The sequence below is a fragment of the Struthio camelus genome, chromosome 3 (assembly GCF_040807025.1).
Source record: "Struthio camelus isolate bStrCam1 chromosome 3, bStrCam1.hap1, whole genome shotgun sequence".
NCBI classification, from domain to species: domain Eukaryota; kingdom Metazoa; phylum Chordata; class Aves; order Struthioniformes; family Struthionidae; genus Struthio; species Struthio camelus.
In genome coordinates, this window is record NC_090944.1 from 76,771,207 (window position 1) to 77,049,172 (window position 277,966).

Consider the following 277,966-nt stretch of genomic DNA (forward strand, 5'->3'; position numbering starts at 1 on the left):
ATCCTCCTTCCCTCTCCCCCCGCTCTCCCTCCCTCCCTTTTTTTTTTTTTCCAACCCCTCCACCTCCTCTCCCTTGCCTGGTCAAGATCACGTTATCTGTCAGGAAGAACAAAATAATACCAGAGTTCCTGGTGCTGGCTGCATTTCTTGGGCTTTTGAACCTGTTTCCTTGCGGTTCCCACCCCCCAGCCAGGCACCGTGCCTAACGTGGCGTTTAAAGCCGGGCACGTCTTTGCCGCCGCAGAGGTAGGTGCGCGGGCGGCCGCCCGACCCTCACCGCTTCCTACACTGCCCTTTAAAAGGGACCGTGTCAACATCGCGCCCGGGGCGCTGCGCAGGAGGAGCGCCGCCGCCGCCGCCGGCCGCGCACTGGCAGGGCAGCCCTCAGCCTCGCCAGCTGCGCCCGGGCTCTCTGATTAAGGCACACGCGTTGATTTTAACAGCCTTTCGCCGACGAGCCAACCGCCAACGACGCCACGGCGAAGGGCTTTCCCTCAGACCCGCCCATACGACCGGAAGAAGGGACCGCCGGTCCCTCCGGCGGGCGGCGGCCCAGCGCCAGGACTCCCGCCGCCGACCCGACCCGCCCTGCCGCCCTCTCTCCCTCCCTCCCTCCTCGCTGGAGGCGGCCGCCGCCGCCGCCGGCTAACGGCCGCCCCGGGCGCGCGCCCCCTCCCGCCGCTCACGGGGCCGCCCGCAGCCAATGAGCGCCCGCAACGTCCCGCGGGGGCGGGGCGGGGCCCGGCCGGGGCTGCTCTCCCGCCGCGGCCGCCAGCCCGTCCCCGGGGCAGGGGAGCCGGGGGGAAATACCCTGGGGGCGGGACGGGACGGGACGGGACGGGACGGGACGGGACGGGGAGCGACTGGGTGACTTCACTTCATCGGAGCACCCCACCGCTGCTCGTACGGCCGCAAACACATCTCTGGCTTCCAGAACTAGTAACTAGCCAAAGAGCGCTAGCAGCGTCATCAAATCCTGCGGTTAAATAAGTCCTTACCTGTGTTGCTGATATCTTCGGTTGTTAATTAAACTAGAGGGAGAGTATTAGAAATAACATTTATTTCCTCCGTCTACGCACTAGATTTTTGCCATGGTTGCTCAGAGAATAAAATTAACCTGGCTAATTTTCTTGCCAGGCCTTTTGGCGTTTTCATGGTCCCACTGTATGGCTTTATCTGGTTTGGTTTTGCAACGCAGCTGAGGAGCTCTGGGTTTCTGAAAGCTGATCTTAATCAAATTTTCAAACCAAGCTCGTTCTCATCACGTTAGGCTTGGGGAAACCATTCAACTAAATTTCAAGGCTACTGTAAGTTGATTCTAAGTGATGCCAACTTGCAGTACTAGCCTTGTTTTTTCTCTCACATCTGAAGTCATGCTATCACCTGAGATTATTACCTTGATTCGCAACTGGAAAAAAAAGCTCAGCCTCAAGGTAGAAAAGAAAACAATGCAAGGATAAATCCTGAAACCTATGACTCTTACAGCAAATACCACTATAAATACACTACATTATTATTTTATAATTTAAATGGTTAACAATTTTAAATAACTCCTATAGCTTTGGGCGAATTCAATGTTTAGGATTGGCAGTCCTGGTACAGAATCTATTAATAAATATCATGTCAACCTAATGTGTGTGGTCCTTGATGCCTATTGACCTTGGTGGCCTTTCAATCAGATTCACACTGCTTCATCATGCCAAATTCAGTTGATGGAGGAGACTCTCAAGACTTCTTGGTCTCATCTCAAGTGATACTGGCATGACCATCTCATATGATCGTAATTTTACAATAATTAATGACTTCTATTACATAAAGGGATTGCTCCTACAAACATTTCTAATACTAAGAGGACTGAAACAAAGCTACCAAAGAATTGCCTGTTCCTTGTCTTGTCAAGTCTGTAAGCATGTCTTATTTTGTTTTCCTGGTTTTCAGTGCAACCGAAACTGTCATTCCTGTCACTGAGTATTGTTTGACTAGAATTATTCTGTCTGAGTAAATATATTGACCTTGGGCTTGTAGTCTTTATTTGGCGTAAAGTCAGATTAAGTCAATGAGAGATGGCAGTGCTTGGGATTTGTTTTAAACTGAGGTTTTCCCATCCTGCCCCTTTCCACAGCAACTCCATTTACCTCTGCCCCCAAATGACAGCTGCCAGTATCTTCCCATCTGGGAACTAGCACAGTCCTGACCAATGCATTTGACTTCTTGCACTAGGCCAAGCATTATTTGCTTCTCTTCTGCTACTCACAAGACTTTAGAAGTTCAATTTTCAGGAGTTGCTGCAACAACAGTCAATGTTCAAAATAATTCTAAAGAACAAGTTTATGAACGATTATTCTCAGACTAAAGTCTTTGCATACTGTTCCACATTCTCCTTCTCTGAGGATGCCTGGGTATTTTTCTTCAAAACTCTTGCCAGTAACCTCACACAGAGGCAGCAGACATAGCTGAATCACTTACTCTTGCCTAGATGTGACAACATAACTTAATAATGATATCCTTGCATCATCCTGTCCTATCACTTTCCTTTTTTTACGTTTACATTTAGCTTTTAACAAACCTATCATTCAAACGTAGCTGAAAAAAGAATTAAGGCAGTTTTAAGGTGTGGGATTTACAGATGTTATCTGAGTACAGATGTTTCAGATTCATCAGCGTAAGATGCTGCTTGGAAAGCGGCGTGGCCAACATAGCTGCTGCTAGTAGCAAATGCAGTAAAGAATGATAATGTTCAGCAATGATGATCACAGTTTATTAAACATTGTAAATTATTCTAAAAACTTAGTTTGATCGCAGAACAGACGATAAACATTCACCAGTTTTGTAAACCTTGCTGCTCCCAAAAATAGATAATAGGAAATGCTGTATAATTTTTTAGTGGTACAGTTGGGTTGAAATGTTAAATAACCATTCATAAAATAGCAACAATTTTAAAGCAATTCAACCTTTCTTTGAGAGAAATTGCATGGGCCCCTAAGCTCCTACCGACAAGGCCTTAACAGTTGCTTCATGAAGTTGTTACAAACACAGCCTTACCAAAAGAGATACTTCCTTTATATAAAGGGGTGGACCCTATTGGTCTGTATCTGTCTGACTAGTGTAAAGCAAAAGTGGAACCAAATGTATCCAAATGTATTTTCTGAAAGTCTCAGAGGGCAGAAGAGCAAATTAAAATTAGTGTTCGTGTAATCGTTATGCTTCCATTTTAGCATCCTCTTTCTTGAAGTCTGGTTAAATTAGAAAATCTATACTGACATGGGAAACTTTCTGTGAATGTCTTTCCTCATAAATAAACAAGTATTAATGGCTTTCTATCAATGTTGTTTAAAATGCATCATGCATTATTTGTGTTGGAACTTCCTTCCCTTTTCCCTCACTCCTTTTTTCGACTGATTGGATCGCAATGTCTCTTACTGTCCTTCCCCCTTCCCTCTACTGCCTTTTCTAATTCTCTAGTTGCGTTCAGTGCTCCTTAAGCTTATCAGTAAGACTGTAAGATACTTGGGGCTGGCTTCCCAATCTGAGAGGAGAGCTTACTCCCTCTTCTGTGAGAGAGGGCTGTAAGGAGAATCTGCTCTTGCTCTGCTCATGAGTAAGAGAAGGGCACTGAGCCACAAGCTGGGCGATGAGATCTGCAAGCAGCATATTGGCAGCGAGAGTGAGGCATCCTGCTACTGGGTCCTCCTCAAGGACACCCTGAGAGCAAGAGGGAGCCTCCATAGCAGCTCTGTGGCTTTGAAGGGAGGCAAGGAGGGAGACTACGCTGGATTAGAAGACTTCTTGACAGTCCTGAAAGGGCTGCATTTGTCTCCTGCTTTACTTTGGATGCCATATGCATCAAAAGATCAGCAATATCAACAATATTCATTCAGTTAGCTGCAGAGATTTTTCTTTTCAGAGATACTTACCATCTACTGAACCTCTCAAACTCTTCTCCTCAGAGATATCTAGCAGCTGTGAGTTTCACGTATCAGTCATACGGTATCATAAGACATATTTCCAGCCACAGGACTCCACTTTCCAATTTGTACATATTGCTTTCATTTTGCTTGAGTGCTGTCTTATCCTATGAGAAAAGAGAAAAACACGGTGCCAGCTCACCCTCCCAACACTTCTCCATATGTGTTACTTTATTCAGGGCTGCTGTATCTTGTTTGTCTACTCTCCTATGTAAACAAGAGTAATCTTTCCTCACAGGGGAGTGTGCCCACGACTCCTCCACAGAATACAAAGAGCTCACAGTGAAGTGCTTCTTTATCCGGGATAACTTCAAGCTCATACAGTATCAAATGGTGTGAAGGAGCACAAAGCTAACGCGGTTAGCATGAAAAAGTCAGTGTCAGTGTGTAAATAACTCTGGCAGAGGGCCAAAAGGAAGGGGAGTACTATTTGCCTGGTAATGAACAAATAGATCTATTTCCTGAAGGATAAATATTTTTCTGCTATATTGAGATTACCTCAAAAAATGTGATTTTCCCCACATAAAGTATCTTCAGAGGCAGAACTAACATGCTATGAATGTCAACAGCTTGATAATAACGTGTCATCACTTGACCTAGCAACTGAAGGGAAAAACAAAAATGAATTTTCTGAAATTACGCCTTTTCATGGGAAGACATTTTCTAAGGCCCATGAATCACAGAAAAAGATTTCTAAATAAAAGGTGATTTTTGCTCATTCTCATTTTTTTCACAGCTAATTAGCCAGCTGAATAGGAAAATACACAATGCTGACCACAAACACAGCCAAGACATTATGCGCACTTCTAATATAAGATAAATGAACCCAGTAAGTGTTACAGCCAGATTCCATTTGTTTTGTTTTGCTTTTTAACATCACAACCCAATTAAGTTTCAGAAAAATCCCTAGTTTTAGGCATTTGGAAAAAATGTTTGGCCTTATAACAAGCATGCCGTGCTAGCAGGTACAGGTTATTTCTCTTAAAGGAGAAATAATAGCTCCTATTTATTTTGTATACTGTGTTCTGTTCTTTTATCTTTCCCCAGTTTTCCTAAGAATACCTGAAGTAAGAGCCTGCCAAAGACACGGCATGATTTAACAACATTTGTGTTATATAACCTGAACAATTAAGTGACTTTATTTTCTAAAAGTCTACCTAGTTATATTCCTATTAGACCTGATAGCCTTTCATGTAGCGTTCTTCTCAAATAGGCAACTTTCAATTTTATATCATTTTCCAAGTCAAAGAAACCCCATCATACCACCTGCTTCATATATAGCGAATTTGATGTATGGACTGGGGAGAGACAGAAGGGCAGACCACTTTCAGCAGTGCATGGTGACAAGTGGAAGACAGGGAAAAGGAAGAATATCTCACTTTCTCAAAATGGCAGAAAGTGCTTTGGATAAGAAAAATGACATTAGCTAAATAGCAACTACCTAGCATTTGGCCATATTAGCCTATCTCCTGTACTCTTCCGGCGCATGTCATGGGAACCTTACCAGCCAGATGATTGGTTGGCCTCTTGGTTCTGCATCTTGGGAATCTTCCCACAGGCAGGTACGCTGAAGCATCCTGAGAACACCTTCCTTCACAACTGATTTAGAGAGAAGTGTGCCACCTACTGAAGGACCTAAGCCACTTTCCATAGGTCTAGCACTTTCTTACATTCTTTCCCACTCCTGAATTCTCCAGGCATTCACGTTACTGGTTTGGATTAGGAAGTTAGTCTTCAGTTTATAAAAGTTAGTAAACTCAACAATTGGAAAGGCATGAAGAAGGACACGAGCAAAGGTAATCTGGGCTGATTCTATCTAATGTATATGTTAGCAGGGTAACATGAGATAAAAGTAAATTCTCTGTCTGAAAGCCAGTACAAGCGTTGCCTCTGCATTGCCACTTGTGCCAAAAGTGGGCTACATACCAGGAATTAATTATATAATTGTAAGGAACACTCACATTTGGGGTTAATCTGTGTATGAAGCAGATGCGTTGGTGATACTGACGTATAAAATATTTGTTATTTAGGCATTATTTAGATTTCTAACAAATGAGTGAACTTCCTTTACTGTCAGATAATAGTTTGGACGGGCTTATACTGTCAGATAATAGTGCACTTTCTTCAATTAATCATTTGGGTGAACAGGCTCAAAAGAAACTTCCTACTGTTGTTGTCGTAACTTGCTTGACACACCTAGAGAGTGTCCTATCCTTGCCTGTGTCTCATGTTATGAAGTTATTCATGCATAACAATGTATGGCTTTAGAGTATAACTGAAAGGTCAAAAAAGTCGGAACATAAGTCAGTGTCCTGTCAACTACTTGTGCGTATGTAGCTTTTTGGCTGTCACGAATGTTTAGAAGAATTTTTAAGCCCATATTGGAATAGTAGATGCTAAATGAATAACATTAGACAAGACAAAATATGTGGTTGTAGACATTTCTTCACGACAATAACTTTTAGTAGAAGCTGAGGAACTGGGTAACTGAAATACTGGTTATGAGAACCTTTCGCTTCTGAGTGAGCCAATGATTTAAATTCTGTTCATATACATTGCAGTGGATCATCAATATGTAAATTCTGATTCACTGGAATTAACAGATAATATATGTCTTTGAAGCTGGGCACATTTCTGTATGGGAGTTATTTGTTCCTAAGAAATATTGTTCTAAAAAATGTTCATGAAAGAATTTCATTAAAACTTCAATTGGAAAGTAAAAGCAAAATAAAATATTTTAAAATAAACTTTTTAATGTATTTACATTTGAAAATATACATTCTAATAGTTTGAAGTGTTTCTACCAGTTTTGTTACAAACAGTTTTAACTGACCTATGATACGGTACATTAAAATCTCTATAACACCCGAAACTGTACCACTCATGTTTTCATAAACATAAGATATACAAGAAAAATGAATTTCAATGCCAGCAAGCACAAACCAGGGAGAAATCTAACTTTCAATATACACCATTACAGTCATGTCTTCTATACCAGGTATCACCAGTCAAAGCAAGGTCTAGAAGTCACCATGGACAGTTTTGTGAAAAGATCACCTCAGTGTTCAGGGGTGGCCAAAAAGGCAGATCACTTATGAGGAGTTATTCAGAAACAAAAGGGATAAAAAAGTTATACAGTTGAATAAATCCAGGGTGACACATACTGAATGCATTTCTGGTCATTTTCTACCGAAAGGGACTACAGCAGAGCAACAAGGACAACCTAGAGTGGCTTCCAAATAAGACTAAATAATCTAGACTACATAATCCTCAGACTGGAAATGGTATGACAGCTATAATACAACAGCTATGGCCAACCTTTAGCTTTTCAGCTTCATGCTCTCAGAGATAGAGCCTCTTGTGGGGGCTGTAGCAAGCTGTGCCCCCATTGAGACTGTTCCACTGGCTAAATTCCTAGCTACGATAGGGTGCAAGCCAGCAGTGGCTGCTAGTGACCCTTTGGGAGCTCATGTTTTTTCCTAGCTGTGAACCACTCCTCAGACTCCGTCATTCAACTCTCAAGGCATGCTGGACAGCCACGGTGGTTCCTAACATATGAAGGTTTTTGTGTGGATTATGAAGGCTGGCTAACCCTTTGACAGTATGTACTGAATTACTAATTGTGAGGAGAAGGTAAGCAGGAAATGAATATTTACTGCTGTTCTCAAAATCTAAAAACTAATAGCGTGCTCCCCCTCCAAGAGAGCTATCAGATAGTAGATTTAAAACAAGTAAAAAGAAGTACCTTTTCACAAAGCACATGGTTGAAGTGTAGAACTAGGGTGGAAGAACACTGTGAGATGCCAAAATGTCAACGTCTTCAGAAAGAGACTGGCCATATTAACAGTGAAATAGCCCATTACTGGCTCTTAGGGCAATGGTCGTATGTACATGGAGATGCTCAGGGGATTGGTCCCTAAACCACTGATTGGCAGAAGAGGATGTCTCATGGAAAAGATACAGGAGACAAGAAGAAATTCTTTCCCTGAGCATTGCAACTGGCCATCCTTTGAGATAGATAGGATAATAAATTACACAGGCTTTTCATCCGACTCACTACAGCTACTCTTATGTTCTTACCAATTTAAAGAACATTTTTTCAGTGACAAATAGCCTCCTTTTTCCTGAAAACTTGTGACTACTTTTTAGCTATTTCAAAATTTTTGGTTTCAATAATATTATGTAGAAGCAGTCAAAGAAAACTTCAGTCCATTCTAGAATTGTTTTTCTTTTCCTACATTATGAAAGAAAGATACTGCAAAGCATGTTTTGCCTTCAAAATAGAAATACTTTAAAGGATCCCCAATTGGATACCCATTTGTCAAGACTTAACCAATTCTAATAGTTATATGATCAATAGAAAATATATTTGCTGAATACCACAAGTTTATAAATGTGAAATACCAAGATAACAAACTTTTGTATTAACTGATTTTTCAAACTTCTAATATTTTTGAGACATTGTCAGTCCAATTCGAAGATCAGCATATGTTTTGCATTTTATAATCCATATACTATTCAGCTGTAATAAAGAGATACGAAAGGGATGTGAGTCATTAATCATATTCAGGAAACATGTTTCTGAAAAATTAATACATGACTAGTTGCCAGTAAGTGGCAATCTGCTACACACACAGATAAAGTATGTTATAAAGCTACATATTTTAATGATAGTCTTTAAATGTTAAAATTGTTGTAAACCTATAATGGAAACAACATTTCTCTAATGGAATATTTAATATCACTTAAGACCCACTAAAGGCTGCACAAAAATTCTTACATCAATGGGAGCTGGGTAAAATTGCACAGGGTCAGTATAGTACAGTAAAGTCTGAAGTCAAGCCGGTATGTAAAGTTATACTTAATGCTGTACTTAGTGCAGGAATAAACCTAGTGATTTCAGTGATGTTCTCCTGGGCTTTAAGTTAAACATATGTTTAAGTGTTTTCCTAGACCTTACAGTCCTGCGCTGTAGGACTCTTCCATCCTTTCCTGCAGATAATGACCCCTCTAGGCAGCTTTGAGAGAATAAGTAGGATATGGCCCAAATCAGTTCAGTAATAAAAACACAATTTCCCATCTCCAGTGACTGCTAATATGCATGTACATGGTTTTCTCACCTCTTGAGAATTATTGGATTTTTCACGTGGGTAAACACAACTAAATACACATAGGTTGCATTCATTGGATGTTGTTCAGTAACAATTTTAATTGCAATCTCAGTATAATTATGAACTATCACTGGAGTTGGGAAAAGAAAAAAAAAGTCATATTGTCCTTTTCGTCAATAAGGACATCGGTAGGCTGTTTAAAAAGCATTTTTACCCTGAAGCTAAAAAGTTTATCTGCCAGTGTAATGACAATATTTTGCTAAGGACCTAACAAGAGGCTTGTTCAGCTGAGGCAAGTCAGTTGGTGAATATCAAAATGTGTACAGAGAGATTCATTCCTGGGTCTACAGCATGACAACAACTGTCCCTGACTCAAGCTCTCTGGGCTGCACAGATTACTAGAAAAGCAAATTAAAAGTTCTGTGGCATCTCCACTTAAACTGAGTGTTTAAATTGAATAACACAATGGAAATGGATCCAAATAACATTCTGTGGAATTCTGTGTGCATCTCTCAAACACTAGAGCTAGTAACAGGAAGGAAATTGTATTTGATATTCCATCCTAATTACATATCTATTTCAACAATCCAGAAATTTTTGAAACTATAGAAAATTTAGTAGCAGCTAACCCTCTGTGCTGTGAGAAATGGGCATGGAGGCCTTACATTTATCCATATAATAGATTAAAGGTGATAATTTTGTTCTATGCTGTCTGTCCAAGACAGGTAAAGGGTCTCGGCTAAGAGACCCTTTAGGCTAAGTGTTTCTTCTTCAAAATATAAAAACTGCATCTTCAGTTCGAGAGCAAAAAACAAAATATGGATGAAGATCGTTCATGACAGTAGGCCACAGATATTCCTGAAATGTAAATTAACACAGATTTTGGTCAAAATAATCAAATGAAAAAAAAATTCTAGCGGCCAGATATAGCAAAAAGTGGGAGGCATTGAGTGAAAAAATTCACTGAACAGATCAGCTCAGAAAGACCTTCAGACAAATTAAAGGAAATATGAGTATAATAGTCTATCAGCAGATAATCACAGAATCACACAGAATCACAGAACAGTTGAGGTTGGAAGGGACCTCTGGAGATCATCTAGTCCAAACTCCCTGCTCATGCAGGGTCACGTAGAGCACATTGCCCAGGATTGCGTCCAGGCGGCTTTTGAGTATCTCAGGGAAGGAGACTCTACAACCTCTCGGGGCAACCTGTGCCAGTGCTCTGGCACCCTCACAGGAAAGAAGTTTTTCCTCATGTTCAGACAGAACTTCCTGTGTTTCAGTTTATGCCTGGTGCCTCTTGTCCTGTCACTGGGCACCACTGAGAAGAATCTGGCCCCGTCCTCTTGACACCCTCCCTTCAGGTATTTATACACATTGATCAGTCTTCTCTTCTCCAGGCTGAACAGGCCCAGCTCTCTCAGCCTTTCCTCATAGGAGAGATGCTCCAGTCCTTTCATCATCTTTGTAGCCCTTCACTGGACCCATGGCTCCAGTAGTGCCATGTCTCTCTTGTACTGGGGAGCCCACAACTGGACACGGGACTCCAGGTGTGGCCTCACCAGGGCTGAGGAGAGGGGCAGGATCGCCTCCCTCCACCTGCTGGCAACACTCTGCCTCATGCACCCCAGGAGACCACTGGCCTTCTTGGCCACAAGGGCACGTTGCTGGCTCGTGGTCAACTGGTCGTCCACCAGCACTCCCAGGTCCTTCTCTGCAGAGCTGCTTTCCAGCAGGTCAGCCCCCAGCCTGCCCTGGTGCATGGGGTTATTCCTCCCCAGGTGCACGACCCTGCCTTTGCCTTTGCTGAATTTTCCTCTCTGCCCATCTCTCCAGCCTGTCCAGGTGCCTCTGAAGGGCAGCACAGCCTTCTGGGGTATCAGCCACTCCCCCCAGTTTTGTATCATCAGCAAACTTGCTGAGGAGGCACTCTGCCCCTTCATTGATGACTAAGTTAGTTAAACAATAGTGGACCCAGTAGTGACCCCTGGGGGACACCACTAGCCACAGGCCTCCAACTAGACTCTGCGCTGCTGACCACAACCCTCTGAGCTCTGCCACTCAGCCAGTCCTCAATCCACCTCACCGTCTGCTCCTCCAGCCTGCACTTCCTGAGCTTGCCCATGAGGATGCTATGGGAGACAGTGTCCAAAGCCTTGCTGAAATCAGGGTAGACAACATCCACTGCTCTCCCCTCATCTACCCAGCCAGTCAGTCCATCAGAGAACGCTATCAGATTGGTCAAGCATGATTTCCCCCTGGTGAATCCATGCTGACTACTCCTGATCACCTTCTCGTCCTCCACATGCTCAGAGAGGACATCCAGGATGAGTTGTTCCATCACCTTTCCAGGGATGGAGGTGAGGCTGACTGGCCTGTAGTTTCCTGGCTCCTCCTTCTTGGCCTTTTTGAAGACTGGAAATGCACAGAGCAAAACAGGTGACTGTTAGGAAAGTACACCACCTGATGGATTTGCTGGTCTGCTTCTGTGCTAGTCCTCCAATCTCACCCCAACAGGACCTTAGAGACTGCATAGTTAGTTGAATATAACAAGTTATTATTGGGATAGTCTGTACCATTTAAGCTACCGCAACTGAAGAAAAACATTCATGGATGATACAGTAAACTTTTACATCCTCAGAAAAAAGTTAAGTTTCAAGTTTGGCTTCAGTGAAATGCTGTTAGTGTGTTAAGTGCTCTTAGTGCAATCAAGAGTAAAACTGTTTCCTGAATAACGAAATAGATTGTTCAACAAATCAGGTAGCTGATGACCTAAACTTGTCTACTTTTTGAGATCTCTTATTACACAGTCTCAGAATGACTCGCTCGCTTAGAGTACTTGCAAGGTTTTTATTTCCTTTATCTGCTTCTTCGAGGCCACAGGAGACAATGCAGCAATTAGAAATGGTGCAGAAATAGATGCTCCTTCCATATCATAAGTTCTGATGCCAGAACAGGCTGATATGAAAAAGTCTGAGTCCAAACTCATGTAAAGATATTTGTACTCTTTCACTTGGTTCTTACTACCTTTGGACCAAGCTAATATAACATGGAAGACAACAAGGCTGCAGCTATTCTAAAGAATTAAACAGGCCAGGGCCCGTTCTCTGGTCCCAAGGGCTTGCCTCCACAATAGCTTAACTCCCTCTTTCCCCAATATAGAGCAGCCTCATGCATACTACCTGGCAGGAACGGCCCCCAGCCCATGCTATACTGCAGGCTATGGTCCACTGTATACGCCAGACTGCTAGCTGGCAAAAGCCAAAACCATGGAAATGTGTTAATTACTGAACAGCATACCTCACCGCAAGCAGAATTTAACACTGTGCCCTGGCCTTAATTCTGTGGAAAAAGAAAGGCAAGGGATAGCTGGGAATATGCAAAGAGGAAATTAAAGCAGATATTAGCAGGGAGTGAAAAAATAAAATTACATTGGACAAGAAAAAATATTGAGAAGGGAATCATCTCAATTCAGGAAGCACTTAATAATGTGTTTTCAGTTAAAGCACATGCCTCAATATTTTCTTATTGATAGTCCATGTGCCTCAAGTTAGGCAGATACTCGAGTGGCTTGATGAGCTGGAGCCTTGCAGCAAAGTTTCACAAGCTGCTTAAAGTGATGTAAGTCCATGGTGTCACTGAGAGAGATCATCTTCCTCTTCCCAGTGTCCCCAGCCATGTCATTCCACCATCTCTCCTCTGCTGCCATTAGCGCTTGTGAACTGTCAGCGGGGCTCACTTGTGCAGCCAGCGCGCGCTAGCGCTGGCAATGGGAAGTGGAGCGTGGGAGCAGGAGGGAGAGAACAGGGCAAAACTGGCCTTTTCTGCAGAGGCAACAAAGTTGCAGATCAGCTTAAGCCAGCTGTGAAACTGCAGCCTGAGTGTCCTCATTTACTTTACTCCTTTTCTCTTTTAGCAAAGCTAAACAAAGATTTCAAGTTCATCTTGAATGGGGACAGCTAAATTCCGAGCCTTCACAGGCTACTGATGTAGTTAAATAAGCACCATAATGTACTGACATCTACATGCAGACACAGTCTAAGAAATAGATCCAATTACGTGACTGGAAATAAATAAAATATAATAATTTGCATTTTCAGAACAAACATTTCTGAAAACTGTTTTTTTCCCTGAAGAAGTGCATGACAGATGGTTTGCATGAGTAGTGTTGAAGCAGTCAAACAGTACCCACTTCCTAGTCTTCTGTCAGTTATTTCCATTCTCTGTTGCAGACATTAAATATTGAGGGCATTTTTTTTTTTCATAAACTTCAACTTGGACTTTGAACAAGCAAAGGAAAAAACTTCCAGATGTCCCATATTGATACTATGGTAATGATGGTAATGGTATTGCTTGAATTATTGGTCTCCATCATTCAGTGTACAGTGCACACATAGACACAGCTCATTATCCAAGGAGATACAAGAAAATGGCACTAACCATTTAAAACCTATTAATCTATTTAGCATAAGCAATACCTTATTATTACTAAATTACATCCATTATAAGTATCCCAAGCACCCAACCAAGTTAGTAATAGAACGACTAAAGCTGTCAACATGAATGACTGTACCGCTTGATGGAATACATATTATATTGGTATACATTAGTCTGACTTTGTGTGCTGTGCTGTTATTTATAACTCTGATAAATGGACTTTTATAACATGCAAAACAGCTAAACAATTTATGAAAGAATATTTAGGATGTTTTTAGAGGCACTGTGATGGACAATTTTTTCTTTTCTCTTTAGGTGCTACAAGTTTTTTTTAATATATTACAGTTCTATCATACAGGTGATCCTTGATCACTGTGAAACTTAGGTACATATTTTTGCCTTCAAATTTCACAAGACTTTGGTTAAGAAAATAGCAAATAAACATAAAATATTTGAAAAAAGTAGGTGATAGGATGCTAAAAGGATATTCCAGATTACAAGACTATCATGCTGTCATTGTTCCCACTGAATCAGAGCACTGCTAGAGTGACTGAACGTTCATGTGCTAGTCTGTTGGGACAGACTAAGACCCAAACTGCAACTCAAAAGAGACATCAGATTTTTAGATGGGACAGAACAAAGTCAGAGATTTATTAAGGAGAATTTCAAGGAAAAAGGTGGTTTTTATTACCTGTTTAACAGAAATGTGTATTTTTATCTTTCTAAAGACATGGACATGGGCATTGTATGTTAACTGACTTGACTATTTTAAAAGCCTCCTATGCCTTGGAAGTATATGCTGAGGAGCGTATATCTATATATGTAACGCATGCTAAAACGTAGGATTCAGCTAAAAGTCAACTCCAGGCTCCCCTGAAGATTTTGCCAGCAGAGGTTGTGTCTTTATTGTGACTACTGTTGCTGTAATGTGGAACTGCTTCTAAAACCATGAATTCTTTACTCTCCCAAGCCATCTGTAAAAGTAGGAAAAATAGGCCTTTTTTGGCAGATAAGAAATTGAAGCTAAAAGATCATGACTTCACTCTGTGCTGTCAGGCAAGAAAATTGGGAGAGGCAGACCTCCCTGCTTCTTTCTGTGATCTTCCTTATAGAGTAGCTAGAATTTCTTCCTTTTTGGTGCATTTCTACTACACATGTTTGAAGGGGGTCTGTATACAGAACAGTAAGGGGAATCGAGAACTTGACTCTATTTGTCAGAAGTCAGACGTCAAAAATAAGCAATCTGTCACTGTCAGCAATTACCTCCCATAAAAGGGTGAGATGCATAATTCTTTCCCAGTACAGCTAGGCTTTCACAGGAACAAAGGTGGGATATATTGCTTGATTCCCAGGGAGGGGAAATTTCTATCACTCCCCTGGACTTTCCTCATGTCATTGGGGAAGAATGTTATGGAGACAGCATCAAATTTGCCTGGTCCCCAGTCTCAGTCCAGTATCTCAATTCAGAGATTGGATTTACAGGCAAGGAACCAGAAAAGAGGCCCAAAGCCCCAGGACATCGGGGTCCACTAGGATAAATCAGGTAGCAGCACCGATAGGCTGGCATAGGAAGGAGGGAACTGCGCCGCTCTCATTTCCTGACTGCTCCCATTTTTCTGACATCAGCCCCATCTAGGTACCAAAGGTAGTTTTCTTCTTAAGGTTGTTGTGATTTTCCCCTGAATTAAGAGGATACACGACTAGATCCATTCTGATAAAATGACAGGGTAATAACTTATACACATGAATCAGATTAGTTGACAGTAAAGCTACATGGGATGTGTTGTATAAAGGGTATGAATAGCTGTTATTGTTCAGCCCAAAATAACTTTGCTTTCCTGAATGCAATGCAAAATCCTACCAAGAAAAAGAGACTATCAAAGCTGAATGTAGCCCAGAGTTATAAGGCTGACAATAAGATGTGCCTAGTACTTTAAGCTGGCCTCTTACTGCTTTTTCCAAGGTTCAGCCATAATAATCTTTCCTCTGAAAGTCAGATTGTTTTGTGCAATTTTCCTACATAGCATGACTCAGTTGCTTAAAAGTGTTTGAAATTCAAGAAAGAAAGACTCTAATGGAACCAGAGGCAAAATGTAGTAGATTTTAAATCTCAGGGCATCTCTCAGTCTCACTTCTTTTTCCTTACGCACGGGTAAAAATAAATATAATTTGAGGATAAGATATGTACCCTTCTCCCACAAAAGAATAGATTAAATAAAAGTCAATCCTTTTCTGGCAGTTATTTGAGAAAATGCTTTTTGTTGGTTAAACTGTATAGACTTATACCCTCACTCTTGCTGCTATGTTTTTACTACAGTCAGAATCAAACTTTTAAGACAATTTGTGCATATATAGAGACAGAGATTGTCCTACTTCATAAAATGTTTCACAGTTCAGTCCTCTTTTTAAGCCAAAAGACATTCATTTGATGGCATTTGTGCTACTTAAATATAACTTATGACATATAACAGGAAGGATAATTAGATTGCTCTGGGGTTCGGTGGAAACCCCGTGAACTGTAGCTCATGAAATTTTCATGCACTTCCTTCCACTGTGAGTGTGAGGAGAAAAAGGTAAAGGAACAGTGGGAGCACTGGTCTTTTTCCAGATTTTCCAGCTCCTTAACTGAAAGCAGAATCTCGACTCACATGACTTACTGCCAAGGTGTAATTCCAAGCCTGAACTATTAGGGAAGAGGAGCTGCTCCGCAGTGTGTTAGTGCCTGTGCCTGTGCCCTAGTAACAGAGCAGCCGTGGGATAAGCCTCAGCCACGGCATGCTCCCAGCCCCATCTGCTTCCTCACTGCATGACTACTTGGCAGGCAGCCTGCAGACGGATGGCCGAGGGCCTGCACAAGCCTCCTTGTCATACTCTGGCAGGCACAGCACCACGCATACTGAAGGCCAGCTCTGTTCGTGCTTGCAGCCATGCATCCAGAGCCACAACTGAAGAAGTAGAAGTCTGACCTGGGGCAAACCTAGCCATGGGGTTGGCCACCTGGTAGACCTGACCTGCTGGTGAGGAAATATGTCTTGGAGGAGAAAGTTGCTGAAACCTAGATGTAATTCACTCTCACTAGGAAGAAGACATTAGTTGAGATAATGATGGAGAAGAGACTTCCAGTTTATCTAAACAGGTAGACATTTTGGTCTTAGCACTGTGAACAGCACTAATCAGGTGTTTTCTTGCTAGACCAGTCTATATTTTCATGACGAGGGAAACTGCTTCTCTGGACAAGGAGGTTCGTGTTACTAATGGAAGAGAGAGTTTCATGTATCGGTTCCACAGGCCTTATCAGTGGACTCCTCTTAACCAAGGAAGAATATTATTATTAACGGGAAGCCAAATCTTTACTTATATGGCTTAATGCAAGAGACTAGTGTGACTAACATGGCCTGTCTTCAACCTAGGCAGTCTTTGTTTTGCATAAAAAATTAACAAAAAATGGGGGTAAATAAAAGACAAGTCTTTCTTGTGTCTCTACGACATTAGCAAGGTTTTTGATTTAATAATCAACTTTTGTTTACACCCTGCCTATTGAGCTTTAGCCATATACATTGGGATTTCTCTGTACTTGCTGGTGAATAATGTCCTTCTGGCAAGCAATGATTGTCTAATTTTCAGTAACAGTACTCATCCCAATAGCTGGCTTAGTTCCAGTGGTACCACTTTGAAATCTTCCTCATGAACTTCAGTTTTAATATCTAATATTTTCACATTAATAGTTCCGCATGATGCAAGCACTGGCAAGAAGATGGGAGAGCCAGTTTTCTGACTAGAAGACTTTCAAAAATAATTAATTTCCCATTATGTTTTAGAAAGACAAATGGACTTAGAAAGAATATGTAATTCTTCTTCCCGGAAAAATAACCCATAGCAGCAATTTTCCCTGCGAGGTGTCAAATCTGAAGAACTGTCACAGAGTAAGTGGAACTCAACGGATGTATCAAATTGGATCCCAACATTTCTGGTATACATTTACACTAACCTGACTGGTTCTAGTGCTTTGAAAATTGAATTCTAGCTTTAAGTGCTAGAGTCCTCCCGAAATCTCTGGTCATATTGCATTGTTCTTGGCTCTGGTATACTAAGACACAAAATGAGCTTTTGCTATGTTCTCTGTAGAGCTATTGTTTACAGATGTGCTCAGGAAAGCCACATGCACCCATCCAGGGGAAAAATCAGTTAGCTGTCTCTATGTAAAACTAAATAAGTGAAAAAGAAATAGCGAATTCAGGAAAATGTACTTTCAATTGTCTTGAAATTATTTGTAAATATTTATTGAAATATGTGAATGATTTTGACTGAAAGGTACTTTTGGGAAGGGGAGAGGACTATATTCATGGAAGTGCCACAGGAAGAATGTTCTTCCCTGCATCCTTCTTCCTCTCACTCTTTTTTTTTTAGTTAATAACTTAAAGGTTAAAATGCTTACCCGAGATATGAGTAACACAAGTTCAGTTCTCTGCCTGAGAGAGTAGCCTGACTACCAAGCTAAGAAGTCATTGGTATAGATGAATGAGCGAGAGGGTAGACTCAAACCAGCTCTCCCACTGTCCTTATGTGAAAGCTTCAATGGCTAGGGTACAGAATAGCAGAATTTTCTCTTGTTGACACTGTTCCTTTTGCATAAAACAAGTGATCATCAGTCAGAGCCACAAGCTCTGCTTCAGAGATGAAACACGGAGACTCTCATCTCCAAAACAGAGAATATTTTATTATTTATACAAAATACACAGTCAGCAAAATAATTAAAAGATCTCTTGCCCACCCATACATATCCTTTAGCCTGCTGAAGATAATAAGAAGTGGGAGCTACAGATTTCAGTCCCTTCTGCTAGTGGGAAGAACTGAAGCAAACTTTCTCAAATACCTTGTGATTGCTTTAACCATTGGATTATTCAGGAGAAAGTGTTCATCTTCCAGTTGCTTATGCCTATCCTTTCCTTAGCTCTTTTCCTTATTTTTTTTAGGATTTTTCACATTTCAGTTATTCACATATCCCCTTACAGACATACAGTTAAGGGTAAATAGCTTTCCAGTCATACCCACAGCCCTCTCACTTTGAACACTAGGAACTGAGGGAAATGCACAAAACAGGATAGCAGGACTTGAATACTGTCATCCCTATGAAAAGATGAAATGTGATGTGCTGTCAACAGTAAGAAGCAATTTAGGAACACCATCCAGTAAATATAAAAGCAGGATGTAAGGAACTAATATGTCATTTGTTAGACTACTAGAATCTAAAACAGAATAATTTTATTTCAATGAACTGTTTACAAGTATTTGTATCAAATCTATACATAAACATTGTTGAAGAGTCAACAAAAGCTTTGTTACAATCGCAAGCTTTCATCTACACGCAGGTGGTCATACATCTGCCATGCACGTTCCTTTCCTGACATATCACTGTGCCATACATAGCACTTTGTCATGAGTCAAAAACATCCAGTGCACACAGAATAACAACAATCACATTAGTCAACCACCATGCCATCGACAATGCTGAAACACACTGCTGTGTCACACAGAAAACTGTTGTTTGCAGCTGTAACATCCACTGTCCTTAGCCAGGCTAAAAACTGTATGTTCTTCATCCCCTGTCTGTTTCATGTCCTACTCTAAGCCTTCTACTTTCTTTTATTTTTTTTCTCTGGGGCACACTACTGCAGCATTTGCTGTTCGCTGATCCACCATATTTGCACTAGGTGTGTAAAAATACCACAGTTTTCCACGTTTTCCTGTTTTTCACTGAAAAGTGTGATAAAGGTGTGCAAATCACAGAATCACACAGAATCACAGAACAGTTGAGGTTGGAAGGGACCTCTGGAGATCATCTAGTCCAAAATCCCTGCTCATGCAGGGTCACGTAGAGCACATTGCCCAGGATTGCGTCCAGGCGGCTTTTGAGTATCTCAGGGAAGGAGACTCTACAACCTCTCGGGGCAACCTGTGCCAGTGCTCTGGCACCCTCACAGGAAAGAAGTTTTTCCTCATGTTCAGACAGAACTTCCTGTGTTTCAGTTTATGCCTGGTGCCTCTTGTCCTGTCACTGGGCACCACTGAGAAGAATCTGGCCCCGTCCTCTTGACACCCTCCCTTCAGGTATTTATACACATTGATCAGATCCCCCCTCAGTCTTCTCTTCTCCAGGCTGAACAGGCCCAGCTCTCTCAGCCTTTCCTCATAGGAGAGATGCTCCAGTCCCTTCATCATCTTTGTAGCCCTTCACTGGACCCATGGCTCCAGTAGTGCCATGTCTCTCTTGTACTGGGGAGCCCACAACTGGACACGGGACTCCAGGTGTGGCCTCACCAGGGCTGAGGAGAGGGGCAGGATCGCCTCCCTCCACCTGCTGGCAACACTCTGCCTCATGCACCCCAGGAGACCATTGGCCTTCTTGGCCACAAGGGCACGTTGCTGGCTCGTGGTCAACTGGTCGTCCACCAGCACTCCCAGGTCCTTCTCTGCAGAGCTGCTTTCCAGCAGGTCAGCCCCCAGCCTGCCCTGGTGCATGGGGTTATTCCTCCCCAGGTGCACGACCCTGCCTTTGCCTTTGCTGAATTTTCCTCTCTGCCCATCTCTCCAGCCTGTCCAGGTGCCTCTGAAGGGCAGCACAGCCCTCTGGGGTATCAGCCACTCCCCCCAGTTTTGTATCATCAGCAAACTTGCTGAGGAGGCACTCTGCCCCTTCATTGATGACTAAGTTAGTTAAACAATAGTGGACCCAGTAGTGACCCCTGGGGGACACCACTAGCCACAGGCCTCCAACTAGACTCTGCGCTGCTGACCACAACCCTCTGAGCTCTGCCACTCAGCCAGTCCTCAATCCACCTCACCGTCTGCTCCTCCAGCCTGCACTTCCTGAGCTTGCCCATGAGGATGCTATGGGAGACAGTGTCCAAAGCCTTGCTGAAATCAGGGTAGACAACATCCACTGCTCTCCCCTCATCTACCCAGCCAGTCAGTCCATCAGAGAACGCTATCAGATTGGTCAAGCATGATTTCCCCCTGGTGAATCCATGCTGACTACAATGATGCAGCACACGCTAGACCTTTTCTCGGTTAGCCTCAAATACTGCATAAGAGTATAAGAATGGCCCCCTGTGGTCAATGTAGCCCACCGTTCTGTCTCCAGCTGTGTCAGAAGAAGACCTAATTTTGGGAGAGGAAATGATGGATGGATGGATATGATCCATTCCCCTTGTACTACTCTGGCATCTACCGTCATTGCACTGAGGATAATAGAAAATGCATGTTCCCTTTTGTGTTTATTGCCCACTTGTCACTGAATTTGTCTAACCATTTATGAACCCATTGACATTGACTGCCTCCACAGCAGACACTGCCCATGGCAACAGATTTTCTGAAGTTCACCACCTGCTGTGTAAAGCAGTACTTTTAAAATACATACTAAAGTAATCTCCCACTAGTTTCATTGAGTGTCTCTTCGTTTTGGTATTGTGTTATTTGGTGGATAACAGCTCTAACTGCATTCAGCTTCTACATCATCTTCCATGATTTCAGCCCTATTCTAACTAAAAAGTCCCAGGTTTTTCAGTTTCTCTTCATGAGTCAGCTGCTCTTTCCCCTTAACCATTTTGGCTGCTTTCTCTGTATCTTTTCTGATTCCACTAAGTCTTTCTTGCGATGTGGTGACCACAGCTGCACAGTACCTAAGATGTGGGTGCACCAACATTGTATAAAATGACAATTTGCTTCCTGTCCTGTTCTCCATGCCGTTTCTGATGTCCAACATTTTACTGGATTTTTCGACTGCCACCTCACATTGAACTAATGACCTCAGGGAACTGACAATGATAACTCCAAGATCTCTTCTCCGAGTTAGGGCTGCCACTTCTCAGTTCACATTGTCTAGGCATGGGGTTTAGATTATTTTTCCACAGAGTCATTACCTTCCATTTACCTGTACTGAAGCTAATCTGGCACCTGTTTACCTGCTTGCCCAGCTTTGTAAGTTGTTTTTGGTCCTCCTGATTACTAGCATGGCATTTCATTACCCAGAAAGTAGACTTGGAGAATTCATTGCAAACTCCTACTCCATGCCACTGATGAAGATGCTGAATAAAACTGGTTAAATCACTGAACTCCACTGACTCCACCCAGAAAAAATGATGATCAAACTCTTCCATTTGCACAATTCTTTAACCAGCTTTCAGGGCATAAAAAAGTCCTTCCTCCAGCCCTATGGCAGCTTACTTTCTTTAATAATAATCAGTGCGGAACTTTGTCAAAGATCTTTTGAAAATCAGAAATATTATGTCCCCAGAACACCCTTTATCTATGTGCTTATTGACGTCCTCATAGAACTAGGTTATTGAGACAGCATTTCCTCTCACAGAAGCCCTGCTGATTCCTTCCCAATGCATCAAGTTTATCCATGTGATCTAGTATCTTACTCTGTGAGATGCAATTATCACGAATGGAAGTCAGACTCATTGGTCTGCAGTTCCCAAGGTCCCTTTGGAGCCCTTTTTGTAGAGAGAAGTTACAGTGGCAACCTGGCACATTGGCTGTTTCTATTGATTGGTGAGACACCTTAACCAGCAGTTCTGCAATTTCACATTTCAGTTACTTCAAAATCTTGGCTGGAATGCCATCCTGTCCTGGTGACTTACTAATATCTAACTTGTCTACTTGGTTTAATACCTGACTCAAATTTATCTGGCTCTTCTGATCCATTTCTTACTCCCCAAAGTCTCCAGCAGTAAAGACCCACGTAAGTAATTCACTGAGCTTCTCTGCTACGGCCTTATCAACCTTGAGTGTCCTTTTTACACCTTTGTTCATCAAGTGGTCCTACTGATTCCTTATCTAGCTTCCCGCTTTCATTGTATTTAAAGATCTTTTTACTATCATCTTAAGCATCCTTTCCAAGCCACTCCTAAAATTTTTTTTAATCCCCTTATTTTCTGTTTATATACAAAAGGAGCATTGCCATTTACTTCAGTATGCGTTTGATTAGTCTTGGAGAGACAGACCAAAGAGAGGCCTGCCACATATATTTCTGCTTTAAGGAGGCAATATGTCCCTGGTAACTTCTCCCTTTTTTCTCTACTTTTGCAGATATCTGCTGTAAAATGAAGAGTGGAAAGCCAATAACTTCACTTTGAATCTCTGTTCCTACACCTGAAGGTAATTGGAAGAGAAACTTTAAATAACTTTTGTTTGTCCCAGCCACTTGGCCAAAACAGTGGAAATGTCAAAATAGAAATCTGAGAAAAGAAATAAGTTCTACTGATTCTTTCTGGTTATCCACAAGTAATCTGTATTGTGCTAAAACTACAGGACAGAGTAGTGAAAGCAGTCATTAAGGCAGTAGTTGCACCTCTTGATTTGCACTTCTCTCTGTCATATCACAAAGATAAGCTTTATTTTCTGTCAGCCTGTTTATGAGTGATAAAAATGAGCTAAATTAAGAATGATTAGGGAACCCCATTCCCTGCTATTGAAGCATCACATAGTAAGTGCAAGAGACAGGTGGCATAAGTGCTAAAACAAGGATGGAGTATACGTGCTGCAAGGAATCAATCCACTGCATTAACGGCTAATGGCATACTCAGTATTTATCCATTATTTATCACATAAATGAGTATGTACTGTCTAGACTGCAGAGGTGCTTTCATAACAGAGTGGCACTGATTACTGAAAATTAAAAAATGAGAGCAGATCTTAATAAATTAGTTGAAAATTAGCAAATAGTAACAATCTCTACATGGTGTATCTGTTCAACCTAATAACACTGGGGAGGAGGCTGTTCTTTTTTAATGAAGATTAATTAATCCATTGCTATAATGTTAGAGAATAACGTAAAATCTGAAGGCAGAGGACTTAGAATGCAACCACTTTCTGCCCCTATCAAATACTTTCATTTGCATACACACTTTCATTTTGAGTTGCTTTTTGCTTTGCTTTGGTATTCTGTTCAATTAATTCTTTTTCCCTTTCAACTTATGGGCACATCAGTGAAAACGAAGAATATCTGCTCATGCTACTGAGAGAAGAATGATGTTACTCAAAATCTATCATGTACTGGTTGTAGCATAAAAACTACACTCTACTGCATTGTTTTAAATGTTTTAATGAAGGCAGAACCCTGGCCTTGAGTAAATAAGTTGCATGAGCTCAGGCTTGATCCTGTATCATTCTCATTGGAAGCTTTATCACTAAAATCAGAAGAAAAGGGGCCAAATATTAATTTCAGATCCACAGAAGATGTTAAAACGGGACACATATTTGCATGGTTAGTTGAACTGGGAAACTTCATAGATTAAATCTAATAAAAGTACGGAGTTTTTTAGGCATGCTAATTTATTCATGAGGGTAAAAGAACTATATCAAATAAGTGAAAAAAACATAGTACTTAAGCGCTCCCATTATCCTAAGTACCTTAAAAAGATTACTTTTACATTAAGATTATGCAGTTCACAGGGATTTAGGTAGTCATTTAAAATTTATACTAACACTGAATGTTAGTAGTTTGCAGTCACCTGTGGAACACCATGTCCCCATCACAGACTAGTAATTCCCAAGAGGAGACATATCATTACAGCACAATTAACAAAGTTTTAACTAGGCCTGTTGGCCCTGGAAGAAATAAGTTTGCACAGTTCTTCCATCTGAATCCATTATGCTACGTTCAGTTCTATCACAGGCAACAGGCTATTGTCCCACAGTGAATCATTTACTAGGATAACAGATACAATTGGAAATCTTTTCAGTGATAAAGTGAAGAATATGAAGTTTCCTCAGCTTCCACTGGAAACGTCTGAAATTAAAAAAAAACCTCTCTCAAAATTGTGTTGTAAACATTCAGAATATCATCTACTCTGATAAGAAGGACATCTCTTATGTTAGGAAGCCAGTAAGAAAAATAAAGCAAAAAACCTCACAAACCCCGGACTCCTGAGGTTTAGAAAACATAAAGGGAAAGGATAGCTTTGTGATTCACCTAAACCACCTGAAATTATATGGATTCTTCCAAGGGTTTAGACTGGGTTCTGAATCCCAGTGTGCCATCTGGGTTGCTCATAGATAATAATGCTGCTAGGTCAGAGGGTGCATAAGTGCATGCAACACTTGAAGATGCTTGAAAATGGGATGCATTTTTTGCAAAAGGTGCATAAACATAACTTCTTCCACTCCCATTCACATAACAATTTTGGCAAAAAATGAAGTCCTATGCATTTCAATTATCCCTAGCAACTGTCAAAAATTTTTTTAACTATGTAGTCTTATAATGAGAGTAACTAGTCAAATTTACCAGATAATATACTCCAAAAAGGGACCCTTAAGGCTTTCAAAGGTATCCTATTTATCATATTTGCAGCCTCTGAGATTACTTCCAACAAAGACAGCCTAATTCAGCCTCTTCTGGTTTATTCTGCTGTGCTTTACTCGCTAGTAATCATACTGCTAAGCCTTGTAATAATGCTGTTTCGCATCTACTTAGACTGCCTTCTCTTCATGATAAATCTGTGAGGTATATATATTTGTGTTCCTTCTATAAACAGGATAACAGTGGCAAAGTGATTTGCAGTTATTCCACTCACTTAGTGAATTTAAGATTTGGGGTCAGGAGCTGCGGCAGCCAAATATTTCCCAAGGATAGGAGGCACTAGCTTTTCTTTGCAAACACCCATTAGCATCTTTTATTCCAATGTGTGTCCTCTGCAGTGGTTTGTATGTATTGTGCAAGTGATGTCATTCAGGAAAGCAAGGATTATGATTATTTCATTCATTTGTACAGAAATTCCCATGATATATCTGTCTCAAAATATTTTGATTTTTATTTTTGCCAGCAAGTGGGTAGCAAGATCATAATACAGAAAAAGGCAGTTGCGAGAGTGTTCAAAGTAATTTCAGTGTGTTCATTTGCCCATACATGGGTTTGTGGCAGATGTATCTAAGAGCTCAGATGGCTTCTGTCTGAAGGCTGGTCTAGACTTTCTGCTTTTCCTTTACTCTTCTCCTTTAATGCATATTATCACTCTCTCCTCTGCAATTAATCTCAATTAAATGATCATCAGACTATACAAATAGGCAGAGGTGCACAAACAGTGGGGAAAGTTGTTCATGGACGTCTCCCTAAACCTAGTTTCCAATTCAGTATTTGTACTACATTGATATGTGTGTTTGTCTCCCTTTTCACTTAATATTTTTTTAGGGGCTTGTTGCGGTTACTGCTTTTTGCAAGCGTATTTAAAGAGAGGCTTTTGGAAATAGAGGCACATGGCAGATTGATAAGCGAGGAAATTACAGGAATACTGTTCTGTCTGCTACAGTCATAGTGACTCTTTGTGTCTAAGAACAATATTTGAAAAGAGGCTAGAAGAGTAAAAATGAGTGACTTAATCCATCAGCATAGCCACAGACTTAACTAAAAAAGAGAAGGCAAGAAAAAGGATACTCCAGAGATATGAAGAAATTTGACTCAAAGATTTTTTGTTCATGTTCTGCTTTTCCAGAACATGAATCAGATTTGACAAAACATTTACTATATGTGGAGGAACAAAAAAAGCATCAATATCCAGGAAAATCACTCTATGGAACCATCTACAGTGCAACAGCAGTAAAGTCTTCCTACCATTTTTAGTTTAGAGAAATGCGAAGCTTAAACAGCACATTGCATCAAAGGGAAAGATGTACTGAAAAAGGTACAGTTTCTACAAGCTGTATGAAAGACAGTTTGAGAGGAGTATTAGATTTAAAAAGTACATAGAATAGCAGCTTCCAGCTAGTGATGGAGAAAGCCTGGTTACTGCTGCACTGTCTGGCAGGTAGTCAAAAGCCATCAGTGTGGCTTTCTGCTAAGAGTCACTCCTATAAAGAGAGGAGGAGCTGGCATATGATAAGCACCTCCTGCAGGGATGCTAGCAGATGATGGTAGGTACCTCAGGGTTTGCTTGGAAGCCCAAAAACACTGCAGGTCTCCACAAAGTCAGCAAAGCCAACTGGTCAAATCTTTGAGACGGGTATTTGGTTACTATTGTTGGTACTAGCCAGCACTGTCTCTCTGCTACTGAATGAGATGCTCCTAGTATCCTGACTGTTGTATTAGATGCGTATTGCTGCTCTCTCTTGATCAGCTAAACCCTACTGCAGCCGGACCAGATAATTATTACCAGATTCACAATAGAACTTATCTCACATTTGATTTTACAGTGCTGCCCATTAAAGTTAGTTGTTGCAGAAGAGAATCTATAGTTGTTTTAAAAAACAGTATTTTTTTCCTCTTAGATTTCTGCAAAAGTCCCAGGTGTAACTGAGTGATGTATAATTACATATTTATAACTTTTAAATATATGAAGAAATAGGCTTTGTTGAGAAGAACTTTCAGCTTGCATATAAGACAGGATTATTGCTAGTCCAGTTTTATAGAGAATTTGAGGTAGAGATATGGCGCAGATAAATAATTTTCCAAGTTTTGATCAGTGATTTAGAGGAAGAGATTTGTTCCAACTCAGTTCATAGACTACACATATTAAATCTTCAGAACGAATTAACAATAACATAGCTTTTTTATGTTAGCAGTGTTACCGAATTGGTGTAGGGCATCTATGTTATTCCTATTCCATGTTTCTTATCCCACCTCTTGCCCCTATGCATAGGTGTTCAGGGGAGGTAGCATGGTGCTGCACTTAGGGGATGTAAGCCATTATAGAGCTGATTGTAACAAGATCATCTAGAAAGTTGAGGCAGGCCTGGGGAATTATGTGTTAGTTGCATACGTACCTCCATTTATATTAAAACGCTATCTGGTAACAATTCATCCGTCAGAACTATCTTCTGAAAAAAGGATCAAAGAAAAGACAGACACTTAGTATACAGTTATATACAGAATTAAATGTTCTGCCTTTATAATTACTCGTACAAATTTTGTTTGTCTTCTTTTGTGCATTTTTAACAAGAAGCTGACCTATATTTCTCCATGGCAAGCAGTTCTGCTTTTTATTGTTCATTGATACTCAAACCGTTCATTGGTACACCATACTGTGTACCCAGCCTTTTCAAGAATTTGCTGACAGGTATCTCAAAGTATGGTGGGTAACCTCTTAAAACAGGACTTCAGGTAATTTAAAACTAGTAGATTATGTGTTGTGAGCGCATAAACCATTTCCCAAAGGCTACATTCTTGGTAGACTGTATCCTGCAACGGATGAACATTTGCATTGGTTTACAGAGGGTAGTATTATCTATGGATGGATAGAACATTCCTGAGCAGAATTGCTCTTATGCACCTCATAGGCCCATTAACTTCCTTTCTTGCCCTAACATTGTCCTTAGTAATCATTAGAAAGCATATGAAATGAAGAAATAAAAACTTCTAAGGTCAATCAGCTTTGCTGCATACAATGTATCTGACCCAAACATGAAGAAAAGTTAAGCTGCTTACCCACTCTCCACTTCACTTACATATTCACGACTCCTGATTTGCACAATAAGACTTTTTCTTTATAAAAGTGACAGTGTTGGAAATTCTAAGTTAATGGGAAGGCTGAATGCAGCAAATCTTATCTGCACATTTCTCCATTACAGCAAGAAAGTACATAGTCTTTCTTTCAGGGCAATGTAAAGTTTAACTCTCAGAAAGGATGAATGGACAATATTTCCAAGTCACCTAAATTCTGTTCCACATATCTCCTTTAAATAGCAAGGGGTTGTCTCTGGCTCACCTCTATTCCCCAAATTGTTAAGTATGCAGATATATACCATAGAGTATAAGGTACAAAATAGGTTATATTCATTATTTCACTCTAAATCTTAAGCCTAAACTTAAAACTAAATTGGCAATAACATTATCAGTCATCTTATAAACATGCAGCTGCCAAAGTATGATTAAGCGCACTGTTCTTTAGGCCTGGCATAAAGACGGCCTTTTCACTTTTGTTCTCTTTTTTCTCCATCTTTCCATTTTTATCCTTTACATCTGTGCAGAGTAAATTTCCTTATTTTAACAACATATATAGAGAATAAATAAATAAAAACTTGCCTAAAGTTTAATATTACTATTAACAATGGGCCCAGTCACAGCAGATGAATGACTGCCTTAGCAAAGATTTTGTGTTGAATCCTCCTCTGGTATGTGTGGTTACCTACTACCTTCAGTGATAATTCACCTGACTGCAGAACTATATATATTGCATATATACATGCATATGTAAAAAATACACATTTAAGAACAGTTCTAAAAACTCTTCTTTCTTAGGCATGGGCAGGCTTTTCCTCAATACTTGCCTGTGCGGTTTTATTTTATAATGTTTCCAATAATTACACTTACAGCCATTGCAAGAAAAGCTTAATCTTTGCATATCTGCTTGGGTAGAATCAAAGGGAGTGACACTCCCAAACATTCAAGTACACTTATGTCGGCACAGTTTGTATACTCTACCTTAAATATTAGAAACTGCAGTATCAGGTGCATCATCATGAACACACTGTGATGAGGCAGTAATCACGAATTTCCTATGAGTTCAAGCATGCATTATTATGGATTATTCTTTGAAGGTAACTGCTTGTGGCATAATTCCTTGTAAACAACTCATTTCCATATAAACCACCTACTTAAGAAAAGGCACCTCCTTGCTCAGGTCTCAAAACACCTTTCAAAGACCATTCACGAAATTATTCTTTGATATTCACAAAACACAATGCTGTCCAGAAAATCAGTTGCAGTTCCTTTAGAAAAGAACAGCAAAACCCCTCTTAAGCATTCTCATCTGCTAGCCTGCATAGAAAAGATTAAAACTTGGACTCCCAAGATGTTACCTTATTCTGCCTAAGTGGCAAAACAGCAAAAACATCATGCTTCACTGATTTATAATAACAACTGGATGGGAAACCCACCTTTTCAGTCTTTTCCATTCAATCCTCTGACATATTTGCAGGCATCTTGCTTCCTCCTCCCTGTAGTAGATAGCATTGCTTAACCTCCCCCATCCCAGAAATACCAGTGCTTCTGACACGCTTTCCTGTCTAAAACACTTTTCCATCTCCACTCTGTGACTAGTATGACCTATGTCAAACTCTCACACTTTCCAATGAACTTATATCATGTGACTTATGAAAATTTAGTTGTGGTTATGCACAATTTACATATATGCAAATATTTAAACATCAGGACCTGAAAAATCAGGGAATAGCCTTGCATATCATCTATTAAATGCTTATAGTCTACCTTACTAAGATTTATGGATTTGATCAAAAGCCTGAAATGTAAACATTTTACAAAGTACTGAAAAGTTGCAATCATATACCAAGATAAAGAATAAATTATCAAAATTACACATTTTTACTTTGCTGAAAAAATGTAAGACAAAATCCTCCAAGGAAAGCAAATCCACTTCAAATGTATTTCAATCACAGTCACAAAAGACTATGCTGCTTGTTTCTCAATAGCTGGGGAGTATAAACTCCACTATGGCACATAAGAGGAAAACGGCAGCCTACAATCTAATTAGCCTTCATTATAATACTGTTCAGAGATTCAACAGATATGCCTTTTAAAAGGACACATGCACAAAGGACCCACCCACAAAGGAGTTAAGTTTCCTTTCAGAGGTCTAGAAATGCTAAACAAAGAAGAGCCTTTGCTAGGAAGAAGCTTGGCTGAGCCTGGAATGTTAGCTAACCTGTCTTGAAAGAAGAAAATGGGGAACAAAAGTGTTTACATATTCTGCTTCACTTAAAATTTCACCTTAGTTTACAAGGCTGGGTGAATGTTTTTCTTCATGCAAGGCTAGGATTTTCTGTGAGCTTTACTGACGTCTCTGTGGAAGAGCGGAGAGTAGAATTGAAGAAGCATTCAAAATAGGGCTCTCAAAATGGGTAGTTTTTCCCTTTTTAAAAAGTTTTAAGGATGCTGAAACTCTGCAAGATGTGTAACCACATGTGACTTGAAGGATAACTGGGAATGGCAATTAGTAAGTGATGTTCAGTGAGTACTGTTTGTGGTGACACGTTAGCAACGTTCAGGTGATCCAAGGAGTGAGTTCCCCTACACAGCAGCAGGAGGTTGCAGTTAGAACAGTAGAAGACATAAACTGTCTAAGAATTAGACAACCCAAAGAACTCCATGTCGGAGGCTGACTGCAAGATATGAGCATGTACATGCATATGTTTGTAATCAGTCATGCTGTAGTGGCCCACATGGAGCCTGTTTTTAAAAGCTTATAAAGCTCAAGTCCAGCGAGAACTGCGTACTAAGAGTGCCTCTACACTAGCATTATAGTTCAGATCAACAACGCACTTTAGAAGTAAATCTACTGATCATCTGCACTCATACTGTTCTGCTTTGGTTCATATCATGATATAGGCTTAGAATGCAAGCTGGATTCCATCTGGATAAAAACAAAAGCAGAAGATATACTCTAGGCGTTCACTTAACGCACTCCAGCCATTAATGAGCATTTAGTCCACAGGTCCAGGTAAGAACTAATCTGCAGTAAAGCCCCTTGCAATACACACAGCACAGACATCAGATTCCTAGCAGCAACTGGTGTACTCCATAGATCCATTTGTACTGGGGCACGCTATTAACCTTATTTGTCTGGTCTTCTATGTATTGTAGGCCACAACGTTTTATCCAGATACCTCTAATGCTGAACATTAAGTCTTCAATGAAACTGAACTCTTTTGATCTGTAAGACTAAAATACATACCACAGACAACAGAAAGGTCTGAATGCCTAATGTGCTTGCTGTGGCTGTAAACTGATAGGTAAGATAACCTAACGATCTAGCACGAAACTCATGCTCCACGCTCCTAGAGGATTCTTTGTGCGTGCCTGAAATACAATTCCTCCCCATAAGCAAATAACTTAAATTGTGCTAATTTCTTTTAGGATAGGTGCTGGCACGTGTTCCCCTAAACAATCCTTCATTTTTTCAGAACTTGAACACGGTAGATACCTGATTAAGAGGTCTTGTGTCTATGTGACGAATAAAAGTAGGGAACACATTGCAGAATCATTGATTCTTTTTGCCTTCCAGTATCATAATTATGATAAAGCCACTTCTTGTTCAAATATTTATTGCAAAGGACAGATGTATGGAGACGTTGTTTAGAAGTCATTTGTGTAATTCAAGCCCCAATATCACTGCTACTTAGTGTTTTTCCTTCTAAAATAACTTTTCCAGCTGGTGGAGCAATTAAACTAACTCTCAAGTCAAACACTTTAAGAACCTATCCTTTTTAGGGTGAAGAAGTCCAAGCACAAGACCTCCTTAACTGCAGCTGCTTATAACACCAACAATCCCTTCAGTGGTCAAACCTCTGCTGACGGAAGAAGCTCTCATTCATTGCCCTTAGACAAAGGCAGGTATCAATACTAAACCCTGAAATTACACCAGTGCTCACTTATCCAGGTATTGTCTTTCACTTGATTTCTCTTTCATGAGTTCTTTCAGTGTCCTTCTACTTATTTTATTTGCTCCTGGAATAATGAAACAGGAGGTGGTTGGTCTCAAGGCCCCCTCAGAACATGACTGGCACTGCAATTCAAGTCCTTCCTGTTCCAAGACTAGCTGTTTCTGCTGGTAAGTGCATTTTTGGCCTTCTCAGGGAGAAGGCAGCCATCACGAGTCAGAGCTGAGGGCATGAACCTTCCTAATGACCTCCTGGTCACTGGGAAATTATTACAAAGAGGTTAGTTACAACCAGTAACAGCACAGATATCGCACCCAACATTTTAATACTGGGATAATGAGGCCACAACTCCAGGTGTTTGCAAGTATTAGGAAGCACACCTCTAGCAATTGTTTGTGTGTACGTGTGTTGGATATAAGCAAAACAAGTGGGAGGCTTGCTGCTAAGAGACATGAAAGACTTGAGGGTTCCTCAAAAGTATACACAAAAGGATTGTGAACGGTTCTCAACACACAGCAGAGGTCATATGAACCAAGAGCATACCATAACTGTGGAGTTACAGCTCAACCGGTGTTTATCAGGTGGGCTCGCTTGTGCGTTTGCTCGGCCACAACTGTCTGCGCCTCCCCCCACACACCACCGCTGCCACTGCCGCCGCCTGCTCGCACCGAGGGCCGTTGGGGGTGACACCTGCTCTAACCGCCGCCGCGCGCTGCCACCCCGCAGCGGATTGGCTGAGGCGCGGTCAGCTGACCGCGCCAAAGACCCCGCCTGCCGCCGGCTTGCTGCAACGGCTGCTGGGCAACGGCCGCTGGGCCCTCTCCCCCCCCACGGGCGGGCAGGCAGCGGCGGGGGGGGGGGGTGCAGTCGCCCCAGGAGCGCGTATGCGAAACAGCAGTTCATTGCACAGTAATTACAAAACGTAATTGCAGGTGGGAAGGATAGCGCCTGAATTTTCCTTTTTTTTTTTTTTTTTTTGTTTCTAGTTGGGAAATGAACGCGGGCCGCCAAGCGCTGACAGGGGTTTCTTTTACCACGCGCAAGTTCGCAAATACGCGCATTCCTTCCCGGCTGGGCGAGCACGCCTGAGGGACGCGCGTCCCTGGCGGGAGGGCCGTGTCCCCCCCCGGCCGCCCCCGGACCCACCTGCCACCGCAGGCCCCGCGGGGCAGCGGCAGCGCAGGCGGGCGGGCCTGGCCCCGCGGCCCCTCGGCAAGCGCACGGCTCCGGCCCGGCGACGGAGCCGCGGCTCGGGAGCGCGCCGACACGAGCAATAGCGCCGGCTCCGCCGCTCGCCGCCGCCTGCACCGCTCCCCCCCGCCCCCGCTCCTCCCCGCCGCAGCCGCCGGCCGCCTCGGCCCCGGCAGGACACCCGCTGCCGCACAGCGCGGCCGCTCCGCTCCACCCCGGCCGGGGCGCGGGGGCACACACTCATAGACACACACGCACGGAAGCGCAGCCCGACCGCCGCCGCGGAGGCCGGCCCTGCAGACACACACACACACGGAAGCCGGCCCTGCGCAGCGTGCAACATGGCGCTGGTGCCCTGCCAGGTGCTGCGCGCCGCCATCCTCCTGTCCTATTGCTCCATCCTGTGCAATTTCAAGGCCATTGACATGCCCGCGCATCAGACCTATGGAGGCAGCTGGAAATTTCTGACCTTCATAGACCTGGTAAGTCGTTCCCCCCCTCACCCCGTCTCGCCCCGGCCCCCTGCCCCCTCCGCCAGGCCGCCCGCCCAACGGCCGCCGCCGTCGCCGCGCGCGTGGGCGGGCCCGGCCGCTCGCGGCCCCCCGGCGCGGCCGCCCCGCTCGACGGCAGCGCCATGAGGTGACCTGAAAGCGGGACGGCGACATGTTGTGACTCCCGGGCCGGCCGTTGAGAGGAGCCGGTCGGAGACGACGGCCGCGGAACCGGGTGGTTTGGAAGGAGAAAGACACGGACAAAGCCGAGGAGCTGTTGTGTGCAAGCGGGCCGCGGCGGCACGGAGCCCGGTGGGCAAAGTGCGCCCGCCGCCCGGTCACAGCAATACTTCTCCCGTGTTTCACCCTTTTTTTTAAGGGATGACAGCAAACACCAGAACCTGCTGGTCCCAGTATTTGGCTCCAGCCTCCTCAAGCGTGCTGTCAAAGTAGAAAACATGCCTTGTTCCCTTTGGCCCACCAGAGGAATCGTTGCCCAGCAGGTGCTAGTGCGAGAGCAACACAAAACCCATTAGGCGACTCAGCTTGCCTGATCCAGTTAGCTTTGGTTCCAAACTCATAAACCGATCTATTAAACCAAAGATGTTTCTTTTCACCTTTCTTCATAAGGATTCAGATCTTGAACTGTCATGTGTGTAAGTCCACTGGGAACCACCTAGTGCTGCAGCTGAACCTTGCTGGTCAAGGGCTATTCTTGCCCCCAGTTTCATAGCCTTACCGCTTCAGTAACAGTGTTGCTTCTAGCGTACTTGGGAGAGGGGGTGGGAGGAAAAGAGGAAATGGCAGGAGACAGCTGGTTCCCGATTCAGAAATAAAATAACAACTTTCACCTTGCACCTCGACCAAAGCACTTTTTTTTCTATGAATCCACAGTATAATTAAAAAATACATTTTGTAGTTCCCACTGAGTTACAGAAAGTCTGAAAAAGTCTCTGTTTCGGTGATCCCTGATGATAAAACGTTTCTCAGTATCCCATTCTTATTTCACAAATATTGCTGCATTAACTGCCTACACACTTAATACCCAGTTAGTAGGTCGAGTTTGTGAATTTGAGTAGGTCAGGGGTGCAAATTTCTATGTCAGAATTAAGATAAGGTTCATTGAGCTCCTTTTTTTTTTTTTAGAGAAAAGAAACAACAACCATATTTTTTATTTAACCAAGGCTAGTTTTTTTGTTGGGTGCAAAAAATTATCTGGACCTTTGAGGATCATAGCCATTAGTGGCGCTTTTACTGCCATTGTAAAAAGGTGTCTTAAGGCCTGGATTTTTTCTGGAATGCAAACTAATGCCTAAGTTTGGTTATTTTTCCTTCTGGGCTGCTGAACAGTACCATCAGTGATACTGATTGATAGAGGTTAGAGTCAAATCCCATTAAGTTAGGGCAGAACTGTTGACTTCAGCGACAGTTGAATTGGATGTGAACCAACTAAAGTTAAAGCCGATGACCTTGTACTTGAGTCTCTTTCACGTTTTTCTCTGTTTTATATAGTTCTGACAGTCCCTGGAGGATTAAGTGAACTAAGGCTGTTTGTCATGCATTGAAAGTAACATTTGACAGTGCATGATATTATTTCCCAAGAAATTACAATCTGCTGTCTATGACAAGTTCATGTGGACTTTCCCGCCAAAGCATACACATGGGTCAGACTACTTCTGACATGGCCCAGAAGGTCAAGTAAATATGTAATGCTTTCTAAAACAAGGACTGGAACAGTTATCAACTCTAATTAGTCACTTCTGTCCTTTAGGTCATAGATGTCATGTGTTACCCATAGTCAAGTCTGATAGTCGAGAAAAGGTTAATAGTTCCTAATAGTCTAGATTCCTTCTGAATAGTGGTCACAACTACTTGAATGCCTTTCTTGGTGCCTAGCCAGAAAATTGCACTCTCCACTTGTTAACAATATTTAATTGTGTCCAAATACCTCTGGTAGCATCTTACCTAAGCAGATCTGTCTTTATGTCCTCTGGGACAACTGGGAGACTTCGCGAAACAAAATCCTGTTAGATTCCTGAGGAGGATTCCAGGAGTGGTTGGAGGATGCTAGGCACGCTTCCAAAATACTCTGTTAGCTAAGTCTTAAAAAGCTCGTCCATAAGTTTCAATTTCCTCAACCATGTGTCGTGTTCCTGTGTCAGTCATATTCAAAGTCTGTCTAGACAAAATATCAGCAATGCCAGAGTCTTGTCAGACGTGTGTTCTTGCTGCAGATTGTACCTCCACAAGCAGAGATTTCATCTTTAACATCACAGAGGCACGTAGACGTTCTTTCAGTTTCCAAAAAATGCTACCAGTTTTTGTGAAAGTGAGTTTATTAATTGATTGTGAAAACTAATATGGAATTTTTTCCATGTATCCAGTTGTAATGGTACATTCCACTCTCAGCATCAATGAGTGCCTCAGAGATTTAGATAGCTGGCTTTGCACAGGTGCTGTTTAGTTATTTGTGTGTAACATAATTTTGAATCAAATTATGAAAAACTAATCTAAACTCATATGAAACTCTAAAAACTCTAAAACTCCTTTAAAGTAAAGCACAAGACATAGCAAAATGTTCTAGATCTACGCATTAGTATGAACACTAGATTTATAGTCCTTACACTGTTTATAGCATTAAGAGGAAATTAATGCCTAGCTAAAGACTGCAATATCCTGTGTAGTACAGTATAGCAATGCTGTATTGTTTGAAAAGATGTAAGTAGTTAGTTTTTATCTTTTAGAGAATGCAGTGGCTCACCAGTTCTCAGAGTTTGGATTTATCTGTTTTACCTGCCCATCCATGGTGTTTTGTATGTTCATACCTAAGTAATATTTACTTAGATGCCAATATTCATACTTAATGTCGCCTATCCTTGGATTAAAGGAGATAATAAGCATTATTGATGACTGTTAACTGCTGTTACATACTGACTCAGTTTCTTTGCAGTTGTGAATGTGGTGGCCACTCTCCCTAAAACATCTGCGTCAACGGAGATTTTTTATGGTTTATGAAGAGATGTTCTGAAATGAAGACTGTACTGGAAATACATTTTGTCAGTTCCTCACTGTTGCTGCTAATGATCATTGCTCCCCTTCAGACTTTCTCCCTGATATGTGGAGGTTGTAAATATTTATCCTGCCTATTCCAGAAGTGGTATTGATTTCCGCCTGGTATCTATGGATTCCAAAATCCTTTAGAAAACAGCAGTATCCTTGTCTTCATTTTATAGAGCAGGAAACTGAGGTACACACAGGTGACCAGGTGCTGCCAAGATCAGTCAGTGGGCCAGGCAGTTCGAGTGAATATTCAGGCTGCTTCATAGCTACAACATGATAGTTTTTTCACTCAACCTCGCAGCACAGTCTCAAAGTTAGTTCCTGTGAAAAAGGCAAAGAACCAGATTCAAGACATTTCAAGACAGCTGTCTCAAATCTCTTGTATAGCTGCCTTTGTTAGACTCAGATTCGCCCTTTACAGGTTTTGGTGCTTCAGTACTGGACTACTGCACTGGTCCCTGTACCACAACCTATGAATTTATTGCTGAGCCTTATAGGCAAAGTTAGGGTAGGGTGAAAACGATGCCAGTATGAAAGGATTGTATGCAACAGGTTTGTCAGTCACACAACTCTTTCAGGAATTTAGTACTTCCCCATTGTACTGCTGTTTGTTCAGTTCTGTGAGCACTTGAAGTAGCGAAATTAAAGATAACTGGGTCATCTGGCCTACATTGCAGTCACGCTCCTATCTTCATAAACATACATGCACATATTTGTTCAGGAATCCTTTGCACCAACTTGTCTAAAATGGCAGGATTCTTACTGTTGTAGGGATTAGGTTTTGTTCTTCGGTTCCTCTTGGTTCTCTTACTGTTGTGGAGAGAGGAGGCAAAAAAATAAACAGCGTTTGTATTCTGGAATGAAGTGGAGCCTGCGAGCGCCAAAAGAGGACCATATGTCTCATTAACAAAGGGTGCCCTGGTCTAAATAGCTTCTATTTTTCATTGTGCAATGTCTATGAAAACTTTATTCCTCAAATAAAGCTAGAATAAAACAAGATACTATTGGGTATGCATATGCATACAGTAATAAATTTTTTTTATTATTATTTTTATTTTTTAACCTTAAGGGCTTTCAAACAGACTGGACAGGGCACTTGCAGAGACAAAAACCAAGGCTAGAATTTTAGAAGGGGTATCAAGTGTCATGATTTGTTAACAATCCTATTTTGAATAACAGAACATTAACATGGATATTCATACCTCTTGATTAAGGGCAGCCAAAGCTAGGGAGGAATTAGTTTCACTTATATACAAACTTGTCCAGCCTTACACTTTTACTATTCCTTAAAAAGCAAAGTATCTGTTTGCCTGTATCTACTTTTATACATGGCCTAGCACACTGAGTTCTACAAAAAACAGGTATCAGTTCTGTTCTCAGGCACATTTTTGCTAGTACATGCAGAAAGTGCCGTTAAATTTAGTTTGATTAAATTTAAATAAGTTATCAGAACTGAGATTGTTTCTTCCCTTTGGAAAACTTTACTTAGAGAGGCATATCATCAAGAATAGGATGAGCAGCTAGAGTTTGTATGCCTGTCATTTAAGTTTAATTTATTTATTGTATTAGTTATATTAAATTACATGAGGTACGTTTGCTAGATAAGAAAAAAGCTAGCAGCTTAATAAAGCATGGGTAAAAATTATAGATGGGATGTGCCCAAGCTGGGTTTAGTCTTGCTGATAGGAAATAAGAGAACTAGAAAATGTCAGAGGCCAGAGATTCAGAAGTGAAGAATAAATTGGGGGTTTTCCTTAAGTAAAGGTCAAAAAACCAGCTTGATTGCAAACAGCCAATATAGTCATTACCTGCCATAAAATAAGGTAGCGTTCTTATTAGCAATACATTTGTTGTTTACCTTATAAAATCCCAATGCCTTAGTATTAATAATATTTTATTACATTAGACTGTCTTACCACTAATATTAATTCACTTTTAACAATAAAAGACAGAATTTGCTCCTTACCTCTTCAAGGTAAAGCTGAATTTTGAAAGTAACACTGATTTTCTTTGTCAATCGTTATCCAAATAATCAGATACTTCACGAATTTACTTCCACTGTCATATATAAATTCTTAACATCTAATATGTATGGTATTGTCCTTCCTTTATTCCTGTATCTACATTAAAGATTGTGAGATCGCATGAGGTTCTTGAACTCCTACAGTTCCTAGCTGGTGTCTGAAGATCGTTTATGTTCTTCCAAACTGTGCCACTGACTTGGCATCTGAAATTGAGCAAGTTCCATTGCTAACTGTACAGGTTAAACTTACCACAACACAGAGGACACACATGAAAATAGATTTCACAGTCTGTGGAATATAATTATACGACACTTTTCTCAGTTTTCCATTGCTGAAATTAATTTCACCTTCTCTTTTTCTCTTTCATCATCTGTAAAGTTACCCTGATATTCACCCCCCTTTGTCAAGTGTTATACTGCTTTTGTATGAAAAGATTACAGAAGTGTTAAATATTTCTATATATTACTCCCAGAGGTAATTCATCAACATGTCTAGATTTCTCAGTGTTCTCTGCTGTAACAGAGAATACAATCACCAGTGTTTATCAGTCGACAGAGAAAGAAACTAAAGGATTGCTCGTTGAAGAATCTTAAGAAGGTGAGGTTTCTTAATGGCACTTAATGCATTTGAGAGAAAAGGCAATGATATACGTAAGGGAGCCTTTTAATAGGTGTGTGTTTCAGAGTTTTCTTTTTCCTTCTCGGGCTGTAAATATGTCAGAGAAACAGTTACGTATCATGTCACCAACGCAATAATAAAAATGTAATAGTATCACCATTTCTTATTCATAGACCGTGTTTTGCGTTTGTTCTTTGTAGCGCTATTTCAGATTGAATGGGTTTTGAGCATTACATTGAAGAGTTCCATTTTCACATTCTATTAGCATGTTTTTATTTTACGATTGGACTTAAATGTATTGAACATTTAATTTGGGAATTCTTAGGAAAATTATGGCTATCGTGAAATGTTTGTGTTGGCAGCAGGTTTGGCAGGGGAAGGAAAGAGGGTAGAAGAGAAGACAAACTGAGATCACTTACTATGATTATAGATGTAACTAATGGCAGTAATATTATTTCATAACTTAGGTAATAGTGCTATATTGTGAAACAATGACAAATCTGCTGAGTTTTGCCAGAACAGTTTCAAATGATGACAACTTCGAGAAGTTGGTTTAGTGGATTTTCTGTTCCCCTTCGAAAAAAATCTTATAGGCACTGCATTACAGTTGGAGACATTTCTCTGTAATTTAATTTTAGTGGCAGGGATAATTAAGTTATTCTTATGTGCATCCATATGGCAAAGTTCATAACAACACTGTTGTATTTGAAACAGTTATTTAAGCAATGACAACACCTCTAGTGTACCTCAGAGAATTCCTGTGCTGAAACTGAAGTTGACGTTTGAGCTTCCCTCATTTGTTATGAATGTAAGTCCGTAGTAAAATATTTAGTTGATATATTTTTGACATTATAACTGTACTTATGTTATATTAATGAGGCCATATAAGGTTATACAAGAAATAAATTTTGGGAGATGGTCCTTCTTAAGTTCTACTAAAGATTTATATAGCCTATTAAATCCTTAACTAGGATAGAAAATTTCAAACTTAGTGTTTTAAATTAAAATTATTTTTAATAAAAATCAAATTTTGCTGGAATCGTTGCAGCTACAACAACCTGAGAATGTACAAAAAGTTGTAAGGTAGAAGTCCACATGGGTACATGTTTTGTCCTTAGCTGGAAAAAGTCGTTCAACTTGATCACTGTAGCTGAACATAGGGAACCGCTCAAATGATAAAAGCTAAAGTGTGGAATTTTAAAACTGTAGTAACCTCAGTCATCTTTTATTATAGGTTTGATGGAAATTCCAATATGCTAATATGCCAGATTATGACAAAATGACATAAAGGTGTTTAAAGGCCTAAATAGAAGAACTTTATGAAATTATATAACAAAACCCTGACATTCCACTGAAGTATGTATGCAGATTTGAACAAAGTAAAACCACAATGAAATTTAATCAAACAAAGTTGAAAAAAACAGGCAATTTTGCAATATATTAAATATAGTATAATGTGGATTTGTTGTACGAGATTATGCCAAGTGTGTATTTATCTAAACAAAGCAATGAAATTAAAATATCTCACATTCCTTCCATTGCATCCAGCCATTTCTGTGCTGCGACTTTCCTTGTTTAGTCACTGGAGTTGTCAGTGCCTGCGTATCTTAATGTGGTGTTTGGAAAGCATGTTTCTAATTGTGCTAGTTTAATTTAGACTCTAATGCTGGGAGGAGCTCAGCAAAGGTGGAGAATTCCTTGTTATTTGAAGTTTTAATTGCTAATGAAACTCCAGTGATTAAATGTTAAAAGACCACCACCAGTGGTCGGATTATATGTTTTTGGCAGAATTAAAGAGAGAAACAAATACTGTCATGTAATAAGTTCACACAATATTGGACGCATGTTCATGCTTGAAGCTAAAGTGATGCACACGTGTAAAACACGCATCAAATTCCTCTTATGTACATTTTTGTTCTTTTAAATAGCGGAATCTTGAGGCCTGCTCTTCTCACCTTGTATGTCGAGGTATATATATGGCATATAAGACAAAAAGAAAATTGGCATTGCCAAAGCTTGTTTTGAGAACCTAAGTGAAGCACAGACTTTTTATTGGCCCTGTGAATGGACTGAATATATTTTCTAATGAAAGCTTTTCCAAGTTTTGCCTTAATAACTGGCATTTTTTTAATAACTACATTTTTCCCCATGGGTATTTTCAAAAGCTCTGAAAGGATGTGCCTTACGTCCTTCGTTATATTATTCTTATTTACTGTGCAAGATTTTTTCAACTCAACATGGTAAATTTACTGCAACTGAAAAAAAGCGTAATTAACTTCAGTGGATGGAAAAGTTAAATTTGAAGAAAAAATATTATCTGAAAGCTGAAGTAAAACTTCCAGACTTTCTAGAGAGGAAGAACCTAAACTAAATTAAAATTTCCAAGCAAGCTTTTGTGTTACTTAGATGAAACCCTGAAGATCTGATGAGTCCTCCCCCCCCCCCCCATTCATGGGATTAGGTGTTCAAAGGATTTGCATCATCAATTTGCCAGTTACCTCAGGGTGTTTTACACTCTCTTCACAAATATTTGGCATTGGTGGTTGTTGTTGTTATTGGGTTTTTTTGCAACATACGGCAGTATTTAGAGATTCTATTGGCTAGAAACAGGTTAAGCTTATGTGAAGTGCTGAAGGGAAGTTAGAACCTATTTTTCATTTATTTGAAGGCTTCTGGCAACTTAGGTCAGTCCATGCAATTTGCCCTTTGGAGTTTGAAAGAAACGTTTGAATGGCTGATGCTGCGTTCCCTGAACATCTTGTCTTGCCACTGTCCTTGCAAGCATCCTGTTTACAGTAAGATTTTCCATGAAAACAGTTGCCAAAGGGTACAATTATATCATCATTTCCACTGAAATCTATGCAACTGACATAGTTCAGGTATTTTTGTCGATGTTTGTCGGGTTAGTTACAAGGTGCTTGAGGACAGTCTGCAGTATAACTTAAGGCAAAAGTAGTACTGCTGGATTTTTACCAGCTCAGTGTTAGGTGTCCTGGTAAAGATAAACTAGAGCAAAACATGCAGGAGAGCAGAAGGCCGAATCCCTTGCTGATTGCGTGCTAAGCTTTCTTATAAGGCAAGGTACAAGTAAACCATGTCTGAATGGAAAAAAAGGTGGTGGTTGGGGGGATAGTTGGCGTGAGTTTAAGTGAAACAACTTAATGAGCTGAAGCTTACCTGTAAACCACTAGGAATGCTACTAGACACTTTAGATTACTTGGGTTGGATGTATTAGGATTTAACAAGGAACTTTATTTTTACTCTTTTGCGAATCGATTGGCTCACACATGCCTTAGTAAAGTTCTGCCTGCGTTTGTTTGTTGCTAAAATCTCTGGTTTTAAACCTAGGGTTTTTTTGTACCTTTGGGTGAATTTACTGAGGTTTTACCTTTTTTGTGTGTGCTGGTTTGCATATACTTTATGCAAAGTATAAAATATATACTTGCATATACTTTATTAGGTGTCTTGAAGCCTTCTGGTCCTGGAACCACATAAGTAACAAATTGTTATTACAAATATTGCTATTATTACTAGAATCCGGTGGGAGTGGGAGTTCCACATGCAGAGCACAGGTGGCATACGCTCCTCAATGCACTTAATCAGATGCAAGAAGAAGAAAAAAGCCGGTGACTTTTAATGCTGTTACATAAATTGGTAAAATGTATGAATGCAGAAGGGATGTTTTCTCTGTGAGACACTTAAAGAGCTTGTGGCTGAAGTGGTGGAAGTGTTTCATACAGCTGATGTTCAAACTAGCGTCTCTGTGATCCTGAAACACTTCAGTAGGACACTTTGCCCTGGAGAAGATTGGTCTTTTTATGCCCACCTGCTTGTTCAGGCTCAGCTCTCTAAAGGATACAAGTAGAGAAAGTGGGAGAGCAACGGAAGAGTTGATAGGATGACAGCACTTTATACCGGGGGTGAGTAGGTGAGAGAGCCTGGTGTTGGGACAAGCTGTTATTTAGGTGTTTGGCTGGCAGCTGTGAGGATGATGCGAGGAAAAAGAAGATGTGGAGATACAAAGTAGCAGGTATTTCTTGGCAAAACCAGCACGTGTTAGCTCCCTCAGACTCCCCTCCCCTATTTCTTCCTCCACTCGCCCACAACCACACACATACCCCCCCCCCCCCCCGCCCACACAAATGACACAGTAGCACTTCCCTGCACACAGCTCGTTTAGCTTAGCGCCCTTTTGCACAGCGGAGGGTGCTTGCAGAACTTTGTCCTTAGTTGGAAGCCATATGCACTGACAGATGCAGAGGTCCCCATTTGCTGTTCACTTCAGCTTACAAACAAATTAAAACTCCATGCTGTGAAATTTCTTTCTTGACCTTAATTTACTTGTTATAGCTGTGTTCCAGGAACTGAAAATTTGCATGTGCATTAGACACAATTAGCCACATTCCCTTACGTTCCAGGAGTGACTGGAATGTGTGAATCATGAAGGGAACCTTTACCTTGTACAAGTGGTGCACAGCACTGTACTTTTAAAGTGGACGGTCAGGAGGCTGAAAGGGATTTGGGGTTTTTGGTAATGCGTATGCATCTTTGTGCAGGTTTGACATAATTGTTATTTACTCATGCTGCGCCTCATAGGAAAATACTAAACTGCGTTCATAAAATCTATTCTGTCATCTCTCCATACACTGTGCACATGTGTAGTAAACTGGCCTGTTACTACTGAAGTCAGTTTAGCTGACCAATTAATGAACCATAGATAGAAAGTTATAGTGATTTCAGGTACAAGACACTGTTAGGTTTTTGAATGTCAAAGAACTCTGACTAACAAGAGAGAGCAGACAGCTTTAAGGTCAGCTATCTCATGACCTCCCATGGCTAGAAAGGGATGGTCCTGTATTTAGTAAGAAGCTAATGATTGTTTCTTATTCTAACATATGATTATAGAACATTAGTATTGAAATCTCCTTGACTTCAGTGCCAACCTAATTTCAGAAGCTAAACACCTCTGAATTTCCAGGGATAATATTCTGTGTTATTACTCTTATGGCATTTCAGGCTAAGTTTTATTTTCTTTTTCTCATGCTCTGAGGTAGAAGCTACTAAAATGATACTGCCAAATGAATCAAAAGTTGTTTTGTTCCCCATTAATTATGAGGTCGAATTAAAGTCACAAGATTTATTTTTTGTAGAGTTGTTTTAGAAGAGGATGGGGGGACCTGACCTCTTGTTAGTTTTGGGATTTGAGCCAGTTGAACTGAACCGAACTGAACTTCTTGATTTGAAAATTCAACCTGCAGCTTATAAACAAAAATACAGATGTCTTTCAGGGTGTGCAGGAGCTGATTCTGTTTATCTACTACTAGCCATGTGAATGAAAATGTTCCTGCTTTGTCCTTTTCCACTCTTGCCCTTATCACTCAGTCAGGCTCCTCAGTTACAGACAGCTGCTAGGTGTCACTATATTTTCTGCCCTTTTTCACTTACAGAAGCTGGTGCAACATCCCCTTCCAATACCCCTATTCCTTCGAATCTCTTCTTACCCATCACCATCTCCTTGATCTTTCATCTGCGTATCCCAGATCCAGTTGCACAACCAATCTTCTTCCAAAAGCCTTTCTTTTCCTAACTAGTGTTTCTGGCTTTTATTCCCACAGTACTCCTTAGACTCTTTCCCCACTATGCATATATCCTGTCTTTTCTCACCGTTCATTCACTGTTTTTTTGTCTTCTTCATCCTTAACCTGTCTATACCAAATACCTGACCTATACAGTTTCATTGTCATGTCTTTTTAAAGCACTGTCTAGCCCAGTAGCAATGAAGTCATTTCTCTTCAGAAAAGTTTGATTTCAGTCTAGTGATAGCCTCAAAGAAACAGCTTTTGGAATCATGTTATTGCATACGAATCTTAGGTTAGCTTTCTAGTTTTGAGTGAATTTTTAACCATCTGGGTTACAGGAAAAAAAACCCATAAGTGTTAAGCATAATAGATCAAGATCACAATGTTTATTATGGTTTTAAAATCTTGTCACTTTTTTGTAGTTTGCCATGCAGTTTTTTTAATGATAACTTTTCCAACTCAGAAACAGATCCTTGACAGAAATTGATGTTTCAATTGAAAAACCTAAATAGCATAAAGTATGAGATAATCAGCAATCAGTGTTTATTCAAACATTTTCTGCCTTTTTTATTTATATATTTTTAGTGAGATGCTGAAATTATTTTAGTTTTTTTTATACTTTGTAATAAGTAAACTGATCTCATAATTGTCATTGGGAAGGTGGAAATTGGTTGCATTCAGTGAGGCAAACAAAAATATTTTGAAATATTGCTTAGCTTATTGATTATTATTGTTGTTAAGCTTTCTTTTTTTGTTGTAAAAGCTTTCTTTTTTCATGTGAACATATGTAAGTATTTAGTCCTTGCTTGTGTGAGTGGCTTGGGAGTGCGTGCAGACATACCTGTTATGATTTCAAGTATAGAAGTAGGGGAAGGGGGAATCTGCATTTTGTACTGGTAACTTGCTACTCAAACCTACACAGAAGCATTCGAGTTGCTGAATGTGGTAGCCTGACAGAGATGAACCTGCTTCAGCTGCGTGTCCCCTGGTCCAGCCAGTAGAGAGCTGGAGCACGTGCCCAGTAGATAAGCACACAAACACATGCATGCAACTCATATGTGTACATGACTGGCCATGAAGATTAACACAAACAGAAACACTCCGCACTCAGCATTCATGCAAACGCAGCCAGCACCAGTAGCCTTTGTCCTGTTCCCCGCTCTGGCTGATCAGGATGAAAATCCGTTAGTGGGAAATATAGACACAAATACAATGTGAATTCCTCCAGTAACTGTCCTGAGATGCTCTTTGGCGGTAGCACAGGTTTTGATCTGTGTGGCATGCCACTGAAACCAGTGCTCACAACTGCCTAGTGATAAAGTGTCTCATAAAATGCGTGGATCTTTGTAAGAGTCACGATCTACAGATGTATTTTGGCATTAAGTCTGGCAGCCAGAGGAGAAATATTCTTTCTCTGTTATCCTTACCCTTCTGCTTAATTTGCCCAGGAGTTGAGGTCAGACTTCCAGTTGTGTATGGTACCCAGCACCCACACCGTACTGCATGTGAGTTAGAAATAAGGGAGTTTTGAGCACTTTGTAGTATAAGACCCTAAATTAAGGATTTTTTAAATCTCTTCTGTGTGCAGGTAAATTCAGAAATTATGAATTTATTCAAAATTGGAAGAAAAAGTCAATCTCACAATTTCTAATGGAAAAAAAATTTAGAAAAATATTTCAAATTCGTGGTTTCAATGCAGTTAGACTGACCAAGTGGAAGCAAAACACTTAGTTGTTTTCATTAAAATATTTGCGCAAAATCTGCATTACAAAGGAAACAGCATTTGCAGTGGGAAATTGTTATTCAGAAATATTTTGCCAGCTGTATTCGTTGAAAACTTGTTTTATTTTCCTTTAGCAAGGGCAAGACCACTGTCATGGGAGCAACATAATCTTGAAAGCTGCAAATCATTCATAGTTATCCTTATTTCATGGGAATTATATCCGTAATGAGAGATAGTGAAAGCAAATGTGAATTTGAAATATAAAAGTGAAAGCAAGGAGAGGATTCAATAGCAAGTCACATCCACAAAACATAAACTGTTGAAACTTTTTTTTCATTAGCTGCATCCTGTCTACAGGGATCAGTAAGTATTTTGAAGAAGTAACCAAAGAATATTAATGTGCCATAAGTGAAGCCTACTTTGTCCAGTCTTCTCCTCTCAGACCTGACATTTTGCCTGTTTGGGATCTTGTTGTCAGTGGATATATGACTACATAGAGTTCCAGATATTATGCCACTCAAAGACGTGCACTGATGGAGGTAAAATAGTCATGATGCTTATTTGCATGGTTTGCCCGTATCTCGGTGGTATATATTCACAGGAGGTCTCCTTGGCTGGGTACTGCAGACACCAGTTAACAGTGCTTCTCTATCACATCTGTGTGTTCTTTATCTGCACCTTCTATGCAGCTTCAAGATGTTGGCCTTGAATGTTTTCTGCATGAGTCTTGTGTTAGAAAAAAACATATCCTTCATATTCAGAATTCCGTAGACAAAACTGACCTTTTTAAAGGATTCTTTAAAGCGAGGTAGATGAGGATTCAGTATTATGAATCAAACCTGGAACAGCCCCATCTTTTATTAATATAATGTCTCTTGATTTACTGCAGGAAACTGCTGAAATGATTAATTGTACAGTCTGCATAAAATGCCTGTGTAACTTCCAAAGCACTCCAAATATAAGAGAAAATTTTAAAACTTGAGCAATCAGGTTATAGTGATTAAGGACATATGTCAGTTTGTTGGAAATATTGTTAAAATAGGAAGACGGGTAGTGGCTGTATAGTGGCAAAAGGTCTAGGCTACATCTCTTCCCTAGCCCCTATAATCAGTGCTCTGGGCTGAAAATATGTTTCTACTAGGGTCTCCTTTGCAGTTTTCCTTCTTGGTGGTCTTCCTGAAAGCATGCATGCACAAATAGTGTAAATGGGTAGAAAGTGCCTATTCCAAATAGCCAACCTTGTCCGTTCATTCTATAGATACTTACTTTCATATCATCTTGTTAATTCTCCATCTTCCAAGAAAGAAGCAATGCACATGTACATGGAGAACTTCTGGTTTCTCTTTTGGACAAAATTAATGTATTCTGGTAGCAAGTGTCTTGCTAAGAGTATAATTGCTTTGTAGTGCTGTTGCACCTTTTACTATGAGATGTCAAAGCACTTACGAAATATTAGCTAACTAAGCTTCACAACATTTCTCTGCGGAGAGTCATAATCTAAACCAGCTGCAGGCCCAGTATGCAAGCCACTGAAATTTACTGGATATTTAGTCATTAAAACTCTTTCATAGAGTTAACTTTGTCACATAATCTATATTTTAAAACATCTCCCATCTCAGGCAGTCCAGGAGGTGATTTGTGAGCCAATTGCTGCTCATGGATTATGCCTGTTCAGCCTTTGGGTTTTTTGACAGAACGGGGTGGAGATGATAGAATTGAGCCTGACTATTCAAGCAGGACTATCCAGATAATCAGACATCACCTCCAGTCTACCCAGTCTGACACAGTGACTCACCTGCTGCCACTACTGCCCACAGAGGGATGGGAAGTGTGTGGATATTTGTATGGGGGAAAGTGACTGCCATTAGATGTGGATGGGGGAGTACGCTCTTCCTAGCGGCAGTTCCTACACCTTAGCGGAGCAGGAGCAACTTGACTCCACACTGACTCCCGTTCTGTCCCCACCTTCTTCTCCTCTCCAAGACAAGAACCATATCCCATCTAGGTCTCAGCCCTTCCCAGTCTTGCTGTGGACACTGTCCTCAACTCTGGGTGCCTCCTCAGCTGCTGCAGAGGAAGAGATGGGGAGAGATAGGGTGCTTGTTCACATGATGGATCTGGGAAGGCATATATTATTTTATAGGATGGATGAGCAGTGGAAAGGCTGCTGATGAAGAAGAAAGGAATAGAAGCAGCGGTTTAAATGGCAGAACGTGGGCTGCTACCATAGGTATAGAGAGTGGGTGGTTATTACTGCAGAGCATCAAGAGTGGTAGTGATGCTGGAAGGAAGACGATGATCCTGCAGCAGGGAGAGTCTGAGATCTGGTCCTTAGGTCTGCCAAATTTAGGGCATCCTCAAAGTCCACAGCAGCCATGGGGAGTATTGCCATATTTGTGGACAGAAGTAGGTGTACCTGCACTGTGTAGCACACGCAGCACAAATCAAGAATTTCTGGGAAATGTCGAACCTACTGGATATATACTGTGAAGTTAATCCCTATGTGAGCAGTGAATGTTTATCCAGAAAAAGCAGACATTCAGCAGCCTGGACAAGCACCACAAATCCTCACATTCTGCCTGGAGACAATTTCTAGCTGGAAAAAGAGGAAAAAAAAATGATATATGGTAGCTCTAGCTACATGGTCAACATGTAGGTTAACGTGGGGGCTTCCAGCCACATGGCCTGGTTGTGGAACACCGATGGCAGTTTCTTTTCTGAAATAAACAGCGTGATATCGTCCATGCATGTTTGAGTAGAACGTGTATTTCTTTTGGCTGGAAGAAAGGAAGGTACAGTTGTCAAGTCCAGATGGAGACTTTGAAATATGCATGATAGTGGCAGCTGTGTGTGGGAAGAATGACTTGAAGTGTGTTGAGGAGGAGGAGGCTTGTTTACTGTGCTACTGTCTTCATGTAGCTGCAAAGTTGAATGGAGAGAGAAATGAGGAATGTATTTTGTGTCCATGGATTATTGCTTCACTGCTGAACGATTTTTTCTTAAGTAGTTGTTATTCGTTATTTGTTTAAAAATGTGTAAAGCATCAGTGAGTTGAAGGAGAATGTGAAGGAGAGACAGTGAAGGAGATGATTGCAAAAAAAGTATTTCTTCAGTCTCCATTCCCTATTCATTTGGTCATTCTGTTGATGTCCGAGAAAGTTCCACCTAACACGGATTCAGGATTGTGGAAGCTCCCCTTTTAAACAAAAATCTGTATTTTCACTCTGTTTTTCTGAAACTGGGCCTTTATACATGACGGTTCCTTGTTGAAAAGTGGGTTGAGATTGTCATATGCATTCTTTAGAGAGGAAAATACTGTTCTGGTGATCTTTCCCATTTCTGAATTTCCTATCTGCCCGTATTTATTAGTGTATTTTGTAGTCTATGGCTACACTTAAGCCTATGTACAATTTGAATTTATGTGATGGGGCCCTATTTTGTTGTGGTTGTTGCTCATTAGCAGCGTTGTTCAACCAGTGGCTCACAAGCCAGGCTCAGCCCAAGGGACAGTTCCATGTGGCTCACTCTTTTTCTCAAGGTAGAGGAGGAGCAGTCATGGTGGCAGATGAGAGAGGCCGTAAAGCCTGCATGCGCTGCTACTTGTTTCCTTAGTGTCCACTTTCATGTGGGAGAATGGGATGGGACTGCATGCATTCTTCCTGTAAACTCAATCTCCTCATGCTGTATCAGTGCAGCCCATGAGGAATTCCAGAGACAGAAATCCAGCTTTCATAGCTGCTGAGAGGATCACCTTGCTTCAGGAAAAAGCAACACTGGCCCTAGGCCAAAGGTCTTGAGATTTAAAGAGGGAATATATACATTTTTTTGAGTATAAGAGAAAGGAAGGTATGGCGTACAATAAAAAGTACCGTGCTGGCATGTTGAAGTGGTACATGTGTCAAGTTAATTCACAAACTCTTTGGGGTTTTATGTTGTTTTAGATTTATCTTTATGTTTACAGTTTTCAGTCATCGCATTAATTAACACTTTTCTGTGGGGAGAGTAAAAGTTTATGATGTATTATTTTTCTTAAAAGAATGTTTTCCAAGGGTACTTTGTAATGAGTGCATTTTTCATATTCCCATCCCAGAGTATGAAATTCATCTTTTCTGAATAATTTCCTAGTATCCCTTTCAGCACTGTGGCCTAAAAAGATCTTTGACTCAATTAGAGAAAATTGGTCTAAAAAGAAAATCCGAAGATTCAAATTGTATACTAGAAGAAGAATATCAGAACGATGAAACTGAACTATATTAAAAGAAACCTTTAACATGATAGAGCAAGGTTTGGTGTCAGTTGTTTTACTGTGCACTAGTCCTTCCTGCACGGGAGCCCAGAATTGCAAGACTTTCATTACACTTTGGATTCAGATAAGGTTGTGCTTCTTTTGCAACAGGATCTCAGTTAAATATGGTGAATAGCTTCCAGATACACTTAATTTTGAGAATAGCTGCCTTTTTAATCTGTAATCACATGACAACAGCTTGCAAATTTTTATCATTTGAAAAATCTTAATCCTAAATAATTTATCTGACTTGAGCTTTAAGTTTACAGTAATCAGACTTACTCTAGTTATAAACATCCTTTCTTCCCTCATGTTTTTCTGGCAGATTTCTAGCTCTGTGGACAAACCATGCTTCAGACCTTTTCCATGCACCAAGTACTTCAAAATATTTTATAAAGAATCACAGCAACAAATGGAAGTAATACTGATATTTATGCTTAATCTGACTTTTTCACAGCATGTTTATCTTTATCTTAAAGAGCTAGAGTTAGTGATTATCAGACATTTCATATGACCGTTTCTCACTGTGCTTAAGACCAGGAAATTGAATAAATATCAAACAGCCAATTTTCCTGAAATCATAAGAGGAACCGAATTGATCAAAGTGTAGAACCATCAGAAGGGGAAATTAACAAGTGTTTGTTTCTGTTGGACAAACACAACATCTTTACAACACTTCAAACAGAAGATGTTGCTGCAAATGGAGTGTGAAAAAATTATCCGTTTAATTAGTAGTAAACAATCATGGCAGCTAAAGAATTTTAGGTGTTTATATTCTTCATTAATCATAGTTCAAATCTGCTTCTGAGAATTTTACTTTGAGAATTATGCTAGTTTTATAGCTGTTCTACTCTCTTCAAAATAGTTGCAGACTTAGCTTTGTTAGTGCTTGAAGTTCTGTGCATTCTTCCTCCAGTTTTAAGGCCTCTGGTTTGCTCCCTGTGTTGCCATTTACATCTTTGTAAAATGAATGCACATTATTATCCTTTGATTTTACTAGTATCTTATCCTCATTTTGTATGCAAATGTAGATGAAACTGAAGGTTCAAGGCAACAGAACTTTAGACCCATGATGGATGACTCTTTCTTCTGTAAAACTGATGTCAGTTAGAATAAAGGTTTAATCTGGTAAACGGACAAACTGAAGCACGGAGGGGACTTTCTTACGTTTATGTTGCAACATTTAGAATTTTTCCTAGGGTCCGTAACTATGTGCTCTTATGCTTTTTTCCCATGATAGACAATTGAAAGATTATCGTATGGGGATAGCTTTGTAGGCAAGAGCAAAAAGCAAGTGGTGTTTATTTAAGTGTGTATATCTATATTTAAGTATGACCTTTCAAAGATGCCGAAGGGAGGTAGGTATTCAAATCTTGAAGAATTTCTGCCAACTGTCTTCTATCAAGGCCAAAAGGATTATTCAGTGATTCTGGGTCAGTCAGGAGTTTTGTTCCAGACTCTCCTGTGCCTGAACATGTCATCTCAGGAAAATTAGTAAACGCCATGTGCTTCAGTTCATCTGTCTATAAAATGTAACAATAAAATTAACTATTATTGCTTCGTTGAGCAATGTTATAAGGTTTAACAAGATCCAGTTCTCCAGTGCTTTTGTACCTTGTGTTGTCGTGAATTTCAGTAGGTTTCAGACTCAATTTCTCTGGAAGTCCGGGGCATAATGTAAGCCTTAATGGTTAAAAGAATGTATACGTTTTGTCTAACACTTAAGAGCTGTAATTTTGCTTCACAGTTTCTTCACATGAGACAGTATTACAGTATTGTGTAACTGCACTAGAAACTATTTATCATCGTAATATGTAGAATATGGAGCTAGTGTCCACACATTTCATCAAATGTTCTGAACATCAAGGAAAAATTATTTTAAAAACCCAACAAACAAATTTCAGCTGATGCTGCATGTAAGACCTGGTGATGGACCTTCAGCGTGACTTATCTGGAAGCCTTTCATACTTGCATATTCATTGTATGCCACATATGTTTATAAAATGTGAGATTTTTCAAAAACTTTGTTGCAGTTAAAGTTAGGCATCCCCCAGCGTCATTAGAGTACGATGCTTACAGAACACAGAACACTGCATACTTGTGAAATCCTGCCCAGAATGTACTATGGACCCAAACAAAAGAGGAAAAATAACAGAGCATATACTGAGGATGTGGCTGAATCTTGTTTATGAAGTGGAATATATCTTGTTTATGAAGTGGAATATATGCAGGATATGTATGGCAGGATTTTGTGTAAGGAGGGAGGGAGCAAAACTATGTGATCAATCCCTTCTACCACAATCTCCATGCTCTTGTTTTCTCTTCTAGCAGAATATGTCTCTGCAGACCACAACAGATTTCATTCTGGTGCCATTAGAGGCATTAAGATTCAGGGTGTTCTCTCTATTCATTAGTTTTAAAGAGCAATGGTGAAGAATGGTAGATTCTTTTTGAGGCTAATCAATTTTTAAAGTTTATATCTCTTAGGTGTTACACTGGAGACTGTAATATCCCAAGACAAATTGAAGCTTTGATTTCAGCCTTTACCAGCAGCTCAAAAAATAGCTCCGTGATGGCATCCTGTTATGTGTATCCCTGTCTTGCCCCTTGAATTTTCATTGACAAATGACTCCAGAAGGTGAAAAAAAAAGCCCGTCCTAATTCATTAGTGTCGTCTACATTGTGCGTAGATACCAACGACAACCCAGGGTCCACAGCAATGGAAGATCAAGTCCTTAAAACTCAGAAATTGCCCAATTGGCAAACCCTTTAACCATATACCATTAGCTATTGGGAAAGCTAGCTGCAAGATGTTAATAAGCCTTTTCAAGAAAATGCTCAAATTGCACATGCCAATTGCTTTACAGATACTTAAGTGACAAATATTTAATCATGTAGTGCATCTTAGTAAAAACTAAATTGGTGTTAGTTTACTGCTGAGACGAGGACTTGGAAAGATCCAGGATCAAATATCATCATGAAGACCTCAACAGAGAATGCTTAAAAACAGAACTCTTTATATGGCTGGGAAACAGTGAACTGTAAAGTTACCTGGAAAAGACAAAGCTATTGATTTTGTGTCTTTTGGTTTTATGGAGATAGAAAGAGATTTTGGACAGTCACCAGGGAAGTGAGACCTCAACGTGTGGTTGCATTTGAAAAAATTAAACAGCAGCTTTAAAAAGCGGTGCTGGTATGTAAGTGTGTGAACTGTCAGAGAACACACTGACCTGTTAGTCAGACAGCAAACGGTAATGAAGTAACCCACCACGTGTTTTCACTCTTTCTGAGTGTCAGTAACAGATATCTATGTCCAAATGTGCAAAAATAGTTTGTTTTTATTCTTATGGATGAGATGAGCCTATCTGATCTTTGCTGTCATTGCAGTCACAAAATGATCTACAGTTTTAGACGGAAGAGACAGCTTGGATATATTTCTTTATTACTGTTCCTGAATGAACGTAGAAAATGGCAATCAGATATACTTAGTATATAGTGGTTAGTGATTATCTACGATACAAGTTTAAGCCCAAATCTCCAGATCATCTGAGTCCCCTACCTCCTTTACCCAGAAATTGGGTAACATGTTTAAAGCCTCACCAGCAGGGAGACACATCAGCAAGACAGTACTTTATTACTGCAGTGTCCATGCACCAGAATCCTTATGTGAAGTTTAAACCTGTAATGAGTGGAGGAAAAATCACTGAATTGTGAAAATACTTCAGAATTGCTTAAGATGCCATGACCAGATGGAGTTACTCTAGAGAGATCTGTGTTTTGCTAACGAGGAAGAGATTTCACAGGCCTTGAGAAGACTAAACACTCTCCCCTACATGAAAACCCAGACAGGAGTTAATCACAGGATCATTCAGGCTGAGGGGGGCCCCGGGGGACCCCCATCTAATCCCACCCCTTGCTCCAGTCAGGCTCAACACTGAACCAGGTTGCTTAGGACTTTGTCCAACTGAGTCTTGGAAACTTCCACTCTTCCATGTGTTAATAGTCTTTCCTAATACATTCATCTCTCTTCTTCTATTGTGGTTTTGAACTTCCTCATCACATTGTCTGTGACAGTCTCACTGTTGATAATCCTGTTTGCTGGATCTGAACTAACATAGCACACTTACTTATAACCCCTTGTGTATCCTGATATAGTATATTCTTGAATTCTCTTATCAACATGGACTACATATACAGGTTTTCCAGTATTTCTTCATGTTACATCTAGCCCGAAGTAGCTCTTCCAGGGCATTTTATGTTCGTGTGAGCAAATATGTAATACAGTTTTGAGTCTCAGCTTCCATAGCAAGCATGCTTATGCACCAGGATAGAAAGAAATAAGGAAATAAGAGATAGGGAGATCTCTAAAAAAAGTTTATCCTTGCCCATTCTTAGGAAATTGAAATCGTAGGGTACAATCTAGCAAGATTATCCTCAAGGTATTAATCCCATTGCCAGGATTTCTTCACCATCCCCAAACAGCTAGTTGTTTCTGTTCACAGGAGCAGCACCAAAACAAGTTGTGTTTTTATTTAACCTGCACTAAATTGTTTCGTTAGTGCAAATGGGACACGCCATATACTGCTGAGGGGCATCATGCGAGATCCCAAGGCTGCTTTCCACACTGCTTTGGTACTGTAATATTATATGCGACATAAACGTGATTAAATGTTAAAGTAGGTGTAGAGAGACTCCTAGAAATATAGACATGGTGTAACTAGCTTAATATTATCTCTTTTTTGATACTGGTATGAGGAGTGTGATCCTGGGGAGGGAGTAGGTCTGTAGCTGGTTTGTTTCCTTCAGCTGTGATTATGAAGTAGCCTTTTAGGAGCTAGCGCAAGTAGGCATTAGTTTGGAATAGCCCTTGGCTGCTCTGACTTATACTATATGGTTACCTGTTACTGCTACTCCTTTTTTCAAAGTGCTTTTGCTCACTATCTCTAAGTATGTTTTAGGGCACTCTTTATTTATAGGGCAAATTTTCTTCTCCTGTAGTTATAATTCCTTTAGTTTTTTTTCTCCCAGCTTTTCTCCATGTACCTTCACCTCATACTTTCTTTACAGAATTAAAAAATATGGTAGAAAAGTTGGGTAATGGGTTCCACAAACTTCATTAGAGTTTGTTTTGCCTTAAGCCTTTTTCAGCATCAGAGACTGCTTTGTTTTAGCTCTGAAAATATTTAAGCTTAGTGTGGCAGAGACATATCTTAATTTTATATTTGTTCCTGGTGTAGTAAGAGACCAAATATATTACTTGCAGGACTAACCAAAATAACAGTCAAAAGCCCCCTCTCAGCCCCTCCAGTGAGATGGCTTTTAATGACCATCTCTTAAGTGGTTTCACTTGCTAAGAATGCCACATATGTATTTTTAAAGTAAAACAAATACTGGTTTCTTAGAAATGCAGGAAAGATATTTTAAAAAATTATTTAGTTTGTTTACTGAATAAATAGTATAAAACTTGTACAGCTTTCAATAGGTGAAATATAAAAATACATATAACTTTACATGCAGCTGCAGTAGATTCTTTATGCTGTTTTGCTGTAGTATATTGAGCACCATATAGTACAGTATATGTGGTCTTTATATTTGGCTCCTAAACTGAGACTGTAAGTTGAGTCTCAGGCTTAACACTTAAAGGTATTTCAAGAGGGGAACTTGTTTAGAGCTTCTCAGCATTCAAATTCAGTGGGTTGCTAGTTGTTCCCCTTGTATAGCCATGTTTCACCTTTGCACATTGCTGGTCTTTGGCCTGTAGTGGTAGATTGTAACTGGTAAATTCAGTGATATGCTAGAACTGGATGCAAGCTAGTACATAAGCTCAGTCAGAGATGTTTTCTTTGCAGAGTACGTTTGTACCCTACCAGTCAAGATGACTAGCACACACAGTGGCATTGACTTACGAAGTGAATCCAGATTAATCTCGCAGGTAATTGTCCCCTTAGTTGCTGCTTGTGTACTGAAATCTTATCACTGTTGTCTGCCTGGGTAGTCCCGTGTACTGTGCATCTGCGTTCTGCTGGATAGAGGTACCCTTCACACAAGTGAACTTAAAATGCTTGTGCTTACAGTTAGCTATTTAATGATGATGTTGTGCTGTTAATGTTCAGAGGGATGGTACTGGTATAAAATGGATTATGCTGTTTCTCAGAGATACTGCTGGGGAGCTCTGTCTCTTTGAGGACTTCATCATATGGCATCTAAGGGTTCTGTCCCTACTTGCTCAGCAACTCACAAAACATCTAGAACTGACACTTTTTATAAAGTCTGTTTAGTAAATCAGATATTTATGTATGTATGATTTTATTGAATTTTTTTCTTTATAGCAGCCTTTCTTAAAGCCTAACTTACTTCAAGGTTTTAAAATGACTCAAGTGAAAATAATCATGTACAAAGAGTATGCGTTACTCAATTTTTTAAGAGAAGTCACACCACTGAGCTGCTAAAGGACAAGGTTAAGACCAGAGCTAGCATTTGCTTCAGTATTAATTGTTTTCTGACTACAGTAGTCTTCTGTGCAGATGGCAGAGAAAGTATTTCTTCCTGTTATTCAGTAATTTAGTTCAATAACTATTTTGTTCACACAGAATGAAGATAAATCAGTTCACTGAGAAACCAGCTAGGAGTTAAAAAGTAGAAAAGCTGGTTTTCCTCCTTCTCATTTGTGAATAACAATAAGGTGTGGGAGGATAATCTCTACTAGTTCTAAAATCTTATAGGATATGGTGAAAAAAACATTAAATCTGCTCTACTCACTACAGAAAACATTTCATTTCTTCTGTATGTCAGATTTAAATACATAATGTGTTATAAGCTTTTTTCTTTACATGTGCAACACATTTAAAGTAGGTTTATTTATTTAGTTAAAATAATTCAAAATTCTTCTTGGAGCAATTTTAGCTTATTCCAGTTTCCATTCATATTCAGCTTGTCACCAGTCATGATAATTAGCTAGTAGAAATAAAATAAAAGCACTATTTTATTCACCATTTTCTAGTGTAATAAAAAATAAGCAGTATGCTCAAAATAGACCCTTATCTGTTTCTTTAAGGGGAAGTGTTTGCCATTCTATTTCTTGGTTTTGGCCTTTGAAAGTCTGGTTGCATTCCCAAATACTAACGAGTCCTTTTTTCTATCTGTGGTTGACTATAAGGTTGCATTTAGCCTAGCCTTTTTGCAATGCTGACCTAGCAACAGTGTTTCATGCCTTATTCACTGCAGCTTTCTTTATTATGGGCTTCATCCAGAGACCAGAATACTGCAGAATGTAGAGGTCTGCTTGCTAAGTATATTCTGCCACAAAGAAATTACTCTTTGTTTTTGTTGTGTTGTCCAACTACAGTAGCTTTTTCTGGATATTTTTGGGATGATTTTAAAGTGCTTATTTTGACTTATAAAGCTGTAAACGGCTGTGGGTTTGCCTGCTTGGCTGATTATTGATCTTCCTGTGCTTTGGTGCGACCATTAAGTTAATAGATGCACCATTCTTGCCTTGATGTAAAATGGCCATCGATAGGAATATCTGAGTTTTGAAACTTACTCCTTTCTTTGAGCTGGGTAAATATGTTGCCCTATAAGGCACATCTCTTCTTTTAGAGCTTTAAGCAAGACAGCTAATAGGAAGAAATTTTGAGAAACACACGCTGTATTGTTTGGAGGCTGAGCCAGATTTTATTAAACATAGTCAACAGTCATTTGGTCTCTGCTTTATGATTTTCTGGTTTTTTGAGAGGTATCTAAAGGTTGATTTAAATTCTACAGAGTATAATCAGTTTGTACTGTCAAATACGTACAATGATACCATTAAATATGCTTGTGTATGACAGTTCCAGATAACACTGTGAACCCCCCCCCGCCTTGCAACTTTTAGAATCATATAAATAAGAGATGGAAGAGAAACAAGTAGATCATCTCTTTGATCTCTTCTCAGTTTCCAGTTTCTCTAAAAGATGAGGTGGAAGACATCTAGTATTACCAAAGAGAAAGTCCAATCTGAAGCTGGCTATCATTCCATCTAGAAGCAAAATAAATGAAAATTGTGTAGGTGCTTTAAAAGGAAGGCAGCCCTAGCATGAGGTATGGGAGATCCTTTCAGATTCCTGTTCTCATTTCTTGAGTAACTATTTAGGGAAAAATCCCTCTGGTGCTCTCTCCATCCTCAGTCTGAAAACTTGGGAAATATAAATTGCAAAAAAAAAAAAAAAGTGGGAAAATTGTCAGGAAATAGAAATTTATAGTGCTGTAGTAATATTTTGTTATATAGATTGTTTAATTTTTCTAAGCTGAAGATACTTACAATATGGAAATAATGGCATGATGATTTTTCTTTTAGCATACACACAATTGCTAAACATACCATTAAAATATGGGACCTTCATTTCAGCTGCTGATTTATTGCACTTATTTTCAAGTTAATGATCTACTGATGTGTTGACCTTACCTTTGCATGAAGATTACAAATGTTTTAACTATAGATACAAAGTTCCTGACGTTTATAATTTTATATCAGTGATAACTCTGCTGTATTATGATACTGCATCATATTTTGCTTTTAAAGGAAGTATATGTTTTGGTTTAATATTCAGCAACAACAGCTACATCCACAGTTGGATAAAAGCTGCCTCTCTCATGAAGAAAACTCTTCCTCGGAATAAAGGTACTTTCACTTTATTCAGTGCACCTGTGCATGGTGATGCTTGAATGTCAAGCATTTTATAGATCAAAGCGGTATTTAATTTATATTTTCCTCCAAAAGGTTAGCTCGTACAATTTCATACAGTGGTAAGCTGCGATATTTTACCTTGCAGCGAACATGTCTTTTCAGTGTTCTCATCTCAAAAGAGGGTGTTTTTCTACCTAAATCAGACTTACCACATTTGTTGCAGGTTTTATTACAGGTTTTTTATGGGTTTATTAACCAATATTAACCCACTTCAATACAATTAGTTTTCTAACTTAGATTCTTGGAAGCAGTTTTAAGTAATGCCTTCACGGAGCCAAGTAAAATTTCAGGGGCCTCATAAAAACAGTTACTGTGTTGTAAACTATTACTGCAGTAAATATTCAGTTCTTTGAAATGTAATGTTAATTTTGATCCCATTGTGGATATACCTGCACTCCCAATGTACATAAGGAAAACAATTTTCAAAGAATTGTTTCCAAAAGAGTAAGTAATCACCTTTACTTCTCTGAGCACACATCAGTATGGTACTTCTGGAGATCCCTGCTAAGTGGCATCTTCTTAAAATGAAGTCTGTCAATCAGCTACATCATTCAATGAAGCATGACTCTTCCTAACTTGGGATTAGATCTAGTAACTAAGCGCAGTTAACCAACAGAATGATTAACAAGTATACTTTGTGTCATCCATATAGTTGTTTCACCATTGTCTGTTATCGAAACATTTTTGAAGTAGATAGAAGAGTTTGCTTGAGCTACGATGGAATGGACCTTAGAAGTCAAAAGGCTAGGCATCCAGCCAGTTGGTAATTCAGTGAGACACAATACATTATCTATTTTGACAGTCTCTGCGGTTAAATAGTCTGGCTCTTGTAATACCTAACTGTTTATAAATAGAAACAAAGAAGTCAAAGGATCTGATCTGGAAAGCATAATAACACAGAGCTTTGGATATGGCTAGAACTCACACATACCTCTTTCCTTCAGTAAAATGAGAAGAAGAAGGTAAATAGATTGAGTCTAAGTGGAAATTGAAAACCACCTTTGGTATGTGTTTTGCTTGAGGTTTCACTAATGCCTTAAGAAGGGCATATATTGGAGCTCTACAGTGAGGCTTGTAAATGTATTGCTCTTCTGACCAAGAAGTTTGCCCTCAGGCAAAATGTAGTAAAATGGTAGAGTAGAGTAAAATGGTAGGCAGACTGCTCCTACAAAACTATAGTAGAAGCATGTCTCTGTCCAGTGTGCATGTTGTGTGGGACGTAACAAAGAAGTCCTGATTTCTGATTCCTGTTTCTTGCTCTGGATGAAATTAAAGTGTTTCAGCAGATAGATTTTCCATGTGAAATCTAGGAAAAGACCTAGAACCTCCACACAAGCCTTCAGACACATCTGTGTGTTCTCTTTACACTGGCACAACTCAACAGGAAGGATCCTGGCCTTTGGCATGGTCAGTAATATATCTCTTCCTGAAGGCAGGAACTCCTTTTGTGTTGAGATGGGTATGGAATAAGGGTCCCTGAGCAAGTACTCTATTCCCTGTGATATCGTTTATACCAATAATTCCCGTTTTCTGTCCTCTAAATGTTACAGTAAACAGTCCCCTTCACTCCTTTTTTAAATGTCTAACCCATTTTGGGGCTTGAAGCTGTAAATACAGTCTCACACAAGTAAGTGACTTAAGTTACTTTTGTTTTACATGTACACATCTTGCAGGAGAGAGATGGGATTCTGTGTGTATTTCTTTCCGTAGTGTTTTCAGTTATTTTTGCTTAGGTGTCTCCCCACTTTATGGTCTCTTTCTTGTAAATTGAGTTTTGTGTGCAGAACTCAAGCTTGTGAATTCCCCTTTGGGAGCTGGGTGTCTAAAAATCCTGTGCAGTGTCACACCTAACCTCCTCCTGTGGACATAGGCCTAATCCCTGCCAAGGTTTGCTGAATGCATGAGGAACAGCCCTATTTGGTGGTTCTCAGGCTGAACTGGTTTCAGGTCTGCATGGTGTACTTGGCCCAGCTCTTGTCCGCATGGTGTACTTGGCCCAGCTCTTGTGACAGGAGGGCTGAGGGGTTTGGGCCCCTGGTCAGATTGTGCTGTGTGAAATTTATAACTAGGCTATCTGCCAGAATTCCTGGTTCGTCAAAAGATGGAGGTTGAATGTGACCTAGTCACATCCAACCTTAGCAGTAACCTTGAGTCTTAGTGAAATCAGAGGATGGGTTATAGAAGGCCTTGGTTTTGCTGCAGGAGAGGAGAATTTGTAAGTAATCCTGGCTCGTTCCCATCAGAAATAGACATTTGGATATCCTTAGTGGAAAGCATTTATTTCTGAAATCTCTTGAAAAAAAACACGATTTGATGACTTTCCACATTCCGTGGTGGCTTCTCACGGTAGTGATGGGCTGCTTGCTTGGGATGTCTCTGAAATTGCAGCTGAGTACAGGATAGATAACAGCAACCTGCCGTGCATGTGGCACCAATTATCCTTCCTGCAAAGAACCACAAATATTATAAAAGAGCACGAGTTCGCTGTGCAGTGCATGGGCAACAGTTGTCAGTTAGGACTGAATGTGTCAGGACAGGAATCCCAAAAGGACGGGTCAGTAGATCTGAATTCAGGGACTCTCATGTGAAGTTTCATTTTGCATATTTATAGGTGGTCTGGACCTGGGAAGGCCTTATACTGCTCCAGCGCTGTTGATGGCTAGTGCTGTAATAGTTTACAGACAGATTATAAATAAATAGACAATGTTCATAAACCACCAACATTTATGGACATTATCTGCGTCACCAAAATTTTTGTGTTGTGGGGAGGGGGCCAGAATGTTGGAATGTACGTATTTGTTCATTTTTTGGAAAGAGTATGTATTCTGCAAGTCAGCGCTGTAGGTACTGTATATGAAATCTGGTAGTGGCGTCAGATACATATACTTAGATATACGGCCTTACTCTCTGGCACAATGTTTTGCATCTGAGTGCAGTTTCAGCATGGACAGCATACCCGGTGGTAAGCTCTCATTCTCGTAGAGACCATTCTGGCCCGTGTTAGATAAACACTGGTGCAAGTGTTAGTGGAAGAAACTGATTTATGTGGATCTTCTGCATGAGGGCAATCACTCAAACAGGGTGGTCAGTTGCCATCCGGGTGGTGACAGGAGTCTCCGTTGCAAGCATCCTTGTAACAGCATTTTCAGCTGGATCGGATCTGACTCCCTGGGCCGTTGCTTGGTGCAGTCTTATAACCCAGCTGGCTTGTAGTCCCATGTCACCAGTCCAGTGCGAGCATGATCAGTTTCCATTGACTAGTTAAAACAGTCTTAACTATGTACAAAAATTGTCTTATCTAATCATAAACGCATCTGAATAGACAAGCGGTCTGTCAGTCTGTCTGTCAGTTCAGCAATTGGTTCATATATGCAAAGCAGGAAGTGCCTGGGTTGTTCCTAGGACTGCCTGGAGTTCCCTACCTCTCCTGGTCCTGTCACGCAGTCGATTATCTTGTGAACGCAAAGCCGGGACTGCGTGGGGAGTTCTTCTGTTGATCACTCCCTTCCCTGGTGGAGCTGGGGCCGCCTGGGGCAGGCTTCTTTCACTATCAGTCAATTATCTCATCTGGACAGAAACTAGCTGGGGAGTTCCCGGGACTGCCCAGGGAGTTCCTAGTGATGACTCAGCATGCTGAGCGTGTTTATCGGCACAGCCTGTATACCCAGCTGCATTACAATTATAACTTCAGCATTAATTTATAGTGCACCACACCTCTCTGGTGCACGCAGTGATTATCAGTAGCCACTAAGAGGTTCAGCTGAGCATTGCTGATACCTGTCCATTTCCTGATGTGATCTGCTCCAGGACCGGTCGGCCATGTCTCTTGGTAGGAATGGATGCCTTTTTTCTGTGTTGTGCTGCCACATCTACATGCTGGTACTTTGTGCTTTTCCTGCTGTGGAGAACCCAAAACACCACACCTGCTGTCAGTAGCACTGGTCTCCTGAGCCACAGGTATCCAGCCTCCACAAAGATGAGTCTCTTCTCTGGGCTCATCTGCTACTTTCTTAAGTGTTTCAAGAGATGTTGTTTGAATCTCCTGTCTCTCAGGAGGAGATGGCTAATTGTCAGAATAGCGGCCTTTACTGACAAAGAAAAACCTATCTGCTGTTTGTCAGTAAGCCTGCAATGGCATGGTGGACAGCATTTAAATCTGTTGGGTTTGTAACTAGTGTGATGCTAGTTACTTGGCACAAAGCAGCTTTCCGTAATGGGTAGGGGGAACCTCCCTCCAGTTCTCTTTTCTTCGTTTTGAAAGTGTTCAATGAGAGGTAATGAACAACATAGAAAGAGAGTGAACAGCAATGTCTTTGAAAGATTATGTTGGATACTCAAGAAACAGTTGGTTAAATGTTAGAGTAAAAAAGAATGAGAGAGGTGTCCACCTTTGTGAACGTGTAAGGCACGATAGGACTCTATGCTATTCCTTTTCAGGGCCCTCTCTCTAAAGAGAGAGTCTCGAGATGGCAGATGGGGAGGTCATGCTTCCCCCATTCTGGGTCCTGCCCCGTAGGGATGCCAGAAGCAAAATGTGCAGCACACTGATCTTGCAGCTCCTCAAACTTACTCATACAGAGCAGGCTGCACTCCGGCCTGGAAAATGTTGCTTGTGCTCTCTTCTCTTCGGATCCAAAGTGGAGCTGGAAGAACTAAGAATCAAACTGAGTGTCATTCCTGTCACTGTTATGCTGAGAGAAAGACGTGTTAGTTCCCGTAAAAGCAGAAATGATGCTGAATATCATCATATTTCTGAGGCAGCTTGGGAGCTCTCCACCCCAGGATCTCTGCTGATGCACTTGCTGGGCTACCATGACTCCCTATAGCTCTCCCTGCCCTGATTCCCTGCTGTCTCCCCCCAGAGATACATTTTCTGTCTTTGCTTGCTCTCTAAGCATAAAGTCTGACACAAGTTATTTTAAATAACTGGGGGACTTTTGGTAGTCTGAAAAATAAAAATACTTACAAGTGAAGTAAAAATTTAAAAGATTTCCTCAGTGGTAGCGTTGCTCAAAATCAGTATTTGCTGCTATGAACTAAGGTTATGAGCAGTCAAGGTGGGAAGGATATAATGGACAAACTCTAAAAGCTGTAAAGCTTCAGAACTTGTTAATGCAAATTGGTTGGCACAGGCAGATGAACTAGTCAGAATTAAAGTATCTATCCCTTAGAAAACTTTGAAAAATACAGTAAGGCAAAAAAGGTCTGTGAAAGATAAAAACAATATGAGCTGCATAAGCGGTTTATATTTATACTAACAGTAGTGTGGCTGCATTTGGAGAGAAAGAAAGGGTCTGTGTTATTTGTCTAAGAAAGCTAGGGGTGTTTCCCTAGTATGCAGTTGAAATAGCTATCACTGTAAGAGCACATACGCATGGCAAACAGCATGATCTAATGACTAGAGAGCTACCTAGAGGTCAGAGCGCTGGAGTTCATTTCCTGGATCCCCTGCTGACTTACTGCAAGACGATGACCATCTCACTTCTCTGTGCTTCACTTTCACCAATGGAAAATAAGGAAACTAATCCTTCATTTCCTTTGAGACTTATTCATGAGAAAGGCAATGTAAGCAGGGAAGCATTATTACCTGGGATTGAAATGGCACACACCTAGTGAAATTTAAAGATTAACCGCTCCATATTATTTAATTAAAATAATTAGTTTATGTCGGTGGGGATGGGGGGGGTCTGTGTTTTTGTTTGACGTATAAGATAAGGAACACATTTTTTTCTTGAATTACCTACAACTCTTTATAACACAGTGGTTTGCTTGAAGTGTTTTGTAAAGAATAGTCTTGCTTTTGAGTACAGTACAAGTGTTATGTTGTGATAAATGCTATTTTTCACAGCATGGGTTTGAGACTGGCTTAACTTGTGTGCTCTTGGTAGGTTGGATGGATGAAGAGGTGGCATAAAGCTCTCAATGTTTCCTTCCTTTGCCTTCCCTGGGGAGAAGGACAATTGCCTGACTGAGACAATGTCATTAATAGCCTGCCTTGCTGAACTTGTATGAGGATTCATTCATTATTGTTTTTACAGTGCTTTGAAAACAAAGGAATTAAAATATTTTATTTCCTATAGACATGGCAGGGCAGCATTGAGGGTGATGTCTCAGAAGATTTTAATGCCTTTTTCATTTGCATTTCCAGGTCTGTCACCATATTGCTGAGATATATCAATCATTGCTATTTATAAATTCAAAAATTTAGAAGTCAACTGTTACCTTATTGGTTAAAAAAGGGAAGAAATAAAAAGCAAAAGCAATCACACTTAAAAACTTCTACGTATTTTGTTGTCAGATTCGATGTGTCAAAGTTACTTCCCCCTAGTGGTTTTCAAACAGTATTTTTAAACATTAAAAAAATTGGTGCCGTGCAGAAATTTCTAAAGTATTGAGAAAGACATTGCTTGGAGAAAGTTCCATTTTAATCAAATTTAATTTCTTTTGGGGGTAATGCACTTATAAAGTTCTAGGGACTTTCCAGACATCAGAAACCCTATCCTAAAGCTCAGTTTAGCACAGACAGCTGCAGAACAAGTCTTAGCTTCTTAGCTAGCTATCCCAAACATTGTCTAGAGAGCTGCCATTCCTGCCTGCCTTGTTGACCGCAGGGCCACTGCTGGGCTACTGCTGAAGAGACAGTACCAATCATGCTGAAATGTGTAAAATTAGCCTTTAAGCCAGAATAATGACATATCCTTCTGTGCAGTGTATAATCCTAATAAGATTAAGCTTTAGCAAAGAAAAACATAAAAGATATAACCTAATAAAGTCACAATCTATTCTGAATAAACTGTATTATACATGTTTGGTGAATGGATTATATAAGTTTAATGAAATTATACTGTCTTATAAGCAGGATACAACAAGTAGTAATGGCAACTTTTCTATATACAATATAAGAAAGTAAGGGAGAAAATGGGCATTATTGGAAAATGAGTTTAGTCAAAACAATTTAAAATCAAAAAGATAAAGATAAAAATAGAATAACTCATTAAATGTTGCAACAGTGAACTTAGTGCTTCTTTCAGTGTTTGAGGTAGGATTGAAATAAAAAATCCAGATATCTGTAATTCAGAAATATTCAGAAAGATGCATGTAGTTTTTAGAGGAAGAAGGAAGAATGGAGGGATGTGAGGTTAGAGAAGAATGATACGGCTGAAAATCTTAACATCTGAGGACATTTAATGTTCTCTCAGCATCTGGTCAAACTGTTATTTCTATTGCTGTAGTATATTCTGTGTTTCTCCATTCCAACTTTTCTTATGATATGTGGTAGTGGATTCCATGCTGTTCGCACTTTTAAGCCAGATGGCGTATCCTCTGTCATGCTGATACCATGCTGGAAATGTCATCTATGCAACATAGCAGAGATATAGTAGCACTCTAAAACGAGTTTCTCGGTTGTTGTCCACTACAACAATTTTTTGTTGTGGGTATTTTACCCCTGTAAAAAGCATACCTAAATATGCTTTTTTGCTATAAAAATTAAAGCATTTCCAAACATTTTTGATGGTTTAACAAATTTCAGCTTAGTCTATTGTAGTAGGGAATTGTACATATCTTTCTAAAAATACTAATATTAGGTACTGCTTTTAAAACTACGCTTAGCACAGCCCCATTACCTCTCCAAGAACTGTGCTGCATCTGTTTGAAAACAATTAACAGAGTCAAGAATCATGAGGTCAGAGCCTCAACGCCCCAGTAAATGTAACATAGTGAGTTTTTTTCATGGTTAAGGTGGAGGGAAGATGGAGAATGAATGGAAGAGGTGGCTGCCGTATAGTTATAGTACATATCAGGAATTTTTTTTATTTCACTTGCTGAAAATTGTCAAGCATAATACACTGAGAGGCAGTGTGATAAAAATTACATTTTAGGAGCCCACCTTTATTTTTCTTATTTAAGTTGCTTAGTTTACAAAAAAAAAAAAGAGTTGCTTTTCGGTCTGTCTAGATGACAACTCATCTTGTCCTCCAGCAGGTAGAATTTTAAAATGCATCTCTCCTCTTGGAAGTACAAGGTTGGATTAACATACATAGCTGTATCCTCTTTCCTTAGTTCATAGTACGTACTTACCTACTTGGGCTTAAATGATTTAATACCTGCAAAAGCTAGATCCAAGAGTCAAACAAGTTTCTTTTCCACGTGTAATAATTCCATAGTTGGATTTATTCTTTTTTGTATCTGTAAAATCTCATTGATTTAAAACCCTGTCCTTGGTTATGTTTGGACAATCCTGGTAGGCTTCAAAGAACAAGACTACAAGAGGTTAGGTAGAAAGTAGAGAACGATGTTTAAAGGAGTCCCTGGACTTATATCATATGGCAAGGAATTAGGCCTATTTTATAAGCTCTGATTCCTGTCATATGATTAGATCGTGAAAATAAAGTTAGGTCTCCTTACTAGTCCTCACAGGTGACACCCTGCTTATGGGAACCTTTCCTTCCTGTGCTGAAGGCTGTGAAGAGTGAGATGAGTCATTATATTGGATGAGGGCGATGCTAGGTATTTATAAGGCTGTCCATCACTGTGGAATCTATGAACTTACCAAATTTTGAACAGTTCTTGATTGAACAGTATTGATAGAAATAAGTGTAATGTTTTGCTAGTGGAATTTAAGTTTTAATTTTGCATGGGTGAAAGAGAAGGGAGAAATACCTATTTCAAGACTCCTAACCAGCAAACAATTCAAAGTCAAATGTGTTTAGTATTCCTTTGGCTCATTTTCTTTTTGTTCCCTTGTCCCTTACTTTCTACCTGTATGTTGTGTATTTGCTTTCTCAGACCACTGGCTTTTGATGTGCAGGGTCTGTGCGCTTCTCCTGTGCTTCAGGGGCCTTTCACATTGTTGAAAGCCTGCTTCAGCAAGCCAAGGGAGCTGAAATGGCCATGGAACTGCAGTCTGTGTGGAGGAAGATTGCTTCCAAACTGATACAAGTGCTGGCTTTGTGCCACAACTTAAGTCAACCAGTGAATCTCCTAGAGTGATGCTGCTCTTCCACCCTGTCCTTTAAAATACAAGTCTTCTTCCCCATTGCTTGCAAATAAGTAATGACTCTAAGTAATTCACAATATTTTTCTAGGTGTTTGCACTTCAACTTTAATTAATTGTTTATGTAGTAATTCGACATACTACACTTACCTGAATTTTAATACTTAAAACTTGCTTTTCTTTCTTTATATCTATTTTATTTGTCAATAAACGCAAAGATTTGTTTTTCCTTTTCTAAAGTCAATGTTGCTTCTGTGTTATGAAGATTTAGCGCTTGACTATGTATTTTTCAGCTTCTGCTTACTATTGAAACTAAAAAAAATATGGAGGGGGAGGAAAAGTGATGAGAATTAAAGTAACGTGTCTGTGGGTAATAAGAGAATGGCTGTGGACAAGAAGAATCAGTAGCTTCCTACAGTCAAAAGTCACATTTCTAGCCCTTGGCTTCACTCTGTAAACCCAGTGCATCTTCCGTAAAAAATTACTTTGTTACTCTTGACTTACCTGCACTTGTTCAGTGTATTTCAACTTCAGATAACTGGGCTGTTACAGCGTGCAAACTGTCCACAGGTGCCTATATACAGACGCAACAATCCAAAGCAAGCATGGTCCCAAAACACTGAGTTCAATCAGTTATGTCTACAGTGGGCAAACAGATAAAAATCTGGCCTAAATTGTTTCAGAGTTTCTTAAAACACAGTCACCCTGGTTGCTGAAGCATAATACATTTGTCCATCTGATAGATAATAATGCCTAGAGGCTGGTGAATTGAAAGGAAAAGTGACACAAGGTGACAAGGAGTGGTAACAGATACTCTGAGGTTATTAATCATATTCTTGTTGTTTCAAAGGAAAATCAGACCATGTTCTGTATATGGCAGATTGCACAATGTGAAGTATATGGTGATAGCCATACGCTATATATATATAAGTGATAGCTTTCAGCAGTATGATTTCACATACTGGTAGAGCTGAACTTGTGTTTTTTGTTGCCCCTGCCAATACCGACATCTTGCCCAGGGTGCTGTAGGCCCACCCCTAACAGTATAGCGGTTTGAAGTATGTATTAGTCTCCCTATAAAAGAGGTTATATCTGCAAACTCTTCAGACTTACTCGCCTGGGTAAAAGAGGTACAGGTACCTAATGCATACACATGCGTGTATTTTATCTGCAAACAAACATGGCCATTCTGGAGTATATTAAAATTCCTTCAATTTTCCATCCTGTTTTGCTATTTTTTATTGATTTCTTCACTGTTTCTAGTATGTTTTATTCTGGTAGTCCTCTCTATTTGCCAGCCTACTCAGATACCTTATTGCAGAAAGGGGTATATGATAATCTTTAAAATGATAAATTGAAGAACAGTGAATTCTCCATTATCAAAGCCAGATAGAGGAAAAAATACCCATGAATAACAGTAGTGCTTCCACAGCCTGTTCCAGTTCTTCTGCCCAGAGCTCTAAGGAATGCCTCTGATTACCCAAGTTAGCTTGAAAGAGTATCACACCACAGGCAATTAAATCCTCAATTCAATGAATTTAAAGGGAGTTTTCTACCTCGTTAAGAACAGTGATAGAATTTCCATTGACCGCAGCCATGCAGAGATTTTATCTGCACTGTGGAGCTCTACAAAACAGGAGAGAAAGGAGTCTCCATGGCTTGGAGAAAGGTTTACAAGGAAATATATTTTCTGTCATTCAACCAGAGAGGCTAAGACTCTAAGAAGTCAGGGTAGGGAGGGTGTAGGGAGGTCATTGGCTGCTATCTTTCAGTGAGCATCTTGTGACAAAATGGCCTTCCTGAAGCAAATCTTAGTTTTCCCATAGGAGACAGACATATACAATTAGTTTACTTGATTCTCATCATTCATAAGGAGCACTAAAAACTGTCTGTTCTGATATTTAATTTAAACAGATCTCATTGTTTGAAAAGGTTTCTTGGTTACCTGTTTTCATTCTTCAATTCATAAATGTTTTCTCTTGTACCACCTTAAAAAGTTATTTTTCTGCTAACAGTTTTGTACTACTGAAATACCCATAGATTGTCATTTCCATTCATTTTCGTTGCTTATTAAAGCCTTATGGGTGTTATAGTATCAACCACATTAACCTCTGCCCCTCTAGACTTCAGTGGAAGAAAAGGGGGTTGCAGTAGGCTAACATTTTATGCCTATTTTAATGACTTATTTTTGAGGACTCCACTTACACACTTCTGTCTCTTTTCTTGCTGTTACATGGTGTAAGGAAGGTGTGGCTGTTTTCTGTCAAATTTGTATTTGTCATTTTCTAAATCACTGTTTTCCTTCAAACCATGCTTAGAGGCAAAAATTGGAAAATATTTCCTCTGTAGTGCTGTTGCTGCTTGCGTTTCAGGAAAAAGATAAGTTAATTAATTGTTTAACATTTGGGGACTATTCCATGTATAGATTGACCACCTGCAGATTTTCAAAAGGAGGTCCTTGTTTTGAAAATGAGATCTCAAATCTGAGGTAACATCAGGGTATTTTGGAGAATGCTGGTTAGAGGAAGTTTTTACTCCCTTGCTGTGAACTTTTCACATCTATTCTGCAGAATTCACACTAAAGAGCATGGACTTTAAAACTTGTTTCAAACCATAAACCACCAATAGCCCTATGTTATGCTTTTCCTGTGCCAGACCCACAAAGGATGTAAATTGTTACTGACTCTGGCTGTTCAATTTATGCTGCTGAGACTCATGCAGTTCTGGAGGTCCTCAGTTAAATCCTAGATTTTGACAAGCGTCAGGAGAATATTCTTATACATTCTAGAAAGAAAAGAAAGTATTATAACAAAGGTACATAAGCTATTTGTGTGAATAAGCTAGAAATGTTTCTCCCTGAACACAATGCGATTTTTTCATTGGTCCTCAATGTTCAAAAATCCTCAGTAAATATGTAATTTTCTCTTTCTTGTACGGATTTGTTCTGGTACTATTTTGTTTCATTTGTTACTCTTTTCATGGAATACTCTTACTCATACATACCTCTAAAATCTTGAGTACTTTCTCTCCCTTTAGGAATTTTCAGTTATTCACTATGATATCATTACATTTTCCCCTGAAACGCTGTGTTCATAGCAGGATAATGGGGAGAGAAGTTGTTCAGTTTATGATTGACTAGTGGATGTACCATTTCAATTCCCTTGGAAAGTGGGTGTGAGACTGTTTGAGTCTATGTTACTTTGGACAGATATCATTTCAGGGAATCATAGTTAGAGCTGCAAACAGTCTATTAGTCACACGTCCAAGCCCTGCCAGTGTAATATTGTTCCCTGCAGTACATTATTGAATGTTTTGTCCAATATCAGTTTGAATGACTCAAGCAATGAGGCTTCCACCACTTCATCTGAGAAACTATTCCATGGTCTAGTAGAACTCGCTGTTAGGAAATATTTCCTGGTACTCAGCCTAAACTTTTTTACACCCAGATTGATCTCATTACTGTTCGATATACTTTTTTTCGATCCTGTCTTAAATCTTTTTCCTTCTTTGACGTTCACACTCTTGAGTGAATAGTAGACGGCTATCATATCACCTCTTAAGTAAAGCAAATACATAATTAGTTCTTCTATTCCTTCTCTCCAAGTAGGCCATCTGTTTGGTAGAAAAAAGGGCTGAGTATGTGGAGATTTTTTTCCTACTAAATGCTTGCTTCAAACACATTATATGAAAAAGTGCATTATGAGTTCATATGATTATGTGGCTCCAAGGAGTCCCAAATTTTCTTTAAAACATCTTTCAAGAGTTATGTAGAAGCTGATAACTTTATCAAGCAGTCGTTTGAAATAATACCTATTTCTAACTCAATGCACAGTTCTAAAACAAGTAGTCTGCTATGTTTCATGGCTTCAGGGAATGTTTTGTAATGTTGCTTCATCTATGTTCTGTGCTATTTATGAGGCAAAATATATGTATCTACATCACTGAGAGGGGAGAGCACTGGCAGCAAAAGTGCGAGCAGCAGATGACACAGGATATTCAGGGGTCTTTAGAAGGTCTGTCCTTCACAGCTTTACAGCCAGAATTTACAAGTGTTTCCTTTAGCATTCTGCATCATGGCCACATTGTTCAGGTTATATAAGGGTTGTTCCAAGGTAGAGAATGTACGTTATTGCATCCAACCATTACACTTTTCTGGATTTCTTTCTGGTAGTCAACATCTGTTTGGTATTGAAGTGTCTAGTATTATGTTATTCTAACTGTTTCTCACTTTTTCCCTCCCTCCTCCTCCTTCCCTACCATATTCCAAATTTGGGTCCGCTATCCTAAGGGTTTTTTTTAACGATACTTATCATAGTCTAAATTCTGCAAAAACATATGCATATAATAAGTTGCATTTTGTGAAATGTGGGCCTGTCCTATTCTTATTTTTTTTATTGAGGATCTGCTGCTTGATTTGAGAGTCCCAGTCAGAAGAATACTTCAATTTACAATTAGACTTTTAAGCTGGTACTCCATGCTTCTTTTGAAAAACATCCAGTATGTATTTTAGGCATATGTTTATGTTTTTTGATGTATCGCTGTACAATTTGGAACCATGTCAGTGTCTTGCTAATTCCTTACCTGAGGTTATCCGATGCGTATGGGTTTGTGAGCCAGGCTTCAATCTAAGTGAGTAAACAAGCTTGGAGCACTTTTTCTCAAATGTGTTAAAAATGATGAGCAAGTTAATATGCCCTCGGGCAAGAACATTCCTGAGCTACCTTATTACAATTTTGCTAAGCTAATTAGGGAAGAAAAATGCAGTGATCAAACTAAGACCAAGTAAAGTTTGAACCAAATCAGTGAGTTCAGTTTATTAAATTATCAATTTAATACAACAGATAATCTTGCGATATCACAAATAAATACATAAACACAAAAAAGATAATGACAAGTAAAAGACAGTTCTCCATCATGAAAAGCAAGTAGCTTGAATAACTCTTGCAACTTGCTCATTTTATTGCTGTTATCTGAAATGAGCTGATAGATTTGTCAAAGCCTTTAATGAGTGCTGTATTTCAATGAAAGTCTCAAACACCTTTTTCACTTCTGAGTGGACTGTCTGAGGCAGGGAGAGGCCTCAGACACTGCTCCTGACACAAGAGAAAGAGCCACTCTTCTTTTTTTTTTTGTCTGCTTTTATAGGGAGCATTTCTCACTTTTTCCACCTCAGAGACCAATGTTATGGCTTTAGGGCCTTGTTTTGTGAAGGTAAGCAAGCAGTAACCATTACAGTCCAATCCTCATTGCAGGCGTCTGAGGTGATGGTGGAAAGCTCCACCTTTGGAACAAGCCTTCCAAGTACATAGATTCCTCCAGAAACATGAAGAACAAGATCTGTGGGGGGCTTTGCCAGGATCTTCTGGCCGAGGTAATGGGCATCAAACCCATTGTCAACAAAATCAAGTTTTTAAAGCTTACTAATTACCTCATTAAGGTATTTTCTGTGCAGTGGCATCCTCCTCTGAGCATTTATTCTAGTGTTCTCAGAATGAATATTTGGGACAGAAAAATTAGAAAACTGATTGAAGTGAACATATTACTTACCCAGATAATTTTCAGTCTAAAAGAACAAGTGACTTTTATGTAAACAAATTCTACTCATATTTAAGCAACTGATATTTTCCCATTCCTCATCTCAAATCTGCACTGATATCCTCACATATCTCTGCACTTGTTCTCTACTGAATGTCTGGTATTTTCACTGTTCAAGAATTGTTTTTCTTTCTACACAGGTTATCCAGGCTGTCTTTTTTGGTATCTGTGTATTGACTGACCTTTCCAGTCTTCTGACCAAGGGAAATGACAGCCAGGAACAAGAAAGGCAGCTTAAAAAGCTCATTTCCCTCCGTGACTGGATGATGGCTGTTTTGGCTTTCCCCATTGGAGTGGTAAGTATGGTGTTAACCTGCTCATGTGTGTACTAAACTGGGAGAGCAGTTGCTATTTACTGATCGTTTTCTGGCTGCAAGGCTTTTACACTTCTTGGCAAAAGACTACGCAGAAAGAGAAAAATAGTAGAGATGGTTTCTGCTGCTCTGTATTTGTCCAGGGTATAAATGATTACTGATGTTAGTAAAATTCTTTTTGGTTCATTAAATAAAAAAATCTACCTTACAATAGGAACTTGATTGCACAAGTCATTTCAAATGTGAATTTTACCAATAGAATCTTAAGAGTCAACCTGCACTTTTTCAGTGTCTTGTTTCATCATCAGTAGTAATAAAAGTGCTGACTGAGATGTGTTTTCACACTGTAAAAGCCTGACTGAAACTCAGGAGGTAAGCCATTCTGTTATGGAAAAGAAAGAAACCAAAATCTAGATTGCCCCCCTGTTAATCCTACAGGGCATTCAGAGCTAGTAGAAGAAAACGGAGGAGGAAAAGAAAGGTTTTGTCAGTAGTGTACAAAAGCACACAGTCAGAATTGAATAGTGTTTTTTACAGATCTTTTTCAAAGTAAAACTGTTTTTTGGTTCAGATTCTCCTCTACTGGGAGATTGCAGTTTGCTTTCAATGGCAAAAAGTGCTCAGTGTCTTGAGGTGTCTCATACCAGACACTGAAAACAGTTTGAAACTCAGGATTTCACAGATTTTTACATGAAAGTGTGATCTGCTCAGATTAGTTCTAAACTTAGTATATTAAAAATATGTGAACCTTTCATTAAAATATTGTTTTATTGGAAATTGGGATCAAACTATTTCTAATTTTTAATTTCAGTGTACAGTTGTTCAAAATACAGTCTTTGGAATTAATATTATTTTTGTCGTGGGAGGACTACTAGAAAACCATATGAGGTCTCAGAACTCATACTGTTTCACAACAGCTGGACACCCATTGTCAATTAACAATTGACAACAATGTAAACCCGACATACTGATATGTCGTTTATAATTTTATATACTCAGAGATGTGTCATTAAAATATGATTTCACCACTTATGTGGGATTTCACAATATGTGAAGAAATACAGAATGCTTTGGCAAAGTTAGAGAATGCAAAACATATATAAAACACTGTTCAGGTGTTTCCTTTATAAAATATCCAGTTGGTAGCCTTCACTTACTCTACGGCTTACCTCTTCGGAGCTGCCGCAGTTCTCATTGGAGTAATGAGCTGCAGTTCTCCAGCCATAGTAGAAGGTACACCTATGTCAGTTAATACAATTCGTAAAAATCTGTGAATAAACAGGCTTGTAAATGTGAATGTTATGTGTGCAGAGATATATATGATAAATTTGTGCTTTAAGGGAGGTTGGGAATTAGGAAGTAGTTGTGATTCTGACTGGCAACAGATGCTTTTGGTACTGTATTGATACTAGAAATGAAAAAAGAGAACAACATCACGTTATTTATTTTTATTTAAAGCTTTTAAGTGCCTTTTTCAATCTGTAAGTGTAAGCCTTTACATGCATCAAAACACACGTTTTCCCAACCTTTTTGGCTCTCTCACTAGTCTTCTCATGCTTGCTATGCCGTTCAGGATTCAGGGATTCTCCCCTAGTTCTGTTTAAGCTCCATACTGATCTTTGTGTACTTCTCCATCCTTGCAGTTTTTCTGACCTTGAAACTTTTCAAGATCTTGGAGAATTTCATCTTCTCTTGTCTTGGCAATACCATGCGTTGGCAAAGCTGTGTGTTCTGAGCGTTTCTTTCATGCGTTGTTTCTTTTTCCGCCGATAAATGAGGAGTACCAGCTAGTCATTTCTGGCGCTGGAAGTACTGTTGCAACCTCTACAATTTTGCAGTTCCCAAGAAGACATTCTGCCTACCTGGAAGCTAGCTTACTTCTCAATGGTTTACATACACAAAACAACTTCCATTTTACTCACAAATTCCAGAAAATAGTAAGAACTGGCCATGCTCGTTGAATAGATACTCTTCATTTCTGAAGGTGACCTTCCCATGGTGAGAGGGAGCAATTGTTTACCACACATTTTTTCACTTTATTTTATATGAAAAAAAAAGCCTGAGAAGGATGTTTTTATTGTTGTTTCTTATCCTGGCTACTGGGAGATAAACAATAGAGCTTCAGATCATATCACTGGCCTCAGTAACCTGCCTGAGGCTTACATTTCTGAACATCTGGTCCCACGTGAATGCAGCTCCTTCCTGAAACTAGATCCTCTTTCACTGCACTCATCACATGACGGTTACTACTTGCTGAAACATTAGCCGGTACCACAGGGGGTGGCCGAAAGTGACACAAACTGACCCACTCACTGGGGGCTTTTCTGCGCTGTGATTGTGGGTAGGAAAAGTCCTAGGCCCCGAAGGGAGCAAATATTTAATGCTGGTTTTGTTCTCGAAAGAGCTATTTATGTGAAAGAAAGTATGCAGTCAAATCCTGATATGCTGGAGGTGCTTGTTAGGAGGAAGTTATTATACACCAGAGTGTCTGCAGAAAAAAAGCTAAAGTTCTCTCATTTCCTAGATTCTCTCACAGCTTCCTCCCTCAAAACCAAACCAAAACAACAAAAAACCAGCAAAGCAAAACAAAATAAGTTCAAATGTGTTGGGGTTTTTTGTCTTTTTTTTTTTTTTTTGAGAATCACCCACTTAGCTTTCTGTGTAAATTCTCAGTGGTTTCCAGTAGTGACATGGTGGAATCTTAAAACAGAAAGATTAAACAGATATGAATTAAATCCATATTGAGTTTCTAATGCAACAGCAGTGATCAAGCTTAAATACTTAACATTACCTTAACATCTAAATTATTTTTATTACTCGGTGTTCTATACAGGGCACGTTTAGGGAAAAATGCAAATACTAGGGGAACATTTTAAAGCCCACTAACTAGTTTTTTGAGAGCTAGTCAACACAATTTTTTATTGATTTCCTGCTTACTGAAGCCCTTGTGGTGGCTTATTCTGATCAATCAAACAATGATGTGTGAAAAAAAAAAAAACAAAATAAAGCTTTTCATTTTTAGGCCTTCCTAAAAATGTGTTACATGTAAGCCACCTGGGAAGTCTGACCCCCAACCTCCTTCCACCTTCGAAAGCAAAAGCAAAAAAAAAAAAACACAGCCCAAGGGCACACAGTCTCCTTGGGTGGCTTTGCAACAGATCAAATCTTGCAAAATCTTTGCAGCCAATCAAATCTCTCCAGTGTTGTGTAGTGCACTGTGTATCTCCAGGGCTCAGACAAAACTGTGAATTGCCCACCTACTATTAGTTTTAGGAGCGTCAGAAAATGAATATGGACTTCTTTGAAGGGCCTAGTGAATACTATTTATCCTTTATTGCTCTTTTTAATAAAGATCTTAAAAATGAAATCAGAAATGAACAGAATAATTTTCTATGCAGTAAAGCATTATTCCTTGAAATAAGTGTTGCCTCTTTGGGCAACTCTTTCTAGACCTTTTTTAGTTTTTTGTAAGCTTAGGGTATTAGTCAAATAACTAAAAGATCCAAAAATGTCCACTGGAAAAATGCTTGCATAGGCATTTTAAAAGTTTGTTACTATTTCTGATCTGTCCTGGGTGTAGTTACCACCCCTTTGTCAGTGTAAAGGAGCTTTTTATTGGGAATTATTTACACCGCTAGCATTGTATAAAATGGCCTTTATGGAGAGACGATGAGGTTAAAAATCAGAGCCTGTATCAGTGTTTTTAGACTATCCCTACTCTTTTCCATTTGTTCAGCATGGATCATGAAGTTGCCAAGTTTCCGTGGCTAATTAGTGTTTTGTGTAAACTGTATATAGTGTTATCAATATGTTTCTTGTAATTTGTACAAGAGGAGGAGGAGATAAAATGGGCATTTCTAGGTGTTTAAGCCTGTATTTAGTAGGAACAGGAAGAAGAAAGAAAATGGATATTGTTAAGTATTAAAAGAGAGGCTGCTATCTAGCAAATCACAAAGTGTGTAATTGATATTTTAGATTCTGTAGCTTTAATAGCTCAGTTTGGATCTGAGTCTAAACTGGTAAGAATGCTCTCATATTCTTTATATTTTATATTTATGTTTTAAAAAATCCGTATTACAAAACAGGCAAAACCAGACATACTTCCTTATCTGTTGTTTCTATGTGATATTTTAAGCAGGCACTGGTATAGTCAAAGGAAAAGCTGACTGCTCTTCTTCAGTTGAAAATAAGTAATGCTCATTAGGGATCTTATCCCAGGTATAGAGGTGTAGGCATTTACCTCAGTATCTCCTACTTATCTTATTATTTGACCAGCCTACAAAATAATTTTATTTCCTTAATTGACTGAACCATGCCAAAATTTTCCAAGTTTAGATTCTGCCCTCGTCTGGGCTGAAATAGCAACTTACAATGGAAACGTGAGCTAGCAGCGGTACAAGTAACTGCTGAACTCTCTTCTGCGAGAATAATCTTCCCTGATTTTCAGCTGCTGCTTCTTGTGACTTCCTCTACTGGCCCTTATCACATTCACTTGGTGAGATTTGGAGCTAGTGTTAGATCCCACCTACAGCCAGCATTGTGCCAGTTTGTACTTACTGGGGTCTGCCTTTAATAACACTTTACTTCTATGTGTAATACCATTAACCCTCAAAGATGCTCAGAGACAATATATTTATCCTCATGCTTAACCACCGCTGTCTTGGGAGACAGCCAGAAAGCTTACCTTTAACTGCAAAACAGTGTACTTAGAAGAAATGCTGGTCAAGGTCAAAGGGTTTTTTTCTTTGTCTTGAAACCGTCCAGGAACTGACTGAACTTCACTGTACAGCATAGTCAAAACCAAACATAAACAGTGCAGGAAAACAAAGTTCCACTGGGTTCATCGTTCGTTTGCGTAACATTTCTTGGTTGGGCTCATGTAAAACAGCAAATTATGCAATTCTTTTTGCTGGCTTTGCTGTGTTGGTTTTTCTTTGCTTCCATTTGTGGTATTTTGATAAAGCCACTTGTTTTTTCTTTTGAATCATCAACCATTTCCCAATTTGTCCTTTAAAATTTCTTCCCTGTTATTGCCACATGTTCTTCTCATGTCCTTCTCTGAAGCCTCAGATAGAGAGCAAAAACTGAAGGATTGTTTTTCCTTAAGTGGGAAAAGAGAGTGTTGTTTTCAGCCTTCTTTTTTTGCTGCTGTGTTAGCTAAATTAGCTAGTGATACTCTGTGACAGGTGACCTCTTCTGTATTCTCAGACAATTTTCAAGGCCTACTTGCAAAGTTGAGGTAGTCTTTGGTCTGCAATGTCCCTAGAATAGGATAAGGAGCAACAGAGGATCTCTTGTATTCTTTTATATATTGCTTAACCTTATACTGTTTAACCAGGAAGTAATTGCTGTCTTTGGAAAGTTAACAGTGTTAGGACACCCCTGTGCAAAGAGGCATAAAAGCAATCGCTGTTTTCTTCCTTGAATTCTTGGGTTTGTCTAAAGAGGAAGTGGAAGAGTGACGTTTGTGTCATTTTGCCTTGAGATGAAAGAAAAACATCGGGGTCCCTGAAAGACTCAGCGTATGCGTGCATTATGCATGCACATAAGCAGCCTGTTCAGCTCAGCATTGAAGAGTAGTACCATGAGTCTGTCCACAATAGTAATGAATTGTGCCACAAGGAAGATGCAATTATAAGCATTGGAGTTGCAATTCTGACTGGGCCTTACATAGACAATATAAAGAAGTAGCTCACTAAATCTTGGTGTTCTACTATATGACTGTACGTGATCTACCCAAAACCCAGCCTAAATAAAATTCTGCCATACCAAGCTATGAGAATAGTAAAGAGGTGATTTAAAAGCACCAGTCCCACAGTTGCTTATTAATCAAAGTAAAAATAGTTCAGGAACAGCCAAGGAAGCGAAGTAGCATATCCTCATTATGGTTCTTATTTTATCCAAATGAACTAATTGTAAAAATGTTAAAGTGAACTATTCAGGCATTGGATAGGATCTACCCCAGGACACTGTTAGTCACATGTCTGAATGTTCTCTATGATAGACTTCACTTTGTGTTTTGCGCACTTCCTTTACCTTATGTCTACCTTGTAATAGTGCTTTGCTAAGCAGCATTTGCCGTCTGTAACTCCAGATGGTTGCAACCGGCTAGGTTGATCTCATTCCATCCGTTGGCTGACGTTGGTTAAGGGACAGATGGCATATCCCCTCTTTTCTTACGTTTACCTTCTTGGCAAAGTCTATTGTTTTATTCTGCTCCTTACAAAAACCATAGGTCAAAACATGACAGCTTTGTTGTATTCGCTGAAATAAAGTTCAACCTAATCCCGTGTGATTTTCCTTTCTGTAAGACTTCCTTGGAAAAAAACATTATCAGTCTTGGTCTTCATGCACCTGGGAATCTGTTTTTATATCCCATTTGGTCTTAGCAGGTTCCCAGAGACCCACTGTAATAATACATGACTTCTAGGAAGCCGATAGAGAAGAGGATACTTTGCTTCCATTTTCCCTGCTGTTCAGCTATTCATACTTTGGCACTTATGTGTCAGCAGGTGTGTAAAAAGCTATGCTGTGCTAGTGCCAATACTGGCTCCGAAAAGAGACTTCTTGTGGAGTACTTTACACTTGCAGTATTTTTCGGACTGTCTGTCATAACCTTTTTTTTCCCCTGGCATCTCTGCACTAGTCAAAGGGTCCAAGCTTATTCTGAGCAGGCACCAATAGCCATCATAACAGATGGATAAGTGTGTTGGAAACCAAGAAACTATGTACTGTATGCACACTGAGGGAACAGTGTAGTTGTGCAGATCATTCACATAGCTGTCTGCCCTGAGTGTGCATGTCCGCGGTTAGAACAAGGTGCCATTGATAAACTGCAACCTCTATTTTAACTTTCCAAAGTCAGAGGCATGTGAAACAACTTATCCCTACACTATCACACATACTTGTGATTTGCTGACCTTGCTGTGCTCACTCTATATTTCTTGCACTTTGTCTTACCGTCCCCCCATATTAGCTCTGACACATCGGAGTAAGACAGTAGGCCTCATTAGTTCAGATGTAACTGAACACTTGCGTGCTGATTTCACTGAAAGCCATATCTGTTGTCTCTCAAACTTGGTCATGTCCCTGCTGTGCAGAGATCTCTTTATACCTCCTGAAAATTGTCATTGAAAAACTTCTGGCTCACCTGGTTTTACTGCTGTAATCAATAGGCCTTTTATTACCAGGAAGCTATTAGCTCAAATTCAAGGTAAAATAGCAGTGGTGTTTTGATTAGAGGTCTGCAGTCTGTCTTCTCTCCCTAGCTAAGGTAAGCTAAAACTAGTATTTCTGTAAATTTTTTTGTTTTAATATTGTCTCTGCTTCGAACGTTAGAGTACCTTTAAAGATTCCGTGCACTCTTTGGCAAAAGTTTAGGCTAGTGCACATTTTCTCTGAGCCATCTGTCCGGTGCTCAGCTTAGAGAGAATAGTGATCTTTCTCTGGACTTCTAGTAAAGTCTTTGACAAAAGCCAAGGTAAATTTGAAGTTGAAAACGAGCAGGAAATTAGAGCTCTTTTCTATGGATCCCAGTTCATGCATTGTGTGCAGAATGCTTCAAGGGTTAATTTTTTAAAAAATATCCCTATTTTGATGGCAGGCATGAAATAGTGCAAAGATTAGTCTATAGGCTTCTGTTGGGGTGAATGCCTCATATTTATATGTTCTATGAATTCTAAGTGAGATTTTACCTAATTTTCCATTTGTTCTCTCTCTTGTTAGTGGTGAAACATTATTTATGTGCCATATCTGCTACTAAAATACAGAACTCAATTAAAGTTTGGCCATAGGCATATAAGTCAAATAAAAGAGTTTTATTCCAAGCTGAATGTCAAAAAAGAGAAGAAAAATTGTAAGTGCTATTGATGCAAAGAATAATCCAGATCCACACTGTAGATTAAAGCAAGATTGAGTTGAAGACAAATCTGTCTGTTCATAGATCACTTGCTAAATGCCCAGTTTTGCTAACTAAAATGTGTAGCTAATTACTCAGAAATATTTATTGAAAAAATGTCTTTCTCTTTTTTTTCCTCCTTCTTAGTTTGTTGTGATGATGTTTTGGAGCATCTATATCTATGACAGGGAACTGGTTTACCCAAAGCTGCTTGATAATTTTATACCAGCATGGCTAAATCATGGAATGGTAAGTACAGTGATACAAACACTTTACAAACAAACAAAAGTTCTGAGTGATAGATTTGGCTCTGAAATGACAGAAAAATTTAAGTGAATGATTCTTTACAATTCTTTGTAAGTATAATTTGTGGTGAAAACTTATTTGTTAAAGATGCTAAATCTTGCAGTAAGCCTGTTCAAGAAATCTCAGTATGTTTTCTGGACCTGTTTGTAGAAAAAAATCAAAATAAGTACTGGTTACTCAAATGCACCAAGCTTATGTACCAGAACTTGTATCAGAGTGTTTTTTAAAATGTGGAATTGCATGCACCAACATGCAGATGTAGCAGTTTTAAAACTGCCGCATCTGCAATTATTAAAGTAGTTTCCAGCGAAAAAAACAGTGAAGACCTTCTCTTCACTCTCTAGCAAGTGGCAATGATATATCTGTCAAGTGGGCCAGTCTTCTTCTCAACTATGTATTTAAATGATAAGGGAAAGGTAAGACCAGACTTTGCCAACAGGTACTCACTACTGTTTATGCAGTACTTGGAGCTGAAAAGCTTCATGCTTGCTTCACACGTGCTTCTTGTCTATTGGGTCTGTGCAAGATGTTTTATTATTACTTTGTTATCTCTGTGGAGGCATGGCAAACCATTTGCTCTTGTTCATCTGTAGAAAACAACAGAGCTCATCCTTCAGGATGTGAGTACTGTATCACCACAGCAGGTCAAGATTCGTCCACTAACGTTGAGCTTGATAAATTGCCCTTTGTGAAGTGGAGCAGATAGCACTGCTACTTATTTATTCTTTAAATTGTGTGTTAAAGGAGCAGGATGAAAGTTATTACTAGAAAGAGGAGCATCAGCTTCGACTAGATACTGTACCTTTTACAGTGCTTTGAAAGGAATAGTATATTATGTGTTTGTGGAGCTGAGGAAAGATTCAGGTGACTCTTGCTGTGTTTGTTCAGACTGTCCTCCCTTGAGTTTTGAGGTCGCACACTTGCACACCATGATTTTTTTCTCACACTGCATCAGCGCCAACTCTGATGACATTTCTTCCAGGTGACATTCCACATACTGAAAGTGCCTAACCTATAACATTTTTCATGAATGCACATTGTGAAGCAGTTGACAACAAATGATCCTGTGTATTCAGGAAGTCTCCTCTGTGCCACAGCTAAACAGCAAATCAAGCTCGTGTTGTTCTGTAGAAATGTATGCTTGCTGAAATATCTGAAGGGGTCTTTTGCTTGAAATCTTTGGACATAGTAGAGTTTGCTGAAATGAATTGTGTGCAAGCATCTCAGACATTTTTATTTTCTACTTGGAATATTGTAGAAGGCATTTTTGAAAGTCTTTTATAAAGGAATTGTTTGCTGTGTCAGTCTCTATTTATCCAAGTGTTCCTTTCACTCGGTCACAGGGGAGGCTTATGGCTGTTGGGCTTTTCACCACCTTTCAGTCTGATTCTTTCTGATGTTTGAGCCATCATTTTATCTTCACCAGTTTTCATGCTAATTAATTCTGATGCATTGCCCATCATAATATGAAGTGGTTTGGGGGATGAGGGCTCAAGGTTTGAGGAGAAAGCTTTTCTTCTTAAAGTACCATAAGAACGCTAGCACTTCATTTATTTACAGAGTTACAATTTTAACTAAGAAATTTTGGAGAATGTGGTAGAGGTGCCCTTGGTGAAAGGATAGGACTTCTGGCAGTACAATTTTAGAAAAGTCAGAATCCATGGTTATTGTTTTTTACTGGAATAAGCATTCATTCTCCTCTTTTCTTGCACATTTTAACAGCAGTTGTGCAAATTCAGTGATAATTGTTCTGAACACAAGAATGGTTGTGCCAGAGCCTAACCTTGTCCAGGTTTTTTCACAGTACTTTCCCTAAATATGTTTTCGTTAGAAAACAAACCAAAACAAGTGAAAATTTTCAACCGAAACAAACAATTTCCACACAGAAAAGATTCCCTACTTTAGTTGAAAAATATTTTCAAAAGTTTCTAACAGAACTATTCTGACCAGCTGTAACAAGTTGCTCAGCTGTCACCATTACCCTGTAAAATCCGCAAGTAGAAAAGGAATGAGAAGCCATGAAATCTTTGTCTGTAATAACAGGAATCACATTTTCATTAGTAATATGGGCATTTATCAAAATACTCAAGAGCATCAGAACCATTTGTCTGGAAGCAATTGTCTTGAATACTCTATGAAAAAATTGTTTAAATGACTGGCCTTTGCCCAGGCAGAAGTGGTCTGTACAGCACTATGTGTTACTTTGTTAGGTTAGAGTAATTTACTCTCTTCCCTCTTTTTCTTTTCCCCCTTTCTTATCCCTTCACTGCAGGTGGAACATTGTCTATAATCATATAGAACTATTTTTTTGAATACACAGTAATATCTTGATAATACTCAAGAGATATGACTCTTTCGTAGCAACATTTTTTTCAAATCATTCCTGATTTTAAAAAGTTCTTCTCTAGAAATGGAAAACATAAGGGAAATGCTCTGATGATATTATAGTTTCCAGAAGACCAAGGGCCATGCAATCCCATTACCAATTCAATCCTAATATTATTTATAAAGTTTTACAGAAACACAGAAAGGTTCATCGTTGCACAGAAAGGTAAAAGTCAAAAACTGTTAACCAGACTATAAAACTGCTTATCCTGTCAAGAATTATATTCCTATTATATGTACCATAAAAGTTAACAATACATAATTCCTGTCTACAGAAAGATTTGTATGTGTTTAGTGGTACCTTGTGGTACCAGATGGTTCTTCATAAATACAGATTTGTGCACTTGTAAAAGTCATCACTGACAAAATTGTACAGTGCCATAAGCTGATACATTTCTTCATCTCAGTCAGATGATTCATTCATAACCAGTGCAGCCATTCTAATGTGATTTCAGTGGGCAACAATTTCAGTTCTTTCATGGTCTCACTACGACTTGAGAAGTCACTGGGGCAATCAGTGGCAGGGTTGCTGTTGATTTTCAGTAGGGCAAGGATTTCATCCCTGTTTATTATGTGAGGGCCTTATCTAAATAGCTCAGGTTAAGCTCCTATCACTAGAAATAACTACCTATCTAAAGAGAGTTATCAGACAATAGGGCTGTACCTCTGCCTAGGTCTGTTTCTAAAGGGTCGAGTTTACTTACTTCCTGTATTTATCAGACTGTATGCAGATGCATTCATCTTTGTTGGGTACAGTTTTAGTTGCCAAATTACTGAAATATTCCATCAAAGATGTTGTTCATGTTTTGAGAGCTGTCCTGCACTTTCGATCCGTGTCTACCCCTAATTCCACAGGCAAATATTCTTTCCCATTTTCTGATGGCTGTCCTCCGTATCTGATCTCTATCAATATTAGGTTTAAAGGATAACCTAACCTATTTTTATCGGCTCCGTTCATTTCCCTTCTCTGTGTTGAGATTAGGTATGATGTACAGATAGCATCTATTTCCAAAAGTTGTCCTCTCATCAATATTAGCACAGCCTATAAAACTAGAGGTTGCCCCTATTCTAGCTGATGCCCCATAAACAGATCTCCAACCCTAATTAATTTAAGCTTCAGCATTGCTGATTTTGAGACAGCTTATATGCCATGAGTGCATGCAGTATTTGTCCAGGTTAGCATTCCATTTCAGCAAGACTCCTTTGCTTTTCATAGACAGTGTCCCAAATTCTTTTTAAAAATGTGAATCACCTTTTATTTGTGGCAAGGAAAGTAAAATACAGGGATCGAATTTACTTACTGAAGACTTTATTGGCTTTGGAGGTCAGAAGTGAACAATTGTCTTCCTATGAAAACTCCAGAGGAGAGTTTAGGGAAGGGGAAAGGGGAATATGATCTGCCTCTGTGGAGCTGGAAAATTGATTATCATATGGATTACATGCCACCACAATGTATAGTAGCTGTTCCTGTTTTCTAGTATATTCTTTTTATGCTGCTTACTGGAAACAAAGCATTGCTAAAAAGGCAGGGGTTTCCTCTATCCTTGTATTCAAGAGCATGCATGAAAACTGGGACAAATAGTAGACATGTAGACAAGTTACTGAGATGCAGGAGCCTCTCCAAGTAATATATCTCTAGCTTCTTTCACAGGTTGGCACTCTATTCTCATTGCTGGCTGCTCACCTGAAAAGCTCAGGCCACTGGAGAGTGGTATAGATTTCCTCCTATCCTCTGTCTTACTGTTGTTCTTCCTGGCAGTCTTGTCTTAGATCCAGTGGGCTTGGCTTATTTATTCCAGTGTTTTTTTCTGGTTGAAAGCTTTTTCCCTGAATAATTTAGCCAGTATATAAACAGAAAAGCTATGCAAAGATGAAAAAAATCATTCTAACCTGGCATATACAGACTGAAGGTCCAAAACTGGTGAGTTTTTTTAACAAACCTGTCTCTCCATCATTAGTTGGGTCAGTTGCTACACGATGTTTGCTGTGATGTACAAGCAAAGAGATGTCCTTTCTTTCAGCAAATAGTGTCCATCTAGCATGCTGCCGTAAAATCCTATTCGTTTGAAAAAGTGCATTATAATGCTTGAGAATGCTTTCCTAATACAGCAACATCCCATTTAAGGACTATTTTAATACAATACACTGCGTCTTGGTAATGTCTCGTGATGATGTCTAGAAGATACTTAAACTTTTCCTGGATTTGTTTCTAAATCTACGTTAAGATTCTCGAGGATGTTCCAGCTTAAGTGCTCTTTTTAAATTATCTATAGTATTTTCATATGTGAGATGTGAAGGAGATCTTTAATGCTCCAGCAAGTAGTTCTCACCTGTGACATAAATTGCAAAGTTTTCTGATGAAAATCATAGGAAATATGTAATGTAACTGCAAACTTCATTTCTTGCAGAATACCCAGTACTAGGTGATTATTATCTAAGCATCTATCTGATGGAAAGACACTTGGGAACCCAAAATATTTAGCAAAAGCAGTGAAAATAGTGTTGCTGGATTTGTACAGTTCTTGCATGTTCATGCTGTAGTTATGCTGCTCTTTCTGGTATCTCTCCTCATTATCTGCCAGCTCCACAACTGGACCATGAATACAGTAGTATCAATTATCCGCATATTCTGGGGAGAAAAACAGCAACAGAATACAAGCCTTTTTTGATTTTCTGTTATTTATGTGAAGGGCTTGGAAACTGATTGTATGTCAGAGCTTGTGATAGCATAGTATCTGAAAATTGAGAAAGGCTTCTAGATAAAGACAACAGAATTACCTGAGTAACATCCTCTGACACTGTTAGGAAAACCCCTTTACCTAATACAGTAACAACACGGTGTTTTTCATGAAGTAGGAAGTCAGCCTTAACAACATTATGTATCTGCCACAGGCGATTCTACTGTACAGTAGGTCAAAGATAGCTTTCTACCTAAGCGCAGGTGTTGAATGCTTCTGATTATGTTATTTCCAGTAATTTAGAGAAAACAAACACACAGCCGCCTTCTTACACTTAAAAAAGAAAATAATACATGATATTGGGGGAGCTCTTTATAAAATATCTTTGAGTACCTAATAACAGCTGAACACTCCTGTATGTGAGCTTTACTCTAGAACTGAGCATTACAAATGAAAAGTCTGAAGGTAAACTCCACAGATCACATCTCTTTCTGAAATTTGCCTTCTGTTGTTGACAAGGTCACATAAGTCTTTCTGTTTGCACAGAGGGTGAAAGCATGTCATGTCAACCCCAAGTCAAGGAAGGTGATTGTCAAAGGAGGAGAGAAGTAGAGAGAGAGAGAGAAAAAAGAAAAGAAATCCGAAAAGATAGTTGGATGAGAGGAAAAGACAGGCAGGAGGAAAGAGACAAATCAAAAAGTGGGCTGACGCTTTTCCAGCTTGTACCTAAAAAAAAGGAAAAATAAAAGCAGATGAGAAAAAGGAGCCACAGAATAGTGCAGACAAGCTGGAAGAGACACAAAATGGGTCGGGGAAGGAGGAGGAAAGGAGAAGCAAAGAAACAGAGAAAAGTAAAAAGAAGGAAATGAAGAACATGTTTTCTTGCCATATCTTTCCATCACTTGCCCCAGGGAAACTTCCCTGAGCTCTATTAATTAGAGGAGTTGAGAGGAAGGGGATGGCTTAATGATGCTGCTAGTGAGATGGGTAGAAATGCTTTTGTTGCTGTTGGACATAGTAAATAGGTTTACAGGGTAGGCATAGTAGTATTTACATGGTGACATGCCAAGAGCTTCAAATCCTTAGTTTTAAAACTGCATGCAACCTATTGTTAGTGCGAGGCCTGTGTTCATATAAGTTGTATCTGTGTGACATCTGTAGACAGACATTGGTGTCTCTGTAGCCCTGTATTTTTATCTAGCAGTGTGGTGCATGATCTCAACTCTCTGTCTAACCCTCAAAGTTTTATGTCTACTTTTGAAAACAAGCCTACCTTATTTTTTCATATCAGCTGTGAACTGTGAGTTGCGTTGCATGTTAAAACAGTCGAATGCACTGTTTGCTGAGAGTTGTGGGTGTGCTGGAAGAGAATGTATTTGAAGCAACAGAGGTAAGGAAGTGTACTCTCTGTATCTCAGAGCTTCCTGCTTTAATAGACAAAGCTATGTGTTACTCTGAAATTGATAATAATGATAATAGTTATCATAATGATAATAAAAGCTCAAAGCGGGATTTTCGGATGAAGTCGTTCAGACAGATGTTTAGTAAAGCGGTTTTTCTGGGCGCAAAACAAATGACCACAGAAAAGCCCCAAAACAGCATACAGAGGGAGTCTTAGACTTTCTCTTTTCCCTGGGTGCGGAATACGTAGTGAGCACAGTTTTCCTAGAACGAGGGTTTGGCCCTGGAATGCTAGGTTGGTTTGTTAAATGAGCAGCAATATGGGACAGAAACACCATTTGTTTCATTGCCATAATTCTGACAATATTAGGAATGCCATTTTATTTTATTTTTAAGATTCACTTTCAGTGCAGCTTATATTGTTCACCTAATAACTGCTAGAGTCATGCGCAATTCTTTTGCAATGTTTAAGCTGGTACATTTTTGTGATGCTACTACACAATTTATCCGATTTGCAGGTTGTAAATGTAAAATAATGTTTAACCTTAAAATAAATGAAAAATGCTTTAAGAGCTGGTATGCATTTCTCAAAAGAATTTGTCTGCCCTTCCCACTTCCTCCTCAGTTAAAATCAGACACTTGCTCTATCTTTTGACATAATAGATATCCGGTTCTTTCTTGTATTTTTTTCCAGAGAACATAGGCAAATGATAGAATCAAACAGTAAGTGATAGTTTTATGATAAATAATAAATATATTCAGGTAGGGTCTTTTATCCAGAAAAGAGCACATTTCTCTGGAAAAAAAAATGAATGTAGTTTTAAAATATAGATTGATAATTTTTTAAAATATAGATTGATAATTTTTTGTAATATAGATTGCTTATTCTGAAGAAGATTTAGTATGTCTGCTGCCTGCTATAGGTTGTATACTCTAAAGCGCCCCATATGCAAGTCATCCTAGGTGTGATCAGTACAAAAAAGCTTTCTCTCTCTAGTAGGCCATACAAACCCAGGGAGACATACAAATATCTTTTTGAAGGTATATTGTTTAAAATGCGTTTGTTATCTACCTTTCTTTATTTAAGAGGACTGTACTTTGCTTTATGATTACTTTAGCACTCAGTAAAATGCAGTGTTATGTATCCTTGGACACACTGGTTACCATTCGTTAGCACTTACTCAGATAAGAATTAGTGTGTACATTCAATAAAAGTTGAATTGTACTATATTGTACCCCATTGTACTAAATTCTGCTGTTACTATTCACACATGTGGCAAATATGACTTAATCGGACCGCAAATATTTTGCAGCATTCCATGGTATCTCATTTATTTGTTTAATTTGCTGCTATAGCAACTGAATTCCATCCTTTTAGATTCCTTTTTTCACAGACCTATGATCTGCTTGGTTGAAGCTTGGCAGGCAGCGTTTCCTTCAATTGAAGACATATGCCCTAACTCAGTGACCAAATTTTTACCTATTTATCGTTGCTGGAAAGTGGGTTATTTCACATGCACACAATGCCAGAAGAATCAGCAGACCTGGTGAAAAGGACTCAGAGCCCAAAAGCTTATATGCTTTTTCCAGCTATTGAAGCTGATGAAATAGAAGATATTCCTTCTCCATGTATCCTGCGATCATTATAGCTACAGAAGCACTAATTTGAAGAGATATTTTGACATTGTTTTTGTAACAAATTATCATTCTTTAAAAGTATCTTTTTTCTTTGCTAACTGCTCTCTTTTTACATGCCTTTGTGTTTGGTAACAGGCAGCCTTTCCGCAGAAAACATTTCATATTCAATATTAATATGTTGAGGTAGTGCCACAGCAGTAATGGTTTATACATGCTGATCTGCAGAAATCAAGGATTTTGGGATGACCTTGGGAATTACTCTTGTTCGTGGTGGATCATAAGCATTGGACAGCACCTGATCTCTGCCCTGCTGTTCAGTTCAATGCCCTGTTTTTACTTTCCCACATCGATGCAAATAATGAGCAGTGAACATTTTCAGTACGTCCTCAGATAGAGGAGAGTCAGCACAAGGAAGGGGAGTATGCTCTTCTCCAGTCAAATTCAGCATCTAGCATGAGGAATATCTTTGACAGATATGTTGGCCATTTCCATTAGTCATGCAGGTCCAGAATTATCCCATCTACCTTTGGACATTTAACTCACTCACTGAAGTCCAAGCTTAGTTGCCCTATTCAGTGAAAAGAGTCACCTTTCTGAATTTTTTTTTTCCTAGAGAGACCATAAGGATGACTAAGGTGACTCCTCCTCCCTCTGATACTACAGGAAGGAAAAACTTCCAAAGCAGGAAAAACTGAGACCATAGAGAAATAGACTTGGCTGGGAAGATGTTTAAAAATGGCCAAAGGCAGACCAATGGCCAATATATCCTCTTTAATGTGCCTCCACGTCCTGTTTGTCCAATTCGAATGAAGAGGCCAATTGTGTTTTACAGACTGCTCTGAGGTTTACGGATGCAAATGCAATCACAGAGCTAGGTGGTATTGTTATCCATTCTATAGAACAGAATTGACCTGCACTTCAAAGAACAGTATTACCTATGGGTTACATGCTAAATTTAGTGCTACTGGTATGTCATGAAATGCTCACGGCTGGCAAGGTGCATGGTATAGAAAGTTCAAATATACTGAGAAAGGGAATTCTTCCTTATCAGAAATGGACCTAAAAGGCACATCACAACCTCAGGTTCTCTTCCTACAGAAAGAAATTTCATTTGCTTTGTGAGGCTTTTAGCTTTTTCTTCTGTTATTTTGTGCATTACCAGCTTTCTATAAACCCTATATGCAGAGTTCCATTCTGCTGAGTCACTGCCTTGCACATTTTTGTGGCTTCATTTGCAAATACAGTATGTAATGTAGAAAAATGTTATGAACTATTTATGGGAAAGATGAAATATGTTTGCTGGTCTATTAAACTTTGTATTTTAAGCCATTTTTTAAAATGAAGAACTGCGAAGTGAAACCATTTTCTATATAGGAAGCGTCCATTAAAAATCTCTTTTTATTAGTACACAGATTTACTGATAATCCCATTAACAAACAAATATGTGTTGGCTAAAAGTCATTTAAAAATGCATACAGCTGTAAATCATTTTAGAAGGTGCGTGTAGGCATGTGTGCATTCTTGAATTAGAGACAAAGGTGGATGACATTTTGGGCTTTGCTCCTGAACCAGAGGAACGAAAGATGAAAAATAAGAGGGAGTCAGATGGAGAAAAAGGTTTATGTATCAGAAGCTAAGAGAAAAAGTGATAGTCTTAGAGGTTGTTCATAGGAAAAGACAGAAAGCGAGCAAAGCAGAGGAAACCAAATATGAAATAAAGAGGTGATAATAGTAGTCAGCTGGAGAGAGCCATAGAACATGGAGGTGATAATTGTGTGTACTGTACCTCACTGAGACGAAGCTTGAAAGGGCTTGAAAGGGAAATGTTTAAAGTACACAGTGTATATTGAAAATTTGACCATTTATTCTAGACCAACATGCAGAAATTTGGCCTCATTTGGTTTCTTGGGACCACTATGCAGAATCCTGGGTTGCAGAGTGATTTTCTTTTTCCAACTTTGTCTATGCAAAAGTGAAAAGATTACCCAGCTTTCTACGCTTATTACCTCTGCTGTCCTCAGAGTTTGAGAGTCTTTAGATTAACCCTCTCACAGTTGTTTGCCCAAGCACTATCCTGCTGTGCCTTACAGTTTTATTCTTTGCGTCATCAATTTGATAGCATAGTAGGATATTAATGTAGTAGACTGGCTATTAATATAATAATAACAATAGTAGTACCTACTATAAAGAACATTACACACAATTCTCAGCTGAGCACTGCTGATACAAATAAAAAGTTCAAATTGTTTGCAGTCTGAATGAGCAAGACAGGTAAACGCTGGGAGAAAAGAACTGGTATTTTCCCCATATTACAGAGGAGAAAATCAAACACAGAGGTTGTGGTTTGCCTGAGGTTGCAGGAAGTTTGTGATTGAACAGCAAAGTGAATCTATATTTCCTTCTTAGCTAGTACTTTCATCAAGAAATCATCCTTTCTGTCCAAACCCCTTCAAGGAAGACAAATTCATGATGAAAGAAAGAACACTCACTTGAGTTTCAAGCTCATATTTTATTGGAAGGAAGAAGTAACTCGATTTTTGGATGGAGAAATGTTGCTCTAAGTCCTGTTTCACTTACTTAGTAACAATAGGCATTTCATTATTTTCAGTTTGTTATCATTACTGCAAGCATAGGTTCAGCTCATTAACTGCATTTGAGTTTATATGTTCTTTTAGTATAGTAACTGTTATCAGCTTGTTCCAGAGAATTTTATTTTGTGTGTACTTTTTTACCTGGAGAAAAATCCCTAGGTTTCCATTCCTTTTCTGATGATAACTGATTTAAGAAGAGAGACCCTGACATGTAAACAGAAGAAGGATTTAAGAAAGATAAGCTTGAAAATTCAAAAAATGTCAAAATGGAAAAGACTGGATTTCTCTGTTGTTGTCCTTGAATGCTGTTGGAGGCATCAAAGAGGGGGATGTTACCAGTAGTAAAAATCAAGGAGATACTAGCATCTGATTGCAATTTTTTAAAGATTCTTTAAAAGTCGTTTTTGTAGAGCCAAAGTTGTTTCCAAAGCCTGTATGGAATTGCAATTGCAGGTATATGGCAAGAGAGTCAGAAATAAAAATATCCTTAAGATAGAAAAGATAGCTTATGGAAAACTGTATCACTAACATTGAAGTGCAATTCGTGGTCAAGAAGAATTGTATTTTGATTATTCTGAAGAAGGGAATAAGGAGATATGTGTTTACTAGGCAAAAATTACACCAAAATCCACAGTAATATGATGTAGAGGCCTGCATCCACTTTGGGAAGTACCTTTCTTCAGGCAGGAATTCAGTGTTTACTAGCCCTGTCTCAAATCTGAACTCTACCGCTTAACTGGCAATAATACAAGTATTCACAGCTGTATAAAAAATGTTATTTGGTGCACAACAGTAGCCATGGTTACCTGCATACTTTCATTGCCTTATTCATGTGTAATTCTTTTTTTTTTCTGGAAATACCGTTACCATGTAACATAATACTGTACAGCCTCTTAGTAAGTTTTACAGTGCAGAGAAGAACATTTTGCAGTGAACCTGAAAGCAAATTGTATCAAATTGGCTTGTATATGGAACATCCCACCTATACATTGTTATACAGAGAAAAGTGAATCTGAGCGCTCAAAGGGCAATATGTCCGCAGTTTCAAAATATAAATAGGAATATGCAAAGTTCCTGGGCATTAAAAAGTCTCTTGACAATGTTTAACTAGAACTATGTCCTTGCTTAGTCCCCTCGCAGATGGGGACCAAGGCAGTTATTGTCGGTACAAGTTAGAATAGCAAATTGTTCTCGCTTGCTCTTGCAGGAAAAGTGGGCCCTAGCAACTTTACGGTGTCACAAGGGTGGAAAAGTGGTGTGACTTTACACCTCTCTCTCCTTCTTCCTTTTGTCTGTACCACTCAGTGTATTCAATGCAGATATGATGTACTTGAGAGTCTAGTATTTTCATTATATTTATGAAGACCAATCTCTTTAGTGGTACTGCAGCAGAATTTCCAACCATCTTCTAAACTTTGCTAACAAAAGTAAATAGTACTTAATCTTTCCAGGTATCTCAGATTACTTTGCAAATAAATGAATTAAACTTTACAAGAGCATTGAAGATGTTTTGACATAGACATATTTTTTCTTCCTTTTTTTTATTGAGAAGGCGTGACATTCATGCTGAAGGAATAAATTAAGTATATCAGTTTAAAATAACAACAGCGACAGAAGGAGTGAAGAATATCTGCTTCTTTGATCTGGCTAATTTATCTGGATTCTTTCAGTATAAGGTTCCTTAGTGCTGTTAATATTACTGTAGAGATAACTTACTGAGCTAGTTACATGAACTGTATTTTAAGGAGGTATTCCTGGCATTTTTATGTAAACAGTGAAATTTAGGTATTTTATAGGTTATTGCATAGAGATTGAACTGAAGAAAAAGTAATGTTTTCTAAAATGATCTGGAGAAATTACTGGTGTAACCTTATGAAACCTTGTTGAAAGCGTGATAGAGTTTTAATGTACTATCCAGACCTATTTTCAATGCATCTCTCAAGGCAAGAAGCAAGATGGCATTAAGATGAAAAGTTCTATAGCAAAGCCGGCTGCTACCACAGTCTGGCTTCTGTTACTGCTGTAGCGCTGCCAGGTTGGAGCTATTTATAGACATTAGCCCGTATCTATCCATGTACATAGATCAACTACTCTCTTCAGAAGTAGTCGTGTTTTTGAAGAAGTTAGTCTGAGGTTTCAGGCTTTTCTGCTCTTTTCAGAGGCCAGTTTCTCCAGCTGTCCTTATTACCAGTTAGTGGGAATTTGGCAGGCGGTTTTTCCCTGCCAGAAATCTTGCATCAGCTTTCTTGCACTGGCCTGCAGGTTGGAAGGTTCAGCTCTGACATTTTCAAAATCTTTGAAGACAGTTTCTTACACCACAGGACTTTCTCCATCATTTTATGATTTACACATCTTACCTTAGTAAGAATGGTATGCAGAACTCTCTGAAAATGATCTTCTCATCATCTCAAAGCTACAACTTGTCTCAGTTTAAAAAAAAAAATTACTTTATGAGAGATCACAGGAGGACTTTTGGTTTGCTGCAAAAAAGGGTTTTGGAGCTCTCTATGATTTATACTAGAAATAAAAGCTGTTCTTTTTCGTTTTGCTAAGTATCTGATGATGAATGTTGGTAGTAACCCCCTTCACAGAATGCAATGCTCACTTGGGGCGGGAGTGGTGTTTGCGTTTGCAAAGCTACAGCACAGCTGAAGCCTCGTGCATTCTGCAGCTTGCTATTAACAGTTAATACCTATACACACCCAGGCATAAATTAGAGGTAAGCTAGCCAGACTCAGCCTTTTTGTATCCTGCATTACACCGCCTTTATCCATGACATAAATCCCCAACTGAGATATACCCGCTGGCACAGTCTCAGTGCGAGCATGCTCCCCTGACATAATAGCAGCAGCAGCAGTAAGCCTCAGGCTGCAGGCCAAGGTGCGTTATGTCTTCTGCCACCTCGTGTAGCACAGGGATGTCCTAGTGTGGGCAGCAAACAGCTTTGACAGCTGGGCCTTCTGGTGCAGACATGGCCTGGAAGGTACAAAGTGTCTTCAAAATTCACATGGAAACTGGACCTTTAAGTAAAAAAAAGGATGACTGGGAATTTCACAGCACTGGGTTCAAAAACCAGCGTTAACTGAGAAAGTGAGATACGGGAGCAATTATTTAACTGATATAAACCATCATCTCTTTCATTCTCACATTTTCAGTTTTAAAGGTTATTCCTCCTCTGTCTGGTTTAGGCACGTTGGTGATCTCATGGGGGAGGGTTTTTCCTACTTGCATAGAGTGGAAAGCATTCTGCAATTCTTGAGTTGATTCTTTTCCCTGCTACTGGTGATTTTTTTAATAAGTATCTTTATTGTATCTTGGTTTCTGCAGTTGGCTGTGGTGGTTTACTTTTGCAGAGCATTTAACTTTCCCCTCCTGCTTTCATCTAAAAGTAGCTTGAATATTCAGCAAAGATATTTCTGCAGAAGTGTTTTTGCATCGAGTAAGTCCTGTGGTAAATTTATATCTGGCCTTCTCCTGGAAGAGTAGCAAATTTTACTGCCTAAGACTTGGGTAGTTCTTCCGTGTTAGCTGTTTAAAACCGTTTTCCCAAACTCCACTCTGTGTTCCCCTTAACCTTATTTATCTGATTTCCTTTTTCCTGTAATTGCAAAAAATATTTATATATATATGTATTTTTTTTCCTTCCTGGAATATTTCTTTTCTTGAAGATTTGAAGCACTGTGCTTAGTTTGTGCTAATATAATTCTCTCCATGGCAGAAAATCATGACTTTGCAAAAACAGAGGTTGCTGTTGGTATCCAAGGGGAAGTCACAGCCTCACAGAGTGAAGTTTGAGTTTTAGCTGGGACTTCCATTGCTTATATGTACTCCGGCTCTCCTAAACAGAAGATATGTCATGGTTAAATTATTTTCAGCTTTTGACTTTTTCAGTTCTGAACTTCCAACTACTAAAACATGAGTTTGCCTTATTATTTATTTCATAGGACAGGTCAAGGTGAAATGTCAGAGTGAAGAGGAAGGGAGAATAAGTCCCCAGTACAGCATCATTTTGGTACCCAGTGTCTCTTGTTACAAGGGTTTGCTGGAAGGTATTTACTGCTAAAATTCAGACCAAATGGGAAACAATTAACGGTCTCCAGATGTACAAAAAGAAAGGACTGTCAGCAGGATGGAAAAATTGTATTTGCTAATTAAGGAAGGCTACTAGAGCTGTGATTCATGAAAATGCAAAGAGAAGGTAGCTTCTCTGAGAGCGTCTGAGAGTTGAAAACCCTCTTCCTCTTGCTGTGTTTATAGCAGGGTGTGTACCAAAGCTGATATCCTACCAGACGTGTGGTGAAGGAGTTGGTGAGCTTATATCAGCTACCCCGGGAGAACTGAGCTGACCTGTCTAGCATGGATGTTGAGCCAGGGATTGTTGTTTACCAAAGCTAGTGCTTGGAGAAAGGCCATGGGGTGGCATTTACTGGAGGTCTGTGTTGAGTGAAGCTTCATGGCATTGAAGGAGACCCAGAAACTTCTTTTATTTGCAACACTATCCATAGTGAAGCCGTGGGTGGCATTTTGTATGCTGTCTCACTTTTCAGTTCTTCATCAAAATCTGGCTCCATAGAGACTGCATAAGGAAACTAGGTGCTGGGACAAGGAGTGGGCTGGAATCTTTCCACTGGCCCAATAACACTACAATTAAGTACATTTCTTTCATCATAATAACTTCAAACTTGCTGATTGAGAAATGGATAATGATGATACACAAATTCTTATACTTTCTGAATGTATTGACTAGTTTAGAGCATCACTGTGGCTGAAGGAGATGTCCAGCTTTTAAAAGGATGTTGTTTAGTTGAACTGGTCCCTACATAAGTTCAAGGCAATCAAATGGGCATTAAATTACGTCCACTGCCAAATAGCCTAAGGTGCCGTACAGAAAGTTGCACTTAGAATGTGTTATTATAGACATGTTGTCAGGGAGTATTCATGTTGCGTGATGTACTGAAAACATCTCTGTTTGCCTCAGGGGAATGCTCAGCTGCCCTTCTCATGATCCATGGAAAAAAAAAAAAAACAAAAAACTTGTGGTAAAGGCAAATGGAGAGTTTCCAACGTCTAATATCCATCCTGTTTTTGTCCCTAGCACAGCAACTGAAGTGATGTGTTCTTGGGAGTCATACTCATGCACAACAGAGATGGAAGAAGGAGAGTTTTCAACCTTTAAGGTCCTATGATTACAGTAAAACTCAACTTTTAGGGGGTTGTTATTGTCTTAAAGGTTTCAGTTTTGCAACTGATAAGCCCTTTTAAATTACCTCTGTGTTTTAGGCTTTATTGCAGTAGTTGTGTTTTAGGCTTTATTGCAGTAGTTGAAATATTGCTTAACTCCCGTTCCTTCCATCCCTCTTTCTAAATACTCTGCTTATTCAGCTGTATATTATTCTTTCAACCACAGAAACTAACTACACAGAACACTTTCAGGAGCTATCCTGTGGAATAAGTCATATATACTGGTACTGTTCAGACACCATTACTCCTCACTGAGTGTTTCTTTATGTAGTCTCGATGTGAAACCTGTGAATATACCCTGAGCATCCCTTGCTGATGCCGGTATTTTTGGGCTCTCTGCCAGTTGTCTGTCGTCCTGAAAGTAAGCCTGCAAGCATTAACATATGAGTGGTCAGGGTTAAAAAGAGCAGAGTCTCAAAAATATGTAAGTTCTGAAAATTTGTCTTGGTGCTTTAATCCTTAGGGTCCCTTTTATAAATTCTCCTTCACAGCATGAAGGATTAGAAATTTTTTTTTATTAAATGAAAGCTGATGTTATCAGCTAATCACTTTAATTGAGGATCTGACACCTTAAGAAAAGATGCCAAATGTCATGAAATACATGATAATACTGTGAACGTAGGATGTGTCACTTACTTCACTACCACTGTAAGAAAATCTTAACTTTTAGTAGCAAGTACTAAAATACTAGGAAATTTTTTCATGTTTCACATTTATTAAAGCTTCAGGACTTCTTACGGAGTTACAGCTACTGCAGATTGAATAGGCTTACTGCCTTATTTAGTCTTTGGGAGCGATGCATTATTTCTTTGAATCTAGAATCAAATGATTTTAAAATCAAATGATTTTAAATAATGGTCAGTCATTCCTGGAAGAAACAGTGCCTCACATTAAGTACAGCCTACTGCAGAGGAGTTTTCACTTTAAATATTTGCTTATATTTATTGTTTCTGCTTTTGTATTTCTTACTTTCATTGAGTTTTGTGCACAATCTAAATTTCTCTTCTGATGCTTCTTGCAAATCTTAAGATATTTTCAGAAGTGCTCTGCTGTATCCACTCTTCTGGAGAAGAGCTGATCCTTTCTTCAGATTAATTCCCTCTTGACACTTATTTTGGGCCAGATTGTCTCAAGTGGAATAAATGTCTCTCCTTTAGTTTGTAGTTTTATTTGCATACTTCTTCATATCATGAATTCAGACCTGTGGCATAAGCCCTTTTGGAAAATGCTCATCCCTCAGGACTGTACTCTACTTCTTTTACTCAAGTTGCGCCGTTCTAGTCAGTGCAGAATTCTCTGCTGAGAAACTGTGCTTACTCAAGTCTCAGTAAGGGTAAACCAGCTGGTGACAAAGATATTAGCATGCATGCACCTTATTTGCCTTTGCTCCAGGCTAGCTCAATGGGTGCCATTTCACAAAACTCTGTGCTGCATTCCAAGACATGGCATAGACATGCCTTTTGTCTCTTTATCTGTAAAAATACAGCAGAGTGGCTGGATTTCTGGGTATGGCTAGGTGTGTCTGTGTGGTATCTTGCAGACAGATGCAACTGTATTCCAGCCATCTTCTGAGTTGGCCGGACATCAGCCAGCTCCAAGCCAGAAGCAAGTTTATTAGGTTGTGCACCATGCTAACCACAGCTACACCGCTCCTAGTTCATTGTTGGCTTGGGTTCATCCAGACTCAGAAACAGAGTGAGTTCTCACCTACTGACAAAATACTATGCAGACATACCCAGACATTCATGGCATTTGAGGCCAGAAAGTATATTAGATCATTTTGTCTGACCTCCTGTTTAACACAGGCTGTAACATTTTGCTTGCACCTGTAGTGAGGCCAGTAATTTTTGTTTCGCTGAAGCTCATCTTCCAGAAAGGCATTTGGTCATGATCTGAAGAGATAAACAATCTTCTGTTTTCCTTAGCAGCTTGCTCCTGTCATTACTCATTGTCAACGCTAATTCTTTTGCAAATTTCTAACTTGTCTGACTTCAGCTTGTTATGCTTTCCACTGCTGCGTTAAAGAGCCCTTTATTCTTTGTTTTGTATCACAATTTTCTATGCAGGGACATTTCTTCTTTTGGATAAACTGATCAGGTTAAGACTGTTAAACGTCTCGCGGTAGATCTTCTGCAGTCACCCGATGACTTTAGTGGATCTTTTGCCCCTATTTCAATACCCTTTTTTAGCTGAGGGGCACCTCACTGTAAGCAAGTTGTTATCTACACAGAACCATGAGTCCAGTATCCCCTTGCAGTTACTTTCATTATCCCTAGCAGCTCAGCACACACAGCCTTATTCTTTCTCACAACAAAGTTCAACAGTCACCATCTAATTTTCATGAAGCACAGTGCTGCTTATTTTAGCAGGAACGCCTGACAGAGAAGAGGCATTGTATGCAATAAACAGTCTATACGCATGCTGGTTGACTAGGTATAACGCTTCAACCACTTGCAGTGCTACTAAAGACAGATGTAAACTCATCGCTTGTTTAACCTGCTCTGTTTCTCTGTTTGGTTCCCTGGACTTGGACACATTTTAAAGCCCGCTCAAGCCTTAATTCTTCTTGCATTTAAACAGACCATTTTCCCCACAAAGGGCAGCAAGCTCTGCAGGTTTGTGTACCTGGCCGGAAGTTTGCATATTATTCCTCTTTCTCCCCAGCCCCAAATGAGCCAGAACACACAACAGTCTCTGTTGCTCTCTTTTCCTACAAGCATGGGTAGAATGATAGAAGTCTAGCAAAGATATATTCTATATACTCCTAAGTACTGCACGGATAGAATCACAGAATCACAGAATGGTTTAGGTTGGAAGGGACCTCTGGAGATCATCTAGGCCAACCTCCCTGTTCAAGCAGGGTCACCTAGAGCATATTGCCCAGGATCACATCCAGACGGGTTTTGAATATCTCCAGGGAAGAAGACTCCACCACCTCTCTGGGCAACCTGTTCCAATGCTCTGTCACCCTCACAGTGAAGAAGTTGTTTCTCAGGTTCAGATGGAACTTCCTGTGGTTCAGTTTCTGCCCATTGCCTCTTGTCCTGTTGCTGGGCACCACGGAGAAGAGGCTGGCCTCATCCTCTTGACACTCCCCCTTCAGATACTTGTACACATTGATGAGATCCCCCCTCAGTCTTCTCTTCTCCAGGCTGAACAGGCCCAGCTCTCTCAGCCTTTCTTCATAGGAGAGGTGCTCCAGCCCTCTAATCATCTTGGTAGCCCTCCGCTGGACTCTCTCCAGGAGTGCCATGTCTCTCTTGTACTGGGGAGCCCAGAACTGGAGACAGGACTCCAGGTGAGGTCTCCCCAGGGCTGAATAGAGGGCAGGATCACCTCCCTCAGCCTGCTGGCAACACTCCTCCTAATGCACCCCAGGAGACCATTGGCCTTCTTGGCCACAAGGGCACACTGCTGGCTCATGTTTAACTTGTTGTCCACCAGCACTCCCAGGTCCTTCTCGGCAGAGCTACTTTCCAACAGGTCAGTCCCCAGCCTGTACTGGTGCATGGGATTATTCCTGCCTAGGTGCAGGACCTTGCACTTGCCTTTGTTGAACTTCATGAGGTTCCTCTCCGCCCACCTCTCCAGCCTGTCCAGGTCCCTCTGAATGGCAGCACAGTCTTCTGGTGTGTTAGCCTCTCCCCCCAGTTTAGTATCATCAGCAAACTTGCTGAGGGTGCACTCTGTCCCTTCCTCCAGGTCATTGATGAATACATTGAACAAGACTGGGCCCAGGACTGACCCCTGGGGGACACCACTAGCCACAGGCCTCCAACTTGACTCTGCGCCATTCACCACAACCCTCTGCGCTCGGCCATCCAGCCAGTTCTCAAGCCACCTCACCGTCCACTCATCTAGCCCACACTTCCTGAGCTTACCTAGGAGGATGTGGTGGGAGACAGTGTCCAAAGCCTTGCGGAAGTCCAGAAAGACAACATCCACTGCTCTGCCCTCATCTACCCAGCCAGTCATTCCGTCATAGAAGGCTATCAGATTGGTCAAGCATGATTTCCCTTTGGTGAATCCATGCTGACTACTCCTGATCACCTTCTTGTCCTCCAGATGCTTAGTGATGACCTTCAGGAGGAGCTGTTCCATCACCTTTCCAGGGATGGAGGTGAGGCTGACAGGCCTGTAGTTTCCTGGCTCCTCCTTCTTGCCCTTTTTGAAGACTGGCGTGACATTGGCTTTCCTCCAGTCCTCAGGCACCTCTCCTGATCTCCAGGACCTTTCAAAGATGATGGAGAGTGGCCTAGCGATAACATCTGCCAGCTCCCTCAGCACTCGTGGGTGCATCCCATCGGGGCCCATGGATTTATGGATGTCAAGTTTGGACAAAAGATCTCTAACCTGATCCTCCTCCACCAAGGGAGAGTCTTCCTTTCTCCAGCCTTCCTCTCTTGTCTCCAAGGTCTGGAATTCCTCAGGACTGGCCTTAGCAGTGAAGACTGCAGCAAAGGCAGCATTCAATAACTCTGCCTTCTCTGTATCCTTTGTCACCAGGGCACCTGCCCCATTCAGCAGCGGGCCCACGTTTTCCCTAGTCTTCCTTTTGCTATTGATGTATTGGAAGAAGCCCTTCTTGTTGTCCTTGACATCCCTTGCCAGATTTCATTCCAACTGGGCCTTAGCCTTCCTTGTCACATCCCTGCATACTCTGACAATGTCCCTGTATTCCTCCCAAGTGGCCTGTCCCCTTTTCCACATTCTGTAGACTTCCTTCTTCTGCTGGAGTTTTGCCAGGAGTTCCTTGGTGATCCATGCAGGTCTCCTGCCCGCTTGCTCGACTTCTTACTCGGAGGGATGCACTGCTCTTGAGGAAGTGATGCTTGAATATTAACCAGCTCTCTTGTACTCCTCTTCCTTCTAGGGCCCTACCCCATGAGACTCCTCCAAGTAGGTCCCTGAAGAGGCTAAAGTTAGCTCTCCTGAAGTCTGGGGTTGCCATCCTACTCATTGCCCTGCTCCCTCCTCGTAGGATCCTGAACTCCACCATCTCATGGTCACTGCAGCCAAGGCTGCCCCCAACCTTCACCTCTCCAACTAGACCTTCTTTGTTTGTTAGTACAAGGTCTAGCATTGCACCTCTCCTCGTTGGCGTCTCCACCACCTGAGTCAAAAAATTATCATCAATGCTTTGCAGGAACCTCTTTGACTGTTTGTGCCTAGCTGTGCTGTCTTCCCAACAGATGTCAGGGTGGTTGAAGTCTCCCATGAGAACCAGGGCCTGTGATCGTGAGGCTACTTCCAGCTGTCGGTAGAAGGCCTCATCGATGACTTCCTCCTGGTCAGGTGGCCTGTAGTAGACCCCCACAACGGTGTCACCCATGTTACCCTGCCCTTTAATCCTTACCCATAGGCTCTCAACTTGCTCTTCATCCACCCCGAGGCAGAGCTCCATACATTCTAGCTGCTCCCTCACATAAAGAGCAACTCCACCACCTCGCCTTCCTGGCCTGTCTTTCCTAAAAAGCACATAGCCATCCATGACAGCATCCCAGTCATGTGAACTATCCCACCATGTCTCTGTAACTGCAACGAGATCATGGCCCTGCAACCGCACACAGATCTCTAACTCTTCCTGTTTATTCCCCATGCTGCACGCATTGGTATACAGGCATTTCAGAGAGCCAGTCAAGCATGCAAGCTTCCCAGGACAGGTGCAAGAGGATCCTCCATAGCCATGTCGCATGCTGTCTCCCCTGCTGTATGCACCCGCTGGAGGCATCCTGACTTGAGCGGTGTTTTACTGACTCCCCTGCCACTATACCACTCCCCTTCCCCCATCTTGCCTGGTTTAAAGCCCTCCTTACCAGGCTGGCCAATCTGTATTCTATATTCTATAACCTGGGCACTGTAGGAGTCAAATTACAATCACAGGGGGCCTTCCTGGCCTTAAGTCAGTCAATCTATGAGGTATTAGTGTTGCAGCCTAGCAATGGTAGTGCATGGTGCACTTGTCTGGGGTTGCTTGCTTGGAGCTTGTATGTGTGGCGTGTGTTGCGTCTTCTAGTGACGCTGATGAATTTGATTCCCATCATCCCTGCTGGAGATGTACCCAGAGCTGGAGTGCAGCTATGCCAATATATCTGGATGAAAGAATGGGTGGGAAGCTGGTGGCATACATTAGCTAATTAATTTCCTCTTTGACTCTGCTTTAACCTTTGAATCCATTACTACTGTGTTGGCTTTTCCTGCCTGTTACAGGCCAATCTTCCCTGCAGGCTTTGCCTATTAAGTTATTTTAAAAATAAATAATACAACTTCTTTCTGAGGAGTTTTCTCCCCAGAGGTCTAGTGGTAAAGTCTAAACAAGTAAGCAAATAAAAACTCTTATAATAAAATTAAAAAAGCAAAAAGAAAAAGAGGTATGCGCACAGAATTTAAAATTATCCCAGGTGTTTCTGTGGTAAGTTACAGGCTGCCTTCAAGGGTTTGACAGTGCAAGTCAAACAAGTAGGTTTTTTCCCCGCTTACAGAAGAGACTAGCATCTTCTGCAACTTCTTTCAGGCTTTCCTAAGTTATTAGAAAGGAGGCTGTTTCTATCTTGCACTCCTTCCAAATATGCCTTTCTATGGAGGTCTGCAAATCCCAGCAGATCTTGGGATTACATTTTCCAGGATTCCTTCTAGATGAGATACAGCAAAGCCTTGCCCTGCCCACACTCAAATCCCCGCTCCCAAGCACTACACACACTCAGAAGCCTGGATGCTTTCCCAAACCACAAACTGCCACCCGAGACCACTTCCTTTTTCCTTTGTCCCACAGGTCTGCTTTATTTAAGACAACCTATGGAAAGGGCAGTCTAGCCTCTGATACTCCCCGCTCTGTCTTAAAACTCCAGTGCACTCTTGCATAGGAGGAAACTGACTCTCTGCTTCCCTCTAGAAGGAATATCAGAAATATTAGAGGCTTTCTACCTATTTTCAGCAGCCCCTTCAGAACAGTGCAGTTTGGGTGTATAGAGTTGAAATATGCTGAAATTTCATAGCTCTTTTTTATCAGTTTGATCCTAATCAAAATTTTCCTGGTTATCTAAAACTCCACCAGAACCACCAAAATTGTGATGTTATTTATATGCCTCTTTCTTGAGTTGTTTTTGACTTGACTGCCACATAACATATGTTTGATGCTTCTGTTGTTCATGTTTTTGCTTTATTTGAAAGTTCCTGGTCTGAGTTTATAAAATCTAGGACCTTTCAGAAAAGCGGAATTAGGGCCTTTGCTTTTCAAAATCTCCCTCACACATAGACATCTTTATAGTCATAACCATAGTTTATATTTTGTTTATAAAGAATATATAGTTTAAAAAATGTTTCTTAATGCATTTTTAAGAGAAAATTAAATATAGCATATGGTGTCATATGAGCTGTTAAATGCCTTCTTTACTGGATCTTGGTGATTACTGGAAGTATGACTGGCAAATATAAAATGTGTTTGAAGTTGAGAACATGGACCTCTGGCAGACGAGAACATTGGCTACATGGGCCTCAGCTTCTAGATAGAGTGAGTCAAACGAAACTTGGCACTAGTTTCAATGTTTAGTCTTTAGACATTTTTATAAGCCTCCCTTTCTCTCCGTGAGATTAGATCAGGCAGTGAGATGATATCCTGATCAGCATGGACTTGTGTTTGTTGTTGCAGTAGTCTGTGGAAGATAATTTTGGAAACAGTAATAAATTATACTCTAAAGGGGGAAATTTAATTAGTTAAGATTTGTTAAGTTTGCCTTCCTAGACTTTTAGTTTGTTACAGAAGTTCTCAAGATTAAGGGTAGAGAATAGCCACAGATGTAAAGTTTTTAACAAAAAATCCATCTCGCTGTTTATTTAGTTTTGTTTCTCTTCCCTCCAAAATGCGGATCTTGTAACAAGATCAGTAACATATCTAGAAGAAAATGAAAGGTGTTGCAAAGCTAAAATCACAGCAGTCCTGTCCTTCCAGATTACTAGGCAGGAGGAGTCCTGACTAGGTCTTTGGATGGAAGATAGGATAACAATATGCAAAAGATGATAACCATTAACTAAAATGTGAAGAAATACTTAGCTTACAGATATTGGGGTTGTGGACAAGATCTGCGTTGTGCCTCTAAAAGGTTTGACACTCATGGCCCAGAGAACAGAGGAGCAATGGATGTGTTAAACTCTCTAAAGATCCTCCTGAACCTTTTCTGCTCCGTAAGCTGGGAAGAATTGTGCAGTAATTTATGTTGCCTAAGTTACAGTGATTTGCACAGGCTACCCGCTGAGCTGCAGTGTGGTATGAAATTTCAGTGGTGCACCTCTACTTTGGTATGTCTGGTACACTTGAGGATAGCCATACAGCTGTCCTCAGAGAGCGCGTGCTGGAGGAATCTTTTCTCTACTTGCTTGTAATGCCCCGTTTTACTGTTTATTTCTTTTTTACATAGTGTAAAAGCACAAGAATAGATGTAAGGATGTCTCCTACATTGTCTTCCTTTTAGTGAAGTGAGAAAACTTCATTAGGTCTCTTGGATTGTTCTTGAAATAAAGTACTAATAAGTGTTTTTCCTAGAGGGATCAAATATATGTCATTCAAAATTCAAGATAAAGCAGCATGATATGGAAGCGCTTACAAAACATGCTTAAGTTTAATTCTTGTCTCTGAAAAATATTTAATTAATATTGTGTCTTTATCCTTCCCAAGCTGTGAACATACCCTGCCAACCATGCAAAACATGTTACTACTGAATTTTGTCATTTGATGTAGTTTCTTTTTTTAAATATGCAATGAAATCTTATCCCTTTGACATCAATACAAGTTTGGTCATTCCTTTCAGTGCAGTCAGGAATTATACAATGGTTTGCTTTTTAAGAAGCATGTTCACAGATTTTAGAAAATACATAATTAAAGCTTTCCAAGTAAATTTTTAAAATTGTGTTTCTCAAGTTGTATTCAGTTGCTCTTTAATGTTTGTCTGCCTTATTAAGCTCTTTCCTCATCATGTTTCATCTTATGTGTTATCAAGATGCAGTGTGAATTTCTTCATGGCAGTAAACAAAATTGCAGAAATTTGCTTTTAGTCACTGGGCTTAAAAAATGAAAAAAGTACTACAGTCTGAATTGCCAGATACCCTAGAAATGATGTGTTTCTTCTAAGCAAGTAACTTGAACATGCACATGAAAAAAACCAAAGGTATCTAAGTATGTTTTCAGAAGCGTGGTGGAACTGGTGAGAAGGGTAGTGCTTGTATGCTGCTGAAACTAGGCTTAAGTAGTGAGTATTCATGCACTGCAGATACTTTCAGGTCAGATGCTAAAGAGACTTGATCAAAGGACTAAGTTTGTATAGTTAATCCTGTGTTGGCTTATACCTACTTTCCTGATTCTGTTTTCTGCTATCTCTTTACTTAGTCGCTGACTCTCTCCCTTCATTCTCGCTTCATGAAGTCCCTTCCTTCATGACTTAATCTATCTATCTCAGTCAAGTTTAATGGTTTATAAACACATTGAACGTCTTATTGAGACAGAACTACTGAGGAAAGCAATACATCTTATTTTTTGTTGAAGCAATGCCTTTTATTTGCATGGTACTTACTTTTCAAGGATAGTCCTTTCTTGGCTTTATCTGAAAATAAATACATGTGAGCAGACTATAATTTTTAACACATATAAATAAATTCTTGTGACTTCATTCCTTGATTCAGCAGGAAGATGAGAAGATAAACCTTGACAGAAAAAACTTGTGTTTATATACTAATGCAATTTCTAATTTTAGATAGCAGAATGAAAGAAAATAATTAGAAACACATGCCTAAATGACTTGGGAGCTCAGTGTGATGTTTCTTTTTGATATTACAAATGTGACACAAAAAGGAAAGGACTTTAGATATTGAAATGCTAAGAAGATCCGCACCAGCAGTCTCACTGAAATATCATCTGTGAGCCAGAAAGAGGCAAGGACAGGGTTCTTTTAGTATCTTTGACAACATATTGGGTCCTTTCTCATAGGAGAATTGAAATTTCTCTGTGATAATGTATGAGCTAGTACAGTTCCTCAAGACTAACAGATAATTAAAACATAGAAAGAAGCTGTGAAAGTGCCTCACCTATTGTGATCAGGTACCAATAGAGTGGTACCTGGTACCCGCGGTACCAATTGTTTGTGGTACCGATAGATTTTTCAGGTGAGTGCAACTTTTGAACAATAGTCAGCCAGCTGGATATAAGCAATATTACATGGGAAGGTAGAAGGTGACTGAGGAACTTACAGGATATGAAAGATTTTCTGTTACTGAAGCCAGTGGAAATGAGATTGTTGCCCACCTTCTCCTCAGGCAAACTTCCATTAGATGCTGGGACGGTAGCTGAAGTTTGCCTGAGAGAGCACTGAGTAAAAATAACACATGTTGAAGACCTTCAAGATGTGGTCAATTGTGTATATAAAATAATATTTCCTGTTGAATGTTGTTCCAGAATTCGACCAGCTAAGAAAAAGCATACGGTTCCATGAGAGAGCCTGGCCTCCCTAAATGAGTAAAGTTACATTGACATTAGATATAAATCTGGGTGGAAAATGGGACCAGACCTTGAAAAGAAATCACAGGTTTCATGCCGTGCCCCATCTTGTTGTGCTGTTTGCTTGTATGAGGAAATTATAATCTTAGAAAAAGCTTCTTTGCTCTCCTGCTTTAGCAGTCCTTCAAAGAGCAGCCAGAGATCCTTTTTGCCATCTCATGCCTTGTCTCCATTGTGCACAAATTAACTGGGTTAACGTTTTCCAAAATATATCCCTTCCTCTTTTTAGGTTGTTATATTCATGAAACCGATGGGGTTCAGCAAAATTTCCAGAGTTGAAGCACTGCAAGCTTGGAAAGATCTTTCAGTCTATACTGACTGGTAGGTCTGCAATGTAATTTTCAAAAGTAGCCAGAAAAGTGTGGCAAGAAAGTTTAGGAATGCAACAAAAACTAAATCCTTCTGGCCTTCCATTAGCTCTTCACTATCACCTTCCCTGCAGAACTAGATTTCTTTGCTCGGAGCCTGCCAGGAGTGGCAAGGGCCAATCACTGATAACAACCATTAGCCAGACTTGATTGTAAATGCGGTCTAAAAAATATCCCAGCTGAGAATGTCGTACCCTCTCCTCTATTGGAAAAACCCTACCTGTATCCCAAAGTCTGTACCTCAAAAAAAAAAAAAATTAGGGAGAAGCAGAAATAGAGAGAGGAGGAAGGACAGGAGGAAACAAGGGAGGGAGCAAGAAAGGAGCGGGGAGGAAGGCGGGAAAAGAAGGAAGAGAAAAGGAGAAGGAGAAAAAGCAAGAAAGCACAAAAAGAAGAAAAAGAGAAGGAAGGAATGAGATGGAAGGAAGGAAAGAGAAAAAGAAAAAAGGGAGGAAGAGAAGGAGCAAGGAAGAGAGCAAGAGGGGAAGAAAAGGGAAGGAGGGGGAAGGGAAGGAAGGAGGGAAGGAGAGGGATGGAAGGTTGGACAGATGGATGTACAGATGGATGGATGGAAGGAAATGAAACTGCTTGCCATTTTTCTGCCTGTTGCATAGTTGTGGTAGTGACGGACATTTCCTCTGGTATACCTTTCACTAGGGACAGAAACATTTTTTCACTTTCTATCTTTTTCTCTGTCTTTGCTTTCCTGCTGGCCATTTTCATTCTTTACATTCTTACCAATGATCTGGGATTGCTATACCGTGTCATGCAAACTGTAAAAATTATTTTTCAAGCCTCAGTCATAACAGTAAAAGGGAGACAGTGTCTCTCTAGCATACAGACCTCAAGATACCAGTTATTTTAATACAGCTTCTGTCAAAATTAAATCAGGAAGGGCTGTTTTTGTGAAAAGGAAGATACTTTTGTGTTTTACTTCTTCATTGGTACAAGGAACAGCATCAAGTGTATGGGTCTTTGTATTTCTCTTTTGCACAGATTATTAGTGTAGAGAGTTTAGGTTAGGCATAACATAAAAAGTGCAAACAAATGGTTACCATGACAGTGTTATAGATTAATGCTGAGCTGCATAGTCGTGCCCACTTTTTATTCTCTTTATTTAGTAATTTATAAGGTGAATGTTTTTTAAGCTTAAGTAGTGGAATTCAGTTTTAGTGGTCATCACTGCTAGTAATTGCCTCGCTGCGACAAAGATCGAATAATTGTGTTCCTGAAATGAGTCTTTGTTTAGTCTTCATTTATGGCTTTTTCTCTATAGTTCCACTTGGGAGACAGGAAGTCAGGTGGCCTTTATTTGCATTTTCTTTGCTTATTCCTCACAAACCGTTAGTGAGTATGTGTCTGTGACATGTGTAGCTTGTTCTGAGAGTCTTACACGAGTACTGGTCATTTTGATGTTTTTGCCTCATCCAATAAGGTTTTTCTCTCTGGTGCAGTGCAGATATTGCTCTTCATTTGGAAGGATGCCACACGATGGAACAGTGAGGAAGTAAACTTCCCTGTGTGCCACCCACCCCTTTCTGCTAGCTTTAATGATTTTTTTTAACTGTGTGGAAAAACATTTTCACTGCTCTGAAAAGGGTTCATTCAGCCTTTCTGCAATAGTTCAAGTGATTGGTTTTCTGCTGGCTTCTGAAAGACATTACAAATCACAATCTGGAAAAAGTTCTAACACAGTTCCAAGTCTCGCTGCTGAATTTGGATACATTGCTGGGTCTTACTCCGTAGCTCATCCTTAACAACTGACAAAATATTTACTCAGCACAGCACAGAAAAGGCAAACTTTCTCCAAAATATTATACAGGGTTGGAGTCAGAACACAGACAATGAGGCAAAAAATTGGACTTGCCCGTCAAGCCATTAGTTGAATCATTTTCCAGAATGTCATGAGAAAGAGCTTCGGCAAATCACTGCGCTGCATAACTACTTCTTAAGGTACGAGAATGGAGAGGGCAGCCAGGTCCCCACTTGCGAGGACAAAGTAACGCAGACACTAAGGCTTAAGTGTGTATTTGCACATGCAATTACAATAGGGAAGTTTCTTTATTCTTTAATAATCCTGTTTTATAAAGTGCTACTTCATAAAAAATGTTGTTTCCCTAAATTTGATCCCCTGTTTTCAAAATAAACATCTAGATCTTTAACCTGAGGTGGATCAGAATATTATTTCTTTTTTGATAATCTTTTCGGTGATAGTTTCCTGGTGAGGAAAGGATTATTAGACTATGAGAACCAGACTGTAGTTACAAAGGTGTGACATGGTGTGTCTTTCCTCTCCTAATCTAGAAAACTTGCTTTTAGTATTATTTCATCCCTTTTTTTGGAGAAATCATTGGGGGAAGAAAATTCATAGTAAATTGTCTTCAGCATAAAATAGAAAATCTCCTGGTGAAAAAAATGTAAGCCTAATAATAGTTTTCTTCTGCTTGTATGTTATCTTCACATGATCCTTTGCAAAAAAATCTCCTCGGTAATTATATTCCATTGTCTTTTTGACAACAGTACATTTTTGTTTTTAGACCAGATAGTACAGCCTATCTCCAGAAATAAGATCATATCTATCTCACTGCATACTTAAGAAATGCAGTATATTGCAGTCAATATTTCTGACAGATCCCTTGGTTTTTGTTTGCCACACATAGTTTTCATTATATTTTTTCCTCCCCATAATATGACACAAATACTGAAGAATAGTAACTCAACCCTTCTGAATCTGAGCAGAGCTGTTTTCATAAGGCAAAAGATTTTTGACAAAATGCAATCTTACTTGTGACTGTATTTATATCCATTGATGTCATGTCGCTATTTTTCCCTTCTGGTTAAAATAATAAAAAAGACATTGTCTGATCCCTCTAAGAAACAAAATGCACTATTATAACTACAGAGATGTGGAGGGAGGGAGTAGGGGTGATGATTTCTTTCTTTTTTTGTTTTAGTAGTTTGAAATGTCTTTCCTGTTAGCAGTCATATTAGTTGGAGTTTTTGGGTGGCTACTCCCTACAAAGCAGTACATACACTAGTCTATTGTCCTCTTTTGTGAGCCCTCGAGGAAGCAGATTCTTTGATACATCTTAACTGATCCAGATCAAAAGTATTTGTAAGGATAGACATAAAATACCACGTACATAGGCAGTGGAAAAGTAGAGAACACTGACATACACTTGTTTAGAAAAGATGTGAAGAGTGCTCACTTTCCATTCATCCTAAGGCTCCAGAGAACTGACGTGGAAGTCCTGCAACTGACTTTCACTTGGAACTCAAAAACATTAAAATCAATTATATGTTGGTTTTCAGTCTCCACTTTGCCTTCTTTTTTGAGATGTTATGTAATATAAAGAAAATAGGGCTTTTCAGGGTTATTTGAAATGTCCTATTTATATTACAGAAAATATGACAGTTCAAGTTAATTATTGATTTAATTGCTGACAAACTGGAAGCATGAACAAAAAAGAGTAAGATAAAATAACCCTTGGTAGAATTTTGTCAATTAGAAATCCTCCAGGGATACTGCTGAATTGTTATTTTATATATAAAACAAATGGGAGAAAGTCTATGCTGTATTTGAATATAATATTTCATTGGTAGATAAGAACAACATACCCACAAACCAGCTAACATTTCCTCAAAAACCCGGTTGAGATGAAATAATGAAATAACTGTCTAAATATCTGTTATTCCAGAAACCAAACTGTCCATATTCAGGAAGCATGGAATCAGATAAAGCTTAAACATCTGAACCATTCAAGTCAACATCAGCCACGTTATTACTACTTTTGATTTGGCATTCTGTTTTATCAAAGCTTGAGATTTTCAGAGAATTGCAAAAAAAAAGTTTGCCCAGATCTTTTTTTTTTCTGTTAATGTTAATGGAAGATGTGCGGCCAAACCTCTGCCAACACTTTAAAAATCACAACAAATACAGTATTTTTGAAGACAAATACATGGAATTTTGCCAAGAAAAAGAAGGTATTTAAATCATTAGTCACTCTCTTTTTAAACAAGCATCCAAAATATTTTCTAATGTGATAGAGAAGCCCTGACCAGTCACAGAAACACGTAATTTCCTTCCCATTATGTTTAAAAACAAAAACACACAGAGAAACAACCAAAACCCAACAAGAAGAAAAAAGAAATCCTTTGTATAGCTCTCGTTTCCTCCTGGTAATTGGTGAGAAGGTCACAATTCAAGTTCTTCCTAAAATAAACTCCATTAGTGGATTTTGAAAATATGTCAGAATCTAGAAAAGAGGAATAAATCATATGCGGCATTCTACAAAGAAAGATCAAAATATGCCAATTCTGTATATTCTGAAGAAACGCATGACTTACATGCCTATACATTGCTTTCAAACAACTTACCTGTATAATTTCATATACCACTAACACAAACTAAGGGCCTTATATTGTCTCCTTGGGCACAGTTAAGCTCAACAAGGCATAGGACTTTCCGGTGGATAAGTAAGGGGCCATATGTTAGGCAGAGGAAAACAATATCTCACCAGTTGCATTGCGGTTTAAGTCCTATATTTGGGGCTATGGGCTGCGGAAAAGGAATGTGAATTAGAGTGTAAAATCAGAGCTCTTTGTCTTTTCTCCTGAAGGGTTTTAAGAAAATGTTACTATTACTATTGTGGATTTTATAGTTCCTTTATTTCCTTTGGTTTTACTTTATTTTTTCCTCAAGCTAATGTTTGTGGAAAAAAGGAAGGAAAGAGTATAAGCTGCATTCTCCAGTCTGATCTCCCTTTTTCAGTTGCAGTGGCAAAATGAGGAGAAGCAGGACCTGGGCAAAGCTGTCAGAGAACTGCACCATGGCAGCATCTGCTAGCAGAGAGTAAACAAGGCCTCCTCTCCTGTTACAGCTGCTGTTTGCCAGTCCTTTGCATCAGTTTATTTCTGAGACTGATTTAAAAGAAATGTGGAAGAATATGTGGCAGCTAACATATGGGAAAGCTAGATACCCAGGAAGCTCTTGCTACTGTAGCAGGGTTGGTTTAGGTTGTCTGATGTTGCTTCCTTTCCGCACAGAAGTGGGTGTGCCTATACCAGGGTTATACTTACAAAAATATTTTTGTCATTGTAGGTTATTTTGGCTGAGGAACTTTTTACCAATGTAAACCACCTTTTCAGAGTTACGGTTTAGTAGTATATGTATGTAGACACATCTCTTAGTTTAAATTACATTTTAGGAACCTGACACTAGTGGCTCTAGTTATCACGAGCTAGCACAAAAAGTCAAGGATTTGCATATTTGCACACTAACTCTTTCTCTGCATTTATGCTGAGTAGAGCTTGAACATAATGGAGAACTGAGCCCTTATTGCTGCCTTTGAATTCAGTACAGCAGTCTTGCTCTCACCTTTAATATAGCTGCTTGGCCCTGTCCTGGGCAGCCTAGAAACATGTCACTCAGCCTGGTGACGACAAAAGATTGGACATCATAATGTTGCAATCCGGTGTGTCTACTTTCCTCTCTTACATATGGCCTGTCCTCCCCTTATATTTCTACTTTGTATTGAGGATGGTGGTGTAACACCTAAAGGAAACAGTAGCTGTGTTTACCCATGGAAAGTTGCATCCCAAAAGAAATTAATGCCAATATTCCAAGAGAAAATAATACCACATACCCATTTCCAGTTGCTTGAAGACCACTCTGCCCTGCTTATGCAGTGAATTCTCTACCTTATATTGTGGAACTGAGACAGCTTTCTGATATCCATAGTTTAATTAATAATACATTTGATGATTGTATTATTGTATGTTAATTGCTGGAGCAATCTAATAAATTCCACTGAAAGACTCAGACTTCAATAGGATTGTCCATTATGAAAAACACATCTGATTTTTAAGTATTCTTCTGTAATTCAGAAGTTTTATAGCCCAGACTTTAGTATCTTACTGCTAATTGTTGTCATATATAACATTTTGGTTTTACTGAGAGGTACTGTAAATGTGTCTATTACAACTACAAATTTTCCTGAATCTCTACTCAGAAAGCAAAATAGGACGTAATCTTAGCAAAAAAGCAATAGTGAACAGTGAAGACCCATGCAATTGTCAGAAACTGTTGTTATTCAGACTGAGAAATTGTTTGGCTTGTGCTTTGTTTCAATTGCGATCATGTATCAATAGCTGTTTTCAGAGTTTTTCAAAGTGGTGGAAATGGATAACTTTTTATATTTACATTTTTTGTATCGTGCATCTATCTGCAATATCTATCTGCAGTATCTACTGACAATTCTATGCATTTGTGTAGAGCTTGATTGCTTTGTTTGGTGGGATGAACTTTCTGCAATAAACTGCATTCTGTTTTTATCATGGTCTTGACCGACTGGTTATGTTCTCCCACTGAGAAAGGCAGTAGAAACCGCATCAAGAAACCTTTTTCTTTCTTTTTTTTTTCTCTCTTCCATTTGGAGGTTATGCTTGAACATCCTTTAACTATCATGTTAGTTTATGTGAGCTAAATTTGATGTGGCATGTAGCATTGTCATCCTTAACTTCATATTAGCATCTGTTGTTGCGGTTAACATCAACAGGTAGTAGTCCTTGTGTGCCCTAATCTTTTCATGTTGAGTTATTTTACATATATTAATAGAGTATAATTTTCTAGTATAGACACAGCTGACTTCAGCTGAATTTTTTTATTTCGATGTAAAAATTCAGGAAAAATAATTCTGTCTTTGCCCAGGTGTGTCTAACCTTTGCAAACAATGACCCAGTGTAACTATTACACTTTGTATTTACTTTGGAAGCTCTCTTATTTCTGTTGTATTGGGTAGCTGACCTGACACATCCACTTCTCACTTTTACCAGAGAAAGACTTGTAATTCCCTCCTTGGTCATGGACTATTTTGTAGCAATACTTTAATTACTGCTTGGAAGTTGATTATGTTTATAATCATATTTATATCAGCCCATCATTTCCTATGCTTGTTTCATAATTAGGTATTTTTAGGGCATGGAGAATACTGGTAGCATAGGTGATTCAACTTCAACCAAAGTGCATTCCCATTAAATGACCCTATTTCCGTAGAGATCATGCCAATTAGGTTCTTCAGCAACGGACCTTTACGTACCTGTGAATTCTGCTTCCAGACTTCAGAGGATTTATGTCCCGTCTTTTTGTTGTTTGTTTTTTAATTTGAAACCTAACTGGAGACAATAATGAGTAGATAAGTATTGTAAAATTGAGCAACAAGTCTCTCAAGTTAATGTTAAAAATGCGAGAAATGCTAGAAGATGCTGGCTATGCTGTGGAAGATTCTTCATCCAATGCTCAAATTAGTAAGCATGCTGAAAAAATAACCTAACAAGAGAAAGGTGAAGATGTGATGGGCAAACTGGTAAAAAATCCCAGTGGCCCTGGAGGCTGCCTCTAAGGCTACCTTCAGCGAAGAATTCCCATTTGAAAGCCCTCTTTCCTCTTGTGACCTGCAGAGGACAGATGCTGTATGAGGTTCTTAGACTGAACATTAAGTACCAAGAAATGGGTAAAGTAATGATACTGTTTGCCTCCTGCCGAGCTTCAGAGGCAGTTGGCATCATCAGTATCCTATACTGCAATGAGAGGAAGAGTAAAGCTCTGCTAAATCATCTTCCACCCTCACATGTCCTTAGCAGTAGTAACAGTGACCTGGTAAAGAGAGCGAGAAAAGTGACTGCTGTGAGACAGGCTTTCTTTAATGTTGATTCCATGATACTTGTATAATTTCTGCTGGCCCTAGCTAGAGTTCAGATGCAATAATAAACATCCCTTTTCAGCAGTAGCAACCTATGCTGGAAATTCTTGTCTGATAGATGTCAGAACGATGTATGGATGGAAGGGAACCCCCCCTTTCCACTCTTAGTTGGCTGTGGGGATAAGAAATGCCTGTTTTTACCACCAAATAAGTAGCAACCTCTCAGGTTCCTTGGAGAGGCCAGGAAAAACTATTTGAATGAGATACTGAGCTAAGGTCACATAAGGAAAATCTTTTTTACTGTAAACGTGATTGAACACTGGCACAAGTTGCCCAGAGAGGTTGTGGCATCTCCATCCCTGGAGATATTCAAAACCCAGCTGGACATGGTCCTGGGCAACCTGCTCTAGCTGACCCTACTTAAGCAGAGGGCTTTGACCAGAAAATCTCCAGAGGTCTCCTCCAGCCTCAGCAATTGTGTGATTCTGTGACTCTCTGATTTCAGAGTCAGTTTTTCAAACATTAAGGGGTCTTAGGTTCGTAAGTATCCCCCTCATTTAAAAGTGGAATGCAGGCTCTGGGTATATAGATGGCTTTTGCAAAATCTGTCCCCTTAACGGCTTAGGAAATGGATCTTTCAGGAGACTTTGCAGGACAAAGAAATAGCTAACATCAGTCCTGCTTCAAGGTGACTCTTGCTTAACTTCATATGACCTAAAATGTTGTCATGTGACTTTTTGCTCTTTTCCAATAATGAAGAAGTAGAAAAGTGATGGATATCAGCCATTGCTGCAAGCCCAGAAAAGCCAAGAAGCCAAGATATACTATTTTGCTCCAGTAAAGCTATCTGAGCAGAGGTTCTGTGGTAGAGCAGGGGAGGTTATAGGGAAGTATGTCAGAGAGGTGTGAGGAGAAGTCCAGTCTAAGTACATAGGAAAATTACTAGTGATGTGTGAGTGGGCAGTGCGAACGCTTTAGCAGATGTAGTAGCAGCATGCGTTGCTGTCCGTGTGTGGCCTTGGAAAATTGTAAAATACTTCTCCGTTGATTCAACATCTCAAGCAGGCAGATGATGAAATGTCACTATTCTTCAAGCACAACATGTAGAGCCATCATTGTAATTGCAGCTCTGGAGAGATTTACAGCCTTGAGAGGCTACTGCAACACAGATAGGACAAGGTTGTCTTCATATCTCCTCTTTTGTGTCTGCTGACAGGGAATTGCTTCTCACTGACTACACAAGAGAGATTTGCGGTTTTAGTATTCAAGAGAGAGTATACTATGTAACCTGTCTACTTCATATTGTGAGTGTTTAGCAGGTGTTTAGAGGTGCAGTTAGAGCTGTGACTGACAACTGAAGTTCGCCAGTAATAACCAAAAAGGAGAAGAGATGTGACATTGCTCTTAGAAGTTGCAGAACTGTCTGCTATCTCATAGTCTCAGACTATGAAATACCAGCAATAAGAATAATGATAAAGGACAACTGTCTGATAGCTGAAAATTGAAGTCTAGATGTAACACTGGAAGAAGATCTGATGTAAATTGTGCTTTTGTTTTTCTGTAAGTTGAAGCAGAGTTTAGTTTAGAAAGCTTTCACCAGCTTTAGCTGTGGGGTTGGAAGAAGACATTTGAAACAGTTTGTAAGTATATAATTAACTGAGGTTGTTACTCTGCCTGTAATTCCTGTCAGTTACAGATGACAAGGTTTTGTTTTGTCATATACTTTAAAAGGTGTTTCTATCTTTCTTTGGTTATTTGTACAGTTTTGAACTCTTTTTAATGATCAGGAGGGGTTTGGTCATGGGTCTCGTGTGGAGGAGAAGAGAAATATTGAAGGCCGAAGAGAAGTGTGATTTTTCCACAAACACTTGTTCACAAGCGTTATTAAAGGACAGTGCCAGGATGAGAAGAACAGAAAAACATGCACCAGAGGGGTATATAGGAATTATAAGAAAATCCTCTTTCAGGATGGGAGAGTTATTCAGAGAAAGCAGGCTGGTTATTGAAAGAAAAGGTTTCAAAAGTTAGACTTGCATAGATAGGTAGGGAGATTGTTCGCATTTATGTAGAAGAGCCAGGCATGAAGACTATTGTTTAAAAATCTTTTCTTGTTATTTTTACTTTTTCCTCAACAATTTTTTCCTTCTGCTGAGAGGAACAATACGCTGGTATTAAGGAGGTATATTAAGGAGGGCTATCACAGCCAGCGATCATCACCTCTCGGGGATAGGAGCTACAATGAGACATGCTGGAAAACCACCTGGCTAAACTTTAGATTAAAAAAAAAATAGTGAAACACTATAGCCCTGAACAGCCTCAAAATTGCTGAAGTATAGTCCAGCACAGGTAAAAACAAAATGCCGAAAAACAGATGGAGCTGGGGCAGGTAGAGATAGTTAGTGGGTACATCAAGCTATGACGAAAGGTAAGGGCTTATAAAGAAACAAAAAAGATGGTACAGTTCATTGTAAAAAATAAACGATAGAGGAGCATGGCAGAAGTAACAAGCTGTTGCTTTTTTTTCCAAATGTCCCAGACAGCCACAGAGCGAGAGTCTGGATCTTGATGAGAATGTGGACAGGATGGATTAATAGAGACAAGCTTTTATTAAAATGAACAAATATCTGCTTCCCCAAAATTGCTGTACTGCCAAGTGAGCCAAGGACATGATTTCAGAGCAGAGCAAGGGCACAGAGAGCTGCTCGCTACGGTGTACCCAATGGGCTCTAGGGGAAAAAGAGGAGCCTTCAGTTCTTTGCATGGGTGAGAAGGAGCAGCATAGTTTCATGCATAGCTTCCCCCAAAACATAACTGTCACGACAGAGCTAGAGATAAGCTGCTGTTAACTTGCAGATAAGGAGCTCTGATTTTTACCTTGCCTCTTCACCTCAAGAACAGGCTGGGCAGACTGCATCCACTTATATTAAGAGCAGAGGCTATGTTCTGCCTCAAATCCATCCTCTGAGGAGGCAGGTGTGCTTTCACCAATATCAACAACTTAATGAAATAAGGCTTCTGACAGCCCACGGAAGCCATTACAGACCTCAAGTGAATCAAGCCAAGTAATCAAACTAATAGTGAGGCATCAGAAAGATGAATCACTATTATTTATATTGTGTAGCACCTAGAGTCCTCTATCCCCTTGTGCTTGGCACTGTACAAGCACATACTAGAGCATGATCCTTGCCCTGAATTCTTACTCTCCAATGAGAGTTTGCATTGCCACAACTTGAAAAAATTGAAGCACCTAGCTGAGATCAGTAGTGCATGTTCACTTCTGAAGCTAATTTGCTGTTTGTGGGTCCACAGAAGGTTATGGTAATTGCTCGCATGCCAGAGCTGTTGTGTGTGTGGTCTTTTGACAAACATGACACAAGGACTTCTATCCATCCTTTAGCCTAGTAGAGCTGAAATTCTTGTTGTCATGATCTGCTTGTCCTACTGTGTGTTCCCACAGAATGGATTATCCTGCCCATTTGGATGACTTAATTTCTCCTCCTTTTTCATTCCAAAAGACTGATCAAAATTTTAGTAGTGACTTAAAATAATCTGTTTTTTATGACTGTGACCTGGTACTTCAAAAAAAGAGTTATGTTATGAATAATGAATCACGGGACTGCAGATTAATACCACTGAGATGACCACAGTGCAAGCAAATGTTCTACTTACTGTACATCCAGAGCAGCAAATCTATATTTGGATTTTTATAAATGCTCTTTCTAAAAAAAATCTAATAAAAACAAGTCATCCCAAACATGGCTTGCTGGTACTTGTAAGCGAGGTTGTTCCTTATTTTGTAATTATACTGAAATATGCTCAAATGATCAGTGATCTCTTCCAACTCTTAAAACCAAAAATTAAGTAGGTATCTGTTTCAGGGACAGAGAGTGGTTCAGATTCAGTATGTTTCTTCTTTCTTGTTCCCCTGATCATGGTCACTTCTAATGCTGCTGATTGATCGATAACATTTTGTATAGCTCTGTTTCATGTCGAGTGTCATGTCAACAAATTTTTGTTCTCTTTCTGAAGTGTCCCTTCTCTAAGGACAAAAGTTTCCTGTGTATCTCCATTTCTCCCATTATACTACTGACTCTTGCTTATCCTTCCCTTTTGTTCTCATTTCTTTCTTCCCACACACCATCCTTGTCCCCAGTTCACAACTTGATTTCAGCCTAAAGCTTAGCCCTGAGCTCCTGTGCAAGAGGATGGAGGATACATAGGGTCTTTGGATGTAATTTGCAACCCTGGGAAGTTGCAGTCACTGTGGTCCAGGTTGACAGAAAGAGCAAAGTTTTTCGCTCGGTATTAGTCCCTGTGAGCCAGTAAAGATTGTGAAGTAACTTCAGGACTGCCATGGGAAAAAAGTCTCTAACATACAGTAACAGCCCTAAAGGAGCCTAAAGATATAGGCACACAGTCAAGAGTATTTCCTGCAGAGCATTTAGCTGCCAGATAGGATTCTTTTCCAGTCAATCCAGGAAATTTAATGGGCGGTCATAACCTTGCTCACCCTTCCCTTTCTGTTTCCACTGCTTACACAATTTACATTTAAATAGGTACAGAATGCCCAGGGGCCTCTTAGCAACTTGTTAAAAACGGAATTCCTCTCGCAATTAATTTTTCCTTCCCGTCAAGAGCTCCACTGTGCCTGTGCAAACACCTGTGTGCCACTCCGTGCCTCTGCCCCATTCGAGGTGCCTATGTGTAAGCAGCCTTGCTTTAGCTTGGCGTATACTGCACATAATAATACTTTCTGATAATTATTATTGTTCCCTTTACTACTCCAGACTGTGTGGGAGCAGAGCAAAGAGGAATGTAGCTACCAGTTCATGTTGCTAGTCCTCCAGTGGCATGCTCTCTCACTCTCTGTCCTAGCTCTTCTAAGCCAGTTGCACCATATTTAGAGCAAGTTTGAAACTCAGCCAAACTGTCAGTCAAATTTCCCCTCTAGATAGCCTCCAACAGCAGTAGGCTCCCGATTGTGTTGTCGTTCTCATGCCTGCTGCTCAGGTTTTTATTTTTTGCCCTAACCCATAGGATATGCTAAACATGAGATGGGGGAATGAGTGGTTCTTAAATATGCCTCCTGAAATAGGATATCCATTTCAGTACTACAGATTTTGATTTTCCTTTCCAAATCACAGTAGTTAAAGCAGTGATCCCTATAGCTGAAGTTGTGTCAGGGTTTCTAGTCCGTTTTCCTGTTTCAAGCTGCTTGTGACTTTCTGAAACTTTCACTATTTGGATTGAAATACTCCAAGGTTTGTCTCTGCTTATATAATGAAAAACAAAAACCAAACATTTTCACTTTTCTTTGAATAGTTGATGAAGAGGGAAGAATAAGTGTTCCCTCAAAATAAAATCAATCAATTTGCAAAGTTCACTAACAGTGCAGCTAAGATGTCTTGATTTTGAAAGGTGAAATACTGCATGGAAACAGCCTTTATTCAGAAGCTGTGCCTTTCATTGCTGTTGGCTTTGACTACATTATTTTCACTAGCAAATGATGAATGTATGGATTTGTTGATTGCTTTGTCAAGATTAAAAGAAAGGATCTATTATTCTTTTGTAAACAAGCAAATATAGTTACATTAGGAAAACTTTGCGTGGTAGTCAAGAGCAGAGTTAAGGGTTGTATAGGTTAAACTTAACTTTCTTAGTCTTCAGTGATTCTCTATGAGACGTCTGTGAGTTTTTGTTGCTCCTTATGCTACAGCTGTACTCAGTAATATTTCGTGTGTTGAGACGGATGCAGGAATTAGCCCTTATTCCCAAGCTACCACAGAAGATGTTCTTCCTGGAGCTGTATCTCAGTCCTCACCTGCATAGAGCTCAAGGAGGAGAGAAGCAGGAGCTCTGCCAGCTCCCTGTGCAACTTCTGCTGATTTGCAGCAGCTTGAAATTTCTTATAAGGCTATCTGGATATTGAACAGTGCTTTAACCCTAGCGGTCTAAACAGCCCTCCTAAACTGGGCTCTGTATAGAGCTGGATTTATATCAGTGGATTCATTCGCAGTGGAGGGATCTTCTGCAGCCTGTTTATTATTGTTTCAATGGGAGGACATGAAGGGAAGTTAGTAACTCAGAGGATCTGGCTCCCAGACTTTATTGGGTGTGGGGGAAGTCTGAGGGTCAAAGGCCCAGACCCAGACATGCCTATTTGCTCTTCCTCTTGCCTGTATCAGACTCTCATCTCCTTCCCACTTCCACAACAACTCCTGGATGTTTAGAGAATCAAGTGTACTCTGCCTGCCTGGCTATCTGCCCTGAGGGCATAGGAGATGAGGTCATGTGGGAAAACGGGGCAAGTGGAGCCAAGAGGAATGTGGAATTTGGGCAGCAGCCAAATTAGGATTACTTTTATACGGTCATCTGCACCTGTGTTTGTGGGGGTGGCGATATCTGAGGCTGTTGAACTGACTCAGCAGTTGCACGTACAAAGACTGGCAAGGATTCTCCCTGCTCCGGTTGTCTGCTCAGCATCCCTGCCAACACCCTATCATTCCCATCCAGGTGCAAGTAATCTGTATTGAGAAATCAGAAAAACTCATCCTGGGAGATGACATGAGGCTTACAGAGGAGGAACAACTGCTGAAGTACTCCATCCAGAAAATACAGGCTATTTGTGAAAAACATTCCCGTCCTTAAAGCTCTGTGTCCTGGAACTAGGATCTGTGCGGAACGGTGGCCACATTTTTCTGAAAGCCGCATTCCACTTTCAACACAGGCCCGTAAAAGGAGGGGTCTGCAGAAACAAGGAGGATCTGCTCTCTCCACAGTGCCTGTGTTGTCCTGCCTCCACTGCAGCCGGGCTCACAGGAGATCTTCCTTGAGGCGCTGTTGTTGACTTGGGCCTGTATTGCAAACAGAGGAGGAGACTGCTGTTTCTTTTTTATGTACCACCAGAAGTGTGCTTGGATCTCTAAAGATAAGAAAGCTGGATACATGCTCCCGGCAGCTTGGGATCTTAAAACAAGCGAGCAAAATAACGAGCACACAGATGTAGAAGGAAAATGGGTTATGGGCAAAATCAAAGCAAGAGAAATGCAATTTGGTGTATATTTTTATAAAGAGAGATTTCATACATAAAAAATACTTGTAGTTAAGTTTGCCTAACAATTTCTTGTTTTAAGGCTTTTAACTTTACCAAGTTTAAACTGTACAGTCTTGACATTTTCCATGTGAGGTGTCACCTCTCTACCTGATTTTTTTCAGAAACCATAGGTCAGCTATTTATTAAAACTGAAATGAGAAAATTAGAATGAGAAAGCATATTTTTTGACCCTGGAAATGCTCCAGCACTTTCATCCTTTAGAACAGGGGGCCAAATTTTGTCAGAGACAATGCTATTAAGGTCCTTCATTGTTCTTTCGTATGTCTACCATGATTTGGCTAAACTGCAAGCTTCTGAAATCCACAGTTGATACAAACTCAGGATAGGCTTGTTAGAACTGAACAACTGGCTCCATCAATGCTGAGCAGGTAGCATTTCCCCAAAGCTCTTAGTGAGGACCATGTTGCATCTGAACCATTTCCTCAGAAGGGCTGAACATGTTTCTACCTAGAGTGAGAAAGGGCAACCATGGCTTTTCTGAACATTGCTCCTCCAGATTGCTAAGGATTTCTGTGGTGATACAGGAACAGCAGTTAGTGAATGTGTCTATACAGGCATGCCTTTAAGTAATTTAGCTCAAGCTCTGGTATTAAGCAACACAGCTTTGTCCGCTTTTCTTCTTCTCTAAGTGACCAGTGGTATTCTGGAGCTAATGGTCAGTTTTTCCTCCCTTTTTATCTCCACAATCACAGTTTTCCTGGAAGCATTTCAGAGTAGAAGAGACCAAATACATGCATAGAATTTTTAAAAAATGTGATTTTCCAAAAAAAAAACCTTTGCAACTTTGTTGCAACATGCAGGCTCAACTGATGTAATATACGTGCAAGCAGTCAAGTTCACTGCCTGTGACAAGTGAAATAGCAACATCCAAGCTATTTGTTTGACAGATTCCCTTGTGAACCTTGTGCAAGAGACACTTCTTCCCAGGCAGGACACAAATCATTTTATGCCCTTCTAGCTCTATAACATGCTAGAGCTCTGGCTTTAGTTCCATGTTCCCTGGGAAAAGCCTTAAGCGTAGGACCCAAAATCTAAAACGTCTAGATGTGGACATGTGGCAATTTAAGACTTTTTTGCTACTTCAGACCTGCCTCTGGTATCCTTAACATTTCCCTGCTGGTGCCCAGGGGCAAGAAAGAAACAACCACTTGGAAGGCAGGCAGATGGGGCTGCGGCATGCAGACATGGTTAAGGGATAAGACCAGAGTCCCGCATGGGTGGTGGGTGGGTGGTAAAGGCTGGGCCAGGGAGCTGAGAACACAGCAAGGATGTAAAGGGTAGCAAAGAGGGGCATCTGTGACAGAAAGCCAAAAATGGTGAGGATTGAAGCCTGTGAACATAGTAATAACAAGGTGGAAGTCCTCTGGGCAAAAGAGGTCAGTCTTAGGGTTTTTGTGACTGCAGATATTCCTGTGAATCCCAGAATTCAGTATTTTCTTCTAGAGTCTCAGTATTCCTTAAATGTTAGCAAATAGTTGTGAATCCCAGTAATAAAAGTGTGTTTCTCCAGCTTTTTCTTGTAGCTGGCCTTTTTCACCTCTGAAAATACAATTTCTTCATGAGATCGTATGTGCACACATGGTACTGAGAAATCTAGGCCCCATGTGCTATAACATAAAGGATTAGCCAATGTTGAGAAGCTGCAAGGTAGTTTTCATGCCTTCAGGGTACAGTTGACCAATGGGACTTTGTTGAGTTGAAAGAAAATCAGGCACTCAGTTTGCTTCGAGGCAGCTTTAGGGAGAGGAGTACTCTGAACTCAGATGGGCACTCCAAGCTGCTGATGACATTTGTATTAAGATCAGCTACATGAAATTCTTTCAAAGCCATAATTATTTTCTAATTCTTCAGTCAGCTGTTGGTACATAGCAGAAGTCTCCCTCCTCCTCCTCTCCCCGGAAAAGATATATGGAGATTGAGTTGAACATATGGGGCAACATTGCATATTTCTGTAAATATACAAGTCAGGAAAGGTTTTCCATGTGTATGGATTAAGCACCAGTAGGTCCTACCCCATTCTCTGCATTAGAATCAAGTCAAAGGGTAAGTTGAGGACAGGCAGAAATTTAGAGCCATAACCAGTTCCCTAATGGCTCTGTTGTCATGAGCAAAAACTTTGTATAGAGTCTAGTCTGACTTAGAAGCAGTGAGCCATCTATCGCTCTCACACTCTAGCTCTCTTCATTATCAAATACTTAATATTGTGCTAATAAACATACTTTTCCGGCCCAGGAATTATTGACTTCATGTTATTTGCCATGGGAATTCCACTATCTCAAGTGGGGTAGTTCTGTTACCCAAAGATGAACTGCCAGAGAGAAAATAGCCAAGTAAACAAACATATGCTTGGTGACCTAATTAAACAGCATGTTTATATTCCATTCAAGTATGCGACCATTTCAGTTTATTTCCTGCTCTGCATCTTAATTTTGCTGTCAGAAGTATAAACAATTCGCGATGGTATTTTTGTTTCCTGACAATTGGCCCTATGAAACTTCTAAAATACAGCTAAGATGTGAGATGTCATGGAAAATCAATGTACCTTTTACTTCAGAAGGTTCAAAATGAAAGTTCAAATGAAAGTTATTCCACTGATCTCATCTTAGTTCCCTCTGCTATTTTTCCACATCGTGTAATAACTCTGTTAAGCAGCCTATACACTTAGGAAAAGTGAAGTGTTTTTAATTTAGGTAATTAGGCAATTCATTGTAATGTATAACAACATTTTCACAAGATAATGCTATAACATACTTTGTAGGCTAATATCAGAACATTGTGGCATAACGTTAATCAAAAGGGAAAATTGTTTATGGAGCAAAATTATTTCAGGTCTGTTCCTTACAGGATGCAGTGTTGTCCTGCCAAACTCAGCGTGATCTGAGAAATAAGGTTCTCCGGATCTGTGACAATTGACGTGCAGAAACGTGTGCATAAATAGACGCACACAATATGTCTGCACACCACTTAACTCAGACTTGTACGTACATGAACTCAAATTCATCGAAAAGCAGAATTCAAAAGTGGGGAGAGGAGTGTGGTGTGAAAGTAACAGGGAAAGGCAGGATTTGCCAGTTATGAGGACAAAGCTGGAGAAGTTTGAAGTGGTGGGTGTATAATTAGCACAATCTGACAAAAAGGAGGCATGTGCAGGATGTGTTGTGTCAGTTCTTTTTCTAGACAACATTTTGATTACATGTGGTAGCAGAGAGTAGTAAAATGGCATCTATTTATACATAAGTAATTAAGGAAGCACACAGCTTTCAGAAAAGAATATACATGTGGTCTAATACCTTTGGTCTGTGAGCCTGCCACTAAAAATTGACTTCCATATGCATGGCCTTTCAGCTGTGGTAGTCCTGCAAAAGTGACGTAGACCAGAGGACTTCACTTAATTCATTAGCATTCAAATTGAAGCTCGTTAAATCAGAACTAGAAATTTCCCTTAGTTATGAAGTTCAGCCCTAAGTCATAGACATTACACACTCTGGGGGGGTGGGGGGGAGGAGGAGGTATATATGTACCTGCACACACCTTCATATATATGAAGTAAAGATTTCTTTGTTTTGTCTACTGAATTTTCTATAAATCTCCTAAGTAGGATGGTAGTAAAGTGTGTGCTATATTGTAAATGTTGGAGGTAAGTACTTGCCAATCATCATTAAAAAGCACTGTTTTACTGAGATAAATGAGATAGGTAAGCCCATGAGTTAACCAGAAATATGCATGAAGTAGTGTGAGTGATGGATGGTCACTTTGAGATATGGCTTATGTAAATTATATTTATATTTATAGAAATACAGTCGTCTTTTTAATAATATACAGGAATATAGTTAGATATATGGATATGTTTATGTCTGTATGCATGTTTATACATTTATGGTTTAATAAATAAACAAGGAATCCAGCTGCCCCTCGTACTCAACCCTGTATTTCTAGCCTTTCGATGTGAGTAGGGTCAGCTCAGCCAAATGTGAGAAAATCTCTTCCTCACAGACACTGCTGCTTACAGTGAAGAAAGCTCTAGGGATGGAGGAAGTCTTTTAAATTAAATTCCTCAGGCTTCTCCTAGCCTAGATCTTTCCTCTTTTGATGTCCTCAGATGCTCCCAAGGACTTTGGGGGTTGTTTGAGCTCAGCTCTGAGCTGCCTGCCAGTCCCATTGGGTGCCATTTCCTCTTCAAAGAGCTATTCTTGCAGCTGCTCAGTTCTGTGCAGGGAGCGGAAGCCTTTGAAATTGCTGCAGCTTCACTGCACAGTCTGTTGGAATAGCTAGCATCAAAAAAGAGGGGAGAAAAAGCACTTATATCTGTTTGAATTAATTATAGAGGCTCCGGCAGAAAGGTAAAGGCAAACAGATAGATGAGACCTGATTTGTGGGGTGCTTTTTACAAAACTGAATGCTACTCTGTGCGTTGGCTTTCTGCTCGCTGCACAGAACATAACAGCCATGCCAAAAATTCATTTAACGGGAAAAGTTCTCTGATGGGACAGACAGACACAACATGTGACATGTGAAAGGTTCAGTAGCTGCAATGGTGGTAGGGAGCTGTGCAGTTTAAAATCTTCTACTGCTTTAAAAATGGGAAGCTCTAAATCTGTAAACAACGTGAGGAATTCACTTTTTAAATGCTTCCTAGAACATCATAGCTTCACTTTCATCCCAGGCCATCTGTGGAGCTTCCCTCATCGATCTCAGGGACCTGTTTGGCCCTGCAGCAGCCCAGAAACTAGAAACACTGTAGATAGTCCCCTTCTCTCTAGGGCCGTATCTTCCGTGACAGGGGAGATGCTGCACAGAGTGCTGGTCATTGCTAGCCAATGAGCTGTGGGGAAGAGGCTATCTCATCAGGTGAGCATGAGCTGAGCTCCTCAGCCCCACGTTGCAGACATTGTCATGAAATGTGCTTAAACCAGAACAATTCAAAAGTTTTGGCCTACGAGTCAGCTTTACTGCTTCCAGGAACGATGAAAGGGAAGACTAATCTTTCCCTGGACGAGGCACCAGTCAGACCAAAAGATCATTAAACTGTTCTAACAAGGCGAACCAGAGAAGTACCTAAATAGAGCAGAAAATTTGCAAGCTTCCCAACATAGCTGCTGAGACTCAGGACAAGCGCATGCAGTTGTATGTGTGAAATCAGAGAGAGATTATGTAGTGTCCACCCTGTGAAGAGGTTGGACTGCAGTGTCCTTGACTGTGTGATGTCAGCATCCTTCATGTGAAGTCATCAGAAACAAATGCCATGCTAGAAAGTGGGTCCACACTTTGCTCTAGAATTTAGCAAGCAGGCTGCCTGAAAGTAACTAAGACTTATAGGAGGATGTCTGTTCTGCATGCCTAGTTAGAGGAAAGGGGTGGCATTTCCCTCTTTTTTTTCATTTTCCTTTACCTTAGTTTGTGTAAGTAGAATTACTGCTAATTTTAAAGTCAGGGAGGAGTTCAATTTGAGAGAGTGCTGGAGTATTGTCTTGGTGTGTGTGGATCAGGGGAGGTTCAATGAACCCCTAAGGTGTACTTCATTGGAAGTTTTAGGAAAAAGGACCCTAGGGAGGTTAGCAGGTAGCTGATATTTAGGAGACAAAGCAGAGATCTGAGCTCCTTTTGTTAGAAGGAGGCCAAGTTCAATATGCCAGGTTTGGATGTCTCTGGAACAGTTGCTGGTGGTGGAGAAATTCCTCCTTACAAGAGGAAGGAAATTTTCTAGACTTACCTTGCAGAAATCTTCTCCCATTCTTTTGTGGAGCTAGGGAAGAACAGATTCATTTCTGAGCAATGCTAGAGATGGCTTCTCTCATAATTTACTAATCTTAATGGTATAGTCTGGCTGCAGTGTTTTTCTCAGCCTATTAAATTTGGCTGCACTGAGTCAGAGTGAATTTATAATCCTTTACTTTTGGAGGGAGGAGGGGAGAAAGGGAGATGACTACAGTCCTTCTTCTAGAAGATTATCATAAAAGAAGTGTGAATTACCTTCTAGCCTCTCGTGCTGTTGAAAAATTGATTCGAATGACATTTTCAAGGTGTTGTTTCTAAGACATTCAGGAATTGCCATTCATCCATGAGTGTTTAGTGAAATGAATAACAAAATGCAGTCTAGAATTCATAAGAGGAAGTGTTTTAAATAATAACACCTGGCAAAAAACACTGGTTGTTCTAAACTCCCTTGCATGTCTAAATAGCACCTCATTAATCTAAGTGGTTTTAGGTGATCCAGTCATTGTGAAAAAGATTATTTGAGCCACAGAAGTAGTGATATCATTTCCATTTGTGTATGGACTGCAAGAGTCATTTGACTCTATCAAATGCAAGATCATACTATGGCAACAAAGCTTTGAAGGAAATAATAGAATAGGCCCTCTTTGCCTAATGTTCTTTAGGTAAGTAAAATATAAGAACATTGACTCTGAGTTAACTCATCCTTTCAGCAAGCAGACATCAGAATTCAAACCTGATGAGGAGAGAGGAGGGAAAGCAAAGTGAATCTTAGAGGACTTCATCCCTGGTGTGGAAACCTTGGGAATAATTGACCTGCCAAGAGACAAGTGTATTTGCTGGGTGCTTCTGTATAGGCTTTAATAAAAACTTACAGCAGATTTCTTTCTTAAAATATTATAAGGAGTCAGTATGCCTTTGGAATCCAAAATTCTTTATGAGGATTTTAAGAAGATCCAAACGTATATCCTTATGGTGAAAACAACAATGATGTATGTTATCTTGCAGGTGCTTGGCATTTTAAGATTGCTAAAATTTGAGGACCTTTAAAATGATAGGAGTTCTATATGTACAAGTTACTAAGGTATCTATGTGTGGACATTATAATGAAAGTACATTATGTAACTTGTAATGAGTTTTGAATTTTTGTACTGATAGCACTCTATACTTTGAAGGTATCAAGAGGCTTAATAAAGTCATTAAAAGCTATTTCCAACAAAAAATAAACGTTCATCTTTAGCCAGAAACTTTTCTTTTTCATATTTGCTGGCTGGTTTTTAAACCAAGTTTATCAGCAGTTTTTCAGCAGTTTTTCTAGTTTTTCATCAAAACTAAAACTGCAGTGTTTTGGGACTTTTACCGTTATAGATTTTCTTCCTCCCATTTTATCTTTCTCCCCATGATTTTCCCTCTTTTATGTCAGTGAATTAAAAAAAAAAAAAGGATATCCAGAGAGTTTCCTCATCTTTCATTATTTCTTTAAAAGAGATTAAGAAAGAATTAAAAGATTAAATGGAAATGAGTAAATGCTGGAAAGGTGTGTATCTTCATGAAGTATACAGCTTGTATGTTACATATTCAGCCTGTGTCAGCCTCAACGCTAAGATACATACATCCTACGCAAATATCATTAGCCGTGCTGAACTTTCATCTTATAGTTCAGATATACAAAACTTACATCTCTGCCAAGGCACTCAATAGGAGAAATTCTTAGGAATTTCTTAGGATAAGGACTGTTTCCTTATGCTGAAGGAAGAGAGTCCTCAGGAAACGCTAAGAGCACTTAATAAAAATAGTTTTCTTCCACCTATCCTTTTCTTCTGTTTACAGAGTGGGCTTTGACTCATATGTTCACCATCTGTTCTGTTATGTCTATCTGTATGCTTTTGCCTCACACACATTCCCGCTCTAGATGCAAGGTAAGTTGCACATCTCATTGAGCAGTAAGCACGGAGCATAAACGGTTTGTGCTGTATTAATAGCAAGAACTGGCACTTTTGATGTGTAATATATTGTCTCTAATGGCTTCTGCACTTTACCTCCCCTCCTTTCATTTTCTCTGAGCTTAGTGTGTCACTGTCACTTTTTCCTTTTTGCATCCTTGCAAGACTTGGGGAAAATATAGCCTTTCACAGTTGTTAAAAGTACCAATGTTGTGGCTCATTTGCTTTTCCCTGAGCATCCTTAATCAAGAGTGCTTTTTCTCCAGCTCTTATGAGCTTTACTCCTTGGAGGACTTAATAGCTGCCACTGTCTCAAGAGAGCCTGCCTTGTCACTGGGGGCTGTGAATGAAGAGAGAGTTTTTGTTGTAGCTAGTACTGGAATATAGCATTAAGAAGGATGGACCGGAGAATTTCCTCCCTACCAAAGGCCAGGCAGGACATTCACTATCAAGCCCTTGTCAACACTCGTCCTCACACCATACAGCATAAGTGAGGAGTGAATGGAGGATGCAGCACGCATGCAGTACGAGGCTGGAAGCAGGAAGGGAAAGAGGAATTTTATAGAGGAAAGAGAAGTAAAATGTATGAAGAGAAAGAATGCTTCAGATGGTCATGGCTCATCCCAAACAAAGTCAGGGTGGAGGGTTCCTTATTCTCAACAGAACCAAAGCACCAAAATGGTAGTTGAGGTGAAATAGGAATCCACAGAGGGCACAAAGCATGGTATAATGCACTGAAGACTGTTGCCATATTCCAATTAATCTAATTTTTGGTTTCCCACTTTCAGTCCCAAGTAGTCTGAAGACTATCAAATGCATCTGAAATTGATAAATGAATGAATAGACTGCCATTTGCAAATCCTCACCCAAAATGAAAGAATGTGGCTTCTTATTAAATGAGATATTATTATTGTACCAACATAGGCAGCAGTGTTAGCGATGAGCCTAGCAGAATTAAGAAGCTTTCTGAATGCTTTGACAAACAGAGTGCTAATGTCCTTGATGAAAAATGAATTTTAGCAAGATCTTCCAAAGATTTTACCCTCTTTCTACTACATTTCTGTCCCGCTAGATGTATCTTTTCTTCACGTAAGAATTCTGGTAGACACTGAAACATTTTTTTTTGACATTGTTAGTCAATTACTTTACCACTAGACCTTGTCACATATTAAATTCAGACTACTTCTTAAGGCAATATGTCTTTTCAGATGAAATCAAACAAATACTTAATTTTTTATTATTTTTGAAGGGAAAAAACAAGAAATATTTCTTGCCGATATTTTTGTTTCCAAGGTAGAGAAAAAATAAAAAGCCAAATCCACAATTTTCATTTCTCAAAAATAAAGGATGTTTTAATAACCTTCTCCCCTCAAAAGCAGCTGTAAACAATTGATTTAATATCTAATCTGCAATTCGCAACTCTCAGACAGGGATTTATGGGTTAGAGGAGCTTTTGACCTCTCCCAGATGCAGAGTGAGACAAACTCTCCACTTTTTGGCCAAGACAGTCCATCATCTGTAAAATACACTAGGAAAAAACAGTAGAGAACTCCTTAAGACCTGCCTGGGAGAAATGACTCAAACAGTTCCAACATTAAGCACTCAGGTCGTCAGCACCTCACCCAGGCCCAGTCACGGAGCGGTGCTTCATAGAGACATCTTGTGCGCCACCGTCTATTAAATCGCCTCTGAGCAGAGCAAGAGAGGACCTTTTGCCTGTGAGAAGGAGCATTTATCTCAGCCACAAGTAAAGAAGAGTGTTAGTAGAGAAGGTTTCCTGAAGTATAAAGACGCAGTTCTTAGTGCTGCCACTTATGTAATGTGCACGAATAATTTATAGTTTCTGTAGCTCAGTTCTCTCTCTTTCTGAAATGCACACAGCATACCCCTACCTTCCAGGAATGTTAGAAGCTCATTAGTGTTTGTCAGGTACTCAGCTATTGTGTGGGGGAGAGAGAAAATGAACGTCTGTACAGATAGTGCTTGTGGCACAAGAGTGTGTAGTGTGTCTGCAGCCATCATGAGGTCGTCCTCTGGTGTTGCTAGAGTCATTTCCACTCCTTGATCCCGTCTGAAGGCTGGCTGAGAGGAGACCAAAGTGCCAGTTTTTGTTAGCTTCTGTAGACTTGTGGTCATTCCTGTTCACAAATCTGTTGTAATTTTTCCTACAAAGGGAAGGTTGGAAACAGTACAGGAACTCCTTCCCAAATATCATTGTGATGTTCCTGGCTCCCTAGCTACTACTGCATCCTTTCTGCTTTCTGCTTCCCCTCATGTATCTAGCTGAAGAGATGCCACAGATCCTTGACTCCAAACCATATGAGTCACTGGGCATGCATGCTGTTAACTCTCAGCTCACATTCATGGACCCTGTCTAAAGTTGCCCTGGAGCTGAAGTCCATTAGTTTTAAGTCCCAGTTGTTCTCTGCTTTCACCAGCAGAGAGGGGTCAGGACAAGGATAAATTTCTCAGGCAACAGCCCAAGTATTCCTTTGGCCTTTTTGTGTTTCCTCTAGCATGTCTACCTTGACATTTACAGAGGCAAATGTGCTCACATTTAATAAAAAAGATTTTAAATAATCTGCTTTGATTAGGTGCCTAAACTACTGGATTTTATCCATGTAATTTTCTTCTCTTGCTGCCATGAGTATATGATGATACTTTCCAGCCCTTATGTAGCTGTGGTCCTCAATCTAGGAATCTTCAGAGTTTGACCTCCTGACATTGGAGACATGGTGAAGTGGGCTGAGCCCAGTTAAAGGCATTGCCAACACCTACATTCCAGTGCAAAATCAGTCATTGATTTCCCATTGATTTGGTTTAGACAAGGTGCTTTTACTTTCTTTGTATGCATTTCCTCATTGATAAAGTTTTTTTTTATATATTTTTTCCTCTCTCACAAACATTTTATAAAAGTTAATTGGAGTTTTTATAAAGCTTACTGACAATCAGAAATTCTTTTTATTATTAATGAAACTAATAATGTACCACCATCAAAGGAACTGTAATATAGTAACCCTTGCTGATTCCATGGTAACTCTAGGTTATCTAGGGTCTCTTAATCTGTTTTCCAGCCCTGTTTGCTGGGAATTCTGCTGAAACAGAGGAAGATCTGTCTGAACATGAGGAAAAACTTCTTTATGGTGAGGGTGACTGAGCACTGGCACAGGTTGCCCAGAGAGATTGTAGAGTCTCCTTCCCTGGAGATATTCAAAACCCGCCTGGATGCGATTCTGTGCAATGTGCTCTAGATGACCCTGCTTGAGCAGGCGAGTTGGACTAGACGATCTCCAGAGGTCCCTTCCAACCTCAGCCATTCTGTGTGATTCTGTGTGATTTTTTTGTTTGGTTTTGCTCTTTTGTTAGCAGTAAAACAGCAAAACAGTAAAACGGTAGCTGTTACTCCTGAGACAAGAGAGCTGTGTCATGCATGAGAGCAGGTACTAGAGTTGTCTATTTAAAGTTTAGAATTTATCTAAGGACCAAAATATAGTTTAAGTCCTTTTTATAGTAGTTCTGCTGGTCTTGGACGGTTCGTCAGCTTGGCAAATTTTTCCTTATGTTTTAATTTTGTTCAAGAGTGGATAGGTTTAAGAAATTAGCTCAGGACTGAAGAAAGTCCCTAGAAAAAAGACCCCACAGTTTTGTAGGCCATTTGGTTACTCAGGAGGTCAAATAATTAAAATACTAATGCCAATGAACTGCCAGGTATTTTCTGCAGAAATGCTATTATGAAGTCCAGTAGCACAGTAAGCAAGTATTATAGCAGAAGAAGAAGAGGAGGGACAAAAGGACTTTAGTTAGGAGTTAGGCATGGGTGTACATCATGTAATCTATCTATCAAGTACTGTTGCCAGTAAAATGGGCCAGGTTCAATCACCTAGATATTCTTGCTGAAAATAACCCTGGTTCAAGACACTACCTAGAAACTTGCAAAAGTGAATTGCACATTTAGGTGCCCCTAATAAGCAGTGCTTAACTACTCGCTGGCAATGACTCCATGGGCTTAAAGCAAAGAGAACCTTATTGGTGGGGAAAAGAAATACGTAACATGGCAAAGCCAGTGATTAATAAATCAACAATATTAGGTAAGGCAAGACTCTTCTCCCGTTAGCATGTCGTGGTGATGGTCTTAAGTCAGTCTTCCTTCTCCAAGGAAGAGCATCCTTCCTTGCTTTTTCCATCATGTACTACTGGCAAAGACACAAATTTGAGTAAGTCTGTCTTGCATCTGAAGTGACTGCAGCTCTGGTTCTGGAGATGGAGGCCAGGCTTTCTCAGCTAAACTGCTTTTTTTAGGAGATCTCATTTTCTCATCTAGATTTTTGGGCCCACCTCGCAAACATCTCTAGCTTCTACACCAGCACTCTGGGTGGATATACTTAAGGCAGTTATCCTGTCCTTCTGTTATCAACAATGATAATTTTATCACCCCCTCCCAGTGGATAATGTTATTGTTGTGGAACCAGAGTGCTCTTAACTAAATATACATTTTCCCCTTCCTAACAAACTCCATTCTCCAGTTTAAGGCCTCTATAAAATCAGACGTCTTCCTTCTTTATAAGGCTTTACTCTGCATTTGGTACACTTGTAGTTACTGTAAGTATTTCAGTACCAGCAGAACAATATTATAGCTAAGATTATGAAATCTATCAGTTAAAGGGGAAGTCTTTCCCAACATAAAAAGCATTTCCATAAACTTCCACCTCAAACATAGATTTACACACATTGTGTTCATTAGCAATAAGAGACACTTGCTTTAGTGGTTTGCATGTAGGACTATGGCCATCCTGTCATGTCTCCATTCCTCACCGGCAAAATGGTGACCAGTTTTACAGGGCTGTTGTATTTATAAAAAGCTTTGAGAAGGTGAACAAAACAGAATCCTGAAATAAACAGTGTCAAAATGCAGTTCAGCTGCCCTTCTGTACCCTGGCCCCAGGGAACAAAGGGAGTGGGTATCAAGACCATGTGCAAAAAGCAGCAACTTTTTACAGAACCTGGTCTTGGCTGGGGTGGGGACAGGGGACAAGCGATATTGAAGGTTGACAAGACTGGCTTATAAAGGCCAGTAACCAAATAGCAAGGCACTTGGGGTCATAGGTTCATAGAATAGAATCACAGAGTTGCTGAGGTGGGAAGGGACCTCTGGTGCAATCCCTCTGCTCAGAGCAGAGCATATTGCTTAGGACCGTGTCCAGTTGAGTCTTGAGTATCTCCAAGGATGGATACTCCACAGCCTCTCTGGGAGCCTGTTCCAATGTTTGATCACCCTTACAGTAAAGAAGTTTTTTTCCATGTTTAAAGAAAAGGTGTCAAGAGCCACTTCCATGTCTGGGTGACCTCAGTCCCAATAGTGGCATCCATCCCCCAATATGGAAGAGGTCAGACAAGTTTGAAGGATGCATGGCAAAACTTTACAGTTGCCTCATTTTACAGCTTTCTGAGCAGATGTAAAGGAAGTTCTTTGTTGAAACCGTGTGGTGACAGGGGAATATAGGTAAATTTTCTGATACCAGAAAAACGTATTATGTTACTGCATGTATCACCAAACTAATAAACTTCTCAGACCACATAAAGCAGGGTCCTAGGAAGGAGACCAAGGGGTACCTCACACTAAGTACTTAGGGCTTCAGCTGGTTTGATATTGCTGGGAAGCTGAAACAGAAGTCCTTGAGGAATTTACTCCGTGGCAGGGGCTGCAAAGCCAGGTGGAGCAGGAGCCCCTCCTTCCTCCGACGTTCCCCAGGGTACAAAACCACTCGTCTCATTACAAACCTCCTCTAAAAAACCCACAGGGTTCTCCCAGGAAACACTGACCTTATGCATGTGGCCACTTTGCTCCTCTCTTTGCTAGGAAAAATGTAACCGTGTGGCAAGAAGGAGAATCGCATCCCATCTGCAGCTCTTCTTCCTTTTTCATTGCTGGAATAGAAAAGCCAGGCAGGCCACTGATACCTCACCGAGATCAGACTGGCTGACGATGGAAGTGTTAGTGAGAGAAGCAGAGACAGGCATATCAGGCTAAGGTGAGCAGAACAATATCAGGCCAGACTCTACCAGACAGCGCAGAGCAGCCTATAGCTTTAATTTTATGGGTGTCTCTGCTTCACTGGACTCTTAACTGTCCTGGAAACCTTTGATATCATATGTCTTCAGGGTCGTAGTCCTCTTGAGATGTTGATATATTGCCCATCACTGCAATCTCAAATAGGCATTTGGCAGCAGGAGATAGTAGTCTCTTTCCTATTAAGAGACCTTACTAAGTTCTGCATTATCTGCATTAAAGCAAGATTACTTATGTTTGCAGAATCGAAAGTCTAAAAAAGAAAGGAAATGTAAAAGATAAATTCTGTATGGCAGTGTTAAGGCCAGTCTTATTTACATCCTGTGTATTACAGTATTTAGTAAACACACACGGAAATGTGTTTAATGTGTGCGATTAATATATCGATGTCCATATTTACTGAGAAAAACAGGTAAATGAACATTCCTATATAAGGAACGTGGTTGAATTTTGCTTTAAGAGAAAACTTAATTTCATATTTGTTGACATTTTATACTGTAGCTTTATAATCTTGAGATTACATGATTTGTGAGTAATCATGTAAATTTGAGAGTTTGATTTCAGCTCTCATCACATAGCAGGGGTGGTTCACAGAAGATCGGTAGTAGTGCCTTAATTCAAGCATGGATGAAAGGCAAAACACTTCTTCCTCTACCTTTCTCCCTAAATGTGTTACCTTTGCGTGCTTGTCTGAACCTCACTTTAACCATGCAAGATATTCAGACTTTAGAAAGGTGTGACATTATCAGGATTCATACATATCTTAGAACAAGGGCAAACACTTTCTTGCATACTATGCTGGTTAACACTGAGAGCTTTCTCGTTCTAAGCGTGTATGTGCGTGACTTAATGTGATACCATTTGTAAAAAAGTATGCCACCCTCTTGAGACCCTTGTATTTATCTGCTTTCAATTACATTTGAAGTATTCAGAAAGTCTCCTATACTAATCCCATCCAACTTGGAAGCCACATAGCTCATGCATGAGGCTGTCAAACATGAGTAGTTGCAGATGTCAATGCAGCAGTGGCAGGAATCCAGAAAGATAGATCAAGGCTTAGTCACTGAAAAATACATGCCAGCACATCTCAGATACATAGCACTGTAGCACCTCATAAGGAAAACGTGTCATGACAGGAAATCAATAACCTCTTGGAGGCGATCTGTTTTTGAAATATTCATGATTAATTATGCCAGGGTGTGTTTGGCAACATTGCTTGATCCAGTATTAACCTAATGCTTTTTGCATGAAGCACTATTTTAACTAGTCTCATATGTCAAATCTGATGGCTCAAGTCAGGTTTTAAAGGGTCAGGTTATAGATTTTGTAATGTCTTTATGTCAGACAATGCTACCTTTACTATGATGTGTAGACTTTTACTGATCAATCAAAGCATAAACAAAAAGTTTTAGAACTAATTGCATTTGAAACGCAATGATTCTCATAAAGTATGTCACAGAATGGATAAAATATGCAGGGAATGTCATGACAGAAGACCTTAGTTCAGGGTATTCCTCAGTTGGTTTGCTCATATCCATTTGCAGGCGAGAGGCAGCTCTCAAAGACACACAAGCAGAAGTAAACCTCCATCTTTCTTCCTCCAGCCTCATTTTCCCCCTCAACAACGTTTTCAGTCACATCTGCTGCCCACTATGCCCCTCACAAATGCAGGGCACCAGCACATGCCTCCTGCCTTCCTTACTCTCCCACCACATACCTGCACTTCCCAGGACCCCAGCACACGCTAACACCTCGTTCACCCACCTAAAGCAAATCGCTCCTGGCCCCACTGATCGTGTGCTAGCTCTGGGCCCTGCCTTGGCCTGGCCTCTGTGTCCAGAGCAGGGAGTGCAAGTCCAAGAGGGTTTTTTTCTTGCAGCAGGGACAGCCCCTGCGCAATGCAGGGTGTTGAGCTGGGAGCTGCTACGCTGCCCAACTGCGGCTTATCACTGCCATGCGGTCCATCAGCAGGAGCTGCCTAGGTACAACTGCAACTCACAGCGTAGTGCAGCACGTTTGCAGAAGCTGGAGGAAAGTGGAAGTGATGCAAGTGTAGTCCTCCAGCCGCTGGCATGTGTACCATTGCTTGAGAAGCTCTTTCCTAATGCACCTCTCTCTCGTAGTGAAATACTCGCAGCTTAAAGCATATAGTGCAAGGCGCATCATGCAAAATTGATTACAAACAGATTGCTGGAGGCAGTAATGAGACCATGCTCATGTTAGTCGTCTACTGCTGTCTGTAATACAAGAGGGAAAAGGCTTAGGAGGTCATGTCACATCCCAGAGTTGTTTATTAAATTGTTTGCCTGTGTAATATACACAAAGAATTAAATAAGCATAATATCAGTATCTGTGAGAGAAATTGTTTGAACCAGGTTGCTCTCACCATGGGATAGACCCAGATTTGACCTTTGGATACCTTACCTGCAAAACACCCAATAAATCCACCTCTTCAGTAACCACTTCCAGGATTTTAAATTTCCAAGTAGCATCAAAGAGCCACCATTTGCAAAAGAAACTGCCAAAAAATGGGTTCTTGATTTTCCCAAATGTGGAATTTCTTTCCCCAAATTACACTGGCCTGAAGCCCAGGACAACCAATATTCAATCCTGGACCCATGACAGTTTCAAAGTCCAGTGTGTTCGGGTTAGAAAGAGGATCCTTTTGCTATCAGAAAGCCAAAAATATCCTTCTCTAAAAGCCTCAGTGCTGCCCCTGGTAGATTGCCAGATATTAAAATTGAACATGGCAGATTTTATGTATAGATAAGCTTTTCAACTAATTTAAAGAGATTTAGAAAACATTGATACAAATTGTTTTTTCCTTCTGAGGCCTGTGCAGTTGGACTCATGGTATGGAAGGAGTTGGCTTTTCGAGAAGAGGAATACTGTTTTCCATATGAGTAAAATTGTTTTAAACCATTGCTAAAATATATCTGCAAGCCTTCTTTAGTGACATTTATACTATGAATACATGAAGCTCAATGATTTTACTAACACGCCTTCAGCATGACCTGCATAAAGACACAGCAATCATGTAAATTAAATCTCTGTGGTACACATAACTGTATATGTGGAACACATTGATTTTTATGGATTATTGTAAGAAACAAGGAAATATTTCTTTACCTGAATATACCTTTTTGCAAATAGTAGTTTGAGAAGTCCTGCGGCAAATGATTTAGCTGGTAAGAGGCAAATGAGCTGAACAAATGCTGTGATTAATGAGTGTTACCTTCGCTGGGCGTGTGTGTGCATGTGTACGTTCAAAATTGTTAGTGGAGTGTTTTTTTAAGTGACTTTGTGGCAAAAATAGTGACTAGAGGTTGAAAGGAAATTGGGGTTCACAGGGCTGGCTTAGCTGTGACTGAGCGCACAGAACCTCCGCTTTGATAATTGCACTTATATTGCAAAAGTCTCTTAACAGTAATGGCCATGCGCATTGCTGGGAGCCAACCAGGGAGTTTGGGTACATCACTGGAGCCCAGACAGTGCCAAGAACAGAAAGCCTAGCTAAAGTGAAAGGAGAGCGATGACTTGCATGACACTGTACTTTGCATGTGTTTAATGTGTTCACTCCCGTGATAGCTGAATATGTGACAAACATTAAAAATAGTCATATTGAATTACACAGACTTAAAAAAGATTAAACATGTGGCATGCCAATGCAGTTTCGGCTGGCATCATAGCACTGGTTTTGTGTAGTTTTGCTATGCCATCTCATTTCAAGCCCAAGTGACCAAAAGTTTGCTGTATCTCAAGTTAAGGCATTATATGTACCTGGCACACGTACCGATGGATGTGAAGGGAGGACCTGTGGTAACTGAAAGGGACCAAGACAAAAGTGAGAAGGTGTCACTGCGGGAGTGACTGAAGCAGGGCCAGGAGGGCACAGAGGGAACCGCTTGGGCTGGCAGGGCAGGAGCTGCGAGAAAGCAGCTGGAACCAGCAGAAGCTGAGAGACTGGAGAGGGATGTCTCGGAGGAGGACGACTGGCAAAGTCTCCAAAAACAGAGGGGAACCAGGACAGAGGGTAAATCGAGGTAACAACTGAGAGGGCCAAGATGACTCAGGGCTTTAAATTCGAGTGAGTAGAAGGCGTTTCTTACCAGTGTTTTGTTAATTCTCTATACGTGTTTGCTGGTTTTAGGCTAATACACTGGACTGGAACTGAAGATTAAAATGTGGTTCTCAGTCCCTCCATGACTACCCTACATGACCTTTAGTGAGTCATTCCACTTTGTCTTCCCCTCCTGCAAAAGGGAGATAGGGTATACTGTCCCTACAGTGCAGTACTACTGTGAGGGTATATAACGTAATACTTTTGGGGTGCTGAAATGCTTCAGTGGTTGGCATTGAGGAAATTCTGTAGAAAAACACCTGTATATAGCCTCCTTGATGCTAATACAGTCCCAGGGGTGAGATCAGACTGACAATGGCATTTTAATATGTAGTCTATAGTGCCTGTATCAGAAACAAGGAGAAGGAATCTGTCAACATTAGGTATGCACAGAGAAATTATTATTATACAATTCCTATTAAATCAAATGTACTATATCCACTATATTTATCTACAGAAAAGGAGAGGGGATAGCATTAAAAAGGAAGTGTCAATTTTCTTTTGAAAGAACACTGCACTCTTACATTGACTGAGAATGGTTATCTCTGGCTCTTGTCTGTTTTGTGGCATTATATGGTATTGGTCTTTGTTTAGATCATATAATACTTCTTCCTCCCTTCAACCTACGATAATAATTAATGAGCTGTCTGTGGCTGCCTTGGAGTGCATCCTGTGCAGCAATATGTCTCAGTTAATAGTCATAATTTCTCGTTTGTAAAATGAAAAGTGCTACCAGCGCTTTTAGTCTCAGAAGGGTTCAGACTCACTCAAGGATTCCAATTTATTATACACCCAGTTCTGATATCCCACTGCTCTCTTTATGGATTAGGCTGCCTTGGTAGAAGGTATCATCCTTCAGATGACACATAAATACTCTCTTGCCAGCTGTTCCTTTCTGAGAAGTTTCTCAGCAAGTAAATCATAATCATGCCCCTAGTTTTCAAAGTTTGTGATCAGGTTCAATCATGCCCCTAGTTTTCAAAGTTTGTGATCAGGTGCTCTACTTAGCTCCACTAGGAGAGTGTGGAAAATGCAGCTTTATTACTATTATTACACTACAGATGGTGCTGACTACAACTGGAGAGATTTTCAGACCTGTAAGTATTGACTCCTAAGGTAAATGCACTTGTAATGATTTTAAATTAAGAGGAATGGACATAGGTTATTTTGCGGATAGTTTCTAAAACACCTTTAATTGCAAAGGGTTACACAAACCCCTGAGAAGTAGGAAAGAGATGCAGACAGATTGCTTCACTCATTCTGATATGCAGCAGCTGTTTACATATACACATAATCTGCATGTGAGCTCAGAAGAAGTAGTGAAGGATAACATCTCACTGATGGAACTAGAATTTAGAAAGGAATTCAGAAAGACAAACAACAAACTGGAATTTGGTTGTGACAGCAAGAGGTTAGGAATATAGGAAATGCCGCTCATTGTCATGCCGCTGGTCCATCTAGTCCAGTAACTTGTCTCTGAGAGGAATCACTATTACCAACTTGAGAGAAGGGTAGAAGACTCACTTAAGGGAGCTGTCATAAATGTTCTTTAGTTTATATCCTTAATGGCCACAGGTTACCACAATGTCAGTTATTACTATTGTAACTGTATTCAAAAGGTACAACCTCCAGCATCCTTGATCACTGCAGTGGGGAAGGAAAACTTAGTTGTAGCACCACAGCAGCATCCAACTGATAGATCCCCTCTGAAATACTCCCATCCAACACACTGGCTACTGGAAATAGAGAAAGAAGGCCAGGTTTTCAGTTGATCTCTCCTTTCTGAGCCTTCCAGAGGCTCCTGAGTGGACAGCACGGCCAGACTGCCCTGATGCACTCCATAGGGGTCTGGTTGGTAACTCTAGCTTCTCAGGCCATTTAATAAACATGCTGCTCTGCCACCCTCCTGTGCCACCTATCCTAGTGCAACTCTGCCAGGCACCTACCTTCGCATTTGTTTCTGTGGATACCTACTTACTGACAATAAGAAAAAAGCAGTTATTCCAGAGCAATATTTTTAACTTATTCTAGGGAGAAACCAGCACCTCCAGGACTCACACGATCCATCGATTAAAATTCTGGTAACATCAAAGTTTCAAAGCCTCCTTTGTTGCCACTAGATTTTGCTGACTCTTAAGAGCATGGGCTGAAGCCCATGGGCTTAAGCCCTCACAATGGAGGGAATGGCAAGTTGACAGTATTTCCACTGAACTAAAATATCCTGTAACATGTAGGTTTTAGTCTGATCAAATTGAGTAATAAGGCGTAGTCTGTGTTGGTTAAAGTGAATTAATTACAATTTGTGTGACCTCCCAAACAATTGCATCATCACCACAGAACTTCTGCATGCTAACTGGGAATCTCAAAGGACAGATTTTTTAGTCTGAAATCCTTGTCTTAAAAGTGATTCAGAAGCGTTTCTGCAGGTGCGGACTGGGTCACATTAGTGGGAAGATAGAACTGCTGTAGTTTGTGCTAAGGACAGAAGATACCAGTATACAAAGCTACCAATTTAGTACCTTTTAAAAAGCTTTAAAATTCACTTTAAAACACAGTTAAGGAAGGAAAAAGCCTAAGCAAGGTGTTGATGAAAATAATGTTAAAAAAAGCAGCACTTACTGGTTGGAAGATAAAACATATAATCAGGCTTTCAAAAGTGAGTATTTAATTTGTCTAAAGACTGTTACAGAACCCATTCTTAATGTACTTGATTTGCATAAAATCTTTTCTTCCGACTACCTGTTGCAGTATATACCTGAAAATGGGAAAGTGCAGTCCTCCATCAAAACTCAATTTGTTAAGCTGACAAAGATGTGCCCATTTGTTATACGATTTTCCAGTTTAAAATTTCATTAGGCACATATATACCATAAGGAGGGTGGTACAAGTTTTAAAATTATCCTTTAAAGAACCATTAATGAATATGCCTTTTGAGCACAGTTTCTCTCAGGAGCAATTGCAGTGGTTCTAAGAACAAATCTGCCTGCAGCTCTAAGGGTAGTTTATTGCAGCGTATGGTAATTCAGCTTCACTCAGAAGTTGCTCCTTTGGTTATAATCCCCTGAGTGTTTTCAGTATCAAGTTATCTGTATGATATCTTGCAAATTCCACCTGGACTCCAAGAGTCAAGCCAGTTTCTCTCAATCTTCATGCATCCTGACCAGCATTTGAAGATTCAGCATGCCAAATTTCCTGCCCACCTGTGCAAGCTCACTGCCTCCTAATTTGGTCCGATGTGGCCCATGCAAGCCGAGAGCTTTCTGTGCCCTTACCCATATGTAAGTGACTGGACGTCAGGAAGCTGCACTGTGCGGAGGACACAAAATGGGGAGGAAATTGCAGTTTGCTCCTCTATGTGTGGACTAGCAGACTTAGCAAGCTAGGGTGATTTATATATATATGTATATATGGAGATACACACCCACCCCCCCCCACACACACCAACACACTCTCCATATATATAGCTTGCAGGGTCTCCACATAGCTGGCAGGGTTCTCTGCAAGCAAAAAGACCAGACCAGAATGAATGGCACATGACTATGCCATTCATTTTTGCCATGCCATTTTTCAGTTTTATCTTTCATTGTAAAGATCTGTGATAATTAAAGTGTCCTATTTCAGTGAATGTATATTTTGATCACATGAAGGTATGTTTGAAACAGCATATACCAAGTCTGTCTCAGCCCAGAAATGAGAAATTTCCTTTGGAGTGTTGCTAAACAGTTTATCTGCTTCTTGAAGTGACAAGGAGGTTCAGTGAGCTGCAGGAAATGCTGCGATGGAGGTGACAGACCCTGCCGGATCGCAGACTGCAGGGACAGATAGTGATTTGGGCGCAAACTGCCACTCAGGATCAGAGCAGGACGACGCAGTGGTTGGTTAATGGGAGCTTACCACAGTACTTCAGCTCACACGATAGTCCTGGCAGCCAAAACACTTCAGAGAGGGATTAAAAATGAGTAAGAGGGTCACTGCCTTTCACACGCAGGAGCAAAAGGAGTTTGAGGGCTGGAGGACAGCCTGACAGGCAGCACGACGGTCGCAGCGTGAGAAGCCAACAGGGTATGTTTTCTTGCAAGCGGATACAGTTAACCGAGCGCAAGCTGGAAGGCCCTGCTAAAGGAAGGGCTCAGGAGCTTCCTCGGCGCTGCACTAACATGCTGAGCACTCAGGGAACGAGTTTTGCCTTCTCAGCTGATAGAGAGGGTGCTCCAATACCTGGCTGCAAAAGCTTTATTGACGTACCACTACTTTGCTCACACAGGTCTAGTGTCATGCAGTGACACAGGCAAAACTGTCTTTTACAGGAGCAGCTGGTTTCAACGGGACTAGAATAAGCTATCCAGGTAAAGATGCAGCTTTCCTTATAGATACTTAGCTCATAGTACAAATGCCTGAACAATATAGCATAGTTTAGTAGTACTAGTATAGTTTACTACTATTGTATCATAGTACTATACTAGTGATTATACCCTTATTAGAAACAAGCCCTTTTCTTAAAGACTTTAAATGATGGAGAGTAACTGCTTCTGGAAAGCTGTTACAGTGGCTAATCGTTCCCATCATTTAAACCTTCGTATTAGTTGAACCACCTCATTCCTAGTCTTCTCTCAAGTAAGCCTGCGGAGATACTTTGACAAACAAAGTGAGAAATGTTGTGCTGTTCTTCCCATGACCTTATCTAGCCTGCCAGTAAGTAAAGGGGATCAGTCCCAGAAACACCAAGCAGGCATCTCTGGTCAGCATGGCATGATCTTTAACAAACAGTTCAAGAAAGCGCCAATGCTGTTTTCTCTCTAAGCATCAGATTCCAAATGGCCCAAGTTTATTCAGACATCAGATGGTAAAAAAGTTAGATGGTATGAAATTTCTGGCCTTTTGCAGCTTTCCCAGTCCTGACGGATCTCACTCCAAGCACATTTAACCCCTACTCACCTTTACCAGGCACTAGTCCAAATGCCAGTCTGATTCAAATCTAGTATTCATAGCTCCAGAGTTTTAAATGGCGCTGTTAGACAGAAGGTATCCCTGCTTACAAAATTTCATGATTGTTAAATTAAGGTTTCTGGAGGGACTGTGTAGGAGAAGGAAATAGTGTCTTTGTTGTAGTTTGGGTAAAGCGTCTGAAACCGTTTTTTCAAGTGGCAGTTTCACAAGAACATTTTTAACAAAAATTCATACTCTGGATTTTTAAAACTGCAGTGCTTGCAGGTAGCAGCTGCATTTGCTGTAACTGACTGAGATTAAAGATATATGTCTCTGCTTTCCTTACACTTTGCACTATGCTTTTGACAGGATTTTGTACATAAATTCTTCAGCGATATAGCTCATTATCTTGCCTTTTAGAAAACAGCGTAAGGGAGAATTTAGGAAAATAATCACCTCTTTTGTTGTGTAACCACAGAAAATGGGGAGGGGAGAAAAGGGCTCAAGATTAGGGGACAGTTATTGAAATGATTTTAGCTACTTTTTAACTTGAACACTGTTGGGTTATTATTGTCAATGAAGAACGCATCAACAAGTAGTGTCTAAAATGGCAAGCAGATTTCAATTGAGAAATACTGTACACAACCCCTGTAACTATCATATTTATAGTGAGCAGTTAAGACTTAGGGACTGGATCACAAGCATACATCATGGAAGAAATACCAAGGGTGGTTTTTAGAGTTAACAGTCTTTGTTGCTTTCTATTTTTTTTTCCCTAAAGAGATTATGGAGCCAGAGCAGGAGACATTTAACACAGCCTCCAGCAACACTGCTTTTGAGGGGTATATAGAGTGAGGTACTGATCTCTGCTTAAAGACCTTTTTTTGTACAGATGCAAGACTTACAAGTGAATCTCCAGGGCTTGCCTTACTGTCAGCCCCTGTTAATGGACTCTGAAGGTATTGCTCAGTTAATAGACCTTTCTACTAATAGTGGGCATCTCTATCACAGACCACACGTAAAACATCTCTGCATTCCCTTGATGATGATTTATACTGTTTAAAGGAATAGGGGCGGAACAAATTGTTAAAAGAGGAAGAAATTGAAAGCTCCCCTAACTGCTGTATTATCCACCTGACATTCTCCAAATGCTAGTCATTAATTACTAATGTATTGAAAATCAGAGCAGTTATCCAATTCAAATCATGTTACATTTATGAACCGGAGCATTTCCATTATCTTATCCTTTCCCGCTCAAACAATTCTTCTTTCTCCACAGTTGTTAAAGGCTCAGAACCCCTGCTCTGCTTTGTCTCATTTAGACCCATTACCCCACAAGGATATTTCTACTTTGTGCCCATCCTGCCTTCCTGTTGGTTAAAATTTCAGTGGACTTTCAGTGTTATTCTTACAAATTCGGCCCTCCAGCTCCCCCTGAACTACACGTGCACATCTGATGGCAGAATGTGGCCTTAAGCAATGATATTTTTTCCAATTTGTGAGCCAATGTTAGGAAAGGATTGAACCTGGTTTATGGCTTAGGCTGCTGTTGCAATCCTTGCACCTGCAGACCTCCCACTGAACACAGCAGGAGATTTCTGTGCACAGTCACAGTAATTTCAGGGCCAAGTTCTCAACCAGAGTAACTCCTTGAAAGCTGACAGAGATACACCAGCGATCATTTGGCCCCGTGCTGGCAAAGCAGTATGTGTTTCCAGAGTCACCAATAATGTCAGTTCTAGCTGAGCTGTATATGCAAAAATGATGGGGAGGAGGGGTTTCCTGACATGTCTGTGCTTCACTTATGTATATTTTCATGCCTGCCAGCATTCAGAAATCTAGACATCAAGTGTTGGGGGCAGGCTAAATGCAATTTTTCATGCTGCTGACATTAATTGGATGAACAGACCTTCTCAGAAGGGGCAGTGTAGGAGAAGTGTATGGAAAAATGACAAAATAAGGACTTTCACAGCTAAATAAAGACAAGTGGCAGAAAAGGGTTTTTACAGCCTTGGCTTTCATATGTTTCATTTGGGAATCTGAAAGCATTTTGCACACAACTAACAAATTAAGATTCACATCACCTTTCTGAGGAAGATAATTGCTCCTGTCTTACAGATGGAAGAACAGAGGTATTGTGACTATAATCCGAAAATATGTCCCTGTTTTCAGGTCCACAGATTGAGAGACATGTAGCCTAATTCTCAGAAGCATCATTTATATTCATTCATTTGGCTTTGTTTGTGCCTAAAGCCTTGCAAATCAGATGTTTTGCCCCCTAACTTGTATGGTCAAAATTAAGGGTCGTGAACGGCAAAGATTGCAGAGCAATTGCAAGGCTGAACTGGGACTGCGTCCCTTGTCCCCTAGTGCCATGTTCTGTTTTTACTTACTGAATACCCTCCTTGGATTTCTGGCCAAAATGAAAAGTGCATTCTGCTTGCTTAATTTTCCTCTGCTCTCTCAAACAATTGGACAGCATAAAGGCAATATTAAGTATTTGGGTTATTGATCTGCTTTAGAGACTCATTTTGCCTTTTCTTTCTAATGATCAAGAAATTGTGTTGAATTTTTTGTAATTACATTTCTTATTGTAGAACTAATATGGAAATGCAGTGAGAATCGTTTGTATCACCTGCTTTTTTCCCCGTTGTTTTGGTTTTTTAGCATACAACAGTTTTGCCCTTTATATTAATCGAGATGAGAACAACACATCATCAGTATCCCAGCAGGAGCTGTGGACTGGCTGCAGTATGCACCTTTGCTGTTGGCTATATTTTATGGTAAGGACTGTACACACTGTGTTTTCATGTTGTATTGGGGGTTTTGTACTGCTAAATTTGGGCACATATTTCATTATGGATATAATCACTAACAGATCCACACTGCATGCCTTGTTTCGTCCAAGACCTGGGCTTTGTCTGGTTTCCCCAGATGCTTATATTTTTAGAAAGTATATGCCAAACCTCACACAACAGGAATTTGTTGAACAATCCCATGTAAGCAGTGGTCTTTCCAAGGGTACATTTTTCAACCTTTTTTCAAGCTAAATGTTTTTCTTGGACCTTAGTTTTATTGCTTAGGGTTTTTGTTCTATCAAATAAAATTGAGAATAGGCAAATGATTTCCTGCATCAGTATTTAAGGCACAACAGAAAAGATAGAATGCTGTCTTTTTTCTTTACTAGTTCATAAATTCTTTCTGTAAAATTGATTACAGAATAAGCCAGTAATCTAAACTCTCTGCAGTTTATTTTAAAGGATGCAAATGTTTGTGAAAAATTAAACTAAACAGAAATAATCTTTTTTATACAGCACTAAATTTGGTCTTTGGGACCGAGTTTCTATTCAAGCACCTGACTTACCTAACAGAGTTAATTTACTTTAGTCATTCTGGCGTTTTATTTTTTACTAAACCTTTGTTTTGTTGACAATGCTCCTTTGATACCGTAAACTTTTTTTTATCCTGTCTGGAAACCTTTCATGACCTCCTGTTTATTTCTTCTCATATCCCTTCTTCTCACTTCACAACAACCTTCCCTCAGCTAAGATGACAGTTTCCAAAACTATGGATAATATTGCTTTTTCAAGTCAAGTAAGGTCAGACTAATGAGAGAGGAACGCAGGCTCAAGACAGTACTGTCATACTGCCTCAACTATGTGACTTGCCCCTTTTGTCCTATGAAATAGAGGCCATTATAGATGCACATCAACACACATTGAGTGATCATAAAACGATGATAGTCCGGCTGAAATCAGATGTTGTATCCCACGACACTACTCAGATTCTGCATTTAGTTCTACAAACATATATGCCATTCTTAAGAAAGAACAATATTTGCAATTGCAGTTGGTAAGATAAGGACAATCTCATCCATCAAGGCAAAGGAAATTTTTTAAATCCATGTATAATAATGCACAACTGTGATATTTCTCCACCTTCCTCTGATGGTGCCTAGAGGCAGGATGGCAGAGTTATCGTAGCAGTGTTCTGTTCTAGTATGGCAATTCCTGTTCTCTCAAAATCACCTGAGTAGATCCGTGGAAAAGTATTGCAGAGGAATGGAACATTGAAGCAGTCCAATTAGGTAAGGGAAATAAAAACAAGGGTGTCCTTAAATTTTTCCAAGAAGCTATAATAGTATCAGTGTGAGGAGAATTCAGTGTGAGGAAGAAAATTTTTCTCTCCAATGGCTTGTGCACTTATATTTATACTGACCTGTAATGCTAGGGATTGTCTTGAATCACCCACATCATGATATCATAGGCTACAGATCAGTTGTCTTACTATGTATGAATGGGGACACAGCACAGTGGACCATGTATACTTTTCCAGATATCAAAAAACTTCTTGCTGAAAGCAGTAATTTGAAAGGGCACATATGTCTTGATGCTGCCTGCTACAGTGCATCTAAATCTTACAGCTACAAGTAGAGGGTGGAAGGGCTGTAGGACAAATAAAAAGGAGGGAATAGAATATGCATTAAAAAATTAACTAAGTGGACACCAGTTACATTCTCCTATCATCTACCTTTGTTTTTACTGTTTATTAGTTTTATCTACCTGAAAGATATTTCCAAAGAGGACAGAACTACTCTCAAGTGATTTGCCTTCTTCCAAGCTGTGATTTCTCAAAAGATGATCTGAGACAATTTTTTCTCAGATCTGAAAGTCATCCTGCTAAATTTTGCGGTTACAGTCTATGATGTCTCCTTCCGTTCTTATGGAAGGAGATCTTTTGGTAGGACCGGAGGGAGACATGGACTCTGCCGTCATCTGCAAACTCTGCACATCTTCAAAATTAAAGTGTTATTGAAGGCTCTATCTAATACTTGACTGAGGCCACATGTCAGTCATGGCTCACTTGTGTCACTGCAGTGTACCTGATGTTTACAGGTTGGGGAAATCTACCAGAAAATATGAAAAGTGTTTTTTTCATCTCTCTCTCTTAGTGTGAGCCTACCTTTCACAGCTAAAGTTCACTGTCTTCCTGCTGCCAAGTAACCACATTGAAGTACTGATCTCGTTCACTTAGATTTTGGAGTTATTTAATTAGGATTTGTTGCCCTTAGTGGTGTATCCTTTTGACCCTTCAAGGTTAGCACAGTGCATTAAAATTGAGACTACACCTGCAAATGACCTGGTTACATAACACCACTGTGGAACTGTCTTCCTTTGTATCTTTGGTTGTCTGTGGATCCCCAGCTGGTGCTTAGTTCTTGGGTGGGAGGGGGGGGTTGTTGTTTTTTTACCTTTGAGGTCTGCTGCTTGACAGTTTTTCCTTCTTCCTTTGTAATTCTTCCCTCAGCAGAAGCGTTTTCACTGAAACTGTCTCAGGATAAAATGGAGACAGTTGCTAATCAGATGTTCTCCATGTTTTGTGCATGTGCACTCCCCACCTCAAGTGAAACCTTCAGACCATTCTACATGATTTATGTATCAAGTCACACTTTGCCCTATAAAGGAGCATACAGGAGGGTATTGTTTAGGCTTGAGTTTGTTAATGAATTTTTTTTCAACTGTGATTTGGAAAAGCTCTGAAAGCTTATGTTTTATTTCTTACATGCCTGAATCTTTCATGTATGGAAGGGATGGTGGAATAGGGAGCTTTTATTCTATGTGTTTCATAAATGAGAAAACAAGCCAACAATTCTGAATAGATTCGCTAAAGTAGGAAGAACATAGCTAGATAGTTTGATATCCCAAGTATTATTCAGAGACATGTTAGCTGAGATAAAGCCTTTCCTGAAGAGTAAAACCTTTTCTTCTTTCTTTTTTTTTTTTTTTTTTCACATTCTGTCCCTTAGGAGAGCATTTGAGCAGGCACGCTTAGCTCATTTACTCTCTGTGAGGGAGATTTCTCCCTTACTCTTAAGGAACTGTGCCCAGGCAAAACATTCACAGACTAGCACTGCCTGTTGCACACCATACATGGACTTTCAGGACCAAGGCCATGGGATAAGATGGGAAAAGCCAATTGGCTTTATTTAGCATGGCTTGAAAAGGTCACAATTTGTATTGAATTGTTAAATCTAGACAGTGCTAAGAAAACCCAAGAGCTTGCCAATACTACCAGAAAATACTGCCAATGGGTATATGGAGTTGGTTGTCAAGGAACAGAAAAGAGCCAGAACTCTGTTGTCCTTGTAACAAGAATGACCTCATGGCAACTAATATCAGAGCCTAATATGTCCCTAAAATAAACTGAGACAAATAGGTTTAGTTAAAATGGCTTTTTTGTTCCTTCTGCTTTTGAGCTCTTGAGGGTGCCAAATAACCAGACCCTAAGAATCTGACTCGGCCGCTTTAGTTATGCTGGGCTACGTGTTTGGGAGCAAAAAAAACTTGACCTGCTCTCTTGTTTTCTATCTCAAATCCAACAGCAGTTGCCTCTCCATGTGCCAAGCTTGGACTTGATTCATTCTTTCGTTCTTTAATAAAACAATTTAAGCAGCTCAGGTACCTTTAAACTTTAATTTGAAAATACGATTTCTCTTATAAGTGACTCTAAAAAGGTCTGTAGATTTGCTGAGGGAAAGCATTTAAATGAGGTAATGTGCTGAATACTTCTTGAGTGAATTTAAGGAAAGAATCTAAGTTCTGTGAAAATTTGGAATGAATTTAAAATAGATGCTGTCAACCTTGTTGTAGAATTCCCACTAGAGTTTCTCCATAGGAGATGATCAGAAAGAGCAGATGTTGGAAAAGGGATAGGGTTGTAGATTGCTAGGACAAACCTTGAAATTCAGAAGACAAGAGTGAAGAGAGAGTGTGAAACATGGTGAGAATTGACAGCCATTTTGGTAAAGAAATCGAAAGGCTTTCTGAAGTGGCTGAGAAGAGGAGTGATTGATGCAGATGGAGGAGAAGGCACAGAATGGCCAAGTGTCTGTACTTAGGGAGGGGACTATCAATGCTTTTGGGAGGTGACCACTGGAGAGGGAAATTCAATAGAGAATCAGTGGTTGGGGAAAACCAGGTGAAAAGTTCTAAAAGCAAGTAAAAGAGATGAACTAGAACCATGGATTAAAAGCAAATATGGGTAAGGAAATGTGCAACAGCTTGAAAGCTGAAAACATGCATGTAAGTGGGAAAAGCTAGGACAGGAAAGAGAGAGACAGGCTTTGAAGTCAGAGTGGAAGGTTGATGGAGAAGTGGGTGATAGATGAGACAATGCAGAGGAGGAGAAAAGAGTTGGAGCCAGCACTACTCAGAACAGAAAAGAGTAGGAAGAGGTAGAAGCAGCAGAATTAGGCCAGGAGATGATTAGCATCCCCTGTGCCTGACCAAGGAAGAGAGTGGGAGAGCAGAAGAGGTTTCAGCAAGAGAAGGCTGCAGGGATCCTCAGCTTGAAGAGGTCTGACATAGCAATAACGGACTGTTACATTCTGGCTCCCCTCCACCTCCTCAAATGTTTCAGTCAAAGTAACAGTAAAATCACAGATGACATGCATAGATAGTACATTTTCACTTACTTGTGCAGTTCCTTAAAATATAGCTCAAGAAGGCACAGCAACCATTAGTATATTTAAAATTAAATATGACTTATCAAATAGATGACTTCCCGTGACGACAATACCTTGCAGTTAATCTGCAGAGTCTCTGTCATTTTAGCTACCTGTACATAAACACAAGTTTCTGATAAGCTTTGTTCATCCTAGAGGATGTACCTCCTACTCAGCATCATGTCATGCTGAGTATATTTTGCATCCAACATTACTTGCAGCTGCAATTTTCCAGGACTTGTCTTCTTCCAACTGCTTAAGCCATTCCATACTGGTAGCCCAGTCTCACACCCCATTTTATTGTTCAGCATCATACAGATTGGTGGAGGAGAATCCATCAGGAGAAACTGGAACAAGATGGGGTGATTACTGTTATTTTCTAAGTAATGACTGCTTATTAAACTTATTTTTTAGTATTTAAAATTTCTAAACAGTATATTTTCCAAGTGTAGGTGACTTATGCCTGCCTAGCTGGAATTATAAGGAGCCCAGCATCTTAAGATGGCTGAGAACTTAACAATTCTAATTAGATGCAGAATAAAATGTTCTAGATTTTGGGGAAGTAAAAGAAGAGACTTTCTGAAAATGTCCCTCACGTCACTTCAATCAGTATTAGAAATCCAAAACAGAACAGATTTAGTGTGGGTCATTGCGCTCCTACTTCTGAAAGCTTAGGGTTGGTCCCTACACTATAACCACAAATGATTCATTCACTTGAGTTTTTAATGACTTAGCAGCTGTAAGCTCATCACCTCTTTTGGGAGACACGTTCTTATTGTTTGTACAGTCTTCTGACTTCAGAAACATGCTAGATATGTGTGATACTGCCCAGAGCAGAGGAATGAACTACACAGAAGCATGAGGTCCTCCCAAACTTGCAGTCTAGGATTGTTAAGTATCTTGGTTTCAGTGTATCTTGGGGTAGAGAGTTCCAGAAGTTAATTGGGCATCACGCCAAAAGGTATTTCTCTCTGAACTCCACTGAAGTGCTTCTTATTTTATGAGGAAGAGCATTTGGATCTCTTCAGCCATTTTATGACATTTATTATTATTCTGACCCCTCTCGTTCACTGATCTCTACAAGTTAAACAGCCCCTCATCTAATAGTTCCTATTTTCTCTCTGTATCCACCAAGAGCACTTAGAACTGATTGTTGTCTTGCTACAGATGTAGTCAAAGGACTTGGCTTGGGCAGGAAACAGGTGGAAACTCTCAGAGTTCAGTCCACAAAGGGCCAGCAAGTTGTGATGCCTCTGCAGGTGTATTCAAAATTATGCAGTTGAGAGCAGCCATCATGAAGAAGCAACCACTTTCTGCGGGATGGCTCCCATTGCAAAACTTTTCTGACATCATGGTTATCTACCATGATACCTACCTGTTGAGCTTGCTTGTACCATGGCTAGATTTCACACATGTTGTTTTAATAGTTGCATTACCCAAAGTGGCAGGTAGAGCACACACAAACCATAAGGTTCCCGCATTTTTTGAAGTAGTTGCTTGTCCTTATTAACCAAGTTTTGGATGTCCAAAGTAAAAGAGATTTTCAAAAAGAAGCAATAGCATGTTTTCAATTTTTTTTTTTTGAATTTCTGAACAAGCTAGTTGAAATTTTCATTTCCAAATATCACCACTTTTTTAACCAACATTTTACTTTTGTATATAGTACAGGAATATTTCTACTCCTTGCTCTTACCAGCTCTAGTAATTGGCAAAATTATCTCCGCAACTTGTAACACATTCATCTTTGAAAAGAAACTCACTGCTGTGTCATCAGTCTACATAGGCTATCACAGGACCAAAACATAGGGAGATTCTATGTTAACTTTATCTGCTGAAAGGTAGTTGTTCCAGTTTTAGTTTAAACTTTTTCTCCTTAGAATATTTTTATATGAACGACACTTTTTAAACCTGCTCAATAACAGGCTCTTAAATTGGATCTAGGTTTGCACTCCAAAGTAAACCTTAATGCACGCTCCCCTGTGCTTATCTAATAATGAGGTTGGACAAGAATAATGACTACTAGAATTGCCATGTTGAAGGCATTCATTAACATTAGTAATCAGTAGCCTTGTATGGAAGCTTTATGCCTGCAGTTGATCAGCCCTTTATTGTGCGGCGTTGAGTTAGCTTGTATTCAAGTAGGAATGAACGCGCTAACAAAGGCCATCAGGTAAGGTTTCCATGGTAGCAATCATACTTTTGCTGTTCCCATTCGTGATACAGACAATGCAGGAATAGTCATTGTGTTACTGCTCAGTGGAGAGAAGTCTAATATTAGTCTATCCAAATGTAGTGAGCTGGGTGGTTTAGCTCATTTAAAGGAAGATCAAGGTGGCCGGTCGGGTGGGTTTGTGACCTTTGTCTCTTGAGTGGCACTTGGTACTTTTTGTTCTCATCATGCGAGTTCCTCTACATTGTGGCTGCTCTGGTGACAGGCATACAACAGCTACACTGAAAACACGAGCACTATTACCAAACAAATCATGGGCTAGCATTTTGGCCCCCAAAGAATAGAATTCATAAAATGGACTCAAAGATTCTGAACTAGCAAGACATAGCTGACATTCAGGAACTCATTAGTGACTCATTTGTTGGATTTAGAAAATATTTCGTCTTTCCAACATAAATGCATTCTAGTAAATGTCACTTCTACTTAGTTCATGAGCTTGAGCACACAGGTGCAATTTAGAAACTCACTTCAAAAGTCCCTCTCTAGAGGTGCTGCTGGACAGTTTCACCAAGCCAAAAAAAAAGAAGTGAAAAAGAAACACAGTGGTTTTTTTTTTCCCCCCAAAGCTTTTTCCTTGGAGCTTATTTATCACAAAAAGATCATAAAACAAAAGCAAATGAACTGAAAAACGTTAGACAGTAATAGACACTCCCAGTAACGACAACCTGGGAATAGAGGACATCTCATGACTTTCTACCCAGCTATCCCATCCTTTTCTGTGATCAAGTGGAACATGTTAAATCCTGTTACCATGGGTCACACAGTAACTGTTTCTTCGTGGCTACCCTTATCTTGTCAGATGTTCATTCTGGCAGAATGATGCTGTAAAAAAATGAACTGTAAACAAGTGCAGAGATCGTTTTCCATATGTTTCTCCTTCAGAGAAAGAAGTTTTAATCGGCATTTAGATCATGCAGATCAACTTACTGACACGTGCAAATTCCTACATGAAGTGTCCAACTGTTAAGGATTTGGCTGTAATAAAAGCTTTTCTGAGGAGAAAGGAAGCTATGACAACCATGTACATTTCCAGGGTAAGGGAGAATCACTAAACAGCGATTCTGTACACCTGCTTAGTCTTCTCTCTAGCTGTGTTTCACTGTAAGCTTCCCCACCAAATGACGAGATCAGAAAGGAGCTGATTTATATTCTTACAGAGAGCCTAGCAGCTTACAGGCCCCAGGCTGATCTCCACTGAGTACCTTTCCCAGCTGGCCTCTGATGTTTGCTCTATTGCATGGCAGCTGAATCCTTTTACTTTTTATAGCTTCTCGTTATATGGACTGTCTCTGCTTTCTTCTGGCATCTATGCTCACCATTTTGGGTTTCAACACAAAGCCCATCCTTTCAGAGAGTACAGCTGAACATGCACCACCAACCATGGTCATGTCCGTTGCAATCATACACAGAGAAATCACGTACCTGGAGCACTTCTTCAGACCATGTTGCATTAAAGCTGATACACTGTCTTTTGGATTAGTGTGCCTGAGGTCTCCGCTGTGTCTGAACACTACAAATCTCTGTCACCAGCAAATCAGCATAATTCTTTTTCCTTTACTGTATATTGAATGTGGAGCTGGGCATAATTTCACTGAGGTGGTAGGACTTGATTTTTTTTCTTTATCCTGTCTAGAGAAAAACGATTAGATCCCAAATGATATCAGGTGACTGAGAGAAAAGGAGGAGCAACCTAAAACACAGATGCTGAAGAAGTTAAATCATTCTCTTAAAGAGAAGCTGAACCTTATTTTTCTGGCAAGCCCGAAAACTGAGGCACTTGCCAGGTGAGGAGAGCAAAAGCATCAGAATCACACAAATGTATACAAAGAGGAAACAAAGACACTCCAGAAAGCAGAGAATCTGGTTGTGTGGGACGGCCTTGAGAACAGGGAATATTCTTAGGGTAAAGAACTTGCTTGGAATTGAGTGTGCTGCTGTTTCAGTGCTACTGTATGAAACTAGAGTGTATATTCTTTGTAAATAAACATGAATGCGGCAAAGAAATACATCAGCAATTTGTCTTCACTGAGGCAAGCTGCAGAACCTGAAATGGCCAACAGCTGAGGTTAAATTAAAAGAAAATGCAGTAAGATTGCAGGAGATCAGTCTTAGTTTCATCACTTATGATCTTGGTTCTGGAAGGGTATCATCCCAGGTGTCCAACAAAGTCAAATTCGGTTCCAACTTGCAGTCTTTTCAAATAATTGATTTTAGGTATCTAAGTGTACAACCGAAGCTACTTTTGAAAAACAGGGCTGTAATAGTCAGTACTTGTCATTTTTGTTCTGTTTCAGGGTGTGCTGGATTCACCATGTTACAGGAGTGTGGGTGTACCCACTTCTTGAGTACCTCAGCCCAGGTGTCAAAATAATCTTTTTTGTAGCTGTTACTATAATAATTAACATTTCCTACTTGCTGGGAGAGGTCCTGAACAACTACATCTGGGATACCCAAAAATGTGAGTATTGTTTTAGCAATATTAACTCATGAAAGACTCTGTCAGGACTTGAATATGCTCCACTGAAAGTCTAGGTTTTTAGCAGGCTAAAACAAGGTAGAATGACAGAAGTTCCCTTGAAACTGTAAGCTTGTTCTTAAAGACAGTAAAATGAATGGAATTGCTGATGGAGAACATGATTAGCTATGAATATTTATTCTTATAACTTCCAAACTAATGTAAGCGCTGTTGGTGATTACCTGAAAGATTTACAACCCACGTGGTTTTATTAGCTGATGAACCCAGTAAATGCAGCTAGAATAAAGTATAGGTCTATGGGAATGCTGTTAATGGTAAGCTTAGACTTAGAAAGAAAAAAATATTCTTTTAGTATTTCCAGATATAAGGTGTTTGCTACTTATAAATTTACTCAAGGGAAAAAAAGTGTTCACATCAACACATAGCAGGAATGAAAGATCACCTTTGCAGGGCAAACATAATTCTGTAGACTTCACGTTCTTGTATGCTACCTAGGCCACCCATTGCTGAGTAAAGGAAAATGGATAATAAGGCAAGCACACAATGAAAAGCAGGTTCCTTTAATCTATTAAAGATGATTTTCATTTATCCAAATGCCTGAAATAAGCAAACAACATTCTTGATCCACCCCAATGGCAAGTCACAAATGGAGTGAAGTCCTTGCTCAATGGGAATTTTGTCCTTTGTCATGTGAACAGCCTATATCCCATTTGGGGAAACTTATTGTGAACTGGTTAGCACACCATACATTCACAGGGTAGCTTACTGCATGCTGAAATCTCTTAGCAAGTCCTCCAATATAATGCTAAGGAGAACCTGATACCAGAAGCTCAAAGTAGTTTTACTTGCCATTTGCTCATATAAAGCACCCTGATACAAAGTATATGTTTTACTCTAGAGCCAGTGATCATTTGTCACAGTACTCAAGTCTGGTTTTGAGTTTGCAGTTTGATGTCACATTCACATCCATTTACACTATTTACATTCATACAGGAAGTAAGTTTCTAAAAAAGGCAGCCACAGGGAAGAATTTCACTTGACCTAAGTCCTGTATAAAACATAATGATGTGGTAAAGAATCACATGCTCTTACCAAATCCATGCATAAGTAAATTGTGGAAAATCTCCCTCACTATTCCACAGTATGCATAACAAAATCTCTGGTTCTTGTGGCCCTCCACCCTAAGAAGGAGCTAAGGTTGTTCAGGTCATTCTCCCAATAGACTCACCATGGCCTTATTATCCTCTCTGTTACCCACTTGATTTGGTCCAAGAATATTGACCCAGTTCCTCTGGGGCTCAAGCACTTGCAAGCCAGCAAATGCCCATGTGTCACCTGCTATTTTGCCACACTTGAAACAGTTTGCCTAAATCAAACCTGAAGTGTATGACAGGCATACCACAAACATCAGAAAACTAAAATAATGACAATCTGTCACCATGCAAGATTTGGGAAATATTATTTGGAAACTATAACTATAATGGCAACATTTAAAGGGGCTTTTGAGCACTCAACTTTCAAATTAAAGGAATCTACCTTGAGAAAATGTCGGGGGGAGGGATGTGTTTGACATTTGGATTTTTTTCCCTTTTCCTCTGGAGATGCATAAATAGACCATCCTTACTGACAAAATGATTTGCAGTTAGTTTTTCCGAGTTAAACCACAAACATGGTGGGCAAGGAAAAACTCGCCCTTTCTACAAGCCAGTGTCTTTCCACAGTTTTGAGGCAATGAGCATTCCTGCCAAACTACTCAATGCGTTTGCAGAAGAGTACTTCTGAATAAAGGAAAGAGGCTCTTTTTAAAAGGTAAATAAAACAGTTCAGTTAAAACTACTGGAAAAGTTCCTTACACCAGAAAGCAGGAAATCAAGATGAGCTCTGGAGCAGGCTTGTAAACCCACTGTAATCTTTTGGACCCATCCTTTTGTTTTAGTTTTAAACCTCTGACAGTAGTTCTTCCATTATTCTGGCTTGCCAGCAACGCCTAGGTCCATTTTACTTAGGCTGTTGTTTACTTAGGCAATAGAGAGACCCATTTGTTTCCTTGTTGCCTCATTCAGCAAAGTCACTTCTGCAGTTGTGCTTTCTGAGTGGAGATACATCTGCTTGTTCTCCATCTTGGGGTTAATTAGCTATGTTTTTTAAGTGAATCTTGGTGTAACTGCCATCTATGCATATATTGCATTAGCAGTGAACTTACTTGTGACTGGGTTGTCTTCTCGATATTCTCAAAAATTGCTTCTCTTTTGCCTTCAGAAGTCTTTCTTTTCCAATATGCGGCAGGCTTGAAAACCTCCAAAAGAAACATTTTTATTTGAGAGGTTTGGCAGAGAGGGCTTAGTCAGAAGAACAATACTTCTGTCAAATATTGATAGTAATTCATTGTCCAGGAACAGGCATACGAAATAGCTGAATGTTTTCGTTGCCAGAAAAAACACAGTCTGCTGCCTGGCCCAGACTTAGTTCAGCATAGACAAGAGAAAAGCTCTGCAGCAAAGGAGCCCTGCACTGAACTCAGCACTCCTGATATTACTGAAAGATGGCCATTGCGAGAGGCAAGAGGCACCCTAGCAACAGTAATTGGTTCTTCGTTCACATACTCTCAGAAAAGGGAGATGTACTTAGAGATTTTGAAAAATCTTATGTTGACGTGCGGGTGGGGGCCTAAACTCATTGAATTACAAGACAAAAGTTTGAGAACTTGCTTTCAAATAAAGTCAGCTGCTTAGCTTCAGCTAGTGGTAGCTATCATAACATCTGCTTTAATTTGCTTCTAGGCAAGCAGAGGAGTTCAGGGAGATAAGTGTTGGCAGTCCCCTGCAGCAGTCAAAGGCTGAGTGTGCCACAGGGGTTCAGACTGATTTGGAAAAGGTCTGGAGGGAGAAAGGGTTATGCAGTTCATTACTGGACAACCGCTGACATCAGGTGTGCAGATATTCTTTTCTTTCACAGCAGGTGAGGTAACACATGAGAAGAGCGTGTGAGCAAGTGGGGGGGGGAATGACACAATAAAGGGAAAAGAAGAAGAAGAGCATTGGAAAAACCTCTCTAAGTAAACTCTTTATTTTTGTTCGCTCAGATTTTTAAAAGGTTTTTCTGGCCATTTTTTCAGGTATTGAGGAAGGAAAAGAAAAGCCTAAACTGGACTGAACATTACATGCAACATGGAGAATTTTTTATGACTCCATAGAAGATTTCTCAACACCGACAGAGGCTGGCATGGAGAGGAATCTTTTGGAAACAAGACAGTTTAATTGGCCCTCTGCTCAATGCAAGGATATTTTGGGGGTTCCTGTGAAGTAAAAATGATTTTAGCTAAGAACACTAATTATGTTTCAGCCTCCCTTCCTATTTCTTCATGCCTGCATGTGACACACATATAGGATGTACATTTATCTCCGCAGCATTCTCAACATGGATTACTTGCATCAGATAACTCATTAAACCCTTAAGTCATTAAGTCTTTCCACTTCCACCAAGAAGAACAAGTCCATTTTTTGTATCATTTGAGGAAAGCTTAATCAGATAGGTCTAACATGGGGAAATAAAATAATGCTATACTTTGAAGTATTGTGTAAAGATATGTTAAAAGTTAATTGCATGAATGTATCTGAAGAAATAGTAATGTAACATTATGTAACAGTTGCCTTAAATTGATGTTTATAGTCTTATCAATCCAATCAAGTTTTATTTGCAGTGATAGGCTATCTGAATAGGATGGAACTTTTCTTAAATACACCTAAATAAAAATCACATTATCCCCAGATTTGTTTCTTCATGCTGATTCTTGGAATTCTAGATGGATTGTTGGTATATGAATGATATATTTGGGGGTTTTGCAATGTCATCTGTAGATGATGTTATTTCTACAGGAGGATTTTTCTTCACATTTTCCTAGTACAGGACCTGAGCCTGCATTTTCAAATCATAAGTTCTCAATAAATGGACAGTGTCTTTAGTGCTGTGCCAGAGAGAGTGCTGTACTTAAGCCTTACTTCAGGGAGGCACATTAGCAAATGTTAAGCACGTGCCTGTATGTATTAGAAATCAGTTGAAAAATACTAGCCATAGTCTAAATTTGGCAACAGGTTTTTTTTAACTATCAGACAATCAAAAAGGAACTCTAGTAGGTAGAAAAAGTGTGTAGAATTAGAATAAACAAAGTGAAAGGAATATTTTTCAGCAAGAAATTATTCTACTAAAAATAATTTAAAGATTCAGATGTCCTGATGTTTGCATCACACATGTATTTATTAGTGTATTTAAGTATATTTATTTTAACATGCAGAGCACTTGAAAGACGTGAAATGTTTATGTGTGGTTTTTATTAAAGGGATATCAGCAGAGGTTTAATTCTGGAACAAGAGTTCGTTGGGGGAAAATGATCTAATGCAAATCATGACATGCCTCCTCCAGTATCTTTTACAGTCCACTTAGGTTTATGTACATGCTGTTATAGGAAATGGTGCACTAGTGAGAATGTGATTTGATTTTGGTGTCTAAGTAAAGATTAGAGAACCTTTGCTTGTTTCTTTTGGTTGGTTTCCTTAAAAAATAAGGCTTCTAAGATTATGTTGCCTTTTTGTCTCTCTGCCTATAGTCTATTTTTAACCCATTGGTCAGAGATGTAAAGGTTTCAAAACTAGGCAAGTTACCAGAGATTTCATGGAAATAGGTGGCCAGATGCAGAAGAAAGGGATCCTCCAATGGTTCCTCAGAGGGAGAGGCTGTACCATGAACTCACCAAGAATCCAGGAAAAGAGCTATGGTAAAGCTGCCACAGCCGTTGAAAAACTTTCAGCAAGACCGTAAACATTTTTTAACATCAAAGTCAACAAACTCCAGGACACACAAAAAAAGCAGAATTTCCAGTTTAAGATAGACAGTTTCATGAATACTGATGTCTAGATACTCCAGGTGAAACTATGTTAAAGCTAGTTTTGAACCTTGAAAATTTACGTATCTGTCCTACAAACTTCAGAAAACAGAAAATCTGAGTGAATGCTCCTACAGTTGATCCTTTCCAGGCAGAATGCTATGGCAAATACAGTCTTTAATGAATGTTCTACAGAAAAAGCCATTATTTTCTCATTGCAGACAATCTAGTCTAAGGAGAAACTAATTCATCTTGCATTTGTCTCCTACTTTCCATTGCACAGCCAAGTCACTGCTGTCAGAGGTAACGTGGTGTGAGAAGAGCCAGGTAAGGGGGAAACCTGGCTCTCATGGGGACAATAGGCTATTCTGGAAAGCAAAGTGCAAACACCTGTGGCTGTGCACAGAGCTAGATCAAGCCCAGTTAGATATGTTAGCTCCAACTGAGCACTGTTGCTGCCAGATGTCTCCATGCTGTGTTTCTCAGCTGATGAGCCACAGACTTAACCACACCGGGATGAGCACCGGACCTGTGCTGACTACGTTCACTTGTGCATTGTTGTGGCTGAGCTTAGTTCCCCTTAGCGTGTGGGGGATGCAAAATGCAGCAAAACCCAAAAGCTCTGTACAGGTCCAGCACTGAGCTGATACTAGTAAACTCTGGTGGATCCAAGCTGAATGAGCAGCACCTCGGAGACAGCCAGCACTCCCCAGATCAGGAGGGTACTCCAGAGAAATCTTGACCGGCTCTGCACAAAACTGGTTTGAGTCTACTCAGTCTGCTAGCCCCGGCTTCATGCCAGATAAAAACAAGTACACTGCTACACACTCGACCTGGCTTTGGAAGCAAATTAGCTGTAGCCATGTGGCCTTGCTTTAGGGTTATTACACTGCTGGACCTGAGCTGACTTGGCAGATATGCACAGTTATTCTGCAACATGGTTACTCTATCCGTAGATAACTAAGACGTGATTGTAATAGATGGTTGTTATTGGAGGTGGTAAGATGTCTGTTATTTCAACAGGCTTTCAAAACTCAGCAAGGAAACAAAACATGGATTCAGTCATGCTTCAGTGAGCTATGAGCTGTTTAAAGTCAATGTTTTTGAAAGCTTTAGTAGCATGTGAAAGGAATGGTGGAAAATGAGCGTGCCAAAGAATCAGGCAATACTTTTTAAGAGCAGCAGCAGCAGTGACACACATTGCACCACAAGGAGATTATCAACTGTGGTTTAGGGTGGGAAGCCCAGAGCACATTACCCTTTTGACTTGTTTCCCATTTGAAGAACCTACATAACTCATGTTCCACTCTTAAATCTAGGATATTTTGGATATTTTGATATATTTTTTTTTTGTGATTTCACAGGGATGGTTTCTTTCTCTGAATTTAAGGATTCCTTCTGATGAAAAGCTGTTAAATGAAAATAAGAATTGCCAAAGTGCCACACAGCTGTACACATCCTGCTAGAGCACACTCTGAATGTCACTCCTGTATTTATTGCACCACTAGTGCAATACGGTTGAGGCCTCAAACCAACTGCTGATAGAAGGGGTCCCTTTACTCACTGAGTTTTGCACCTGCTCAGGATAAGTTTTCTTCTAATACTATGTCATTTCAAGTGATGTTGATAATGCCATCACATTATAAAGAAAGCAAAAACATCAGAGACCAGAATTACATAGCTGAAAGCATAGCTAGGTGTTCAAGTGAAAGAAGACTCCTTTTCAGAGGTACGAAGTAGGGACACTTAGAGTTGTCTTCCCTTATATCTATGAATATGTGGATATTCAGCACCTCAGGACAATAAACTAGCAAGCTTAGATATCAGTTATGGGCTTAAGCCCCTGAAACAATAATATTAGCCAAAAGCAATATATGTGATACAAAATATGGTAGGTGTCATTTGGCTAGAGGAAATTTATAGTACTCCAAGAAGGATTGAACTCTATTTGTCTTCTCAAATCTCCAATTTTTCCACCTCCTATGAGCTTTGAATCATAGTATTTAAAGTCAAAAACATTTTAGAGCATTAAATCCAACCTGTGATGTATGAACAATGATATAAATAACTTAGGGGCCTGTGTACCCAGAGAGCACTCCTCTAGACCGTATTCATTCCCTTTAGAATTACACAATCTGTAATTCTTAAGAAAGATGATGGATGAATGATGACAAAAGTAAAAGTCACTTGTAACCTAGCCAAATCTCAACCATTTTGGCTGAAATTGCCCCTGAAAGGTATTTCTCTTGGGACAACTATTTTTTTGGTGGAAAAATGTTGTCAGAACAAGTCATCTATTTCCAAGTACAAATCTGTGAAAAACATTTTTTGTTTCCACATCTAGCAAGCTTTTCTCTACCTTTCTCTTGACATGGAGACAGTTCTCTGGTAGAAAGGTAGCAGTTGTTAGGGACACTTTCTTTTCTATGGGAAAAATCTACTAGTCTTTGTCCAAATTAAAAAAAAAAAATGCCTGCACTTCCTTGTAGTGCACAGCTAAATTCTTCAAAGTGTTTATCAGCTTAGGAAATGATCCAACCTCTGGGTTTTCCCTACAGTTCCTGACCTTCTCTAGGCCACACAGAACCTGGATCCTAAAGCACACACCAGAATGGGGACCACTAGTTTGGTTCCTATTTGTTGTCAATACCTGCTCCTCAAAGTTGATCCAAATATGAAGGAGGCAAAAATCTTGAGAAAACTTGGGCTATGGGAATAGATTGTAGATGAATAAACTGAACAGAAGGACTTTTAGTCTTTCCCTTGAGGACTGCAGTAAAATTAAATTACTAATATTTGTTAAGTGTGTTGTAGCTGTAATGATAAACCACGTAGAAAAGCCTGTGAAGGAAAGATTACTTTTACTGTCAGAAAAAGATATAATGCAGTTAATAAGGCAGGCTGCCACACCTTGAAGCACGAAGAAAAAACAAAATAGTGTTTCTGCAGTGAGCACTATCCATCATGTGTTATGAATGAGGCAAAGGAAAAAATACCGTGTGATCATCTAATCAAAGGCAGTATCATAATTCATACTCACAAGGGGCCAAATTAAGGTTGAACAGACGGCCTTAATTCTGACATTACCTCATTCTTGAATGCCTGACTTTGCAATCTTAATAATACTCTCTTGACTCTAGTATATAATATGACAAACGAATTGAGATTTTTCAGAGATGATTAGAAGGTCTAGCTACAGTCGCACAAATTTCACTGTGACTATATATGCCCTTTTTGACTTTAGAAAGCTCATCCTTGCTTTCTGTATGCATTTAGCTACCCCAAAACATATATGCACAGTTCTCATATCACTCTGTTACTAAGAGATTACCATAACTTGCTAACTTTTGTCATAATTCCAACATCAAATTATTTTAGTCAGTGATTTAGCTTGTGCATGATAAAACACGTTTTACCGTCTCTCTATAGTAACCACTGTCTTATTTTACAGGAAATCAGTAAACGTTTTCTCCAATATTATATTTCTTCTTTGCTTCTCAGCCCACCTCAATAATATTAGCTAAATTGTCACCAAGGCATGTCAAAGCCACTTGGACACTGCAATTAGACAGAAAAATGGCTAACCATCCCACAGGCTTCCAAATGACAGTTTGTAGTGATGGTCTATAAGACATATATTTCTCACTTGATTTTCCCTTTTGAATTTGCGATTAGAGTATTTAAAATCTCTTCTTCACCTTTCACTTTCTGTGAAGACAGGCCAGCCCAGGGGCTCTCACATACACTTTGGTAATCTTTGAAGACTCTGACAGCATTGAACAGCATATTGAACAGAAAGGATTTATAGTCTAGAACTTGAGTTAAAATATGGTGCTCAAGAGGCTGTCAACCTTAGATATCCTGGAAACACTACAGTGAGGTTAACATCACTGAGGTAAGTTTGGTGGTTTTGTCCTGGGAGTAAATAAGCAAGCAATAGGAGAGGTGCCTTCTGAATGCAGCTTGGGCAGAGTTACGTTACTAATCCTGTCTTTTAATATTCCCATGTTTAATGGGAACAGGGGCACATATTGGCAACAAATAAATACTTTCCATCAGCAACAACAAAAGAAAGCACCCAACTAAACCATGATGCATAGTGGTATAAAAGGTCACATCCACTAGGGTATGCCAGCTGCCCTGCGCTACTCCTGTGGCGCAGAGCTGCATAAGCCACTTTAGTCAGCTGCTTAAACTGGGGTCACAGATGTTGCAGTGAACCCCAAAAACCCAACATGTTGTAGATGTGTGTATGTCTTCAATATGTCTGCTTGCAGTATTAAATCTGGGGTTTGCACACACGGCTTTGAGCACTGCAGAAGTCTGAGAAAAAAGCATTTACAGGTTTGACTAGTTAACTTTCTACAGTGGCAATGAGCCACTGCTCATTTTTGAGGCAAGGGGAGTGAAAGGGGAATGAAATTAGTCTGAAGAGTAAAATGATCTAGCTGCCAACATCTGCTTAGGCGAGTCCTTAAACGCACGCTGAATTCAAAGCATACGCCCAGGTGTTTTTCTGAACAGAGAGGCTGTGCTGAATGAGGGTGCAAGTGGACTTCCAGGTGGGAAGCTTTCCATAGTGCTTGTAATGACGTAATGAAATGAAAGAGCTTTTTTGTGTTTACAGTTAAAATAGGTCTTTTGAGCACAGTGACTTCGTCTGATTTGTACTGTTAAGTAACTCTAAGAACAGCACTGTCCAATTTACAGACCATAAACAGCAAATATATTTAACATACAGTCTCCAAAATGAGCAATTTTATGTTTATCTAAAATGCACTGTTTTGTTCGAGTAACAGATGGGAATCAGAAATTTTAATGTAACCCAGAAGAGCAAGTTGCAGACTTATTCCCTTAAGTGCCCTTTTCTTGTTCAGACCACAGCTGTAAAGGGATTTGAACCTCAACACAATAAATGCCAGTACAGAAATTTGAAAGGTAGGCCACAGACTTCTTGGCCCACCAGAGGAGGTATCTGCTGTTCCTCAGAGCTGTATAAAATGTGACAGAAGTAAAATAGCATCTTTTTGATATAATTCATATTGTAGCTCGTCATGGTGTCCAAGTGCAGCGTTTTAAATATAGTTTGTGCATTAAAAAGTAAACATCAACCATGAGGCTGGGCAAGTTTTGTACCTCTGTAGCGTGCAGGCTAAATATAGAGACTGCTAGTGTACAGTCAGTACTGGGACATAATATCCCTTTGGGTTTTTTTAACATACAAATAGTCCCTATTGTATGTATATAGTGCATATAGAAGTTAAACACACATTTATATAGATAAATAGATCTAGATCTAGAGCTAGAGCTAGATATAGATACATGCACACGGACATGCATGATTAGCTATAGAAACTAATAATGACGTATGGTCAGATGTTAAATGACAGTTATTTGCTTAACACAGAAAGAAATCAGGATCTGTGAAAGGTAGCCTTCTTGATATGGGCTTTAATTTCATTGTAACTCCAAACGTGCAGTTTCTTGTGGTCCTGCTTTCCCCACCACTGCAAGGCTTGCAAGCTGCAGGGTATTTTGTCAGCAGCACTAGGGCCAGTCTGCATCTGCAGTATTCTGTAGGCTGTTTCTGCTGGATACATAACTTTTACAGACTGTGAAACTTGGTGCAGTTTGTGTTGCTTAAGAAATTTTTGTTTCTGCATTTCTGGACGTTGAATTTAATTTTGCATGCAGAGCATTGCCTGGATAGCTTTCTAAATATGATTGGCTTAGTTTATTTCCCATGTAAAATAAAATAAATTCTTCTTATTTAATAATGGTCCCAATCTGGCTTCTAACTTTACACCTGGCTGATGTGATGGGGCAAAAGAGGAGGGAGGTCACCCCTCTTCTGCTACTGGTATTAAGCTGCAAACCATTTTCTCTAGCGGTGGCCTAACAGGATAGGAGTATTATTAGTCATAGAGCAGGAAGAGGCATTTAAGTGCATAATACTTGGCGAGCGAGCAAAAATTATGATAATGGAGGACTTCAACTACCTGGATGTAGTCTGGCCAAGAGTCACCACGGGACAAGTTTTAAAGAAGGAATTTCTTCAATGATTATTTCTTGGAACAATCAGCTTCAGAGCACACCGAGGAAGAGAGTGTTCTCAAACCCGAGTAAAATGCAGCAACTCATTCAAGAAGTAATTACAGCTGAGCCATTAAGCAATACTGACCGCAATATAATTATGTTCACCCTCAGTGGGGAAGGAAAGGTACCAAAACTTTGTACAGTGACCCTAAAGATCGGAGAGGAGCGGTGGGGAGGATGGGAATGTTAAAAAAAAAAAAAACGATGTAAGAAACAGGAACATTTAGATTTGCAATGCCTGCAGCTTACAGTAGCAATGCATGTAAATGTACCTCTGCTCAAGAGTGGGAGACTAAACCCTATTTGATGCTCATAGCCTGATTTTTGCCCACAGACCCTTATCTGTCACTTAGATTTGGTTTATCCAAAGCATCTGGCCCCCAGGTCCAAGCTGCAGAAGCGACTGCTGCCAGAGCGCCTGGGCACTTCCCAGCTGCTGCGGCGCCCGCTCCGGGGAGCGGATGCTATCGCTGAACCGGCCGGGGCTGCCCACCCTGCACAGCCCGGGCCGGTGCGCCAGCAGGCTCAGGAGCAGGGCCTGCTCGCTGTGCTGCCTCCCGGCCGGCGCTAAGTGGGGAACATCTTCCAAATGTCCAGTGACACCTTCCCCAGACGCTCTCGGGGGCCTTGGCCAGGCCCCCGCGCCAGCCCGACAGGGAGCAGAGCCGTTAGAGTCGGGATCTGCCCTGGCATCGAGTGGGGAGCTTCACCCGCGCAGCAGGAGTCATTTGCAGCGACTCCTGCAGCGGCAGCTCTGGGGAGCTGCCTAAATGCGCACAAGGAGAAGAGAAGCGGAAGGATGTTGGTACCACCCTGGAAAGAGCTACCTGAGGAGCAGCCCGCACTGATCTCCAAAGGTAGGATAGATAAAGTAACCCACTGGCTTCGTCTTCAACATCCACCTGGTCAATAAACTGGTTATAAAAAGGTCACCTCGCTTAGGTGCAGCCCTCAGCCGGCTGCTTCTCCCTTCCCAGGAGAAGCCCTCAGCCACAGTGGGGCTTAGTCTCCCTCTGCTGAGGCCGTGGAGTTATGCAGGATTTTGAGCCCATTCTCCAGGGAAGGGGCTCAAAGCCAAAGGAGTTGTTGAGGCCAACCCTCATGCAGAAGCCGTGCCGTAGGCATCCTGCCGAGGGTGCTCCAGTAGGGCATGCAAAATCCCAGGCGTGAGTTAAAAATATGTAGGCGCAACTCCGTGCCAATAGCTTGGGATACTTTTAATGGCAGACCCACTGGTGAGACAGGCGTGATTACAGGTAAATATATATGTGCTGATATGGTTTTATTCTAACTATTTGTAGCGTCAGAGAATTTTCAGAGGAGCCACAATACTGGAATAAAAAGATAAGCCTAGAAGGAGGGCCACTGGATGGCTAGCGGTGGGATTAAACCAAGAACGCCTGCAAAATCAAGCATCTGCCAGCCACTGCTGCTAAGGTTGCAAAGATGGCATGCTGCACAGTGTTGCAGCAGCCTGCTTGTAGTGGCCCACATTTTAGTCCTGTGTAATGTGCAGCAGGGCTTTTCTTTCAGCGACAAGCCCCACGTAGCCCCAGCTGTTCCACCCTCAGCCGCTGTCAGCTGGGCCAGGGTTAGCCAGACCATGGATGGAAACGCACAGTCTATGAACTCGGCTCCTGTGCACGGTGACACACATATTGACATGTGTCATAGGTCGGGTTGGCATAAGTGTTTGGAAATTTAAGAGTAGCTCAGAACAAAAAAACAAAAGAAGAAAGACGCAGGGCTTTGTTCTATAGAGCAGTAATCATGCAGGTACTGGAAGATTTTTAATTCCCTTCAGCACTTTTCCTCAGAATTTAGATTCTGCTAGATGTACTTAATTTTTTAAAACCCTCTGCATTTTGCAGTTTACACATTTGCATAGCGTAGGCCTACTGTCAGGAACATATATCTGCAGATCTGGGGCATGAGCTGTTCTCATCATTTCAGTGGGATGGAGAGAAAACAGTTCAAAGGAGGAGGATGGGGGAAGGGGAGCATTTCCATCTTTTTTTAAGGAGTCGTAAAAACCACAGGCAAGTGTGTCAATCATGAGACATATTTTTCTCTTTAATATTGTCAGTAATACAAAAGTTCATCGAGCACATGTGTGAGAGGGTGCTGCGCTGCCTTGACTACATGATCTGCATGATACATGTCAGAAGATGGGAATGTTGCTATGGTAATTGTTCCCTTTCCTGAATACTAAGTTGACGAATAAGCCAGTCCACAATCAGGCAGGCTCACTTATGAACTTGCCTGCTTGGAGATGTTAAATAATATTTATATTTTCTCCTTGAAGAGGCACAACGTTGTTCTCTGCCTAGGCCTCCTAAGCCACCCTCTCCCCCTCCACCCCCAGATAAATTCCCAAGGTTTCTGTGATTTGGAGACTACTGTAGGCAGTGATTTAACTTAATTTTGTGCTGAGGGTTGCTGGGGTTTTTCTTCAGCTTATACAGTGGCCTATGAATTCCAACTTGTTAAGAAAGCCACAGACAAACGGATCTTTCTGCTATCTATCTGCCACATTTCCAAAAATGGTCTTGCTCGTTTATAAAATTCTGGATCAGATAATGCATCCATCTTTACTTGCAAGCTGCAAAGGAGTGACGTGTTCCCCTTCCCATCGCCCTCTGGCAGCAGAGCGAGACGGGGCTGAAGGTTTGTCCGTTCCCCCTACCAGCTTTTTAGCTGTGCTACCCTGAGCACCCGGCACGTCCCTGCTTGCACAAATCCTGCCGTTCCCTTTCTGCTCACTGCCGTTTGTATTCTGCTGTGTGGATGCTGTGATAGCAAAGCAATGTCTTCAGAAATAATATTCAATTTGTGTCTTGCCCTAAAAATTTATACAGCACTGCTTTGTGGAATTAAAGCAACTGGCAGCTCCATTTCAGAGGTGCTAAACTTCAGTGGAGATACAGTGAGTCCTGCATTATAGTGTTTCCCGTTGCCCAAGTTGTCTCATATTTTCTATCAGCAGTCTCTGTTTTCAGTTATTTTCCTTCTACCTAACTTTGATTATGTAGACTGGAATTTTCCCTGCTAGGAAAATTCTACACATTTGCTTCTGGCTGAATATTGAGGGAAGTTTTTCTACTAAAATGGCTCAGACATTTCCAAAAGGGAAGATAAGGAAAAATAGATTGCATTGTCCGTATTAAAAAAAGAGTTCCCTCAAATTAGTTAATTACGTGCTTTCGTATGTAATTTTTTATTTTTATTTTTATTTTTTGGTCAGGATGGATACTGCTCTAGGGGTGATCAGAACTGTGCAGGAAGGGAGGCTCCCCTATCTGATGTGCAGTATATGAGGCTGGACAACATGGGAAGAGAAAGAGGAGGAATTTGAAAGCTGCTCTGCAGAACTGGATGCTCTGCTGGGTAAGGTACTTAAATTAACCCATTCACAGTAACTTTACCTACAATTTGAACCATATATTTGGCACCTTCTGTTGGCTCTAGAAGTACTAAAACAAGTGAGTCTACAAGATAAATAAGTAAGGCAAAAGTCTTTACTGGAAATTATTTCTCTCTCTCTTTCTCTCTCTCTCTCTCTCTCCACATCAAATCAAACATCCACCTCAGAAAGAGAATATATCTAGCACATGGATTTATTTCATGCCTCAGTATCCAGTTATTGAGTAATAAAACCAAGAAGAAATATAACAATCTGTCACTGGAAGAGACATGACCAAAACAGAAGTAAAAGAGAAATTTTCTGTCCAGTAAAATAGGTACACAAGTGCACATGTTCAAATAAGACCTATCTAACTGTCTTGGACAAGTCACAGGCTTGTGCGGGTCCAGATGACTGCAAAAACAGGGCATCTTTGGAAACTGTAGGAGCAGGTGCTCTCCACAGAAATCTGCCTTCCTCATGTAACATTCATTCATTCTCTGCAGAAACATGGAACAAGTGGAAGAATTTCAAGTTTAAGGCTTAACTCTGAAATGCATATTCAGGCACAATTTAGACCACAAATTTCTCATTGACCTAATTATTTATTTTGTGCCTCTTTTCTTCTGTGCAAGTCAAGAGAGCCTCACTCATTCCAGCCAGTCTAAGGTTTTTAATACCCGTCTGACTCAGAGGCAGAAGTTAGCTTCAAACCACAACAGTCAGTAAAGAGATGTCAAAAGTTTCCACAGCGCAAGGGATACAGGACTGAAAAGCGTTTACTTGCTTAGCAGGATTAACGCAGTGAGGATGCTTAGCACTTTACAACCATTCAGAGCTAGGACTGTTAAACTATGCGCTTGCTTTCTTTTCCATCTGAACTCATTTTGTTTCCAGAGTTTTAAAGGATGGATTTGAAAGGCCACCACTGCTGCAGGTACTTTCCACATTTCTGAGCAAGCCAGCCAAGAAAAACAGCAGACTAAGGTATTTTTCTACAGTGCTCTGCACCAGCTAGAGAAGGTGATGAGTTGCAGCAGAAAATTGTCTGACAATTTCAGCGTACAGCGCAGCTCGCCCTGCTGAACCTGAACCTGAGGAGCACCGGCCACCACCCCACTGGGCTGCGACGTTCGGCTGCGGGTTACCTCGAGCTGGTGCGCAAGTCACGTCCCGCAGGACTGACGAGCTCAGATTTCTCTTTTCGAAGAGAGGCTTTTATCCTGTGCTTCCAAAAGCCGTCTGAGATGGTGAAGCGTTACCTGTGACGTGACCGAGAGAGAGAGAGACCCTCCCCGGCCGCGCACGTTGCCTGCCGCTCCAGTGATCCCAGTGCTGTCCCTGCGCTTTTCCCAGCGCAGCCGGGAAATGGTTGCCCGCCCCGGAGGAGTCCCTCAGCCTTCCCAGCCGTGCAAAACCACAAGAGCTGGAGCAAAAGGAGACTTATTCACCGTGAGGGTGTGAATCCAATTAGAGCAAAACAAACCGTGTACATGACACATTTCTTTCTCACCTCTGCAGAAGCTAATCTAGCTAATCCCTTTGCGTTGCAACAGGGAAAAACGATCGATACCTTACAACTCGGGAGCGAGTATGCGAGGACACAGGCAGCGCCTACCGGCCCTCTGGGCCTCCAGCCCGTTCAGGGCTGTGTTTGTTACTGCCAGCAAGCAACTGCCTCCCGTGCGTCCGCAGCCTTTCCGCCGCGCTGTCTGCACGCACGCACGCACGCACGCGCTGACTGCAGGCCACGTCTCGTTGTCTTCTTCCCAGATAAGCCTTCTGCTTTGCTTGCCACCGTGAGGCGAGTTAGGTCCTGAGTAAGACGATGCTCTGGGAAAGAGCTCTTCCCGCGCTCTGCGCCTGAGCAGAGACAGTCGCTTCGCTCGGCGAGCCGGCCGTTCTCGCAGGCTGTGCTGACATCCTGTGGCTCGATTTCTCAGCCTGAGACGAATGCGCGCCTAGCTAAGCTGGCAAGCTTTGCTCCCCTTCCCTTTGCCCTTCCCCTGGGGTCCCTTCCCCTCCCCGCTGCCTCCTCCGAGCGCCCCAGCGCTGGCGGGAGCAAGGCGAGCACCTGCCCCCCGGCTGACGCCAGCCCTGCTTCTTCTCCAGCCGCGCTAAGTCACATCCTCCCGCCGTTGATCAGACACTGTATTAAATAGCGCCCTACTCCATCAGAAGTCAAGCCGAATTTAACCTTCTCGTTGGGAATAACATTAATCTGTAATTTTTTTAGGCATCGCTTGATCAGCTGAATAACAGCTATTAGCTTTGGACTCCAGGCATTTTTATGAGGTATTAGTTCCAGGACTTGTGGTTTGGCATAAAAAGCATATTATTCGCACACAAAACAACTGCGTTAAAATAACATTAGGAATCTGGCTTAAACTGACAAAACCTAGGAAACCCAGAATTAAGGCTGAAAGTATGTCCTTAATTCACCCACAGCATGCCTGGTATGGCAGTTTGTGTAGTATGTGAAATTCACTGGCTTTGGTCCTCGACTCCAGCTGAGCTGCGCTTAGCATGTGACTTGCAGGAAGGAAAAAGGGACTGTATCTTGTACTGCGGTCCCACAGCACCCAGGGTAGCTGGAGTAGTCTTTAGGAGCTGTTATAAATGACACTTGCACCCTCGCCTAGCCAGGGAACGGCTCCAGCTCACCCTGGAAAGGAAAAACCCTTCAAGAAACATGACACCAGCAGGCAATTGCCATTACACAACTGCTTGGGCCAGTCCTTTCTTCCTCCTCTCCAGATGTTGCGCCTAATCCTCCCAAACAACAGCAGCAAAAAGGAGAACTGGCAGGACGGCTTGTGCGGCCCCTCCTGGGGCTGAGGCTGGCCCTGCCTCTCGGGGACGCTCCATCACGCTCTCAAGTCTGTACGAAGGGGTGGTCGCCTGAGCCTGAGCCAGACCCCACCGACTCAAAGTCCTCTGGTCCGAGCACCTACCAGCTGTGACATAGTGCCAGTGGGGACAGCAGAAGCAATCACATTCAGGAGAAATAATGTCAGACTCGAAACAAAAGGGCTAGATCCACCAGGAAGCTTGGGCAAGACTCAGTTGCCACACTAGCAGTTTCATGGCGAGATTAATTTCACCTGCCTTTAGCCATTAAAAAGTTTGGTGTCTGATCTACCTGAGTGCAATCTGGATAGCCGAGGAGAGGCAGCTCCAGGGGCAATGTTCTCCATCTCTCTTATACGCCCACCTTGCAGTGGGATAAATCATGGGGGAGCCAGTGTGGCTCCCTTAGACCAGACACCTGGTTTTGAATGGCTGAACCCAGATGAGATGAGCCCCACCTTGAAAACACCTGTCTCTAAAACACAGATGGTCAAAATATCTACCTTTCTCAGTTTCTCCCTAAATGCATGAGGACATCAAAGCTTTAGGAGCTTGGATTTTTCCATATAAGGCTACTTAAGCACCTAAAAGCTTACAGGTCCACCTGCCCAAAATCATCCTAGTGAGAGGGTGCCTAACCTCTGAGCAAGAGCACCTCAGTCTGGACCTTTGGGCACCTGATTTCAGTCATGTTTCCAGGCTCCGAATGCTGCATGCAGGGAGACCGTTCTTTTCAGGCCAGAATAAGTCTTGGCAAGGTTTCAGGACTTTGGATTATACCCTTCTCCTTAGCATCTGGCATCATGGCAGGTGGTTGCTCTCAGCCCAGAAGGCTTCATACCGCTTTGTTCTCTTTCTGAATTGTAGAAGGAACTTGGGTGGCACAGTTGTAGTAGGACTGTAGTAGGCATACAACAGTTAGACATAATAGTCAGCATTATGAGAGCTCTCTTTTCTGAGAGTCCCTGGTGAAATCTCAGTAGTGTGCCCATACCTTACAGCAGCCAGGGAAGACTCACGGCGCATGAGCAGAAAGGCTTTTTCAGAGAATTCCCATGATGGAAAGGGCTGTTAGGTACAACGATGCGTCTGCACACCATAGAGTCCCTTGTTCTGTTGGAGATCTGGGAAAAAAAAGGTAAGGCAATCCTTTTTAGTGTGTTAATACTTACAGAGCTGGTCACAGGACTGCCCACCCTTTCACCAACATCACCTCAGTCAGAACAACGTTTGCTAAGAAAGCAACAAGGACTGAAAATGAAACGTCAGGCAGGAGGTAGCCAGGGATGAGACATGAGACGGATCAGCAAATCACAGTAGTTACTTGCTTTGATCTGCTTTTGAGTTGCTTTGATTGATCAAAGTAATATAGTTAGAGTGAAAAGTACTTGGGAGGCAGTGGCTGCCTGGACACTCCTGGGACTGGCTTTAGCTGTGTAAGGCCAGTTGGAGGTGACACAAGAGCTGAGAGAAACAGAAGGGCCTTTCTGAAACCCATCAGGGGAAAATCCCTGCCCAGAAAACACTTTCTAATGTTCACTTTGTGGATCACATTACTGCGAGAGGACTGAGGCCAAGAAGTAACGCAGGGACAGAGACTGCTGTCACCTAACCTGGGGAGACAAGGGGAACTCTACACTACCAAATACTAGCTGTACTGAATTGCCGCTATTTCTTTGATTAGAGGTAACCACGCTGCACACGAGGATCTTAATACATTTGTATCATAACATCCAATATCTGAACAATGAGGGAATATACCCGAAAGGAGCTTGCCGTGAGTAAGAAAACAGCGATATTGGGGGCATTCTCAGTCAAAACGTCTGCCATGCTCATATTGTTCTTCTTCTGAAATGTTGTCTTTTGTCACAGGACACGAACACTGAAATTGTCCTCTGGCCACCGGCTTTCTAGAAGATATGTATGAGCTTTGGAAAAGATGATCTCAGATGCAAGACGTGCACTGTAAAAATAATTAAATAAAAGCAGTAGCCATGGCAGTATCATAGGTCACGTATTCCAAGAAAAGAATTATTACGCAGGTTCCTCGAGCCCCTGGGAAGGACCAATCTGCCCACTTCCATTCCTGGTGGCAGACCAGCATGGCTGATTTTAAAAGGGATGATTTTTTTCCTCTGGCCAAGTATTTGCCTTCAGACTGCAGCTAAATCATCTCCTCTAAAAGCGTGTTTGAAATTAGTTTCACTTTTTTCTGCTTTTCCCTTTCCTTTTATTTATGAGCTGTGCCATTTTATAGGAAACAACCCAAGATGTTCATGCATGAGGCATCTCTCAATGATAAATCACAGGAAAAAAAAACAGAAGGTAACAGCCAAAAAAAAAAAATTCTGTTCAAATTATAAGGTTGTCATGCCGCTCAGTAAAAAGAGGTGCACCTCAACCATATTGGGTGTGATTTTTCTTCTCCGTGAGGTGAGAAAGACATTTGCTGTTCACATCTTGGAAGCAAAACAAATAGAATAATTATTTCCTTTCCCAGCAAAGGCAAATGCAGCTGAACTTAGCTTACTGGTTTTCACTCGTACGCCATTAACCAATGCATTCCCTTGCGGACTGGCATTTGCAACAGACCACAAACACAGCACTACACCTGGCTCCAAGGACTGACCATATTTGTATTTCAGGTCAGAATTGAGATATTGTGGTGACAAGGTGAAGGATGCTTGCTCTCTGGACACCCTTTTTTGGAGACTCTGTAGCTAAATTTACCACAGAATAATTCCAGCTTAGTTCTTCGGAAGTCTTTTAATGAAAAATAAGTATTTAGCTTACTGTGGGATCATTCTCCAAAGATAATTTGGGTCCCCAGCATCCGGCCTCCTAGGCCTCCTTTTAAAATTGCCGAGTACCTCTGCGTCTCACAGGGTACAGCTGCAGTCACAGGTACTCGCCACGTCTGACAGACAGATCTGAAACAAGCGGGCGCTGCGTAAAGTAGGGCACGTGTCCCAAACATGCAAATGATGAGCACTGTGTGTGTGGATAAACCCTAGTCCTCTGCTGTGCTTCTTAAAAAAGCTTAGCCCAAAAATGGCTAAGGAGGAAAGTTAATCCCCTTCTGTACTCCAGAGTTTAAGGGTTAGTTCCAGTCTCCAGCAAGACCCTTGCAGCAATTCAAAAGGGAACTGCTGGCCATCTGGAATAGCCAGAGCAGGACATGATCCAACTGAAACTGCCTCCTGACTGGGTTCACGTGTAGGGTCCAGGAGCAAGTACAACGCTGTTTTTGGTTCCTTCATTGCACTGCATAGACGTTACAGAGCAATCCAGAGCTGTTGCTATTGCAACTCCACGTGTCATTTCAATTTCACCTTCTCTGCAAGATGTCTCAAATATCTAGGAGTCTCTATGCAAGGGCAGCTGCCACCCTGCGAGACAGAATTAATGTAACATGCTCCAGAGGAAACACCTGTGCCTTCCTCTTCCCACAGCTGCGAGGTGCGATCCAGTCCCCGCTCTGCACATGAACATACGCTCATCCTTTGGATTTCATGCGATACAATTTTAAAGCTGTGCCAGTGGGTGTCTGCAGAAGGGAAAATACATGCACATGCACACACATATGCAGAGCATTTACATAAAATGAGAGAAAATAGGCCTGGATGGTTTTTGAGGGGCCACCTGGAAAGATCTGTTATTTCTTCCATGCACTTCTGCAATTTCCACAAATAAGTTTGTATTGGAAAATAAAAAGAGGATGAGACTCCGGATGCATTCATTTTCTTGAGCACACTATGCCACTTTAAAAATAAGCTTTAAATGGCAGGTAATTGTTTCCATATTAAGGAAGGCTTAAGGATGACTGACAAGATCTGCTTTTGCAGCTCTGATTTCTGCTAGTCAAATCACCGAGGACGAGAGTGAATAGGGCATATTTAGAAAATGTATTTTTAAAGCTAGGCTTTCACTGAACTGTAACTCCAAGCAAAAGTGAAGCTTCCCCAACCAGCTGTGGCTAAAATACAGGGGAAAAAAGAAAGAAAGAAAGAAAGAAAGGCATAATAAAGAAAAGCTGCTATAAAACAAAATGGTGGTTATAGCAGACATGCACGCAAACCCTGAGCCCTCATCTAAGGCTTGAGACCAAAGCTGCACACTGCCAGCACACAGCTCTGTGCAACCGTATCCTCCCACCCTGGCTGCCACTGCTTCAACAGTGCCCTCCCTGTGATCTGCTTTTGCTGTCCCGTGGCCTTGTGTCCCCTCCACAGTGGTCTCAAAGGACTCCATGCAGCGTGGGGGACTGGGAAAGCAAAGGGCACTCATCTCCTCAGCCCAGCAGGTAGGTCACTGGGTGCCTGTCCTCATCACAGAGGCTGCTGGGGAGCTGGATCCAGCTGGCAAGGGTTTCTCATTAGGATGGCAAGGCTCAAAACGTGATGCCGGAGGGAAACTATGTAGCTGCTTAAGCAAAGTTGTCCTTGAGGCTGAGGTTAAAGAGCTGGTGGTAAGGTTCCCCCTCCCTCTTTTTTTTCCTTCTTCCCTGCCAAAGAAAGTGCTTAGTGTTGTGAGATCCTGCTAGTCAAGGAAGTGGTAGCATGTTCTGGGTGTGGTAAAGTTCAGGTTTGTTTGGGGTTGGGTTCCCCCACCCTGACTGCTCTAAAGTCATTGTTTTCTTGCAAGTGTTAAATTTTGACTCGTTCTAGCATAATGACTTGGGATAGGAAAAAGCCTGTTTGAAGGCTGCTTGAGTCTGGATCCTCTGCAGTGTGTGGGAGCTGTGCTCCAGCTATTTTTCTGGTGAGTATATGAGGAAAGGCAGGGAGAGTGGGAAGAGCTCAGTCTCTTGCTTATTTTTGTGCTAGCAAACAGTGTAGCTCTGGCAGAGGAGGCCATGGATTTAACATGTCAGCTCAACACTTTAAATCCTGACAACTCCTGACAGTGTTTTCTCTGTAAGAAATATCCCAGATGCACCAGAATGTGGTCTAGAATATGGGCCGATGTTATTGCCTTTTGACTGGAAAATAGTTCATACCCATGAAATAAAAACAGAAGAAAGAAATAAGATGTGGGACAATTACAGAAGCTACTGGGCTCTCGGAGTCCTTCTAGTGTTTCAGCTCTGCCAGCCCTGCAGGAGCTCTGTCTTGTTTAACATCGTTGCTGCTGCAGGGACCCATGCCCTCCATGACAATCCACCTGTATTTTTGCTAGGCTCTCAAAAAAGCTTTTACAAAAATCACTTTATATGGCTAGTTATAAGCTGTTCAGCCCTTCTAGAGCTGCACAGCGGTTACTGGTTGAGATTGCTGGTCCGGTTGAACCATATGTATACACACCCATGCACCTTCCTGGAAGTCAGCAAGGCATTTGTTTGCACGTCTAAGGAAGTATTGCTTTGAAAGTAATTGCAATGTGGTTGTTTCAGGGGCCTCTCTCTCTGTGGACTTTGTGTGCAGAAGGAGATGTGTCCTGTGTGACTGAACCGGAAAAATCTAAACACTGCTCTGCATGTTGCAAAGGATCGGTAAGTCTAACCTACTGTGTTTTCTGGCTTGGGGGTGGCTCGTTTTGTTTTGTGCTTTGTTAGCGGTGTTAAAGCATTAGCTGAGGTAGCTGTCTTCCATGGAAGCAACCTCCTTGTGCCCCTTGGCTCCCACTGGCTCTTATTCTGCGCTTTGGACTGATGGTATCTGCCAGATACAATGTTGTCTCGTTGCCAGCTGGCCGTGTGAGCTATCCGTCTGATCACTTTATAGTGATAAACTGCTGTATCTGCTGCGAGCTACGTATGGCAGGTCAATGTTTGTCATTGCCTATTTGCGTGTGGTGAATCTGCGTTGCAACCGCTGTTGTCCTGAGAACGTACCTGGAGAGAGGGGATTGAAAAAGGCGGAGGGGAAGGCCCACGCACCAAGCAAAACAAGAGCAGGGGAAAACTAGAGGAGGCTTTTCCTCCTCAACTCTGCACCTTAGTTCCGCTGAGGGCATAGAAAGGCTGGGCAAACACGAGTGAACCGCCAGGCTTCAAAATTAGCCCACCTTATCCATCCCTATTTCCTTCCATTGAAGGGTGATTTAAAATCCTCCATGAAGAAAAATTGTTATAATTGAGTCACTGCAATAATTGTGAGGCTGGCTGCCTGCCCCTGCCAGCCTTCTGCACAACTTGTGTGCTAATGTTTGGATTTTCATGGTGGGTAATGAATGTCAGTCTGTACTCTCTGCATGCACCATTGAGCTGTGCTTATGGTCGCTCTTGGCGGCAGCACCAAAATGATTAAACAGATAAAACCATCAGTCTTTTTATTTCCAAACATTAACCTAACTGCTAATAAAGCACAAGCCATGTCATCCTTATGGACTCTCCCGAGCTGAATCACATTAAAAACAAGATTTGCAGGCTGGAAAAAGCCTCGTGTGCCTTTCCCGTGCTGCAAGGCAACGCCTCTTAGAGGAGGAGACCTTGCCCCGAAGAGCGTTGCCTTGGGGGTTCAGTGCCGGAGCCGAGCGGGCAGACGGGTGCAGCGGCTCGCGCCTACTGAGGAGAGCGAAGAGGCCGTGACCAGGGCGCTGGGCCCGCGGGCTGCTGCCTCTGCGCCTCAGGTGGCGCAGCCCTGCCTCACTGTCCTTGCAGCCGTCAGTCAGCCAAAAACGCCCCTCGGCGCCCCGGGTGGGTGGGCAGGGTTTGTCAGGCCCCGAGGCAGAGGAAATGGAGCGCTTGTCCCTCTCGGAGGGCTTCGCCCTCTCTGGGTGAATGTATTCCCCCCCCCCCCCAACGTCTCCAAACAAAACTTGAGGGGTTTTGCAAATTCATTATGTCATGGAGGAATCTGTTTAATCAGCTGCCTTTCCCTGGAGGCACTTTACACTTAATGAGAGACTTGATGGAAGGAATCAAAATTGCTTTATACGTGTTTAGCCTCAAAACCCCCATCTGATGTATTACTGAACGCACTGTAATTCAGAGGAGTAAACTGAGACCCTGAGCGCTTATCACATTATCTGCACAGGGTTAGGGGCGGAGTCAAGAAATAAAACCTCGAGCTCTCTACTGGATCATCCCTTTGCTGGGTACTAGCCTCATAAACAGCAAAAGTCTCCATGTTACCGGGAGCCTCGTACATACCCCCTGGTACAACTTGCCAAGCACTCTTACTCCCCAGTGCAGTTTCCCGTTTACATAATAAGGCGTTATCCTAGTTTAGCATTTATTCATATGTGAGGGTGCCTTATTAATCGAAAAAGTAGCCAAATGAGAAATGTGGCATGTATGTGAGAAGGCTGTCGGGAACTTTGTGAACTAGATAAAACAGTGGGACCGTAAAGCTGGAATGTGGAGTAGTTTCCTCTTTCGGTTTAAAAACCATTCTAAAAATCTGTTAATTTATAAAGGAAGGACACTAATTTGCTTTCTCTGTTCACTCTCTCCGGTTGCTTGTTATGTTTACTCCTTTTAATTAACTTTCAATCTACCTTCTTAGCATGATGGGACAGGCTGATGTAGCAGCTTTCCCAGCACCTAATTATGTATACAGGTGCAGGGTCCTCAGGAAAGCTCTCTCTAAAGCTCTCTGTGGACTCATATGCCGTGCTGTGCCCTTAGACACATGTAAAGCATGTTCTTACTGTATACTAATTCCCTTTTAAGGGTCTAGCTAGCCTTCACCTTGTAAACTTTTTTATTTTCTTGGTGCAAATAAAGACTACATTATTTGGGCCTGGATTCTCCTGCAGAGTACTTGCTGTGCTAGAAACAGCTAAACTTTCTCCATAGAGCGATGGATCCAAGCGCTTTGCCAGGAGTAAAAGGGTGGTTTCTTCTCTGGTTATTTGGTCCTCTCAGGCAACAGCTCTGTCAGCCAGCGCTCACTGCAGAGTTGGGCTTTTTGTGATAGCGCCCATGCTGTGACCTGGGGGCAGCAATGAGACCAAAACCGTCTCCCCTGCATTGACTTTCGAACAGTGTAAGCCTCTGAGTTCACTATCTATTTGTTGAACCACTCTGGGCCCTAGCAGCCTTAATGTTGACTTGCCCTGTATTAGGAAGGTACTGTCCAAAAATTTACCCCTGAGTCTCATTTATTGAAAGAATTGGAATTTCACAAGGATGGATCAAACAAATCAACTGTCAAAGCATCCATGATAGTCAAGTCCGTTCCTTGTGGAACTATATTTAAAACTAATGGCTTATTATGAGTTTATGTATAGTCTATAACGTACTTCTGTTTAATTGTTCATGTCATGGATGTAGTTATTTAGATTTTGACACAGCTTAAATACACAGTTTGTATGTATTAATTTTGCAGCATATATAGCTTGGAATAAAAAATAGCATTTTCTCTCACAAAGATGAGATGCAGTGGATGGTAAAATAGATGTACATTTATCACATTTATTTTACTTTCAGGTGTTATTATTGATCTTCTATGTGATGCACACATATGAGTGTTTTCTTAATAAAAATATGGGTTTGTGAGAGTGCTGCTCTGTAATACATTATTTAGAGATTATTTAGGGGCAATTGTATCTTTCCCATTCCTTTGTTAAAGATTAAAAGGACTGAAGGGGAACACAATTTAGCGTGGAATCGATTTTACTTCAGCTGGTCTTCCATGAAATAACATTACATTATTAAAGAATTGCATTGTCACATCTTGCTGTGAAGTTGCATTATGTTCTGTAGCTTTGACTCACTTACTAATCCTTCAGAAAGAAGCACTTAATTGCTCAGCAGATGACACAACATGTGAAGAAAGAATACCTAAGAGGCGATTTATATCCTTTCAGGCAAAGTCACTGAGAACTGGATCATCTGCCTTTGTTTATCCATACTGGAACAGAGAAGCAGCCACAGAACTTGAAAATTGTCCTCAGCTGAGACCCCAGACACACTGAAAACATGGACAAGCTTGGAATCAAAAGGTAAGTCAGCTCTGCCGATCAAGCACAAGTCAACCCTGCTCTTAAAACTAGACGCCCCCAACATGTATCAACATATACATCCTATGGAAGAGAGGCACTTTGAGGCTCTTGGGCTCATGTGCTCTGGGCAGGTTAAGCACTGGTGTAATCACTGAAGCCTAGCCTGGTTGCTGCATGTTCACTGTAGAAAGCCAAGGGTGTGCAGCCAGAAAAACACCGTCTGATCCCTGTGGAATATAGGGACAGCCAGCCGGCTTCTAGGAGGAAGAGGGATGGGAGAGTGTGGGTAGAGAGAAGTAATTGTTTCAGCTGGTGAGGTTTCCAGCCATGAGTCTACCTGGAGTAGAGAAGCCACCTGCCGACTCAAGCATTGGCTCAGTTTTCCAGAAAGCGGGCAGAAGTGGTGGAGAGCAGAGTTTACTAGAAAGCTTTTAACAGCTAGCTTACCACACTAGAAAGATTGCCTCTAGTCCAATCCCAAACTTTGGCATGCTAGACTTTAAGTGTCCCCAAAAACAGCACGCGTTAAGGATGGACTACTGCAAAGATCAAGTCAAAACACAGAGTATACCGCCTGTATGGCTTGTTATACCTAAATCTCCTTGCATACCTGCTCTCTACATTGAAGGATAAAGGGTATAGATCTTCTGGTTCAACACGCAACCAGTTCAGTCCATTCATTCTCCTTCAACCTCCAGACATAGCCAAAGAACAGAATCCCTGTCTGCATCATGCTCCTGGGGTACACAGGTCATTTTTTTTAATTAGTTCAAACTCACAGTATTTATTTTTACTGCAACTCTGCCACACCCATTTCTCTTGTCTTTTCCCCCGAGGTGATTAATTTAAAAACAAACATGTTTTTAGCAAAAGGAAATTAGGAGAGAAGTGTATTGGAAATAGGACTGTTTTCTTTCCTTATAAGCAAAACAGGCTCCACTGTAAGCCCTACACATTTCACAAGATCAAGGCTTTTATGGTGTTACATATGAGCATTTTTCATTTGTATCATGTATGAGCATTTGACCTGACATGTCTTATGGGTTTATTTGAATGTTTCCTTTCCATTCTGTTTTTCTCCTGGAACAGGCACCCTCTGTTCTTACCTTTTTTTTTTTTTTTTTTTTTTCCCTCCTGCTATGAAGAAAATAAGCACATCTTTATGGGCCAGACTGGAATATCCTCAGATGGGATGAAATGCTATCCCTGAAAGGCACTACTTAGGTTACCATTGACTTTATTCTTTCTAAGACAGCCAAGTTTCTAAATGGTAGAGTCCTCATACAGTATAGTTTAACTCTCTGTAAGAGCAGTCTCAGTTCATTCACAAGTTCAAAACTTGTCTGCCATTTACACGGCTTGTGCACCTAAGGCTAACCTCTGGAGATGTCTGAAGGGAAAAGTCCAAACGTGCTCAGCACCTTAATGTGTGCCCAAGCTCTCATTTAGGTGATCTGGATGAGTCAGGCAAAGTGTATATGCCACTAGCATATACTGCAAGCCCTGCTCATAGAGTGTGGATGGCCCAAAGCTAAGGTACTGCAAAGTACACACTTGAGCTAAAAGCTTACGATATAGAAGGAAGGTTGGATGAGTTGGTCACAGAACTTGCTGTGCTTTTTCACTGTAGAGTGCCTTTGGATGTAATAGGGTTAAAAAACAGCATGCAGAAGCCAATCATTTTTCCAGGTTCCGTGGCCTGTTATGTGAAAGTCTCTGAATCCCACTGAGAATCCTTTATGTAGCTGGTTTTGTTGAGAAATTTGCTCCGGTCCTACATGCTGCAGTTCTACGTTATCAAGATGTGAGGCTGTGAAGAAGCAATCTAGTGATAGATTCCCTTCCCTTGCTTAAAGGGACTGAGGTGCACAACTGCATTGTACTCCCATTGGTATGGGAAACGAAAGTGGAGAATCTTTTGCTTATTAACAGTGAAAAACCAAAGACATTAAAAGCCATGAAGAAATGTCTGGGAACTGCTGGCAGTAGAGTTTGGAAAGGAAAGCACAGGGTGTTATGCTATTCCCGTGCACGGTCATCTGTTGTATGAGGTACAACCCCCCCGGACCCTAGCAAAGTCCCTTCTGAATTCAAAAATCTTGTAACTAATCTGAGACTTTTGCTGCAGCCGAACAGACTCAAGGTCTCTTAAATAACTTAAATACCTATAATTCCACAGGAAATTAGAGAACGGTTAGGTAGTCCCGTAGCAGAGGAAGAAATAAAAAGGAGTCATAAAACCTCTGGTCTCTGGGAAAGCTCTGGGTGAAGATGACTTTCTAATAGAATTCTCTAAACTCTTTCCGTCTCACTTGGCTCCTGTCACATGCAAAAACTTCTGAAAGGCCAAAGAAAAAGCGTTCCATTTCAGCACTAATTGCAGCGTTGGGTTTTCTTAACTCTCTCTCCTAGCAAATAACTCAATGATGCACCATTTGCAATAATTAAATTACAGGCCAATTCTTTTGACTAATATGACTCAGAAGACATAGGTTAAAATAGCTTCTAGCACATGTCTAAACAGCATACCTTATGGACAATAATTTAGCATATATCTTGAGGCTCACGTTAATCAAAAAGCTAAGAGCCTATAGGCCTGTTATTATAATTTGCTATTTTTAAAATTCTCTGAAGTAATCAGAAAATCAACCAGCTCAACATCCCTAAAGAGAGCTGCTTCCCACCCACCAGCAGCGGCTGACTTCACTGTTGACATAAAAACCATGAAGTTCTCGGTCTAGTATTCTGCCATGTAATTGTATCCTTAATTTTGGCCTCGTTGAAAGTCTGCTGGAAAACTGAGCTTGTGTGTCCTCATTAGAAGCAATTCATATGTAAATCATTTAAGATTGTTTTTCTTTTTTTTACTTAAAGAAAGAAAATGTCCCTGTGACTCAAATGCTGTGCAGGCTCTTGCTTCTCTTGTGGTCCTAGTGTGGCTGTGACTCTTGGCAAATCTGATGTGGAGGGAGAGGGCTGGCTGCTGGCCATGCTCTTTCTGTTGTTGCCTTAGCAGCTGGTGAAAAGCATCTGTTGAGAATTTATCTTTTTCCACCTTGGTCTAATCACTGAAAGGATATAGAGATGTTACTATGCTACTTTTGACATATCTCTGCCCATGGAAGTTGCCTCCCTCTCTTGAATCAGTAGTAGCCACCTAGTATTAACTTCAGTGCCTACTGGAAGGCTTGACTGATAACAAAGCCTCTGAGGTCATAGTCAAGTGCTTGTGTAAGAGTACAACTGGTAAAGTATGGGAAATTATTTGAGTATTTCTGGAGTTTGAAATGGACGTATCATAAGTATGCTATTGATAGTGTTGACAGCAGTTTGAAGGTGTAAAGGAATATCTACTCCTTCCCATGATTCCTATGGTTTTGAGTTGGATGAGCTGTGTCCTTTCATACTCTTAATTGTTTCTAAAATATAATTAACCAAGGTTTTTGTCTCTAAGAAAGCTTAATCTTCGTTACTCAAAAATTTCAAATTACTGCTGAAATTACAGAATCACAGAATCGTTTAGGTTGGAAGGGACCTCTGGAGATCATCTAGTCCAACCTCCCTGTTCAAGCAGGGTCACCTAGAGCATATTGCCCAGGATCACATCCAGACGGCTTTTGAATATCTCCAGCGAAGGAGACTCCACCACCTCTCTGGGCAACCTGTTCCAATGCTCTGTCACCCTCACAGTGAAGAAGTTTTTTCTCAGGTTCAGATGGAACTTCCTGTGGTTCAGTTTCTGCCCATTGCCTCTTGTCCTGTTGCTGGGCACCAATTGTTTAAAGCTTTCCTTTGGCACCTCCTCATTGTAGACATATAAAAGCGTGGAAGAGGAGGATGAGGTAGCAGATGATGACATTCAAGTTGGTCAAAAACTGTTTACCAAAACTGTTTGTCCACTGTTTGTTGTATAAGGAATTCTACAGGGAAAGCTAGAAGAAAAAGCTGGAATCCACGGTGATCCGTGAGGCAGGTCATCTTTTACTGTTCATGAATTGTCCAGTTCATTGCAGCAAAAACTTTATAGCTGTTAGAAATCTGACCTTGTGCCCAGAAAATGTGTAAAATCACAGCTGGCTCTGACTAGGCTGGAAACCTGCTTTAAAACCTATGGCAAAAACTTTATTTTGAGAGATTATTTAGCTTTAAAAATGAGTAGAGCTGCATGTTCCAAATGTCATCTGTCAGTTCAACGAATGGCAGCTATATGCGCATCTTAATGCCAGATTGCTGTTTAGGCTCCTGTGGTTTATTCCTTCTTGGTAACTCGCACTATTGTAATTGGGCCAGCACAGGTACAGGAGGGCAGAGGCTCCTATTCACTGCTGCTCTGTAGTATGTTTCTCCACTAAATGGTGTAGATGCTCATTGTTTTTACAGGAAAGAAAGAGAGAAAAGAGGATACACAATGAAAAACGCGAAGCAAGATAGATACGGAGGCATGTTCCTCAGTATGGCTGGGCTGAACTCGGCACAAGAGCAGGTGAAGGTGCCTTTCAGTTAGTTTTGTAACTCGCAGACTCAGCACGCAGGTAAGTGCTGATGGAGCCTGCTGAACAGTGCTGTCTGATGGAGACTGCAAAGGTGGCCTCAAATGCAAAGTGAATAGGAAGGTGGCTTCAAATGGGAGACTCTGTAACTCTTCCTTAGGTATAGGTTAGCAAGAGGATTACAGACTTGCCCTACGTGAAAGAGGACCTGCAGGAATGAACCAAATAAACTTTCAGACAGCGCAGTGAAATGAATGAGCACTGAAAAAACCACCACCGCACGGGATTAAAGTAAAGAGGGGAAAGGGATGAGTCTGAGTCCATCCACTTTGCCCAGCTCCAATCTACCTATAATACAATTCTCTAACTGCCTTCTGGTGCACGGGAGAACACCACCACTGCAAGGACTATATCAATGCAGAGATGCAGAGCTCCCTGACTCCCTGGCAGGTTAAAGAGATTCAAATATTAAAAGGTGCACTTGACAGGTATAGTTTTGAATGATTCGTTCAGACTGTGGCTGCTGCCAGTGGTATAAGCGCTGCAAAACATGACTGCAAAAAAGCTGCAGAGAACAGCAAAATGAATTTCTTAAAAGAAAGCAAGTATTTGCTGTCTTCAGGCATGGATACAGACCGGCCGCTACAAAAGCTGAAGGTTTTCTTGCCTGGTAACTCCAAGATTGTGGGTGAGGTCAGAGTGCAAGTGGGTAGCTAGGTAATTTTGCTCCAATGCCAAACTGACTTCACTTACTCGTCCCACAACATTCATGATTTTACGCGTCATAGATAACACGAACAGTTGCTTTCCATTCTAAAGGGGTCTCACTGCCAAGCTGCTCCCCCTTGGGAGAGTCTCTCCGCTTGAAAATCCGGGATTGCAGCTCCGGCTGTATGCTCCGGCACCCACCTCGCAGGAGTGGCTCAGTAAAGGAGCTGCTCTAGTCTGCACATTGCTTGAGACTCTTTCAGAAAACTGCATTAGGACCTCACAGTGTGCTGGCATGTCTGTGCAAAGAGAGCAGGGATGACTGCTGGGATTTAGGAGAAGAATTTACTGCAAGACCAGAGTCTCCCTCCCACAAGTTCTCTTCCTGCTCAAACCAGCTGATAGTCAAATCTATTCAGCTTTTTTTTTTTTTTTTTAAAAGAGAAACAAGATTTGCAGGGAGGTGGTATATACATACATATACTTTTTTATTTTTGTTTTACTTTGATTAGGTGAATGGAAAAAGCTGGTAAGCTCTTGAACTCAGTGTCCCCACAGCTGATTGTTTAGAAGCTTGCCTGTTTTTTCCAGCTGTATCATTTAGCTTAATAAAATATATTGCCTCTCCCTACAAATCTTGTTTCTTTTGCCCAATATGGCTGCACTGATAATGGCAGTTGTTTATAACCTCACAAATTAATGCAACTTTAATGGCCACCTTTCAGACTTCAAAGGAGAATATAAGAATCAAAGTCATGGGAAGTGTCAATTTTTATTACGCTGTCTCTTTTTGCCTAGAGAGAGCGATGAAGGTAAGATGAAGTGCCACAACAGACTGTTCACCATATGTAAATGTGAAATCCTGATGCCACAAAAATCAGTGGCCACACAGCTGAGGCTGGCCAGCATAGTCATAGTCATAGCTGCGCCCACCAAGCTGCGCTGCAGCCAAAGAGCAGAGGGGAACCTAAGTCGCTCCTCCTGTCCCCGGGCTACGTAGACAGAGCCTCCCCTGAGAAGGGCAGGATTAATTACACCACTCTAATCATTCAGGTCTTTCATTTCAGTTTATCCTTCCTTTTTTCATCCCTCAGCTTTTCGAAAGACAAAAGTAAGGCACCCATGTAAAACATCTCTATGGAAACACAGCTCACTTGCACTTGACTGCCAAACGACTACCTAACTAAAGTTGTACATCCTATTTGGATCACTGTTGGCCATCTGCTATCCTGAAAACTTCTCCGAATTCTTTATATCCCTGAAAAGTTCATTTTTAGAAAGGAGGGAGGAGGCAAAGGGAGAATCCGGCATTCTTGGCTAACACAAAGCTATTGTGAAAAAGGAAGATAAACTCATTTTGGGGCAGCCCTTAAGAAGACAAAGCTCCATGGTCTGTGAAGTCATTTCATAGAAAATACCCCATTTTTAGATGCACTTTAATGATAAGAGTGTATACTGGCAGCCACAAGGCAAAACAAAGAAACAGCTGTTTCTAGTACTCTAGCACTAATTGTCTTCCTCTCCCCCTTCTCTCATTTAAGCGTCTAATGTATTTTCTTCTAAAATGTAACAGTTACTGCCTACACTAGAACTGTTGGCTGCAGGCTCCCTAGTCTTGCTCCAAATAAAACACAGAAATAGATTTTTTGCCAAGCACTGGGGAAGTTTGAAGACTTCGTTTTTTAAAAATATAATCTTTTTATCAGTGGCCTAAGCCTGCCAAAGGTAATTATGGGCCATGGCACGCTTATATTAATGCAAAGGACCTACAGACATTTCCAAAGCTTAATGGAGAAACTCCATAAATATATATATTGAAAAAATAAATTAATTAAACTGTCATATAAAGATACCACTTAATTTCAAAGAGCGGAAGGCACTTTTAATGGGAATGGAATGGATCAGGAGCATGTCAAAACCCAAAGTTGTAATTTAAATTCAGGCTCTCTTCTAGTGTGCCAGTCACAAGACACATTTATTACAGCCTCGGATTGTCAATTGTAATCTGTTTAGCAGAGACAAAGCTGTGTTGTTTTGCTTCCTTGCCCTCCTAGCTGGTTCAATATATTTTGATGTCAGACTCTATTGACAAGCAAAACAAAACTGAAATAAAATCATGTCTGTCTGTGATGAACAGGCAAAAATGCATTCCAAGGTAAATGTAACGCTGCAGCCTATATATTTATTTATCAAGTAGCAAAGGAAAAGCTGTGATATGAAGCATTTAAACTTCTTTAAATACATCAGTTGGATATATTTACTGCTGCTCCTGAGGCCTGCTACATGGCAACACAGACATAAATAGGTAAAAATAAGTAAAAGAATTATGAAAAAGAATGCTATCATTTGTAAGACACTGCTCTGAGTTTTCCAGATGGCAGTAACCATTAAAGTTGTTGCACTTCACCCTCCTTTAGGTTTGGATCCAATGCCTTATAGCGAGGCTCTCAGCAGGCAGACAGCAACTGTTCTGCCAGGATGCGGAGGCTGCCAGTTGTTTATTCCTGTGGTGCCTCCTGCTTGCCCTGTTGCAAGATTTTATTTGGTAGCTATACTTACAAGCCAAGCCTATATTTCCACAGCTGTGAGTAACTGTTTCTTTCTCACTAAATAAGACTTCTAACACCGGTTTAATGCTTCTTTTTTACTAATTTTCCCAGTTCAGTTTCTGATTAGGACCATTGAAGCTGGTCAACTGATTGGTTCAGGTTGTGCCTGCCGTGGCCTCCTGCTTGCTTCCATCCCACGCACTGAGGTTGGCTGTGGAGATGGAGCTCTGAGCCTGAACCTACATACTACTGCCCAGGATCCCAGCAGTGCTGTTGTCGGGGGTTCAGGGTTGTGAGCCCTGCTCGCAACAGTGCTGACCAAACCAAAAATTACTCTAAAAGTTTCAAGGGGTTGTGTGCTCTCCCTGCTTGATGCATTCCGCGTGAAAAAGTGTTTCTGAGTAGAGGGAACTAGGGAGAAAGGAACTGCGACCCTGGGCTGGAACAAGCCATCTCAGAGTCTGCCTCCATCCTTGAGACGTCCCAAATTGGACAGAAGTGGTCATCTGCCAATAGAAAATAAGGAGAATGACTGTCCCTACTGAAAACGGTCTCGGTCCGCTGATAGATCGTGGTCAGGAAGAGCCCCAGCGAGCATGAGGCAAGGAGACCTGCCCACACACCTTGCCAAGCGGAGGCAAACGCAGCCAGTCGCTGTGGGGTGCTGCTGCCAGAGCCGCTGCTATTTTCACAGAGGAAGAGGTGCTTCAGCCTTGCAGCACTGGGGAAAGATGCTGGGCAGACGGGGGCTGGCTGGCGCCCAGCAGTTTGCAGGGACAGCACTGACCAAGCAGGCAGAGGGGAAGGAGCTGAACGACACACACGTGCCAGGGCCAAGATGTCAAGCTGTGGTGCTAATCACTGGCTTATAGCTTCAAATATGTGTTTGTTCTTTTATTGAAATACCTGTATAACTGCAGTTGTTGTTCTTATTCATGTAAGTAATAGAATTTTTAAGACTGGGCTAAATTTTTGCCTTCAGTGTAATCTTTTGGCAGACTGTTCCCTACGCTAAGTAAGTATTGTATTTAAAAAACATGCATCCAAATGTGCTTTTCAATATTGGAGACTGTTGTTTTGCTCATGCATTACACAAAATGGTAAACAGAAGCATCTCTTTTCTGTAATACACTAGTTTTTAGCTCTCTATACTCTTCCTCTTCCTCACCCCTTTTCTAAGATGCACATTATTACTCTTGATCACTCCTCAGAGAAATTTTTGTTAACCCCCATTCAGTCCTTCAGCTTTGAGAGGCACTTACATTTCTTGTCTAAGAAGTTACCTCTAACTCCCATTACAAAATACTTCTGTTACCTTGTTTTACTTTCCATTTCTACTGTTCATCAATATTTAAGTTTCACTTAAACACGTTCAATGAGTTGCTTGACCATAAAGGAGCAGAGTTTTTCAATGACCAGTTTGCAGGAACACATAAGGTTACTCATTATCTTTAGAAAATGTGGCATTTACCAATCGTAAATAGCTTAAGCTATGCCTTATGAATATATCTCACTTTTGCCTTCAACACTATGTTATCTGGCCTGTTCATCTGATTTGCTAGCTCTCGCTGAAAGACTGCCTCTTCAGAATTTCTCTTTAAATTTTAGAAAGCGTCTGATCTTCACAGCCTTGACGATGATTATCAGTATCATGCCTTTTCCTAAGGGGTAATGAAAATATTAAAACAAATTGGCCCTGCTACCAGTTTGAGATAATATTTTGCCTTACCAAAAATAGATATTTTATTCCTCTTATTTTCGAAGATATTTTAAGGATTAGAACTATCTATCTCTTCTATCATATCCTGACTTTTCCTTTAGTATTCCAGTTAGAGGGCTTTTCAGAGCTTTTGGAAACTAATACTAATTCTGTCAGCTCTGTCCTCTTCGCCACTCTATTATTATGTCTTTCAAAATACTCTGGTCATTTGATTTTCTTTCAAATTCTCTGACTTAATCTTGAGTTTCTATTTCATGCCGGTGGCTTCTTCTAAGGACAAAAGGGTTGATTCTAACTTTTATTTGGACAAAGGCCTGGAGCTTTCACACTTAATCATCAAAATTTAGTCTCAAAACTTTCCTTGGAGGGGTCCGTACTTGGTACCTAATTTTTCCAAGGTACCAGACGTGAAACCCTAATTGCCATAAGTAGCATGTGAGGCACCAAAGGAAAATGTTGGATTTCTCTTCTGTACTATTTTCTAACCAATGGGACAAAGCTGTTGCAAGTTACAAATTATCTTTAATCAATATCTTTAATCGATACCCTCAGCTAGGATGTGGAGAAGATTTCTTCAAGCCTCTATAATTTTCTACATGGAATACCACCTGCATTTTGCTTCTCCAGAGAAAAATTCAGGGTATTTCTCATCATTCATGAAGGGTTCATAAGTATCTTACAAAGGCAGTTCTAAGATTCTGAAAGACAACTGTAAGGCCTGGAGACATGACAAGAGAGCATCTAATTCTCTTCCTCTTCCGTTCAGCTGCAGGACAGGAAAATTCATCCCAGCAACTCTTGAGAAGCAGCAGTTTTAGATTGAGAGAGGATTCTTTCTACTTTATTACAGCTTCGTCCTAGAGGTGAGTACTGATCAGACGAGAAAATTCCAAGTTCTGTGCACAGTGCATATCACAACCATGTAACAGGCTCATCATGACTTGTTAAGAGAAGAAAACCATCTCCCTCTTAACGAGGCTCTAATTAAAGACTGTTTGTTTGTCTTTCTCTAGTTCAAGAGACCTAGTGTGGGCCTCTACTACCCAGCCATAGCTGTAACCTCTGAAATTTATCATGCTGTTCTGCAAGGGCTTGATTCCTCTGCTCTCAGAAGTTCACCCTCCTATAATCAGTCCACTGACTTCCACAGCTGCATTTCCAATTATAAGGATTGTGGAACTGGACACAGCTTTCTAAATGTCTTTTGTCCTATTACCAGCCCTTTGTCTACTTATTTACATGGTTGCTACTGCCACAGTATCCAAGTACTAACACTAGTCCTCTTTCAAACAACAAATGGGGAAGGAAAGTGTTCTAGCCACTCTACAGAAGAATGGAAGCAGCGATTTAGATTCCAGTCCAAAATAATATGTAGGTTCCCAATTCCTACTGCCATTAATGTTAATGGCAAGTTAGAAGAAGTCTAAAGTCTTCCTTTACTTTAGACTTTAGTGACTTCTTCAAGGTGCAAGAAACTTAGGCCAAGAAAGGAGCAGAGGTGTATTTATATACATAATAGCTATTTCATACTGCCAGCCAAATAACAACCACAAGTGTGACCCCCTTCTTTTGCCTAAAGCCACTGCAGTCATTAAAAAAGGTATTTTCTTTCAGAGCTTTTCCAGCTTAGGTGTCTGTTTCATGAGTCCTCAGCTTAGGTGTCTGTTTCATGAGTCCTGGCAATTCTGAAGCTCAAGGAATCTACAAACACAGTCGTAGTCCTTTTGCTTACGGAAAGGAAAAGAGTCAGAGGGCCACTGGTTCAGGATATAAGACAGGTCAAAAACATAAGTTAAAAGAATAATATTTCTAAACTCTGTAAATAGCTATCATGGTAAAAATACTTCTTTCCACTCTCACTTTGTAAACAGTAAGTAAATTCATAAACAATAAATTCTAAGCTATTAGGGAAAATGCCAAGAAAGTCACGTTCTTAGTGCTCTTTAAAAACATTTTCAACATATTTGTTTGAAATATGTAAAATATTTAACTGTATTTAATTTTTATAGTGACGGAATTCTAACTACTTCCACAATAAGAAAACAGTAAAGCATTTCTCAAATTTCTGAATATCAACCAATTAAACAACAAATGGTTTAATCCTTAAGATAGTTATCCACTAAGACGAATGTAACCAGACTGAATTGGGCTTGTATTCCTAATTCATTAGTGGAACTGTAAGGCCCTCTTCTGGATCATAAATTACTGCACAGCTAAGCAAAGTACAAGGAAGTCACAAAGCTAACAACGCTCTGAAAAGACATATCGTCTCAAAGCTATTTTCTTCATACTATTAACAATTCCATTTCCTTGTTTTCACATGTATCTGGCTGCACATTTCGGTTACCATGATTTAGTGGCTGAGAATGAATCTCCCTTACTAGTAGGTTCTTAACCATAAAGTGTTTCATATGCTAACATTCACGAGAGAAGTGCACATTCTAAAGAGAGATTTCACAGTCTCAGCAACTTTATATGAAAACACTGTGCAGCCAAAGGTGACACTTGATTATGCTAATTAGCACTTGCATATTGAAATAAAGAATGAGCCGTGCAGTTCTGCATACATACCTGTTTACATATGTATGCAACTTTTACAAGTTATGTTTGAAAATTTGGCTTACCCTAGAGAAGACAGTAAAGAAGAATGAAGAACTGTTACAATGGTCTCACCTCCATTCGGCAAGGACTGTACAGTTCCTTAAATGTCTTTTGATTCCTGACTAAATAAACGTGGACTGTGAAGCGCTGACAAATGTGATCTTCTAAGTGTTTTACTTACTTACCTAAGCGAACGTTTGCTGCTGAAAAGCAAGATGCTTCTCCACAGACAGAACGAACAAAAATATTCTAGAATGTATTGTACAGAATAACATCATTTTAAGTGGATCCATCTAGCTGTAAAAAACAATCTGAACTATAAATGTTCCCCTTCCTCAAAAAAAAAAAAACCCAAAACAAAAAAACCCACTTATTCTTTAGTTTGGTCCTGTATGACAGCAAGAAATCACTGATATATAGAAAGGGGGAGAAACAGGTAGTAAATATTCTATTAGTAAAAACACTATACAGAACATATTTGATATAGTTTAATTTGAAAATCCATTCTGAAAGAGGAGGACACTGAAGAAATCTTTACATATCATTATTTTGTGAGTTTCTGTGTCCCATCAGTGCCGGTCTAACTACGATGTTTCTTTTTCCGTACTTTTGACTTTGGTGCTGCCCAGAAGAGAGAAACAGACAGAAAACAACAGAAATGAATTACAATACCACCAGTGCCAGCATTCTTTTCAGTTAGGTCAGGATCAAAATAAATCCATAACGGTGAAACCTACCATTGGGATTTTCTTGTCTGTAGAAAGCTTTTAACAATTCCACAGCTTCTTTGGCCCGATAGCCAGCAGCGCACTGTTCAAATCAGAACAAAGTTCATGAACGCATCTGAGAATAACATACTCTATTCTTCACAATAATGCCTCAGGTACAAAATAGCTGTAAACAACTGTACTGTCTATTCTGCTCGTTTAACATGCATCTCTAACTATCTGGGGTCAGAAAAAATCTGCTTTCCGGGCTGAAGACCTAATACATTTGAAAAATGCAATGTTAAGGCTTAGTACAGTAAATCATCTATAGTTACTTAAATTTAAGTAAAACAAACTTTTCTAGTAACTTAAGTAAAATATTTACGCAATCTCTAATTTCTTTCATACTTTCATTTCTTTCAACTTACTCCATATAAATCGGAAGTACCTGGAAATGCAAGAGAGACACATTTTGTAGATAAGATTCCTACCAGAAAACACTCCTCAACATACCTATTCTTTATTCCTAGCAGTCACCTCTCAGGTCTTTTTGACCCTTCTGAAATATTTCTCCAAGCCATGAACATGAATGACAAAGCATTTAATGCCACTAACACTTAAGAGAACATCCACCTGCGTTAGAAGGTAATGAATTATACCTATGCATCGCACTGCAGCTGCCTAGAGGAGCAAAGGAAGGATTTGTAGTAAAATGAATCTTTTCCTTTCTTTGTTTTGGGCATAGAGGAAAATTAAATACCACCTGCCAATGTTGTTATCAAATGAACACTCCTTAGTACCGAGTATAGAAATTAATTCAGATACTAGTCTCACAAATAAACTCCCTGAAAGAAAGATTCTTAATATGTTTACACTACACTGCCAAACAGTATAGTCTTTCTGACTGAAATGCTCTCTGAACCTCGAGCCTTTAGTGTTTACTATAGTGTACTGAAATACATTACTTATTTTTTATATTCATTAAATCAAAAATGTTAAATCTGGAAAGAACTCTAAGGGGTATCTAATCAGTCTCCTTGTACAAGGCAGGATCATCTATAACTGTGTATGATGCGATAAATAATCCCTATCTATATGTGTGTGTGTATATATATGTGTGTGTGCGTATATATACACACACATATATATACGCACACACACATATATATATGGGTATAATTTTATAATGCTATAAAGTCTATATTTATGTATACTATGCCTCTACTGAATGCTTGTCCAGCCTTTCTTGGAAACATTCAATGACAGAGATGCCTCATTCTTCCCAGGCACTCAGTTCCACCGTTTCAGTACCCTTATTGTTCAGCAAGCTTCTTGATGTCTAAACTAAATCTTCCCAGCCACTTTTGCAGTCCAAACGTATTTTGGGATTTGAGCTATATGAAGTAGATTAAGCTAATGCACTTTACCTTCTGTATGGATAGATTGAGAGCACAAATACAATCAGTTCCACTGGCTCAGCTAAGAAACAATAACTTACTTAAAGTAGCTGTTACTTGATCTTTATCGATTAGGTTTGTACATTTAAAATAATTTTTCCGTTATGCCTCCTCCTGCAGCATACACTTACTGTTTTGAGTATTGCACATTTTAGACATATTTATTCTTACATCATCCCATGAGTATACTTCTTTCCTTTCCTCTTTGATGCATCCTTTTAAATATTTGAAGATGGTTTTTAGACTTTCCCTCAATCTTCTTTACTTTAAAGAAGATTAGGGTTTTTTACATCCTTTTCTTGTTAAATCAAGTTTACTGGACTTCTGATCATCTTTCATCTGGGTCCTCTTAAACTGATACATGACATTCTCAAAGCCTAGTAACCAAACTAGACATAGTACCCCAGCTGAAAACATTTTATAGCTTACTTCAAATGGTTCTCCTGTGTCTACCAAGTCACCAGAAGCAATGTTCAAGACTGAGCCACAGCCTCCAAATCGCTCATTTTGACAGCCGTATATTACTCGTGGAATTTATGTGAATGAGTTAAGGAATTAAAAAGTGAAAAGAAAGCACAGGAAGTAGAGTAGCCCGATTTCAGTAGTCATTAAACTTCACTAAAATGTGCTTGTACTTTTTAAACTAAACCAATCTGTACTACAATTCCTTCCTCCTAAAACCAGAACTTATTTCTCAATAATATAGGATGTACTGCTGAAGAAGCACGTCCAGCCTTCCTCAGAAGAGGATATGCATGAATCCTAAAGTGGAGGCATACAAAGCCTTGCTTTACTAATTGTTAAACTCTTCTGTTTCTACAGAACTAAACACTGGGCCAATAACAGCTGATTTGACATAGTAACATATTTCTGAAATGTATTTTCACAACCCTAACAGAAATCATTGCCATAATTGTACCTTTTCTCTTTCATTCTTGAATCTCTCATTATTTACCACGCAGTAAATAGTGGTGTGTGCACTGTCTCAGACAGTAATATGGTATCTCTTCTGGCTTTGCCTGGGAGTGTCAAGCTCTTCTCCAGTGGCTCATTACCAAATGAGTAACATTTTGACATGGTTTCGCAGCATGAATAAGCACCAAAGGATACTCATCAAGCGCAGGGCGGCTGCACACATGATACAAGGCTCTACAGTTACATACAACACTGTCTTTGGAAACACTTCCTCATGGGCTTTGTTGTGTTGCTTACACCATTCAAGGACCTGATCAATTGCCACCATTTCTGCATGTCGAGTAGCCTAGGAGATAAAAAAAAACATTTTTTAAAGTTTGCATTATCGTCAGCTTTAACGTTCTCACTTGTACAGATACAAATGAAATAAAATACCATGCCATAAAATTATTCCTCTTTTAATTCAAAGGCACAATGGCCTGACATCTAATCTATTAGTAATGCAATTATTTTCACTTTTGTTAAAGTAACAATGCAATGTTTTCTTGAGCGGTCTCTTTTTAGCACACCCCTCTGCTGGCTCACGCCACAGAAGTGATTTAATGAAAACACATTTTCAGTTTCACGCAGCCCAAACTGCAGAAGAAATACTCAATCCGAGCAACCACATATTCATTCTCATATAAAACATACACAAAATCCACAAGCTCAGACCAGTTTTTTCTTCTGCCTGCTTCTAGGCAGAGGAGTCAGCTCAGAAGTTCTCCTCTCTGTCATGCCTATATAACCAGATAAGACCCGAGGGCTCTCCTTGAGGTTTATGGGCTACACAAACCCCACTGGAACAACAGATCGAGCCCCCAAGTTTGCCTGTAAGAGCAAGAATGCGAGGCAGATGAACGTCTCTGGCAATAATAACTAACTGGGTCCCACCGCCACCTTTCTTATCCTCTAAAAACGTTACTGTGTCTGCACAGAGTGAATATACTGTGAATATGCACTAATTTCAGTATGTTTCTGGAATTACCTTGTCTACCATGTAGGCACAGTACTTTCAATTTGTGTATATACCTTATGTTTAATGCTGCCTGAGGATATGTACATGCACAATAAGTCCCTCATGTAATAGGCAGGGACTGCACCATACAGTTGATTACAAAAACACTGGAAAAACATTGATTCCTCTTTGCTGTTCAGGACAACTGAATGGCCAGTATCTCATAAACCACAGTGATAGGTTAATAGCACAGAAACCTGAACAGAATAAAGTATGTGTTGACTATAATTGCAGAGAGAGAAAAAAAAATCAGTAACATCCCAATGCTCTGTAATGTCTGCTGCAGTATGTTTTGCTAATCAAATGCCACAGCAAAAATATCACAAAATACTAGTCATGAAAGATCCCTCCAGTCACCAAGCCTAACGCTTATTTGAATTAAGGCTGTATGTTCCGTCTTTTTAATCTTTTCTGACAAAAGAATAGTTTTGACAGGCATTAGACTAAGACTTTAGCAATCCAAACTGTACTTCTGTCTCTGCTGCATTTATCTTTGTGTGACCTTAAATAATTTATTCACAATCCATGGACTTAGATTCAGGTTTAATTCTGTGAAGATTTGTGGTGATAACTGTGAGCTGCTCTACAATATATGGCAAAGGACCCATGCATAAATGATTCAGTGATAAGTTTAACATTGTTAAAAAAAAATGTTTTAAAACTCTTACAGAGATCTACGTTGCCCATGCCTGTATTAGCAAATAGTGCAGTGATAGTGCAGTGCAATAGGAGTGTATCTGTAAAGCAAAATAGCGTGGAGGACTCAACACCAATTCAGGGGAGTTCAGACTGGACTAGCTCTTGTTTGGTCATGAGGGCTGAACTGCCATTAGCAGCTGGAGTTCGTTCCATGTGTTCCCTAAGTGCATCTTTTCAGTATAGTTTCACCTGAAAGGAAGACAGTTTGCTAGCTCTGGGGCACAAACCAAAGCGTGGTAAGCAGAGACAATCAAGAAATTCATTCCAACAGCACACTTGTGATCACAGTAATGAACCCATTCAGAATGAAAACGTGCATCTGAATAAATAGACAGACATAATTCCTCCAGACTTTGTGATGAAATGCTGTCATAAAGGTTTCCTAACTGACTAAATGAGATCACATCAGCTGAAATCTCAGTACGCACACCTTACAAAGCTATAAGGCGCAATGCCCTCAAGCACAACAATCCTCTTGAACTCCTATGGCTACTGTAGCTAAGAAGTATAGTAGCAATTCTAATTTTGCGTCCCCAAAATCAGAGGAAACAAACTCTGTATCGGCTTTTCAACTCCTGAGTATGAACTGAAAACATGTAAGCAATGAGCCTTCATTTCTGAAACAAAACACGCCCCTAACCATGACACTGCCTTTACTGAACGTACAAAGTAGCTTTTATGCCTCTGCTGATCTTGAGAAGACAAGTTAGAGCAGCCATGCATCTACTGTAAATCATACCAGTTTTTACAGTAACGGTACAGAAAAGTAGACAGAAAAGACTATTACACCATAGAGTAGATCCCAGTGCATCCACCTCTTATATAATACATACTGTATTGGTCACCTCACCTCATGAAGATACGGAAACATCAGAAAAGATTCACCCTAAGGTGACAAAAGATTACCAGAGTTACAGAACACTCCATACAAAAAGAGACAAATCAGACTGCAGTTTGTAACTCATCAGAAATAGTCACTCGTTTTTTCAAGTTAAGGAGGAGAGTACTGCAGTAGAGGTTTATAAAATTGTGAAAAATGTGGAGAAAAACAAACGGTAAACTGTGCTTTATTATTTCTCATAACAAGTGGACACCCAATGAAATTATCGGGCAGTAAATTTAAAGCAAACAAAAGGAAGTACTCTTTCAGAAAGCACATAATTAAATTGTGGAACTCATTGTCACAGGATGCTATGGAAGCCAAAAACATAAATGAGTTCAAAAAAGGTTTAGACAAATTCATGGAGGGCACGTGCACAGATAGCTGTCAGAAACAATGATCCAAAGCAATCTCGGACTTTGGAAGACCCTGAGCTGTGCACTCCCAAAAGGGAGAGGATATGGAAGGGGAAGGTTTACCTCACCCTTTTCTTGTGTATTGAGCTCCTTTCTTAAGCATCTGCCAATGGTCACTCTTAGAGACAAGATATGGGGGAAGACAGAGCCAGGTGGTCAGTTTTTAAGGTAGTATCTTCTGCTGAGCTATGACTAGACTGTCATTTTTATTTGACTTCCTGTGAGTGTAAAATAACATATGAAAAACATGATTTTCATTTTGGGTCACTGACTTAATTCATATTCTTCTATAAGCCTGTAATTTTTTTTTAATTTGTCCAATCCTATACGTTATTTTGAAGTCAAAAAAACAAAAGCAGGTAAGAGTAGCAAGGCAAAAACGAAAATTCTTAGAGTGGCAAATGGTGTTGTAAGAAGAAATTATTTGAAGCTGATGTCACTGTGGAGAAAGCCTTGACATTATTAAAATAGTGCCCCAAACTCTGCCAAGTGTTCTATAGACAAATAAAGATACTATCCCTACCCTGAAAAGCTTACTTTCTAAATCTTAGACAAGAATTAACAAGTGAGAGCAAAGAAAGTTAAAGCTCAAAGCTCTATATTATCTCCTGGCATCATTAGTAATTTAAGAATGGGAACAATACTTCATTTTCAATTATCAAATACTGTACTTGCAAGACGCTCTGGGCAAAGACATATGCTACAGTGACCCAACAGGAGAGAACAAAGAGGAGAAGCCTGCATGTATTCACAAAGAACCTAAAACAGAAAACATTTTAGTGGGAAGCGTACAATTGCATCATACATGCGAAGAGAGATGACAAAAAAAACCCCCACACATTCTATTTGGGAAAGGCCACATATGTTAATATGAAGAAAATGCTAAGGTCGGTCTGAGGAAAGACTGAGCAAGCAACCATGTATGGGAGCTGCCAGAGGGAACACAGTATTGACACAAGCTTGTGAACCTACCATCAGGCTATTTAAAATGAACGTCTTACACAGATATTCATTGTGCTGTTATCGATGAAATCAAGTACTGACATGCCTAACTGTTTTGAAACGCTGATGCTAGATCCATGTTCCTAAGGAAAAACAATAAAACAAACACAGCTGTATATACACTTCCTTCTCCCAGTATCAAATTTCTCTACAAGAAATCTCTCCTAGATTATGATCAATAATTTTGAGAATTACTCCCACAGAATGAGAAGCAGTTTCTCCGATGCTAACGTGTTTCTCTATGGACATGTAGAGCAGAAAAAGTACGCAGGGTGACAAGAGAGAGACTGAAAAATCTAAAAACGTTGAGGAAGTAAACTTTTTCACCAAAACGAACAGTTTAGGAACAAGACAAAAGAAGGGATAAAGACGCTGCCTGCTCCTAACTCCAGTCAATTAGATCAGAGGATGCAAGAACTTACACATGGAGAAAATATGGAATTTCTCTGACACAAAGCCTAGTGGCAATTTAAATCTCAAGCAAGGGGAAAAAAGATAGGGAAGGACTATAGACATAACTGGATAAATAACTATTTTTAAACAGTGGAGAGTTTGCAAAGAATGAAAAAAGCAGAGCATTAGAAAGCTATATTTTGGAGATCAGAAAGCAAAGGCTAAAGGAAGAATCACCAAAAGTCAAGCTGAGTTAGACCTTGCAAAATAAACTACATAAACAGTGAAAACAGCTTGAGACAAAATATGTGAAAAGAAGGTACAGCTACTAAGATGAAGCTGAAATATAACTACAGCACTGCTCTAAAACAAAATTAATATTTTGTCTTTTCAATAAAGGTGATGCTGAGAATGGGGTGGGAAGGCAGAACAAAAGCATGGAAACAGAAATTACAGTGCATAAGATACAAACAGCATTAAGACATTAGAATGTCGAAATTCTTAGGAGATCAAAGAGGGACGAGGGGCAAAGAACAAGATGATAGATCACATCCATCACAGAAATACTGACGAGCTGGTGCATGAAGCTGCCAATCCTATAGCAAAGCTTTTAATACACCAAGACAGAGTATCACATGACTGAAACCTGTCAGAGCAAACAGAGTCACACAAATGAAAAAATATGAAGAAATATGATCTGACATCTACAGATCCAGGCTAGTCTCGGTAGCGAAACAGGCAACAGAACAAACTGTGAAGGTAAAATAAAGACAAGTACGTAAAAGGGAAATGAAATAAAACACAAAATGGATGTACATAAGACATTGGACATGCCTAATAACTTTTTTTGACAGACGTGTCTTTTTAGGGAAGAGAAACACCACTGATCTTTCTATATGTACTTCTGCAATGAATTCGGCCTAACACCCCACTGCAAATTTTTAGTCAGTCTGAGGAAAGCAGTACAATGCAAGACATGTAAGGTGGGCAAGCAAAGGAGAGAGGCTGTACTGAGATGAAAAATGCTTGTCCAGAGGGAGCTTGTTACTGGTGATGCTTAAAGACTCATTTTGTTTAAAAGTTTTCACTACCGATGTTGGCATTAATTGGAGAAACACCTACAGAACACAGCTAATGACATCTGATGAAAGATACCACTAGAAGAGAAAGGGTCAGAGTATCACCTAAGAAGCAGCTGGCCTTGAAGACAGGATTAAAAAAAAAAAGGTATAACAAAACAGCGCTGAAGACAAAGGCAGCTCAAGAACCGATAAGTAGAATTATTTCCAGGGAGAGAGGGAAGTATTATTGTTATCAAACAAGGCATGGGATAACGTCCACCTGGAATAAAGTATACAGTTCTGGTTAACTGAATTCAAGAAAGATGAATTAAAACTGGAATGGATATAGAGAAAAATTACTAGAATGAACAGAAAGAGAGAGCTATCTTCAGAGAGAAGATTAAACAGTTGGCTTGACTAACAGAGAAAAACAAATTCCAAAAGGGGATATGACTTTAAATACATCCAGGCTGTTTAAAATACTAGATGATGCTGGCACAAGAACAGAGAGACACAAACTGACCACAAAAAGTTTAAATTGGAAATCAAAAGTTTTCTAACCATCTGAGGAATTATGTTGTGGAGAAGCCTTCCAACATAAGCTGGGGCGAGAAGGCGAGAAATTAGTTTTAAAATGGAACTCGTTAAATTTATGAGGTCTGCTGGAATTGCCTCAATGGCTTGAGAGTTTTCTCCCCGCCCCCCAGGATTGTTCCTAAATAATGCCAGAAAATATTAGGAGAAAACTGAACACAATTTCCAGCGTTCAGATTTCCCAGTAAGCGTGTCTTTCAACCTCACATTTCTTTTAGACTATATGGAGCAATTAAGTATATGATCAGAAACTTAAAAGCGCTGCATACCCAGCATTTGCAATCATTATAAGCATTAATGAAAATTAAGCCACCAAAAAAAAAAAAAAAGATATTCAAGCTAAAAAGAAATTGAAAAATGACTTGATTTTTTAAAGATATTAACAGTTCACTGTTCCCAAAAGCAGCCAGGATTTTTGAAATCAGGCTACTTGGATTTAAGCACATACCTTCAGGAAACTCTGATATTAATATCAAAGAGGCCAGAAGCTTCCACAACACTTTTGAAGTTGACTCTGCTTTTGTCATCAGCCTCTTCAGTTAAGTTCTGCCCATTTATTAACACGATTCCTACAGTGTGTTAACATCGCTGGCACAATTTTCTCAAGGAGTGTCTACTTTCTCATAGTGCTTATCCTTATTTACCTTCAAATATCTGCCTTCTATTTCATCTAACTTGTGTGAGCTGTAGGAAAGTTATTTTATTGTTACAGATTTCCCTTTAACACAAATTAATATAATGATCTGCCTTTACTGTCACATTTTTGAACTCACAAGACTCATTTTCATCTTTTTTATATATTTTGGGATTAGAAACATCTAATATAAATTAAGGCCTGATCCTGCATGCAGATCCATTTATACGACACTTTAAGTTGTACAAAATCCCTGTTGGCTTTAATGAGTCTCTCAGCATCCATAAGATCGAATCTAATGGCTAAAATTGTAAGTATCAGGTCTAACTTTTAATGGCAGTATTTTTTTAGAGAGAACATCTTTGTCCAAGGAATAATTTTGATAAACTATACATTAGACTGTTAGTCTACATATTTCATAACCATACAACTCCCCCAACTCCTCTCTTTCCCCACCCCCTCCAAAAATGAGCCTTTTATTTACTTATTCATTTATTTGTAAGGAAGTCTTACTAAAAAAGGAGCAGAGCTAGATTTCCAGTGTATGTTTTATTACCCCTCAGAAAACCATATAATGTAATATGAGCAATTAGCATGTGAAATATCATAACTCAACTTTACTTCTCAAAGAACGTTTTGCCAAATAATATCCTTAGTCTACTCAGTTCTTTGTATTATTATATGGAAGGGTTATTCTGTAAGTTTAACAAATATCTTTGATACGTGATTAGCAATTAAAAATAAGCCTCTGCCATTTAGACAGATATCTAAGAACATCTAGGGGTCAATTACCAGTTACCTTTTTTACTACGTAATATTTTACTGCATTTTTCCGGAAGGAAACTTGGACAGTACTTCAATTCTGTTCATGAGAAATGAGGCTTCCTGTATATTTCCTTGCCTTTGTATACTAAGTACACTTGCATAATCATTTCTTATCGTGAAGAGCTCTAGTCAGTGGGCTTAACTCACATAGGGACAGACAGTTCGGGAAGCAAACGTTTCCACAAAATTATTTTTTCGTGGGAGACAGCTAGCTTGCTGATAACGTAAACGTCCTCCACGGCGTTTCTGTGGAAAGCCTTTCAGCAGGGAGGCCTCGCAGCTGGGCCCGCGCCGCCCTCTTCACCCACTACAGGCTTTTCAGGGCCTCCAACGGGCACGCCTGAAACCTAAAGGCCCTTCCGGGCGCTACAGTGCCTTCTAGGTGCAACGCGGCTTCATCGCCTTTCCTGCTTCTCTCTTCCGCCAGTCACCCCTGGCATCGGTTTGCCCTTCAGCCCCGGCGGGGCGAGGAGCTGACAGCCTGGCACAGCTGCTGCCCGCCGCCCCGGCCCCGCCGCCCCGGTCCCTCCCGGCCCGGGCCCGGCCCCCGCTCACGTTCTTGGTCTCGTTCACTTCGTTCCGGCCCCTGCCCAGCACCTCGTCGCCGCAGACCAGGAGGCAGCCCACGGGCACCTCCCCGAGCGCCAGGGCTTCTTTGGCCTGCAAAACCGCCACAGGCGCACACCGCCACCGGGGGGGGGGGGGGGAGAGAGAAAAAAAAAGCGCTAAATGAGGAGGGAAACACTCAAACAAGCGACTCCACGCGCACGGCGCCAACGGCCCGACGAGGCGCCACCGCCCCGGCCCCCGCTCCCCTCGCGTCCCCTCCCCCTCCCTCGGCTCCCCGGGGAGCGCGCGCGTGTCCGTGTCGCGTGTGCGTGGGTCGGTGCCGCCGCATCCCGCCCTGACCACGTCGAGGGCTTGGTCCATCCAGGCCAGCGCCGCCTCTTCGTCCTCCATGGCCGGCACCCGCGGCCGCCGGACGGTGTTTCCGGGGGGGGCCGGCGCGGCGGTGGCGCCGCGGGCGGGGCCGCAACGGGCGGGGGCGGGGGCGGGGGCGGGGGCGGGAGCCGCCGCTACCGCCCCTTCCGCCGAGGCGGGGAGGCGAACGGCGCCGGGCCGCGCCGCGCCAGGATGCTCCGGTCGCTCTGGCGTTTCCTCAAGCGGCACAAGAAGAAATGCCTCTTCCTCGGCACCTTCCTCGGCGGTGAGCGGCGCGGCGCGGCGCGGCGCGGCGGCGGGGGGAGGCCGGCCGGCCGGCCGCGCGGGTCCGTTACGGCGCCGTTGGGGCCGTTGCTGGCGGCGGGTGCGCGCGCGCGGCCTCCTGGGCTGCTCGGGAGTTTCGCCGTGTGGCGCCGTTACCTGCCGCCCGCCGGCTGCGTGCTCCCTGCTCGGCTGAAGCGCCCGGTCGAGGTTGCTGTTAAAACACGAACAAATGACTAAATAGAGAGGCAGCCAGCCGGCCAACTTCTGGAGAGCTCAGACAGCGGGAAACCCCCCCCCCCCCCGCCCCGCGGGGGCGCATCATCCCTTCAGTCGTGCAAGGCAAGGGAGTCAGGTTGCGTAACGGCTGTCAGGGTGGGCGTCCGCCGCGCTTCGAAACGGCGTCCAGCGGCGCTGCAGCGGCGCCGACCTTCCTAAGGTTGTTTTTAGGGCAGAGGTTGAAAGCCGGTGGTTTCTGGCAGGCGCGGAGTGACTCGTGCGTGGGGGTGAATTGTCAAGGGTAAAGCAACTGCAAACGCAAAACTTTATTTGGGGGGGGGGTGGGGGGAGGAGGAGATTGCCATTAATTATTCTGGCCGCTCTTGTTCCCTTAAGGCTCTTGTCTGGCCCCTGCGGTGGTTATGCTCCGGTTATTATAGGGTTATTTTTAGCCAGGATTATGTTTAAAAGAACAGCTTGGAGCCATCTCTGTGTTTAATAGTAAAATGCACTTTTGTACAGCTGATAAAAATGGTCTTTCATGAGGATTAGATGCTACTTTTCAAGAGGTACAGCTGCCACTTTGCATGCTCAGTTGTCAGATCTTTTTCTGATCTTCTGTTTTATGGAGGCAACACAGAATTAGATGTTATAGAGTTGCTAAGAAATTTTGTGTTTGTTTATATCCACTGAAACGTGCCTAAACGGTTAAAAATTCTGAAGGCTAAAGGGTTTCTGCAGTACACTGACTCTTTTTCACCTTTTGCTTCGGGTGAAATCTCTTGTGAAAGTGAATTATATATAATTTTGACTTGCCCTATTTGTTATTTCCTCTGTATCCTTTCAGGATGAATTCCTTCTGTGTTTGTTCAACGGTGTGCACATTAATATATGGTAATAGGTTAAACGATATTTCTGAAGTACTTGTCAAACAACTTCTGCAGTTCACCCCCTCACCTGGCAGGTTTCTGACTGCAAATATGGCAGGACAGTATGTTTACCAGTTTCTGAGTCACCACACTTACAGCCCACAGTGTTAGATTTAAACAGATTTACTTTCATATACGAAGTGCTAACCTGCAAGCTGTTCCCCCCCACACACACCTTCAACTGTCCTTGTGAGAGTAGTAGGCGGACAGATGGGGATAGTACAAGCGTTTGTTGTCCTAGTTTCCTCTAGCAAACATGGATCAATGTCTACATGGGAAAGCAGATATCGTGGAACTCATGGCTCTTAGTAGTCCTTACAGCCTGAAATCCTGAATTAATATGTAAAGGACCCTCTGCCACACTGCGGACCAGGGTGAATTTGCAGCGTTTTCCCTTATGGTTGCTGCTGTTTATGTACAGTTCAGTGTCACTTTCACTAAAATGCTACTGAGTGAAGTTTTTTTTTTTTTTTTAAACAAAAGGAATTTATGGAGACTAAAATGAAGTCATTTAAAATGCGACTGATTAAAAAAGAAGATGCTGTGCTTCTAACAAGTGGTTCAACTTTTGCTGACTGTAAATTTTGAACTATTCTCTCATTGCCTGCAGCACGGACCAAGTACCTGTTTCCTCCTGCTGTGCTGTATCTGAGGACTTTGAATTGCTGTGTTATATCTGAGGACTCTGTAGTGAATTGGGGCATCCACAAGCCGGAGAACATCATTAGCTGCCAACAACTACAACTTACACCACAGTATTTTAAGGCAACCTGGGAAGTGGAGAGGATTTACTCGAGGTTGCTGCATTACAGTGGCTCAGCAGCTGAATCATGAGTACTCTGGCCATCCATATGTTAGTTGTAGGTCAGACTTTAAGTCACTCCAGGAACCACGGTAAGCTGTGCTGGCACTGCTAATAAATCAGAACCCTGAGATCCACCACTGACTCTTTTCCAAAAAATACTGCCTCATGTTGAGTCGTAGGATGCAGCCACAAGTGGTTGAGTGATTTGAGAAAAGCACCCAGATCTGCTTGTTAAATATCGGAGACTAGAATCTGTCTCTCTCCCGTGGTTTTTAAGAGCTGTAGGTGCATCTCCTGGGAAGGAGGATGTGACAAAGGAAAATGGAACACCTCTATTGCAGACTGTAATGATTTTAAGTCTTCGACCTGCAGGTGGTCGGAGATTGATGGGAAATATTTAGTAATTCATGAAATTGTACACAAGAGACTCTACCTAATTACTGATACAATTTGTATTATATTACAGAAGAATTATTGCATCTAAATCTGAGATGATTGGCACCCTTGCTTCTATTTACTGGGATGGATTCCGTGTACGCTATCGCTGACTGTCGTTCTCAGTGTTTCTGTGAACACTAACACTACATCTTCATAAGCAGAAAAAATTGCTGCAAAAACCTTGACGTAAGAACTCAAACTGATGGCAGAGCAACTCATATAGGTATAATTTGCCTGAATTATTGAGCAAGGTTGAGACTTGAACTTGGCAAAGACCCCGTAGAAACTTTCTTCAGGCATCTGTTCTTTTAGCAGTTGAAGGTAAACAGCATACTAAGAAGACTTAAATCTCTTCAGGGTCCCAAAAGCTGGAGTGTGTTCTGGGGTCAAATCCACCAGAAGTGTTTAAGGTAAAGAGAGAGTTACCATGTTTGAACTGCAAGGACATGTTAGGTCCTTCCTGGATAGGTAGAATTATTTTAAAGTGGCTTTTATCCCAGCGCTCAGCACTGAACCCAGATTTCAGTGGATGTTACAAAATGATTTACTGCTTTGAAATTCACTTATTGCTGTAGAAGAGCAAGTTCAGGGTGTGTTTGAAAGGTATGGTTCTGATTTCAATGCTGATTAAATTATTACTCAGATTTCATCTGTTGCAACCTTCGTCTTGCAGAAGGAACACTTCAGTTCAGAAGTACCTCCGCCTAGCAAAAAAACATCTGTTGGTTTCTGCGTTAATGAAGGGGTGACAAATAGGTTTTGATGGAACTGGAAGTCAGTGGTGCAAGAGAGTAAAGTTTTAGGGCTTTCCTGTTTAAAATATGGTTTTCAGCTGTAATGGGACAATTGTGTATCAATTGTCCCATGATTTAATACGTACATGAGGACAAATCACTGCTTGCAGAAGTTGCAGAAAGACTCATGTCAAGAAATGGTGGTAGAGATCATTATTTGGAAATATTTCACCCTAGTAATTACTATTTCAGGACATGAGTATGAAATAAAATTTGTAACCGCCTCCTACGCAGTGAGTACAGCTGTATCTTACCCATACAAAAGGAGATGTGTTCCTGTTCCAAAACTTCCTTCTGTTGTTGTTATTTTTTAATTGCATTCTTATTTGCTTTCTTTATACCTGAGCTATAGCTTGCTGGTGCTCACTGAGACTCTGCTGGCTTGATGAAGTCATGGTACAGCAGTGTCTTCTGTGTTGGTGTGCCTGACCCTCCGATGCCTGTGTTGCCTGGCAGGTGAAAGCCGATGGTTTGGGGGTCAGTCTGAGGCACAGGGCAAGGGTTAGGGCTCCAGAGCCGAGTTCTTCTCTCCTGAGTTTTAGTCATCTCCCTCTTTCCTGATGTTTAAGAGCTGTTGATGTGCTAGAAGGATGCACACTGCTGTTTATCAGTGTGATTCCTACGTTGATGAAATTCTCAGAAGTGGAAGTTTTTCACTTTATTTGAGGGAAGCATTGCAGTGGGGATAAAGGTTACTTAGGGGTGCAAGGAGGCTTCCTGAAAGCTTCTTGATGCCTCCTGGCTAACAATCCCAGCCTCTTACTCATCTCTGCATTTCACCGTGAAGAAAGGAAAGGGCCAAGGAAACAGTTAAGAATTGGTAACTCATGTGAAATGAGAAATATCCCTCCTATTTGAGGCCACTGGCATGAGTGTGTAAAGAGCCTGCAGATCTTGTTATCTTCTCCTGTGAGTTGCATTTAAATGGGAAGAGACTATAGAGTGCTACAGTATAAGAGAGACATTAGAGTATATTTATCACAATTCATTGTTAACAGATAAATGAAAATGTTGCTTCCACGGGATATGGATATGGTAGAACGCTGATTTTTTTTTTCCCTGTGTTGTAGAATAGCCAGTATAAATAAGTTTCACTTTGCAGGTTAGTTTGAGAGCAGTATGTATAGTGGTATCAGATCCTTGCTGGGGTTCCTGTATTTGAATCTTCAGACATCAGCTGATGTAATCCTGGCTTACACTGCTAATCTATGTTTGACCCTTGGGCGACTCAGAAATGTTCGGACTGTAGTTGCTTGCATCGTTTGCATTGTAGCAAAGGTGGAAAAAGGTTTACATTGAAATTGTCTTTTGGATAGTCTCACATGCAGTGTATTGCTAATTTTTTTTTTTTTTTAGTTCCTGGTCTCATATGGAACGTATGGGAAAGATACTGTGTGAAAATCTGTTCAACTGCTTAGCTAATTAGAGGGGCACATGAGTATTATGGTGCTGCTACCACTTTCTGCAGATCTCCTATCCGCTCTTGAGAGGGAGAATTGAGGTATTTCGGTTATTGTGAAAATTTGATGTTCATTTTTCTTGTTTTAATGTAAGGGTTTTTCAGTATGTTAACTTAGTTTCTTAATGTTATTTTAGTTAATGTTGACATTATGGCCATTCTTAGGATATGGCTTTTTTGGTTCTACTTTGAACTCTAAGCAGCAATAAGTACTTGCATTTTCGTTGAATGCATACAGCTTCGTCTTCAAAGTCTGTACTATTTTCCTAGAGTCTTCTGAATTATTTTATGGATGCACACACACTAGTTTTGAAGTAAAACGTGAACACACGCGCAGACTCCTGAGCTCCTTGAAATATCCCATGATCCAGAAACTTGCAGAGCTCTGCTTCCCAGCGCAGGCAGGTGTGACTAGTGCGCAGAAGTGTGTGGTCACAAAGCCGCCCGGAACAGGACTAGAATTTCCCTGGTTCAGTGTCGTGTTCCCCAAAGTACTTGGAGGCGCTGAGGGGAGCACTTAGGAGCTATGCAGTTAGTAACAGAGTCACAGTCTCCTGTATGCATGGAAGTTTTATTTGGCTCCTTGTTTTCCCTTAAGCTATGTGGATGATATAACTTTTGCTTTATGTACGTATACCTTTTACCTGGGTTAAGTTCTAATGCGTTGGATCCCCAAAAATGAAGCTCATGTTGAAGTAAATAACGTGGATCAGTGACGGATCAAAACTAAGGCTGGCAGTGGGGGGAGGAGGGGAGAAAAAAGACTGCTGATACTCTGGTGTTGCACCATTTTAGATGAGTGTTTTCTCTGGAAACTCCTTGTTAAACCTGGATGAGTGTTAATGCAACTTTGGACCCTCATGAGGCCCAGCAGCACTTAGTGCAGAGTAATCACACAGCTTTAACAATCAACTGTTAAGCAATTAGCTGTCTCAGTCTTAATTATGAAGATGCTACTCTAGCATATTATTCTAGGGCATGCACATGATCCTTCTTGAATTGTTTGCTTCTTATAGTCTCATGTCTGCCTGCACCACGTGAGGTGCAGGAGGAGGCTCTTTCATACCTATGAGACCTTTCTGCCCTAAAACTTGGAGTAAAATTATTTATTTTTAGGAAAAAAACAAACAATTATTTTGACAAACCACTGTATCTGAATATAATTAGAATTGGAGGTTGGGATAAAATGTTTGAAAAAACATGTATTCAACAAATTATTTGCTCATACTAAAAAAAATTAATTGTTCCTGTTTCAGTAAGGTAGCTGCAAAAAAAAAAACCTTAAGTGTTTTGTTCTGAATGTATGCTGGTTCTTGACAGGAGTTGATTATCTTTTTACAGAAAACTGTATTTAAATGTTAATTATGAATGTTAATTCATCATTATAAAAATGTTAATTTTCTCATTTTGGTTAAAACTTACAGAGGGAAAATCGCATTTTACGTGTATGGAACCGTGATATTTAGCTTTTGATGGGGTGGATCTTCCATGTGTGAGAAGTAATTAGCCTGCATGAAGCAACGTTGAGGCAAGATAGAATCACTCCCCATATTTTTATTTTTGAGGCTTTTGGTAACTAAATGGACAAGAGTCATTGTTTGAAACTGGTCTGGTTTGTAGCTGCCTATTAAAAAACATAATGCCAATATGAATAGCCATATTTTTTGCTGCTGTAGATACTAGGGGCACAAATTTCACGTATCATTTGAAATACTGATGACAGTTTGGGAGAATGTATTGAAAGCTTCTGATAACCGAACTATGTTGTGAATTCAAAATCTTGTTTGGTTTTGTATGTGTGGGTTTTTTTGTTTTTTATTTGCCAGTGAGTTTGACTTACAAAAAGTTAACAACTTTCAGCGTTCAGCAGCTGCTAAATTTTGAATTCATTCACTCCATTAGGTGTTATCTTTTGAAACTTGAAGTTTTGACTTTGAAGAAAACTTTGTAGCTCTATGTTTATAATTTTGAAAGTGCTTGGTGGGAAGGAAAAGAAAAAAGACTTGATCAGCAGATTTCTTCTGCGTGCCATTATAGACTTAATAGAGCCAGGTCTGGCACTCTTCAGAATAATTTCAGTATTCAGGGAATTGTTCCCCAGTGGGCAGAAGATGATCAAAGTGTAAAGTAGTCTTTTCTGTATCCCTTCCTTTTTTTTTTTTTCTTTAGATTCTTTAGAGAATGAGAACATGAGAACACCTTGATATGTAGAGAAATGACAGTTCCTGGATAGGTAATTGCTGCTAGCAGTGTGTATAGGAAACAGCAAATTAACTTGATGAGTATGAGATGCCCTGGCTGGGGAGCGTGGAGTTCGTACAGAGGAGTTTGCAGTGGATGAAGGTGCTGCAGGAGGTATGGAAGACACAGTGGTGTCTTCAGGGATGGCTTAGAAAGGGAAGAGAGATGGAGATGAGGAAAGAGGAGAAGCGAGCTGCAGGCAGCCTGGAGAGGTCTGTGAACCCCTGGGGGTGTGGGCAGAGCACTTGGAAACTTCAGAAGGATGCGTATATGGGGAGCGGAAGAAATACAGAGCAAGAATGGTCTTTGTGGAAACTGAGGTTTATAGTGAGGATGATGGGGGATAATTAGAGCCTCAAGAGTGGGAGGAGTGTGGAGCTGAAGAGTAGGAAGCAGGCATGGTAAGAAATTGGAGCAGAGGATGGGAGGGGAAAATGGAGAAGCCCATGGAGAAGATGATGCAGCTGAGGCCTGCAGTGAAGCCCTGCTGAAGCTAAAGTTCTTCCTATGCACAAGTGTCAGGAGCAAACAAAGGAATTGTTGGCCTGTATCATTTTTCTCTTCTGTGATTTTTTTAGACTTGAGTTTTATCTCTGACTTCTCTGCTGCTAGTTTTAGAAGGATATCTTTTTAAAAAGATTTTCCATGTTTATTCTTCTCTGGACTTAATGCATGTAAGTTTCTTTTTTTTATTCTTTCTGTTAGTCTGCATTTTTCTCTGCGTAATCTTTGCTTCAATCTCTTCAATACTGCTTGTGCACTCTTCAGCAGTACCAAGAATGCCTTTGTTGAAGGACAAGAAGTCTCATCCTAGAACTTTCTTATCGTGTTCAAATCATTACCCTTGACACTTTAATTCATTTTGAAAACATGATTTTGATGATTACTGTCATCCATTCCCCTTCAAATACTCGAGACCCCCATGTTCCCTCAAAACATTATGTACTCTTATGGTTTAAAACCAGTGAAAGGGGCTGAAGGGGGGATTCTTCACATTTTTAAAGCAACTTGTCGCATAAAAATCTCTCTGCAGGAGTGTATTTACTGGGGAAGTATGGGCAGAAGAAAATCAGAGAAATCCAAGAACGAGAAGCAGCTGAATACATCGCCCAAGCGCGAAGGCAATATCATTTTGAAAGTAATCAGAGGACATGCAATATGACAGGTAAGATGAGGAAATACTTACTGTTCTTGGTAGGTGGAATTATTTGGGGATTTATATTACATACTGATGAGATGAGAGAAGAGTAAGAAATGTAGCTGGATTCAGAATCTTACAAATTGAATACTATTATATAAATATAGTCAGTTTATGTAATAAAAACAGAATCAAAAGAACGGAGGACTGAAAAGATTTCTAGAGGTCATCTCAGCCCTTGATTTTGAATATATCCATCCGTACATGCATACATCAATACATGAAGGTTACAGCTTTTATCAGTTCAGAACCCTTTCTGTAGTCTTTTGAATGACGCGTAGTATTGACAGGTGAGACAGCACCCAGATTCAAAAAAGGTGCTGAATTTACAACAGCATTAGTTCTCTTATTCATTATAGCATGTTGTTAGTAAGCTACACACAGAACTTGATGTGTTTCTTACTGTAAATAGAAACAACCCACCAACACATTAGTTCCCTATGCTTAGAACGGTTAAAACGTACTTCGCTAGCTTGGTGGCAAAAATGAAAGCGATTGTATTTTAGCGTTTGTCTCTGGATCGTGGAGAGGAGATAGTGGGACAGAGCTTAACAAAATCGTCACTCATTTAAGTACATGTCGTTCAAAAATATTTCTGTAACACAAATTGGGCAGTATTTCCTCCTTCTTTGGAAATTTGTAATGGCTTCATGGGTGGCTGAAAATGCTTTGTGTGTTCCTTGTTATCCCTGATCAATCTATATTTTCTCTTTTAATCTTTTCCATTTTGTAGCGCTGGGACTGATTTTACTGCAAGGGCTAAGTTTTCTTTGGCCATTCATTGTACCAAGTACCTTCTGTCTGGCAGGGTGCATTCTTTTTGCCCTTTTTTTCATATTTTGTTCTTAGCGTTTATTCTATTCTGTGCATGCTTGTTTTCCGTTTCCTGTTCCCAGGAGTTTGGATGTTAAATTTTCGAGAAGTAAAGGATTTTTTCCTGCAAGCTTTCCTTTCTTTAAAACGTACCTTTCTCACATGTCTTTCTGGCCCTTTTATTGGAAAACAACTCAAAACTTTTTCTTCTCTTCTGGGAAATGCAACAGTGTAGATTTTAACCAGTTTACTTCTGGAGAACTGAGGGCATGTACATGCAGATATGCATGTCGTAAGTATGTGACTGTAGGTAGAGCCACGTAGCCACATAAAGACAGCAGTTTTCCTGAGCTGCTAAGAGGCAAGCAGGTAGCTGCACTTCTGAGCACTCTCAGGATTTCCTCCATTGCTTGTCCTCACAGCTTTGCATGCTGAGCATGATATCTATGCTATATAGTAGTTACTGAGTGAGAGTGAGTATATAATGAGAGTTGGGGACAGGTTCAAGATGTTTTTTTTTGACGTCGACAAGTTTTGTTTTTTTTCTTTCAATGATAGTGCTGTCAATGCTTCCAACATTGAGGGATGCCTTAATGCATCAGTTAAATTCTGAGAGTCTCACATCGCTACTGAAAAATAGGTAAGACTGTTTTGTTAAATGTGTTAAGGGTAACGTCTTTTGATCACAGGATAAAGCCTTTTTGTTTTAATAATGTGTTTGTAATTTAGAGAACGTGCAAGATTTTGAATCTTTGTCCCCTTGAATCACTGCTCTTAAAGTATTTTGAAATCATTATGTAAATATTTTGTGTCATGTTAGGCATAGTCTGATAGGTATGACTGTCATTCTCCAGCTATTACAAGAAATGATCATTGCTTTGGGCTGCTGCAATGAGAGCCATAGTTTTTGGTGAGTGCTTGTAAGATTGGCAGATAAGTGCTTACGGGATCTGATCCTCTTGTTAAATAGGATGCAGTATCTTGAATGAGTTTTTGATGTTACGCTTGTTAAAATTGTTTATGCAATCTTATCAAGGTCAGATATGTAAATGGTACTGGGAAGTATCCAAGGTGAGATTACAAGTGGATAGCTGTCTGAAAGAAGTGAGCTATGAGAAGTGAGTGTTGTTGTTGTGTGGGTTTTTAGTAGAGCAAGTAGAGGCATGTCATACGTAAAGAGGAACGTACAGAGTTTTAGATACACTTCTTTGCTGTGAAGTTACTCAACAACAAAAAAAGTTAGAGTAATTGACACTCATAGACAAAGACACTTGCCTGTGATAATAACTTATAAGCCTGTGATTACTTATAAGCAATCGAATAGAAGAAATACTTTGTTTTGTAGTAAAACTAGTGATAAAAGTGAATATGGACCCACTACATTCCAATTCTGACCTGTTCAAGTTTCTTATCCCTGGCAGGGTAAAAACACCTTATTTTCATTATAACTGCAGGAACAAATAGCATGTTTTTAAACACACAAAGTGCAAAATAGCATACTGAAAAAGTGGAGTAAGCTGCTTGGCATTTAGCATGGAGTAAGAGTATTAGGTAGGCAGTTAATGCAGGGTTCCTGACTCGCTCTAAACCGCCTCTGTAGTTTACCTCCCACTAACTTATTTATGTAGCTATAAGTTCAGCTGTCCAGCATTTAATAAAATGCCTGTCCAGTCATTGTCCTTTTTCCGTCCAAAGCCACCCACAACCAGGCCACAGAATGTGGTATTTGTGATGGGAATTGTACACTGAATAATGCATTGATAATGGCTTATTTGAGAATTAATAAGTGTAATTGAACATTATTTACTCAAAACAATAAGGAATTGAAAATTTTTAATTTTCATGGAATATTTAATTTGTTTGTTGTAATAAGAGTTTTACTCAAAGAAAAGTTCATCTGAATGAACAAGGGATCACATCGATCACCAGGTTTGTCATCGAGACTGCACAGCAAAACAGCCTGCAAAGGTCTGTAAACCTTTGCTTCGTGGTAAAGGTACATAATGGCTTTGTTTTTTCTCTGTAGCATGCATTCTTTCATCAGAACGTATCTGGTATCTCCAACTTGTTTGACTAGTTGGAGCAGTTTACAAGTATAATGACGCTTCTGAAAAGTTGGTGATCCCCATGAGAACGGAGATGAGATTACTGTTGTAACGAACAAATGTTTTAACAAATGCTGGTTACGTGCAGCTGAGGTCATGAGTGTCTTGTAAGCATGGATATCTGTTTAGACTGTACTCTTACAGTAGAGTTTGTATCTTAATGCTCCTTTTTCCAACCTTAGCTGAGGGTGTTTTAACTCAATGCTTGGACTTCTTGAATTGAAATGGCAGGGAGGGGGTTGGAGGGCACAGATCATGAAGTAATACATCAGAGATGGCATTAAGGTTAGTTGTTCAAGAAGCTCCATGTTCTTGTGCTATAGACCAAAGTATGGCTTTGTTTTCTTTCCACTTTGATTTGAGAAGATGAATCAAACTGCTTCAGACCTTTCCAATGCCATTGTTGTTGAGTGGACGAAAGAATTGATGTAGATATTTACCTTTCTTCATGTGCCTGAAGATACATTCTTTTTCTCATGTAATCTTTCTATAAGATCTTGTTAAGTTAAACTCCTGTAAATTAAAATCCTGGAAGTTCCTTGCATTTAAAAACTTGTTACGTTGTTTTAGCAATTTGGGGTGGCCAGGAGTAGAAAGGGGAGGCAGGCTTCAGTCTTCCGAAGAAACATTTCAAGAGGGAGCACCACACAAGACCACCAGTGTTAGTGCTTTGTCAGTCCTCCTTGTTTTAAAGCAGTGTGTTTGAATGAGGTGGGGCAAAGCAGTTGCTGTTGTAGTCTTGTGAATGTTCTATATCTCTCATCTATTCAACAGAGCTTTATTGCTAGCCTCTGTGTTATGTTTGCGTTACTTTTTGCCTTGCTTCTGTAGCAGATGATGGCTTCCTAAATAGACAGATGTGAAATAAAAGTGGAGTAGCTGAATCCTAATAAATGGCAACAGACAAAGACTGCAAAGTGTATTTCCCCTGTTAGACTTAATACCTGCAGACTTAAACTGATACATTGCTGTTGTCCTGTGGTGTGAGAAGGAACTTCATAAGCTTGAGCTCTATAAAATGTTTTGACATAAAAGGTGCAAATGAACTGGCTGAACTTGATATATTCTCTTATCTTTCTTTTCTGCTGACATGGAAAACTTTCCACTCATAAGTAACACATGGTTTTGAGTCCCATTATATGCATTATGCATTACCTACAGAAATGCTACAGTATCTTTTTTTAAGTCTTTCCTTTGTCTTATTCTACAATGGCTTATAAAAATTTAGCTTATGAGAAATAGCATGTGTAAGCTGTCTTGATATGTGCTACAGGTCTTCTCTGCATCTCTTCCAGCTATCCTTTCTTTAATCCGTCTCTTTCTAGAGTTGTAGGTTTAATAGTTCATTATATCATTTCATCTGCATTATTTGATAGTGGTGAGCTAAAAAGAATTAAAATTGTTTATGTGCAAGATGGTGTAATGGTCAAACTAATGACAAAGTGCATGTTTGTGTTCCAGAAAGATGAAAACATCCTGTAACAGTGAACTGTGCCTGTTCAGAGGAATTATTTCTAATGAAAAGTGCATTATTTTTATAAACTAGATTACTGTAAAATCTAAGCATAGGCTAATCTGAACTATCTTCCCTGCATATTTACCTTTGATTTTCAAAGTATTACTTTTGATTTTGAAAGTATTACTTTGCCAAATGTTTCGCAGATTACTTTAACAAATTATTTCGTTTATCATAGAGATACAGTAACCATTATTTACTGACAGTGCCTTTCAAAAGAGAAAGGCTGACAAAAATTTTTGGATGATTAACTTGCTCTCACCTCTGATAGCTGCAGCTATATTGCTAACGTTATCTCTGGTTTGTAGTTTTAAATGTGTCATGTACTTTAGGCAGTTCAGCTGCATCTGTGCAATCTACGGTCTTGCTCTTTTGACTGTAGAATAGATACAGTCTTAGGAATTGGTTAGGTCAAAAAGTAAACATACCTCTTGACAGGAAAACATAAAGCTTACATTTGTGTGGATGGGGCAGTACCTCTGTTTCACAGATGGTCAGGATCTGTTTCTGTTTTTTGGTCAAGTCTATACTTTAAAACCAGTTGAGGCAATGATGAATCTTCTAAGAAAAGTGGGATGGAAATTCTGATCCTGCAGTTGTTATGCGCAGGTGCATATGGAGAGACCTACTGAACTGAGGTCTGTGTTAAATATATACAAGATGAAGGCCCCAGAAAAGACTTAACCACTTGGTGCTATCAAAGGGCTTTTTTTCTGACTGCGTAGTGTAGGAACTCAGAATTGATAATATAACTGTATATAATCCACATCACTAAATACTGTGTTTATACATTCAAGTTTTATTATCTTTTCTATGACTTCATAGTGCATTGTTTATATACTATTTTCCTGAACTAGACAAATCAGTGTAGACATAAACCTCATATAAATAATTATAAAAGTTGCATAAACTTGCCTGGGAGCTCTACTATTTCATTTAGCTGCTTTATTAATTTCCAAGGAAAATACACTTTTTAATGTTTAATATGTCCATTTATTTTTCCCACAGGCCAGCAAACAAGTTAGAAATATGGGAGGATTTAAAGATAATAAGTAAGTGTAAATGAAAGATTGCATCTACATAATCTTTACTATAAATTTAAAAATGACTTTCAGATCCTTTAAATGCACATAGTATACCAGAATGGGTTCTTTTTTCAGTAGATATGAAGATAGCATACCACCCTCCAAATCCCCCCCTCCCCCCAAGCCCTCCTAATTAAGCATTTTTTAATATCCCTCGGGGAAGTCAGAAGCTTCAGTGTGAAGAGTTTTACTGCCTCTCATATTATCCTACTTAAGAAAAATTTGTGAGAACTTTCTGTACCACCATGGAAAAATTAAACTAGTTTTTCAGAAAATTCTGTACCGAAAGTATCGGAAAACTTCTCTCAGAAATGTAAGCCAGCCCTTATGTGGCCAGCTATTTCCTCTTTCTGAGCCTTAGCTTCAAGTAAGCACCGTAACAGTGGAACCCTTTGGTTCATCATTTTATATATTGGCTGATGGAAGAAGAGGATGGGAAGCTGGAGCAGTGAAGTCGAGTGATTACATGGTGAAATACCACATAGTTGGGGTTAAATAGTCCTTCTGATTTCTTAGTACCATTTGTTATCCCCCCCCCCCCACACACACACACCCTTTGGTTTTGTCTTTCCTTCCTTTCGGTTTGGTTTTTTCCTTTTCATAACTCCTTTGTGGATCCTACTTTTGATTTGGTTCCTTTCTTCCCCTGTCCTTCCTACTTAGCACTCATCCAAATTTATTCATGCCACTTCCACACATCCTCTGTTGCCTAGTGGCTGGTAGTTGATGCTCACTTTCATTTTCTTTCTTTAGATATTAGCTGCTCCTACCTTAGGTGGTAACCTTTGTTTTCTTTTTCTGAGCTGCTATTACGCCTTCTGTGTCTTGATTGCATGATGAGGGCTAACCTATTGTCTATATTTCCTGGCCTCGTGAAGAAAGCAGATTTGACAGCACATTCATTTTCCTTAGAAAGGAATGTGTTATAGGGTACACCTTCTGGAGTAATTTGTATGACTTTTTTTTTTTTTTTCCAAAATATGTTGTGTAAAATGCTAAATTATATTAATATAGTATTCCAGATCATGCAACACTTTAGCCACTGTGCATCTTAGAGTTGTGATCGCCTTGGTTGTGAGTTGTGAAAATGTGTTTTAGGGCAGCTGATGAGAGAAGCTACTGTGCATTTAAAAATCATTAGCATGCTTTGAGTCTTGGAGAGCTCTGTTCCCCTCCTCGTCTTGCCATTATTTCTTTAAAGATAAAGTTTTTTTTTGTCTTTTTTTCAAGGTTTCACAAGAAGCATTGTAGCTGTATATAGTACCTGTATGCTAGTAGTTCTTTTGCGAGTCCAATTAAATATTATTGGCGGTTACATCTACCTAGATAATGCTGCAGTCTGCAAGAATGGCACAGTAAGTTGTTTTTGCTGTTGTTTCAAAGGTGTAATTTCATGGATGTAAAGGAATGATTTAGTGAGAGATAAAAAGGGTATAGCTTAGGAGTATTAGGATGAAACCAAGAGTGCTGTAAGAGTGAGAGATGTGGAAGGATTCCTGATAGTAAGATACATTGTGTGTGCACTGCCTCTAAATTTGGATGATCTGGTGATCCTGTTGCTTAATGAAATACTAGCAATATTGCAGAATGGCTTTTGTCAGCTTTTGTATGGCTCACAGAAGGTTAATTCATATCTAGCATGTACATTAATTCCCCCAGTTAAGTTTTCCGAGAACTAACGAAGAAAACTGTTGGCTTTTACATTTGACTGTCTAACTCCAGTTGCTCCCAAAGCCCGTTTACCTAAATGTCTACGTTGGTGGTGCTAAACAAGGTTTTTCATTTTTATGGTGTAGCTATCACTGCTCAGTACAAATAAATTCCACTAATGGTAAGCAAATGCCTATGGTACAGAGGAAGATCTTTGAATTGTTGGAAGGCTTATCTAAAATAATGGATGCAAACTTTGATCAGTTGTCTTACGCCTCTCTGATTGCTCCTGCTGAAAGTCAAGAAGGAGCATGCCAAGGCATGTCTGAGGGCTTTAGAAAAAGCTGTCATAAGGAGGGGCAGAGATGATGGAGGTCACGTTTTGTTTTGTAAAATTTGAAAAAGTTTTTTGGGCAAGCTGAGTTTGGAGTATAAATTTATTTTCTTTCTGTTACTTCTTCAGTAGAGGAGAAAGTTGACAGGATCAGCTCCAAGGCACTATGCTGGAGCAACCTGAGATCCTGTCTCAATTTCCAAAAGTTTATTTTCTATTAGATAGGGAGTTATATGACTTTTGTTACGCTTAAGCCTAAATATCTTATTCTGCTAGGTTAAATTTATAGGGAGATGAAGGGTCTGGTTTCACCTGCAGTGCAGTTTTTCTAAGGGACTTCCTTATATGAATGCAAACTGAAAAGAGCTTTTCTGTGCCACTAAAGATAGAAGAGATACCTATATAGTATGGAAGAGAAAAATGCTAGAGAATATAAGAAAGATCCCTTGGGTTAATGTCAGGGAGAAGGAATCGGAAGCTACAGCCTGTGACTGGTGAGAGAGAACAAGATTTGAGACTGTTGTCTCCCGCTGCAAATCTGACAACCTGTAACTACGTACCTAGATATTCTAGGAGGCATCTTGCTAATCCCCAAAGTCTGCAGGAAAAAAAAATAGCCAGACTCACAGGCAGGTGCTTGGCTATTACAGATTAGACTGTAATGACTTGAACACATGATTGAAAGGGAGAAGGAAGACCTTAGTAAACTGCAAAAGACCGAAGGGAAGTCATGATGTATTTTTCTCAGAACCTCTTCCTCAGCTTTTCTTTGAAGAAATTTCTAAATTCCTTATTCTATACTTTGAAACTGCTCTGATTCAGAAGTAACCTCTCTTCAGCAGAGAGCTACCAAATGCAGTTGTTTTCCAGAGGCGTGAGAATGGGGGAATCTGCTCAGTATATTATACAAATTAAGGAAATTGGTCACAACCTGCTCGAAAGGATTTTTGCATTGCTCTCTGCTATTGGCATGTTACAAAAGTTATTGGTTTTTTTTTCCCCATAGACACCACTAGCTCCCCCTGAAGTCCAGCAGCAGTATTTGTCAAGTATTCAGCACCTTTTAGGAGATGGTATGGTGCTATAAGCTAAGTACACTTATAAAATACTACTTCCTTCTACAATTGAGCAAATCATTAGAATAATTTTGACACTTTTCTTGTTCTAGGACTGACTGAGTTAATAACTGTTGTTAAACAAGCTGTACATAAAGTTTTTGGAAGGTAGGAGTCTACGTTTCTCTGTGGTTAGCTTTTTATCTTTACTGTGATGACTTTTTCCCAAAACAGTGACTTTTATCAAAATGGGGGGAGGGGGAGAGACATACTGATTTTCATTTGTGAACACATTATGAATAAATTAGTGAAGTATCATTATTAATTTCTGCAATCAACACGGTAGCCTTTTTCCTTTCCAGTGTTTCCCTTAAGCATACCTTGTCTCTTTTGGAGCTGGAACAGAAACTTAAAGATATCAGGAAAGTAGTGGAATATAAAGATTCAGATAAGATTGCATCTTACTCTCCCCTGTGTCATTACCTGATGCCAGATGAAGAAAACCCCTTGGCTAGCCAGGTATTTGTTCTGATTTCTTTCATCTGCCTTTTTTCTTTTTTTTTTTTTAATTGGTTTGTTTTTGTAGCCTTTTTTTTTTTTTTGGTACTACTGTACAACGGTAACTATCTTTGGTAAATGGCAGTGCCTGTCCTTTTGTTAATGAAGTGTCCTTATCTCTTTAATCTAGGCAAAGTAAAGTTGTACCTTCAGATTTTATTGAAAACAAGTGTCATCCTCAGAATGTCAGTTTTGAACTCAGCAGCACAGCCAAATTACTGCTTTTCGCCTGTGGTGCGTGCTGTAACGTAAGGCAGCTTAACACAGCGCTAAGCTAAATCATATTACCTTGCACTTGCCTACCAGCAGAGATCATGGACAATTTTAGTATCTCAGCTGATGCACAAGAAAGTGATGGTGTGCTGAAGTCCTATCTTGATTTGGATTGGAAAATGAACAGGAGAGTTGAGAGAAAGTTGTATCAAGTCTCAGTTGTAACATTAAAAATAGTTTCCTAAATCTCCTAAAGGTTATTTGTTTCCATCCACATCATGGAGTTGGAGAAAACTCATTCTTAACTTCATATTAAACTAGTATAAGGAAGAAATTTAGGCTTCAGTAAGTGACCACATATACCTATCCCTTTAACTGAGGCAAATATGCAGGTTTTATCTGTTTTGGAGGTCAGAAGTAGAAAACATACTTTGCTCAGTTAGTCTGGTATTTCTAATATTTTTAATTAAAACAGTTATCAATCAAAAGGAACATGTACAAATTACAAACAAGTTAATTTATCAGGATATAAAATCTGTTTTTAAATTGATTTGACTCAACACACGTCTTGACCTGACTCCAGGGTGTATAACTATACCGTTGCTGCTGCTATTCTTATGGTTGCCAATGGATTTCTTATTAAACAGTGTCTGTCTTTGCTTTTTCTAGGCCTGTGGACTCACAGAAAAAGACACTGCTACAATTAAATTACTTAATGAAACTAGAGATATGCTAGAAAGGTATAGAGAAATATCCTGTATTCAAAAAAAAAAATGGTTTCATATAAAAAGATGGTGAAATTTTCATTTCCAAAATGTGACCATTTAACATTTACATTACAATTTTAAATTCACTAGTTGTAGGCTGGGATTTTTTGAAATATGAGAGCTCTGAAACTCTGTGGAATTTGAGTATATTATTTAAACTTTTGCTCTTTAGAGTATGATTTTTTTTTTTTCTTCTATAACAAAACCATGTTTTTTTCCATGCATTTAGAAAATCTATTTGATCACAGTAATAGCAAATCAATTGTAAGAAATAACCCTGCCTTGACAAGATGACCAGGATGTCTGTCTTAGCCAGATCTCCTTAACCCTTCCTCACGTTTTCCGTAGTTACGCAGGAACAGAGGAGTATCTCTCTTCTGCTTATACTACAGTAAATTGGGAGTGATTTCATTGGGTTTACTTGCTTTGATAAAATAAACGCCAATTTTGGCTTAAGTTTCCTTTATCAGAATTTATTTGTAATGCGTGGTTTTATGAGTGTCTGTATTCATCCTTTTACAAGAGAGCTTCCAAAGTAAGACTTCTGTAATGAACAATGAATACAAGTGAACTAAGCTAAATGCCAAACTGTTCTTATAATTTAGCTGCTAGACACCTGGAGGATTTTAAGCATGAGAAAAGCCCTTTCTATGTTGGTGCTTAATAAGAAATAGACAAGTGATGAATGCTTTTGATTTATGTGATCTTCATTAATCTTAGGTTGACTCGTTCTGTACAGAGTTATTTGGGGAGCCAGTATTTCTTGAGGTGGCTATGCTAATGGCCTTTCATCTGTGTTGTACATCTTAACTTATGGGAGGGACATCTGTAGCACTGAGTAATTATAGCGTTTTTTAGTTTGGAAAAATAAATCCTAGAAATCAAAAACAACATTTGTTCACTCTTTCAGTCCAGATTTTGGTACAGTTCTAAGCACATGTTTAAACAGAGGATTCAGTCGATTGCTGGACAATATGGCCGAGTTTTTTAGACCTACTGAACAGGACCTCTGTCGGACTGGCTCTGTAAATAGGTAACTCTTCTCTTTTGCTGTGGTTCTGATGTGATAATATTTTTGGCTTCGTAGTGAATCCAAAAAAAAACCAATAGATTTTCCTGCCTATGTGAAGTTCTCATGCTGGAAAGAATTCTGTTTCTTGCTTGTTAAGAACAAATACTGTCTCTTCATTTTGATGAAGTAGAGAGCTGGGATTATCGTATGCTTCTTCTCACCCATGATTACTAATGGATCTGAAAGTAGAAATCAAAAGATTTATATTTCTCAGTTTTTGCCATCACTGTAAAGGTAGGCTGCCTTGCTAGCTAAGGGGGACTTACTCCACTGGTGACGACTCCTGACAGACATACTGCAATACCCCTGTGTGCAGCTGTGAGGAGCATAGCATTCTCCTACAGTTGGCAGATAAGCTCTGTGTGCCCCAGTCTCCGACTGTCAGTTAGTGTAACTCCCAACAGAATTGGGCATTACCATGATTGTCCAATTACATACAGCCTAAGCATTAACAGAAAGCTAGGTTCTTCCCTGGTATGCTGAACAAGATAATAATACTTGAGATCTTCTGCCTCTCTTTCTATCAGACTATGTAAAAATAGCTGTTATTCTGAAGTCAACTTGGTTTTAAAACAATGCAGTGAGAGTCCCTCTTACAAATTCAAGAGCTGAGTTCTGTATGAAGTTGTTTTCCTGTCAAAGCCTATGTTTCTCTGAATAACTGATGGTTCTAAAAGAGTAATGGTTTTAATTTAAATGTATACCATTGTTATCACTTAAATATCCCAAAGGTTCTAGTTTGGCTGTCTGTCCTAAGCCTAGTTTAGAAAGAGCATGAGATTTTAGACTGATACTCCTGACAACTCTTTACCCACACACAAACGCACATGCTCTGACTAAACCACGTATCTCTTGCATGAGAAGCGAGTGCAAAGCTGTGTAATAGGAACACCAACATATCAGATTAAGTTTGCTCTGGTAGTTCTCTGTAATAAATGAAAGCCATGATAAGGAACAAAACTTCATCTGTACGTTTTTAGTTTTGCAAAGACTGCAAACTTATTCTACCAACTCTTACCTATAAAGTAATAATTTAGTTGTTGTAATTACGATGTTTAATGGCTTTACCAATATTGGAGCAGGTCACGGTCAACATTTTATTTTCTTTCTCTCCTAGTCTTTCCAGTGTCAGTCTTCCTTTAGCCAAGATAATTCCGATAATAAATGGACAGATCCATTCAGTATGCAGTGAAACTCCCAGTCACTTTGTTCAGGTAAGAATATTCCTTATTTGAAATATACCAAATAAAATTTTGAAATGTAAATTTCAGTTTAATAACATACCTTGATATGTTTGACTTCATTGCCTTTAAAAAGAAGCAAGAGCAACTGGTACAACTTAAACTTTTTGTAGATTTGCACCTTCCAAAAATATACTTTTTTTTTTTCCTCTAGAATCTCTTCCCCTTACTAAACTGTGTAGAAACACAGAAAAGTCTCTCAACTTGATTCTATTTGCAGTTCTGCTCGTAAGTGTTTCTAATACAAGAAATTTGAGTTAAATCACTGTGGGAGCGCCAGGTGCTTTTCTCATGAAGAATGCAATTAAATACTGCAGCAGGAACAGGAAAGTGGTGGGTGATAGCTTAAGCAAATTCTTCTTTCAATGTCTTCCAGGACCTGTTGATGATGGAACAAGTGAAAGATTTTGCTGCTAATGTGTATGAAGCTTTTAGTACCCCTCAGCAACTAGAGAAATGAACTGCACGTTAACAGGAATAGATCATGTATTTATAACATCTCTTGTGACTACTGATGAGATTTGGGTTAATTTTATAATGGTGTAGGAGCGGTAGACTAGCAGAGGGAACATACACACTGGAAAAGTTGGGAGTGAGCCCACATTTGTTCTATCTAATAGAATTCTACGTAAAACACCCATTTAAAGTACTCTTACTGAAAGAATCCCCGTATGTAAAGACTTTTCTATTAAAAAGTGGCTAAATTCTTCCTTTATTTATGATTATTTTTATTTGATTCAAAAGGTATGTATCTTGTGACTATTACAACAGTAGTTGTTTAAAAAAAAAAATTGCCTGAGATGGGGTAAGTTTTGAAAAAAAACATTAACAATAATGATCTAAGAATAGCACAGAGCATACTCTTCTTCCTCAAAGCTTTTCTTTTTATAAAGGAAAGCTCCTCTTTCCTTGACTTTTGAAATGTTATTGCAAAGAGTGTCTCAGTCTTCAGAAAGTCTTTGCCAGCTGATGCACGTTCCTCATCAATGTGCTGGGGGAAGGGGGAGTGGTATCTGTATTGCTTAATACTTAAAGAATGTGGATTTTTAAGAGTTCTTGTTTATGCTGTTCAAACAGCAATTGTACACAATAACTTGTAAATATTTTTATCTTAATTTGTATTAATTTTGAGCCCAGTTGTCTGTATTGTAATAAAATATTTTAATATAAAGTCTGTGTGTAATAACTTTAAGAGCAGAAAAGGCAATACGTCGTTGGCCTAATCACTTAAGGTTTTGACACAGTTGAAAGGAGAATAAATCTAATTTGTAGAGCAATAGTTTTGCATTTATTTTTATTACTTAAAAAAAATAAGCCTGTGTTGAAATAACTTATGCTTTTTGTTAACCTACCCCTCCCCCTCTTTGCAAACCTCACATTGCAGGTCTATCATTTGTAATCCTGACACATGAGTTTGGGGATTTTTCAAGTTGGATACAATCCACCCTCTGCTTAAAATGTTGTCTTTCTGCCAAGGTTGAAGATCCCTAACAACTTCTGATTTAAAAAAAAAAAAAAAAAAACTTAGTCACTGAAGAAGATAGTTTGTTTAATAGTACACAGAAGGCACCCTGGTAACCACATAAAAACAATCCATCTAAACAAGAGTCAGCTTTAACCTTATAAAATGATACAAAACAGCTAAAAAAAACCCTCCTAGTTCTGATTATAAATTCTGTACTTAATCCCAGTAATAGACTGAATTATTCAAAGGTAGGAGATTATAAAATTAATGAGTTTCATGATTAGAAATGAAGATGTAAATATGCATTGCCTCCACCTATTTGTGGTGAACACCTAACCTTTACAAGACTCTTCACGCAAGTATATTACCCTCCTTATCTGAAACTACCAACTGCCAGTTTTTACCAAGCAATGGGAAAGCTTATTTTCCAACTGTCAGTTGTTCTTTAATGTATGTTTTTGTGGGAGTTGTATTTCTTGCTTTAAAGAAGCTGCATCACTGACAGCTACATTTGCCACTTGATCAATTTAACAGGGGCTTGAGTTAGGTTTCTTCGTTCTCAGGGCTTTAAAAAACGTAGCACCTCTTCACATAGTTTGGCAAGAAACTTGTTCAAAAGAGGAGTGGAGAGGTCAAGGTAGGTGCTGAAACAAATTGCACACTGATTCAATTGTCTAGTACTAGACTTCATGAGACTCCCTTCCATCCTTTAATATTAGTTCATCTTTCATTTATTAAAAAAAGTGAAATGACTGTTGTTTCTCAGGGAAGCAAGCAAGACTTAGAAACCAGTGCTGAGAAGTTTTTTTGGGGAGTGGGGGTGAGGGGTCAGAATTTGCTACCACCTGAGTGTATGGCTCAGTTTACGTTAGTCAGTTGCAAAGCCCAGCCCCACTGGCATGGTAACTGCTTAAGAGTTAATTGAGGTAGAGCTATCAGCATTCCCTTTTCTCCCAGTGCAACCCATTTCAGCAGTTCCTTGTGGCCAGTCAGCCTCACCTGAAATAGAAACCAAAACTATAATTAAAATAAAGCCTTTTCAAAGTACATACAGTTGCATATTTGACAAAAGCAATGTTCTTCCATAGCTACTTTACTCCCAGATTTCCTTAAATACCACTCATCAGCCAACTGATAAGACTAATTAAAGGTCATAGGACCTTGCAAAAATACTTGCAAAGTGGACATGTAAGTAATAAAGCTACTGGTGTTATGTCTAAATTTTAGAAGTATTTAGGTCCATAAAAGGTACATAAACACTTTTCAAACATATTTTGCATGTGATTTAAAGTAGGGATATAGGCACCAAAATGTTGAGCTTAGTATCACTTGTGTCTTAAATGACAGTTTCCCGTTGGAGAATTTAGTCTTCAATTTGCATCAGTTCCTTAGAGTGCAAACAGATGTCTCCAAATAAAGCTGACCTAAACAACCCCCACAAACAACGCACAAATATGTTCTGTGGGGAGATGCTTATGAGAGCTGCTGTGAAACACTGAAAACAGTGGCACAACTTAAGGCAACAGTTGAAGACCAGTCTTTACCACTCAGAAACATTATTCTCCTGCACAGAAAGTCTAGATGCCTCTCCAAAATTCAAGATGAATGTACATTTGTGTTTTAGCTCATGCTTGGAATACACTTTTGAAATGACTGATTGCAGATAGGGACAATGCTTTCATCCTCATCACAAGCTGTTTCAGCTGTTTTCAGATGAAGCTAAACTAGAAGACACAGTCCAGGAACACAGTTAATGAACTTCAGCTACTACTGAGTATCCAGTGCATGGAACCAGAATAAAGCTAATCCAAAATGAATCCCCCCCCCCCTTACTGCATATAGCACGGATATCAAGTCCTGAGCACCAACAGTTCTGCTCTGTAAATCTGTTCCTCTTGGGTCACACTACTTGCAAATGTAGGTGCAGCTTCAATGTCCTCAAAGCAAGCTCTGGTCATAGGTTAAGACAGATATGTAGGGTCACAGTGACTTGCTATTTTGTATCCCTGGGCAAATAAAGTTTGCATGCTTTCCCTTTGTGCAAGGCCTTGATCTGAAACTATTGCACCATTACAACACTTAAAATATAGCCATGCAAAGTCACGAGAATGGATACTTCTATAGAAAAATCTAAACTAGGAACAGGAGGTGCAGTTTCTTCCTGCTACTTGGTCTCTTTTTCTGATCCTCAGTTTGCAAGCTAAAACATATCCTAGTTACAGCTAGGTCTAACTTCGTTAGAGAAGAAACATCCCACTGGGAGGACTATGACAAGGAAGGTCCTGGAATGAAAACTAACATTTTGTTGGGCGTCTTCCAATATTCTCTGTCCTAAGAGTTATAATGCATTCCCTCAAATGCCAGAAACTAGAATAAACACTGATGGAACATAACAAATACTTGAGGTGTTTTCTACTCATCTTGGGAATATGTTCATTTCTTGCATTATGTGTTAAAAACCTCAGTGTTTTAAAGGAGCAGGGGAAGAAGAGTCTATACCTCTGTTTCTCCAGCCTTAGCCTGTGGTTCACCAAGTGCCAGAGTCCCAGAGATTGGCCAGCTAAGGAAAATGGCATAAACTTTGCCTTCTTTAGGGCTGAACGTGTACCTGGTTAGAAATGGGGAAGAGAAATGCATATCAGTTTTCCCTGTAAATCTTCCAAAGCGGTATATATCAAAGTTGATATATATCAAGACAGGGAAAACAGATTTGAAAAGTTGGCATTAATTACATTTTCACACACATAAACCTTCATTTCAGATAATCCATACCCTTTAATAAACTACTATTCCTTGAGAATATGTTCTAACAAACGAGAGACAGCGGAGACTTTTAAAGAGCTGAAGTTAAAGACGCTTTGTTGTATCTTTAGCAAGTATATAATACCGCTGCTCACTCACCTAGGAAGGAGGTTGTGGGGTAGGAGGACTAACTGATAATTGCAGGTTATATTCAGGAAATAATTCATATCCATACTCAAGCACATAGAAACGCCACAGAAAAATTTAATAGGGGTTTGTGCAACAACAAAGCTTTCATCCTGCCCAGGTAATTTTTAAAAATTGAGTTTCAGCAGACATTATGCACAGTCTGTCCTTGGTAATCTTGTGGTACATATTTGAAACATTTATCCTGACTTCCTTCATTTTAATTACAATTTTATTATTACTCCCATAAATAGTTTTACTAAAGAGACAATGTTTTCGCATTTCAAGGCTATGGCTAGATAGCCAGATCTAACTGGGAGCAAGAGAGTAAAAGAAAGCCCAGTGAAGGAGAGAAGAGGGTCAGACCAAAACCCTTATAGATTAGGTGTTATAGCAGCTGTGAGGCACAGAGGCAGAGTGGAGTCCAGAGACCGGCTGAATTTAGTGATCAAGCAATTGCTATCATTTCCCCGCACCATTTTACCTCACAAAAAAATGTGGGGTATGCTAGACAGATTTCTAGATTCTTTCTCTCCTGTGTTTCTCTCTCAGTATTTCTACTGTACAGAAACACTACATAGCTGTTCTATATTTTGGATTTTTTTTTTAAACAGTTTCTGTAGCCAGCTACACTAAGCAGCACAAGATCATTAACAAAATTTATGCAGTCTTCCCTTCAGCCTCAGCATCATCCCAAAACTATGTTCTCTGACACCCATTGTCTACTTATTTCTTTATACACAACTTTATGTGCACAGTTAAACTGACAAAAGCATACTTCTCTTTCCAGCATACAAAGTAAGCTGTAAGTCATGAAGAACTTCATATAAGCTTCTGCTGCATTATATTCTTTCCATTTTGATTCAGTAGCCTTACCATACTTCCGGTGTGACAGTGTCATTCTGTGCTCTCCATGGTGTCGTTCCATAGATAGCTTCTCCATTGACTTTCAGCCAGGTACCCATCTGCCTCAGGCGTTCTTCAAATATAACAGCAATGCGACCATCATGAGTGGGCCCAATATTCATCAAGAGATTACCTCCACAAGATACTGTTTCTACAAGTTGCTGAAATGTTTTTTAAACACACAGACAGAGCATATGGTTTAAAAAAAAAAAAAAAGAAGAAAGAAAAGAAAACAACAAAAAACCCCATACATGTACTTTAAAGTACTTACTAAAGCCTGGTACATTACTTCAGAATAATGGACTGAACTGGCTGTGTTACTGCTGTGTGTTTAGGCTTGGGGGCTGTCCCAATAGTCAATGAAAAAAATGTAAGCTCCCATATGAAGAAGCTCTGTTGTCAATTTTTAATGACAGAAAATAGCCCAAAGAGAGTCTTACACCAATAGTTCTGACTGAATCTACATTTGAATAAGATCCTACAAATTTTTAAACATTTTGAATTCTGCGGGAATTTCAAGAGAATTTTACTAATAAAACAGGGGATTATTTCTCTACACAAGAGGACAACGCGGCTCATAGATGCCACTTCATTTTTATTGAAGCTGAAACACCTTCTTCTTCCTCTGTTTATGGTCTCCCTATTTTATGGGGACAACTGTAAAACAGTAGGAAGTTTCAGAAATTTAATATATAGTTTTCACCAAAAAAATCTTGTCTCTGAAAGTACTATTTACATCTCCCCAGTTTCTTCCTTTTGCAAATAGAACCAATAACAGAACGGGTGTTCACATATTAATAGCAGTCATAGACCTTAGGGCCTGTAAAATACATGTAGCATATAACTATTTCTGTAACAGATGCAATGTACAGATGGAGATTCAAAAGGAACATTCATATTATAGTAGGAATTTTCTACTATAAAAACACCAAAAGAAGATGGAAGAATGAATATATCTTCATGTCAGTGGACATAACAGTAAAAAAAATACTCCATCTAATCTAGATGGAAAGGGCTCATTCATCCTGGAATACAGCTCTCTGGATCTATTAATCCAAGCAGCAACTTACAGAAAAAGAGGTAAATGATTTCACTAATCAATTTTTTAATCTCAACCTTTGGTGATTACAGGTTCTGGCTTCAAGAGGCTGCACCAATGCCATATTGTGAACTTAGCAACCTGCAAGTAGGTTGCTGATTCTTCTGTAGAGTCCTTCAACATTTGCGTTCACATCCACACTGCTCTCCAGAGACCAAGGACTGAGATACGTGAGGGGCATGTCTGAGGGGCAGACAGCTGGGGATAAGCTATTGAATGAATTAAAGGCTTCTGCAAAGAGCTTACTTCAACTTGAAATTATCTCTTGCAGGGAACAGATTTAGGTTAAGTAACAGTAGTAAACAGTTATCCCCTTACTAGCTGAATTTTTACAATTAAATGCGTCTTATCTGAAAGACAAGTCTTCCTTTCCGCTAATTTTCTTAAGTTTCAAACCTTTTTTTTTTTTTTTAAATACCTTTGACTAACACATCAAATACCTTAGCACAGGATATTCTGCATCTGCAAGTGTTTACCTGTATGCATGTAATATAAGCGCGTTTAAAAAAATTCTCCTTTCAAGGTAAAAGAGTATTAAGAGGTATAAACTGTTTCTAGCTAGAAGGGCAAAAGATGTAGCCTTCAATCAGCAGTTTCTAAATAGGAGCTGTGAAATAGCAACTGTTTGCTTCTCATCAACTTATCTGTGTAGTTACCAGAATCAGAGAGAGACTTTCTGGATCAGTGAACTCTCAGTCTTTGGCCAATTACTCACAGAGGAAGTAGTTTCTAAGAAACTGACTTAATTTTTACTAAGTAACTTTTCTCATAGTCATTCCTATAAAATTAATAACATGGATATTCCATCCTACTAATGTTAGGCTGCAAATGAACAAAATGATTTATGATTTCATTGATTCATTATTTAATTAAAACAAGTATTTTTATTAAAAATGGAATTGAAATATGATACCATATAATAATCAGGAGGAAGTAGCAGAAGTTGCGTGCAACACCCATTTGTCCTACTGTACCTTAACTAAGTCTTCAATTGTGAAGTAATCATCAAGCTTTGCGTCCCTCCTGTAGCCCCACGACTGCTTGTCGATAGTCATACAGTTCTCCCATTTGTGAGGCAGAAGGTGTCCAGGGTTATACCGGTCACTACAAGTGTAGAAGCCTCCATGGTTACAGATGCTACCAACTCCCCAGCGGTCATTTGTCACAACTGTATCTCGAACTGGACTGAAAATAGACATATTTTAAGTTCATTATTTTTACTCTAAAAACTGCAGTCACAATCAGTGGAATCCCCTTCCTCATCCCCCAGAAGATAATATTTAGAGTGACTTCTGCACTATTCATGTATTACAATTTGATTGAGTGCAATTTCAGGGATCCTGTTCTCATCCTTTTCTAGTACAAGGCCCAGATTAGCATTTCTTAGGGAAATATACTGAAAAATGTCACATGAGATCTGCCAGAAAGCAGGCTACACTGCACATCCGCTGTTAGATGTCCAGTCCACGATGACAACAACACACCCATATTCTTACGTAATTCGGCTATCTTGTTTGCCCTTACAGTACACAATACTTTCGGAATAATAGAGTTAGGTGGAATGATTAACACTATCTTAACTGATGAAGTTGCAGATGTGGTAAGAAAAGGTTTGGGGGTTTGTTTGCTTGTTTGTTCGTTTTTTAAAGCAAGCTTTGATACTCCTAAGGAAGACCTGCATTCTTGACACTATATTCCAGGAAAATTAAATAAACAGAAAATGAGACCAACTACAAATGGAGCAGAGTTTCAGATTAAAAGCTAAGATAGTATCATTATATACCTGTCATTATACAGCCAAGCTAAGAAACCAGTGCTGTTCCAGTAAGTATCTGGTGCATTTCCATTTCCATCAGACCAAATTATTTCTGGTTTGTATTTGGTAACAATTTCATAGAGCTCTGGTACTGATTTACTGGTTGGAAACTTTCTTGTCTTGAATAAACTGGTGGCATCCTCAAGAAAGAGGGGATTGAACCATTCAAACAGGGAGTGATATAACCCAAAATGCAAATCAGTCCTGTTTCTAATAGATGTTGCTAGTTCAGCCACAAGGTCTCGTTTCGGTCCCACATCAACAGCATTCCAGTTCCAAGAATATTTGGATCCCCACAAAGCAAAGCCTGAAAAGAGAAAGTTAAAGGAAATTAATTAAAGGAAAATTAAAGCATCAGAAAGGGAAGCGGAGGAGAAATTACAGTTCCTCTGTCCAAGAAGCAGTCTGCAACTGTGTTTGTGTGTTGAAAATAATATACATAATAATATGATGATCATGGTAGAAAGTATCCCTATAATCTCTGTCTATCCACTGTGATAGTAGTACTACCACTATAATTCAATGCCAGATGCATTTTGATGGTATATTTTTTATTTATTTATATGTATATAAATAAATAATTGTATAAAATGTTCCCTTCCCCCCCCCCACACACACGCATTTTTAAGTATATTTAAAAAACATGCAACTTCCAGGGCTGTACTAAATTAGGATACTTATTCCTTTCTCTCTAATTGTTCACTCCGTTCAGCTGTCCCAATTAACCAAGAATATATCAACTTTGTAGGCACATGAATTTCCTCACACTGTTTCAAATATAAACTCTCAATACACAAACAACAATAGGAAGACAAAAATGCTTTTTCAGCTGCAGAATGCATAAGCTGTCATTTACATTCAAAGACAATTCTCCTCCTCCTCCTGTCTACATCTTATGCATCACTCTTCATTTGTCTTGACATTTATAACAGCTCAATCAAGCAGTCAGTAGATGTACATAAGCAAAGCACAAAAACTCCTGGAATAGCTTTCAATATATCAACATGAAGTATCAGGAGGGATTTAACTTTTCAGGCGTTCAGAAATCCAGCCTAGGCCCCATAAGTTTTATTGCACTGCAGACTTAGATCACTAGAGGAGCTCAACTCTCAACTTCAGACTGCTTTACAAGCAGCACCTAATAAATCTCACATATTTTTGTGAAATAAATACATGTAATTGCATCTACTAGACAAACAAGCTAAAAATTCATGTCCAAGGCTACTGGACACACTAAACGAATCTTGATTCTTTTTTAGTCTGTGGGAATTATGCATGGCATCACTAGGATCAGGATTTTGTGTGTCAGAACCAGCATTAAAGTTACTAGTTGCCTGTCCTGTACCCACATCGCCCCAAACACCACCAACATTCACTAGATGTGCCATCATATTGTTTCATCATATTTTATGCTTTTCTTTGCTATCATGTTTCTTTCTAAACATTCTTATTCTTTACTTTCATCTGCAGAGCGTTTTACAGCTATGGTGTCAAAAAGTCAATGGTGTCTGTGAAGTTCTCCTACACCTTCGCGAAAAAGCGTGCAAATGTGAAAATTCAGTCAAGTCTACCAGTTAGCTAGCTACACTACCTTATAGTACCTTAACAGAAGTCACCAAAAGCAGAAATAAAAAAAGCATGGGAGGTGTGAGTTGAGAATAAATAATGGGACAGTGGCTCAGGCAATCCACAAAATGACTTTCTTCGTAATAGACTTCTTGCATAACCTTAGGCAAATCACTCGCGTCTGTGTTTTCATCCCCAGCTGTAAAGCTGTAATATTTTGCCTTATTTCTTTCAGTGCAGGTGTGATGCCTGTCATCTTAGAGACTTGGTTCAGATTGTAGCTTTTATGCACTGCATCAGGAAGAGCTATACCCTGTGTATATTTCTAACTCTGAAGTAGACTCCTGGAACATATTCTAAATTCCTTGGAGAAACCTACAGAGCTAGTTTACTGCCTGCACACAACGTTCTATACGTAAAACAACACAGTTTACTTTTTCCGGTTCCTTAGGCAATAAATTACTCAACAGTCGAAAATGAACTGTATCTACTTCAAGAAGCTCAGCAGCACCTGCTGCTTCAGGCAAGAGAAGAACGGCACAACGAATTCCTCCTTTTATGAAAGCTTCATGACAACAGCTATCATGTAAGAGTCAGGAAAATAAATGTATATTTCTCGGGTGGTTTTTTTCTTCTTCATTTGGGTTGGGGCAGCAAAGTCTGCCCGTTTTTCTCTGCCTCTCTGTTAGCAAGCAGGAAAGTCACCTGGGCTTTTCTTTAGCTGACAGAAATGCAACAATTACTAACGTTCACAAACCTTCCGTTTACCTTCATGATGTTTCGAAGTTAAGACAACATATTTTGCACCTGAAGCCTTCAGAATATCCGCCCAGTGGTCAGGATCAAAGAATTCTGCTGTAAACAATGGTGCAAAATCTTCATAACTAAAACCGGGTGGGTAATTTGCCTCCATAAATTTCACATAGGGCTCTCTCTTTTCCTTCTGCCAGTACCACCTAAAAATATACAGTAAAAATACATCCTCTGACATATTATGTAAATACAGATAAGTGAGTTGAAATCATCAGCTCCTATTTGCATTAACACTGAGGCACATGCTGTTACATGAAACTGGAAATGGAATAAAATCACTTCAGAAAGTAACAGTTTCAATTATCGAAGATTTCCTTTTCTCTGCCCTCTCTCCCCATGCTATACTTTTTTCCAAGTACTCCACTTTGGAAAGGTGCTGAGATTTTATCTGGAGCTATGTCGCAAAGCAGCTGTACTTTGGGACTGGAAAAAATGGCAGTCTTATTCAGTATCCAAATCCTGAAAATTTACTAGAGGGCGCAGTTGCACAGTTCATGTAAGCAGGTCAGATGTCACTAGGAATGCACTTTTTCTGGCTAACATGACTCACCCTTCTCCAGTCTCACACATCAGTCTGATGCTCCTGCTCTGCTCCCCACACTGCAACATCTGCAACCCACAAACACGCAGGCCAGCAGCTTTGCCTCTCTCCTGGTCCAGAGTCCTCCACACCAAATGCAGCCGATTAACCTGATGTGCGAGCTGATGCTCATGGTCCCGAAGCAGGAGAGAGGCCTGACTGCAAAAGTCCTGTAGCCATAGCACACGTGAGGCTGTGAATCAAAGCAACCCTACTGGAAGGCACATCCTCCAGCAACAACCTGCCTCCGCAAGAAGGCGGCCCCAGCCCCAGTTACAAAGAGGCAGGTATACCGTTACACGCAGGTATACCGTTACACGCAGGTATACCTCTCCCTCAAACCACAGGAGCAGCGCATCCAGACTTAGGAACTAGAAGAGAAGCAAGACAATGACCTCTTTTTGCAGCCCACCTCTGCAAGGCAGGGGCAATTTCTATCCTGTTTTTCCATCACATCAACACTCAACATAGCAACATCACTATTCCAACTGCCCCAGTCCACAGCAAGGTTGGGACCTCTGCTCTGTTAAGAGTGGTCTCTCACCCTCACCGTGGGCAGAGATCATAAATCACTGATAGACCACTATTAATTTTCAGCCCGCTCCATTCCTCCCCTTCCGGTAATAAAAGAGGAGATCCAAGAAGAGAATGCAACAATCTCTACTGCATAAACAGCCTTACTGTTGGGAACACTGTGACTGATAGTATTCATGGGAAAAGCGTCTGAAAGCATTTACCTTTCTACAAATGGAGCCAAGCAGCAAAATCCTGTTGGCAGATTCAGGCATAAATGAGTCCAAATTCAAAGTGAAGGAATAAAGCAGTGCAAAACCTGAATGTCTGAAATGTGTTCATGCCTTCTGTCCTGAACTGCACTCTAACTTCATTTCTGTAAGACTAGAGTCACCACATGGATATTGCCAAAACCTCCCTGAAGGCACCTCAGCATAAAGAGGCACAGATTCTGGCAGCCAGTGGGTTAAAAGCAAAACAAAACAAACAAACAAAAAACCACAACACTAGAAGAAAGCGGCTGAGACAGTCTTCCTCCATGGAAGAGCCTGAAAAAAATCTCATCTGAAAGTATGCAGTTGCATAAAGAAACAGATGAAATCCTTCTCCTGCTTCTTTTCTTTTGTCATACAGTTTGCTAACAACGTTAAAAACTACTGGAATAGAAGCATTAAGTTTCAGAAACATATTGACCAAGATTGCATAACTCTGAGGGTAGCACAATGGGCTGGGTGAGAGCTGGAGTTTATGACTTCCCATTTGAAGCTGTTAACAACAGGCCTCCATTACCCAACCTGAGTGCTATCTGGAGGTCCCTGAAGCAGCTCCACTCCTATGCATGGCAAAGGAGCGGAGACAACAGAGATGTAACAAACTTCATCAACTACTGTTAAAGCGTTTTGGGGTCTTTTCAGAAGAAAAACAAAAGAACGAACGTGTGAGCCTGAATCTGTGTATGAGTATCAGAGCATGGCGCTCTGAGTAATGCCTGCACCCAAAACTAACTTTTTTACCCTCCAGAAAGTCATTAGTTAATAAATGAAACCCATGCTAAAAAAACTGCTGAAACCCTTAAATGAAACACTGAACAGAGTAAGCCAGATTTTTTTCAACAGAAAATAGTGGTTTGCTTATACTGATGTCGGTTTGTTTTGCGGACATTGCGTTAAGCTCTGCACCCATTATTACCTTTATATCACAAAGGTAACGTGACTTATTCAAAGTCAGGCAGAAAGCACGGGGCAGCGCACGCAAAGAAGATGGCAAAACAAACAGCTACAGCCAGAGGGCCCGAGCCACCGAACACTCACACAAACCAAAGTTTTTATCCAGCTTCCGAATTAAAATTATCTGCAGGATCAGAGCTTTAGGTTCGTTTCAGTGGAAAAGAGAGCTCCTCAGCCCGTGGGGTCAAGCGAGGCCTGCCTCTTGCAGTCACCCCTTGCAGCAGCGCTGCAGCAGAGCACATCTTCCCGCTCGCTAGCCTCTCTGCAACGTTAGTCAACACATTCACGAGGTTTAGGGGCGGACGGACAGGCGGACGCACCCATACCGCAATCATATCAAACTCTGCTTCCTCCTCAAACCGGGTTACAACGTTTCCGGCCTCACTGCGGGCCCTGAGGCAGGTTAACGCCTATTGCACACAGGCCCCAGCTCCACAGGCCCTCTCCTTAGGGGCGTCAGACCCACGGAACAGACCCGTTACCGCGGTGGTGGGGCGGGGAGCAAAACCACCCCCACACCCGCCTGCGCAGGGAGCTGCTTTCCAAGAAAAGCCTCCCAGCCGTGGCGCGGCTGACCGGCGGCAGCGGGACCCCCTCTTCCCGTGCGCGCTGCCCGGGGCCCGCTCACCAGAACCACTCGCTGCCGAAGCTGGGCACCGAGAACACGCCCCAGTGGATGAAGACGCCCAGCTTCGCCTCGTCAAACCAGGCGGGCAGCGGCCGGGCGTCCAGCGACCGCCAGGTGGGCTCGTAGCGCGGCCCGCCGCCCGCCGCCGCCGCCGCCGCCAGCGCCAACAGGAGCGCGGGCAGCGCCGGCCGCAGCGGCGCGGCGCGGGCGGCCGCGGGCGACATGGCGGCCGGCGGCAGGACAGGCGCCGGGGCCGCGGCCGGCCGTTACGACGCGGCGGGCGGGCGGGGCCGTTGGCCTCCGGCGCGGGCGGGGCCGCCCCGCCCCCGCCGCCATGTCGGTGACCCCCTAGGCGGGGCGGGACGGGGCGGGGGACTTTAGTCCTACCCGCCTGGGCCGCTACCGCGGGCATCGCCGGGGCAAGGCGGCCCTCGCCGCCCACGTCTGCGCGGCTGGGGGCGGGGGGGCGGTGACAGCGAAGCCGCCGGGCCCGTCGGGCAGGCCCCGGCTGTGGGGCGAGGGGCTGACAGGAGGGCGGCGGGAGGGAGGGAGGGCCAGGCTTCCCCCACCCCACCACCGCCTCCCCGGCCTACTGAACCGCAGCTCGGAGCAAGCCACCAGCCCTAGTTTTACTCGTCTCTGCTGTCTCTGGATGAACGGCGCTAATTCTGCGTCAGTAATTGCTGCCCGTGCCCCTCTCTGTTCTCTCCCTAGTCTTATTTCTTCCCTATGTATCCCTTTCCAACTGCCGTGACAGAACCTCATAGTTCCCCGGGTTTTAGATGGAAAAGCGTGCAAGCCAGGGATTTCATGTCAATCACTACTGTTTTATCTAGCTGCTGTATCACAAATAGCTAAAGAGGATTTTAAGAAGAGGAAGCGACCTCTTTCTACCTTGGACAACATCCTGCCTTTCTCTTTCCACTTTCTCCTTCCCCAGGAGCATCTGTCGTGAGCTGCTAGCACTCAGCTGCACTTTAGGTACCAGCCCGTTCTTCAGAAACCAAATTGGGATTGTTCTCTGTCAGCGCTGACCTGAAAAGCTGCCGGCAATTAGCCTGGTTCTGCGGTGGCCTCCGCGGGCTGCTGGTTTGACCTTCCTGTCTCCTGCCTGCCGCAGGCTCAACGTCCCACCACAGAGCTTTACTTCCCTGACAGAGCATGACAGCGTGCAAGTTTTAATGCTCTGCAGAGCTCCTTTCAGCCCACCAGGTGGTTATACCTTCCAGGGCAAAAAGGTACCCCCCAGACTCGTCAAGTAGAGGTTTCCTTGTTAGAAGGATTTTGGAGGAAGCCTGTACTGAAGCTCCCTTCCTTCAGTAGCCAGCACTTCATATTCGTGCAGCAGGTCATGGGTGGCAGACACATACTTTAAAAGATGCGTCTTTTTAGCTTGGGCTACTGCTCCTTCAGTCTTTCCTGATACCTGGATTGCATACTTTTGCGTCAGTCCCTAGTTGCCTGTGAATGGCCTTTGTGAAATAGTTTGATTTAATGAGCAAATAGTAACTTTCCAGAATCATCACCGCACATGGAAATTGCATTGGCAACCTCATCAGAACAGTTGAAAAATAGACGGGCAGGCAACTGAAGCAATCTCTTTCTACCTGGGAGAGATGTACACTTTGCTGTTGAGGCTTTTCCTGATCCGTAGAAGTAGAACTTCAGTTTCCAGAGCCATTAGCCACAATTATTACACTTGTCCAAAGACAGTTAAATGGCTATTAAAAAGAAACATACATACATGGTTTGTTAATGTTTTCAGTTATATACCTTGAAGAGTGTACTAAGTTGCAGGTTGTTTAAAAAACATTCTGGCTTCCATGGTATCATCCTTTTTGTCTGACTGTTCACATTACCCTGATTTACAAATGCCCTTTGAAAATCACACATACGAGCCTTTCCTTTTCTTCTTCTTTTTTGCCTCTGCCTCTTCATACTTCTGTCTTTTATATTCAACATTGACCTACTTTCTCTATGTCTTCTTTTACGTTCACTCCTTTAGATGTCACTTTGCTTCTCAAAAGGTATTCCTAAACTCCTTTGACCTCATGGTACGATATCTTTTCTAGTTTCTCTTTGGATTTCTTAACATTGTGCAGTTTTTTCTTTTTGATCACTGGCCAACACCAAAGGTTTTCAGGCATTGAGCAGCTCCTTAATGTGTGAGTTTTGAAGCATACTCTCTGAAGCTTATTCTGTGCAGCACACCAAAGTTACAACTGCTGTGTGGCTGAAAATGCTTTGAGGGAAAGATCATCCAAGAAAAAAGCTCAAAAAAAAAAAGAAAAGAAAAGAAAAAATAAAAGAAAACAGTTCAGTAAAGAGGAGTCATGAGTTTACTTCTGATTAAGACTTAACCTGCTTCAGAAAATGTCACCAGCCCACACATGCTTAGCCACTGAAATCTCTAGTGAGAGAAAAGGTCCTCAGTGTACAGTCACATCTGTAACGATGCAAGCTGTAAAGGGTAGATAGTTAAAATAGTACATTATGACATTTTTCGTATAATATGAGACCAACGTCAATGTCTTTACAGGAAGCTTTCTGAACATGGCTAGAGAGTGTCTGTACAATGCAGGAGTAATCTGGCCCCCATAGGAAGGTCTGTAAGTACGGAGCTCCTTGCTGCCACAAGTGAGGAGAAGCCTGTACAGCACAGTCCTGCTTTCTGCAGTTCATATAGGAAAGGAATGGTCTCTCAGTGGAGGGAAGAAGAGGGAAAAATGAAGGCAATCCCTTGGGAAACGATGAACAGAGCAGACCTTTTGACCTACCTAATTGCTGACACATGAGACTTGCAGTCTGGATCGATTGCTTGGACAAAGGCAAACGGTGTCTCAGTTGGTATGACTGCCGGGAACACTGCATAATGAGTGTGCCAGGGGAGCTGCACAGGGGCAGGCGTTGCAGGGAGGGCACTTGGTTTCCAAGTGGGAAATAGAGACCCATAGCTGAATTTCACATGGATAGATTTCAGACTTGATAGGATTTGATTCAGACCTGAGCAGTGCTAGACACTAGAGTCTTTCCATATCATCTGAATGGGACTTTCATCCTTGATAGTTAGATCATGTGATATTGGATGCCTTAAAAATATGGAGTGAAATCCTATCAGTCTTCACCATTCACTTCAGTGCAGTTGGGATTTTATTCAAGGCAGAATATAGAATTATTTGTGTAAAAAAAAAAAAAAAGCAATGAAAATGAAACCATTATATTTTCTCCTATTACCTTTTATGTCGATTCCTTTTAGAAAAGTACATCTGAAAAATGAAAAAAAAACCAAAACCACGGGGCTTGATTTTGTACTTTTTACTTTTTTTTTTTTTTTTTACTTTTCCTGCAGTCAGTGTCAGTTCTGCTTCTGCTCTGAAAGGCAGAAGGAATCACTTCTTGATGTATTTAGAAAATGTTGAGTCACGTGTTTGTACCCTTGTGTAAAGCTTGTTGTCTAACAGTGTAACAGCGACTGGGGAAATGCCTACCCTTTAAACGTGAAAGCATTCCTCTCGGGCAGGTTTGACTCACCACAGTCCCTACCAGTTTCAGCAATGCATTGTGCAACCTCTTTGTTGCGGGAGGATGGCAGGTGGAGGAAAACAAAACTGATATTGTCAGTTGCTCCACTCACTAATGATGCTAAGTTTTTTCCTTCTGAGAGTAGAAAGTTAAGCGGAGCCAAGCGATTACCGAGTCACAGCCGCTGCCGGCGTCAGGAAGAGCTGCAAGGCACGAACGCTCTCCTCCTCCTCCTCCTCCTCCTCCTCCTCCGCCCCCCGGGGCGCCGCAGGTGCGGGCTGCCCCTCCGGCCCGCCCGGTGCCGCCCGGACGGGGCGGGCGGCTGCGGCAATTGCGCCCGGGCGGCACAACTCGGGGCTCTGAAAAGCCTCGCCGGTGGGTCACGTTGGCAGCCACCGGGGGGCTCAAGCAGGAGGCAGGGGACGACTGCCGGCTCCCACGCAAGCACAACGTTGAGCGGTTCCTCCCCCCCCGCCCCGGGCTGTCCCCAAGTGCCCCGACCGCCCCGGCGGGGCGGCTCCGCGCCGGGGCGGTCGGAGGCGAGGGGCGGCTCTTCCTCCGCCAACTTTCCCTCTGCCCTCCCTCGCGGCCTCTTCCCCTCCCTCCTCGGCTCCCCGCCGGGCGGCTCGGCTCGGCCCGGCCCGGCCCGGCTCCCCGACGGCGATGGCGGGGCGGCCGCGGAGCGCCGCGGGGGCGCCGCCGCCCGCCTGGCCCCCGCCGCCGCCCGGCCCCCGCGGCCGCTCCCAGAGCGACCTCTCCGCCGTCGCCTCCTGCCGCAGGAGCTGCCTGCTCCGCTCCGCCGTGGGCGGCTCAGGTAAGGCAGGCCGGGCGGCTCCCGGGGCCGCGGGTCCCGGCCGGGTAGCCCGGCCCGCGGGCGGCGCTGGCGCTCGGCGCCGGGCAGCCAGCCGCCCAGAGGCCGCGGGGACCGGCACCGCGCCGCGAGCGCCGTCCCGTCGGGTGTCAGCGACTGGGTGCCCGCGCTGGCGCTTTCACTCACGCTGGTGGTGTTGATCGAAATTCTGGTGTTCCACTCCGTGTTTTCAGGTCGGAAGGGACCCGGCCCGGACGCGGCTGGGTCACGTTAGCTGAACTAACCTCCTCCGACTGCTAGGGCAGGAAAGCCCGGAGGGGGCTGCAGGGTGCGTTTTGGAGCAGGCGTCGAGGCTCCTCGCGCTGCTGCTCCACGCGTTTCGCCTGAATGGCGCGTTAGAATTTTGCTTTTGTACCTGTATTACCTTCTAGTCCTTCCTAAGGATGGTTTCGTTAACAGGGGAGGCAAACATTTGTGAATCAGTATCCCTTCTTCCACTAGGAGTTAACCACTGCAATTGCACTTGGGGTGTTTTGGAGGTGGAAGCTGGCCCTTTGAGACATCGTAGGCTCCCTGCAGGATCCAGAATAACTCTTGTGTAAAATAAGAGGAAGTGAGGATCCTAGTTTACGGTATAGACATTTGAAAGTGGCCAAAGTGTAATAAAGACCTAATCTATCAGGCGGTTCCTTACTCAGGCTGTTTCCTGAGGTTGAGCATTAAGGAAGATGAAACTTTGGGCTCCATGTTGCTGAACACGTTTTGGAAAATAATGCTTGCCTGGTCGCAAACCAGCGCTACCCTTTACTGAAATGAGACTGCCGGCATGTACGTCCCAGGAGATGCAAATATTTTACATGCAGCCATAGGCTGTGCTGCACAGAGGTGCCTAAGGAACCACAATGCTATCAAGTACTGTGTTTTGGAGAGGCAGAGCACCTCCAGAGAGCTCTTGAGAGCACTGAGGGACCTTATCTGCTGCAGCATCCATTAGGGCAGCGATGTGTTGTTGTGTCTGCAGCAAACCACAATGTCCTCTTACGTTTCTTCCTCAGGGGTGCTTAAGATGAAGCAGACCGTTTGCTTGGCGAAGCTCACAGATGTAGATAATGCCTGCCTGATGTGCAAAGAGGGAGTGAAAGCTTGTATATTCACATAGGAGTGAGGGCCCTGTATTAGATTCAGCCTGTGGGGCAAAAAGCTGCAAATGAGAAGAACTGTGTGCCATTTTTCCTCACCATTTTGTGTTTTACTTCTTTCCATATCTACTTTACCCCTTTCCGTATCCACTTACAAGTTACATTCAGGCAAATTTAGAGCAGGAGAAAGGGAGGAAGCGGTTTGTTCAAAAATGAAGAACTACTTCTAGGTGCAAGGTGAAGTGTATTTCAGTATCGTCTGGAAGAGTGCTGCATGAACACCCTACAGCTTGCTGTGTACACGAGATGTCTTAACCCCTGGACGCAGGGCGATCATCACAGAGGTTGACAGGTTTTAGACTAAGGTCTAAACCCAGTCTTAGTGTGGGTTTGGTTGTCAGTGTAATGACTTGGACTCCTACCAATGAACTGGGTTCAGCAAATAAGAATGGCGAATCCAGTGGAGGTAAAGTGATGGTGTTTTCAAAGATGTGTTGTCATTTGGAGTTTCTTAAATAGAAAATTTAGGCCTCCCTGTTGCCCTCCTTCATTTTTCTTTTTTAATTTTGAGGATGTGCTTCCTGCCAGCAACTGACAAGAGTAACTTTCTCTGGTTGTTATTTTGTCATAATCTTTTCTTTCATTCTGTATTTTCTCCACTGCTGCTTCCTGTGTTTTCTTCCAGCTGCTCATTGGGCACAACCAAAATACTTATCTATTGGCACACAACTGATTAGTCCCTTTTTAAAGAGAAAAGTATGCATTAAAGATTCAAAGCCGTTGAATTTTTAACGTGGTGGTTACAGCTTTCTTTTAATACCATGATTCCATTAAAATAACCTGCTTTTTCATTCTCCCGCTAACCTGGACAACAACCATAATGGGGACAGAAATGTGAGGCACTTAAAAAAAACAATGTGACTGTCGTTATTATTTTTGCTTCTACCTTTTCCTCCAGTTGTATCATTTTATTAATTTAAAGTAGGTCACTCATTTACATCAGATGTCACCTGTACTCCAGCTGTCCCATTTAGAAAAGAACGATTTACATTTTATATCACCTGCAAAATGCCCATTTACCTTTGTTCCTAGAGTGACCCAATTCCAACAGCTAAAGTAAAAAGTCGTGGTTTATGTTGCACGTTTGTCTTTGTTTGCTGGATTCTGACGCCAGTGGTGCCGAGAAGACGGTTTTGTCTATTCAGACTCCATCGGAGATCACTGGATGCCCCTGTGAAGAGTTCGCACTGTCATTTTTACCGCCACTTGACCCACCATTCCCAGTGCGGGATCTGTTAAGAGACAGTGTTTGTAGAAACTGTCTAGTTAGGGAAAATGTAATGGGCTTTCTAAAAGCAGCTTTGGCAGTAGCTCATAGCATCCATCTGCCTGTTATTCTAGACCAGTACTGTATGTATCTTGAAAGTGCAATGAGTCTGACTGCTTTCTCCCAGCGTTTATGCTGCCTTTGCTTTCCTACCCCCCACTCCTTCCTCCGTTACTGTCATGTATGGAACGTAACAACTTCCTGGTATCGCTTTACAGAACCTCGCTTCATCAGCTGCGCTCCTGTTTGTTAGGATAGTATATTTGCAGTTATTCTTTTTTCTTAAAATAACTCTCTTCTCTCAGGGTTAGTAGTAGAGGATTACTTGATTTCCCTCTCAGGGCTGCATCGCATCACCCATCATTGTGTCCGGTGTAGCCTTTACCTTCAAACACTTTTCTTCACTTCTGGTAAGACCCTGGGAGGCATAAGGCTTTCTTTGTCCAGAGTGCTGGTGCCAGGATCTAGACTTTTGATTTATACTCTAATGAAGTGTAAGGTCATCAAATTTCAGCAGTTCTGCGGAAGGCATAGCTTGTGCCTCACTTAAATGTTATGGTACAGCCCCGACTGGTACAGCCCCGACTGATAACTGCCTAGCGTGTAAGAGCATCTCTAAGGGGATGGGTGAAGACGAAATTCTCCTAAAGTTTCAGAGCAGCATCAGAGACACTTCATGAACGCTGCTTGAATCAAATGCCTTCAAGCAAGTCTTCCACATTTGGTAACTGGATTTAAACCCACCTTAAAGGCAGATCAAATTAGCTGAGTTTCTTAATTTGCCCAGCACAGATGGGGACTGAACTGCATTTGAAATCAAGACTCTGTTCAAATGGATTCCCAGAACTTGTCTAAAATCTAGATTTGGTGGCCATGGGGTCGAGGGCAGGTCTGAGTTTGAGTGGTGAGAACCAGGCCTCAATGGAGAAGGGAGAATACGTTGGTTTATATCAGCTGCCTTTGTGCTCCCGTTGTGACAGCGGAGCTGGCGATGCTGTTTGTGACAGTCCTCTGGCCCCAGCCTCAGCCACTGTTGTGCGCTGCAGCCACGTGACCACGCTCCTTCTGCCTCTGCATGTCCATATAGACAGTTTCCACTTTGCTCTGTTTCAATGCTGTGGTTTTTGCTGTAAAGACAGTAGATTGAAGCTAAGTCTTGCATTTTGTTCCGAAGGTGGCGAGGTTTGTGGTGAGGCGCATCTTCCGAAAGGGAACCTTACTTCTCAGACCCATAGTCAAAAACATATATAAATCTCCATTCTGTTTATGAGTACTTAGTGTGTTTGATGCTGTTACGCTGTTGCAGTTCCTCTTGAGGTCTTGCTCTGCTCTTTAGCAAGAAGTAATAGTTTTAGATGATTTGTTCCACTGCAAAGAAGTGCACCTTTCAGGTTGAGCGGCGAGCTCCTCATTTTTGTTTCCGTTCCTTTCCTCCTTCTCTGATGGCAGAAGGAAGAAACTACCTGAGCATTCAGACAAATTCATCCATATATCAGGTTATAGCCCAGATGCTAGGGGGCAAGAAACAGTGAAAGGCAGAGAGAAAAATTACAGTCCCATATCAAGACTCATACATTCCAGTTTATTCTGGGAGTTCTTAGCTAGCAAAGTCGTCCTTACCAGGTTCGTTCATCTAAAATAATAATGAGTAGTAGCTAGAATTCTATCTTCTGCTGGTCCTAGAATAGAATGGGTAAAACGGTGGCTTAAAATCATCCATTGAAGTGAAGAGTCGAGAAAGAGTTCGTGTAGTGACCCGAGCGTCAGAGTGGCTGATGTTGGATGGGAAGAAGATTGATGAACGTTGGACACATTAGAGCTTTTCGTGATTGGACTGTTCCATTTTGCAAACATAAAAAATGTCAAATTCTCTTCTGACAGTGATGGACAAACCCTTTTTGGTTGATGCAAAGAAAACAAAATGTTTTTGAGAGCTGTTTTTTGAGCTTCTAGAAAGAGTGAAACCGCCCAAACTCTCCTTCTGTGTATTGATTTGACTATCTACAGGCATGGTGCCTAGGGAAAAGGATAAATTATGGGTAGTGAGTAGCTCTTTAGGTTTGCTTCTGTTTCTTTCTGAACTTTCACTTATACTTTCCAAAATGGCGATACATTCCAGTTTCTCGGATCTGATTTCCGCATGCACCAAGCAAGATTCCTAACAAAGTCTATGGAAATTCAGCTCAGTGTTTTTTAAAAAAAAAAAATCAAATGTGCTTTGGTGTTAGACTGTTAGAAAGATGGAGCTTCTCATTCAGCAAGTGGGGGAAATGGCAAGGAGTGGGGCAAAGAGCCACGTGATGTGGAAGTAAACTCATAACTAAAACAACTATTTTTGCTATGTTATTTAAAAAATGGGGAAATTAGGGAAAACATGATTCCGTGTTGTCTCAAGCACGACTTGTTTACAACATAAATCAAAGTACAAAATTTTGCGAAATTCTGAGGCAGATAATCTGGGATGGAAAACTATAGCAAAAGTTAAGACAAATAGTCGTTGTTGTGGATTTAGAATCTAAGCTCAGCAACTATGACTGAACTGTGTGCTTTCAAAAGAAATAGTGCACCCTTTTCCTAAATGCATATTCATATTTTTCTATCAGTTTGAAAAATTGAACTATTAGGAATAGGCAGCAATCATACCTACAGGCAATTTGACGTATACGTATAAAATAGGACCCTCTATTTCTTTGTAATAATCTGAATGCACCTTAGCCCATCATCACATAATGTTAAATTGCATTCCTTTCACCCTTCCATATAACTTGTAGTTTCAAAAGCGTGCTGAGGAAAAAATCCAGCAGTTATGTAACTTTTTGCACTGCACACTATGCAAACGTTTAAGTCAGCCTATGTCACTGTTTTTCCTTGTATGATTAAACAGATGCAGAAGGACGTAGCGTGCACCAGAATCTAGTCAGACATTTCTAATAGGAGTTTATACAATCTTGTATGCAAAATAAGAATTTGCCTATTTTGTATTGGACTGAAGGATATTATTCCACACCAAATCTTGCAGAATAACTGGGTTATGTTCTTGGTATTAACCCAGTCTGATTAAGTGTTGGATACACTGGGAACACAATGATTTAAAAACACAAAGCATGTATGCTAAGTTGTTTGGACATGAAACAGTTTCTGGGACAGCACTTTACAGTCAAATATTTCTATTTGGGCTCAAAATAAAAAAAAAGTGTTTTCTGAATGTGGTAGTGATCTTCATGGTGAGCTAAATAGAAATTGAATTGCAAACATTTGCAGCATATAATTTAATGTGTTTTTTGCAGGAACAAAGCAGCAGCTCAGTGTGTGATCTGTTCAGCATTTTGCTACTGTGCGTATTTTAGTTTCTCATGGCCCTTGGCATTTAGCACTTCCTGCTAATGTGTGGTTTCTACCAAGTAACTATTTAATATCAGATCACATGTGAAGCATGAAGCCTGAATAAGCTATTTAAAAAGTAGCTGAAGACAAATGTTTACTCCTTATCTTTTGCTGAATGTAAGTAATTTGTTCCGATAAGTACTTGTTTTGTTTTTAAAACCTAAACGTTTCATCAGTCAAATTCATTGTTAGCATAAATTATTTATCTTCCTTTTCCTCCCCTCCACTGCCATTCTTGCCATTATTTCATGTGATAGCAGACGTCGTATAGGGTCAAAGGGCTAGAGGTAATGGGCAATTTTTATAAAGATTGGAGAAGAATTTACTTTTTTGTTCGTCCATTTTGAAGTGGGAATCTTTTGAGTGCCAGAAAACACACATGATGTCAAAGTTAACTAATACCTGTATTAATCTTATTTCTGGTTTTCTCATTGTGCATCTTTTAGCATAAGACAAAAATGTCTTCAGCAATCTTTTATTTTTTTTAACCTAGCATTGTATGTTGCTATTTTTAACAGATGCAGAAGTTAGTTTTTCTCAAATACTAGCAAACCAGGGGTTCCTAAGGAAAAACATCCGGAAGAAAATAGAAAATCCTGATTTCAGTGTTCTGAGTTCAATTACTTTTTAATTTGTCTTTGAAATTACCAGTCTTAAAAACCACCACAGAGAAGTGTTCTAGCTTTTCATTCATGTGGAAAGCATTGTGATCTTTCTGCAATATATACAGAGGTTATAGACTGTGAACACTTCACTCTGTGGTGAGTTAAGAAAACTTTTTCCTGTCTGTATAGTTTTGATTCAGAAATAGACTTTTCAAATGTGTTGTATAAATGCTATGAATGGCTTTCATTAGGATTTTGAGTTTAGAAAGGCTAAAATAGTGAAATATTAGTATATTTTAACAGTATAAAATCCTTAGTATCGTGGCTTCAGAAGCATTGAAACTATTTTAGTACAGCCTGAAGCGTCACTAAATTAAAGCCAATATGCCTTGCAAGTTGGCCTTGCTCTTGGTTAGTTTATAATAAAGAGCAGCTAAGAGCAGTGTAAAACACTGCAGACTTTGGCAGTAAGATATTTTTGTCCTCTCTCTTCTCTCTCATTTATTACGTGTTTCTGGCACATTTCAGATTGCTCTTCCCATTTCTTGTGTTACTGTTAAAACCGCTTTGCCGTACTCAGAGAAATACATGGCCAAATAGCAACGGCCTGGGAAGGAAATGTGGAAGAAGTACTCTGCCGGAAATGGTAATAACTACAGCTCAGATGCTAAAATATTGCATGTAAATGAGTTCTCATTGAAATAATGATCATATTTTTACAAAATATTTTTAGTAAATGCTTTTTTTTCTGCAAAACAGTAGCATTTTCTGGTTGTTTTTAATTAAACAAGTATTCTGCAGCTTACATTCTACATTCTTACATTTTTTAGTATTTGCACAATTTACAGTATCAAGAAGAACAACTTGTTTGGGGAGCACGGACTCTTATTAAAAGTAATTGCTTTTTCTTTGGCCAGTCGCACAGTACCACACGCAGTTTCTTTTCAGTGGGTGTAACAGTTGGTAGCTCAGTTTTGACACCTGTAACCAGATTTTTCCTATCAAAGTATATCTGATAGGATAGGAATCCAACTTTTTCTTCCTTTCACCTTTCCCTACTCTTTCAGACCTCCTCCCCTTACTAGCTGCTTGCTTTCTTTACTCTCCACAACTTCCAACAAATTTCATTTATTTTTTGTTGATAGTCCACATGCTCATTTTTGATAAACCCCTGTCTAGATTGGGCCGTTTATTTATTAGGTTGTTCCCTGCTTGTAGAAGTCTGATGCACTCCACTGCTTCCCAAACGTTGGAGGATCTTGGACCTACAGTATCCAGAGACTGAGATGTGAATGGGACAAGGAGCTTGTGAACGCCGGTTTCTTTTCTGGATGTCATAGGAAGATAAAGGTTGGAATTCATATAGGCAAAGCAGAGATGCATTCGATTTTAAGAATTCATCAGAAAGGGGGAAAGAGATCTCTTAGAAAGTTCTGAAAAGAAGTGTGTAAAGTTAGGAATGGAGCCTTTCTAAGATAAAGCTTAGCAGGGCGATGAGGATCGGAGCAACACTGTCATCTGGCATGATTCTTTCATTATTTAAGACTGTTAAGTTAGCTGCAGTTTTTCTGAATACAAATGTATCCTGATGAAATAGGAGTTTTGGAAAAATCTTTTTGTTTTTTTGTAGAAACAATTCTGATTTCAGCCACATGTCTGATTTTTCAGGAGAGAGATCTGACAAAATTTGAAAATGGCAAATTCATACCTCAAAACATTGGTCTAAGTTTTTTAGAACTTTTCATCATATGAACATTGGATATATGAGATTTTTTTTACTGTCATTTGGGGAGCAGGGAGGCAGGCAGGCAGCAGAGAAAAGTCAGAATTTCCCTGGCACCAAAATTCCATTGTTCTAATGAAACCCAACCTCCCACACAATGAAAGTGGTATCAGTGCCATTTTCCCTAGTTAAGGCTAAATCATTAGAGATCGAGTTCTTTAAAGGGCAAAGTGCCTTCGCTGAAAAACATGAATGCCCAGCGCTTTATGGAGCTAGACCCTAAAAACTATGTTGAACAAATCTACCTCTCTAAAGCGTGTATTTTTTCTTTCTCCATTTTTGGTGGAGAATCATAGCTTTTAAGATACATCTGTGACTAATATACACAGTACTCAAGAAAATTACAGGCACCGACTAGAACTGGTGTTGATATATTGTTTTGTGTCATCTACCAGCACAGTAAAGAATGGGTTGTAGTACATTTGCAGTTGAATGTGTCCTAATTGTAGGCTTTTTTTTGTGTTCAAACACAGGCAGCTATATTTAAACTTTGAGAGTGAAAGAATAATTAGCAGTCATCTGTTTGCTATTTATTTATTTATTTATTTATTTATTTATTTTTACTGTTACCCACTGTCACTGCTGACAATTAATATTAGTGGTTTAAACCACTGATGAAACAATGAATTTTTTTTTTGTCTGAAAAAAGGTAAGCGCTACCAATGCTCGGGAGGAAAAGGCAGCGTCTGCATGTCATAATTCTGACTTTTTCTGACTGAAAGCAGTTTCGGCAAGCTCAGAAAGACTAAGTTTGAAATGTATTCTGTCACTTTTACAGCCAGAGCAAGTATAATCCGTAGAGGGTCAGTGACGATTCTGAGGGTAACCTAGGTCACGATATTAACTGCTCTAGCCCCGAGGATGAAGTATGGCGTGAAGTATGTTTTTGTTACTTGGGCTCTACGCACCTCTGTCTGTTTTCCTCTGAGGAGGATCTCAACTTTGTATCCTTAGGGGAAAGGGAGAGCTCCATTCCCCAAGGACAGGGCATCTTTCTTCCATCCTTTTGATTTCTGAGCCCTGAACATTTGAAAAAAAGATGTCTTCCTGTTATGCCTTGCGGCAAACACAACTGAATGGCAATATTTCACATGGGGTTTATTTTAGTGAATTGCGAATTCAAAAAAATATGCTGCCACCCAGCTATTTAGATCTTTGGAGACACATCTGCTATGAACTTTTTCCTTATTCTTTGGAAGCTGAGATAAACAATGGTTTTTGATCTGCAAGTAGCAGAAAACATTTGAGAGAGTGATTTCCAAAGGATTGATGCATTAATTTTCAGAGCTTCCTTTTGTTTATTTAACCACCTTGGAATTTGTCCAAAGGGAGCTTCACATGGTGAACAAATTAACGTATATATGATTTTGAGGGTGATTTCATCTTATGAAACAACAGAATATGTTTTGCTCTATGGTATAGATGTTTATCACAGGGCACATGATAGATCGGTTTTTCTTTAGGACAGAACTACAGGCAAACACACTCAAACTCTAACAGAGCTCCAAATAGCATATTAAATGTACATATTAAACATTTTTCTCCTTAAACAAAGGTTAGTGCCTTCGGACTTGGTTCATAGCAGAATCTGCTTTTTCAGCCAAGCACAATAGGTTAAATTGTAACAGGAAGAGCAGGAGCAGTTTTGAAAAAGGAATATAGAAGATCTCTCAAATGGCTCTCAGGAGAGCGAAATATTTACGCTGAAGAGTTTCCTTCCCCCCAGCTGCTGCATGTCAGATGGTCACAACTGTACTCCAAAGGGACGCGTCGTACCATAACTTGTTCGTTTAGTAGTCTATCAGAAACAGCAACGGAAAGCTGCATCCTTGCAATGCAGAATCTGCCTGACCCGGGGTGAAAGAGAGCTGAATTACTTTCTTTCAGTTATACGGGTGATAGGCTTTGGCGTGAGTTTTGGGCTTCAGACATGCTGCCTATTCCTTTTTGGCTACGGTTCAACAGATCTCCTGATCATTACTAGACCCTGGAAGAAAGTTCCTCTGCAGCCTCCATGGGATAAATAAACCCCTCCAGCTCATGTACGTGGTGGAGCCTGTGGCAAGCATCTCCGCAGATTTACTGGTCTTTGGGTGATGGACTGTGGTGAGCCAGCTAGAAATAGCAAGATAATTGCCTAATAGCAATTTAGGCAGTTACTTTGTAATCACTCTTAACTCAAGCTAGGTTAACTAAAATGCAGATAAAAGCACTTTTTTTACAATGTCCAGAATAACACAGTTGCCAGTGTTTTGAAAAGATAAAGGAAACATCACTGACAGAGTGACTGCTGGAAAGACGTCTACAATGGGTCTGCTGAATTCAGGGTGACAAAGACCTGTTGGTTTTACTCTTCTATAATGTTTGTAATTGTCTATTTATTTTAGATGTTTTTGTACTTTGATGAGGGACTATGATTTATTAAAATTAGAAATCGCCTATTGCAAGAAACACGAGTCGATATCACACAGATTATTGACAAGTAAAAATAGCTCAGTAGAGTGCACAGCTTTTGCAACCGTATTGCATTATTTTGCAAACTCTGTGGGGGGGAAAAAGATATTTGTCCCACGAGTTCTAGGCCAAGAAGGGAAAAGTGTTGCAACCATAGAAAGGGACATACGTAAAAGAGGTTTCTTAGTAAGACTTATTGGCCTGGGAAATAATCTCCAAAGAGAAACAGGGAAAGCTACTCTACTGGACACACTTAAAATCAGACTTGAAAATGAACTAAAAAGTACGTGAAAGAAACAGTCTTGCAGCAGCAATGAGCAGGGTCTTTTGCAGTTGTAATATTTTTGTTGTTCTTTGTTCAGGCCAAGTCCAGGAATACAGGTGAGGGACCCAGGACTGAGCGTGCAAGCTGTCCAACTGCACCTGCTACCTTGGGCTAAGGAGATAAAAATGAAACTTGCTTTTTGGTTGGATGGAAAAGTCATATATCTACATTCCCCCATCTGTGGCAGGGTGTCATTCTCTGCCTGCTTTAAAAACAGAGGGAAGAAAATGAGAGGGGAAGGAGATTTCCTGACTAGCAAAGGAGGAGTTCAGGGATTTGTGCCAGTTGGAGACTGCCACTGCTGTTTCTTAATAGGGGAATATTGGCGTCCTATAAATTGTTCGGTCAGTCGTCAATGCCATGAGGTGCTTCTATTTTTCCCGTTAATACAGAGCAGAGAGTAGGTATGTCTTGGAAGAGCTGTGAGAAAGGGGAGAGACTCTACAAGCTGCCTCGTACAAAGAAGCAACGCACCAATAGTTTAGGAGTGGACAGTAAAGACAAATGGACACAGGGCGCTTACTCTGTTTCCTGGTGAGATTTTGCTCGTTTCAGTAATGATTGTGTAATTTGTCGTGGCTGAAAGATTTCGTTGAACAGACTGACAATAAGGTGAGTGGAACAAAAGGGAAATTCTCCCTCAGAATTTCAAAGAGAAGGAGTTGTGTTGCATTCACCTTTACCCTAGTGTTAAGATAAATACATATTTAGATGAATTCTTGTAAAGGCAACAGGGTCTTGACAATGAACGACAAGTCCATTGAATAAACAAGTTTTATCTATTTTCTAAGCCCGTTGCTATTTTTTAAAGAAATGGCATCAAGGAGATTTTAATTCAGGCACTAATTAGTGAATTCTAATTTACTAGAACTCTGTACTTCAGCTTCAGTGAATTTGTTTCAGTGATATATCCCGCAGAGGTAATCAAACACCAGAAAACTAAACTTCATGCATATCGTGTATAGAGCGAATGAGGTTTGACCCAAAATGTTTTTACACAAACATTGTTTATCATACTAATGAGCGAAAAAAATTGAGAAAGAACTGTGCAAATTACCATACCGTCTCTCTCAGACTAAGGATTGAACGCTTCAGATTATGCACATTTAAAAGAAGGACCAGCAGTCTCAAAAATGCACGCAGATGATTGCTGATTCTAATCCTTTTAAACGTCAATAATAGCTACCAAAATAGGCATACCTTTCAATGGGCCTAATCCCCATATATCAATGGGAGCTTAGTCTTTATGAAGCTGGGTTGTTGCAGGAATGGATCTCATGTTTTCAGGTAACTTGAGATTACTGTGAAAGCTATTTGGCCAGTGTAATAGTTGTAATGAGGCAAAACCAGAAGCCAATTTCAGTGGCATTTGGTAGATGCCAGATGTCTGCGCGATTCATTCTGAAGCTGACGGTTCCTGCAGTAAAGGCTGATGTAGTTCAGGGATTTGAAATTCCAGGCTTATATTCTAGTGGAGTATCCTCTGTTGTTACTGCTCCGAAGAGTATAATTTCCCTAAGTGTTTTGCTCTGAGCCCAGGAATTTCTGTAACAGCACTGGACACGGACTGTCCGAGTCTTACGGACTGTGGGCATTGAAGTGCTTTGATACAGGACTGAATGTCTGTTTATAGTAGAGGTGTATATTTTAAATGTAAAGTTCTAGTGTGGGCTCTTCTGCTGAGGATTCATGGTATGTGAGGAATAACAGTATATTAGGTACGCCCTGTCCATGGGTATTGATAGTTTCTTGGTACGATGATGAGTGTATTTATGAGACTTCAGTTCAGTCCAGTTCATTTAAATGCCGTTTTTCTAAACCACTGAAATACAAACATCTAGCTATCAGAATAGTAGAACCTTCCTTTCTCTACAAGAAAATACAGTCATAGGTAAGGAAGGAACCAACTAGTAGCTACGAGACATCACAAAGAGAAAGTCTGAAGGCTGGCCACAGGGCCCCTCGTGCTAAACAGGGACGTGAATTTAGATCTCTGTGTCCTGGGGTAGTTCCCTTTGGCACAGAAGAAAAAAGGGCTGGGTGTGTGGCTCCTATGCCCCCTCCAGTTTGTGCCAAGTTTGACACTTTTGTTCTGATTTCAACGTATTTGAGGTAGTGTTAGTGGATAATATGGAAGTTTTGATTTCTCAGTAAATGCACTGCCTTTGAGGAAAAAGAGAAGACATGCAGTGAGCAGTGCTTAAACGGGCATGCCGCTCAGGGCTATGACAACTTTTAGTGTGATCCAGCCGAGCCATCACCGTTACTGTGACCCACCCAAATCTTCACGTTCCGCTACTGTGCAGTCCTTATCTTTTCAACATGCTGGTACACTGCCACTGAAGTCTAGTGCAGTGTTTCTGGTCTTGTGATTTCATGACTTTCCAGTATTTATCAGTGTTTTGGTTTGGCTCTTACAGTCGCAGTTTTCTCCTTTTTGTTTTTTAAAGGTTGCTGGGTTGCTTCGGTGTGGAAAACTACTGAAAACATGATTGTGCCATACCCAGGCATTCAGAACTCAGAAGACAGAGAAAGAGTCAGAGAAATCTATTGTTTTTTAAAGAAGTGATATGCTTTTTAGGTCAGCCTGATGGTTCTGGAGGCCTGATTCATGATGTCTGGGTACTTGTGGCTGGCAATGCTGCAATAGACTTCAAAGGGCTTTGGCTCAGGCTGAAATACATTACTCTAGCTTTCATCCTAGGAAGGCCTCTTCAAAACCCTTTACAAAGATGAAGTGGCTTGTTATTCAATATCACAGTCCTTTGGGAATAGACTGTTTTGGGGGGAGAGGGTTTGGTTTCTTTTTTTTGTTTTTTTTCCCCCCCCCCCAGCCTCTTAACAATGTCCTGATTTAAGCAGCCATATTTAAGTAGAAGTATTAACACATTTTGTGGCTGCCCAGGCTTAATAATGATCAGAGTAAGTGAGCTATTCTAAGAACTTTATGATTCATAGAGATTGTTTTCCAAAGGCAATTGAGCAAAGAGCAAATGGAAAGCGTCTGTGGCCATTTCGTTGTAGGTATAACATTGGACAGTGACTTCTACCTTTTTCCTGCAAAAGCCATATGAAGGTGCACTTGACGGTGTGGAGGGCTCCAGCCAGCCTAGCATTGAGCAAGCGGGTCTCCTAGTGGGGTGAGAATTTTGCTAGAATCTCTTACGCTTAGTTAAGGACAGGAAGAGGATGGGATTGCACAGGGTCATTCCCACTTCTTCTTCTTCCTGTGAGTGGGAGTAAGGAGTACATGGCCTCTTCTGTGACATGAGAGATTTATCTCCTGCCATTCAGCTAGTCCTTGATTATGGCATCAAAAGGAGTAATTACGGTGAGGGAAGATCCAGTGGAAAAAAGTACTGGCTCAGATAGCAAAGGAACACAGAGGGGATTTAAAATGTTAAAGATCCCCAACGGGGACAGAAGCAATTACTTCTTTCCAAGTTTTCCGCTGCCTTTGTTAGTTCCTTGATAATCCCACCAGTATGTCCACAAACAGAGCAAATGACCTTTTTTTATCTAGAACAGTCATTTGATTCAGCTCTGCCTCTTCCACTTTATCCCCAGCAAACTCCTGCGTTTCATTCTGCTCCCTTGATTCCTTCTCAGAGGAAAATCTTTATTCTCCAGTTCCTTTGCACTGGAGTGCCCAACAGGTGTGGAAAAAGTGGGAAGAGATAACTGCTCTCCAGTCAGCATCAATGACTGCAGGAAGGTGTGAGCCACCTGCCCGTGGTGGCCTGCAGAGCTGGCAGGCTGAACCCTGACGAGCTGCAGCTGTGCCCTGCTGTAGAGGTGGCAGAAGAATTGTCCATGGATGGGGATTTTCTGACAGGGCCATGAAAAGGCCTAAAAACACAGAGTCTACCACAGAAAACTCAGTGGGACTGTACTTCAGAGCTAAGAATATTTTTATATTTACTGCAAAATCTGGACTTTGACCTGTTTAACTTGTTAGCCACAGCTAAAAAACCCTCTCCCTTAGTCCAACAATACGTGTTATACCAGATGCTCCTAATTTCCCCTCAATCTTATGACTCATTTGATGCACCTCCTATTATCTCTGACCTATCTATGAGATATTTTAACCTCTCTAGTTGCAAAGTTGACTGCTAGGGAATTATGGTAGGAAAAAAATCTGTATGACAGATTTTTATATCTCAACAAGACTGCTGCTGTGTGAGGTTGATACACTAGATGGGGTGGTTGTTATGCTGATCGGCAAGCATGTTCCCTGTCTGGGTGTCAGATTTCTGTCTGGACCGCTACACCTTCCCATGAAAGTGAGCATTTAAAATATAGTCTTATTTCTATGAAGATACAAGCCATTTTGTAGCAGAATTAATCGATTACCCTGAGCTATTATTGGTTTAGATGAAGTCACAGTAGAGTCATTTTTAGATTCGGTGTCTTTAAAGACAAACTCAGCTGTCTTTAAGCTCATAAAGCTGGGAGGGGATGGGATGCCATCTTTTTAAAAAATTCCTGAAGGCCATTTGTTTTTTAATCCATAAAATGTATATTTAAAACAATATAGAAAGTAATTATCAGCCACTGTTCTTCACTCAGCCGAGGTAATGCTGCAAGCTTTGCATTCTCGGTTGTACTGCTGAAACTTGATCTCCTTGTGGTATTGATTCTGTTGTTCTTTGGTTGAAGCTTGAGGTTTTTGTATTGATCTGTCAAAGAAACTGCTGAAGAGCAGGTGAGGTGCATCTGTTGTCTATGTTGTCTGGGAACAAATAGAAGCTATTATTCTCTGCGGGAAGCCTGTTGCACACCTGGACATTGATTCATTATGAGAGAAGTCTGCTTTAATTAGAACAAGGCTTTCCAGTATTTGTACAAAGTACTTTGTCCCTGATCCACAGCAAGTTTATAAATGCAGACTTTCAGGCTGAGTTGTTCATTTATTATGTAGTCTTCTGAAGAAGAAACCATTAAAGACTATTTGGACTAGAAAATTTGTATGTGCTGGCCTTTAGTAGACTTTATCTAAAACAAAACTCAATGAGATCTATAAACTCTATTCAGAAATATGTCTAGACCTCCATTGGCATTGTGCATTAAAGTAAGTATTGCTTACCTTGCTATTTTCCTGGCCTACTGGAATTTTAAATATGATACATGCAGCTGCAAGTGCAGCTTTAGAATCCCTTTCCTGGTCTGGAGGAGTCTGAAAACAGGATCTCCTTTTCCTAGTCTAAAAATTCTGGCATTGGAATGACTTTTTCCACAAGCCTAAAACACAGCCGTCACTCATCATTGTCAATTTAAAACAACAACAGGAAATACTTTTGTTTTCCCCTTTTCTTACTTTATTCTTGGAGGAGGAGAGCCTGGGTGCATTTCATTTCTAAAAGGATTTTTGCTTTTAAAATATATTTCACGATAAACACCCCAGTAACGTTAAGTGGGTCACTGAAAATCAGTGAGTATCAAAGACAACATCAGTAGCATTCATATATGTTAGCGTGTGTGCAACAGGAAACTTTTGTTCTATGAAACAATACAAATATAGGTATTATATATATGAGTAAAAGAAAACAGCAGTTTTCTTATCCTGTAACCTCATGCTGTATTTTATTTTTTCCAAATGAAACATAAAAAGAACACTTTTACTAAATTACCAAAACATTTCTCAGTCATTTATTCAATATTTATTCCCTGAAATGATTATGAAACATGACTCAGGGGAAAATGACTGAGATAGTTTATAGAATGTAATCCACATATATTAAAGTAGTAATTTGTCAGATTATATAATGTAGTCTTTGCCATGCAAACAAAATCAGAAGACAGGTAAATCACATCACTCATCATTATCTGTAAGTCCTGGCCACCTTCTGCATAGATGTGCAGATGAAAAAGGAAGAGAAAAAAAAAAAAAGAAAGAAAAGGGGGAGTGGAAGGAAAGAAAAGGAAAAAGAAGAAAAAAAAGAGGGGGGGGAAAAAAAAAGAGCCCTTACAGTATCTCTTATTAGCCAGATTCTAGCAGAGGAAAACACCAAAGACAAGCATCCAGCATCCATACACTTCCAGCAACCCCAAAACTGCCATTGCAACACCTGCAAGGCTGAGGAGCCCAAACCCACTCACTCCACAGCAACCGCAAGAAATATTTAGTGGCTTAGAGCGCAGAAGGTAACCAGTGGCTCTAGGATATTCAGGACTGCCAGCGGTTTTCTGAAAGCTTTGGGGCAGCTGTGTTACTAGAGCAGTGTGGCAGAAGATTCTTTCTTCTGGTGGAGAACGCATGGTGTAGCTGCATCCTGGTCTTGAAATGTGTAGTTGATACTACTGTATGTTAAGATGAAAAGCATAGTAGTTTTTCACTGGTTTGAAGATTGTCTCCTACCTTATTTTAGACTCAGACACGACATTGCACTAAGGATGCAAAAGACGAGGTGGCTTCCTGCAGTCTTTGTTGCATCCGTAGGACGGTCTAGTGTCTGAACGCTTCCCTTCAGGTTAACTATTCAGAACATTTCCCAAGTGATTTGTCTGCTTGATTTGGACATAAAAGCCTGTAAAGATGTATAACAGAGAATCTGCATGTTCTGGCTAAGCAGATTAAAAGGTCTGCTTATTGCAGTTGCAACTTTCTTTTATAAAATAGAAATGCAGTAGTTAAATCTGTAGCATGAGAGTCTGTTAGTGGACTCAACTAAGGAACCGACATCACTTTTTATCTTTAAACCGCATCATTTTCCAAAAGAAGCATGAGAGAACATTCATACAAAAACATTAAAAAATATTAAGTTAATAAAAAAATGTTATAGGACCAGTGTTATTGCAGGGGACAACTGGATGGCATGACTGATTTCTCGTACAGATAAGCATTGACAGAATTAGTCCTTTATTTAATATGGGTTCGCTGACATATGCAAGGCCATCATAGACTTCTTTCTAGATCAGCTGCATCTCTGCCATGACATCTTTTAAACCACACAGCAGCAGCTTGACAGCTTGTACTTTCTTAACTGATTCTGAATTGTGCTCATCATAACCACATTGCTTATGTTGTTTTCTCCCCCTGTATTTGCTGGGCCTCTCTGTAGTGTTTAGTTTATGGGATTTTCAGGGTCAGGATTCTTTTTTTGTTATTGTTTATTGATTTCTAAGCTTTAATCAGAACTTAATACTGTGAAACTCTGAGCCTTGGCATACAGGCCATGCTATTCCTGCTACAAATAACCTGTAATAAACTGGGTAATCGCTGCCACTAGGGAGAAATCTGAGTTCATGACAAACCTGACCCAACTCGGGGAAAAAATCCTAGCCAAATAACACTTTTGCTATTCTTTTATAGATCTTTACCAGGACAGCAGTTAGTGAATTTACTAATTGAAGTGTAAATTAAAAGGTCAGGAAGGGATTTCTAAGTCATGAGTTCTTCCATCCTGCTGGACAGCTGAGAATCCTAACTTGCTTTCATCTCCTCCACTGCTTTGTGTTTCTGGATAATTGTAAAATATCAGTCATTTAATTAAAGCTGTATTTAAAAAAAAAGAAAAAAAGAAGAAGAAAGCTTTTTTGCTAGAAAGAATAGTATTAACAATTGACTGAGAGTATTCCTGTATAATAAGAGCATCAAAAGGAGGAATGGGCAGGCATTTGATTCGCTGCCATCCCTGCCAGCCCTTGCTCAGCTGAGCAGTGATGTTGTCCTGGATTGTCCTCTCTAGACATGGAAGAAGCTTCTTGCTTTCTTTATAGTACCACGACCCTTTTTAGGAGATCCCCGTCCTAGGATCTGCTGGCAGGGGGTGGAAACTGGCTGGCTGGAGAGGCCGAATGGATGTGCTAAGCTCTTTCCTCTGTCTCCATCCCTGGAAGCCAACTAGGAAAGAAAATTCATCACCTGAATTTGTATTATCGTTTCCATGTGGAACATATTGTTGCACTGGGGGCTGAGGAAAGGAATTACACTGGCTGTGAGTGCTGCTTTTAAAATAAAAATCCCAAACTTAAAATTGCTCTATTTCCAGTCCAATTTGAGATATGGCTGTGACAAGCTGTCACGTTGCCAGCCAAGCCATGCCCTATCAGCAGAGCTCCAGCAGAATGCCCCACTGCACGGCTGCAGCGCTAAGCTTGGCGCCTGAGCCCAGGACACTTACCCTGGTGGATGACCTTGGCTTTTAGGGAGGGTATTTTGCAAATCACTGTTGCCAGATAGTGCCTTGGTCTTGGTGTGGCATTTTACAGCAAAGGGTGGAGAGCAGTTAGACTAAATTTCATCCCCAGGAAGACTCCAGAATGACGTATGTTCAACAATTAGTGAGTACTTAGATGATTATAAAGTCAGTGAATGAATGAGAGCAAATGTGTGGCAAATCCATTTGATTTTCTACTTTTGAAGAGGTAAGTGGCCTAGTGAAGAAAAACACTAGACATAGCTTGATTTATCTTGACTTCAAAGAGGTTTTGAGACTGTTCCACATGATTGTCTGACATGTAAGCTAAGGAAACACGGCCTAGATTTAATCTCCATGAAGTGGGTGTGCAACAATTTCATAAATCTCTTTCAGCAAATATTTCTCAGTAGTTTTCTGTCAGATTAAAAGGTCATCTCATGCAGGATCTTGCAGGGTCTGCCCTTGACTCAGTTCTGCTCAATACTTTGTTTTTGATTTGAATGAAGGAAGAGAGTACCTATGCAAAATTTGCAACTGATACCAAGCCAGGAAAGTTGCAAGTGCTCGGGAGGGCAGCACTGAGAATCAAAATAGTCTTCATAAATTGCAGCAGAAGGGATACAGATACAGATTTCTATTAATTGGCATATTCTTCCTTTGGGCTGGTTCTCTTACAACAGCCACGTGCAAAGAAAGCATTATCAAAATGCAGGTTTCAGATCATTTGAAGGGTTAGTCACTGTCAGGTAATTTATGCCTAATGATGTGGTTTTAAAACAAAGATAGTTGAAAAAATTCTTTGGAGCAATGTTGAAGCTACCGCATAGAAACATAACATTTCAAGTTTTCATGAAAACTTTTGGAATCTGGGGACTTCAAGCTTGAAGACTGTGGTCCTGAGAGGGCAAGTAGAGAGTGGCAGTCTTGGGAAATTCAAGGATGGGAATTATCAAAAGCTGCTATGCCTGTGCATGAAAACCAAGATGGGAAATAGAGTATAAAAGAAGACAGTGGAGACAATCTCCACTGTAGTCCCATTGTTCAGACTGACTACAAAGACAAAAGGAAAAGATATCAGCCGTGAAATAATAAGCTATTTCGAATTCATTATGTTTTAATAATTCAAACATTATTAATAATGCAGGTAAAAAGAAAATTTTAGATATATTTTTGTCAAGGTCCCTCTATAATGTTCTCTTTTTCAGTGAAGCAAAGCAGATTGTACTTCTCACCACCCTGCAATATAAAGAGGAAGGCAACACAGTTATAAAATACTTAACAGCCTTTCATAACAGCCTTAATGAGCTTTTTGATATCGCTCTCAAGAGGGCAGCCTTCCCTGCCTTTCTCAACACGCTCTCCGGGCAAATATAAGCAGCGTGTTCCTGATGAAATTTTGTTATTTTTAGAAATAAATGGAGCAGGATATATCATTTTTCCTCCTACACCTTTGTTGATGCCTTAGTATAAAGATCTGCGTTCAGAAGTTAATTACAGCATCCTAGACTGCACACCAAATAGGGACTGCAAGTGCAAGCGGGTGCTATTGTAATGGGTAAAGGAAAGGAACGATGCTGTGCAAATGTCACTTGGGTGTTCTTTTTACGTCTGATTATCACCCCAGGAATACAGTGGTGACTTGTTTGCCACAACGGGGATTAGACCGCCTCATATGACACCCTGGGAATGGATGCCCAGGTGAAAGGCATGCTACAATAACCAGGGTATTTCAGGAAATAGCCGGATGGAAGGAAAGAAATATCACAGCACATCTTGTATTATATATTCAGCTCCTTTTTGAACTTTTTTGCAATCTTGTATACTGTTTCAGTGAGGAAGAGAAATTGATATTACAGAGAAGATTTATTCATTTATTTATTTATTCTTCTGTTTGTACACCAAGTTCTGCTTCCCTAAAGACAGCAGGAGTCAAACAACAGGACGCAGTTTCATTGCTCACAGCTCAAAATCTTTTTCAGCTGGCACTTGGTGCAGAAGCTCTCCTTAGATTTTTCTTGGGGCTACACTTCCAGAGTTTCCTTGGCTTCATTTTTGCCTTCTCTATCAAATTCTCTAGTCTTTCTGCCCTTCTTTCCCAGAGATGCATGCTTCTGAGCAAAGTACCATTCGATCCCAGGTTTTGGAAGCAGATTTATAGCATGTTTTTGGGTTCATCATGATGTTCATCTCAGCAGTGGAAGTTCTCATGTTGAATTAACAGTATTTTATCCTCTGCCTCTGTGCTGGAGCATTGCTACAGTTTTGGCTGAGAATGTTCCAATGTTTGGCTGAGAAGTTCCAGCTGCTGAATTATCAGCATTGTTTCCTGAAATGACTGTGGTGTTTCATTTTTCTTCTAATATATTGACCAAACTGTGATTTAATAAAGTGCTGCCTAGGGCGACACAACTGCATTCTGAGCTAGAAAATATTTGCCTCGTCTGTTCTTTCAGGAAAAGCAAATTCTCTCTAATGCATATTTTCCCAACACCTGCATATGGCACATCTCCAGCTTACCATTTGTCTGATGTGCTTTGCTGATATCCATTTAGTTCTTTATTTGTCATACACATTTTGCAGTAAGTTTTGGCAAACATATTCATTATCAAATCAAAATAGAAATAACTAATGCAATAGCAACTGGCCACTTTCATGGCAAATATATTTTTGTAAAAATTACAGTACACCAGTTCTTCCATTCCCTTGGGGTGCGTTTGAATATCTCTTTTCATACTGATTTTAGAAAATCATCAAGCTGTACAAGGTACAGTGATCCTCTGTGGGGTACCCTAAAGCAGTGAGTGTGTGGTACCCTAAAGCAGTGAGGGCAATAGCTTAGCAGAATTCAGAGAGAACATAGTCATACGGCTGATAGTTACTGAGAGTTAAATTGCACATAAACCAATGCACAGTCAATTGACCACACTTTCTGCACTTGAGAAGTGAAGTCAGCCTCTGATTTTTAGTGATGAGAGAGAAATATTCCTTGGTTGCAAGTATGAAGCATCTTGCATTGGCAGTATCTGGAGCTGCGATTCTGATCTAGATGTATCACTGGAGTAGGTTGATCAAGCATAGAAAGTTCTATTTCCTAAATATCTCCATTTGAATCGGGAAACAACGGGTGAAGTAGATACAGGGAAAAAGATCAGTGTTTTGTTACAAGGTCTCTGCTGACACAACATAGACTGACGTACTTAGACATGCTGGGCTTGCTTCAGTGCTGCACAACTCATTCAACTTGAGCTCCTGCCCACGAAATATGAAAATAATCCTTGCAATTTTGTGGAAATTCATGGTCTGAATTAATAGTAACACTGGACTTGAGCAGATGAGACGTAAATCCATCAGACCTCACACAGATACCCATTGCTTATGCAGATACTGTTACTCAGACTTTCTATGGGTAAAGTGAATCCCTTCTGTGTAGGATAAAGTTGAAATTAAGTGACGACCCAGTCCCAGGCCAGTAATATAGGTAGTAAATATATACATCTATGTTTTTTTAAACTTCTTTTGGAAAATACACTCAGGTGTCCTTTACTGGGCTTTACAGAATCACAGAATCACAGAATCGTTTAGGTTGGAAGGGACCTCTGGAGATCATCTAGTCCAACCTCCCTGCTCAAGCAGGGTCACCTAGAGCATATTGCCCAGGATCACATCCAGACGGCTTTTGAATCTCTCCAGCGAAGGAGACTCCACCACCTCTCTGGGCAACCTGTTCCAATGCTCTGTCACCCTCAGTGAAGAAGTTTTTTCTCAGGTTCAGGTTTAGTTAGGTTATTCTGTCATTCTCTTGTGTCCAAACATAGCAGTGCTCCTGTATTTAATAGTAACTTCTGGCTGATAGTTTTCACTTTTTTAATGTGCAGCAGAGAGTACAGAAGCCAACCCAGTGCGAATGATGGGGTAAATAGCTGGACTTCAGGGAAAGGGATGGCAAGGTAACAACCTTGGGTTATAATGTTATTTAGTGTACCTTGTCAGGTGTCTCCTCCTGTTGTTTTTAACTTGATGTTTGCTCAGCTTTCTGACTCATTAATAAAGTTATAAAATGCTAACCTCCAAAGAGTCAGTCAAGTTTGTCTGGAAAAATGTGCATCATGTACAGTGCATAACTTCACACTAACTGTTGCTCATGCATTCATCAGCTTTCAGATTTTGCAGAATTTCTTTTTCTCTCCCAGTATTTGTTCAGTCATCATCCTGAGGATGGCATTAGACATCTAAGAGGTAATTATCTAGCTCTTACTTGCCTAAATCTTACTCCAACACTGACAGAAGGAGTAAGACAAATGCCAAAATATAAGTCAAGTGAACTTCTCTATTTCATTGCTTAGGTCTTTCTTCATGTATTTTCACTTATACTAGTTAAAAAAACCTCATGTACCCTCCCATCTCCCTTATGCTTAGCATAAGCCTGGCTCCATGTTTCATGTCCAAAGATGAAGTCCTGGCCCCAATAAAGTAGAAGCTTTGCTGTTGGCTTCACTGTGAGTGGGATTTCACCTCAGATCCTCAGACCAGAATATATGGTCTCTCTTCTGTTTTCCTTTACTGAATTATCTGTTAGCAGATTTTAGGAGGAAACAGAAACGGATCTACTTTAATGCCTCTTAGTAAGGTTAAATTCCTTCTCTTTTTGTTCTGCCAGAGATATGAGATAGAAACCTGCAGAGAAGGCAAGGGGAAAGGTAGTGGGCAAAATGCACGACTACAGTCCTTATCTTGGGATAAGGAACAGGGTAAAATGCATTGTAAATCTATGATATTCAGTCATTAAAGCATGATAAAACAGTCTAGTATTTCATTTCAGAGAGGATAATGACGACTGGCCTTTTTACATAGTTTCATAGCAGTAATGCTAGAGGGGATTATTAGGTCTGACTAGTGCAATACCGGCCCTTAAATTGCTCTGATTTACCTTTTTGTTGAGCTCAGTAATTTATGTTTGATTGGTGCTTTCCAGAAAGGCATCCAGTCTTGATCTGATGACCTCCAGAAAATTCACTGATGGTCTTGTTAGCTTAATCACCTTTATTATCAAAATAGATACCTGTTTGCATTTGAACCTGCCTACTCTCAGCTTCCAATCACTGTTTCTTTGTGTAACTTTCTCTGCCAGATTAAAGAGCCTTTTAATACTTGGTGCTTTGTCTCTTATGACTCGAAATATGTGGTCACTTTCTATATCGCAACAGAAAGCTGAAGTATGTCTTGTTCACATTCGCCATCTTCATTTATCAAACACTGAGAGTGAGGTGTTGCTGCACCAGACACAGTATGCCAGAGCCAGAGACAAACTGAGATCCAAAACTGGCTGTTCTTGTATCTAGAGCTTCAGTTTTGCCTTTTCGTATAAAATCTGTCCAAATACAAATATTTATATCTAGCCAAATATCATGATGGTTTCTGAACATTCAAAGATGTTCGTAGATTTTCAAAGCCAGAACATTTTACAAACAGCAATTATAGCTGTCCAGCCCATGGAGATCCTGCAGTCCATAAAAAGGGTATTATTGAGTCTGGGATTTTATTTCGCATTTTACGTGGAGATAAATATTTTCTATTCCTTGTTATTACTGGATAACATTGAGGATTATATCAACGCATCACTCCCCAATCACACTCAAAAGTCTTATTTTGCCCTGATTTGTCTTATTTCCTGTGCCTGATCTAGGCTGACACTATGGATAGTAAGGCCACGCTCTAAAAGGAGCTTTTGGTTTGAGCTCATCTCAGTTTCCATAGGAATTGTGACAGGCAATTTAAGTGTGCTTGACAGAATTCACTTATGTGAGCAATATGTTATATTAATAGAGGAACACCAATGCTAGAGATCGTAAATGACTGTCCAGGTCTTGTAGTTTTTCTTGTAGAGCACTTAACGAGTTTTGGATGACAGAGAGGAAGACAACGCGCTTCTGCGCTTTCCCACATCATATCCCTAATCTCTCTGTAGCCATTTGCTTTTTCAAGCAATTTCCAAATTTGGGATAGCATGAAAAAACAAACAGAAGGACACATTTTGTTTCTGCAAAATGTTGGGGTGATGGGCAGCAGTTTCGGGGCCACACACCTTCCTCTGTTCCAGCCCCACTCGCATTAGTGTATGAAGGGCTTTGAGACATTAGCTTTCTGTAACAGAAGGACATGAAGCATTAATTGCAGTACAATTTGTATGTGTATGTGTGTGTGTGAGAGAGAGAGGGAGACGAGGGAGGAAGTGTAAGTGGTACAGCAGTAATGGCTGTCTACTCCGAGAGAAAGGGAGAGAGGGTAGATGAGATTTCTGGCGTTTTTACCAGCATGTCAATTAAACCTTACTCAGAGTGGATTTAATTGTACTCTGAGGGCAGCCAGCCTGCCAGCAGCCTGCAAATGCTCTGAGTTGGTTGAAATGACACAGTAGGAAGAATGCTAGAAGCCCTCACACGACTTCGTTTGGAGTCTCCCATTGCCAGCTCTGCTGTGGTATTTGTGGTAACAGGAAAGCTGCCTGACTCCATAGCAGGATCAGTGGAAAAGTAGAGAAAAGCATGTGCTTGCTTTTCCAGAAGTTTCTCAGTGGCTTGTACATTAGCAATGGCTGTTATCGTTGGACAAATACAAGTGAATACATACCACACTTATTTCTAGATATGAGTTTATTAGAAGTAGTGATTCAGAATTAAGTTAAACTTACTTAAATAATCCAGCATGTAAAGATATTTTTCTTCTCCTTTGCTTTTATCTCCTGCTGAGCACCCTCCTTCCTGATATGTCTTTGCTGACCTCTCTGCGAGTCTCTCTTTTCCCTTCCCACTGCCTCTGTGCCTCCTTTTGTGCAGCCTTTCCCCTCTCTCCTCACCATCTTCTAACATATGCCAAGCCCCTTCCTGCTCCCTCTGAAAACCCATCTGTGCTGTGAAACTTCCCACCTACAAAGACCACACATTGCTGTCTGGATCCCATTCCCTTCTTGTTTTCTATCAGTTTAAATCTGTTGATTTCAGTGGTGCTGCTTCTCCCCTTGCAACACGAGACAAGAATCAGAAGCTCTCTAGCTGGCCGTGCTGTTCAGTGCAAAGATCTTCTTAGGGAAAAAAAGGATACAAAGCATCCTAGGCCCATGCAGCAGTATCCTAATAATATGTTCAGGTTGAATTGTAGCTTTTTTCCCAGTCAAAGAGCATCCTTGTTAGCATCCTGCTCTGGAGCTTCTCTGCCCCAGGAAGTGAAGGAAAGGCTCTCGGCAAAACCTCCTTCCTTCCCTCGCTGCTGCCTGCGATGCTGGTGACTCTTCCTGAGGCTTAAGGAAGGCTCCTCTTAGAGGTTCAGTTTGGCTATGTGCCAAACACTCAGCGCTGACCCAGTGAAATGCAAACCATGTGTTTGCAGCTCATCACCTCCTAGAGAGGCTTCCCAGCTTGCCAGAGGAGAGGAGGTTTTCATATACCTGTAAGGCCTCAATAATATGAGTCTAATAACTGTCTTTATAGAGATGTTACTATTCAAGGACTCTGGTGTGCTTTAAAAAGCATCCTTTTGCAGTAAGTGGTAATCGTCATGTTATGGACTGAAAAAATGGGATTTGTCAGTAGCACAGCCCAGATCTTTGCTTGCCATTCCTGTGCCCTCAAAGTGTCCTTCTTCTCTTACCGCTGGAATCACCTCAGCATTGGCAAAGAGAAAAGGGATGCTTTAGAGAATGAAACATCTTTTAGAGGGCTACAGATCCCTTGTAATCTAAATGGTTGCTGCCCTGGCATTTGGTGGATACTTTTGCATGAAGCTATATATTTAGAGTGTTGGGGTTGACTGTAAAAACCCACGGCATCTAAAAACAAGTACAGCTTCTCCCAGAGACACCTGCATGATGGTTTCTGTGTGGGAAGAAACAGACACAGTGAAAGTGAAGCAAAATGTTTTACCCGAAACAGAATCTTACGGAATCAGATCCTTTACAGTGACAGGTTTGCACCAAGCCAAGCCACATTTTACATTTTCTAAATGTATTCTTAGGCTTATTTGTCATGATTGGAAACACCACCGCTCAAGCTGTACATTGATTCTGTGGATTTGTCAACTCAAATTGGTTTTGATGGCTGGGTGCTGAGGTATTTGTTTACCCTGCTGTCTCCAAGTAATTTCTGAGTTCTTCAGCCTATGTGCCTCTTACCTGGGCAGATTGCTGTCTCTCTAAATCCTCATTGATTTTCCTGGGAGGGAAATGTCATTACTGCAGCAGACTGTGTACATCAGGTACATTGAAGAACAGGTTCATTAGGGCTTTATGTCATTAGCTGTGCTTCTAAAGTACTTCATAATGCTTTCTTTTGTTGGAGGTGGCCCTGAGTATCTGAGTTAGCTGTTTCATCAGCTGCTAACACTGTGCCGCTGGAGTGGACACACACACACACACACGCGGCCTTCAGTGCGTTGATTCTCACACAACTTAGCTGTGGGGAATGAGCATGAAAGGAAACTTTTGTGTATGAGGTCAGGTGTTGGAGGAACTTGCCCAGGGTCATTCAGGATGTCTGCAGCTGAGTGAGAAACTGAACTCGGGTCTTAAGCGCCTATGACTGAAATGCACCAGGATCCAGGACCACTTCACAGCCAGAAAAAAATGTGATACAGGTTGATGGAGTATGAGATTTTGGGAAGGAGGCCAGGGACCTTTGGACCTGTGCAGACCTGGTCATCTCACTCTTTACCCAAAATTGCCCTGAAATGGACTGAGATATTTTGGTATCATGCAACTGTGGATTGTGATGGAGTTGTTCCGTACTCATAAACTGGATGAGTTTATGCCTGGCATATGTGTTTACTTAGCTTATAAATAACAGTTGCAGCCTGCTGTTCAATCCCACCTAATATCTGTATCTTTCTTTTGCCTGTGTGCAGAGATAGGAAGACACTTCTTTGATCCTGTAAAAACTGCATCTGATCATGCATATTTGTTAAGTCCTCTGTAATGATCTAACTACTTACAAGAAAAATTGAAGTCATGTATTTTGTAAAGTTTTCTTTTTTTGGAAAGTTCCTGGTGAGATCTAGGTCGCATATGATATTAAGTTTCCATTTATAGTTAGTTTTCCAGAGTTAATAAATGGTTACTTGTCACACAGCCCCGATGATAGAGCATCCAAACCCGATGCTTATCAAGCTGTGATAGTTGGGACTTCCCACACTCTAGTTAGCACCTTACAATCTTGATCCTCAGCTGACCTGAGGCTGTGACTATATCTAGATTGCATGACAGGATGAGGCCCGGTTACACATTCCCATCTTCCAGGGCTTCCTTGGAAGGAAACGTATAACTGTGGGCAGGCGGAAACTGTGGTGTGCTCCAGTAGGTCACCTCATCTGCTTGGGGGACCAGCACTGTGAGGGACACCATAAAGCCCATCTGCAGTTGGGGTTCAGCCATGGTAAACACAGTGGGACCTGCCTGTCACACAGAAATAGTCACAATCTAGAGCTCTGCATTTACCTGAGGTTTAAGTAGGTTTTTCGTCTTTCCTTGGGCTCTTTGGCACAGACTTTTGCCCACCTGTATCCCCAGCCACAAGGGTTGGTGCTGGTTTTCTATAGTGTGACTGCACCATTGCCTGGTGCTCCAGCCTTGTGGCTACTCAAGTGTACAGCCCACCTCTTCCAATCTCAGTGAACTTTGAAGCAAAGAGATTGGATTCAAAACCAATCCCCCTTTAGCCTTCAGCAGCACAAAACATTTGTGTACTTGCTAGGCTGTTAGATGGCTACATGCCCTTCTGCCCTGCCTGGATCTTGTCACCATTCCTCAGTGGTCCTGGAGGTAAGTCAGACACCTATAGGTTTTGTGGCTGTGGGGATCCCCTTCTCCAAACCAGGGAATCTCCTCTTCCTACGCAGGCCGCTTGCATTTCCCTTGGCCAGGTGCTCCGCAGTTAAACAACAGCATTCTGGTGTAGAGGCACATTTTTTGCGGGATGTGTAAGCTCTGGGGTTTTGAAGACCCTCAAGAGCCCCAGCTTTCTCTCTTATTCCTGGGAATTGACCACTCTGCAGCAGCCACCTCTGACAGAGGACTTAGAGGAAGCTGATGTCATCTGTCAGGTGACCATCTATCTTAGTGCTTCCAGTTCACTGCTCCTATGCAACCAGATTTCATAAGAAAGATGCCCATAAACCAATTACTTATATTGTTACATTAATCGTCATTAAATGATACAGCATGCAGGGGGTGAATACACAGCTTATTGGTCACTTTTAACCCCTGGTACTGGTGGGGTTGTAGCTATCTAATGTAGCACATACTAATGTAACATGCTTATGATAGCTCCTATTTTTTATAAGGTCTTTATAAGCCATTTATAAATAGAAGCTTAATATGAAGTGTGACAGTTTTCTAATCTTTAGTTTCTCCTTAGCCCTCCAAGCGCTTCCTTTCTGTGAAAGGAAGAATGTATCCAGTATGCCCTAGATAGTCTCCATTCTTGCTGATGACTTTAGCTCTCAGCCATTGATTCTCTCCCCTTCCTAATCAGTGTAAATAGATCAGTGCTGCAATTGTCTTTTTATTTAACATTTAAAAAGGACAAATAAGATCAAAGGGGCAGTGAAGGGGTGACAAATGGGAGATGTTTCTTGTTGCTTCTATGATGCTCTGGGGCTGAGGGGGACTCATCTCAACATAATATAGACTCAAAAATCTGTATTTCTTTCCCATTGCAATAAAGAGGATGGGAGTAGCTGAGTAAATTATTTAAAACCAGGAGAAAATAGCAGGAAAATGTGGTGTGTCATGTACGTAGTGTCATTATTCTGTGACATTCTGTTTCATCAATGAACTTTACCAAAGGCGGCGTGTATAACGCTCTCCTTTTTAACACTAGGCAAACACCTTGGCACAAAATGCCTTGTTCTCGGTTACGCAGAAAATCAATGACAGGGTGGGACTGGAACCCCCATGTCCCAATTCCCACCGTGAACTGCTTCTGTTCACCTGCTGCTGCCGGAAGAGAGATTTTTCTGTTTGAAAAGAAAATATTTCATCATTTATAAGGAGAAAACTCTGGAAGTGTAGAGAAGGGAAGTGTTTA

At 40.5% G+C, this 277,966-nt stretch overlaps 4 protein-coding genes and 1 long non-coding RNA gene across 16 annotated transcripts; 2 read left to right on the forward strand and 3 right to left on the reverse strand.

The window, feature by feature from the left end:
- Window positions 1-23,836: 23,836 nt before the first annotated feature.
- Window positions 23,837-32,682, reverse strand: LOC138066759 (uncharacterized). The gene is made up of 3 exons (XR_011140245.1): window positions 32,447-32,682; window positions 27,272-27,325; window positions 23,837-24,305 (listed from the first exon to the last, which is right to left on the reverse strand). It is a non-coding gene; the product is annotated as an uncharacterized lncRNA (long non-coding RNA).
- A 410-nt stretch (window positions 32,683-33,092) lies between these two features.
- Window positions 33,093-163,869, forward strand: AIG1 (androgen induced 1). 2 transcript variants are annotated; one of them, XM_068938528.1, is made up of 6 exons: window positions 33,093-33,576; window positions 74,330-74,485; window positions 82,548-82,649; window positions 149,801-149,916; window positions 159,162-159,325; window positions 162,459-163,869. In XM_068938528.1, exons 1-6 carry the CDS (start codon window positions 33,436-33,438, stop codon window positions 162,494-162,496), a joined length of 717 nt encoding a protein of 238 aa, XP_068794629.1. In that variant the 5' UTR covers window positions 33,093-33,435; the 3' UTR covers window positions 162,497-163,869. The 2 variants fall into 2 exon arrangements, with proteins under 2 accessions (XP_068794629.1, XP_068794630.1); XM_068938529.1 differs by lacking the exon at window positions 82,548-82,649 and having other exon boundaries at window positions 33,222-33,576.
- A 34,134-nt stretch (window positions 163,870-198,003) lies between these two features.
- On the reverse strand, window positions 198,004-209,208 carry ADAT2 (adenosine deaminase tRNA specific 2). Its single transcript, XM_068938571.1, has 6 exons — window positions 209,078-209,208; window positions 208,724-208,828; window positions 200,803-200,953; window positions 200,122-200,228; window positions 198,266-198,338; window positions 198,004-198,149 (listed from the first exon to the last, which is right to left on the reverse strand). The coding sequence occupies exons 1-6, from the start codon at window positions 209,126-209,128 to the stop codon at window positions 198,109-198,111; spliced, it is 528 nt and encodes a 175-aa protein (XP_068794672.1). The 5' UTR covers window positions 209,129-209,208; the 3' UTR covers window positions 198,004-198,108.
- A 13-nt stretch (window positions 209,209-209,221) lies between these two features.
- Window positions 209,222-231,140, forward strand: PEX3 (peroxisomal biogenesis factor 3). 8 transcript variants are annotated; one of them, XM_068938566.1, is made up of 17 exons: window positions 209,257-209,375; window positions 211,130-211,413; window positions 211,791-212,172; window positions 213,913-214,057; window positions 215,440-215,543; window positions 216,835-216,930; window positions 217,290-217,421; window positions 218,826-218,907; window positions 222,897-222,940; window positions 224,204-224,328; window positions 225,964-226,030; window positions 226,126-226,180; window positions 226,375-226,531; window positions 227,453-227,523; window positions 228,461-228,583; window positions 229,740-229,836; window positions 230,240-231,140. In XM_068938566.1, exons 7-17 carry the CDS (start codon window positions 217,415-217,417, stop codon window positions 230,321-230,323), a joined length of 912 nt encoding a protein of 303 aa, XP_068794667.1. In that variant the 5' UTR covers window positions 209,257-209,375; window positions 211,130-211,413; window positions 211,791-212,172; window positions 213,913-214,057; window positions 215,440-215,543; window positions 216,835-216,930; window positions 217,290-217,414; the 3' UTR covers window positions 230,324-231,140. The 8 variants fall into 8 exon arrangements, with proteins under 8 accessions (XP_068794663.1, XP_068794665.1, XP_068794667.1 ...); XM_068938565.1 differs by lacking the exons at window positions 215,440-215,543; window positions 216,835-216,930 and having other exon boundaries at window positions 211,130-212,172; XM_068938567.1 differs by lacking the exons at window positions 213,913-214,057; window positions 215,440-215,543; window positions 216,835-216,930.
- On the reverse strand, window positions 227,228-243,633 carry FUCA2 (alpha-L-fucosidase 2). 4 transcript variants are annotated; one of them, XR_693878.2, is made up of 8 exons: window positions 241,007-241,268; window positions 240,412-240,599; window positions 238,045-238,384; window positions 237,236-237,446; window positions 235,133-235,323; window positions 233,828-233,936; window positions 229,907-230,242; window positions 227,228-228,801 (listed from the first exon to the last, which is right to left on the reverse strand). XR_693878.2 is itself a non-coding variant. In XM_009673582.2 (7 exons), the coding sequence occupies exons 1-7, from the start codon at window positions 241,063-241,065 to the stop codon at window positions 230,168-230,170; spliced, it is 1,173 nt and encodes a 390-aa protein (XP_009671877.2). In that variant the 5' UTR covers window positions 241,066-241,268; the 3' UTR covers window positions 227,228-230,167. The 4 variants fall into 4 exon arrangements, 3 of the variants coding, with proteins under 3 accessions (XP_009671877.2, XP_068794662.1, XP_009671876.2); XM_009673582.2 differs by having other exon boundaries at window positions 227,228-230,242; XM_068938561.1 differs by lacking the exons at window positions 227,228-228,801; window positions 241,007-241,268 and adding an exon at window positions 243,404-243,633 and having other exon boundaries at window positions 230,237-232,327.
- Window positions 243,634-277,966: the final 34,333 nt, after the last annotated feature.

What these genes read in the sequence shown, in the direction of transcription:
- AIG1 (XM_068938528.1), top strand. Translation starts at nt 33,436, where the DNA reads ATGGCGCTGGTGCCCTGCCAGGTGCTGCGCGCCGCCATCCTCCTGTCC. An exon ending in CATGGCTAAATCATGGAATG is followed by an intron (nt 82,650 to 149,800) that starts GTAAGTACAGTG and finishes TTGGTTTTTTAG; the next exon opens with CATACAACAGTTTTGCCCTT. An exon ending in CATCTGGGATACCCAAAAAT is followed by an intron (nt 159,326 to 162,458) that starts GTGAGTATTGTT and finishes CCATTTTTTCAG; the next exon opens with GTATTGAGGAAGGAAAAGAA.
- ADAT2 (XM_068938571.1), bottom strand. Translation starts at nt 209,128, where the DNA reads ATGGAGGACGAAGAGGCGGCGCTGGCCTGGATGGACCAAGCCCTCGAC. An exon ending in TGGACCAAGCCCTCGACGTG is followed by an intron (nt 208,829 to 209,077) that starts GTCAGGGCGGGA and finishes GCGGTTTTGCAG; the next exon opens with GCCAAAGAAGCCCTGGCGCT. An exon ending in CAGACAAGAAAATCCCAATG is followed by an intron (nt 198,150 to 198,265) that starts GTAGGTTTCACC and finishes TCTTCTGGGCAG; the next exon opens with CACCAAAGTCAAAAGTACGG.
- PEX3 (XM_068938562.1), top strand. Translation starts at nt 209,303, where the DNA reads ATGCTCCGGTCGCTCTGGCGTTTCCTCAAGCGGCACAAGAAGAAATGC. An exon ending in ACTAGAGATATGCTAGAAAG is followed by an intron (nt 227,524 to 228,460) that starts GTATAGAGAAAT and finishes TCACTCTTTCAG; the next exon opens with TCCAGATTTTGGTACAGTTC. An exon ending in CGGACTGGCTCTGTAAATAG is followed by an intron (nt 228,584 to 229,739) that starts GTAACTCTTCTC and finishes TTTCTCTCCTAG; the next exon opens with TCTTTCCAGTGTCAGTCTTC.
- FUCA2 (XM_068938561.1), bottom strand. Translation starts at nt 243,627, where the DNA reads ATGTCGCCCGCGGCCGCCCGCGCCGCGCCGCTGCGGCCGGCGCTGCCC. An exon ending in AACTTCGAAACATCATGAAG is followed by an intron (nt 238,385 to 240,411) that starts GTAAACGGAAGG and finishes TTCTCTTTTCAG; the next exon opens with GCTTTGCTTTGTGGGGATCC. An exon ending in ACTGTCACACCGGAAGTATG is followed by an intron (nt 233,937 to 235,132) that starts GTAAGGCTACTG and finishes ATTTCTAACCAG; the next exon opens with GTACACGTTCAGCCCTAAAG.